This window comes from Daphnia magna, linkage group LG3 (genome assembly GCF_020631705.1).
Source record: "Daphnia magna isolate NIES linkage group LG3, ASM2063170v1.1, whole genome shotgun sequence".
In the NCBI taxonomy this organism is placed as follows: domain Eukaryota; kingdom Metazoa; phylum Arthropoda; class Branchiopoda; order Diplostraca; family Daphniidae; genus Daphnia; species Daphnia magna.
This window is the reverse complement of record NC_059184.1, coordinates 8,072,296-8,303,462: the sequence shown is the minus strand read 5'-3', so window position 1 is coordinate 8,303,462 and position 231,167 is coordinate 8,072,296. Positions and strand designations below refer to the sequence as shown.

The window sequence follows — 231,167 nt, the reverse complement described above, 5'->3', positions numbered from 1 at the left end:
TGTTCTTTTTAAGTATCTAAATTTTATTTAATATCGACGATTAGTTGGCTAAATGATATGAGATACAATAAGTTATTTGATTGGTTGATTTGAAATTGCCGAAAAAATTTCAAAAATAATTCGAAAATAGCGATTCAAACCGGTTTGCCCAAACTCCAAACCAAAAACCCAACCGCAGTCGAAAATGGCTAAACCAAACCCACTGTTTGATGATTTTTTTTCGACAAACCGTGGTTTTCCATGATCGTAGACGATTGCGGCCGAGCCCTAGGCTGAGCCCTGCGAATATGGCTCGGCCTCAGTTCTCGAAAACCCGGGTTACCCGGTGATCGTCGCCAAAAATGGTCGCCAATTGGCGATTCGGGTAGCCTATTTGCTAAAATGGATAGGCTGGGCCAGTTTTGATGGGTAAACGGGTATACCCACCGCCATCTTGAAAAATAGCGGCTGGAATGGCGCCAAGTAAAAAAAAGGGAGTTAGCCAAAAGTTTCTGGGAAAATGGCATCTTGTGGCGGAAATTGAAAGTAAAAGACTAAATTCTGGGAAAACCCGAGAAATCGGGCAAAAAACAGGGTAATCGGGTAGGAAATCGAAGCTAACCGGGTTTTGAAACCGGGTTATGGAACCAGTTTAGAAATTGTGTTACCCACGTATAACCCGGGGAGGTAGTGGCACAAAGTCTCAAGAACCGTTACCCACCGGATCCAATTTTTTAGCCGAGAAGACCTACTCAATCGTCCAAATACTTACCCATTGGATGAGGGGTCGAACCCTACCTAGGGATTGGCACTGACCCTAATCAGGGTGCATTTTGCCAATCGGGTTTCGAAATTCTGGGCTCGGGTTGGGGTGTTCGGGGCTCAGGGTGAAAATTTTTGAACCCCGATCTCAATCGGGGTGCCTAATCGGGGCTGCAACCCCGATTGCAATCAATCGATCGACGTAAAAACATTATCGATCGAGTCGAAATCGATTATTATGATGAAAATCGGGGAGTTCGCCCCGGTTGCCCCGATAAAAACCCGACCCAAATTGGTAGTTTAAATTCAGGCACCATTTTTGCAAATGGCGTCGGGGGAAGCGGGTTAACCTCGATTTTTTCCCAGCCCCGCCCTGGCTGACGAAATGGCACCCCGATTCAGCCCCGATTTCCTTTTCCCGGGGCGGGGCGGTTAACCCGATTATGGCTAATCGGGGCCGATCCCTAGCCCTACCTGAGAACAGATCGGCAATCTCGAAAACGTGAAGAAGGGGCTTCCGAGCGCAAGACGGGAGAAGAGAGGTAGAGCAGATGAAAGGAGTCTGGGAAGATTAGGTACCGGTCCCGCATGGAGTCAGTCAGTAGCAAGAAAAGAAGGTCATCACTTGAAAGCTAAATCACGATCAGCTAAACGTTTTGTAAGTAAAGCTAGCCAGATAAAAATTACTGTTATCTGCTGCTTTTATCCCCTCCTCCCATTAGTATACCAAAATAAATCAATTATTATTGGGAAAACTATAAATCCAAAATACACAAATTTTGATGGACTAAATAGCTTTTGATAAGGGCTATCCACTTCTGTAAAAATTTGTGAAAGAACTTGCATAAACAAAAAAGTTGTTGAAACAGGTTTTTTGAAGTTTTCGCGTTCCAAAGAGACTCCGGATCCGATAAGCATATAACAGAAAAATATCCTTCTTTTTAAAAATATTGTCATGGACAATTAGGGAATGGGCACAATCACACTGCTGAACAGTCACCAACAATGGTAGCACAGGCAGTTGTGGTTGCTGCTCTAGATGAAGCAGACAAGTTACCATTCTGTCCCTACTGGCGAAACACGACCAGTAGATTGATTCACTAGGGTTAACTCACAATACGAGAAGAAACAAGGAAAGAACATGCACAAAGAAAAGTCTAACATTAACTAACTCTAAAGTTTCCCTTGAATTGCATCGAAAATCAAGTTTCACATCAATAGATGAAGGTAAAGATACCTTTCATAAAAATGACCAAAATTATTAAAACATTAAAAATGTAAAAGATTTACATTAATTATAGCATCAATCACCTGTTCATTGCTCTTATCTTCAGCATACTGCCATTCGCCTAATCGGTCAGGTGCTTTACGAATCCTTGTGGGAAGTCTGGCAACATTATCCAATGCATCACTACAAGCTTCAAAAGAACTTGTGGAATGACTACACGTAGCTACTGCTGAACACGGTTGACCATCATTCACTTCAACTGAAGAAAGTTGTGCACCATTCAATTCCTCATTGAAAACCACCTTATGAAAAGACCACCAATAATACACAATAACAAAAACATAACAATAGACATATTACCTGTGCTACACCATATTTACTATGACTGGATCCACTAGTAAATTAAGTGTTTTCAGACTTCTTGGAATCTTTTTTCGATACCAGACCTTTCTTTTTGTGGATTTTCCTTTCCAAAACAACAAAACATAACAAAACTAATAAGTGCCACTGTGATTCAAGTCCACACTTGTTTACAAAATTATCGGAAATGCAACAAACAAACAAAATCTACCGTGGGACGTTTCCATATTGCGTATTTATATGAATCATGGTATGAACCCCTGACCAGCATGACCTTGTCACAAAATTAGATACTTAAGTACTTACGAAAGGTTTGTTCAAGTAAGGAATACAACACAATCTTTGTAATAAAATATCCGCATCATAATACGAAATCACATGTAACAAACTCAAAACACGGCAAATTAAAAAAAAATTAAAATTATTGGAAAAGGCGATAATTTGCCTTAGAACAAAAGCGACATTTCGATTTAAAAAAACCATAACGTAGACAAGACATATTAATGCGGAAAGATTTTAACACACTATAGGGTAACAAATCCATAGGGTATCGACGGGAAAAATTGTCTAACTCCAAACGACAATCATCTCCATGAAGAAACAAAGTATTCAAAATAGGAGAACAATCCAAATGAATTTTTACAATCCGAACCGACCACAAATTTATTTTCACTGTATCTGGCTGTTTGTCTTGGGACATTTCCTTGGCTTCACGAAAAATTACATCCGATTCTTCGCTCAAAAGGCTTAGTCGATGCAGTGAAACCCGACTTACACCGTCATAATTTGACTGAAAAAGCAAGCCAATCTACAAAACAAATAACAACATTTAGCAAATAGGGCTACAGTATTTTAAAAAATTCCAATACGATACATACTTCGACTTCGACTTCTGGATGCAACTCGTAACGATCCATATACTTCAGAAGTCGATTACTTCCGCAACGATAATAACTTTCAATGACGCGAATATTTTCAGATGTCAACCCGCAAAACTCCACATTTTTTTAAATTTCATCGCTAAATTCACGACCTTCGTCTTCCGACATGATACGCAAAAATTCAGAGCAAACGAGGAAGCCGTGGCAATCAATTTCAACGCTTGCGACAAAAACAACTAACTGATTTCATTTTTAACATTCTAATACTCCATCCAAACATAACAAAAACGACTCTTGCATATTCCCAGCAAGACGAACCAACCTTGTATTATTCAAGGTAAAGTCTATTACCCACCGGCAGCCGGTGGGCACTAGCGTCAAAATTGTCTATTGCCCACCGGCAGCTAGAGGCGCTGCAGAAAAAGAGTACTGTTTATGCTGGACCTGATTTTGCGAACCTAACGGCGTCCATTTAACGTATATTAATGCATGATTAAAGTTATTTAATCACAGACTAAGAAGAAAAAAGGCATGCTATATCACATTTTATGCTTCTATTTATTTCATGTACACATTTTTGCAATTTTTACAGAACCATGGTATCTCAGTATTTTCTGGGTATTCTTCACACATTCTGTGGAAGCAATCCATGCAGTTAACACACTCAATCATTTCCCAGTTTTCCGATGATTGGCTGTATGCAGTCCTGCGACAATGGCAAAACACAGAAATCTTGTGTATTTCATCTACGTGAACCCTGGTGTTACGTTTCATGGCACTTGGAAATAATGTAAGTATTCTAGATTCAAAGCAGCTCTTCAAGTGTTGTCACAGCCAAAACTCATATTTTTATTTTAAAACTTTAATTACAAGTTCGTGCGCTAATTCCGGATTTTTCGACGCCAAAATCAAAAAGATGTTGCAATTTCAAAATGTTTTATTTACGTTTAAAATACATCCTTTTGAAATTTGCGCCTTTTGCGACATTGCCCGCTGCCGGTGGGAAATAGCCATTTTTGCCGTTAGTGCCCACCGGCTGCCGGTGGGTAATAGCCATTTTTGCCGTTAGCGCCCACCGGCTGCCGGTGGGTAATAGGCGTGACCATTATTCAAAGAAAACCAACGTCCTATTTTTACGAAAAAAAAGGAAGCTACTCAACCAACAACAAATTACACGGGAAAATTTAACTATTAATTAAACAACTAGTGATATCCATACAAATTTACATGACGGCCCTACATATTCCACTTGATGAAATGTAATAGCTTCCTGACATGATTAGGAAAAAACCACCGACGATCGATAAACAAATATCCCTTTTTTCACGAGAAAAGGAAGAGAGTAATAGTTTACCGTACGAAGAAACACGCTTAATCAACGTGGAATTCGCGTCACCGTCACCCAATTCTACAAACAACAAACGTTTTACCCTACATCTAGTCAAGCTTAACAACAATTTTCACAGGAAAATTTAACTTATAATTAAATCACTAGTGATGTTCATACAAATTTACATGAAAGGCTTACATATTCAACGTGATGAGAATAGTAGCTTCCTAACATTATTGGGGAAAAACACGACGATCAACAAAAACCACCTTTTTTCACGAGAAAAGAAAGAGAGAAATAGTTGAACATTCGAAGAAACGCGCTAGATCAACTTGGAATTCGTGTCACCGCCACCCGATTCTAAAAACAACAAACGTTTTACATCTACTCAATCTTATGAATAGACCGCGTCAAGTGGTTACTTTATAATGCATGGCAACACTTAGCATATACATCAGTGTGCTGCAATCGTCAAGATGAACAACACGACATCAGAAGACATCCCCTTTCAGTTGGAAGATCTGGAAAACGAAGAAGATTTGGAGCTCAACACGGAAAAAGGTCCCAGTCCCACCATCACCAAAATTGCGGACATAAAAAAATTCCAAGAAGGGTAAAAAAAAAAATTTATTTCTCATTTCTATTCTTCCATGTTCTATTGTAAAAAAAAAATTCACCTGAATCTTATATTTTTCGTTTGATATTGGTGTTTTAGTTTTTCTTACTCGATTGTTTTTTTTCCCTTTTTTTATATTTCGCTATCTAAAAATAATTTTTTATCACTCAAGATGGACCATAAAAGCAAGAATCATCCGCGAAACAGCTATCAAATACACTAAGAACAACCCAACTCAACGAGCCTCTCAAGGACGCACTCAAGGAGCTTATGATTATGGATAGCTCCGCCACCATCAAAGCTACCGTCTTTTACAATCAATTTAACCTGATTGGTCAAGTTTGCGAAGGAAATTTATATCTGATATCCGGTTGCACAGTCCAAGATAATAAGTTTCGAACGGAAAATACACCATCACAACACCCATTTGAACTGAAATTCAAATCGAATACACAGGTGAAATTTCAAAAAAAAAAATTTGGATAACAAAAATAGACATTAATCCAATAAAATCAAATTTACCATGCAGGTTATTGAGCAACCCGAGGACACGAGCGTTCCGAAATACGTGTATCCCATAACACCGCTCGTCGAGGCCATGAAAATGCCACCAAGCAGCATCATCGGTAATATTCAACAAATAACCTTTTTCTAAATTATTTATAGAAAATTATTAAACATTCAACAATTAATCTATACAGATCTCGATTGCATCATCAGTAACCACACACTCCCGGTTAGGGAATTTGAAAAAACCAAGAAGAAAGAAATCCTCATTTACGACGCTTCGTGCAAAAGGGGTAAAACGGTTAAAAAAAACCGTAAAGCAAGATTCAAACTTACTAACAAACCATTTCCTTCTTCTCAGGAAATTTTTGAAATTTGGAATTCAGAAATCAAGCAATTCGATGTGCTGAAAACAAAAACTTTCTACTGCGTAAAAGTTAAAGATGCGATAGTCCATGTCTTCGACGGGAACAAGACACTAACACTGTCCAAAGGGGGGAAAAATTGAAGTACGTAAACAATAATCAACTAACTATTACAAATTTTACAAAAAAAAACATTTTTTTTCCACCAAAGATCAAAATCATTACCTCTAGCTCCCAGCACATTGATACCATCTACAAGTGGAATAACAAGCAGCCGAAATCCAAAGTGAATAAAAAACAAGATTAATTCCACCAACGCGGCGGACGAGTCAATTAACAACGAAAAATCTGATATCACAAATTAAAAAATTAAAAATGAAAATGTGTGCAATCCATAATAATGCATGGCCGTCACCATAATAAAAACAAAGATTCTTCAAACAAAAAGTTGTTGTCCACCAATCATAGTAACAACTAAACGATCACACAGTCTAGACATGCTAATTATAACGTGATGCTGTTGAAGTTGCGTTTGGAATTGTGCAGCATTTCTTACACAATCACATTGGAAATATTTTAAAATCTAATATCAATAATGTAATGTTATAAATTAATTAATTTTAGATTAGAATTCGGTGTTAGCAATAGTATGGACAAGATTCAATAGATATTTTCTTTTAAAAAATATAAATACAACAATGATGAATACAAAGGGGGGGGGGCTGGTGTCTTCTGCTACTCTCACAACCGTTTCCTGCTAAAAGAGAATCAGTTAACAAAAGGATAATCTGATAAGACAAATTTTGTTAGAAAAGATACCTGGCGGCAAAAGTGAGACAGACTCGGTAATAGCACAGCTGATGCGTTTTACAACAGCTAGCGTCCCACTTTCTGAAGTTATCTACACAGTAACATTGCCACTAATTCCCATCGCTTAAGCTGGCTTTTTAAAAATGAAAACTGTAGTTTACCAAGTATTGCCACTTGTAGATTGACACCCGTTTGTGTCAACATACTAAGATTCGTTGCCAGATTGATGCGTAAAAGAGAACGTTTAAAGATCTAAACAGGAACAGTTCAAGTCACAAGCCGTACTGTTGAACCAGTAACACGGTAACAAGACTATCAAACCTTTACTTGCAATGGGTTGTAACAGATCGGCTTCTTTGCGGGAAGATGTTGCTGCAGCGGTTTTAGACGCCATAGATGTGGCATTGCCCCAATGCTGGGTTGGCATGAAATCGATTCTGACGGGTGAAGCTGGAGTTTGGATGATGTAAGTAGACCGGATATGCTTCATGAGACATTGGAGCATTTTATCATAAGTCAAGGGGGAAAATCCTTGGATTGTAATCCAACTGGGGAAAACGTATGTTACCTCATCAGCTTGCCATATCGCTGGATCTGATTGTGTACTGAAACACCTGAATTGTTACTTATCCATTAGAGGTAATATGTACCATGAAAAATGGATACACTTCATTTACAACGCTGAATTCAACTTAAAAATTCGGCAAAGTGACCGAAATTGACATTTGGTCGTGTGTGTTGGCGGACTCCTTGAATAGAAATCGATTTTCCTCGGTTTAAGACATGGTCTTTGAATTTTCGAATGTTTTCGTAGCACAATGATTTCTGTAAATATATAAAGTATTGCTCTCTATTAAAAGAATATTTGTATAACTGTAATTTTTCGGGGCTATCGAAAACTCGTTCAAATATTTTACTTGCAACATGCAGTTAGACAATAGAAAAGTAATGTAAGGCTATGTTTCTTTAAGCTCTGTAAGTCTTTCTCAACAGAATTACAGATGGATGATAGAGTAAGTATGAGAAAATCCTGTGTGAACAGCAGAGTTAAACCGTCATTTACAGTTGTTGATGTTGAATGGACCTGCAGATAGCATCATTATTCTCTCTTTAACAATATAGACATGAGGAAAACTGTATACTTACAGTAGCATCTTCAGCGACATGGTAATTGATTTTCTCGTGAGTTGTGTGGGTCAGCAAGAATTGCGCCCATAAAATAAAGATAAATACCAGATCAGCTGTGGCTTCGTCATGTCTGCTTGCCTAATTCATTCTCTCGATGATCACTTTTACGTCGTCGGCCAATCGCCTTACTAGTGAACCAATTTTTTCTCTAATTGATATCTGGAAGACATGACAAGTCAAACATCGTTATTTAAAATTACGAACTAGGTTTAAAGTCAAATTACGTGTGATTACATTCAGTATCGTGGGACATGTTGTTACAGTATACTTAAACTATACTATTTTGATTACATCCACAAAAGTAAATAAAAATTACATTAAAGTAAACTTAAACTAGACTATTTTGATTTCATCCACAAAAGGAAATTAAATCCACAAAAGGAAACAAAACTTACATTAAAGTTTACTTAAACTAGACTATTTTGATTTCATCCACAAAAGGAAATTACATCCACAAAAGGAAACAAACCTTACATTAAAGTATACTTAAACTAGACTATTTTGATTACATCCACAAAAGGAAATAAAACTTACATTAAAGTAAACTTAAACTAGACTATTTTGATTACATCCACAAAAGGAAATTACATCCACAAAAGGAAACAAAACTTACATTAAAGTTTACTTAAACTAGACTATTTTGATTTCATCCACAAAAGGAAATTACATCCACAAAAGGAAACAAAACTTACATTAAAGTATACTTAAACTAGACTATTTTGATTACATCCACAAAAGGAAACAAAACTTACATTAAAGTATACTTAAACTAGACTATTTTGATTACATCCACAAAATGAAATTACATCCACAAAAGGAAATAAAACTTACATTAAAGTAAACTTAAACTAGACTATTTTGATTTCATCCATAAAAGGAAATTACATCCACAAAAGGAAACAAAACTTACATTAAAGTAAACTTAAACTAGACTATTTTGATTACTTCCAGAAAAGGATACACACAACTTATACTTAGACTATGATAATACTCTGATCATATCCACAAAAGGAAAAGAAATTTACACTAAAGTTACACTACCTTCTGTACCTCATCGTTATCGGTGGTAGCAGGTGAAATAGGCCCGGACAAAATAGGACCCTACAATATAGGCCCGGACAAAATAGGACCCTACAATATAGGCCCGTCAAATAGGACCTTCAAAATAGGACCCTACAAAATAGGACCACTTTAAAAAATATTTTAAAGCGGTCCTATTTCTACAATAAAATGGGCCTATTTCTACCAAATAATCTCATATGAGCCTCGGAAAACATTTTCCAAAAATTGACCAACCAAGTCTTATCAAGAGATGGCGGCCTGATGGAAACAGGCACTCGGTATATACTTTGCCTTTTTTCAAACCGCTATGACATCTGATATCATTTTACCGTCTTGTTAATCACGCGTAATTTAGCCGAATTCAAGTTTTAATTTTTTAAACATATTAACCGTAGCCATAACTTTTAAGTTCATTTGTTAAAAATTTCAATTTCCTTTCAGAACTGATAAATTTTAAAGAATAAGTAAAGAAACGTGCTCACTCTGCAGTTTTTTCTCCCCTAGCCAGATCTCCCCTGTCCTTCAACGCGTCTTCCCTCTACCGATGCCAAGGCAATGCCCAGTGCTTTGGAGATGAATTCAATCAAACAATTTCGATGAAATAATTTGTACGCTGTTTTTGATTACGTTTTTATTAACTATGAAATATATTTTAAAGCAAGAAACGAATATTTGTATAATATTTTAATACCAAAGCCTGGTTCAAAAATTCTCCATTTATCGGTAAAGGTCGCATGGTTCGATAGCGTTATGAAGATGGCGTCATCTGTTCATCATCAACCTCAGCGTTAATTTACAAATAAGAAAAAAGTAAAATTATCAAATAAAATTAACTTTCGTGTATCAATTTTTTATTATTTATCTTTTTAAATATATTAATTGCATTTTCTGAAACATTTGATTTGTTAGAAATCGATTTTGAATCGGTTTCATTTCAAGCAGACGCCAAACATCAATAGCGTGGCCTGTGCTATGTGATTGCATTGTTACTGCTGGAGTGAGCAATTTCAGGTAAATAAGGTTATAATGTTGTCAATTTCTATTCCAATATAATATTAAACTTGGTTGTAAAGATTGCGTCATGATGGCGTGCCCCGTTAGCGTCGTGATCGGCGTGCCCTGTTAGCGTCATGGTTGGCGTGCCCTGTGTTAGCCTCATGATTGGCGTGCCCTGTGTTAACACGATATGTTTTATTTATTCGTGTGCTGGTATGTGTGTTTGCAATGTAATTGGCATCATTTAAAACTAGTTAATCTCCAAACTTCTTACATAGTGATTTCAACACCAGCATTGGTCAGAGGAGACTCGCAAGCAGCAAGGAAAGGAGGCTGCTCTTCATCAGCCAGAAGTTTGATACAAAGGATTACACAAGTTGATTTCATTACTTGTAAGTATATTCATAGTTTGTAATTAATATCTTTGTTTAATATCTCTGTTTTTCAAGATAAGCAAACTCAATTTTTTGGATATAGATGGGCAGCAATTTTATCGAGCCATGACATCTGAGTAAGATTTCATTTTTGTATTATATTATGGTTTGACTTTATTAATTGGTCTAACATTTTTTTAAAATTCAGTTTCTGTTATCCTGCTTATGGTGACCTGTCACTTGATGATAAGCCAAACCTAAGTTGCCTCTAGGAGTATGTAGACAGCTTGATTGCAATATTTTTTAGTATAATCAAAGTTTACATTTAATTTCTTTGATTTTCTTCATTAAGATTATGAATGTCAAATTTGGGACACAGCTGTGCAGTTTTTTTATCGAGCTCTGACTTCTGAGTATGATTTAATTATTTAATTTTCTTAGAGTTTACTTTATTAATTGGTCGAAACCCTATGCTTCTGTTGCTATACTCCATGCCTTTGGTGCAACACAATGATTTAAATTGATAATAAATACTTTATTTATCAACAACAACAGTACTATTTCTTTTATTCATCATTATGCAATGTTACTTTTTGTGACTAGTTATAGATAACCAAGTAGACCTATACACATCATCTTTTCTGTAGAAACCGATATTATTACCTGTTGACGGGACCAAGAAAAGGAATTTTCCGGTATCATCGCATAACTTCCGCCACATACCAAGTAATCTCCCTGTGGACTCCTTTGTCAAACTTCTAGCTGATGAAGAGGAGCCTACTTTCCTTGCTGCTTGCGAGTCTCCTCTGACCAATGCTGGTGTTGAAATCACTATGTAAGAAGTATGGAGGTTAACTAGTTTTAAATGATGCCAAATGCATTTCAAACACACATACCAGCACACGAATAAATAAAACATATCGTGTTAACACAGGACACGCCAATCATGACGCTAACACAGGGCACGCCAATCATGACGCTAACACATGGCACGCCAACCATGACGCTAACAGGGCACGCCATCATGACGCTATCTTTTCAACAAAGTTGAGCATTTTATATTGGAATAAAAATTTACAACATTATAACCTTATTTACCTAAAATTGCTCATTCCAGCAGTAACACTGCAATCATCCCAATCACAAAGCACAGACCACGCTATTACAAGATGCTTGGCGTCTGCTTGAAATGAAACCGATTCAAAATCGATTTCTAACAAATCAAATGTTACGAAGAATACAATTTACATATTGAAAAAGATAAATAATAAAAAATAGGTACATGAAAGTTAATTTTATTTGATAACTTTACTTTTTTCTTATTTGTAAAACGCTGAGGTTGATGATGGACAGATGACGCCATCTTCATGACGCTATCGAACCACGCGACTTTTACCGATAGATGGAGAATTTTTAAACCAGGCTTTGGTGCTTTGGTGTTTAAAAAATGTTATAAAAATAGTCATTTCGTGCTATAAAATATATTTAATAGTTTATAGAAATGTTTTCAATAAAAGCGTACAATTTATTTCATCGAAATTGTGTGATTGAATTCTTCACCTATGCACTTGGTAAACATTGCCTTAGCATCGGTAGAGGGAAGACGCGTTGAAGGCCGAAGGGGAGATCTAGCTAGGGGAGAAAAAAACTGCAGAGCGCGAGCACGTTTATTTACTTATCCTTTAAAATTTATCAGTTCTGAAAGGAAATTGAAATTTTTAACAAATGAACTTAAAAGTTATGGCTACGGTTAATATGTTTAAAAAATTAAAACTTGAATTCGGCTAAATTACGTGTGATTTACAAGACGGTAAAGTGATATCAGATGTCATAGCGGTTTGAAAAAGGCAAAGTATATACAGACTGCCTGTTTCTATCAAGCCGCCATCTCTTGCTTAGACTAGGTTGGTCAATTTTTGGAAAATGTTTTCCGAGGCTTTTATGAGACTTGAAATTATTTGGTAGAAATAGGCCCATTTTATTGTAGAAATAGGACCGATTTAAAAATATTTTTTAAAGTGGGCCTATTTTGTAGGGTCCTATTTTGTAGGTCCTATTTGACGGGCCTATATTGTAGGGTCCTATTTTGTCCGGGCCTATTTCACCGCAATTCTTATCGGTAAACGGTGATGTTATACTACGTCCAATCGGTCCCCGGATTTTCCATGTACATATCCGGCGGTGAGTGTTATACGGCCATCGCAAGTCGTTCGAACCCCAGTTAGAATCTCTGATCGAAAGGGAAATGGACAAAAATCAGTAAAGTTCTACGATTTCAAAGAAACTGTAACTAACAGCAGAACTGGTTGGCCGTTCGAGACAAACTTGATATGAAATCTGTTTCCTGTTGTGACCATTGAACCTGGTGGAATGCTATTGCTACAAAATCTGCCGCTGCTTAAAACAGGCGAGTCGACCGAATCTCCATTTCGCAACTGGTAGAAATAAATTCATTAGACATGGAATCAAACAAAGTCGACCGAGACAAAGAAACTTGAGACGGGAATATATATCAGAGATAAATATGAATGTTATTGTAAGGAACGATCAGCCGCGAACCTTTTTTACCACCGCCGATTTCACACCTCCGATGTGCGACCTTGGTTCCCACGGAGAACCCTAACCCGAAAACCCTTACCCGGCACCTTTTTACACTTTAGTGTTAAATTTACACTAAAATATTCTCTACCTCTCCCCGTATGTTAAATTAACTGACCTTGTTTTCCCGTATAAAATGTTTCCCCAAAACCCTGACGAATTCAGTCTTTATCTAGTGCTCGACTCGACAAGTTCTTTTAATTTTGTAAGTGTAAGTGTTTGTGTGAATAAACTGTTTTGTGCCCCAACCCGCCGCGTTCTACTCTACCGCCGCTAGTTGTCACTATGCACACACTGTAAGTCTACCTAAAATTCCCCTCTCTATCTCGTCTTATTTTGGAAGCCTACTCTCACCCGGAGAGTCAAGCTTCACATTGGTGACAGTGAAATTCGAACCCCGAACCCCGTTAGAGACTTGAATTTTCCTATACCTTTCCGGTACCTCAGATAGCGCCACCTTTAATTTTTTCCCACATTGCCAAATATCTATTGATTTTTTACCAATAAGCGCCACTGCTAAAGGAAATTAGAACTTATTCGCCTAAAAAAAGTAAATGGATAATTTTACAAAAGTATTTCGAAGCGCTGGGAAAATAGTTACAGGATTCACGACCAAAAATAAAGTAGCCAGAAAAAATCAGGGTCCTACAAGCGAAATAGTATATTCTCAGATACAGCCACAAATCGCCCCAGATAACGAATCCCCTAGCAATATCAACCTACTAACGGACAACGAAGTAGAAGAGCACAACCTCGTCGCTCAGTGGGATAGAATTAGGGAAGAAGAAACAACGCACCTAGAGAGCGACCAATACGGAACACCCCCTTTAGAAATTCTAAGACAAGCTCAAGCACTTATCGCAGAAGATCGTGGTCAGCAGGGAATAGAAAACGAAGCCACACAACTTTTCTTCAACGAGAACCTTACAACACTAAAAACAGACACAACAGGCACCCCAAGCTTTAACAAACAATACGCCGATTTACAACTTGAAGACGTACCAGAAGAAGAGATCTTACACGAACTACTATTTTTGAGGGAACTTAATTGCCAACCTGAACTGTCTTACGAGCAAATCAGAAAATCATACCGAGCAGTGATACAGCAGTACGGCAAGCATTTTTATACACCAAAGGAACTTTTCCGATTTTTGAACCTCAGAACATACCTAACTCCGATACCAGAAGCTCTCTACCCAAACCCTTCACCAGTAACCGCAGGTCAGACGGAATCGACCACACTGGCTTCCCGACAAAACCCTAACCTGGAACTAACCAGTTTTAAGGCAGACATACCGCACTCCGTCCTCACACCACACCCGATCCGTGTAACTAGTAGAGGAAACCCCTTTTCAACAACCCAGGACCAAGAAACCGGGGCAAGAAGCAAAACAACAAGCAGACTAGCAGAAAGAGAGTTACGATCTTCTACAGTAGCAACACATAGGGAAACACCGAGAAACGCAGAAAACCTCCCACCTCCGGTTCCAAAGAGAGTATCATTCACCCCTCAATTATCAACGACAACAAGACAGAACACCACAAACACAATGAACTATAACCCGCGCCCTCAAGCCAGTACTAACTCAAGCAATCCCGAAGACGACTTGGTAGCGGTATTCCGAGCTTTAACCAGAAATAACTGGTCAACTGACGAAGCCGCAAATTTCGTAGCCACCCTAGTAGGAAACAACACAACCCGAGCATCCAACCCTCCCCAGTATACGTCTACACCGAACCCCACCTTGTGGCAAAATCCGATGAGCAGTACCATCGCCCCTACCTTGCAGAACTACCGAACGACGGCATCAACAATAGCCTCTCAACCAAGCTACATGACCTCAAACACGCACCAACCACAGCCTCACTACAGACACCACCAATCAACAATCAGCGAACTAGATATACAAGCAACACGGCTGCTGACACAAATTAGCGTATTCTCCACACCAGGAAACAACGCCGACTTCAACTCCTGGCTAAGGCATTTCGAAAATACCTTGGACATTGGCGATTTCAAAGAACCCAAAAAAATTAAATATCTCCGATCCAAACTAGTGGGTCCAGCAGGAGACTTCTTGGAACAGTACCAACTCGATCACCCAGTCGAAGCAACCTGCTATGAAACCCTCAAGCGAGCGCTCAAAGAAAGATTCATGGGAAAAAACATGGAACACAAATACCGAACCTCGTTCAACAGCTGCAAAAGGGAACCTGGAGAATCAATCAGGAACTTCGCACACCGAATCCAGAAACTTGCAAGAGGAGGCTACCCGAACGTAAGCCACGAAGTAATCGAACAGTTGAGCAGGGATAAATTCATGAACGGACTAGCCCCCCAACTTCACGATCGACTATTCTGCAAGGATTTCCCCTCATTCGACCAGATGATCGAGACAGCAGAACGACACGATTCAGCTCTGGAAATCATAAATTCAAGAGAAAACCCAGGCACAGGAGACGCAGCAGGGCCCCTAGCAAGGAAAGAAGACGAAGCAAAGGACATCTCCGACCTCATGAGGGAAGTAATTAGATCGGAACTCGCCAAGAACGCCGAAACGAGGAGACCAGAGCGAAGGGAGCCGAGGAATGGGCAATACGACACGTCCGATAAATTCTGTACATACCACAACATGTACGGACACGACACCAATAACTGTGCAGCGAGGCAATACCAGATGAGACTAGTGTGCGAAATATGCGGACGTAGGGGACACAACCGCAATTCCTGTCGCGCTCCCGGAAACCACCCGTCATCAGGGCAGCAACCTCCAAACAATCCACCGCCGAGGGACTATTATAATCAGCCCCCAAGACCGCAGCAGCAACAAACGCCGCAATACCCACCACCTACTGCAAACAACCCTCCAACAAATAACACTGCAACCGGACAGTTAAACGAGTAACCACCGATAGACATGTCGGGCCAAACGGTGGAAACTATCCTAAGCCCCGCCAATACGTAAGAAGTGTGCAAAATAAAGTCAGACCTCCAAGAATAACACTAAAAGCAGGGGAAGTAACATTCGAAGCCCTTTTCGACAGTGGTGCAGGACAAAGCTTACTAAACAACAATTTATACTCGGCACTCGGTGGAAACGTAGTGAATTTTTCTCCAGAAGTAGCGGTAGAGCTATTTGATATAAATAACAGGCGATTAAAAACCCTGGGTACAGTAACCCTTAAATTTCAGCTAGTGGACGAAGAAAGTCCCGATCTCCTAGTTCAATCGTTCATCGTAGTGGACGATATTACCGAGAACTGCGTACTAGGTTTAGACGCACTCTACGGTCACAAGTTCATCTTCAACGGCAGTGAGAAGACGATTTATCGGATGAGAAAATCGGATCAACCTACTCATGAGCCCGTTATGATAACTCCGCGCAAAATCACTATTCCTCCATACACAGCCCAAGTGGTGGAGAGCGAACGGGGGGGCGGAAAGCTACCCCCGAACATCGCCTGTTCATTTATACCAGCTCCAGAACTCCCGAAGGGAGTCCGCCTTGACCCCTTCGTTTCGAAGAAACAAGGGAATGGATTATTTCGCATCGTCATCATCAACGAGACCGACAAACAAATCACGATACCAGCCTTTCAAGTATTAGGTACAGTAGTCTTCACCGAAGAAAAAACACAGCACACAGTTGCCTCCTGCTCCTACCAAAACACGCCGACTGACCCCAACGTCTTCGACGAAGCCCTGGCAGAAATTCCGAGCAAAGAAAAACAAGCCCTACTAGAGCTCCTCGAAAATCACGCCCATCTGTTTGCTTTCAAAACAGAAGATCTCGGAAAGACAGGACTAGTCAAGCACACGATCGACACGCAAGGCAAAGGACCACTCCGCTCACGGCCCTATCGGAACTCCCCACGACAAAAAGAAGTCGCGGAGGAAATCATCCAAGAACTACTCAGACACAAGATTATACGACCATCTGTTTCTCCTTGGGCATCGCCCATTGTTTTGGTACGGAAAAAATCGGGAGAAGAAAGACTGTGTATCGACTACAGGAAACTAAATTCCATCACGAAAAAAGACTCATTTCCGCTGCCAAGAATCGACGACGTATTGGACCTCCTGCAAGGACAGAAACTATTCTCCACCTTAGATCTCGCTTCAGGGTACTGGCAAATAGAGATGGATGAGCAATCCAAAGAGAAGACTGCTTTTATTGTGGACAATAATTTGTACGAATGGAATAGATTAGCATTTGGGCTAACAAACGCCCCAGGAACATTTCAACGTTTGATGAATTTTGTGTTAACAAGCGTCCTCGGTAAAAGTTGCCTCGTTTACTTAGACGACATTATAGTATTTTCCAAAACCATCGAAGAACACGTTCTGCACCTGCGAGAAATTTTCGGACTATTGGAGAGAGCTAACTTAAAACTCAAGTTATCTAAATGCAAATTCCTGCAAGAGAAGGTAAATTATCTTGGCCACATCATATCAGCCGAAGGAGTAGCCCCCGACCCAACAAAAATTGAAGCAATAGCCAATTACAAACGCCCATGCACCGTGAGAGAACTTCAATCATTTCTAGGGCTAGCCTCATACTACCGTCGGTTCATCGAGAAATTTTCAACCATAGCACACCCCCTGCTAGTACAGTCAAAAGGGCAACCCAAAGATGAGATCAAATGGGGATTGGATGAGGAAAAAGCCTTTGAAACCCTCAGGAAGAGCCTGATAACAGAACCAGTGCTGTCATACCCGGATTTTGGTAAAGAGTTCATAATCTTCACGGACGCAAGTGATCACGGACTAGGTGCCGTCCTATCTCAAGAAATTGACGGAAAGGACAAGCCAATTGCGTATGCCAGCAGACATCTTAACGACAGTGAAAGAAAATACTCAACGGTAGAAAAAGAAGCAGCAGCCCTGATATTCGGGATAAAACGTTTCAAATATTACCTACAAGACGAACCCTTCGTGATAGTAAGCGATCACCGGCCCCTGCAATGGCTTCAGACCTTCAAGGACGAAACAGGGAGACTAGGAAGATGGTCGATAATGCTCGGTAACCTAAAATACACGGTACGATATCGGCCAGGACGGGTAAACGAAAACGCTGACTTCCTATCACGGATAACCGTGGCAGCCGTGCAAGTGCAGCCCAAAGACGCCGATAGTATAACACAAGAACAGAGGAACGACCCCTTATGCCAAGACATCCAGGCGTACCTAGAAAATGGGCTTTTATGGGAAGAAGATCGACGACAAATGCCAACCTGGGCAAGAGAAATCGAACTATTTACCGTCGAGGATGGCATATTATGCAGGTTGTACACGCCTCACTCCGAAAAGAGGCGACAATTTGTGCAGAAGCAAGTGGTGGTACCAGCATCCTTACGACAGGCGCTAGTGGAAGAATATCACGACTCACCGCTCTCTGGCCACCTCGCTTACCGAAGAACCTGCCAGAGGTTACGTGATAAGTATTATTGGCCAAGCATGCTCGAAGACGTTAAAGAATACTGCCAGAAATGTGAAACGTGCGCTCGACAACGACGATCAGACAACAGAGCGCTTCTACATTCGCTCCAACCCGCCCAAGCCCCATTCGAAACATTAGGACTAGATTTCTTGGGCCCTATTAACCCTACATCCTTCGAAGGAAATAACCACATACTTGTGATAACAGATTACTTTACCAAATGGGTGGAGGTCGTGGCGCTTCCAGACCAAACCGCAGTAACAACATGTAAGGCCCTAGTGGACAAAGTCATAAACTACCATGGCCCTCCTCGGGTAATCATCTCAGACCGTGGCACGAATTTTACATCGGAGCTATTCAACGAACTTTGCAAGGCTCTTCGCATCAAACACTGCACCACCACCGCGTATCATCCACAAACCAATGGATTAACCGAACGTTTCAATAAAACCGTCGTAGAAATGCTAAGAAAGTACATCTCCGAAGGATACGAAGACTGGGAAGACATGTTGGGACACGTAGCATTCGCTTATCGTCATTCAATCAACTCTTCAACGCACGAAACACCGTATTTCCTGAATCATGGACGGGATGCAGTCATGCCTATCGACCGATGGTTGCAGCCAACCTCCTCCGATCCTATTACACCGCAAGACTACAAGAGCCAAACGATGAAACGCCTCCTTAAGGCTTTTGACCTCGTAAAGGAAAATCTAGAGAAAGCAAGAACCCAGCAAAAGGAACAATACAACAAACGAGCTAAAACGTTCGAATACCAAATAGGGGATAAAGTACTCCTCGACGTACGAACCGTCAAACCCGGGACCAGCCGTAAACTAAATCCCAGATACCAAGGCCCGTATCGAGTGACCAAAATTAACCCGAACCACACAGTGGAGATACAGGCAACACCAGGTACGGCCCCGCAGCTAGTTCACACCAACCGAATCAAACCACTACTAGAAGCTATGATCTGGAGGGACGACCCCCGTCTCGACTTTGAAGACCTCCGGCTAAATCCCGCAAGACAAGTAATTGAAGAAGAAGAGGAAGAAGAGCTCACACCGGTAGAAGACGACACAGCCGAGTCCTCTTACCCTCTGGAGGCGTTTTCCCTAGACCTCCCGACAGATGAAAATGAAATAAACATCTCAAACCCGTTTTTCGGATTCACGCCGCCAGACCAGGGCGACGAAGAGTTGGCACAGCCAGCCAGACCGGAAAGACGCGTAGGACTACGGCCATGGTCGTCAATACGCCCGCCAAGAAGATAGTCGAAAAAGTTTTGCCGTATATACATGTGTCGCATGCTGAAGAAGGAACTGTTGACTATGATCATATAACTCATGAGCTTCTCCACCTTACAGTGTTTTTCAGATCCTCACGTTAGCCACCTGTTGTGGACTGAATTTAGCGTTCAACGCTACGACCTGCGATTGCGACAATGCCATTCATAAAGGATTCATTCAGTTTGCTGACGAAGGATGTAAACACAAAATCACTTCAACGGCCCCTGTTCGAGTATATTATAACGTGTATTCCACACTCCCGGTCGCGCAGAGATTTTTAGCACACACATGTACCATGTGGAAGATGAGCAAAACCGTGTATCGTGACTTTTTACAGTGGGACCACGTGAAGGAACACCGCACGCCGCTAGACGTCACCGCGGCCGAATGCAGAAGATTACGTGACTCACGGCTGTGCGACAGACAGCCTATGAACACTTTAGGTTCCAACAAATGGTCCTTGGAAGGCTCGCCCCATGTGCAAGGTAGTTGGCTGCAAACCAGCACGGACTATCTGATAAACTGCCGATTAGAAGAAGTGGTCCTCGAAACAGAATGCTCGGACTGCGTTATTAGCTCTCCCATAGGAGACATTCCGGCATCCGCCAACGGCTCCTTCGTGCACAATCTCGTGACCATAGTGTGGGACAATTCATTGAAAGAATCTCAAAAATGCCAAGCCAAGCAAGTTGAAGAAGGACTAGCAATGCTGTACGAAACAACAGACCCCAAAATTTTTCGAATCCGTGATTCTAACAAACAACTAGACTTCGTAGTGAAAAATGTCAGCGTCGGACTTTGCAAGCCGGCCACCAATTTCTCAAACTTTTGACCGGTATTAGGAATGGATCGCGTAGTCGCTTCTTGGATTTACGCGAACAGTTCCAAAAGTGATGCGAAAATAGGCAATAAAAATATGAACATCTCAACTCTGTTGCGCGCAGAAATAGACGCCGTAGCGCACACGCAGTACATCCGAGATGTCGCAGTAGAAATGTCAAATGGACTAGCGGAAGAAATCCGAGCACTCCAGTGTCAAATTCGGGAGACTGCGCATAAAAATGCTATTGCCACCGCCCAGTACAACGGCTGGCTAGCCGCCAGTTATCTTAATCTTCCCAATTGCACGAAACTACAACCAACCGGTAAAGACGTCGCAGTGCTTCAGTGCACCCCCCGGGTAGTCACCTTCTCAACAGCCATTACTGACTGCGGTCCCCAGCCAAAAGTAGGAAACTCCACCATCAGTGTGGGAGGATGGGAGCTAACGGAGTACAGGGAGTGCTACTGGCATTCCGATTTCGTCAACTTTAACGGCCGCGCTCACAGCTACAGGAATGGAACTTGGGAACCCATCGTGCCCTCTGTAGCAATCAAAGGCACCAAGCTAATTAACGCCTTATCGTACGAAGTGGATAATACGCTCGGCACAGTACTACAACTACATCCCGCATTAAAACAGAACCCGCTGAGCCCAGCCGAAGCCATGGCGGACATTCTAGCAACGGTCCACGAACACAGCACTAATGACATAAGACTCACGCGCCGGGTCAGCAACGTCTTACTAAGCGCTTACGACGCACCACACGTCTCCTTTATGGCAAGAGTCGGAAGCTGGCTTAGAACCTTCGGCTCATTATCCGGAATAGGTATCGTCCTAGCCCTAGGATTTCGGTTCTGTGGACTAGGATCCATTCTGTCGAGATTCATCCCATGTCTACCCTGTTTATCGACATGCAACCCCTTCAGTTGGCTGGCAACAAGAGCCACAAGAGAAGCGGATATAGAAACAGGCGGCCGAAGCGCCACAAACAGTACACCATCGGTACCAATAAATATCATCAACGTCCCTCCGGCAATGCCGCAAAGCAATACTTCCGAGACATCCCAGACAATAAATAGGATATCGGATGGAAGAGCAGGTTCCTCACACCGGCAAGCCGCCCTTCTACTCCAGCGACAATAAAAAAAAAAAAAAAAAAAAACCCTCGACAACAAAATAAAAAATTCCGTTCTATTGTCAAAAGTAGCGCTAACTGTAACCATCAGCCACCAGGTAGCGGCACTAGACATCACAAATGCACTAACAGAATTTTTTCATTCAAAATATAGCGCCATTGTTCCTCCTAAAATAGCGTACAACCATGTAATTCGTTTAATAATCCCGCAATATGTGTTCCCACTCTTTCACGGGTACAAAATTCCAATCCACCTCCTGCAGATTACCCGCTCCATATCTACGACCTGCTCCCATGGTAGTAACCCTTTTCCCACGGACGACCTTACCTGGACATAACCCCCTTCCACCTTACATTTTTTCCCACGGTTGACCTTCCGCAGTCCGTTTTTTCCCACGATCCGCGATTGGCTCACCTAACCATTGCCCCGCCCGCTTACCTAACCCTGTTCACCCGTTCGCGTTATTTAAGCCCCGACGTGTCTTCGAAAAAATCAGTCTACACCAAACCCGTAGCAGCTAGAGGAACCATGGCCAACGCCTACGAAACCTGCCCCGTCTGCAACCATAGCCATACGGAAGATTCCTGCCCGTGGTGCCAACCCGCCGTACCCAGTCCTCAACCCGAGAAGAAAATCTCATATCATCGAACTACCCTCGGGTGGCGCACTCATCAAAACTATCGGAACTGCTCGGGCGCCACCTTCATCTGCGTCCGGTATCACGGAGGAGGAGACGACAAAGACGATCATCAACCCTCTGCCGGCAAGCGTAATTTACAATCGGCAGCGCTAAACGACAGCATCGAGCGCCACCACAGCAAGAAAAGAAAGGCGGTAACCATGGAAGAGGATAAAAATTCATGGCTTGTTACGGTCACCCCAGGGCACTTCATCACTGACGACGAAGACTATCGTATACAAGAATACGTGCCCACCCGTTACCATGTCAACACCGGTTACGCGAAAGAAAACGTCTACGAAGACCATCTTCCCAGGTGCTCCACTCCATCGTCCGAAAGGTACGATCACGTCAACCCCATGGAAGAAACCATCTGGGAGCCGCCATCATCTCCCATTCGGGCACAAGAAGATGCCCCAGCACACGACGAGATAGAAGTCATCAATATATCCGATTCATCGAGCGAAACTTCGGGGTACCACTCGTTCGACAGCGAAACCACTCTTCCCCTAAACCCTGCAACATGACTGCGGGACGCAATCTTTCACGGCCGTAAGGTATGTAAGGAACGATCAGCCGCGAACCTTTTTTACCACCGCCGATTTCACACCTCCGATGTGCGACCTTGGTTCCCACGGAGAACCCTAACCCGAAAACCCTTACCCGGCACCTTTTTACACTTTAGTGTTAAATTTACACTAAAATATTCTCTACCTCTCCCCGTATGTTAAATTAAACTGACCTTGTTTTCCCGTATAAAATGTTTCCCCAAAACCCTGACGAATTCAGTCTTTATCTAGTGCTCGACTCGACAAGTTCTTTTAATTTTGTAAGTGTAAGTGTTTGTGTGAATAAACTGTTTTGTGCCCCGACCCGCCGCGTTCTACTCTACCGCCGCTAGTTGTCACTATGCACACACTGTAAGTCTACCTAAAATTCCCCTCTCTATCTCGTCTTATTTTGGAAGCCTACTCTCACCCGGAGAGTCAAGGTTCACATTATCACAAGTAAAGGGGAAACCGGGGAAAACAATTATTTCGAAACTACACTGCAAACTTTACCTTTTCATTAGCTCATTCAAAACAATAAAGACCTTTCAAAAAATTAAAACACAAACCAGTAGAAGCCGTTCCATTGGTAGCAACGGTAGCGACGGTAGCAGCAGCAGCGGCGGCGGCTAGTTGCTCTTCCCTGACAACGAGGGACGTCAGCGAGACCTTGACCAAAATATCACCCGCCAGGCCATGACCCTGTACCGATTTTACCATGACAACTGCTTCATTTGGAAGCGTTTCGACGTTGAACGTGATTGATGGTGCGACAACCTAATCGTAAAGTGAATTATAAATTTAGAATAAAAAAATTTAAAAAAAGAAAACTAAAAAAAAAGGGATGGATTTTATCAAAATTTAACATTGAAATCGTCTATTTTGTGCTTAAAGATTTCATGTTATCGTCCAATTTTAGATTGAGTTGTTTCGCTCTTTGCTGGATTCGTCAGCTGTTTGCTCGATTCTGTCTTCAACACACTGCGGGAATAAACAGTTGTCCTTTATTGTGGCGTTACGCAAACGTAGTATTAATTCTCCCCATCAACGGTGTAGCCATTAAAATTATTGTTTTTTGTTAACAATGTTGAATGCTTGCAATTGTTTAAATGTAAAAAAAAAATTACGAAAAATGATGATTTAAATGTAAATTTTTATGCGTTGTCATGTTATTAATGTGAAAATAAACCCATCATTGGAAAAAATTTAATTCAATAATGTTTTCAATACTTAAACAAGGTTATTAAGTCCCAATTTCTTTAAACTACATTTACATCGACAAAGTAAAGAAACTTTTTATGGTTCTCTTGGCTGTTGCAGAGTCGTCCTTAGGATCATATTTTAACACATCCATTGGACTTCAAATTTGTTCATCCGACGGACATCCCTTGAACTACCAAAAAAGGAAAGGATGTATAGTGGATCTTCGGCCATGAAGCGGACGTCCTCCGGCAGAAGTGTGCTATGTGGGGGGGAAAGATGGGCCACACGTTGTGAAACAGCCAGGTTCCATCTGCATGCGGAGACTATTACGCGGCGCGTACTTCAAAATATGGGGTGTACGAATACTTTTTTGAGTGGACAACCCCTCGTCTTGCGGTATTTGACGAGCAAACTATATGACAGTATAATCTGTTTGGCATCCGTCATTGTAGTGTTTTGTATTCTGCCTTGTACACTAGCCCATCATGCACCTTTTCTATCGTTTCGATTTTTTGGTGTGAAGTCTGCGCGTTTATGGTTTTTCCCATTGGCAGTGTATCTTGTGGAAATAATTGCTTTGTTCATAGTTGAGCGCCATTGGGAACTGCCCCCGTGGCCCTGCCTACACCCCTTTCTTGGTCCGTAGGCTGAGGCGAGAGTTAGTACCTCTTGTAATGGACGGTGGTACATAAAGGCGTATTCTTTGCAGGGGGTAAAGTGTGTATTAAGTGCGCTTCGAGATATCAGAAGAAGGTGGTACAAACGGTGATGGAAAGACTAATGGGGTATACGAAAGATAGTGTATTAAAAACGGAAGACAGTATAGAAATGAGGGAAGAAGAAATGTATGCGTATGAGGGAAGAAGAAATGTATGCGTATTTAGGTAGGAAAGTGGGAGAAACTGAGAGAATAGGCAAAAAAACTCCTAAACTAAGTTGTCTAGGAAGCAGTAAGTTAGCGTTACACTTTGTTATTTGCTAGGGGGTAAAGCAACGGGCGAGAGGTACAAATATGAAGATGGAAAATGAATGGTTATGCCAAGTATATGGAAAATGGAGATTGTATGCTGAAATTGCGAATGTGAAGGTATGGGATTATGATAGTTGTAAAGCGACAGGATGGAGGGTGAGCTTATATTTTGCAGCGTGCTGGTTGATTGGCGTTGTTTCTACTTATCCGAGGATCGTCCGCAATCGGGGATGGCGCACTAAGGAGTGCTGGGAGGTCTAGCAGTGGCTTCATCTATTGTACAAAGAATGGTGTTCTTTTAAATAAACATACGTTGAGCAGACAAATGAACAGTTTTGAAGCGGGATTCATGTGATACTCTACGTTCTTTATTTGAGTACGTTACCTGACGTTCGTTTTCGCTTGTTTGGCGTTTTTCGGGGTGTGGAAGCCGGATTCGCGGTAGGCGACTCGGTGGTGGTTGCATCTGCGATTTTAGCTGCCATAATGTTGGAAGAATGCATAATAGATTAAGATAATAACATGAAGTAAAAAGATGCACTTACATTTGGGGTCTCTGGTTGCTAGAGAGAGCTGCTTCCGGGCGTGTTTTTCTTTTGCTTGAGCGAAGTTCCACGCGCTGCCGGTGCCGTCGTCAGGGTCGAATCCTTCGAGCCAGATGAGGAAGTCCTCGGTGGGTTTAAGGGTTTGGAGGTAGCCTAGGCCGGGTCCAGTCGGGTGGGGTGGCATGAGGCGGATGCTTTCGCTGGTCCGCACTCTGGACAGCGCGACGTACAGCATGCTGAACGTCAGGTGGGGCATGAAGGAGCGCTTGTTGAGTTGTAGGATGACCTTGTTGCAGGTCTGTTCTTGGATCTTGTTCACTCTGACGGCGAAGCGCTGCTCCACGCCGTGCGGCCGGCAGTGGAAGGTGTCAGCTTGACGGCGGCCCGGCAGCTTGATGTTCACCGGCTCCCACTTGCTGACTCTAGGTACGAGGATGACAACGCGTCCGGGCTCCAGGGTCTTCTCTACGAATTCAGCGGGGTTCGCACCTGGCACGGCGACGTTGATGTGGAGCGGCGGGTAGGTTAGGGCGACGTTGGTGTCCTCTGCTGCCGTAGCAATATCGTTGCAGACCCGGTCGGCGTCTTCGCGAGGATCCAGCTCGATGCTTTCGAAGAGGACGGCAGTCCCGTTGGAAAGACCCCTCGCTGCGCGGTTTAAAAATAATGTTTAGGGAATATTAGCCGGATTCCATTTCATTTGGTAACGGGCGCGTTGATGTGGCGGCAAGGAACGGAAGGAGATCATTCAGCATGCAGCTAATTGCGTACGAAAATAAGAAAAGAAATCGTTTGGAGTTTTTTACCTGGATTGATGTTGCTTGTCAGGTACCCTGGAGCGCCGTGAACGAAGCTGCTGGTGAATTGCGGAAACTTGACGTAGATGCGTTCCCTGACTCGTGGAGGTAGGTGAGCAGCGAGCTACCGCCGATTACGAGACGCCAAATGATGCGTTGCACCCCTTTCCATGCCGCCCATTTTGTGGATTGGAGTCGGTTGATGTGCTGCCGCTCGCTGTTGCTGGTGACGACGATGGGTGCGGCGGTCCATTCCAGATCCGCGAGGACATCCGCGCAGAAAAGGGTTTTCAGGTGGGCGATAACGCTCAGCTGGATGCGTGGGATCCCTAGAGCGGGTGTCCTCATCTGTTCAAGCATGGCGATGTGCCGGGCGTCCCCCGCGGCTCTCATTTGCTGCATTGGTAAAGTGTTTTTATGTGTTGCTTAAGTTCGTAAAATTGTACGGAAGCATAAAAGAGAAGAGTGGCTTTGCTTACTTGGGTGAGCTCGATTTTCCGGAAGGTGCTGAAGAAGTGGGCTCCACGCTGTCTCGTCTGGGAGTCGCCTCTGAAATGGGAGGTGGCCTTGCTGATGTCCTTCTCCCGAACGAACTGGTTGATGAGGGCCGTGAAGAGGGTGTCGGGGGGCACGGGCGGTAGTTGGAAGAAGTCTCCCATCAGGACAATAGCCAGTGGTTCAGCAGTAAGAGCAGAAGCGTCGCCAGGCGCTTGGTCGATGGAATCTACGCCCATGATTTCGGCGAGCCTCCCTGCGATGATGTCCAGCATCTCCGGGGTGACGAAGGAGACCTCGTCGATGATGACCATGGGGAGGGACTCCTTCTGAAGCTTGCACTGGAGCTGAAGTAGCTTCTCCCGTTGGAGGGGAGGTGGCCGGCGGCGGGTGGTGCCGCACCGGATGGATAACCGGTGGTGGCAAGTGGTGCCTTGAGGCATGATGCCGGCCGCGATGCCGGTGAGCGCCATGCAGGCGATTTGCAGCCCCATATCCTCGGCGCGCTCTTGGATCCGCTTCGTGAGGAAGGACTTACCTGTTCCAGGGCTGCCGTGGACGAGGAGGCGGAGGGGTTGCAATCGTGAACCGGCTCCGCGGCCGTGGTGCACTTTCTCCTGGAAGAAGAGGGTGCACAGACTGATGACAGCCGCCTGCTGGCTGTTGAGTGGCGCGTTCTGTTCGATAAGGTCGCCTGCTGGCTGCTGTTGCCGCTCCGGTCCGAGGAGGACGATGTCGCCGTCCTCTCTGGATGAGCCGGAGTCCGTCACGTAGGCCTGAAGCGCCTTGAGAACGCTCCTGGTGGTCGGAGCGATCTCCGGTCGTCCCGCGTTGATCATGGATTCAGCCTGTAGAGGACTTGCTCGTTGGGGCCCCTGTCGACGAGCTAGACCCGCCAAAACCTGGCGCAGCAAATTTTCCGTATCCTCGTTGTACTGACGCTGCTTGAAGTTGGCCAGGTTTTCCGGGTCGTCTAGGGCGGCTTCCACCCGCGCCATGTCGATGAGGTGTTGGGCCTCGTTTTCGATCCTGTTGTCCTCTTCAGGCTGTTCAGTGGGGTTCCGGGTAGGCATCATGTTCCCGGAGTGGTCGTCCGGATTAGCCCACTTGGTGGCCTTCCTATTACGGTGGAGCTGGTTGGCGATCCTTTGCTCCGCGGAGATGTGCAAACCTGAGAAGAAAAGTCTGGAGAGGAAGATGACGGTAAGTCATTGAACGGTGTCGCTAAAGCCGGGCGCGGGTGTTTGTTTGTAGAGCAAGACGGTCGCGTCAGGGAGGGCTTACTTGAAAAGAAGAAGGAAGGGAAAGAAATGTCAAAATTGGGCTTACCTTGGGCCGAATTTTCGATCCAGCGTCTGCGCGCATTGTCCAGCGGAGTAGGGCCCGACCGGCTGCCGTTTTCCTGGAGCCGGCCGAACTGGAGATCGCGCATGAAGTCGAAAAGCGCCGTCCATGTCAGCGGACCCGGCAGCGTTCCGCCCTCATCCAGCCAGGGCCGGTAGACCAGCAGCATGTACTGGGCGAAGGCACGAGCGGCTCTCCTCCATTCGTCGGTGGCGTGGGTCGGTTTGGGCGGAGGCGGTTTGGGCGGCCCGCGGATGAGAACCGGTACTCTGAACTTGGACCGGATTTGCTGGTGGTGGCTGTCGTAGAGCGGGTGCGCGGGATGGAAAGGGAAGGTTGCGTTGGGCGTCCTCCCTTGCATTGATCCGAGTCCGGTGGCAGCGGGTGCGTCCTCTTCGTCCAGGTCGCTGTCGTCATGAACCGCGGAGGAGGCTAAGGTGCGGCCGCCGCTACCTGGCGGAGGACGTTGCTTTGTTAGAAGATTTCTAAATAGAAATGGATCTCTGCCGCTTCTATACCAAACGAAATTGCATATGTTTTGGGCATTAATTTCCTCACTACCGCGCCAGACAGAACGGCCAATGGATGGATTAGCCTACACAGCGGCGACAAAATACTTAATTTTTGATACTTAAAAAAGGCCAGCCTAGTAAATCTTTTTTTCGTACTTTATTCCTATAAGATACTTAATTTTTAAAGGCTACTGAAAAATTCAGTAACTTGAGGTTAAATTTTGGAAAAAAGAGTTAGCCGTGCTAGGATTTGAACCACGGACCTTTAGAGTCACTTTCTTATACTTTACCGATGCCGCATGTGGCGCTGAGTCCGATAAGATAATAATTTTGGGTTTCCCTACTGATCCAATGCTTCACACACCGTCATTTTAAAATGAATCATGTACGGTATCACTTTGGTATGCACATGTAAATTAAGCGCAAAAATTCAGCATATCGTGTGAATTATTTTATATTTTTAGTGGTTGGGTAACCTTCGTTCAGAAAATGTTCTATTTTTTCCCATTTTCCCCCATTTTCCGAAACAAGTTTGTATCAATCGTGAAACGCTGCATGTAAAAAATAGAAAACTGCAGTAAAAGTCAGTGTTGTTTCAATGTATTTTCTTAACATTTATTTATTTCTTAAATACAAATCATAAATAGAAGTATGCAACAGCTATTATATCCATTATAGGAAAATTAGTAGGTTACCACAATAAGAAGTATCAGCTATAAATATAAACAAAAAAATGCTGCGTTTCAAGATTAATAAAATTGGTCTCGGAAAATGGGGAAAAATAAAACATTTTATGAACGAAGGTTACCCAACCACTAAAAATATGAAATAATTCACACGATATGCAGAATTTTTGCGCTTAATTTACATGTGCATACCAAAGTGATACCGTGCATGATTCATTTTAAAATGACGGTGTGTGAAGCATTGGATCAGTAGGGAAACCCAAAATTATTATCTTATCGGACTCAGCGCCACATGCGGCATGTCACGCGCATCGCTACAGGGGGATATAGGCGTTAGCGGTCTTCCACTTCGTTGTCTATGGTAGGGGAATCAAAATTTTAAGTATCTTTTTTCAAAATCAGGTATCATTTAAGGATACTTAATTTTTTCAGTAGCTTTTTCCTATACTGAAAGACCCTTAATTAAGAATTCAGTCGCTGCTGTGTATGCTTTTCTAGGTAGGGAATTTGTTCTGATTTTGAAATCTAAGCATACTAGTATATCTATGACTCTATTCATACCATCCAGAAATATCTTTACCATACAAAAAGCCAAATGACTTGTCTACGCTTTTCATGCCTTTTTCCCCATTTAGTGACTGACTGCTTGGGAAAAAACTGCAAGAAAGCCAACACTGTCATGACCAGTCAGTCAGTTTTCTGTAAAGAAAAATGGTACTGGAAGTTTCAGAACAATGTTTTGCACTTTTTGTCTTTAATGTGATTAGAAATAAAACTGTAAGACTTCAAAAAATATCACAAGGTTTGTCTGCTTAGTTTTCCTACCACGCAGCAACTACACCTAACCAGGTGGCACGGTGAACTGTAAAACTGTTCATTTCTCTAACTAACAAATTTCATCAGATTTTGAAGCCTAATGTAGCCTAATGTCCTTATGAGTCTGGTTTACGGTTCGAGGAAATAACTGTCCTGATGGAATTATCCATAAATTAACACATAGGCTACTCGTCTGATATAGCGAACCTATCTTAAAAGTAATATATAGCCTATCTAAGAAAATCAAAGAAAAAAGACCAGAAGTTTTTCATTGCTGCTACTCCCGATCAATATAGGAAAATAATTGGGCAATACTAACAGCACGATGTTGGCCTACGAAATAACGACAAAAAAAATGAAGCAGAAATTTGTACTCAAAATCGCTTAGACAGATCGTACGACACACATAGTTTTCGGTTTAAAACACTGTTAAAATGCAATGTGTCTCCTGTCCTTGTTTTTATGCTGCATAGGCTACAACGATCAATAGTTCGCTTAAACAAAACGAAAGGGTAATGTAGATCAACAAACTGGGTAAATCCGAAAAATAGTTTATTCGTTGTAAAGGCAGATTGCATTGTTGGATACGATCGTTTGTCTAATGTCTTAATGAAGTATATCACGTGCCTGCCTCACGCAATGATGTTATTAATAAAAAATAGTAAACGACTATTTAGGTTGTTCCGTCGTTCTGTAGAAGACGCATGAGAAAACAACACCAAAGTTCTTTTTATGTGCCACTGGGTCTATTTATTGTTTATTTGATGTGTTAGCTTGCAGGCTGCGTTGAATCACCCACATTTTGTTTTTGTTTTTTTCTTGCTCTTTAGAAGACCACTGCGTACATCTGCTACGTGTGTAATCGACCACGCATACGGCTGTGGCGCTGCACATGCTGATCCTCAGTAGATATACGGCACAACAATGACTACATTACTGCTAAATTGGTTTCTCATCCAATATAGCAGAAATCCCAACCGTGCAATCTGTTCAAATGATCCAGGAAAAGTAGTTTATGGAAATCAGGTTTCACGCAATCATTTCCGTGATCCCAGACGCCCTCTAGCTAAGTGCATGTGTCGGTGCTTGCTGATAAACACTAATCTTGTTTGAACAAACCAGAAAAAACATAGGAACCATTTTAAGTTGCATAATAAAAGTCGTTTAAAAACTTGAAGTTCAAGTTCAAATAAAGCCTTAAAAATGAGGTCTTAAAATAAGGTCTAGAATAATTTCTTTTTCATTTTCAGGAAAAAAAATATAGCTTTTACGTGAATTTCAATCTATAGGCTACGGTAGCCTATAACTCAGTAATTCGCAGTGGCAGTCAAATTGACATTTATAAAAGTTTTTGGAACAATAACGATTCGCCAATTAAGCTCTTTTTAAATTAAAGTTGTAGTAAAAAGGCTTATTTTATTTTATTGTTTCCTATAAATTCTATTATTGAATATTACTCAAAATATCTAAATCTTACTTTTCATACCATGTTTTGTGGAGTTGTTATCCCGTTTAAGATGGCTTCCAAATTTTGTAGTAAAAAAAAAACTTAAAAGTCAGTTCACACTTTCACACTGGAATTGTTTATATACCTTAAAAGAATAATCGGTCTCTGGGTTGGCTTGAAAAGAATCTTGTACTTTCTTAAAGCTGTTTGTTCGAATTTCATGTATATAGGGCTAATACATCCAAAACGCTCTACCCTATTCCTGTAAAGCGTGAATGGCAATATTTCCGAAATTTGTATTCTCTACTAACGTATCAGCTAAGCCGTCTATAAAACGACGTTTTCCGTCGATTGTCTAAAGCTAGCATGTTTATAGTCTACGGACCCAGGGTATACAATATGGTGGCTGCACGTTTGCCTACTTTGAGCTCATTTACTAGTCTTTTCATCCATCCTCTTGGCTGTGTAAAGTATACAGATCGGTGAAAGGTCACAATAGGTACGATGGGAATTGCAGAATGCTGCCCGACGCTTCTTAGATGATGACCGTCGGACTTCATCGTCATTTTTTGTTTGTTTGTTTGTTTTTGTTTTGTTTTTTTGTGAAATATTTTTAGAGGCAAGAAGAGGCCTACTTCATCATATGGAAATAAATGTCTCGAACCTGTCAACCAATCGGGAACACTAACAAACCACAGTTTTTGTTTTCTCATTTCTTAAATTGTTGATGCGGTCACCACAACATTGGTCTTAAAAACCCTGCTAAAGTTCATTTCTCTTTCAAGCAGTAGAGCCTCTTGTGGTACTGACTGAGCGTTTTTCCCCAGTTTAGAGTAGTCTATCAACGCCAAGAATTTGAAAACGGCCTCCTTTGTTACGATTTAGTCCAATGTCGTTATCGACTCACATTGTGGAAAACGAGAGTAGGCTGACACAGATCGTGATCTAGACCTACGCTAGAACGTATCTACCATAATTAAGGTACAACTGAACGGCAGTTTGTGATCTGATAAAAGATACTTGGTGAACGCGTGCCCTTTGTCAGCTGCTAGCTGACGTGTAATCAGCAATAGCGTCATTGGCCATCGACTTTGCAAGAGCTGCCATAGATGATTACATGCAGACAAGGGGAACCGTCACTTAAAAGGCCTGTGTTTGGTACAGCCATGCGAGCCTTGTCTATTCCTTTTGTCGTTAACCCTCCGTCCTCAGTTAGTTGAATAGGCTGGCAGCATTCGCGCGAGAACACTGAAACGCGGACGAAAGGGGGGATGTAAAGGGTAAAAAGAGTTTATGAAATGGACGAAAAAGTGCAAGAGAACGGCATAAGCCTTTTTGGAGATAAAAAAAAACTACCGCTATTATTCACGTTCATGGAAGTAAATCCAATAATTTGGTTGTATGGAAATGAGAAATCCTTGTCCCTATTTTCTTCCATACCAATGAGTATAGGATACGGTTCTGTTTTCTTTCAAGCCAAGCAAGTTTTAATCAGCAGAATCTTCATTTCTCCCTTCTATATAGGACAATAATAAGATCCGCTAACCGTTAAACGCCAAACAATGCCATTTTCCGTCTTTTTTATTTAAGATTCAAAATTTTAATCTTAGTTCTTCGTGGTATGGCCGTCATTAACAAATCAATCAAATTATTTTGAAATTTCCTCAAAATATGGTAATATCATAAAATATAATTTGTTTTTTTTTCCCTATTTGCTGTGTATTGGCAAGCATTTATTTGTGTGGAACTATAATTAACTATGCGATGGTGTATGTATACAGAGCTAAAAAATCTGACGAAAATAAAATCGATCGATAATAATTGACACAACTTTAAGGCTGCAATACATTTAGGACTGCTAGAATCGGTCTATAGTAGGCTAGCCTATAGTCTATTGATTCATAACAACAGCAGCACATACAGTACGTCTAACTTTATGGTAAAGTAATTGATGAAATTTCAACAATAGGCTATATGAATTTTTAATCTTTAGCCTTATGAATGACTGCCGCATACATTTACTCGATGTATCGAATTGATAATTCTCATGCTTACATGTGATATCGAAAATTCAGAATCAAAATGGGGATGATGGTGATTTGTCACTATAAATGTCATCTTCCCCTCCCCCTACCCTCATTGAAAATCGTCGACTTTAGCACTCTTTCCGTAATAGTCGTGATCTGCAACATAGTTGGAAGTGTGAGAAGCATGAATATAGCCCCTATTCCAACCCTCCCTATTCCCCTTGTAAGAGCATTGCTTTTATCCTATCGTAAATGATAGTTGCTCCTTTTTCCTTTCTATTTATCGACTAGCTGGGCGAAACCATTTTCGATATTGGGTTATTGTTACTGTGAGTAGCATCGCTTTCTTGTCTTTGTTGGCGCAGGAGGGACGCCATCTATCACCCTTGTCTGACTCTTGCCGACTAAACGGACTTCACGATGCATTAGTGTAAATGTATGAACGGACAAAAAATTTCGATTTTTATTGTCTGTCTATGGATGTTGGATGTATCTAGTATATTACCATCCAACAGACCTCGTACATTTGGGGTTAAGAGCGTTGACTAGTTGCTTAGATGGACATAATTTTCTTAATTAACTGGAAATTTTCCTTTCTGTCTGCGAAATGTTATAGCAATAATCTCGAACATCTGCCCATAGTTTGTAACTGCTTCGCTTATTAAGATTGCGGCCTATAAAAAAGCAGCTATAGCCCCAAAACAGCCGTGGTTGCGGACACGGACATTTGCAGACCAATAAAATACATATTAAAATAGTGTTGAAATTCAAATTGACCTATATAGAGTTAGCTCAATTTCAATAGGGAGAATTGTATGACTTCTGAAATATTTAAGAAGGCTAACTTCATCTTAGGTCACTTAACGACTGAAAGTTAAAAGCCGATGGTTTGCCGTTGCTGTGCGCTGTATACAAAAGGGTGAACAATAAAGCTCTGTGTAACACAAAGAGATTATTTTTTATTTACCTTTCGTTATTGCAACTATTTTCAGACTATTCATTCTCTTTCCTATGACGCCGTCCTTGAAGTGTTTACTGTCTCACCCTCCGCAATCCCTCGAAGGAAAATTCGCAATAGCCTGTAGGCTAAACGTGGCACGAGTCATGACTTGCCGGGCTTATGCGAAATTTTCATATAAACAGCTCTAATTGTGTTGGACACACAGTTTTTTAATTTAAATCGTGTGAAACGATTTCAGCCAAAATGCTGAGCCTGGGAAACTGAAAAATTCGATGGGATATCAAAAGATTGAATAATTGCACGTAGCCTATAACAGGCGATTTGACGCGAATTCATTTTGAAAAATTTCAATTAAATCCAGTAACGAAGTAAGATTAGCTATGATAAAGAAATTAATTACTAAAGAAAAAATTCATCATTGTCAATTACAATTATTGCAATTATACTAGAGAAAGAGTAAGGATTTTATCCCCGTCAAGATCGGCAATTTTTTTTCGAATCCCGTTATCAGTTGCCCGCGAGTAGGCTAATTAGACCTGTTGAACAACTTAATGCGAATGTTTTTACTAGAACTACTACTACTACTACTATTTTCATTATTATTCTGCATCAGCAGCTACAATAGTTTGAAAATGACATTGTGTTATGGCGATCCTACCGCAAGTACACTCTCAGTTTTCAGGGGATATTCTAATCTTATACGTTGGTTATCCGAGATTCGAATACCTCTTAGCTAGAATAGGTCTGGTAGATGGTCTTACCTAATCTAAATCTTCGACTATCTATAAGACAATCCTTATTCGAAATAGAATACCCTTCGTACTTCCGGGTATTCGAAGATCGAGTTTGAATAAAACGCCCCCTCCGTATTCGAATTCGAATACCAGGTATTCGAATTTTTGCATCAGCGTCAGTAAACGTTGCCATCCAAGAGATATTTATCAATAAAAATCATTTTAAAATACAGAATACTGGATAGAAATCCCACAAATAATTCTTAGACACCGGGATTTGATTTAATATAACAGATTTAGCAATATTGAAACAATAAATATTTTTTGTCAAATCTAATTTGAAATATGGCAAACATCCAGCATGCAAAAAAAGTTAATGACGGTCGTCAGTGCAGACAATTTTGACAGTTATGTGATTGAGGGCTTTAATGGAATCTAAAACTTGTATCTCAACTTTATCTGCAGAAGACCTGCGGTTGCATCTCCTTTCGACTAACAAACTGCCGGCTGTAATTCCAGAAAAATTGCTAGGTAATATCTATGTAGTAGGAATCTATTTTAAGTTGAACATTTTCTGTGCTGTGTGTTTGTTGGTTGGTGAGACCCTTTTCCAAAATGTCCATTGATTCTTTTAAATGCTTTTTATGTTCAGTTATAGTTAAAGGCAATTATTCTCAACTGACAAGTCACTTGAAACTTTTTCATGGCTTCCTTAAAACAACAGGTCATAGTAACAGAACTTTGTATTGTGGGAACGCTGACTGCAAGGCTGGCTTCAACAGTTTTGCTAAATATAGAGACCACGTTATCAATTGTTTAGTTAAAGATCCACAACCAGATGTTAGACAAGTACTTCCTGATGTTTCTTTTCAACATATCGAACCAGGAGTAACTGATTTCGATGTTAGTGATCCTTTACAGCAGGACAGTTTTCACCAAGCGAATGCAACAGCAGATAAAACAACTCAGAGATTAGCTAGATTCTTTCTTGAATTGAGGGCCAAACACAATGTTAGTCATTGTGTTCAACCTTATTTTCCTGCTAAATCTATTATGATTGCACATGATAATTTGAGACCAAATGTTGCTCCAACATGGTTATTAAAAAGTTTTAATGTTTCCGAAAATGTCTCTTACGTAACTGTTCGTTATTTTGTCTAAAATTAACATATTTCTCATTCCTTTTAAATAGCTGCTGATATTGATGGACAGTGCCTTCTCTGTTTAGATGAAGCAAATGTTGAAGTACTTCAACTAACACTGGGACACAAGATGAAACTGCTTAGTTTCATAAAAACAATCAAAAGTCAGCAGCCCCAAGAGCAAGAAAAGGAATCTACTGGAATTGTGGCTTGTGATCCTACGATAGAATACGAACCAATCGTCAACGAGAATCAGATACTTGATATCATTGTGACGGACCAACCTTCAAATAACAATGTATTTCGTCACTACATATTTACTTCTTGCTTTTTCTAACTGTTGGAATTTTTACTTTACTTGTAGGTGATTGATTTCAACGTCAACGACATTTTAAATGCGACCGACGAGGGGAAAGTAATTGTGCAAAACTACCTGGAACGACTTGAGGCTTTCATTACTGAAAAAGAGCGCATCACAATTGTTCAGATCCTAGTGAATCGCTTAGTGACATTGAGGAATGCGTTTTCGATATTAAAATTCCTTCTCCCTCAGTAACAGCCTTTAGAGCATCCCTAGAATGTTTAAGAGACCTACAAGGCTAAATTGCAATGCTAACACAATCGAGCTTAAAAGTGAATGGCGCCCACTTTTATAAAAGTGGGCGCTTTCTTATAAGCTTGATTGTGTCATCATGTGCAATGATGTTTATTTTTAAGTTGAGGTGTTCCAAAAATGCAAATACTGTTGTCTTATTTTGTTCTCTTGTTCTTTATAATAACAAACTGGGTTTTTTATGATAAAAAATTTGTTGTATTTGTATAAATGTTGTCTTGCACCGTTGTAGTATGCTCCTTTCCATGGCCTAATCTCAGATGAATACAGACTTCTGAAAGACATTTATATTTTGTAATTTATTCATAGTCGTGAAGCAGTATATTTATAGATTGGTGGGTATGCATGAAGAATCGGGGGAAGGGTAAATTCAGGATGCTAGTAGGAATCGAATATCCCTAGTATAGGGGGTATTCGGGGGATATTCGAACCCCTATTCTAGAACAGGTATGCTACTAATAGAATACCCCCCCTATACTATTAGTAGCAAAAACCAAAACGCTACTAGTTCGAATACCCTCGAATACCCCCAAAAAACTGAGAGTGTAAGCTGAAAGCTATTACACACCGTAAAATAAACGATCCATTTCACGATCAGCTTTTTGGCAATCTTCGTATTTTTTCATTCTTTCTTTTTTTAAGCAGCCATAGATTTGCATAGTTTTAACCTTAGAGGGGGGATTTAAAAAGTCGTTACTGCGTCGTTTTGAATTGCCTATCCACTGTGTAAAGAACTAAAGATAGCCAACCATAATCTATAGGTCTATTGGCTTACCCAAGTATAAAGTGACACCCTTCTGCCAGATTAGCCTGCGGGCAAAACCAGCACAAAGAAAGAAAGCTGGTCAAATTTACGTACAGCAAACACACGGAACTCTCTAGCAACCACTGCAGATGGGACACAATTTTTATTGTGTTTTGAATAGGCTTATATTTTAAACGTTTGAGGGAGCTATCATTAATTTGATTTTTGCGAGAAGATCGTTGAAATGTATGCTACTGGTGTCAATCTTGGTATGAAGTGACGCATTTGCAAATCTGTATATCAAAAATGAAACGAAATATTTTCTACGAAATGCTTCAAAAGTTTAGTAGGCCTAGGCTATAGTTTGACGCGGGATTCACATCATGTAGCCATTACCCTTGTTGTCACGTTAATTGACTTGTTATCCATGGTACCTATACATGATATCTATTGGTAGACAATTCTTTAATAGCCAATGGTGAAAATTCTGAAAATATGTATGGGCTTACCCACACTTAAATTTTCATTAGACCGTTTCTTTTTATACCTTTACATCTCCCCTAAACGAACCATACCCCCCCCCGGTGGTTATTGTCAGAGTGTAATCCAAAACTGATTTATCTCGTCTCTCCGTGACAAATTTGACTTCAGCTTAGTCTATTCATAGGAGGCCTGCTTTTGAAGCAGCCGGAAGTACCGCTTTGTTATTTGCAGTGTGAAACGCTGAATAACCTGGGGCTATTTTCCGCTATGAAAAAGCAAATAAACTGTTCCTAGAGTGTCGCGGCATCATACTTCTCAACAGCGGAGCCAATAGGAGAGACGCTTGTGTGCGCACAGAGTACGTACCAGCAACCAATAAGATCCACGAAATGCGGAATCGCAGATTCGAGACTTCCGCTCGGAGCAAGCCCCGCCTAGAGGGGCTGTCCAGTCCATGGACCCTGTACCATCCATCAAAAGCCGAAGCGTGTTTGTGGGAGGACAAGACTAGTCACGCACAACTTCTAAATAGCTTCTCGTTCGTAACCACGATCAGTTTGTTTCTTTAAACGTTTGACGTGAACCACTGCGATAGCTTCCTCGTATTTATCAAGTAGGCCTATCACCACGGTCTATCATACTGTGGCAAATACACGTTCAATCTCTGCATAAACCTGTAAACGTGAAAGTGCATTGACTAGTGTTTAATCAATTAACAGTTTCAATCATCCATAACGGGAGAAAATGCATGATTGTGTCGGAATCGATTCACTTCCAAAAGGATAACGAAGAGCTCATTCAGCGATGTTCTCTTTTTCTGTCGAAAGATCTGGAGACATTTTTGAAATTCACGCTGAAAATGCAAAGTGCTGTCAGATTGGAAAAGGATTCTGACCTCATGTTAGACGCCACCGTACCGTCGGCTACTTTAGACATTGCAAACGTTAATAGTTCAATTGAAAATTGTCCCTTCAAAAAGCTACCGGCTCGTGAAACCAAAAACAAATCTTTCAGCGACACTTTGATTTCGGTGGATGACTGTGGCGCAACAATGGGCTGCTCTAAGAATTTTGATACTTCAAGTTCTAGCCCGAGTCCAATGATGAGGGCCTCTCCTACCCATGTTAGTCGACAAGAAGGTCTTTCAAATCAAAACGAGGATGTCTGCCACGTGTCGGCACACCGAGATCTGGGCGGCAGAGATGGCAGCCCAAACAGTCCTAGTTTTTCCTCCAGCTCAGCGGATAGAGTTTCACCGAATGAAGGCTCTCCGACTGGCTTATTATCTTGTAATTCTACGAATGATTCGTCTGGGCTTCGGCTATCGCGCCCTGCTTTGCAGATCCATTCAGCCCAAGAAAGTGTTCGAAGTTTCTCTCAAATTTGTCGATTAGGTTCTCTCCCCTCGGCATCAACTTCTACCAAATATCCCATCTTGATCGGCGGTTCTTCGATTATTCGACCGTCAGTTACTCAAACCAATAACAAAATGACACAAATATTCGACATGAGCCAACTGCAAAATCACCAGTCCTCAAAGCCAAATCTACGTAACGCCGAAGATTCTAAGTCCCCTTCACTGCCGGAATCTGTTAATACTACAGTATTGGTACAACCGGAGGATAATTATTCGATTTCTGCTACACCTCACGGAATAGAAAACATTCTTAACAGACCAATTCCCCGACCAGAATCTGTCATTTCTCCTGCGATTCAGTGCCACCCACAATCGAGTTCCAGTAACCAATATCCGTCGCCCTTTTCGGCAATAGCGCGAACCCAGAAGCCTTTGGATTTCTCCAACGGTGTTAACGCCGTAGGTCTTAACTCGCCAGCGTTTACAGGCGTTTACTGGCCAACTTTACAATCCTTCATCGATAACCCTGCTCTGCAAACATGGAGAGATCGTTTTCAGATAAGTAAGGCTACACGGAGTTACTTCTTTGGCAGCAACCTATTCTAAAAACTAAAAGATATAAAGAAAACCTTGATGCTTAATAATAGTATGTTAATTATACCTATTTTGTTGGTAATCCTAACAATATGGTTAACTTAGCAGATAATTCTGATGGCATTAACTGTGGCTTCGACAAGGATTCCAAGAAAAAACACACGCGACCCACTTTTAGCGGGCAACAAATATTTGCCCTTGAGAAAACTTTCGAGCAGACAAAATATTTGGCGGGTCCCGAGCGCGCAAAACTTGCCTATGGATTGAATATGACGGAATCTCAAGTTAAGGTATGCACTTTGACCCATCGGCTGTCCTCGTCTGATTCACAAAAAAACCATTTTTGTTGTCTTGAAAACATTTTTCACGTAGACTATATTGATTAGGCCCTACCTAGCGTATCCCATTGGGCAGCAGATATCCGAAACCAGATGCTAAGTAGTAAACAGGATAAAAAGAACATCGTTACAAACTAGTCTAATAAAAGTAACAAAGAACTCTCAATCGTTTGAGATGCTTAATTTTTGCATGTGAATTTATGATAAAACGTGATGAGCCACAGTTCTGCAAAATAGTTCACTTCTCTACTGGCCATTTTTTAAATTTTTCTTTCTTACTGTCTGAGACAGACTGCGGCATGCAGCGTAGATGCAATGTTTACGAGCAACGTTTGAATCTCCGTGGGCTAGTTCTCAATGTAGCTTATATGTATAAGTTTCTTCTTGTCATTTTTTAATATGCTTGTTGCTGGCGAAAGAGATAGACGGCCAAACAAATAAAAATACTAAAAACCGCAATCATTTTTTTTTCCTTTTTTTTTCTCAGGTTTGGTTTCAAAATCGACGTACCAAATGGCGTAAAAAACACGCTGCCGAATTGGCAACTGCTAAGAAGCGTCAAGAGGAGGCTGAAGTTATGAACGACCTTTCTGACAAAGAAGAAGATATCTATGGTGATGACTCATTCGATATGAAGCGAAAAAGGACAAAGTAATAAAGAAATATCAACACACGAAAATGTACCTATTTACTACTTACAAAACCGACGAACAATACTATCCTTGATTTCATACAGTATGTTAATAATGCGGGTTTGCGTTTCTTGTAGTTTATACCTGTATGTCAAGGTGTTCCGTACCTTTACAGCTGGCCAATCTCAGTTTTTCATTTTCATTATGTGTATTTTGTGTTGTGTTAGCCTATAATCGTTTCGGTTTGGTTTTGTCTTAAGTATATACCGATTGTGCGAAAGAGTCCGTTACGGGCGCCATAAGTGGCGTTCTACTGCTCTTGTCTATAGTCTACCCACATAGTAAAAAAACTTAATTATTGGTGTTTTTTATTGTTAATACACAAAGTAAAATGTTCACCAGAAAAACTTGTAACACAAAAATTTTGTTTGCATTAAAGACATTAAAAGCTGACATTTGACAAGGGTTCTACAAACTGCTGTGCAGCAGTTTTTATGAAAAAATTCTTCGACAAAAAAGCCTAATGAATCATTCTTTTAGATTGGTACTCAAACATTCAATTATACCACCATTGCATAAAGGCGACGAACTCACGTTATTTTCTCATACACATTATACTGCTCATAAAAGATTTAGGTACAAACACCCAGCAACAATGTCAATTTGCCAAGCGCCAAGGGGAGCCTCGAATAATGAGAAGCGGCAGCATCTTACACATTTGTATGGATTTGTGATATTGCGTTACGGCACAAGTCAACAGCAGTTATGTTGCTTATAGTGGACGGTTTCTATAAAATTGTCAGGTGGGACGACCTAGAACTATTATGAAACATTTTCAAACATCATACAGAAACGTTACTGAAAATATTTCTTTGCATTTAACGCCAAACGCGAAAGGAAATATTTTTCCATGACAACAGCCACAGCAATGACATCATAAGGTCAATAAAAAAACAAACAAAAAAATCATAATAATATTGTAATAATCAATAGAATTTTTAGTCTATTTGCACAAAATTCTGACACGGTTCTAAAAGAAGGAGCGATTCAGTGATTTCTACTTTGTTTTCCATTCACAACTACCGTATGTGAATCATAAAATTTAACAAGGATGCACTATACTTTTGGCATAGTATCCCTGATTTTATCTCTTTGGGTATAGATTTTAGAAATTTGGGTAAGACTATAGTCTACACGTTCTTTTGATGCTATTTTGCCACCGGTTGATTTTCACCGGTTAGAAAGGGAAACAAAAAACTAACTACCGGTATTTACGTCGATAGTATATAGATTAGCTGCATTCAACTATAGAACATGTAATCTGCTGATATATTTTAATGTGTCACATTTTTGCCCGATAAACTCTGATTTACATGCATAGTCTATTGTACATATTAAAGGGATTAGACACTTGGCCTTCCATAGGATTAATGTGGAAAGCTTGTTTGCATAATACAGTGCTGGCTGTTTATTTAACAGATATAGGAAAACTGCTTTGAACTGTAGCTAAAAATAATGCTTTAACTTTAACTGTTGCATACAAAATTATATGGAAGATCGTCTAAAAAAATTTTTCAATTTAAAAACGTTCATTATGTTAGAGTTTGGAGGACGAAATGTTGTAGGGTCTACTCTAAACTAGACTCAAGTTCAAATTAAACACGTATTTTTGTGTATGAATATTTTTGTTTATAATAGGGCCGGTCTGTGGTTGAACGATTTGTGAATAAGTTTGAATTTTATTGCAAGAAAGAAAAAAACTATATCAATTTATATTGATGTTAGAGAATAAACCAGGAGGTGCAAAACTCTTTGGCAAGGTGTACGAGTCACGATTGATTCTCGAATAAAAAACTGTGTTTTGTGATTTTTTCAGAAAAAAGATGTGATTCTTGTTGTGATTCTGGTTCAAGTGTACGAGATTCTTTCGAGTTTTAACCCTCCCACTATTAATATCCCACAATAAACGCTTTTTGTTTAGGCTCTAGCCTACCTTGTTGTAGACCCTATACGCATCTCGGGTTACCTATATGCCCACTAAACATATAGTTTTCTTTTTTGTTTCTCGGCTCGAATACTTGCAAGAACCTGAGACTAAAATCCGTTTTTCAAGCTGAAATGAGCGTCAATGGGAAAAGTACACGTCAGCTTGAATAAAGACAATCTGCTACCGGTACACCCGCGTTTTCCCTATCTTCAATATCACAAGACGTTTTTATAACATATAGGTATCGTCTACAAGTGAATGGACTTAAACCTAGAGGGTATCATGATAAATCCAGTGACAACAGGCTTCTTTACTGAAAGACCCGCTGATGTCTGAGGCGCTATAGTGCATGACCAAATGATGCCCCAATCGGATTAAGTTGGCACGCCTGAGCAAATGCTAAGTCTATACCACTGATAGGTACACTTCACCCGGAACATCCATACAGTTTCTCTTTACTGTGCACGTTTATTCTGCATGAATGCATTCGAAAAGATGCAACACACACATTACTTTCTCCTTTTGTCGAAAAAATGGCCCTCTCAAAATCCTTGGAATCGCGTCCCCTTGTTCAACGCCATCATTTTTGTAATAAAAGTTGTGCCCACTTTATATTAAAAAAAAAACTGTTTTCTAGAAGACGTCGCATCTAGCCATTCCTAGCGTTTGTGCATAGCGTGTTGTTTTACACCGACTCGGATTGTAAAAACAGTTATGTTATAACCAAACATTTGAACTTGAAAAATGATGATGTGCATTTAGCATATACAGCTAAATAGTCTGGATATTTAACTCGATAAAAAAAAAGATCAATTTGGGTGTTTTTACACAAATGCTGTATATATTGTGTTGTTGTTAGCCTATATTCAGAAACATATAATAAAGCCCCCTTAGAGGAAGGAGATGGCATGAGATCGATTATGTTGTTACTTCTACTCGACATATAAGATTGTAAGGGCTGTTTTTATTGCGCCCAGAGCATTATCAATGGCTTCAGAAGGGGGAACAGAGATGGAGGGGAAAAGGGAAATCACAATGGAGAGTTTCGACGCGTCGTGAGGAAGGTTATTGAATGATCTGCATGATATGAGTCGCCTGACAGCTCTATTTAGCTCCATCAAATCTCATAGCAGCTGTAATTCACTTACAATAGATTTCATATAAAAGGCGATAAACAATACTTAGCCTGTAGATAGACAGTGATATTCCTGTTGATGTAGACATATTTGGGTTATAACTTATACATAAGAACGTAGGGACGAAGATTTCGTGTTTTAGAGAAATATTCAATCTTAAAATCTTTGTGAAGATTTACATTGATCAAATTGTACTACCTTTTTTTACGGTAAATTTTTGATTCTAGAATTGTACGCAGCATATAGGCTTAATGTTCATTTAACAACCTTGAAAAACTTCAATCACCTTTATTTTTGGAAAACTTGGTAATAAGTGTTTTTCAGAAACAACCTTTTTAAAATCATAGGTCTACTGTGCGATCTACGGTCTACATCTATACGCATAAAATGTTATCTAAGTGCTCTGTCCTCGCTAGGTTGCCCATATATCTATCGTTTGTCGTACTTGTAGCCATTTTTGTACATTTTGTGAGAACAAACAAGTGAAATGGAAACTATTAGTCGTCACTCACCTTTTACTGACATTGAACCAAGTTTAACAGAAGAATGTCAATATTTTTTAAAGTTCCAACCTGCTGTGTATTCTCGCTTTGCAGTGTGGGACTGTGGGGCTTATTCCATTTGAAGGCTGTCTTCTTCATGTGACTCGAGCCGGATGCCGTAAAATGGACAGTCAAAGCCAGGTAGCTATTGTCGCCTATAGAACATACGAGCATCAAAGGTGGGCAACCGGAAGTAAACCTTCAGTTAGCCATTGATCCGTAGGCTATGGTACTTTTTCAAAGTTAAGCACGGTCCGTCAAATTCTTTGATAACAGTGTGCCTTTATAAATAATTTCTAGTCCTTACATCCGGCTTAACGTTTTAAATCTATAGTTTAACTATACATGTATGGTGGGGATTTACAAAAGAGCTAACTGCGCGAGCTTATCGGTCAATTCATGCTGATTTTCAATGGGTAGGCCTAACCAAACAACTTTATAGTGAATCCCATCGTGCCGTGTGTGGGCATCATCTTTGTACAACAATAATCACAACGAATGCGGTAATGATACGATGGATCACGAAAATAATTATTTAGAACTTTAAATTTTAATATACTAGAATAACAAGAATTCCAATGTAAACTGAATGTATATAGGCCTAGCTTTGGTTACAATGTATGGAATTAGATAGAGAAAAAACGGCTGCATGATGGAGTGTGAGTTACAAAAGTGAAAACGGGAGACGAAAAGTAAACAATCAAAAGATGAACGTCTTTGAGAAGAGTATAGGCTTACCAGAGGTTTCTCTTCACAAAATGTATATTTTTAAAAATCATTCGTCCACCCTTTGCAAAATGAGCAAGAATTAAAAAAGTTAAATAGCTCCTGTAAAGATGCCGAGCAATTGTGATGTTTGTCGTGCACCCATCCCTATTCCTAGTAAGACCTACATGGGCTGACTATAGACTATATAGGCCTACTCTCTATTGTGAACTCATCAGAAGACGTTTTATTTTTCAAAAATACAGGGGTATCCTAACTCTCACGCAACATCCGTGTAGGATATTGTTTGAATAGAAAGGGGTTTTCAAATGCAGGTTTTAAATTGCACTTTTTAGCGAGATAAAAGGGTATATTTGTTGTAGCCTACCCAGGCAGTGTGACCACATGGTATGATTGAAGGTATGCTCGATCGTCTCCGAAGTTTCCTACCGAATTTGGCTTCCTAGAGAAAACCTCAAAAGAGAAGCAGTTAGAACAAGTAATACACAAAAGATGGCGAGCTAGCTTAAAATAACTTCACAACGGAGTCCTCCATTATTGGGTAGCTATACGTTGCACCTCTTGCACTTTTTTCATCATCTAAACGAGGCCATTAGGCCTAACTATTTTTCCGGATGGTACCTGATTTTAGAAACACTGAAAATTCGAGGAATGCCAACGCGAACACCAACGTATATTTGTAAATAGGCTATTGACTCTCTGTAAACGTCTAACTAAGTATATGTACGTGCTTGTTTATTCACCTTTGAGTCGTGCCTCGTGTTTAGAAGAGCCGCTGCTAGGACTTCTGGAATAAAGATGACCTTAACGCTGGGTGAAACGAACATTATTTCGAGGGAAAAAGTGAGAAGGCTAAAGAAAAAAAAAAATATATATATAATAAGTCGTAACTGCCGACGGAAAAGAGGTGTTTGTTGGCCTACATTTTGATGTAGACTATCGGCTGAATATACACGTGGTCATAGTTGATTCGTAATGAGTCTGTTGGTCGCAGCTGATACTTCATTCCTTCATCAGTAATAGGCAAGAAAGCATACGCTACGTGCGCTACCTGATACGTCATTGAAGAAGAAAATAATTCCTCGAGTCATTGGACTATGGAATTCTGCATCTGTAGGCTATATCGTATCTTCATTCTACAAATACTAGCGTATGAGCATAAACATTTTCGATTGAATTAGACGGGGGTGTAAAACTCAAAAGAATCTCGTACACTTACCAGAAAATCCCTTTTTTTTTTTTTTTTTTTTTTTTTTTGAAGAATCACAACATCATAGTTTAAAGTAAGAATTACATGGGTTTGGCAAAAATAATTAATCGCGATTTTTTAGTCCAAGAATCACCAAAAAATCCCTTCGAGAATCAGTTATGATTCTAATCTCGTAGCCTACACCTCGCAGAAGAATTTTACATATACCTCTCGTAATTCGATGGAAAGTGGTCTTCTATTATCAAGGTTACCGGAAATAGTTTTAGTAGGATTAATAAGTAGCCTACAGTATACTTATAAATGTTACAGCTGGTAAATTAAAATCTGTTCTGAATTGAAAGATTTTTTGGATTAGTGGTGAAGGGTTGAACATGTAACCCTTTTCGGGGAGGGGGGGTGAACAAAAACTTCCTTTTCACGGAGTAATTGATAGAAAAATTGAAAATTATAATTTTTTTTTCGTTTTTTTCTGCCCATGTATTTTAGATTGTGTTTTCTTATCTTCTAGCGATACAATTTTGGCCATAGCCGTATTTAATTTGGAGTTTAAAAAGCATCGGAAAAATTACTCATACATTTTACTGACAAAAAAATATTAATAAGCTGTTAGCTAAAAAGCTTGTAAAAGACGAAAGTAAGAAGCATAAAAGGAACCAAGACATGCGTATATGGTCAAAGAAAATAAGGAAAACATGGAATAGAGATAGAAAAAAAAGGTGCACCAGCTGAAAGCAAGCGGATGTGCGGTTGAGTACATCACTACTGTATCCTATATATTCAAACTTATTCGGCTGCGGCACAGCCATTTACAGCTAACATTATAACAACATTTGGTGCACCCCATTAGGATATCGGGAAGAGTAGCCTAGGGCTAAAACCTAAAAGGCTTGGGAGCACGTAGCTCATTTTTTGAATTTCACTTTAATTAAATGAAATAAAATTATAGATTTCACTTGTTGGTGAAATCTGATTCCTTCACCAGTTTTATAGACTACTCTTCACCTACTTTCTTTATTAGAGTAATAATGAGTTAAAATATGTTTGAGGTATGGCAATGTTGGCACTGTTGACTGTCATCTCTAATATAGTAGCTCTATTCTTTAAATTCTTAATTCCAAAAACAAAGAAAAGGAATTTTTCTGTTTCATTAAAAGAAAAGCTAGAATTTTTGAATTGCTTTTTTATTCTTGTTTTTTTTTAGGTTACAAATTAAAAAGTGTTAAATGAGATTTGAACAAAGGTCATACTTTTGGGTAGAAGTTGGGGCAAAGTCCGGGTAAACGGTGCAAAAAGCGGTGTAACCGGTTCCACGAACCGGGTTTGGAAATTATTCTTAGAACCGGGTCGTTGAACCGGTTCTGGGAACTGGGTCTAGGATCTGGTTCCTTTTTTAGTCTTGACCCGGTTTAGATCTATTTACCCATGGGTTTAAAAATGGACGACGTGGACGACGCGGGCCGCGTCAACGCGACACCGCAACAAATCCGGATTCGTCTAAATAACCAAAATACACTAGGATTGCTTTATACCTGATTTAAGAAGCCTCCCGGCGGTAATCAGCTTGTGCTATACTTTGCACAGGGCTTTATGGAAAATCAGATTTCATGTGATTTCCAACTTGAACGCACTCAAGGGGTGCTAAAAATAGGACTAGTCCTCGTGTCCCATAGGCCGTATTTGGGCCGTATGTCCTACGAATTGGATCCGGTGGGTAACAGTTCTTGTGCCCATTGCCTACCCGTGTTTTACGTGAGAAACGAATTATCGAAATTAGAAATAGGTTCCATTACACGGTTTATACCAATTTATATTGCGATTACCCTCAGTATTGCCCCGAAATCTAGCCAAGCGCATTCATTTTTTTACAAAAGATTGGCGTTCCCAAAAGGGCAAATTTTCAAGACGGATAAAATTTTCAAAAAAAAAAAGAGCTTCAAAAGTTAGGTCTAAACCCACATAACACAAGGCAGTCCGTCGGCTGTCCGACAGATGTCGGGGTCGGATGTTGAGCACATCTTTTTTATATCCTCCAGACAGCCCGATATCCGATTTGGATGTCCTATGGATGTTTTATTTTTTGGTTTCGACCGCCCCCAGCAGCGCCGTCGGACATTCTAAGGATATCCGAACGGGCTTTCATTTGGCTATAAATATGACATGTATTGGACCTCTAATCTTGAAAAAACATTACGCTATATCAGGATTCAAACTCGGGTCACCCGCATCACAGTCGAATATTATTCCACTGTGCCAATCTATAGATATATTATTTACCATTTTCAAACGATACAATCGAATTGTCGTAAATCACTTGAGCTTTTTCGATAACAAATCACATACAGGATTTTTAAGAAGTCAAGATGATGTCGAACTTAGGTAAAACCAGAAGTGAATAAATTGAAATTAAACAATTTATGCTAAATATTTTTTGAATTTTAAACTTCACATGATTTCTTAAGTTTAAAGTAGTTTTTTATTATTTGAAATTAAAATCCTATCATAAGTATACTTGCTTTGAATATTATTAGATGCCGAATAATATTTATTTTCTGTAAGTTAATTTCCAATGGCTTGGTTCCCGTAAGCTAAACGGAAAGCCTGTGCAAACAAACTCACGACTTACATATATTTTAATAATTTTTTGCAATAAATTTAAAAATAAACCATTATCGGGAAATTATCGGGAGAAGTCCGCTCTAAGAAAGATACGCAGATATGCAGTCCGGAAGGGGAGTAATTCGCGCGACGGTATAAAACAATACCCCGAATCTGCGTTAGATGAGTCTCCAACGGGTGAGCTCCCGGAGCTGGGCTCCGTTAGAGGAGTTCCCTGGTTTCCCTAGAGGTCTTCAGACGCTTCTCCAACTTTTGGTAATGGTTATCCCCTTTTTGTTCGAGTAAAACCAATGTTTAGATTTAAGTCATCACTTGTTGTATTCAATTATTTGTATATGTGACTAAAAAATATTTGACCACGGGGGAACCTTGGTGGAAGAGGACAGTGCAGTGGCTTCGAACTTGGGCGATGTGTTACTCTCCGGGAAATGCTTCAGCAGCCATTTGAGAGAAGAACTAGAGAACATGCCTAGGGGAACAACCATACAACAAGATTGGCTCTATCGATGAGAGGTAGAGGTAGCGAACGCGTGTTCTTTTCAAACTTCAAGTAGCACGTAGGAGTTTCATGATTGTAAAAAATGCTCTTTTAGCCGCTGCCGCCTTATTGGGAAAATGTGGCGACCACTTCAAACGGCAATCTAGGGAAAGCCTAAATACTGAGTGGTTTTAGAAGGGGAGACATCAGTGCCATTAATCCTAAGGCTGAGATCAGAGCAATCTACATTTTTGCGATGAAATAACATAAACACGGTTTTCAAGGCATAGCCTTAGAACATCGTCGATCAAAACCACCCATAAGAACGGTGACAGTACTCCACCTTGTGGGAACCCGAGATTACCTGCGTGTGCCAAATGTGTACCGTTATGTGAGAGTAGAGCAATACGACTGGACAGAAAGCTCGAAACCATACGCGTTAAATAAAGTGGGCATTTACGTTCAATAAGCGGGGAAAGAGTTGCTGGATGCCATGCGGCGTCAAAAGCACTTTTTATGTCTAAAAAGGCACAGGCGGCGTATCGTTGGTGGTCATTGGCTTCTTCAATGTAGGAGACGAGGGTATGTCCTGCCGATTCCGTCGACTTTCCGTCCATGAAACCGTGTTGGTTCGAACGGATCCATTCGTTATTATACGCAAACCATTGCAGCCGACACAAAATTATTTTCTCTAAGACCTTTGCGAAGTTGTTTATGATACTAATTGGGTGGAAGCTGTTGAGGTCATTGTACGATTCTTTGTTTGGCTTTCCAATAATGACAATCGAGGCACTTTTCTAGCACTGCGGGAACAATTTTAATTCAAAACAAGCGTTCATGATGTAAAGGAGATGTAGTTTTATGAGTGGAAAACATTTTTTAATGATCATTGGGGTTACTTCATCTTCACCGGGCGCGGCTTTGGGATTTAGAGATTCTACAGCGGCTTGAAGTTCCCTTTCAGTAACTGGTGGGGAATGAGTAGAGCTACCTGTTGCAATATAGGTTTCAAAATCAGAAACCAGAGTTATGTGCATGGGAAGTGATGTTTGTTTTTTCGGAAAGAAGTGTGCTGCACATCTCTCCAGGATAGGATGAAGTTCCCAAGGCGCCATTAATCACTAGGGTGGTAAGTAGTCTCACGCTGGCAGTTTTTCCCGATAGGGTTTTTAGTGCCGAAAAGAGCTCTTTTCCTGTCGGATTTGTCTTGCATAATTGTTGCCATGCTAGTCTTTTAAACTCCCTCTGATAATTGGCTTTGGTGGTCGAGTAAAGGACTTTGTTGACTTTGTTGACTTCGAGTAAACAACTTTTACGTTGTTGTATTTTTTCTCGCGAGACCAGAGCTTGAAAGTGTTGACGTTAAGGCATTTCTGCCATCTAGTGAGCAGTGCGAGTTGTATGGGAAGTAGTGCGTGTCACCGGCCTAGGAGTAATAGCGAACTGGGTGACACATGAAGAAGTGGAAGAGTGATAGAGTCGTCAGAGAGCACCTAGTGAATAATACTTTCATATTAAGAACTGTGTGTATCCCATCATATCTGTAAGTATTATTCACAACACCTTATCTGAGCACATCCAGATTTGATGAATAAACAATTCCTCTAATAAGAGAACCTCATTACTGTGTTCAGTCGTTATCAGAAAGCTCGTCTTGCCCTGTTGCGCATAGCACACAGCTCTTTGCTCCACCATGGCATACTACGAGGTGAAACTCTATAGTCTCGATGTACAGAACTGCGAGCTGCCTGGACTATGCAATTTGTAAGGTTTTTTATGAGCATTTCTACATCAGTCTTTACAGGGAAGGGGGAAGGTTAAGAGACTGTATGCTTGATACAAGGGTTTCCCGAAAACATTCCATATCAATGCGGGATATGTGCGGAACTCTGGGTGAAGACTTGGCTGAAAACGGTCTGTCGGAACTGTATGAAAGAGCCCGTGATATTTTAAAATATATATACGGGTGATCGGACATAGAGGGAATAGTTGGGAAAAACCATCGAGGCGCTAAAATGTTGTCCCCCGCAAGCGTTATATCAAGGAAAGATGTACCGGCAGGGACGAAGTCCAATTGTGCGAGAGGGCGATTTAAAAGGCTGAGGTTGTGATTGTAGATGAGCGATTCGATTTCTGAGCCCTTTTTATTTGTGATTTTGCTATTCCACAGTTTGCTCATGGCATTTGAGTCAACGGCAACGATTGACGATGTCGTGAGAAGCTCGCTAAGATCAGAGCGAAAAAGCGCCGAGGCGCCCGGACAGAAGGGTCTAAGATCCACTGAAATAAAGCGAAAAGTACCATGCGTGGTTGACAAATCCACAGCAGCGACGTGGTTTTGGCAGCTACGATCATCCGCATGACAAGATTCCGCTAAGGCTAGTTTGACGAGAATTGCCGCATCGTATGCGTGCTCGTATGTAAGGGCGTGAAAAGCAACATAGTCGGGAGGGATGTTCATGATAGTTGGGGACTTGGGCTTTTTGCAAACGGTTCCTAAAATAGGATGACATCTAAATTATTTTCTAAGATCACTTCAGCCAAGGAAGCTGAGGCGACGTTAAAATGACGCAGATTGACCTGGAAGCAAATGAAGAGGCGGTTGAGGGAAGGGCGGATGGAGCACATCAATCTCTTTCAATTCGGGCTCTGTATCTTGCCACGGCTTCATCTGAATTTGAAAAAAACGATCGCCAGACTGATGATTTCCAGAACAATTGAAGCATTTTCTCTCCTGAATATTGCATTCTCTGGTGAGATGGGTACCGGCACATTTACCGCAATTGGGTTTTTCGGACCGACAGAAGGCTTTTACGTGGCGATATTGTAACGAGTTATCGCCGATGGGTTCGGTGTATTTCTCAATCTCTACAACACTGAAGCACTACACAAAGTAAACACAGCGGTTCTATTAAACTACTGGCCCCGAAGGTATACACTACAGTCCCATTTATAGTCTTTCAGGCGTGGGAAAGAGTCAGTCGGCAAATCCGATGTATCAGAAATCGGATGACGCTTGAATGACGCTTCCGTCGGTCGTTTGTCTATCCGTTACAGCTGTAACGGATGGCGAGAGTTCTCTTACGAATGATGCGTGAACGCTACAATATCCATGGCAGAAAAAAACAGCGACAGACCTCTCGATCCAGCATCACTTCAACCACGCATGTGAAAGTATTTAAAATATTGATCTCCCCGCCAAGCAGTACCGAATCTCTAGTTGCCTTACAATTAAAGAGGATCTTTACGTGACCTCTAGACGAGTCAGGCTTGGCATACAGTTGACTCACTGACTCAACTTTTCCCTTAAGGCCATAATTTCTAACCATTAATTCGTCTTTTAAAGTGGGTAGATAACTTAGGTCTACGAAGAGTGCAACCACAGGGTACAATTTGGAAGGACGAGAAACAGAATTAAACATACTTCTATGGTTTGGTCCCTCTTTGGATTCCAGGATGGATTTCGCGCGTTCCACGTCCGCCGGGTCATTGAGTCGGACATAGATGTTATTGTCCTTTTGTCTGACCGATGATGGAACAGGGCCACCCGCACTGGATTCTAGCAGCCAAAGCTGGCCAGCAATACCGGGGCTTGCTGGACCTTAGTTGCTTGAGCGTAGGATGGATTGCCCGCGTGATGCAGATCCTCATTGAGTGAAAAAATGGGAGGGGATGAGCGCTGACGGACGAACTGGTCAGTCATAGCGTCCGCATAGGCAAGTTTAACATCTACCAAATTGGCTTCGAGATGGATGATCCGTTCCTGCTGTAGTTTAATATACTCGATTGCAGCTAGGAGTTTCCCGACTATTTCCTACTTGTTCAGCGAGTCAAGAAATGTGAGATCTTTATCTTCCATGATTCTGGAAAGGTCTTCATAACGGATTTCTTTTGGTTCAATTTGATCTTCTTTGGGACTGCTGTCCGCTGACAGAGGACGTTTGGCATGGTTTTCTTCGGTTGGCGTGGCAAAAGTTTCGGGGTTTCCACCTGCGGCTATGGCACCTTGACCAAGACTGTTGATGATTTGAGCTTTCTTATTTTTGGTCATTTTCTGGTGTCCGTGGAAGCAAAGTTTAGAACAAAATTTGGAATCTTTTTTGCCTTTGTATTTCTTGCAGCAATAGCCACAGGTTTGTTTTGGTTGAGTATCTGATCCAGCAAGAGAGATGGCACCACTTTCGCCCTGGCTCATCTTAGTTACTAGGACTAAGAGAACTTGTACCCAGATAATTACATTCAGCAGATAATTATATTTTTGTTGTCACCAAGACCACACAATGGTAGGTGATGGATTACACAAACACTGAGTATGTGATACAAGAGCTAAAATTTTGACATACGTATTGGGAGCAGACGACAAGAACGACCTCATTCACATAATCCCACAATTTTCAAAGCATTATTCTTATACATCAAGAGCTAGATTTTTTGTTTCGATGTCCCTATTTTTCAACTGGTCGCACTATAGCAACTCCACCTCGTTAAGCTGCCTTGACGCTACCAGGAAAAGTACGATGGAGAATTCAGGTAAGGTTCAGGTACCTTTCAGGAATTAAACAAGGAAATAGTAGGCGGGGAATCTACTTCAGTCTACATCTAGTTGCATTTAAATTTTAAAATTACAATACGGTGTTCCTGGCATTAAGAAAAATGTAATAGTTACATTTAGAAAAGAAAAACCATGAAAACAAATCCTGAATGAAGAGCCCAAAGTTTTAAATTTTTCTTTGGGTTTTCCCTTCTCCCACAGTATTATACGTAATTATAATAAATATTATCGGGAGAACTATACGTTCAAAATTCATAAATTTAGATGAAAGGAAAAGCTCTTGATGACAACTATCCATTTCTGTAAAACCTTTGCCACAAAAAATGTATTTTTTAATGTAAGATGCGATAACTAAAACTGCCATTGTTGCAAAAAACCGTGGTGACGTAATCCCGTAAGTCGTCATGCTAAAAGCGCGCAAAACTATGCCGCTTTTTCCGACTTAGCGTGGATACCATATGAACAGGTTTTAGATTTTCTCGTTGTTTAGTTACGTGTTGTGTAATAAACTAACTATGGTGTTTGTGTTTAAGGATGTAACTATCCAGTTCCGCTAATGCGCGCTAATGAACTAAAAATGAAGTAAAAATATGTCATTTAAATGAGTTGAAAGTGTTAAACTGTGATTGTCCTCATGTATTAAGTATCGTTTAGACTACAGCTCTTTTTTACGTATTGCGTATAACGTTTGACGCTTATTTTGTTCTTCACAAAATTTTGCTTAGTTTTTTAAGAATGAAAATTTACGTCGATGTGTTCGTAGCCTGTTCAGACTACAATGTTTAACTTAAGTAAATGTAGGCTTTTTCGTCCCTCAAAGCTTAAATTTTTAAATCATAGATATGGTGTTTGTATATTTTTCTACTTGTTAAACGATTGTCTGATTATTTTCAAATGTTATTCAGTGATTCAAGGCATACACTCTCAATTTCTGATTTTTCCTTTTTCACTGCTTTTGGCTACAATTTGGTTGCGAAATGAAACATGCTACTTTTTGGTAGAAGTTGCTACAATTTGGACGGAAAACCGTCGATTTTTTAAAAGTAGGGTAAAGTAGATCCCCTACAATCTGCCTACCATTTTCATTGGTAGATTAGTCTACCATTGACTAAAATGTTAAAAAATAAAACTCTTTGGTGGAAATTGAACCCAGGACCACGCATTTTCGACATTAGCAGTTGAGCCACTTTACCATTCAGCTATTTAAACATTTTGTTTGTACAATATTTTCCTGTCTATTTCGGCGACTGAGTTAAGAACTTTTATTTTTAATCGTAATTTAACCCCAATATTTCATAATAACAAATGAAATGTTAATGTGCAATAACAAATTAAAAAAGCCAAACTAGAAATAGTTATATAAAAGCAAAGAAAATATGAAAAATTTTAAGGTGGAAGTAAAATTTACCTGCAAGGCATCAGAAGAAAGTTTGTTTGCTTCCGAAGTTTTGTTATGTTAATTTCCAACAAAAAAGGCAATGTTTACTTGGGAATCGCAATTCCATTTTTGTTGTAATTTTGCGTTTTCATCTGCTAATTCTTACTTAATGGTAGACACGCATTTGTCTACCATATGGTAGATCATCTTCCATTCCCCTACTAGCTAAAAATAAACGAAATTTTCTACCATTTCTCTACCTTTTTCATTCTACTACGCATGGTAGCTGAAAAGTAGGAAAAAGGTAAAAATTGGGAGTGTAGAAGATTCTTTAAGGGATGAAATATCTAAAAATAGTAACGAGGATAAAAAATTAACGGGGAAAAGACAAAAATAAAACAAAAGAATTACGAGAAGCGTATTGGATATTGACTACGTCCAACGTTCTAAATACGAAAAGCGTAGGCTACGTAAAAATGAGATCCTCGTTTCTACGGAGAGCTTTGTGTCTGAACACTTTCCCGTTTTCAGCAACGTAACTTAGAGCGGAAAAACGTTGTACATAATACGTAAAACACTAAAAAACCCTTTAGTCTGAACAAACCTTTACAGTGGACAACCATAACTTAAGGACGGATTTCTTCAATAATTCCTATGTCAGCCATTTATTTAAAAAAATGTAATTTAACATTTTTAAAAATTATTTACTTACTAAATATCCCTATATTTAGTTCAGTTGTCAATCAGCAAGAACATACGATTTTTGGTTGATAGATGACACCAGCGGCCCACTCTTTTTACTCTCCTTCTAGCCCTTTTTCCTCTCCTTCTACAATTAAAATCGAATAAATCATATCGAAAATCGGGATAAGGAGTGAAGTGGAACAATACATCAAAGCCTGATGGGAGTGTCAGGCTAGAGACAAAGGATTCTGCTTGAGAAACCATGGGATAAAGTGATAATGGAAATCCTGGGCTCTTTTCCGACGTCGGCGCAAGGCAATCGCTACATCATTGTTGCCGTAGATTACGTCGGGAAGCGGGTGGATGCGGTGGCACTCCCCACGACGGGGGCAGCACCAGTAGCTGAATTTTTCATATTGGAAGTACTGCTGGGACATAGAACGCCGAAATATTTGACAAAAGATAAAGGAAAATGTTTCGTAGCCAAATTGACGACGAGGGTAAGAGCAGCACTAGAAATAAATCACCAAACGATGACGTCGGATCACCCTCAGGCGAATGGCAAGGTGGAGTGCCTTAACCTTAACTTGTCGGATATGCTATCCATGCATGTGAGTGAAGACCATCGGGACTGTGACACAGCCCTATCATTTCTGCGATTTGCGTACAACACAAGTAGTCAGGAAACGACAAGAAAGTCGCTCGTTATTTGATGCCTGGGCGACACCCGGTACTGCCCGTGGATGCGATTTACATGGAACTGATGTCTGTGGAAACCATTGAACCAGGAACGAAGAAGATTTTATGCTGAGGGACCTACAAAGAGCTTTGGCGGAGGTAGACGCACGTTTTCAGGCGGTAGAAGCACGATACAAAACTAATTACGATTTGACGAGGGGAGAAGTGGAGACATTTGCCCCAGGCCAGAAGGTATTGGTGTACCTATCGGTCAGGTAGATTGGGTGGACGGAGAAATTGCTGCATCGATAGCACGGACCCTACGTAGTGCTGCGGAAGGCGACACTTCCGAATTGTGAAGTCCGGAGTCTAAGCGGGGGAAAGAGTGAACTGGTCCACGAAGAAAGCGTGAATAGATTTATGGACCTCACCTCGATTAATGGTGGGCTGAAAGAGGAGCAGGAGAGGCAAGAAGACCAGAGACCAGCAGACTGGAGTATTAGGAGGAAGCGAGGAAAAGAAAAAAATCCAGAAGAAACGAAAAACACTGTTGTTTCGGTAAAAAGATTCAACGGAACAATACCAAGAACAAGAGCTCCACGAAAAAGAAATCAAATCCCAGGTTGCTGACGTCGAGTTCAACGAGAGAGACGGGGAGGCGAAGACTGCGGAGGCGGAGAATGGAGAACCAACCTGGAACACGGCGATATCCGGTTAGGATCCGTAAGCATTGGTTCCCATGAAATACCCTGTTAATTATGGGTTTGGCGATAATGCTTTCATTAGACGGAGCTCAAATGGGAAGTGGCGCAAGTAACGCCATAGCAAGGACGTTGGCAGTATTGGTCGTCATACTGGGCAAACTCAATGACTATGATGTTGTTGTTCAGGCAGTAAAGGAACGTTTTTTTCTCGGGTTCAGAGTGGGTGATCGTAATGGACATCACATTTGACCAACCAAATAAATAATACATTTCAATAAATAGCTGACGGAAAAGATCTATTTACAGGCGAAAATAGACACAAGTAGTAAACCACAGGAGATGGTGGCGAACCATGTACGCTTGAGAGCTATGGATGAGGTGCTGCGACTGCAAGCAGTCTCCAGGAATTACAAAGGACTGAAGCCATCCTTAGAACAATCCAGAAAAAAAGGAGTTATCGATGGAGACGGAAAAATCCTAAATTACCTCTTTGGGGTATCCACTACAGATGACCTAAAGAAAGTGAATACCAGGGTTGACAGCCTATTAACTGCAATTGTAAAAGCACTGTGGACACACACGACCCGATTAATGAGGCAGTGTGGGAAATACGAGCATGTATCGTGACAGACGCACTCAAGAGGACAAATAACAATCTTGACAAAGAAATACTCAACGTGGAACAGTCGGTAGGCCATATTGTCCCTGAAACGACGTGGGACTTGGGAGTGGAAGAAAAAAATTTACAGTACGTTCAGATCAGTGAGTTTAACATTGAAGTGGTTGGAAGATTTGGTGGGGTGACTTGCTTGGGGAATGGCGAACGTAGCAATAGAACGACTTTGTCCAACATTGTTTCCCCGGAAAAATTGAAAAACGTGCTGTCAGAGATAAAGATAAGTTTACCACTCGGATGGACACTGACACCCGCACTACAGGAAGGTGAAATGTGGAGAGCCTACCAAGAGGCCAGGGTGGTCCCTGCAACTCATTAAAATAGAGTGTGGTTATTTATTCATCTTCCGGTGTTTGAGTTCCTGCGGGCTCTTACGATATACCGGGTGATCAGTCTGTCACGGTTATCACCTGATCGAGAGACGTCTGTGGAGATAACCACAGATGAGGCATTGCATTGCAGTGCACCAGGGCAGTCGGTGTGCCCAATTAACCATGCTATCAACAAAAACCGGCTAGAGGAGCGTGCAGCGTCACGATATTCTTGGCTGATGAAGGGTGCGTACGGGCAGACTGTACCGCAGCAGTTACCTCCTGGAGTAGGCAAGACGCAGTCTACCTTGGTCATCGCAGGTAGGGGCTTTCGGTGGCAACCTTATTACAGCTTATGGTTATCTGCATACAAGATTCGGCGGGTTTGAGATTATATATTCTCTCAAGGTTTCAACCGTCTGTATTTTTGAGATTCCCATGTCCGGTCTTTCCCAATACGAGTACTGGATATTCCAGACGAGTTTTCAGAAGGAAATGCGTCGACAATGGATTACCGAGGGGTGTCTAGTTCCTCGGGAGCAGAGAATGTTCGGGAGAGTGGGGTCGACAGTGGATAGAGCCATAAGGGAGGCACCGGAAAAAGGGAATGACTGGGGCAACAAGTTGGATGAACTGTGGCTGTGGAACACTCAGGCGCAGACGTTAGCAACAGACATGGTGTACAGGATGGCGGAGTTGAGCGGAAAGGAACATGAGCGCAAGATGATGGCCAATATGTCCGGCAGCTATAAGTACCCGTGGGAGTAATAAGCAGCGATCGCAGCCGATACGTGTGCTGTCGCTGCAATGATCTGGACTTGTCGCCGACGGCGCGTGCGTTAGTGCGTGGTTTAGAGGCCAGGCTGGAAGCATTGGAAGCTGGATTGCAACTACACGAACAGGAAATGGAGCGGGGGTATTAACAGAGTTATTACCCGGACGATTACGAGCTTACAGTGGAGATGTAGCGGAGAGATCGGATGGTTAACATACCTGCATCGGATGACGAACACTTCCGGACGGGGTAATAGAAGTAGAATGGCAACTGAGGAGCAGTGGCTAAAAGACGCCGCAGCAGAACATTAGAGTGTGTCAGTCTTGCGATTCTACGCATGGTTTATACTTGTTTGTGGTCAATGTATTTAGTTATCCACACCATCGCTCACGCTCGTTACAATATTTTACAATTCTATTGATAATTACTAACATCCTTAATATTTAGGTTCAACTTTGTTCGAAGAAACTAACTTGGCTTCATGTTCAGTTCACCATCCTCCTACTGAACTAGAGGAATGAGTCACTCAATCAAGTTTGTGTATTGGTCTACCAGGTTTAAAAATGCAAAATTATGTTATTCAGTTAGGTTTAATTTGGTACAATTACTAAATACGAGTTCTACGTAGCCTGCATGTATATGTATGGTATTTTATAATTATTTCTTATTATTATAATTTAATTGTGTTATTATATGATACTATATGGTATTTTTGGATAAAGTCTATTTTACCCGACCAAAGTATACTTTATTGTTACTTTACTTTTACTTAATTCAGAGAAGCAAGTATACTGAACTGATCTGTATTTACTTGTAAACTGAATAAATGTTTGGCTTAAATTCCAATGTTGCCAACTATTGGAATGCAATGTTGCCGTCATTAATTGGTAATATATATTAAATTCGTATATAGATATTGCCAAACATTTGTATGAAGTCATTATTCTGCTAGCTCAGTGGTATAGCACTGGATTGTTGATTAAAAGGTTCAGGGTTCAAATCTAGTTGTCGGAGTTGGGTTAGGTTAGGTTTGGTTAGGTTAAGTTACTTTACTAAATTATTACTTTATTATACTATACTTTACTTTACCCACCCAAATCCCCTATTTCCCTCACTTTACTCACTCACTCATATTTTCATTCACTTTACTTTACTAAATTATTACTTTATTATACTATACTTTACTTTACCCACCCAAATCCCCTATTTTCCTCGCTTTGCTCGGGCTCCGTCCCGTTTAGTTTCTTCAGTAGTATAATTATAAGTTAAGTTAAATAAGATTAAGTTAAGTAAAGTTAGTTAAGTAAAAATATTAAGTACACTTTGGTCGGGTAAAATAGACTTTTACCGTATTTTTTAATATGGTGTAACTTGATCAACTAAAATATTAATTTTCATTCAATTTACAAATACCATCGAACTGCTGCAGTTGTAGACGTTTCAAGTGTATAAAGTTGTGGGTTGACAGCCACTGTGATCAACCCTAGTATTGCTTCATATGCGACAAGTTCATCTCTTCCTACAATAATCTGCGAGTTTGGGAAAAGAAGGTTCGCTGGTGAGTTAGGCTGATCGCCTCTCAGGGAGAGAGCAAAAAATTGGGTTTTCTTTTTGAAGTATTTTTTGAAGTAAATGAATTTAAGCGTCATTTCATTCCCGATTTTTAAGTACCAAAATAATCGAGTTAGGTTAAACTAGGACTTTTTTATTTATTTTAGAAAAACTAAGATTTTTTGAAAATTGCACCTTTCGCAACATTGCCAATTTATCATTTCAAGTGTCATGAGTGTGGGGAGTGTGGAGTGTCGACGTTGTAGTTGTGTTTAGCTTTTGGTGAGGCCAAAAGACAGAGCAAGCTAAAAAAGGTTTTCGTTTTTAAACTGATATCGGATATGATCTGATGAGAAAATAAATAAATAGGCAATGTTGCGAAAGGCGCAATTTTCAGAAATTTTTTGACAAAATACGATATTTACAGTTTACGGCCCGTAAATACTGTAATATTGGTTATTAGCATAGAAAACTTCTGTTGGGAAAACATTTAATAATAATTTTTACGTTTTTACGTACCAAGTCTAATACTGAAAAAAATTGCAAAAGCTAGAAAACAAATACGATTTGCAAGCTTTGGTGGTTTACGTTTAGGATCAAAATGGACTGCAGTCCATATATTCAAAAAATTTTAAAAAGATAAAGGACAAAAGAAAAATTGGTAAGGACAAAATAACATTGTATTTGGTCATTACCAAGCTGTAGAAGCATGTGCTAAGCACCTTGAATGGATTTGGGTAACATTTGAAATTTAAATAGGACTTGGTACTTGTCAGTCAATGATTTCTTCCATGTAGAAACATCATACACAACGGGTACAATGGGTAGCACTTGAAAATTAGTAAAACGTTAAATGTTCTTCTTTACTTTTTTGCTCACTTTATTGTTTTTTTTTAAATTTTTTAGTAGGATTTAACAAAAATTATCGCTCTTTAAATAAAAATTTATTGCGTTGAATCGTAAACCAAAATGAGTGTCTACTTCTCGAAAAAAACCTGTATGAATTATGTACAATAACACTATATGGGGTTCAACTAGGCACTCTCAAATCGTTGACGGGTCTCCCTAAGGCAAGGATGGCCTGATCCAATAAGATATTGTCGTCATCATTTAAGGGGGTAATCTTCCCAATCTTCCCAACTACTTCCATCGCCCATTCTTCTTGGTGTGTTCGGTAGGTCATTTCTTGATACTGCTTGATTTCTTGTAGGAATTCATCACTAGAGTTGAGTTTTAAACTCCAAAGTTTCTCTTATACATTTGGCTTAAGTCCTCTCCATAGGTGCTCGAACCTTGTAGCTTTGATCGCTCGGTAGCCCGTTTCTTGCCGAAACTCTTCGGCTCACAGTTCACTACCCCGATTCTTGCCAAACTCTTTGGCTAACGGTTCCCTATCAATATTAACGTTCAATCAGATCTTCTGCGCTTCAACTCTCAGAGATCTCCCCCGGCATCCCTTTTGTTGTTACCTCCTTCCGTCTGTCACACTGTAGGTGCTGTAACCTCGTACCCTAACAGTTTAAGGTGCGTACACCAGTTGGTCGACGGTTCTCAGAGGTCCCTGACAGCTACCAACCCCGCACAACGTTCGGCGGGCACAACAAGCAGTGGAATTTCTTTTTGCTAGAGAATTTTCGGAGAAGCCAGTAACACTGAAAATGCTTTTGCAGCATTTTACAGCATAGGCCAATCAGAAAAAGAATGATATTACCTATTTGCTGAATTTATTGATACAACATCAACCTTCTCCTAATTACGGTTCGTTACCAGCTACGGGTCAGCGACTTATTTACATGGATGGAAGAAATATATGTCAAACTTTGACATCAATTTCTTCAGGGAGATTCACAAGTAGTAGCGTTAAATATTATGCCATAGAAAACTTGATGGGAATCTGAAGCGCAGAAACTAAAATTTAGGTATAAACTTAAACTAGCCGCACAATGCATTTATGCAAGTATTTATTAAGAATCGAAATGTGGTATTATGTATATGTACGTAGCCTTTTGGTAATACAAGGGGCTTGCAATGTGGGTGATCCGTGTTCCTAGGTTTATGCTTGGAAAGTTTTCGAAATTACCCAGAGATAATATTTTTCAATTTTTCTTCATCCAACGCGGCGTGTGAAGGTAAAGCCAACATGTCAAAGAACACTTGTTATGTGTTAGTATTCACAAGATAAAAAATTTGGCGATATATTTAATACAGTCTGGTAGATTTACGATAAACCATGCAGTGTTCGATGCGGACGATCCGTGTTCAATTCCAGATACAGCCAGGTTAGAATCATTGGTGAGGTCATATTTTTGGGGTTCCCTATCCAATTGGCCACACCGGATAAACGTTACACCCCTATGGTTCAGGGAGGAGAAGGGAAAGTTGGTGTGTGGTACGCGGGTATAGCCCCGCCAAGCACGTGTGGAAGCTACCATAAATGAATATTTTCAAAGTGGATTTTCTACCCAAAGACATAATTTGCACCTGGTATAGTTAAATTCATCTAATTAAGGCGCATCTTTCTATGCTTATTAGATGTTTTGGATATTAGGAAACTGCTGGATTGTCTATTACTAAACTGTTCTATTGGGTCATCATTCACAACACAAAACATAAACTAGCTAGTTCTTGTGTCTTTGAAATGCATATTTTCATACTCATAATCGTGTAGTCAAGGAATAACGCCAATAATTAAATTGTTGACACAGAGAAAATCAAGCCCACTTATACCAATTGAACTCCACATCTGGGAACAAGAACAACAACAACTTAAGACACTTTTGAGTTACTTTTTTGTACAATTCTTTTAACGTAGATGAAGAATCCGGTGGTACGTTTACAATTTTTAATTTGATTCACACTGAAATATCTCATTATTATTTGAAGTTTTATTTCATGTGAAAACTTTAGCTGAGCCATTATGCTCAATAGAACAACTTGTATTGGCCGACATCTCGGTAAAGTTATTAACTTCTTCCTTTGAAAGAAATCTCTTTTTCTTTGTGTCTTCAACTGACATCAGATTTTCATCTCAATCTGTCAACGGTAATACCAGGTAAGACCTTTTCTCTAGCGTATTAAAATTAATTTTAAGGCATGTGGACGATTGTCCCTTTTTACAATTGATTGTCCTCTCATGTTTGCTACAGTGCCTCTTCCCCGACTATTGCCCCCCCGAAATTTTTGCCCCCTGTAACTCATCCCCCTTAAACAAATGTCCCTCCAAAAATATAACAATTGACCCCTTCTAACAGTATGTCTCTACGCCGTGTTCAATGGCTAGGTGTTTGGGGCATATGAGTAGTTATTTTTATCTGAAAATTAGGATCCGGGTAACGATCCGGGTAATTATTGATTTTTTTTTTGTTTCAACGACTTACCTGGGTTTCACGTGGGGATGAAATATTTAATCCTGTACCAAGGTATAGGAGTATATGGTAGGCGTACTCAGAGAGCCCTCGTCTGCAAAAATGGGACGAAAACTGGAATGGCTGAAATTGGCAACGCTGGCAGTGTGTGTAACTATGTAGGCTACTTTTATATGGGCTCTTATGGGACTAACTTTTTAAAAGTCTCTTAATTGTTCTTTAAAATATTATTTTTGATAAAAAAAATTCTGACTGATATGTGCAAACAATATCCGTATATAGCTCAATAAACAAAACGTAATAATAAAATGTTAAAGTATTAAAAAAAAAAATAAAACTGCAAAAATGTCGCGAAACCTGCAGCAGGTCTTTTTCAGTTGCCACTGCCACTATAAATAGCTTGAAAAAAATACGAGGAAAATTCCACATCTACTATTCCGCGTCAGTGGAAGGAAAGGAGACAAGAGACAATCCAATCAAGGTGATTAAACATTCGAAAAGAGTTTGACAGCAAAGTCCTCAGTTGGACAGTTCCACAAAGTGAATTCCACAATTTTCGTACTAACTTCCGCCCAGGGACTTCACCTTCTGGTCGTCCGAAACCTCCTTCACCATCTGCTTCAGAGAGGATCGGCCAAAAAGCGACCCGCACTCCTTCGGGTTGAAGCGGTTAGGTTCCAAAAGAAGGGACTGGAAACGCGTATCGGTCTGCTTCAAAATGTTCTCCCGACGATGCATAGTCACGGTATGAAAGGAATGACCCCACAGCTTGAGCGCCAAGACAGCTGCGTCGGCCATGACGACGACGAATCTTTGAGTTCAGAATCACATGAAAGCTGGCCCCACAAGTAGAGAAGAGGCCTGGACACGTCCAACAGCTTGAATTGATGGCTTAGCAATGTCCTCTCCTTTATCTCCGCTTTCGAACCCTCTCCTCCCTTGAGTTACTTTAATTGACGACTCGTGGAATGATCCAGCTTTGGGAACAGAAGATCGAAAGATTTCGAATCGAATGTCGGGGAAAAATACCTATCAGTTTTCTGGCCTCTGTGGATTTCAGTAGAGATGACATCCAACCTATAAGCTCCTTCGAGTGAGCTCGATCCAGGCAGAAAATCTTGGCAGGGCAGCGACGTTGTCTACCTCCGTCGGCAATTGAGAGTTCCTTGGCTGTGATCCGTCCAATTGGATCTCTTTCTGATCTTCCTTTTATGGCCTCATATGAACCGAACGGCTAAGTTCTGCACGGCCTCTACGTGAGCGCAGCAGGCCAGCAGGCCGAGCCCTGAGGTGACTTGTCCGTTTTTCTTTTGTTGCATTTTGGGGTACTTTGAAAAAGCTGTTTTGTTGAATAAATTGCAAGGTAAACACCTAACCAAGGTCGAGCTATTGTTGTACAGTTAGTGACATACGTGATATGCAAGTTGCGCCTAAGACAAGCAGTACGCAATACGCAGTGGGCCGTACGTAGTACTATGCTTTCATATGAAAATGCAGATGAAACATTGAATCTATTCCTAACTAGTAGACTAAATCTAGCGTAAAATACAATGGCGAGTCCTGACTCCGGAGCAGAGTTCTTTCGAATACGAGAAAACTTTGTTGCAATAAGAATAGGAATAGCATCGAAATTTTAGGAATAAAAATATAAAAATAATGAATAAAAATTCAAGTGTAAAGAATAAAGAATAGAATAAAATTTATCTTTTATTCTTATTTCGAAAAAATTTTTGAATAAAATTTCGAATAAAATTAATGATCTTGATTCTTAAAATTTAACGATTACGTTTTAAGTTTTAATTCTTTTTATTGTTCGTGAAACAACAAACGATGATTGAGGCTGGATTATCTTTATTAACGTGACAAGACAATATTAAAACAGATTAATGATACAAATACAACAGCCAAAAACTTCCATCTTTTAATTTTTTCTGAATTAGTATCGATGCAGTTAACAGAAACACAAAAACAGACCAATGGACGCGAAAAAAATTAGCTTAACATTGTTTAATTCATATCTTATTGATATTGCAATAAAAAATAAATGGTACAACCAGATAGCAGTAATTCGACATGAAAAGTCCATAACTACAATTATTTAGTAATGACTATAAATATATATATACAACATGTAATAAATATGAAAGTAAGGAACATGAAGTTATCAGGTGCCCATTTTAACGCTATTATGAGTTTTTAAGATCAATAGCGTTTAAAAAATTCTTCAGATAGACGATAGACACATAATTATTCAAGTTTATGCTTTAAGGGATGCCAGACATCGGTGCCAAATCAGTGTGTGCAGGGAAAAATCTTCATCCCCTTTTGATATCCAATCCAATTCAATTTGAAGCACGGGTGGATGGAAGTTGGCAGTTTAAATGTTCCCCTTTTCAAAATTGAATAAAATCTATATCATTTATAAATAAATAAAAACTATATAGAGAAAAGGAAAAACCAAAGCCAGAACTGATAATATAGAAAAGTATGGCAGTTTCCTAATATCCCTGACTTTTAGTTAGAAACTTTTGAGATCGTCAATGACTGTGCTGAAAGAGCTGGAAAACTAATTTCGGATTTCAAGGACGTGGTTGTTAATTTTAAGGATCAGGAATATTTATTTAAGGTTATTGAAGATCACCGGAATAATTTTCAATCCTTAAAAAAGAGCAGCTTAAAAGACCTTTGAATTCAAAATGATGCAATACAAATTTCTTTCCGTCTGCGCGAGATTTTATTTTGGTCCAATTAGGTTAAAAAAAGTAGAGCATGTAGATATTACAGTTATCTAACATGTGTGAAGAGAGCAATAAAATATACTCCAGATAGCTGGCTCTATGAATTAAAATAACGAAAAATTCACGTTTTTTCATGTTTTAACACGAAAATCGTACGTTTTGTTCTGTAACAGCCTAAGCTTCCCCACGCGTTTGGCGAGGTAATACCCGCGTATCCAACGCAAATTTTCCCCTTTCCCCCCTGAGGCATAGGGGAAAAATCTCTAAAACAAACAAACATTTTCCGGACTCTGAATATGGATCCTGAATTTGAACACGGATCATCCGTATCGCACACCATATGCTTTACCGTAAAGCTACTGCACAGTTAAAAATTTTTTTTCAATTGTTGGTATATATGAAATTTAAATAAAAGCGGCTGATTAATTGCGTACCAAATTTACGTTTATTGATCTTGGTTCTTGGTGTATAAGACCATTAAGAAATAAAAGCAATCATCATTCATTCATCAACAGTTTAACACTTTCTGCGGCATTTCAAAACATAAAAAGAATTAATAATATCCTCTCAATCAAATTTAAAACAACGGTTTCAATTTGAAGAAGCGCAAGTGCTGACAATCGTCGTTGGCCCATGGTGGATTGTTGATAGTTCTAGATCATTTTTAAAGTGTTGAAGGATCGCTGGCCTGAGCAATTCGTAACAGATGTGGAAGGAAAGATTCAAAGGGCTATATCTACATTTGGAAAAGTCACTTGCAGTTTATTTTCTTTCATGATCCACATTTGGTCCAGCCCATTTGGCTTCCGCTTCTTTGGTCCGCCCCCGATTAATATGAATGGAGGAACGAAACTCTTAAAGTGAAGTAGTCGTCCGGAAAGCAATGCCAAATGTCACCATCAATTGTTAACCAGATTTTGGGGTTGAAAAGTGATGGCTGCTGCATCCGATTCGGGGAGCATCGTAAAAAATCCAAAACGGATGTGCAAGTGCAAGTAGGCTTGTTGCCTTCGTTGGAGCTCTGCTGTTAGTTGATGTTGACTTCAGCCATCATCTTAGTCCGGCACGTAAAAGCCGTGTTAGCAGCACTGTCCATTTCATCATGGTGTCGCTTGCTCCGCTGTTGAGTGTCCGAGTGATCCCATTTCCATTCCAAAACGTTCCACAGCTTGTTTTTGCGCATATTAGCTCATGCGTTCTAAAACCGTGGTCTTAATCATTGTCAGCACGGCTGTTTCGAGCTTGTCAAATTTTTCAAAAAGTCCATTGGCTTCCTCTCTGATCGTTAGAGTTTGAATTGAATCAGCTGCAATCGCTTCCAATGCCGATTTGAATTCCGGATAGCTTCGTTCAAATGACAGCGTCAGCACGAGCAGACCAGCGGGTGTGGGAGAGACTCTTAGGAACTTTAAACTCCTTTTTTTTACTTGATCGTAGATGATTAGTAGAACAGCCTAACGATGCGTTGATCCGGACAAAAAGTTGAAATTTTTTTGCAAAAATCTGAAAAAACTAACGGTTGTAGCACAGGATTCCGCTGCGCTTGTTCCGGCAAGGTTAAGAGAATGGACACTGCATGGCACTTTGCGGAGGATTGACGGCCTTAGTCCTAGCTTGCAGTTCAATGTAGATGCCCAACATGTTGCTGGCATTATCTTATGATTGCCCGCGAAGATCTTCTTTCAGAATTCCGAGCCTGTTCAACATATCTGTCACCAAGTCAAACATTTGTATAGCGTTGCCACCATGCATTGGTAGGAACACGAGAAAACGTTCGACTAGTGCTTCATCCGGCAGCACGTAGAGCAGAACAAAAAACAGCTGGGTGGTGTGCGACGTATCCGAGGTGGAATACACGATGACTGGATAGTACTTGGCTTCTTTCAACTCCTCAACTATAAGGATTCCACCTTTTCAGCAAGCAGTTGAATGAACTCTTCTCAGATGTTGGTGGATAGGTAGAAGGTGTTATTACATTTGCAGTTATTGCCGTAAGTCGCTAAATGTTTTACCAAAAATGCATCGTGTAGAGCCAATAGTTTCCCTTTAGTCCGGTCGGGCTAGGTTTTAACCCCAAACAAATTGTAATAAGTTGTTTTTTACATGATCTGTGTTTATATCCCCTTTATCTATGCCCTGTTAAAAAGCTCCCGAAAAATATTAATATTTAGTGTACTTATTTTAATTTTTAAAATATGCGTGTTTTTGTGATTCAATTAAAACTATTAAAATACAAGAAAATATTAATTTTGAAAAATGAACTTTGTTATTGAATCCCTCATTTATATTCAGGATAAATTTTGTTTACATAACCTTAAAAGTTTGAAATTCACAGCCACTTTTAGCTGGTCACCTCCTTTTTTCCCCCTTAAAAACGCGTCCGTGTTTTATACGGCTCTTATGTAAAAACCATGACAACGAAAATCGTTGCCGATAGTGAACTAGAGTTCGCTCTTCATCCGTTAAGGTTTCATTTTAATCGGCGGTTTATCCTTTACCACCCCAATAAATGATTCCCGGGAGCTAGTTTTACTTTTCAAGATATTTCATGAAATATAAACCCAATTTTCCCCAAATTTTCTTACTACACGTTCTAGTTTCCGCCACACCCGCAGTGAGCGCTGTGGCGTTCTGTTATTTTGTTTACATATATCCAACTTCAAAATTGAAATCAAGTAGGGTATTCTGCTCTAAGAAACATCAATTGTGTAAAACCTAATTACGTTAAAAAAATAGAAAAATAACGTCTTCGAAAATGGCAGCAGATATCATTAAATGTGTCATATGCAATTTGAGTGATTGTGAAGAAAATTTGACCAAGTTGACCAAGAAAGGATGTGATTCTCTCAAAATTTCAGGTGAAGCAAGAGGAGAAAATTTAAAATTAAATAATTGTGGTGAATCCTTTGTTCATGCCGATTGCCGAAAAAACTACGTAAGTAAGCATAAAATCGCTCAATTTAAAAAGCAACAACAATCAGCAACTACAACGACAGATTGTGATAGTGATCGGTCAAGGATAACTTTAAATCAACATTGTATTTTTTGGAGATTCAAACTGAGCTTAAATAAAGACAAAGAAAACATTTGTGTGATTAAAACAACAGCTTTTCAAGAAAGTATAGTAAAGATTTGCCATGAGGGGAATGATGAATGGGCTACAGAAGTATTGAGTAAAATAGAAGGAATAGTAGACTGTCTTGCAACTGGAATAAAATCGATGCTGCAGGGGAAAGAGCAATGAATGTAGTATACTGTGGAAGCCCAAGTGATAGTATAGATTCTCTACGTTACCAGAAATTCTCTAAAGAACACAGAAAAAGTTCTTGCTGCCTCACTTTCAACATCTGTTTATCCAGAAGATCTCCCCCTTACTTCTGCTACCATGAAATTTTATAGTCGAAGAACATATTTTCAGGTAATATAAAACAGTAATATTGAATAACAAAAATACTTATTTTGTTCTTGTAGATACAAAGTTGGTTGGGTGAAACCCAACACAAAGACGTTGAGTGGGGATGGATGTTAAATGATGGCTTTCTATACCCTGTAACAACCGATATACAGCCTGCACCAAAAGAACTGCTAGAAATGATAAAATGTGGATGTAGTGGTAACTGTGACACAAGACGATGTTCATGTCGTAAAAATGGGATGGAATGTACAGTTGCATGTAAAAATTGTAAAGGTATAAGCTGTCAAAACGTCATGAATGAAGATATTGAAAACAAGAATGCATTTGAATAAAAAATTAAACTGAATAAATCTGTTTCTTATAACACTTTTTGTAAAATAACAATTACCAATACCCTACACAATTTCATACTGTAATTTAACACTAAAATACATGTACACTGTGTTCACTGTTCAACGACTTTTATCAAAAGGCTTTTCCAAAAATGTAAACAAAAAAGAACGCCACAGCGCTCACTGCGGGTGTGGCGGAAACTAGGACGTGTAGTAAAAAAATTTGGGGAAAATTGGGTTTATATTTCATGAAATAACTTGAAAAGTAAAACTAGCTCCCGGGAATCATTTATTGGGGTGGTAAAGGATAAACTGCCGATTAAAATGAGACTTTAACGGATGAGGAGCGAACTCTAGTTCACTATCGGCAACGATTTTCGTTGTCATGATTTTTACATAAGAGCCGTGTAAAACACGGATGCGTTTTTAAGGGGGAAAAAAAGGAGGTGACCAACTTAAAGTGGCTGCGAATTTCAAACTTTTAAGGTTATGTAAACAAAATTTATCCTGAATATAAATAAGGGAATAAATAACAAAGCTCATTTTTCAAAATTTATATTTTTTTGTATTTTAATAGTTATAATCAAATCACAAAAACACGCATCTTTTAAAAATTAAAATAAGTACACTAAATATTAATATTTTTCGGGAGCTTTTTAACAGGGCATAGATAAAAGGGATATAAACACAGTTCATGTAAAAAACAACTTATTACAATTTGTTTGGGGTTCAACATACACTTTTTGCTAGCCCGACCGGACTACTTGGGAGCCAATAAGAGTTGCTGGCTAAATCCGCGATAAGCCAATCCACGGGAAGAAAGAAACTTTGTGATGTCCACTGCCCAGTTTAGCGATTCTCTCGAATAATCTTGATCAATTCGCTCTTGTCTGATTAAGTCAGCATCAATTTTGGCTTGAGGTTTGCATCGGTTGACAAATGTATAAATGGCCTGGCTGTGGACCGATGACCGCTTGTGACACTAATAGGCTAAGAGCCAGCCCAGAATTAGACGCATTTTAATTGGCAAACGGTTTGAAGGGAAAATGTGAAAGAGGGGGGTGGGGTAAGACGTGAGGGTCACGTCTGGTCTGTCACAGCGGCCACGTATAAGCGTGACACGTTGCCAAAGTCGGCGTGAAATGGCGAAAAAACGCATTTTGATTGGCATGGAAAAAATTTATGACATTCGTTAGGGGTAATATTAATAAACATAGTGGTCGAAGACCAGACATGTTTATCAGTTGTTTATAATAAACCAGACCTCGATAAAGATCGGTCATTTTGGTGAAAAAAAGCATTTTAGTTGGCAGGTATAATTAAAACACAAAAAAAAAGATGAAATCATACACAATTTAACTGTTGAAGACCAGAATTTATTAAAAGTTGATTTATATCAACTAGACCTCATTTTCTGACTCGATTTGACAGAAAAGCCTTACATTTAATAAAACGGCAACGTTGCATGCCTACGCGGGTATTTGAAATCTGATTTCACTTTTCTATGTAAAAATAAAATAGCAGTACCCTGTTGGAATAGAAGTCGTAATTTTAAATATTTATCCGATACTAAAATAATTCAGCTATAAAATTATAAATGAAAATGTTATTCACCAATTGGCAACGTTTTATTTACTCTGTGTTTAGCCAGCTCTGTCAGATTTTAACATGAAAACTTTGGTCGCTATAATATAAGAATACTTTTTAAAAATTAAAATGGCTTCTGGAGTTGAAGGTGTTTCAAAAGAATCAAGTAAGTGCGTGATTCACGTTGCGGAATGTTCAGAAACTGTTAAGATTTTCACTGCCAAACATCTGAAAAAGTGTCAAGATGCCCAGCTTGTGTATAAATTTCGTGCTAAGACAAAATACAGTACAATCCAAGTGCCAGAAAGTCTTGAAAATTCTCCAGGATATCACCCATCCTGTTACAGTAAATTTACATCTGTTTCTAGCCAGGAAGTGCAATTGGCTGTTGAAAAGCAAAATTTTCTCGATAACACTGAACAAGAAAATCAACCAGGTATATAAACATTACACTCGTAGCTCACAGCTTCTATCACACCATTAATATGTTTTTAATAAGCACAACCATCAACAACTCCCTGTTTCGTGAAACACCTCAGACGGAGATGACGCCCACAGTGAAATGCGATTAGACCTATAGCCCATAACATTATACTATCAAAGTGTTGCCTATTAGCTTTGGTGTATATAGTTTTAGTAGAATTTGATCCGATTTTTTCATAGGTCCATAGTTTCATCAATTCGTTTAGCTATAGATCGATAGATGTATACACTTGAAATCGACATTCATTTAGCCCTTAAGCACAGGGAATCATTCACAAAAGTTGTAAAAGAAAGAAACAAGTTATCAAGATTCTCGGAAAGCACGGGGGGGGGACACATTTTTGCATAATAGTATTTTTTCAGGGAAATAATTCCGATGTGTCCACCAAAATAAAAAAAGATTCAAGGGCATTGGTTTTTATGGAAATTCAAGGAGAGATTCGGGGTAAGGAAGAATTCAAGGTAAAGGAAAAAATGTTTTCATCAACATGACTTAAAAAGAAAACCATGAAATTTTAATAAGAATTTGATATATATAATCAACTATACAATTAACAAACTAAATGTCACGAGTGATTTAAACCTTTAAAAAATCCATTTGTTATATAATTTAAAAAATCATTTTCCTATTTACTTTAATTCTATTATAACGCAGGACTTTTATACAGACTCGAGTTTCAAGTTGAAAAATAAATTTTATATTGTAACAACGCGTGATTAATCCGTGTGGATTATCGGGTTTGCTTTATATATACATGACACTTCGGCACAATCTCGTGATTAGCGATTGTTTGGCACACATCCCGACTGGACTTGTCACACTGACCGCCTAATCCGGACAAGATATATCAACGAGATATGCAACAACTTTTCCAAAATGGAATCATGATTCCTTTTTTAAAGCTAAACTTGTGGTCTATAGATCCTTTCTTAACTTGGTATCTATACGTTCAGTTGACCCAATGCTTACAAAAAGAGCTGGCCCATTACCTTACTTAACCTTCCTTCTCATAATTGTGAACGTTTTATTTTCTATGTATGAGTGCTGTACATGAGACTAAAAATCTGGAAATATATTCAAAGCAAAATCCGATTTTTATTTTGAAGCTGTAAAATTTAGAGTGGGGCAGCTCTCGGTATCAACATTCCCGAAGGAGATGGCAGTTTTCATTAACCAGAACTATAGCGCAACTACTCGTTATCAGTTGTTTTGCTTTTATGTCCATGCGGAACGATTGATGGATATAAGTAACAATAATTGCCATTAATGGAGAAATGAATTCTGTTTAAGCTGATCGAAAACCATTTGCTTGTTTACCTTCTCTGCTTACCTCTAAATCTACCAGCATGAATATTGATTGGTTATACGTTATCGAAACATAGAGCGGTGGACAACTTGATTCCGAATCCATAACGAAATTAAAGATGGTTGACATTCATGTGACAGAGAAAACTGACCACCCAATTGTTTATAGTCACAATTTTTTGGAACTCACTCAGTATAGGTAAAAGCTTCTCATAATTTCTTATAAGAAATCATTCTGATAATTAATGGATTGGGAAAGTGAATTGCCAATAACCAGTTGCTTTTGGATTGGCGATCTTTACTTTATGGAGGCCATGGCTATTTAGAATGAATGATTATTGTTCCCTTTTTTCTTTCCAATAGCCTGGACAAGTGGACATGTTCCTTTAAGTCTAAAACTAAAATAGACGAAAAAAAACAAACATGAAGAACAAAAACAAAACAGAAAAATGTGGGGCGTACGCGATACACGGCACGTACATCCAAAAAGTAGGGAACGCATCACCTTATTGGGTTTATCGTGAAAAGACCATATCTCTGAGACCAATTTGACAGTTTCTACAATTTAAATGTCGTTTCTACCCCGTTTTTTCCCTTCTTCTTATTTCCTTTGTCAATCTTTTAAATATAAATATGTCTGAATGATTATCTGAAGAAGAGAGGCATATAAAATAGGTCCCAACGAACGGCAGCTGTTACAGCCGCATCGATTCGATGGACGTTGTCGTTCACATTAAATCGACTCTTGAAAGAGACTATAAATGAATCGCTTGGTAAATTTGCTCTCCGTTTTGTTTTTCTATTTTGCTGAAAACCAAACAGGTGCTGGAAGGGATGCATGGGTGGGCGATTTGCATACCCTGCTTCGAGCTGGTTGTTCTTTACGATGTCAGGTCCAAGGTCGTTGTATGAGACAAAAGGCGTGGCTGTTGATCCATGTCGGCTGCACGAACAATTATGAATATGATGATGACTGTGATTTTAATGAAGAAGATTCTTTTTCCAGTGAAGAAGATTCCTCTTCCAGTGAAGAAGATTCTTCTTCCAGTGAAGAAGATTCTTCTTCCAGTGAAGAAGAAAACTAAATTATCATTTCTGTTTTTACTCGTTTTGTAACGTTGTTTGTTTTTTAAAATACGGCAATCACGCAGTGGAAATAAATCAAGAATACAAAGATCGTTGAATTTTAATGCTTGGCTTATGACATTCATTAATTACTTAAAAAGTTTCATCAAAAAAAGAAATGAAAAGGAATAATTTCAAATACCCGCGTTGGCATGCAACGTTGCCGTTTTATTAAATGTAAGGCTTTTCTGTCAAATCGAGTCAGAAAATGAGGTCTGGTTGATATAAATCAGCTTTTAATAAAGTCTGGTCTTAGGTGTTAAGTTGTGTATGATTTCATATTTTTTTTTGTGTTTTAATTATACCTGCCAACTAAAATGCGTTTTTTCACCAAAATGACCGATCTTTATCGAGGTCTGGTTTATTATAAACAACTGATAAACACGTCTGGTCTTCGAACACTATGTTTATCAATATTACCCCTAACGAATGTCATAAATTTTTTCCATGCCAATCAAAATGCGTTTTTTCGCCATTTCACGCCGTCTTTGGCAACGTGTCACGCTTATACGCGGCCGCTGTGACAGACCAGACGTGACCCTCACGTCTTACCCCACCCCCCTCTTTCACATTTTCCCTTCAAACCGTTTGCCAATTAAAATGCGTCTAATTCTGGGCTGGCTCTTAGACTATAAATGCCTTGCTGGCGTTCTTCAAAGCACGAAAAACTAGTGACGAAAAGCTATTGTTGAAGATGAAACTCATCCTGATTGGGTACCCAGCACAAATTGTGATGTTTCTGTAATAAAAAAAGACACGCAACGTTCCTGAAATAGACATGATAAAAAAAAGTTAGATTGAAATATATAATGCTGCAAAGATAATCTATCTCCTTGAAGTCAGGTGTCAATTCATTTGTGAATGTTTTATCGACAACCAAATGTCTTCATTGTAAAATGTCAAATGGTGAAAAATTATCAAGTGTCTCATCTAAAATATCTTCTACGTTGTGGGTTTATTTTTATTACCGAAATGGCACTAACTTGACAGTCCTTCCATCCAATCAGGAGGTACTCACAAGAGGGATCAGTTTTATTCCGTCTTCTACAACACGATATAGCCCTACCCACGATCGGGAAGGCTTCAAAAGATACATCAACCTCCTTGCCCCTACTTTGGGCTAACAAACAAGCAGCAAGGGAGAGCAGTCTTATTTCTACAATAGTGAAATCTAGATGGGAACCACCTCCACTTTTTCACCCGCAAAGAGCTGGACAGCCATTAGCTTCATCCTACATGCTAGCTACCCTGGAGCCAGTCCGGTGAAATCTACCAAAAAGAATCCGCTACGCGTGGAGAGATTTGACCATCAACCCCAGATTCTACCTGATGAAGGCAGATAGAAGAAGAAGACTAGTGATGTGGAGTAGAGAAGATTATAGCAAAAAGACACTAAGGTAGCTACAAGATACCACGACGTACGACGAACTCACTCTTAATCAGGCAGGAATTTCGTATCGGCAAGTACGCAACCTCACGTCAATCCTGATTCGAGAGCCTTGTCACGAAGGCTATATCTTCCCTTCCGAGTGTAGTGACACGGGTACGTTTGCTGGAAGACCAATTCTGGCCGTGGTTAACGGGAGACTCAAATCGTGAAAAAGGGACTGGCCCTACTGACTGCCTCGCTGCTGAGGGAAATCCCTGGATGGCTATCCGAAATCAGGAATCTATTCAGGGAGCTGGGCAGTGTACCCCCGCTACTAGGAGCAAGACTCTTTTCCGTGGCTGTCGAAGCTTTGTATCCAAGCACCTCGTGGAAGGAGGGCATTACGTGTGCAAACTGGTTCTACGCGGTGAAGCTGAAAATATTTCAACAGATAGCTGCAGACACAAACAGCCTGCCGCGCCTTTCGCCATGGTGTTTTTGGAAGCTGTTGGAGCTGATCATAAAAAACAATTAAATATGCCATCAGAATGAGTTTTAGTTCCATCAACTGAGCTGTGCGCTTCGATTAAATTTTTTTTGCCAATCACTTCATGTACTATCGGACTTATACCCTAATACGCAACCCTAATACAACACCAAAATGCCATTACTCGATATATTAATGACATCATTGGTGTGTGTTGTGGTGCCCACCAAGGAAATATGAGAAATATTCAACCGAATGATGGATGGCACCATCAAACTCTTCTTCGTCATTGAGGTAACATCATGGAGACCCTCGAAATAAATATGGGGCTCGAGGAAGACGGGAAGATCTCCACGAAACTAAACAGGAAACTAGCCGAAGACCACCAGTTCGTGCACTAGGCCACCAGTTCGTGCACTAGGCCACCCACCATAACTTCCATTTAAAAAGGAGCCTACCATACTCACAGCTGGTAAAGATCAGGTGGAGCTGTACTTCTCTGTGGGATTTTCAGGAGGGTGCTTCCAGCCTGCTACAACGTTTCTGGTGAAGGAAGTACTCCAGAACACGTTCTACAAACCATCCTTAACAAGGAATTGGAATAGGAACATTCTAATACACTGGAAAGGGGATCTACTGGGCGACAGGCCAGAAAGAGTGAAACTAGTAACAACATACCATGAAGCATGGGCACGCTGTCTACAATGTTTACCAGTTTCGTGACGACCTAATCCCTTGCATTCCTCTCTGTTGAGATTTTAACGACTACGCCAAAGAGCTACTTTTCTTGTTCGTGACAAAGGATAAGTAAAATGTTGGATTTTCAGTCAAACCTAAACCCTCTGGCGGCAGACGGACAGATACTGTTTAGCCCACGCATTGTCTCCTCTCTTCGTGACAAGCTGTGAAGTGCTCGGCTCTCTTACCTTTGGAACTGTCAATGCATGTGGGTAACTACTGTTAAGGTGTTTTGTCTATATATATATGTGATATACCTGAATTAATGCATATAACTGTGTCTAATCAATATACTAGTTCAACCTGAAGGCTAAGTGTCCTACTATCACAATTAACAGGTTATGGGCCCAGGTGACGCGTAATCTGACAACATGACTGAAAGCCCTGACAAGAAACGAGATTATGTTAAGTTCAATGGGATCAACTTCCCTCAATGGAAATATGCCGTCATGTTGAAGCTCAGAAAGAAAAAGTTGGAAGCTATAGTATTGGGCACTGAAACAAAACCCACTCAGGTAACCACTTATAACTAGAACTCCTGCACAATATCGAACTGTTTAATATGAGAACCCAACACAGAAGACTCTTTAGATTTGTCTGTAACTTGTCTACCACACAGCATGATTCTCGTTCTAAAACATCACTGACTGTATGACAAATGGCAATGGTGACAAGTTGCATCCATAAATCTATCGAGTACTCAAGTCCAACCAATCAACTAGGCTCACTGACTGTGAAGATTCACAGGTAACTTAAGAAGTATGTACAGCCTTACTAAAGGTACTGACTGTGAAGACTCACAGGTAACTTAAGAAGTATGTAGAGACAAACTAAACACACTGACTGTGATGACTCACAGGTAACTTAAGAAACGTGTATAGGACTAAAATTTACTGACTGTGGTTCAAACGCCACAGGTAACTTATCAGAGTATATACATCATCACGTATAGAACAAAAAAAAAAAAAACTAAAGACCAAACACAGGTAACTGACAACATTTTCCTTTTTTCTTCTGAACAGGAAACATTAGAATTGGTAGTAGACGATGTGACTTCAATCGTAGTAACAAACCAAGCAATTATTGATGCATGGATGGAGAGAGATGTTGATGCTTGCTCGATAATCTTTTACAACATTGAGCCAACCTACCAAACTTCCATTGAAGGCTCCACCACTGCACATGAGATGTGGACTAGATTAACTCTACAGTACGCTGAAGTCTCTGTTGCTAATGCATCTCTATTACTTGGCAAATTTCATCAATATAAAATGGACCCTGGTATTCAAAATAATTAAAACAACAACAGATCGTTTAACTAATTTTCACCTAACCATCCACTAGATCACTCAATAGTTGCCCACATTAACCGACTGCGGATGATGGCTGAAGAGCTAAAGAGTGTTGGCATCAATGTATCAGAACTAGAACTACTTGTAAGAATCATACAAACACTTCCACCCAGCTATAGATATTTCATATCAGCATGGGAAAGTGTTCAGCCGGCTCAACAAACATTAGCTAATCTCACAGCTAGATTAATAACTGAAGAATTGAGAAGCAAAACATATGGAACTGACGCATCTGAAACTGCCTTCTTCGCCTCGCACCCTTCAAGAACAAAACAACAGCAATCCGACGCAAACGCCGCACGAAGTAAAGATACAAGAAGCAGAGGAGAATACAGCCACCGAAAATATCGAAACAGCCACGACTATCGCGGAGGATCATTCCAACGAAACGACAACACCTACCGCAGCCAGCCCAATCGAGGTGGAAGCCGTGGTCGTGGTGGTCGTGGTAGAGGCGGAAGAGGATGCTACATCTGTGGACGAACCGACCACAAAGCCTACAACTGCTGGGAAAAGAAGGACGAGGATCGAAGAGAAGCCAGAAATGACCTATTCGACAAAAAACGCGATTCCAACTCCAGTAACAACGACGACAACAAATCATTCTGTGCCTTGTCATCACTCTGTTTTATCTCACGGAGATCAAATGACTGGTATGCTGACTCTGGGGCGACCCACCACATGACAGATCAATGATCCTTTTTCAGCAAATTCAAGGAAATCCAGCACGGATCATGGGTAGTAAATGGAATCGGTGGCTCTGAACTTCTAGCTCTTGGAATCGGCACTGTCCCAATCTACTCCTACGTTCATGGCGAGAGAAAACTCGGTGAATTCAAAGATGTCTTATTTGTTCCAAACCTAGGCACAAGTCTCTACTCCATCGGGGTCGCCACTGAATCCCACATCGAAGCCCATTTCACCAACAACAATGTCACCTTTGTGAAGAATGATACCGAAATTATGAGTGGCCAAAGAATCGGAAAGTCATTATACCATCTTAAAGTAATTGCCAGAACTTCCAATCAAGACTCCTCTTCAACGGTCGCAACAAGCTCTGAAAAATCCCTTCATCACTTCAAGATCTGGCACCAACGCCTAGCACATATCAATAACAAAGCAATACTCAAAATGATTAAACTGAACGCGGTAGCTGGCCTCGATCTAGGTGTGAAAGACCCTATCAGATACCTATGCGAAGGATGTATATTCGGCAAACTATGCAGATCCCCATTCACCTCAAGCACTACTAAATCTGAAGATGTCGGCGATATCCTTCACTCGGACATCGGAATCATACCAATCCCAACTCCAACAGGTGAAAGATACTACGCGATCTACAAAGACGACTGCAGCAACTGGTCCGCCACAGCACTACTAAGAAAGAAGTCAGATGCGGGCAAATTCTTCATGAAATTTATCGCGTTCATTCTAACTGCAACTGGAAAGAAGGTCAAGATAGTAAGAACCGACGACGGAAAAGAATATAACAACAACATTATAAACGACTACTACACTGCTAACGGCATTGTTCACCAAGTCAGTAACGTATACACCCCGCAACAAAATGGCGTCTCTGAGAGAATGAATCGTACGGCCATCGAAGCAACTCGCAGCAGCCTACACATGAGGAGCAATAGATTCACCAATATGTTCAAAGTAGGTGATCCTGCAGTTCTAGAACTCTGGGGAGAGTTTTTGAGAAGCGCCATCTACGTACTTAACAGAACTCTGTCCTGCTCCTCATCATCAAACTCATCTACAAAAACACCCTATGAGCTGTTCTTCAAACAAAAACCAGATATCAGCCATCTAAGGGTTATCGGATGCCGAGCGTATGTGCATATACCTGATGCCAAACACATGAAGCTTGAATCAAAAGGAATTCCATGCTGGCTGGTTGGTTACGGAGAGGAGACAAAAGGATGGAGAATGTGGGATCCGGTGACAAGAAAGTTTATCATCAGCCGTGATGTAACCTTTGATGAGGATCTACTTATCAGTGACATCACAGACGACCACAAACAACATACACAAAAGCAGCCAGACTACACCCGGTTCGACCCTTTCTTTCTAGCGACCGAAATCCTCAGCCTGGTATTTTTTTTACTTGAATTTCCAATGATAAAATCTCACTCTTTATTCAGTTCTATACGAGATTTTTTTAAAATTCCACATCACAGGAGACTGACACACCACCTGGCCAAGAGTCAACTAAGCCAACTACAGTCGGACATGAGATTTCTGAGACTGACACGGAACAATAGCAACACCTCATTCTTTCTCCTACCCAACCTGAAGAAGATTCAGCTGTTGACAATGAGGATCGTGAACTCCAACAAGCCGCTTCAGTTCCTGGGGATGCCCCTGACCAAGAAGAAGAAGATATCGTCCAGCTACCACGAAGATCGAATCATGTACCTCAGTACAGTGCAAGATACCAAGAATTTAGAAGAACTCTAGGACTAACTACAATTATCGACGACTTCAAAACCAAGCATGCTTCAGCCCTATTCACAGAGTCCTCGGAACCCCAAAGCTACAAAGAAGCCCTCAAGTCTGAAAAATCTGAAAAATGGATGGCGGCTTTCCAAGAGGAATACGACTCACTAATTGAAAATCAGACCTGGAAACTTGTCCCCCTCCCCCCCGATTGCTCACCAATAAATTGCCAATGGATTGGAAAAATCAAACCGGCCTACGACACAGTCGCAGAACGATACAAAGGTAGACTTGTAGCAATAGGCACAAAACAAAAACCTGGTGTCGACTACGATGAAATTTTCTCCCCCGTTCCACACCACGAAGCGGTAAAGGCCTGTTTCTGCGAGATAGCATCACGTGACATGGAAGTCATCCAGTTCGACATCAAGACAGCTTTCTTATACGCCACCCTAGACAAACCGATATACATGAGGCAACCAGAAGGATTTGTCGTCGAAGGGAAAGAAGACTACGTCTGCCTACTCGTAAAATCTCTCTACGGACTCAGACAGGCGCCCAGATTATGGTTCAACAAGCTGAACAGCGTCCTATGCAAATTTGGATTAAAGAATTGTACTGCGGACAAATGCATCTACCTCAGAAGAACCCCTGACGAGTTCACAATAGTGATTGCCCATGTAGATGACAGTTTTGCTGCCAGCACTAATAAAAATATACTTATACAAATAGGCACACACCTTAGCAACAACTTCACTGTCAACTCGGTACCTGCAACCCGTTACATTGGCCTGAACATCACTCGTGACCGATCAACTAAAAGAATTTTTCTCTCTCAAACCCACATGATCATAAAGCTATGTCAACGCTTTGGAATGTCATCCCTTCTCCCCAGAAGTATACCAGCCGATCCATCTACACATCTAGTCACGAGAAAACGCCCGAAGAGCGAGGGAGAGATGACTACTGCTTCTCCATATCCGTATCGTTAAGCCGTAGGCGCTCTTCTCTACGTTGGACTCATGACGCGCCCAGATATCTGTTACGCCGTTGGCCAAGTGTCGAAGTATTGCCAAAACCCCGACCCATCTCACTGGGACGCGGTCGTCCAAATATTTGCATATCTGAAAGGGACTGCAGACTACGGCATCTGGCTTGGTGGAAACCGAAGCGGGCTCGTCGGATTCACGGACGCCGATTACGCAGGAGACAAAAACGACTATCGGTCAACGTCGGGCGGCATATTCTTTTTCAACGGCGGTCCCGTATCCTGGTTCAGCAAGAAACAGTCCTGTACAGTTCTCTCCACCACGGAATCTGAGTACATTGCTGCCTGTGAGGCCACCAAAACCATTGTATGGCTCAGTTGTCTACTAGAGGATTTCACAGGTGTTGAACAGCAGAAGATCCCACTTTACTGCGACAACCAAGAAGCGGTACGACTAACTTACAACGCTGAATTTCACCAGAGGACAAAACATGTCCTCACAAGGTACCACTACATCCGTCAAAAGGTCTCTGAAGGAAAGATCGAAGTCAAATATATTCCCACTAATGATCAATTAGCTGATATTCTTACCAAGGCTCTACCCAGCCCAAAATTCACAATGATGAGAGAGAAAATTGGTGTTGGAAAATCTCCGAATTAGTTACTCACCCAAAAATAGACAGACACACTTAAACCCAGTATTACCTACGCCGAGGGTTATAAGTTTGAGGGAGAGTGTTGGATTTTCAGTCAAACCTAAACCCTCTGGCGGCAGACGGACAGATACTGTTTAGCCCACGCATTGTCTCCTCTCTTCGTGACAAGCTGTGGAGTGCTCGGCTCTCTTACCTTTGGAACTGTCAATGCATGTGGGTAACTACTGTTAAGGTGTTTTGTCTATATATATATGTGATATACCTGTATTAATGCATATAACTGTGTCTAATCAATATACTAGTTCAACCTGAAGGCTAAGTGTCCTACTATCACAATTAACATAAAATTTAAGGCAATGAATTTCTCTGCTTCAACATTCACAATTTCAATCACTTGCTAATGAAATTTGTCGCTTTAGAAATCTCGATTCCTTCATTGCATTTCCCTTCAAACAGTATTTCCATAATTATTAAAAATCGTCTGCGTAAACATCATCAACCCTTGGCTTAAATAATTTGAAGACTTGAAGAGATCCAGTTAAACCTATTACCAGAAAAAAATGGTGCTGTAACGTAAATTATGTTAAAGTGAAACACACACAAGGGCCTATGTTAAATGGTTGGCGTGGTATTTAGTTCAGATTTCTCCAGTATCGATCATGGACTTATTGTACAGATAATAATGTAGATTGTTGCACAGTTCTTGAAGACATTACGATCGTTGCAATTGCCAATAGGTTGCAGATTGCAGAAGACGTTTTCCTGGTCGGACACAGTTTTTGCACACAAGCCACCAGTATTCTACTCCATTACAATCTTCCAAACTATGAATAGTTTGTGCAAGAGAACTTTTTCGATTGTAGTGGTTGCCTATTGAGTTTTTGAAATGCAAAGCAATGGTTCTACCAACTGCAATTCATAGCCTGTGCGATTTCACCGTTTTCCTTTACATATGCAAAGTAAGTCATACTTGCCGAATGAGCTGAATATATATTCAACAACATTTCCACTTCCTAAAGGTAATTCATGCTTAATATCAAGTTTATTTTCTTACATTTCAGCTCATATTTTCTAATTTTAGGATTATTTATTTTTATTTGTTTGACCGAGTTGAAAAATGTATAAATTCTTTTTTGTTTTCTCCACAGAATTTTTGTTGTTGCATAAAAGAAAGGCTAATTTAAAAAAAAATAATATATATTCTTTAAACTGAAATTGAATCACTTTCTTTATATTTCAGGTGGTATTAAAAGAAATTTGACATCCATTCTTCACTTTATGTAGTCTGCTTTTTTCGTCGCAGCAATCGTCGTCTCGTGTGTGTCGTGTAACTATTGGTTACGTTGGTTTACGAAAAAGATAGAAAACATACGCTAAACTACGTAAATATTACATTTCTTGTATAACTTTTAAAGTTTGCTTTCCGTTCAAATACTGGAAGTTTGTGACATCACCTTAAAACCTAAATTTGATTAGAAAATGATCTTTGTGACAGTCGATTTCATTTTAAAACGTTGCTAACGTTACTAGTGGTTTTCTTGTTCTGATGTATTTTTATTTATTTCCCAAGTGCCGAAAATCAACATACTGGAGTACATATAGAAGAAAATGAAATAAAAGTTGAAGTTGTCTTCATTTAATGGTACTCGTCGGTGAAGGGTTGGTGGCCATCAGGTGCATTTTTTCGTTTGAACTTTTAAGAGAACAGTCGCAAAATCAGTGGATAGCACAACCATGAAGCTACATGGTTGTGGTATTAAGCTCGTCTCATTGCTACTTTCAGTATGTATAATTATTAAGCCAAGCCTAATTTGCCTCTTGCTTTTGCTGGAGAATTAGTTGCATCAGGTTCTACTGACGATGAAGGACGCAAGAAGAGAAAAGGGAAACGTATAAAACCGAAAACAAGGAGATATCTATTTGTAGAATCAACGGAATATAGCAAATTTGAAATTTACCCATTTGAATATAATACATTTCTCTGTTTAGACGGCTTTTGTCATTGGAATTGGAAGAACTGTTAACTTAATCATGGGAAGAGTCACGAGAGCCTTCATGAATACTACAAATGTGAAATCTTTGCAGGACTCAATGAAAATAAAGTATGGTTTAAATCATCTTTAATTTTAAACGTTATCTTTGCTGAGCAGGACTTTTCATTACCTTTTGGGCATCTTACTATCTATATATTAAAACTTGTTTCAGAAGAAATAAAAGACGTTGACAAATCAATGAATGGAGACATAGTGGAATCCAAGATCAAGACTTGGCTGCGTCAGTGCCCAAAACATGCACAGAAAAACGTCGAAAATGACATTGTGAGAAGAAACCAAGAAGTGTCCGACCACGATTACGGCTAAGACAAAGAATAACTTAATTTATTTATTTCTATTTTCTGTCCTGCCATAGAAGTTTGCAAATATTATTAAGTAAATACAATCTCAAATTTGCTTTAATTTTCGTTGTAGTTCTGTACCTGAAAAGGAATAATATATTTTAGTTTGAAAAAATTATTCGATTTCTGTATATTTACATAACATAGGAATGTGGTCATATTTATGTTAACACATATATACAGTGGGGGAAATGGGAAATAATTGATGATAATATTCGAAGAAAAAACATGTATTGCAAATCCAAATTTTTATATTTACTTCGATTTCCCGTCCAAAATCCTTAGTTCATCCAATGGGATGAGCAAGGTATCTATATGGGATTCTGGCTAAGCGGACATTACCCATGTGTAAAATATATCCAAGGAACGTAAACTTGGGAATTTGCTATGTTCCAAAGATTTTTTGTCTCAAAATGACGTGTATTGGACGTCCCTGGTACGGCACTGTGTTGGTCAAGGGGGCAGTTGCAGGGGTGAACAGCAGCAATTTTTTGGAGCCCAAATAGTGCAACAACAAGCCTACACATTACAAATGCAACAGATTCCCTATCAACACGCCATCTCCAAAGGCAAATCCAAAATTTAAAAATAGATTTTCTCGAGTGGACATCATTTTGGGATAGTTTTAACTCCTTCATTTCCTCGTTTAACATGTCGGATGTAAAGTTGTACATGAGGAGTGGGGCAACTGACGACAAAACAGTGTTTCAGTTCCTTGACGAAAACGTGTTCATCAACACTATCGTGAAAATATTCAGACACAAAATGGAAGAAGGTGAACCAAAAGTCCTAAGAATTCGATGAAATAACGAATTCGACACCTTTCAATTCAACCCTACGTCCATTATTAAAGCCGCCACGGAATCGGGAAACTTGGTGAACAAAAGAAACATTTTACGAATGTCAGCAAGAGGGTTTGACCCCATTGGGTGTTCAGCATCCATTTCACTTCTGCTAAAGATACTTTAACAAAAGCTTTGGGAAAGCGAGAAGACTAGACTGTCGTAGCCAATCAGAAATACAAAGAACCTAAACTTTAATAATGACTGGATTAGTTTTCCAATTTTTAAATCCCCGTTGGATGGGTTGTTTGAAAAGAGTAATTGAATCTGCAGAAATACATGTTTTTGGTGATGCATTTTAGGCAGCTTTCGGAACCATTGCTCATGAAAGATTTCAAACAAAAACAGGCGAAACAACCATCCACTTTAAAACGAAATTGCCATAGTAGAAAATTTTCGTGCCAGGGATATCCAGAGGAAGTCGGTAGCCGATATCCAGTGGACATCCCTGTCAGATCTCTACTGCATTTCTTGTGATAACCTTCTCTGGACATTTAAACACCATTCCAGTTTGGAGAGAAATGGGACAATGAGTGATCAACGAGAAGGCATCTTACCTACGTTCTGTCGACGTCCTAATTGCTACAATATTCATCCCACGTAAATTGAAAATTGACAAAATGGAAATGATTTTCCCTGTTACAAAAAACACCAAACATGAACAAAACTCATTTTTTTTGTTATGGATTGGCATCACGGCACGATTTGGCAAACCACGAATGACAATTTAGAAAGTTTGAAAGAGTTTCTCCTTTTGCCGTCTTGGATAGCAGTTCAAACAATCACTTCTTAGACTCTTTTTTACCTATGATACAGTAAAACATTTCACTTGAGGAACAGTAAGGTGCCCAAAAATGTTAAGAAGAACCTTACCTGTGAGGCTTCAGCTACGTTCACACTACAGGGTTTTGGAGCGCCTTACGTATTACGTACAGCGTTTCGTAAACATTTTAAGAAGTTGAAGTGTTATGTAATATTAAAACGAAGTGAAAACGCAACGTATGATAGTTTATGTAAAAATAAGACTCATTTTAACGAAAGTTTTTCCCCCTCAAAACGCTTACGGAACGCTGTATGTAATACGTTAAACGCTCCAAAACCCTTTAATGTTAAGGCTACTTTTTCTAATAGCCATAGATTTCACGAAAAATTTGGTAGGTCAAATAAGCAGATTGCTTATCTGACATAAACTACAAAAACGTTTTTTAATTTACATGCTGAAGTTATGCGTTACCTTGACATTGTTACTCTTGGAAGAAATATCCAGTGGTAGAGCTTCACGACTATGATCCAACAATAGCATATCACAATTTTTTTGGCAATGAACATTGTCGTGACAGTAGTTCTGAACGGACGGACCGCTTCCACAGGGTTCTGAAATTCCAAAGGTTTTTAGGCGTTCTCGGGCCCACTCCACAGCATGTTTAAAATACGACTTTGTTTCTACCTCCATTTCAGATTCGGGAGTTTTTGAAAATAGAGAACTAGATTTAATTCCAACTGAAAAAAATAGTAACCATAACAGCATGTAAATGATAAAATAAAGACAGCATACAGAATTTTGCTCTCTTCTAGCCTGAATTTCATAACTCCCTTTTGTTTTCGCACCAATTTTATTCAGTTCACACCTCTTGCTAGGAGCTTTTTCACGCACGATTTAATGCGTCTTTTAGGGTTACGCCTTCGATCATCTTGACGATGCGCGCCTAAAAAAATACATGACAAAAATTAATATATTTCATTGTAAAAAAAATGGTAACTAATATAATTTTAGCCACCCAGATAACCATTCTTTTGGCATCGGAAAATTTACCTATAGAGAATGAACAAGCATTAATGACCCGGTTAGTAATATATTAGTACTTGTTTTTACCAGAACTCCAAAGAATGGTGCATTAGTATTCCATCCAGGTCTTTCGATGGGGGTGCATTTTTCATCCTTCCCATACCCACCGTTTTTGTTTTAAACAATAATACTGATTTGTCGGTTCTTTTCATCCAATCATCTCGAACAACGACTACCCAATTACCTCCGGTAGCATGCAGGACGACGAGCCAAAAATGTCCGTGAAGCAAAACATATGTCTATGGCAGTAAGAAATTAGTAGAAACATTTAATTACGCGTGGTGGTTCCATTTTTGTGACTCTTAAAACTCCCGAAATTAAAACCCGAGTTGTACAATGTCGCTTGAAATGCAAGTGTTACTATAAAAACAAAGTGCAAGTATCAAAATGCATTGCTTACATTCTTATTCATTTGAATTCTAGAACGCTACCAAAGCATTATGCATATTTTACCACATTTTACCTGTAGGGCGAAATGGCCAAGTCCAACACTGGTTGATTATGTAAGACTGTCTTGAGAACCTTGGACAATCAGGAATCTGTAGATAAGTCCAAAATTTTAGCACAAATGACAATTACATAGGTAAGAAAAGCACGGTGTAGCTATTTAAAGTGATTTTACAATGACAATACAACGAAGAATATGATTGTACAGTATGATGCACAAAAAGGTGAACACCGATTTTTTTTTAAAGCCATCTATGGGTAGGTAATATTAACTGTATACTTTTTTTCAATAGAGGAAGGGTGGATTTGGCGGAAAACCACCATAAGCGGAGGCTGGGTAGTTTATGTGTAGACACCTCTCTGTAATGCTTCTGGCGATAGGAATAAATGTCTGGAAAAAAGTGTGTGTTGTATTTTTCTTAGACACCCGAACCCTTCCCCCCCCCCCCAGGTGAAGAAGAAAATTTATAGAATTATCTAACAATCACGATGTCAAACTCTTTCACCCGTCATTGTAATGATTACACCAAACAAGCACGTATGAAAACATTCAAATAAAAACGCATAATCATATGTTATTATAAAAATATTATTAGTGATCGATACTAATATATTTTATGTCATAAAACACAGGAAAAAAGGTTGTCTTATACGGGGCTTGAACCGCCGCGATCCGTGCATGAAGCCAATGCTATACCATCAAGCCATTATAACTTAAAGAATACTTTTTCGGATATATATATGTAGTGTTATTTGAAATTTTATAACTGATATCTGGTATGAATATATAGAATTGCGCGGCATGCTTGGGAAATGGAAAAATATAATTTTTTTTTTTTTTTTTTAAGTTTGCCTTCATGAAATAACACGATATATAGATATCCGAAAAAGTAATCTTTAAGTTATAATGGATTGATGGTATAGCATTGGCTTCATGCACGGATTGCTGCGGTTCAATCCCCGTATAAGACAAACTTTTTCCTGTGTTTTATGACATAAAATATACTAGTATCGATTACTAATAATATTTTTATAATAACATATGATTATGCGTTTTTATTTGAATGTTTTCATACGTGCTTGTTTGGTGTAATCATTACAATGACGGGTGAAAGAGTTTGACATCGTGATTGTTAGATAATTCTATAAATTTTCTTCTTCGCCTGGGGGGAAGGGTTCGGGTGTCTAAGAAAAATACAACACACACTTTTTTCCAGACATTTATTCCTATCGCCAGAAGCATTACAGAGAGGTGTCTACACATAAACTACCCAGCCTCCGCTTATGGTGGTTTTCCGCCAAATCCACCCTTCCTCTATTGAAAAAAAGTATACAGTTAATATTAACTACCCATAGATGGCTTTAAAAAAAAAAATCGGTGTTCACCTTTTTGTGCATCATACTGTACGTATTTGGTATAGGTCAACAAATTACCAGGTTAGTAGATTGTCATTTAGCAAATAGTAAATAACAAGAAAATGCATCACATATGGAAAATTTAAAAAGTAATAACACTACTCATAATGTTACATGACACAAAGATTACGTCAAAATCTGTAAGTGTAACAAACATGTGCGAATCTCAACATTAACATTTTTCAGTATTTGAAGGAGAAAACTAAAGCATTTGGTGAAGCAGTGTATCCAACCTTCACTATTTACTACCACTTTAACAAATAATAATACACGAGAAATTACAGTTATTGATGCTTTATGTACATCAATATCTTATGAAGTCCCAATACATGATCAATTAATTTTTTGAATGATATTCTTGTTAAATTCCTTTTCATCAACAGCTAAACATTATCTATTGCTTGATGTGTATTTCGGATTTATTATTTGACTACGTCAATGTTGTGTATGTCTCGTGGTGCAGTTCTGTAGAGCTTCTGAAAGTCGCTTGATTGAAAACTCTGTTGTGTAAGTGTTACCTCTACTGTTACGGCCAAAGTGTGTGCTCATTGAAAACGAAATAATTTGTGTGGCTGTGTTAAAGTCTATTTTACCCGACCTAAGTAACTAAACTTTTTACTAAACTTTTACTTAATGAGGAGACACTAAGTTACTTAACCGTAGTGTTTTCTACTGGTTGACAGACTGCCAGTTCTATTAGAACAACAAGGTTGCCAATATTTCTAAAGTAATGTTACTGTCCTTATATGATATTTTCTATAATTTGTTTCTAAAACTTCAATACATGGAGAGAAATATAGTATGATGGCACTACTGGAAAGCCTATTGGTATAGCACTCCATTGCTATGGAAAAGACTCGAGGTTTAAATTCAGCTACTTGAATATCATATTTAGTTGCTCTTTTTTAAAAAATAAAGTATATTTAATATTTACTTTACTATTAAACTATACTTTACTTAAAAAAATTAAGTATAATTACTTACTTCACTATTTAAGACAGTATTAAATTAGTTTAATTTAACATATACTAACTTAAAGTAAATAAAATAAAAGTTAACTTGAATTAAGTTGGTTTTGGCTCGAAATCTGTTGATTATGAGTTATTCTATACCGTGCTCACTTTTGCCGAAATAGTGTTGTTGTCAGTTGATACTTGACAGCTCGCTTATTCCACGGATGATGATAGTATTTATTTTAGCTTTTCGATATTACTAATTTTTACTTTTTGAAATTTTATTAGGTCATATTTTATCATTTTAGCAAAAGACACATAATTTTAATAATCTTCATTGAAGCTCAAGTACTGTGTAGTAAACGTTGGCCTTAATTGTGAGCCCAAGTAAGGTCTAAATAAGGACATTTGGATCAATTCGCAGAATGCGGTTTCTTTCGATCAAAACACGTGCTTTGATTTAATAACCAATCAAGGTAAATGTTTAATTATGGCTATATTCAGGCTAATGTTCAGGACTGCATTTGTTTTAATGGAGATTTTTGGATGTATGTTAGCCTTTACTAACACGCAGGCCAAACCCCAGGTTTTGTCCAAAAACATGACATTCCGGTGTTTTTTATTATCACTAATATCTGGTTGGTATTATCGTGGAAATAGGACTTTTCAAACAGTAAATTTCAGCATCACTGGATGGATTAATCAGAAAATTTGTTAGTCTTATCTAAATTAACATGTTATTGAAGCAAATATTTGTGTTAAATTTTTTATTGCAAATTTTAAAAGGAACCTTTTGTAATCTTGAATTACGAATAGGTTAAAAAATATTTATACATATACATTATTAGGGTGTTTCTTATCCGCAAATTTTTTAAATTTCCCTGCTATAATTGGGATAAGGGTGTAGAAGGACATACAGAGATCACGAATTTTTCGTTAAAAAAAATAAAACTAAAACACCCCACGCCCTCTATTTCTATAAAATGGTCTTAATTTTCGTACACACTGGGTACGCTCAGTAGGAAGGGTTATTTATTTTTTAACAAATGTTACTGTGAAACAAAATTGAGCGCAAACAAAATCAACGCCCCTCCCCATCATCCGTATCATTCCCACCGGTCTACAAAACTTTTCCTGCTTCTAAGTAGTCGAAAGATCCCATCGTTCAGTTTTTTCACTGTTAAGAATATAAAAGTTTGGACGAAGGATTGGCGGTGAAATAGGACCGAAACCAAATAGGACTGGAGAAATAGGACTGCTTTTAAAACACATTTTGAACAGACCTATTTCTCCTTTGACCAGTCCTATTTCTCCTTTGACCAGCCCTATTTCACCTTGGAATTAAGGCGATTTCGCTCAGTGCGTCCACTCTTGGCTATTTATGGCCAAATTTGCAATTTTCCATGTGTAGGGCTATGTGGCCATGGCCTGGCTATTTTTTAATATTTTATAAATTTTTGAATAAAATTCACAGTTTGAAAGAAAATACAGAATATTTCATAAATTGTTTGAATTTATTTTCTCCGCTTGGATTTTGGTGTTTGGCAATGTCACGCTGTATATTATGTAGTAGCAAGCAAAGGGAAAGCAGACTAAAATAAGCAGTAAAAGACTTGTTTCCTTTGAAAGTTATTTCAAAATTCAAATTTCACTCTTGTAAGCCTTTGCATATCATCGTCTCTATGTGACGAAAAATGTCTAAACGACGGTCTGGTGAAGTGCAGAGACGAATCCCTCTAAACAAGCTAACTAGTTAAATTTTCTCATATATTTCTATAAGTCCAAATGAGATTCACAATGTTTTTCATCAGAATAAAAAAGGAAGCCGTGTCTTAAAGTCTTAAAGATTTTCTGATTAAAAAAGTAAACCCTCAAGACAATCTTGACCATCCATTTTGCAATGCCTGTTCAGTATTTATCTGTAGCAAGAAGTTCAACATATCTTCGCAAATGAAAACCAAAGATCATAAGGAAGTAATGGAAAGATATGTTGAAAACAACAACAAGAACATAGAATGGCTGCATTTTTAAATAATTCAGTTAAAAACCAAGCCAAGTCTTTGGAATTACGATTGTCCTTATTGGTTAGCCAGAAAAACCTTGCCTTCTCATTTCCCCAAGAGATAATCAGCGTTTTTAAAAAAGAACTTCCAAATAACCCTGTTCTTAATCTGTGTCTATGGGGAAAACTAAGACTTCCAACGTTATTCGAGAAGGTATTTGCAACAAGATCGTAAACTTACAAATTACGTTAATTTTTAATTTTTAAAATAATTTAAGCTGTAGGTAAGTTTGTTACGACCGAATTGGCCAGCAGAGTCAGGAGCTCTTTCTATTCTAAGCACAGGTTAGTCATCTTGTCATTTTACTCAAATATTTTTAATTCGTTTCATAGCAATCGTGAATTTGTTACTTTCTTTCAACGCAGATATATCAACGAAAAATAAGATGGCAGTGGTGTTCTCTTTCTGGGATGGAAAGCTCAACTCGGAAATGCTCAAAATGAAACACTGCAAAGACGCAACAGCTGAAGGACTGTTCACAGCATTATAAGCTGTACAAGAAAAGTCAAACATTCCAGAAAGACAAATGGTTGGATTTTCTGCTAACACATGTAACGCCATGTTTGGCGAGCGCAGTTCAGTCTCACAGAAATTAAAAGTACAGATCCCTCATCTCTTGACAATAAAATGTTCCTGTCATAACTGCCACTTATGCTCTTCAAAGGCATTTGCATTGCTGCCATCACTAGTCGAAGAATTTCTTAGACAACTAACCTTTTTCACTTCTGGCTACAAGAACATGGACGAATTAGCTACCTTTCAAGAATTCTGTGAAACGGCACAACACACTATCCTTAAACCGGGATTAACTCGTTGGCTTACGTTACAGCCGTGTGCAGCGCGAGTACTTGAACAGTACAGCCCTCTACTTATTCTTTTTACTTCTTTAGTAAACGAAAAACCGAACGTAAGTAACATGAAAATGCTTTTCCTTCTTAAGGATCCGTTCACTAAATGTTACCTTTAACCTTTAACAAGTTTAATTTGACGTTCCAGAACAACAAACCTTTACTTCATGAGCTCCAGAATTACGTTTACCACCTCATCCTGGACCTGTCTCGCTCTTTTATGGATGGGGCGTATGTCAACAGTCTGAAATTATCCCCTCTTACAATTGATCCGAGAAAAAGTGATAGGTTTTTGCCTCTGAGAAGCATTCGTGTTGGTAAGGGTAATTTGCCTATAATTCAGTTTATTTCCTAACAATATAATATCTAAAAATACTTAGGAGGACTAAAGGCGAGTCAGGCTATTGCCGACTGTCAACAACCAAGGACAATGAGTGACTCATTGTCCTTGGTTGTCATTCTCATTGTCATTCTCATTCTCATTGTCCGAGGCAGAAAGGAAAGCAAAAAAGTTTGCCGTTAATTACGTAAGCATTAATATGATTCCGGTACCTGAAACAATTCCCAACCAAGTGATCCCATTCGTAAAAATTACGATTCGGTTTTTCAGTCTGCTTTTAACGAAGAATTTGAACAGTCATTCTACCCAATAGATTTTTTTTTATCTCAGTGCGCAACTTTTACGCAAAAGCAGTTGCTGAGTTAAAAACTCGTTTTAATTTGGACAACGATGTCTATAAACGAATTGCGGTGAAATAGGCCCGGACAAAATAGGACCCTACAATATAGGCCCGTCAAATAGGACCTACGAAATAGGACCCTACAAAATAGGCTCACTTTAAAAAATATTTTTAAATCGGTCCTATTTCTACAATAAAATGGGCCTATTTCTACCAAATAATTTCAAGTCTCATTAAAAGGCCTCGGAAAACATTTTCCAAAAATTGACCAACCTAGTCTAAGCAAGAGATGGCGGCTTGATAGAAACAGGCAGTCTGTATATACTTTGCCTTTTTCAAACCGCTATGACATCTGATATCACTTTACCGTCTTGTAAATCACACGTAATTTAGCCGAATTCAAGTTTAAATTTTTTAAACATATTAACCGTAGCCATAACTTTTAAGTTCATTTGTTAAAAATTTCAATTTCCTTTCAGAACTGATAAATTTTAAAGAATAAGTAAATAAACGTGCTCGCGCTCTGCAGTTTTTTTCTCCCCTAACCAGATCTCCCCTTCGGCCTTCAACGCGTCTTCCCTCTACCGATGCTAAGGCAATGTTTGCCCAGTGCATAGGAGAAGAATTCAATCAAACAATTTCGATGAAATAATTTGTACGCTTTTATTGAAAACGTTTTTATAAACTATTAAATATATTTTATAGCACGAAACGACTCTTTTTATAACATTTGTTAAATACCAAAGCACCAAAGCCTGGTTTAAAAATTCTCCATCTATCGGTAAAAGTCGCGTGGTTCGATAGCGTCATGAAGATGGCTTCATCTGTCCATCATCAACCTCAGCGTTTTACAAATAAGAAAAAAGTAAAGTTATCAAATAAAATTAACTTTCATGTACCTATTTTTTATTATTTATCTTTTTCAATGTGTAAATTGTATTCTTCGTAACATTTGATTTGTTAGAAATCGATTTTGAATCGGTTTCATTTCAAGCAGACGCCAAGCATCTTGTAATAGCGTGGTCTGTGCTTTGTGATTGGGATGATTGCAGTGTTACTGCTGGAATGAGCAATTTTAGGTAAATAAGGTTATAATGTTGTAAATTTTTATTACAATATAAAATGCTCAACTTTGTTTAAAAGATAGCGTCATGATGGCGTGCCCTGTTAGCGTCATGGTTGGCGTTCCCTGTGTTAGCGTCATGATTGGCGTGCCCTATGTTAGCGTCATGATTGGCGTGTCCTGTGTTAACACGATATGTTTTATTTATTCGTGTGCTGGTATGTGTGTTTGCAATGCATTTGGCATCATTTAAAACTAGTTAACCTCCATACTTCTTACATAGTGATTTCAACCATGGACTACTTTATATTAAGGACTGGACACTTCGATTATTCCTATATCTCCCATGTAATTTTTTTTACGTCGATATAAGACAAAGAATTAAAAAACGATTGCTGAGTTAATAAATGTTCCTATACCTAAATTGAATTGTTTAAAAGATATTTCCGTTTTACTTTCAAGAGAACGGGTAGAAAGTCGACTTGACTCATTCGCCATCTACCTGCCAAACGGCCTAAGCTCCTGCTACTTGGCGTCGGCAAGCGGCAAGATTTGAAATCAGCTTTTCTTTGTTTTGTGTATGATCAGCTCATTAGCATAATTTTCGACTTTTGGCTTAAATAAAGATAAAAACTACCTGTTTCTAAATTTTTTTCCTTTTTTTTCCTGATTTCGATTTGCGTGCCCTACCCTGAAATAAGCAGGACTCGAAACAATAAAGAAAAAGATGAAAAAAAAAGGAATACCATTTCTTCAGTTGTAATTATGGCTCCAAAGTGTATAGTCAACGGCTGTGACTCTGTGTCCAGAAAAGGTGATCCCAAACATGCTTTTTTTTACGGGATGCCGTCGGACGAAAGACGAATGAAGTTATGGTTGTCTGTAATCGATAGCCATTCCGGGTTACGGCCAATTAGAAAACATTGTAAATTACAAAATGCGGTGGTATGCGGAATGCATTTCGGCGACGAAAGTTTTCGTAGCCATTCAGTGTCCGAAAACCCGAAACTGCTATCTAATGCGGTGCCATCAATTTTTGTTGGTGTCTTTGATGCACCAAATAATAGTGGTACTCCTCCATTAGAAGAAGAGTTATTGGAACCACCAACGAAAAAAATTCGATTGTCTTATGTAGTAACGCACGAATTTGACGGTAATAAATTACACAGCTAAAAATTTAACAGTCCGATTCCTTAATTTTAATTGTTAAATGGTGTTATAGGTGACTTACCCGTTTCAGAAGACGCTGTTGTCGGCGTGCAAGAAATACATAATCCTCCCAATCATATTGCTGTTAACGGTTCCGGTGATGAAGAAAAGGATAGCGCTAATGACAGCGGTCCCGTCCGTGACATAAGCGCGTCAAAGTTGTCCGAAAGTGAAGGAGATTTCCATATATCATCGCATCACTCCGATTCCGGCTGCCATTATAGTTCTTCCACAAGCTTTAATTCTGACTCTGAGTGCGAATGGAGTGCGTCCAATAGCTGTGATTCTGATTCCGAGTGCGCTTGGAGTTCGTCAAATAGTTCTGATACTAATTCCGATTGGGAACTCAGTTCGCAGGAAGACTGTGATACTGATTCTGACTTCCAAGAAAATGAATTGGACCATTTGGAAACACCGGACTCTGACAATGATGCACTTCTGCGACCGAAACCAGCTTCTTCGACGGAAAATGATCTGAAACTACAAAAAAGGTTAGGCGCTTGCAAAAACAAATTGTCCGGCTGAAAAAAATAGGGGCAAGCTAGAAAACAGAATAAGTGATTTGGAGAATACCATTTCAGGCCTCACTTGCCCCGAGATGAATCTCATTAAATCAATGAAAAAGAAAGTACAGAAGGAGACCCATGGAGCTGTTTCATGATGGATCAAATGAAAAATAAAACGAAGAAATCGAAAAATGGTTACAGATGGCACCAAGAGGTGATCCGGCAATGCATAATTCTACAAGCTAGAAGTCCGGGAGCTTACGAATGCCTTCGCAAATCCGGGATGGTCATCCTTCCTTCCCCTAAAACACTTCGAAGCTACCTCGGCTCATCGACAATGGATGTTGGTGTTACAGACATCGTCAAGGAAGCAATGAAAGCCAAAATTGAAGAGCTGGGAGGCGGACTTGGGATACATGTGAACATCGCCTTGGATGAAGTGGCAATTAAACCAAATGAGACCTACGTTAAACATGCCGACAAGCTTGTGGGCCACGTCGACATGGCCGGCATCGTTGAAGCTAAGGATAAAGAGAAGCTAGCTAATAAATTGCTTACGTTTGCAATTAATGGCCTTGCCAACTCTTTCTGTATCATCGTTGGATATTTTCTAGTCAACAAGATGACAGCAGAAGAGCTGAGCAAGTTGACGCTACACGTAATAGAAGAGGTTGAGCGGATTGGGTTTGTTGTGGTAGGCGCAGTGGCGGACAACGCATCGACAAACACAAAAATGTTCAAAATGATCAATCCAGACAGAATTCTTTCGCATGTTATCCCACATCCGAATGATGCAAACCGGAAACTTTTCTTAAGTTTTGATTCGTCGCATATTATAAAAAATGTGCGAAATCAGTTCATCGATCGCCCTCTGAAAAGAAAGGGAAAACCAATAAGGTTTGAGTTCATCAAAAGATTACACTTCAAACAGAAACTCATGGTGCTGAAATTCGTGAAGAAACTAAGTAAAAGACACCTAGAGCCAACTACAATTGAACGTCAAAACGTTCAAAGGGCATTGGACATATTCAGCAGGCCTATGGTAGCTGCGCTAGAAGCGCTACGCAGAAGACATACATCCGGATTTATGGGCTCGGAGGAAACTATTTCGTTCATGTGCAAGATGATAAAATGGTTCGAAATACACGACATCTCGAACCTAACACAAGGGAAATATCAAAGGCTTCCAAATAAAGCGCCTTTTTATTCTAGCGCAGACGCGAGAGTCAAATGGCTCCAAGACTTTTTGCAATGGCTAATCGACTGGAAAAAATCTGTCATCGACAAAGAACATTTCCTCACTGCAGAAACATTTGCAGCGATTGAAATTACAACGAAATCAACGATAGCAAAAATTTCCTATTTGCTGGATACTGCCGGATTTAAATTCGTCCTGACTCGGAAATTCAATAGCGATAACCTTGAGAGAAAGTTTAGCGCTTTGCGTCAGGCAAACGGAGGAAACTACAACATGGAAGCGAAAGCGGCCATTTACGGGGTAGAGAAATTGCTGAGAACGGGAATAACGTACTGTGCAATTAATTGCAACGTGTCCCTAACACGAGAAAAGCAGCAAAGAGCCAACAAAAAATTCTTACGTGCAACTTCCGTGAAAGTCCCTAAGAAGAGAGCTCTCGACGTCCTCCTCCAACTTGAAGCCGAACAGCTTGCTGTGCTAGATGAGTTGAAACGTCCAGCAGGTACTTCAGTTTTCCCCATAAACCTTACATCTGAATTTATTAAAAAAGTTATTAACGTGATCAATTTTAATAATTTATTTTAGTTTACGGGACAGATAGAGAATGCGACGATAAATTGTCGACTGCAGTGACCGCTGGATTTCTTCTACTAGTTCTTGAGGAACGCGAAATATGCGTAGAATGCAAGGAAGGTCTTAGGCACACCAACATCAACGACCCGGAAGCAGACGCTGTCAACACTTTGAATGAGTGCCTAGGTATAAAAAAATTGCAATTACGTTGATTATCGTATTAAATGTAAGTGTAATACTAGATCGTGGCGGACTGAATATACCTTCAAAGGAATTTGTGGAAAGGATGTGGACCATTTACAGATTTGTTGAAGGTTCCATGACAAAATTACTCAACACAAAAAAGATTCGTGAAGATCTTGTCACTTTTCTTGTGCCACACGTTTCTGGCTGTGCGACGTTTTGCTGTAAGCGTGGACAACAACTGCCTCCTTCACATAAACATAATGGACGACTTGCAATTCTGGTGTTGTGGAAGTTCATAACTCCTATGCTAAATGCTTACGCAGCCACAGCAACAGATTGTCAAACGAAGGCTCCCACTGTGTCAAAAAATAAGATTAACAACAGGAAATACAATACGCTAACAACATAAATGTAGAATTGTTGATACCTTATTTGTTTATCTCTAACCCACTATGAGGTTGACAATGTTCCTTTGTTCACCTGCGTGGGGTAATATGGCATTACCATTGTCGGATCTTGAATATTCCTGTCAAGGAATACAACTGCAGTCACCTAATAGGTTACCTTTAAATAACCGTAGGTGTGTTTGGAATTACATACACAATTGCAGCACATAAAGAAACTTCCGTAATTCTTCAGCTTTCAGTTTCACGAATCGACACTTCTCGCAGCAAATGCCAATACACGTCCACCAACATTTATATATCAATACAATGATGACCAATGGAAACATATAATTTAAAAAAACACGGAATTGCGAATGTCTAAGTCACTTTGTTTACAATATTTAACTTCACTTCCAGCCTTCAAACACACTCACAACACTAAGTAAAAACTTAGGCCGTTTGGCGGGTAGATGGCGTATGAGTCAAGTCGACTTTCTTCCCCTACTCCGATAAAATAAACGTTAATATCTTTTTTCCCCCTAAGTTTACATTAAAAATTACAATGTAGCTGAATTCGTCTTTAAAAACTCAATATAATGGTATTTTTTAATTATTTTGCTGTAAAAAAGCCTACCGGACAGGCATTAACACGGCGAGATTGGACTGAGTCCAGTCCTTAATATAAAGTAGTCCATGTTTCAACTCCAGCATTGGTCAGAGGAGACTCGCAAGCAGCAAGGAAAGTAGGCTCCTCTTCATCATCTAGAAGTTTGACAAAGGAGTCCACAGGGAGATTACTTGGTATGTGGCGGAAGTTATGTGATGATACCGGCAAAATTCCTTTTCTTGGTCCCGTCAACAGGTAATAATGGTGGTCTCTACAGAAAAGATGATGTGTATAGGTCTACTTGGTTATCTATAACCAGTCACAAAAAGTAACATTGCATAATGATGAATAAAAGAAATAGTACTGTTGTTGTTGATAAATAAAGTATTTATTATCAATTTAAATCATTGTGTTGTTGTTTGACAAATAATGCAATCAACTTGTTTACGTAGCTTAGCTTTGGCTTATCATAGAGGGAGAGGGCACCAAAGGCATGGAGTATAGCAACAGAAGCATAGCATAGCATAGCAACTGATATAAAAAAGGGTTTCGACCAATTAATAAAGTAAACTCTAAGAAAATTAAATAATTAAATCATACTCAGATGTCAGAGCTCGATAAAAAAACTGCACAGCTGTGTCCCAAATTTGACATTCATAATCTTAATGAAGAAAATCAAAAAAATTAAATGTAAACTTTGATTATACTAAAAAAAATTGCAATCAAGCTGTCTACATACTCCTAGAGGCAACTTAGGTTTGGCTTATCATCAAGTGACAGGTCACCATAAGTAGGATAACAGAAACTGAATTTTAAAAAAAGGTTAGACCAATTAATAAAGTCAAACCATAATATAACACAAAAATGAAATCTTACTCAGATGTCATGGCTCGATAAAATTGCTGCCCATCTATATAAAAAAAATTGACTTTGCTTATCTTGAAAAACAGAGATATTAAACAAAGATATTAATTACAAACTATGAATATACTTACAAGTAATGAAATCAACTTGTGTACTCCTTTGTATCAAACTTCTGGCTGATGAAGAGCAGCCTCCTTTCCTTGCTGCTTGCGAGTCTCCTCTGACCAATGCTGGTGTTGAAATCACTATGTAAGAAGTTTGGAGATTAACTAGTTTTAAATGATGCCAATTACATTGCAAACACACATACCAGCACACGAATAAATAAAACGTATCGTGTTAACACAGGGCACGCCAATCATGACGCTAACACAGGGCACGCCAACCATGACGCTAACAGGGCACGCCGATCACGACGCTAACGGGGCACGCCATCATGACGCAATCTTTACAACCAAGTTTAATATTGTATTGGAATAGAAATTGACAACATTATAACCTTATTTACCTGAAATTGCTCACTCCAGCAGTAACAATGCAATCACATAGCACAGACCACGCTATTGATGCTTGGCGTCTGCTCGAAATGAAACCGATTCAAAATCGATTTCTAACAAATCAAATGTTTCAGAAAATGCAATTTACACATTGAAAAAGATAAATAATAAAAAATAGATACACGAAAGTTAATTTTATTTGATAATTTTACTTTCTTCTTATTTGTAAATTAACGCTGAGGTTGATGATGAACAGATGACGCCATCTTCATAACGCTATCGAACCATGCGACCTTTACCGATAGATGGAGAATTTTTGAACCAGGCTTTGGTATTAAAATATTATACAAATATTCGTTTCTTGCTTTAAAATATATTTCATAGTTAATAAAAATGTAATCAAAAACAGCGTACAAATTATTTCATCGAAATTGTTTGATTGAATTCATCTCCAAAGCACTGGGCATTGCCTTGGCATCGGTAGAGGGAAGACGCGTTGAAGGACAGGGGAGATCTGGCTAGGGGAGAAAAAACTGCAGAGTGAGCACGTTTCTTTACTTATTCTTTAAAATTTATCAGTTCTGAAAGGAAATTGAAATTTTTAACAAATGAACTTCATAGTTATGGCTACGGTTAAAATGTTTAAAAAATTAAAACTTGAATTCGGCTAAATTACGCATGATTAACAAGACGGGAAAATGATATCAGATGTTATAGCGGTTTGAAAAAAGGCAAAGTATATACAGAGTGCCTGTTTCCATCAAGCCGCCATCTCTTGCTTAGACTTGGTTGGTCAATTTTTGGAAAATGTTTTCCGATGCTCTTATGAGACTTGAAATTATTTGGTAGAAATAGGCCCATTTTATTGTAGAAATAGGACCGCTTTAAAATATTTTTTAAAGTGGTCCTATTTTGTAGGGTCCTATTTCGTAGGTCCTATTTGTCGGGCCTATATTCTAGGGTCCTATTTTGTCCGGGCCTATTTCACCGGCTACCCTATAAACTCCAGCCAATGATAAATCCGAAGAATGCTCGCCAGTTATCTCCCAAAGAAGAAGAAAGACTTAAAGTCGTCGGTAGTGAAGTGGAGGATATGTAGGGACGTTCATTTATCCCTGTTAAAGCGACATCAAGTCTACTTTCTGAATAACTTCACTTCATCACAGGCGGGAATCTATGAAGAAATATGGTTTAAAATTGACTCAACCTAAAAAAAATTTAGAGGGAAAATATGATGTAAAAATTTTTGAAATTAAACTATTATAAAGCTTAACATATTTTTAATACGATGGTAATAACTAGAACTTATTATAATGCTTATTAAAAATATTATGTACGAAAGAAAAGGTTTTTTTTGTACGAATACCGTACCATCACTTACATGGATTCGCCACATATCACACAAAAGCAAAATCATCGATGAGTACACCGATCTTTTGTTGTTGACATGACTCTTCTCATGAAGTCAGAAAAAAATATGAAAACCGGGGAGAAGTTTCGCCATAAGAGGTCATGTTAAAAAGACCGAAAAACGGTTAAATGTAAACTAATGTGGGAGGGTATTGCATATATATACAGTCGACTGTGAGTTTCTTTAACAGGCAAATGGGTCTTTACTATTTTATTTCATTTTAACGGAAGAAGGGATATCATAGTGTCTACCCTACCCTGGTTTTCTTTCTATTCTAGTCAGGAACAAGATTGGTGATTGCCTCGCTGATGGATCCATGTATTCTGTAGTGTAGGAACGTCTTGACGCAGTTTACGGACGCACCGAAGTCATGGACCAGACATACCTCGATGATCTCCTGCAAATTCCCCATTTGAAGAGCCAAGACGCTGCTAGCCTCAAGATATTCGCCAACCGGTTACACGGAGCAGTGGTGACTCTTATCTAATCGAAGGATGCGCATGAACTTCACAGTCGTACCACCTTGATGGCCATCGAAGCAAAGTTGACGTCATACCTGAAGGAGAAGTGGAACGAAAATAAAAAAAAGGTAGGTGTGGAATTGAACATTCTAGACCTGGACGACTTGGTTACCGTAAAATATATGAGTAAACAGCATGGAAAAAATGTATTTGAGTCCTTTCCCACGTTGACGTCCAAAGCTGTACGGCTTGATGAGAAGAAGCCAGTCAAGAGACAGAACGCTACCCTTATATCAACCATTGGACACGTTTCGACAGCAGAGGGCTCTAAAATAACGGCATCGTCACTTCCGTCAGCCGCGCCCCATGGAAGACGACTGAAAACGGTGACGAGAATAGCCTAAAAGACTGACCACTGGAGGTGCCGAGCTTGTAACGGCAGGACTCATAATCTGGCTAGCTTTGTACTTTTGGTAGATGAGTTGGAACCAGACACCATCCCCTGCTTCACGGATCCAAATTCATTTCACGAGGAAACTATCGAATTATCCGACTCTATCAGCGCATGCATCGACTGCATTCCTTTGGACACTAAACCAGAAGGAAACGGTAAAGCGACGTGTGCGTTTCAAAATCGTGGCCGTTTGTATTAGCGTCGGTACAAAATGGGTCAACACTTTCAGATTCCTGGAAACCGGAAGTGACCACGCTGATTAAGAGTGATGTAGTAAATAAGTTGGGATTAGTTGGGTAGCCTAAACGCATCATTGTTGTTTCCTATGATGGTGCCACGTCAATTGTCCAAGCTTCGGTTGTGAACTTCTCCCTCTCGTCAGTCGACGGAACAAGCAAGTTTGAAGTTAGACACGCCTACGCCGTCGACAATTTGAAGGTTACGCCGAACCCCTTAATCAACTGTCATCAAATGGAGTCCTTGACACACCTACGTGGTCTTGATGTCCTGAACTTTCAACCCCAGATGTTACTATACTACTTGGACTCGACGTCGCAGAGGCCCACGACCACATATCTTCTGTTAAGCCGTCGGCTTGAACAATTGGACCAATCGGCTTCAAAACACCGTTTGGTTGGTGCCTAAGTGGTCAAACGGGCCCACTAGGGTGTTTCACTTCCGCAATATTTTGGAAATTAATATCGGCGTATAGACATCGAGGTGTCTTTTGACTTAAATTGTTTACTGAATTTTTTATTTGATTTTTAAAATAATGTTTAAGGGTCGCCGTTTAAAAAAAAACCGAGCTTTTGAACCTTTTTTCTCACTTAATTTAATATATATTTTTTTATTAATAGAATTTAATTACGGCATGTTCAGAAGTTACTAATAAGAATAAGAAGAACTTAAGTTTAAAATTTGAAAACCATCGGACTTAGTTTAAGGGTCGCCGTGATTAAAACTCTTTAAAATTCTTCTCAAATTTTCGCCAATTTATTTGAAATTCCTCTAATGATATATTATTTTTTGAGAGAATTTAAATTTTTTTTAGCATAGATGCAATATTCTTTCTGTGACCTTCTACAACTTGTAAGAGAAACTGGCGCTGTGTTTCGTCATCTGTGTAGTCCTTGAAATCGCCGATCAGTTTGACTCCTCTTTCTGCGCAATCGTTTGTGACTTCAAGTCTCTTGACGAAATCCCTAGCGTAGCAGTAATCGCTCATTAGAGGCCAAAACGTTGGTGGCAACTGAAGCCAATCTTGAGACTTATTTAGCTGTAGTATGGAGAAAAAAAGCCAGGATCTTGGTCCGATGAACTGGGGAAACAATGGAGGTGTGTCCAAATCAATAGTGGGAAAAGTTGGCTTGCCAGGTTTAAACGAAGTAGGCCGGAGAGTATCAAACAATTTTTTCGCCATAAGCATCCTGGTAAAATCAGATAGGCTCTCATTGAACAAGGCTAGAACTACAAGCTCTTCCGTGAGATACCACAGATGCCCTTTGATTGAAGCGAGGACTGCGGTAGCGATTTGATCATCTTCTTCTTGATACCATAACATCAATGGGTTTTCAAATTTAAAACATAAGTTCTTCTTATTCTTATTAGTAACTTCTGAACATGCCGTAATTAAATTCTATTAATAAAAATATATACATTAAATTAAGTGAGAAAAAATGTTCAAAAGCTCGGTTTTTTTTAAACGGCGACCCTTAAAAATTATTTTAAAAATCAAATAAAAAATTCAGTAAACAATTTAAGTCAAAAGACACCTCGATGTCTATACGCCGATATTAATTTCCAAAATACTGCGGAAGTGAAACACCCTAGGGCCCACCACAAGATGGACGTCCATTCGTCACCCAAATAGTTTCACACGGACGTCAAGAAGACCTCAACGAGTTAGTCAAGAAATTCAGGCAGCTGAAGACGAAAGATGTAAACCTGGAGCAACCCGTTCTCTCCGAAGACGATCTACGTGGGCAACGTATTTTCGAGTCAACAGTAAAGAACGTTGCTAATCGGTACCAAGTCGGCCTAATATGGAAAACGGAAAACGTAAACCTTACGAACAACCGGGCAACTGCATTGAAAAAACTTTGTGCTCTTGAGAGACGATTTCGTTGAGATGAAGACTTCGCCCAGAAGTATGATCCAGTTGTAAAGGAGTACATCTGTTTCAATCTCGCTATGCTTCTCATGACCGAAGAATTACGGAAGGAGTCAAGTAAAACGTGGTATTTACCGCACCATTGGGTCGTGAGCCCGTCAAGCTCCACGACCAAAGTTCGAGTTGTTTTCGATGGAGCCGCTGAGTATGGAGGAACTTTAATCAACCAGAACCTGTTACGAAGATCGAACTTACTTGTGAGTCTACTTGGTGTTCTTTTACGCTTCCGACGGAACCCGGTACCTGTTAGAGCGGACATCAAGAAGATGTTTCACCAGGTGAAAAACCCAGTAGAAGATCAGGAATCCTACCGTTTTGTTTACGGGATGAATGTCTACGTCTTTGGATCAGTATCTTTCCCAACGACCTGTATCTTTGCCCCCAACCAGACTGCAGACGATCATTGCGACCAGTAACTGGAGGAAGCAGATAGCGTTAGAAGAAATTTCTACGTTGACAATTACCTCGACTCCTTCGAGTTCGAAGACAAGGTAGTAAAACAAGCCCCCCCAAATAAAGACACTCTTACATCTTGGCAGTTTTAACTTAACGAAGTTGATGTCCTCATCAAAAAGGATGATAGCAGCTTTACGTGATTATGGGCTGGCCTCATCAACGGTGGACCTTGATCTGCAAAAACTACCCATCGAGCGAAGACTTGGAGTTATGTGGGAAGGTGAGACGGATATGTTAACGTTCAAGATACGAAAACAGTCCAGCCATGACGTTCCCAAAAACAGACCTTCCTCGGTATTATTTCAAGTGTCTTCCTGAAGAAATCTCTCCTGCAAGACATATGGATGTACGAGAATAGAATCGTCTGAATGACGTAATCCCCGAAGAATTGGGCCAACGCTTCCACCACTGGTACGAGCATCTGGAGAACATTGAGTTACTGACGATGCCAAGATGTTTTCGATTTAAACGTTGACGATGGACACAGCAACACCTGCTATATTTACGGATGCAAGCACAAAAAATATATGGAGCTATGGTGTATTTCCGTTCTGTCCTCGAGGACCAGTCGACCAACGTGTCCTTCGTCATGGTGAAAACACACGTATCTTCAGTAAAACGCCTCACTATCCCCAAGCTGAAATTGCAGGCTGCGATAGAAGGCTTAAATATAGCTCTCGTGATTTGTCGGAAGCTCGAGATTGACGTACGTGAAGTCACCTTCCACACAGACTGTCAAACTGTTTTGCGTTGGATCCATTCACGGACCTGCCGATTTGAAACCTTTGTGAATAATCACAGAGGTAAGATTCTCCGAAACACGAATCGAAGACAATGGCGTCACGTTTCTGGAGTTAACCATCCCACGGACCTGTGTAGTCGTGGCATCGACCCGAAGAGTACTTGATGATATTCCACGAAGGTCCATTGTGCCTGAGCCTCAATCCATCGGAATTGGATACTTGCGAAGAGATCCCAGAGTCAGAAGGAAGTGAAGTGAACGTTATTCAAGTTTTTGCCGTCAAAACTGAAGACAGCATTCACACGATAGATGACAGTGTTAGAAAATATTTACGTCTGGTAAAAATCCAGAGAGTTCTCGCTTGTGTAGGAGATTCGCGACAAATGCCAGAGCAAAGATGGGCGTTTACAACCTAACCGTTGGGGAGTGAACGACCGAAGAAATGTTGACGGCATTAATACTGTGCATTAATCGCGCGCAAGAACTTGCATTTGCAGAAGAAATCTATTCCTTAAAGAAGAACATGGAATTGCCTTTGAAGTCAAATTTTCTTGCTTTCAGACCCTTTCTGGACGAAGTTGGACAGCTACGTGTAAGCGGACGTATATTGCATGCTCCCGTTGATTATTCAACAAAACATCCCATTTTACTTGCAGCCGATCAGCTCGCAACGCATTGGATAGTATGGGAGCACCACACAAAGAATCTTCACATTAAATCGGAAAGGTTGCTGACGAATCTGCATACACGTTACTGGATAATTTCTGGACGTAAATTGATCAAATCAGTAGTCAACACTTGCTGTCCGTGCAAGCGTAGGTCATCGAAATCCATTCTACAATTCATGGCATCATTACCAGTCCATCGGTTCACTCCCAATCTTTCACCTTTCACATATACGGGAGTTGCCTACTTTGACCCTCTAGCAGTACGAGTCGGAGGAAGAGGGCGTAGACATGAAAACGTTGGGTGGGTCTGTTTATTTGGCTAACAACGAGAGCCGTTCACTTGGAAGTGTCCAAAAGTCCCAGCTTCGAAGAATTTCTTCTCTGTTTTGCACGATTTGTGAGTCTACGAGCAAAGCCGATGGTTGCTTACAGCGACAACGGAACCAATTTTGTCGCTGGGGAGCAAAAATTTTGCCGGGCTCTAACGAAATTTGTAGAGCAATACCAGAAAATTCAATAAAAAATGGCTTGCGAGCCAATCGAATGGCATTTCTTTCCCCCTCACGGACAACATTTTGGTGGAGTTTGGGAAAGAATCGTGCAGCCTTGTAAGAGGGCAATTAAAGTGAGCATGGGAAATAGTCCCGTACGAAACGGTTAGCGGTTTTCTAGCTCATTTACATTACACTATCGATTTAGGGAGGGAAAGCTAGCTGCTTCAAGGATCAAATTTTGGAATAACAGCCTGGAATTTCAGGGTTAGAATAAACTTAACATGAGCATGGGAAAATAGCTGGTCGTTTAGCAGCTATAGGAAAGCTAGTTGAATCTACGATTTAAGTAGCCTATTAAATACAAGCAAGCCTCAACCTAGTATATTCTTCCTATTCTATATTTAATAGTAGTAACATACAAATGAGTTCAAATTTCTTTGTATTGATGACGAGATTAAATGCAAAGACTAGTTTATACATTTATATCACATCATGACAAAAATGGACTGTAACAGCAAACATGGATTATTGCTAAGTTGATGCATATTCAGATGAGGGAAACAATGAGGCACATAAATGGCAGCTTGTGGAGGGAGGGACTCTTCGGAGTGATAAAAGGAATAAGTGAAATTTCTGAATTTGCTACTCCGCTTCATCCACAGATTCCTCGTTGTTTAATGCTTTTTTCACAGAGCTGTGTTCGGTCAGTAGTTTTTGACTTATTAGAGGGTTTACCGTGGTAGCCGGAATTCTCATGTTGTGCTTTGTCTCCCAAAATTTCATGGTAAACTCTGTAAATAGATAGGAGATGATTAGAGGTGAAATCGAAGTCTAAATTTTATAATGAAGTCTGTCATACGTATAATTGCATTTCTTGTATCGGCTGGAATGGCTGGCTTTGCTGGCAATTTTTTTAAATAGGGTCGTTCATATCGCTCGGTGCTTTGCGACCAGATAGGGAGTGCGAAGCCATGAACGCCTTGTCCCACAAAGCCTCCATTATAGTGGCCACCATCTTTCCCATTTCCCTAAAAAAAAATGGGAAAGTAAAAAAATGGGCTGTGAGAAATTTTTTGAATGATGCTTGAAATTACTTTGTCGTATTTCCTGATTTTCCGTACGACATAGCTAATCTGAGGGCGCTGGGATCAATCATGGTGGTATAATCTTCGTGAAGTTTCACCATTGAACGCGAAGGAGCTGCACTATTAGCAGCGTTTACAGCTGCAGACTGGCGGCTATTTGATGGCAAATTAGCCAGAGGGGTGTCCAGCAACAACAGAGATTCCCTTAGAGCTGTTCAAAAGATAAAATCAAATTAACATTTACAACATCTTGAATAGGTATGTCTTAGCCCTACTTTGCGCTAGTACTAATGGGTTATGCTCACGTAAACTCTTTATAACTTCGTCCTTTTCAACTAGTTTCTTTTCGTATTCAGCTTTCATATCTTCGTAATCAATCACACTTTGATTCAGATGTTCTTTGAAAAAAGAATTTTCTTCTTCAAGGTCTTGAAGGGAATTTGACTGTTCAATGATCTGAGCCTGACTGTTTTCGTCATATTGGCAATTGATATCATTCAGAGAAGATGCTTCGTCATTCAAAACCTTTTTGAATGAATAAAATGAAAAAAAAGAGAAATTAATGAATAAGTAAATTGAAAACCTCGAGTTTTGCATTTACCTCACTACTTGGAGTTCGGAAAGATGAGGGCGTGTTACAACGAGATCCTGGAGGAGTCAGAATAAGTCCATTACGATGAACGGCACCATTACTTTTTGAGGCACTGCCAATACAGTGAACCTGTAACAAAGACAAATCTGTAATCATGTCAGTGATTATAAACACAAATTGAAAAATTACTACATCACTCCGTGGGACTTTGTTGGGCGGACGAGAAGGAGGAGATGGAGCCAACCAATCGCCTTCTTCATTACCAGAGTTTGATTCTTCGCTTTCAGATGATACTAGAGCACTTACACCCAAATCACTGACTGAGTCAGCTGTTGGTTTGACTGATTGATCTTTGCTTCCTGCTGGATTTTTTTGTTTTGTTTTTCTCTTGCTCTGCTGTATGTGTTCTAAGAATAAAAGAGTACGTATAACAAACACTTTGCAAAATAAATATTTAAAAAACCTGAATTTGAAGTATTTCCAAATACTGGAGGCAAAGACTTCTTGGCATAGGGAACGGAAGCAACAGCTTTGGAGGCCACTTGTGATTTTGGAGTTTAGTGCAAGATTTTGGTGGACCGTACAGATTTTGATTTGGGTTCTGGCATTGCATCACGTGTTAGTTCTAACACCTTTATGTTTTCTGAAACAATAAAAAAAACATTGGTTAGAAAGAGCATGCGATATAAGATAAAGTTCAACAATAATCACCTGAGAATGAAAGGACAGGCCCAGCTTTAAGTTCCAATTGGATCGATGGGTCTTCACCTGAAGCACTATGCTTGGGCCAACTAAACAAACAATCTTTAATAAAAATTTTCGACAGTTAGTTAAAATTTATCATTACTTTAAAGCAACATCAGTCTTCTCAGAAATGAACTCTTTAAGCATGCGGATTTTGTCTTCAAGGTTGGGAAGAGACACAAATGTTTTGGGAAAAGCTATGGAATCCATAGTCCGAATACCTAGCTCGGGTTTACCTTTTTTAAAGCGAACGAGAACGTATATTATGGGGTTTCTCATTTTTTTCAATAAGAAATCAAAACTATAAACTACTTCAAATTTCAAAAAAGAAAACGCGTCATGGAGACGAAAATGAACGAGAATGAAGGCAGATGGAAATAGCTGAGCGGCAAAACATGAAAAGCGTTGCAAAATTGTGTTTTTGATAATTTTTAAAATACCAGCAATAAACGGAGTATAAAATGAAATTGCCGTAACAATTGCAAATTAAAAGAAGAAATGTGAATTTTCATTTGGAGATTTTAAATTTCCTGTATTCAATCCGTCTCAACTGAATTGGGTAGGGCAGTTACAACGTAAGTTTCAGTAAGGCAATTATTAAATCCAATTACGGCTTTTTTCAAAATATCACTTGCACTAAATGCAAGAAGGGTCGATGACAAGCCAACGCATTTCGTAGACTGTCCAGGTAAATTACAAAAATGTAGGGATTCTAAACATTTTGGAGCGGGAGAATACTTTTCTTTAGAGATGGATCCCATGATTCGACCGAGTAAAAAAACGTTTCCCGTGGCATCATCAGGTTGGAAATTGAACGAAACAATTTCTTCGATCATAAAGAACACATCATTTTTCATATAAGCGCAATAGTTGATCCGTTTCGGTGAACGAGTGTAACTTGTAGTTGTGAATATTGCTTTTTTTCCAAAAAGAAATCTTTTGTAAGAGTGATAGCTTCTAATGTGTAAAGGCGCCGGATCACCTACGGAAGAGAAATATTTCTGAATCGCGGATTTGCATTCTTTGCTTGCAAATTTTTTCTTAGGAACTCCAAGATGTTTCAAATTAAAGACGGACGAGTCAATTTCTAATGAACTGAGCAGATCATGGTGAGAAATGTTGAGAAAATCTTTAAGCAGTACTGAGACGTTTTGCGGCAAGTTGTACTTTAACATTAGAGTAATTGCATCCGAACGTACAGCTTTTTTCATGAGAAGATTTTTTACCATTTGCTCTGGAACGCACTGTGTCCCATTTGTCGATGACACCAAAACGCCATTGAACCACTCCGGAATGAAGGTCGACCAGCTCCAAATGCATCCCCAATTTAGCGTAGCACGAACTAAATGCGTTGTTAAGTGGAAATTGAAACGCATGTTTTTTTTTCATATAAAACTTCAGCTTCACGAACGAAGTGTTGCAAAAGGAAATCTACATCTAGAACGAGGTTAACAGTCACCTCTTCTTGTAATAATACTTGAATTCCATATATGAGGCAAAGAAAGTGATCGAAATACACCTTCGGCAGGAGGTCTTCAAGCGCTGTGAAGTAATACAAAGCAAAAGCTCTGAAATTGGATGCTTTCCACTGACTTATATCAGACAATGGGCTGGAAGTCCGCGTTATCTCATAAGGTGGCTTCATTTGCATCAGACGAGCATTTAAAATTGCCGTTTTTCTTTCATCTAAGTACCAAGGTTGTTTAAAGTATTTGGTCTCAGTTCATAAGGCCACCAGAAACTTGATTCCTCCGTGGCAGACACAATGCAGATAATCGGGTACTTGCGCCTGGACGTAATCAAAATCCAAAAGAGCCAAAAATGGAGAAGGGCCTTTAATTCCGTTGAGGCGTTTCCCAGTACCCAGAACAGTCTGTATGAAAAAACAAATTCGATAGGAATGTATATATTGTAAATAAAAGTATTTAATTGAAATACCATCAGATCACGTTCGTGCTGTTCCACAGTTCTCGGTGCAAAAGTAGGATTTGAGGTCGGTTCGGGGTAGACTTTTGTACTTCCACGGCCAATTTTAATCATCTCTCCTGCAAGGGAAAATAATTCAACGATTTTAAAAGATTTTAATCACGCACAAATAACTGAATTCTTACCAGGGTGAAGACAAAAATCACATCCACATTCTCCTCTGAAAGTGGAACCATTTAGAAAAACACTGCGTACCATGGAATCTGTTGTGAGAATTAATGGCTTCACCAAATAAGTTCGTTGATTGAACTGCACTCCTTTGGTCCCAAGGTGCTGGAGTTCCGATATTGAGGCTTCAAGGAAAGGTCCACTTGGGGGCTTTTTGTTGCCGTACCATATGGCGAATAAGAGAATGTTTGATCTTCTTAAGAAGTAAGGGAGTTCGTTAGGTATTATGCATAAATGCCCAAAACGTAAATTTGCTTTTTTGTGACACTCAGCTCCGTCTGTGTTAAGTTGCAAAGTGATGTAACGTATGAGCTCATCAGTGATTCTAACTTTGTCTCGATACAAGTCTCCGGTTTGAATATCTCCTCTTGTTTTCCCGTCACAGTTCTGCTTACTATCAAACCATTTAGCTGCGTCACTCTCCAACAAATACTGAATTTGTTGCTCGATAGATAGCACTAAAAAATAGCAATATTTTTTTTCCTTGCTAAAGCGATGGCCACATGGCTGTGAAGCTAAAGGTACACCATCGGCGCCAGTGTTTAGTACAGTATCGCAGTCTTTCTCATTGCATACAAAGACCTTTTTCGTTGGTTGTATAAGCTTCTTATATTTTTCTGCACACTTAGCTGCACTTGTCATTTCTTCGACAGTTGATCCAGTAAACAATTTCAGAATTCTCAGATGATCCTTGAACGCAGCATTAGATAGTCTATGTTTCAATTTATATGCCAAGCACACTAAAGCAAGGTAATTGGCACGATCACAGTCTTTCAGGCCTTCCTATAACATTCAATTTTATGGTATTAGAATGTGAGAGAGATTGAAAAAGAATAAACTAATAACACATTTTACCATAAAAATGTAATCATCCATATCATCTTCTTCGTAAGTGTTGTTTCCAAATAACTCATCAGCATTTGAAGCCTCAATGTCAATGTCAGTGTCTCCAGTATTTCCACAGGTTTCATAAGTCAAGTCAAATACCTTTTAATTCAAAAAAATCATTTCAATGTAATAAAATCATACAAATAATTAATGTTACCTCAGGTGGTCGACTTTCGAACGAACTACTCAATTGTTGTTGCGGCTGAACTTCGTTTCCTGCAACATCCCTGACATTTATAGACGACAATTCGATTTGTTCCTTCATATGTAGCTGCAGATCGAAATCTGCTTCTTTAACTTCCAATTTTCGTTTTAAGTATCGAGAAAGTTCCTTCTCTTTAGGTGGCATTTTATTTACAATTTAAGTAAACTGTAAACAGTTATTTTTTATAGTGCGCCTAATTATACTGATGTCTGCTGAGACGAGTCAAAATAAATAATATTACAGCAGCATTGCAAATAAATTATATTGATCGTCCAGCCTGTGTGCTGCTGGTTTTAACAGCAACAATATCAATGTCACAATTTAAAAAAAAAAAAATATTTTCCCATTCGCAGACTGTAAAACAACGTAGAATAAAATAATATTTATAATTAATTGGTAAATATCGATTTCGTAAAATTAATTTGCTGATAGTACAGATTAGCTAACGCTCTGCTATCATACAGCTAGTTTATTCAGACCATTTCCTATAAACTTTATAAGTCGAACGACTAGCTTAAATATAGCTTTACGTACATAGGCTGGCCGTCACTAGCTATCCATGGTTAAATTAATGCTGAAAGCAAAATATTAGAATCGGTAGGTTTCAGCTTGATGGTAGAAACCAGGCTGCTCTTGTTCAGCAGTAATGTAACTTACAGATAGATTTTTATGACCAACCTAAGTACGTAAAGCTATTTTTTAGCTAGGCGTTCTAGAGACTAGCTTAACGTTTCGCACGGGGTCTGGTCACTGATTGAGTCCTCAGAACGGTAATAGCCGAAGTAGCAGCTAACTATCACCTGGCCATTAACGCATCTCAGTATGGATCCAGAAGACCCCGACACGTTGACACCGAACCATTTTCTACCCCGAGGTTCCCGTCCGTATGTTCTTTTAAACTGGTAGATGCCGAGAAGCTAGACATAACAGCTAAGCAGTTTCTTAAAAGTCAAACCATCCAGCATTTTTGGAACAGATGGCTACGTGAATACGTTCCACATCTGACAGAAAGAAGAAAATGGATTGAAAATCGGCCAAATGTAACCGTCGGAAACCTGGTTGTTGTCATCGAGCCAAATACATTACGTGGACAGCGGCCGTTAGGCAAAGTGATAGAAGTTATGCCAGTGAGTCTGATAACGTTGTTCGAGTGGTGAAAGTCAAGATCCGTAACCACAAAATCCCCTGTATTCGTTCAGTGACAAAGCTGTGTTTTATGGCTACGGCAAAAGAGCAGGACGTTTACGGGAAAGAGGAAAAAATTGGGTCGTCGGAGTCGAATCCGGTATCATAAAGTAAAAAAATGTAGTGTAAATGGTTGAACTCTTATATCAATAGTAATTATTGAGTAAGAGAAGTATTGTTTTTTAAACTTGCAAGTATTTTTTATCGAAAAGTCGTTAGTTACAATCGATACAGTTTTTTCATTTATCAATATGAACAGAAAATCCTTGGTCCTTCTCAGCGCCGTTGTTTCAAACCTGGTAACAGTAATTGATGATAGTTCGTCAAGCAAGAGTGAAGATGACTATCTATTATCGAAGCCACCTATATTAAGTTCAAAGGGCAAAGGCCAAAATAAGGTCCCCTACTGTTTAGCTTCTGACTACTCAGGGAAGCTGTTTAGCCCCCGGACCAGCAGATAACAGCCCTTTGAACTTGTAGTGAAAACCCGTTAAAGTGACCTTTTTTCCACCAACGTATGCCATGGCTGAAAATTCGCCTCCATCAGCAGCATCTGTAAAAGAAAAGGTTCAGAAATCTCGTGAAATGGAAAAGATGTGTATTACCAATCTGCGTGAACGTCAGCAAGAACTGTTGAAAGCAAGAAAGGTGGATGTTGACGCAGTCTATGCCCACCAATTGGTGGTAAAACGCCTTTACGAGGAGCTGGACAACGTGGTCGTGGACCTCAATAACGTACATGTACACTACAACTCGGAAAAGGAGACCCTGATGAGTAACTACATCGGGTCTTTCCTAGAAAAACGTCAAAGTGAGACCGGCAGATCGTGGAATGCAACTACTTTATGTTGCTGACCAACCAGGATCGCTTGGAGCTTCTTTTTTCGTAACAACACTGTTTCGGATGCTTCCTTGCCTTGGCCGTTGCGGGAAATTTGAAGCTCTCGGATTGCCCTCAACCGCGTCACTGCTCCATATGCAACTCATCTGAACATCATGAGATCCTAAGCAGACATAGACGGGATTACAGGGGAGTAGTCTCTGGTTAACGTGTAGGGGAGTGAACCCATCAGAAGAGCTGAAGAGCCACACATTTTCATTTTTGTTTTTTTGTTAATGTTTGGTTTTTTTTTCCATTCTATTCTTTTTTCTGTTACCTGTAGACAGGGGGGTCTGCTGTCACCTACAGTGCGGCCTTCAGGGGTAGGGTTGCGGCGGGCAAGGGCCTTACCATGTGTACGAGGGGAAGTATTTTCTTTGTGTAGTTAGTGTATTCTGTAAACCTTTAACGTAGACAAGTGCGTCTTGTTTACCCCCCCAACAATGGTTCAATAGCCAGTCCCTTTGTTCTCCCTGCCGGTGGCAAATTTCTCTCCCCCTAAACAAGAAATAAAGTGTATTCAATCCCCGTCATTTTTCTTCCATTATCATCAACCCTCATTCCTCATCTCTGTGCCAATAGCTCCATTGCAGGTGAGCATGTGGTACAAGCATGCTAGTCAGACTTGCCGCGATTTCGATCAAAAATTGATCGCGATCCCGATCAAGATAAAAAAATTGATCACTGATCCGATCATTTGAGATTGATCGGAGATCGGATCGGCGATTAAAAAATGTATCCGATCGGATCATTTTTACCGAAAAATTTTTTTGGATGACTGTCTTCTCTGCTAGTCTGATAGGTATGTCAAAGAATATTGTAGCACCGAGGAATAACGCTGAGACTCAAGTAGCGATTAAGATTGTATTCATTGTCGGTGCGCTCACACACACACAGTACTAACAAACAGTTACAACTAGACTGGGGCACAGCAAGGGACACACACAAGTATTTATGCACTAACGTAGACAGCAGCTACCGGGAGAAATATCTGCTGACAAGACTGCCGGACATCTCGGGTAGAGTTGCGGTCAATAGCCGATACAGAAGCGCCGGACGTGACAACTAGTCCATGGGGCCTCAAATAAGCGCGACATCTCCCTCCCTAGATAGCGAGTCGTCCCGACCGCTATTACTTTCCTATAAGACTCTATATCCCAAAAACTCAACATACCATGGGGAACATTTGACCCCTCTACACTCTACAAAGACAATACCTTGCCAAACATCAACCGAGAGAGAGAGAGAAAAAAAAAGTACATGAGTTCATAAAATAACATAAGTTGGGGGATTTTTCCACTTTCAGCAAGTCAACCGCTCCCGCCATCGAAGAATTTCCATGCAGTGTCGCTCTTCTCTACCAATTGGGTCTTCAGCTTGGCCAAGTCCTCCCCTCTGCTTCTCCTTCTCTGTCTCCGGCTGCTTTCACGCCGCTCTTTTTCTTCTCTACATTAATTCCTCCAACATTCTCTCGATCTTTTCCAACCTCGTTTGTACCGTTGCATCTTGCTGCGATGGGTCATACGTGGGGTTTTCCTCCCTTCCCATAACTCCCAGCATTCTCTCGATTTTTTCCAACCTCGTTTCTACCGTTGCATCTTGCTGCGATGGGTCATGCGTGGGTCTTTCCTCCCTTCCCATAACTCCCATAGCCCACTCGTATTGCTTCCCTCGATCGGTCATCTCCTGGAAGCGCTTTACTTCCTGGAGGAACTCATCGCAGTTAGTGGGCTTTAAGCTCCATAATTGTTCTAGTACACTAGGTCTCAACCCCTGCCAGAGATACGCTAGCTTCGTGGCTTCGGCCATACGCGCGTTTACCCTCCTGCACAGATCAAGCACGTCGTAGTAGTACTCCAGGGTCGATTCCTCAATTCCCTGCTTCCTCGCACGCAATTTGGCCTCGTTATGTCGCACATAGTTTACGGGCGTAAACTGTGTCAACAGTGTCGATTTAACTCCCCTGACCACCGGGGGCCCTTGTACGTCCGACCACGCATTGGTAAGATTGCCCGTTGCCTCCATGCACGCATACCATTTGCCCGCAGCCCCCTCTAATGACAGCTCAATGTGATCCCGTAACTCGTTTTCACCCCATCGGTTGTATCTACCCACCTTTTCGTAGCGATGGATCCAACTCACTACGTCTTCCCCATCCCGACCGGTGAATGTGGGTGGAGTCTGGAATTTGATTTGGGCTGCCATCCCTACGGTATTGAGGGGGCAACTGCCGCGGCCACAACAGAATTTCTCGCTAACCTGCCGCGTAACAATCGAGCGCTTGCAACCGAAGATCTCCGTCGAAAAGTGCCAAAATCCCACTCTACTCCCTCTTCACTGTCCTCAGAATCAGAGCTGTCCTCGCCGTCCGCCCACGCTAGAGTTTCCTCCTCGCTAATACTAGCTTGATGTTGCCCCAAATTATTTTCTCTCGTTATTACCCGTGTACGGTCTTCCCACCCGGATAATCCTCCTGGCTCACCTACACAGTCGTCCACTCGACTCCCGTTCCTTCGCACAAGGTTACTCGGGTTGAGGGTTTCGACGATACCACCTACAATTGCTTGATCAACCCTTGGCGCAAATCGCCCAACTCGTCGCGAGGGCGTTGTCTTCCCCTGGCTCTACCAGCACCCCCACTCATCTACTGCCTTCTGACTATTTGTCTAAAGCCCGATCCTCAGATCGCCCACAACGGTAACCTACCGCCTCCCGACGAATGACTCTTCGTCTAAATCCGATCTTCCGATCGCTCACAACGGTAACCTACCGCCTCCCGACGAACGACTCTTCGTCTAAAACCCGATCCTCAGATCGCTCACAACGGTAACCTACCGCCTCCCGACGAACGACTCTTCGTCTAACTCCCGATTTTTCAATCGTTACCGGCGATGATCTACCGCCTTGCAGCGCACCACTGTCCGCCTCTACGCCCCCTTAATCACCACTAGGTCCCACCTACCTCCCCAGAAATTCTTATGGCCGTCCCCGCGCTATCGCACCCTAATCGCCCGTCACACGGCCGGTGCTGTGGCTTCGTACCCCAACAGTTTAAGGCGCATAGGCCAGTTGGGTCGACGACTCTCGGAAGCCCCTAACAGCCTCCGCCTCCGCACAACTAGAGCACAATAGAATGAAACAGCGCAAAGACTTACCACAAGTTCTGCATCTCCACCATGTAGCACCGAGGAATAACGCTGAGACTCAAGTAGCGATTAAGATTGTATTCATTGTCGGTGCGCTCACACACACACAGTACTAACAAACAGTTACAACTAGACTGGGGCACAGCAAGGGACACACACAAGTATTTATGCACTAACGTAGACAGCAGCTACCGGGAGAAATATCTGCTGACAAGACTGCCGGACATCTCGGGTAGAGTTGCGGTCAATAGCCGATACAGAAGCGCCGGACGTGACAACTAGTCCATGGGGCCTCAAATAACCGCGACAATATAGTTAAAAGGTTAAAACAAAATTTTTGTATATTTGTATTAAAATCTTCACTCTAACAGGTTATGGACGCAGCATATGCCAATTTACATTGAGAAATATTATCTGTGGTTAAACTATGTCTCACTCAACATCAAAAGACATTAGTCATTTAGTCAAGTTTGACGGGTGCAATTTCCATCAATGGAAGTTTTGGTGCTGGGTACTTTTGGAGGCATTCAATCTCCTTGATGTTGTAAATGAGGTGGAAAAGATTTATACTGCAGTAAGTTATACTACTAGATAAGTGTGCGAGTAAGTTTTACACTCATGTTTTATACTTTAGGCTATTAAGTCTGATGGGACTGCTTCCAATCAAAAGTTGATTGATGCTTGGAAAGCCAGAGATGTACAGGCTCTTAAATAGGTAATTATATTAATAATTATATCAAATTAATAATAATAAATAGGTAATTATTTGCCATAAAAGAGAGACAGCAACAGAATACCCTTTACGGATGCCAGACCGTAAATGACAGGGGGGTTAGACTCTCTACCCAACATTCACAAAAAAGCTGCTGAGAACAAACACCTATTACTGCAACAATTTTTCGAGTATAAGTATCAACCCGATCGCAACGTGATGTGTCATATCTCGGCCATTTAATTACTTGTCTTTCAACATAAGGCGCGTTTTGGCGTCTACCTGTTTGAGTTGAACTCAACCATAAGGTTGACACCAAAATGGATTTTAGATAAACACGGTTGGTTGAAGTCGGGCTAACCAAGTTTACATTTCATTTGACGCCAAAATGAAAGTTGAGCTGAAGTCACGTCCACCACTCCATCATTCGGCGAAAACCACAACTTTCATAAAATGCGGCAGCGGTGTACCCTTCTCTCTATCTCAGGTTGTCTGCTATGTGCAGTCAAAATTTATTTATTTTTTAATTTATACGCTGTCGTATAATTCTCACTTTTATACTTTCATTCCAGATTCAGTGTGCCCAACTGATTGTTGGATCGGGTTCGAATCTTTTGTTAATTTTTTTATTGTCTTGTGCCTAATTTTACCCCTTCTATGTTTTTCGCCAGTCGTTCTGCGAGTTATTCTTGGTTCTTTGGCGGTTGTGTCTATTGTTTTAGGGATTTTTAATTACTGCGAGAAATGGTAATACTAATTACTGAAATATGTTTTATGTCCAAATTATAGATTTATTTTCTCAGAGGCTTTGTTGAATTTTCTTGTTTGAGTTTTTTTTGTTGAAGTTTTTTGTTCCATTCTACGTGCCAGTCAGCCTTCACTGTTGAGGTAAATTGACCTAGCTGCATTTTACCTTTTGCCGTATCATAATCATTCTTTTATCCCCAGGTTTCAAACATTTTTCCACAATGAAATGGATGCAACCAATTGTTGGCAATTGTCTGTGTGTCAGAAAAGTTGATGGAAAGTAGCAGCGTGGCAGCTCCTTTTCGAACATCAATCACGTCTCCTTAAGTGGCCCGTTGAAACTGAAATGCCATACATTGCATTAATGTTGAAGGGAAAATTTGGTTTCCCAGAAGATTTAGGTGCAATTGACGGTTGCCATATTCCTGTTCATCCTCTTTTGGCAGACCAGAAGCCATATCGAAACTACCAAAAATTTCATAGTTTTGTCATCATGGCCATTGTCCTGTATGACGGAACTTTTTCTACGTTTTCAGTGGATTTCCTGGTAGCTCCCAAGATAGTTATATTTTTCATCGCAGTTTTCTTTATAATAAGTTAAATAATTGCGAACATTTATTTGGTGAATTAAAGGAAGATTCAGAAGGCGTAAAAATGTAGATGCTAAAATAGAAAATGCTGGTAATGTTGTTGTATCCTCGTGTGTATTGCTAACATTTGCATTCAGAAAGGGGAAATCAATCGCGAAAGTTATTGTCACATTCCCCTCCATTGCAATGTGAATCCAAACCGCTGTGATCCACGAGAAAACCAAAATTTTCCACATTATTGTGCCCAGGCAAGCGAGAAAGAATAAGAAATTCTTTTAATACCAGAAATGTAATCGCATTTGCTCGTTGCTGAAATTTGATAATCTTGTATTGCCTTGATTGTTTTTTTCCTTGATTCTTTGAAGGTCCTCTTGGCTACAAATAAAAATGTAAAAATCAAACAACTTATGACCAGCTAAATAATTAGTATTTCAGGTTTCCGTACTTTTTATAAAAGCACTTTATTTAATTTTCAATTACTGAAAAAAAAACTGGAATGAAAATCTTAGTTACGTGTGACATCACGTATTGTTAATAACACAAATATTTGTTGCATGTAAACAACGACGAAGATAAGGCAGGAATGAAGGTGCGGAAGATGAATGAACAAATGAGAGAGACGAAATCGATCTTAAACAACATTTCTTTTTAATCACTATTGTTATATGCTTCTTCGTCAGTAGTATCACTTGCACTGCTTATATCTCCTGATTGCTTATGTGAAAGATGCTGGCGGTTTTCCTTATTTTTTTTCAACTAATTCATATTTTTCTTCGTGCATTTCAGGTATTCAGATGAATTCTGGTTTTCCCTGGTATGTATAAGGATGGATTGTAATTCATTATTTACTTTATTTTTGCTATCACTCACAATTTCATTTGTTAATTACTTATGACTGTTCATTTAGGATTCTTGACAGCCATTCGCAGAATCTCGATAAGGTTCTTTGATTGATCAATTTTCTCTTGATGACGTTTCTGTTTCTCGAGTCTCATTTTTTGTCTTTCATTCTCTCTTTTTTTTTACTGATGACTGCCAACATATTTAACATTTTCTCAACATTTGAACCCTTGCAATTTCTTTCCCGCTTTTTCGATCTTGGTTCAACATGTTTTTCATCATAATCCCCCTCGTCACACTCGTCGTCAGAGAAATGGATTTTATTCAAAGCCTCGCCGTCATTCTCATTAAAAGGCGGGTTTTTATTTTCTACAATAATTAAAATAATGATTAATTCTTTACAAAGAACTTAAACATAGAATTATCATAACAAGATCTTTTAGTTTTTGGCGAAGTCTTTAATGTCCATACGTGTAGGATTCTGAGTAACCATTACTGAATCGCATAGATATTGTGAGTGCACATTCTGTGCTGTACCTGTTATTGCAGGTATAGCACAAAGGTTTATGTTTACACAGGTTTTTGAAATTATTATAAAAATTATACCTAAAATTTCCCGAATTTCATTATAAAACTGTGGCTTCATATGTAATACATCTGCCCCTGATCCAGTTTTTTCAACAAGCAGTGTGAAGTTTTTGTAGGTCTTCCACACATAATTCCATTTCTGTGAGCAAATGACACCAGGCTTGTTGCCTTCACTAGTTTTGTATCCATTTGTCTTCATTTCTTCCCCGATATCTTCCCATATCATATTCTTCTTGCTAAAACCATTACTTAGTTTACTCTATTTACCTTTGACCAGTGCTGTATTAAAATTACAAATAATTAGATGGCGAATAAATAAAATATTTCAAATAAATAGGGATTTTACTTTAAAAAAATCTTGTGGCTTCATCGTCAACCTTTTTTTGGGACTTACAACGATTTCCACACCAAATTAATTTTCTTTCTTTCATTTTTTCTTCATTAGGAACGGGACCAATAACACTGCCTTCAGCCATAGTGTAAAATATGTAATCACACAAAACGTAACACTTGATTTTGTCTACACTGTACAGCTTATTGTAATCAAGGAAAAATATGGACAACGGAAAATGAGAAAAATTATTACATCTGCTGGTTTTTAGATATTATTAGTGAAGCCTTTGTTGACATATTACAATTTTCTTCGGCATAGAAAAAGGGTTGGGTCGTCTGCTTCGGTTCTGGTTCTACCATACTCTAGGACCATGGTAGAATTAGGCTTTTTAGTCTAACGGTTGAAGTTGAAACTCCACCAAGAAAAAAAATTTCAGTTGTCACCAAATCATTAGTTCAGTTCAACCAGGTTGACACTAAAATACGGTTGGTCGCGAGTCAACCTCATTCCTGATGAACCAGGTAGACGCCAAAACCCGCCTTTAAAGACCTGGATGAACCTGTAACAGAAGTCCAAGTGTTGACAAACATCCTTGCCACACTGCCACCCAGTTTTCGACACTTCCTATCAGTTTAGAATAATGTTCCACTATGAGAAAAGAAAATGTGCTTGCTGACTCAGCGTGTATTGAAAGAAGAAAATGCCACAAAGCTGTATAACAGTGGTAAACCTGACTCTCTAGATGTAATATTCTTTTTAAACAAATATCCTACGCAATCTCACCACTCTATTATCAACTTTCTGAGTCATCCCAGTCAGCCTTTTAGAGTTCGTGGAGTCAAAAGCCGTGGGCGTAACAGTAAAGGTCTTAAATTCAGAGGACTAGGTCGCGAGCGTGCAAACAACCAATATTCAAGAGAACGCAATTATTGCGGTGGCCTTAATCATCTCAATAAAAACTGTCGCAACCGAATAAGAGACGAACGTGAGAGGTGATCACATGTTGTGGAAACTTCCTCAAATTTAGCAAATTATAGTCAAGTTGATCTAACAGGTGACCAACCTAACAAAGAAAATTACAGCTATCAGTCACTCACTAACCCAGTCATACGAAATGACTCATTCTGGTATGATTATTATGGAGCCACACGTCATATGACAGACCAGAGATGTATCATCTGGCACCTTAAGGCAATTAATTCAGGCACATGGTACGTCTCTAGCATTGGTGATACGAGGCTCTTAATACTAGGACAAGGTGATGTAAATGCAGTCACCATAGTTAATTTCAACCAGATTCCTATTCTTATTCGAGGTGTGCTTTGCATGCCAAAACTTAGAATAAATGTTTTCTTTATTGCAGCGGCAACAACAGATGGAGTTGAAACCATTTTTTCCAACAATGAAGTTTTGTTCTATCGCAACAGTACTCTCGAGTTGTCATGAACACGGTCTGGTAACACCCTCTATAGACTGAACATTACTGCTAAAGTTGCTCATGACGACATAGCACTTTATGCCAGCATTTTACTTCCTATGGCTACATGGCACGAACGGCTCACTCATTTTCTATGAATACGATCTTGAACATTTCATCCCAAAATCTTGTCCAAGGACTAAATCTAAATACTGAGCGTCCTGACTCTAGAACTGTTTGCATTGGGTGCACTCTAGGCGAGATGCATCGTTAGCAGTTTCCTGTAGGCAGAACAAGAGAAACACGCATAGGACCTTTAATTCACTCAGATGTTTTTGGACCGATAGAACCAACTACACCTTCTGGATTACGTTACTTTTTCATCTTCAAGAATTATTACAGTGCCTAGACTACAGTTCATTTTCTGAAGAGAAAAGATGAAGTCCCCGATCTCTTCCGTGCCTTTGCTACTTCTTTGAAAAATTCAACAGCGGAATCAGTTTGAACACTACGTAGTAATAATGGAGGTGAATTTACGAGCAACCAATTTAAAATCTGGGTTCAAGACTCAGGCATCCGCCATGAGACCACCACTCCCTATACTCCTTTCCAAAACGATGTAGTAGAGACAGCTAACCAAACGCTTTTATAGGCAGCCCGCAGTCTTATAAAGACGTATACTACTAAAACTCTGGGCAGAAGCCGTGCCTTATTCAGTCTATACTCTTAATAGAGTCCTATCAAAATCAGCTCATGTCACGCCTTTAAAAATGAAGTATCTGAAAAAAATTGACATCTCCTACTTCAGAATCTTTGGAGCTCGAGCGTTTGTTCACCTACCAGATGCCATTCGAAAGAAGTTTGATCCCAAAAGTCAAGGAGATATTTTTGTAGGCTATTTCGAAACGTCAAAAGCTTTCAGAGTATGGATTCCAGACAAGAAAAAAATAGTTATTAGCCGAGACGTTTTAATAGACAAAATCACAATTTCCAATATTCATCTGTTGAAAGTGAACACATTTTTGTTTTTCCAGATTCAAACTGTGAAACTATAGAAGATGACTGAAAAAAAAATGCCAAAGAATCTGACGCCACTGATAAATCAGATTGTAAAGATAACCGAGCCCCTTTAGTTCCCCAGGAGTTATCTGATTCAACTGAGGAAGAAGTAACCACAAATTCTCCACCCGTTCAACTCAGACGATCCCACACTGAAATTTTATGGAGTGGAGGAATAACTTGTTGGCACTAATTTCAAATACTACCCTGACTGAACCACCGTACGTGCCACTGTACTACACTGAGGCTATGTCATCTGAGGACGCTCATCTTTGGAGACCCCTCATTGAAGTGAAATATGCATCACACATAAAAAATGGAATGGGGAAACACCTGGCCACACCAATCAAAGCCAAGTGGGTGTTTAAAGTGAGTCCCGGCCATAAAGATGTTCCACTCTTGGTACAAAGCTCAGTTAGGGGCGAAAGGATACACTCATAGTTATGGAATGGACACCACAGGACCAAGACACCTATGCTCCTGTGGTAAAAAAATTTCTTAACGCACTCTTCTCTGCCTTGTTGCTGCCAGGGATCTTGTCATGATCAAATTGGATATAAAAAAGCTTTTCTGTATGGCCAGCTAAAACAGGAACTATATTTAGAACAACCTGGAGGTTTTGTGGTATCAGGTAGGGAAGATGAGGTATGCCATCTTCAAAAATCTATGCATTGCCGCTTCTAGAGCTTGAAACACCAAGTTTAACGAATTTTTGCTAAAATTTTGACTCACCCGTTGTGCAGTTGGTAGTTGTGTTACTATCGTTGCCAAGAGGAGAAATTTACAGTAGTACAATTTTTTTAACGATTGCTTCATCTGCACAAACAAAAAAGACACTCTTTCATCCATTCTTACATACCTAATTGTTCATTTTGAAATTCAATCGTTCTTTGCAGACCGTTTTAGAGGCCTGGATATTGTCAGAGATAGCCCCAGACGAAAACTACACATCTCTCAAATAAGTTTATCAGTAAAACAGTAAAACGGTTCAATATTGAACATTGCCATTAAAAATTAATACCACCTTCCTAACGTACGTCTTACTTAATCGATGTCACCGGACACCTCTGCTGGTGAAAACTTGCTACATTCAACACTGTGTATAAAGCAGTTGGTTTGACATTGCGTTTTCAGTTGGACAAGTGTCTGAGTTTTGCCAAAATCTCGGAATAGGTCACCGGAATGGTGTAAAAAGAATTTTATCCTAGTTAACCGGGACTAAACACTATGGACTTTGTTTTGAAAGAAAAAGGAAGGAGAACTTGTTGGGCTGTCTTGACTTGGACTTTGCAGAAAATACTGGCAACCGTCCTTCTACCACTGGATTCATTTACAACGACGTACCAGTGTGATTGACAGCACACTCGTCAGATTATGTTAGTTGCTTGGTAGTTCAAGAGGATATGGACGGGCCTGCAATAACGGTTTCTTACAAGCATCGGTCAGCAATGGTTTGGCAAAATGGGTGAGAGACTTCCGAGCACCTCAATTTCATGTTGACTGGCTGCTGCAAGTACTTCGAGAGAATCCGGGATTGACATACTTCCCGAAAAATTGCAAGACATAAATGAAAACCCTGCGAGGAAAGCTTTTGCTTGAACAAGTTTCTCTTGGGGAGTTACGTACATTTAGGTTTAAGGAATGGTTTAATTTCCGTTCTGAAAAAATGTATTGTGATGAAAAATTCAAATGTGGTTGTCGCATCACAGTCCGTCGGATGTCCGATAGATTACAAGGTCGGATGTTAAGTACATCTTATTGATATCCGTCGGACAGCCCGACCTCCGATTTGGATGTCCAACGGGAGTCTTTTAAATTGTTTTTGACTGCCCTAATCAGCGCCGTCGGGCATTCCATGGATATCCGAACGGGCTTTAATTTGGCTATAAAATAAATATATTTTTGTTGACTATATAATTGTGTTATTTGTTGTATTTTTAAATAATTCTTTAAATTAAATGTTGAAATAAATAGAAATTTTTACTAAATTTTTTTTCGAAATCCCTTGATGGCAATACAACCCGAGAGAAAGAGATTTTTTTTTACATCGTTAGGCGTTTTCAAAAGGGCTCTATTAGTTTTTGATAAATCTAATTCCCATTGAAATAAGTGAAATATGGCTAGCAATGCATCAATCGTGTTTTGATGGACCCCCCCCCCATGTTACTGCCCATAAAGCAAACAAACGACGGAAATTATGCGAAACGTTATTCTCCTCTTCATAATTCATCAACTTGTGCATCATTTTCAGTATCATTTACGGATTCCTCATTGCTTACGTATTCTGAGTCAGATGAAGCGCTATCGGTAGGAAATGTATCATCGGTAGACTCAACCAAAACCCCATCACAAACAATCAAAGCAACTTTAAAAATCTTCAATTTCTTCCTCCCCATCCAAAAAGATGCCGTTGTTCCCATTTTGAACAAATTGTTCTTCTTCCGACAATCACTTGTTACTACTACATTCTCCGCATCACGTAAACTTAAACGAAGTCAGTGTAAGTCTTCCTGAATCCGGCACCTCTTTGTCCGAGAGCTCGGTAAAAAACGGTTCTTGTTCATTTGCCAATTTGCCAAAAATCGAGAGAAGAAAATGTTCAAGTGTGAGGGAAAAAAGTAATTGAAAAAAAAAACTGAAATATGAATAGGAAAAAAAAAAGAAATGGCAAAAAAGTATGAAATATTGAAAAGATGAACTCTCCAGTCACCTAATGCTTCTTTTGTTCAGTTTCCACAACATCATCACCCTTCAACCATTAGGAAGGGCTTGTATCAGCCGGGCAAGGGTGAAATCATTTAAATGTTTGTTGTTTGTTTGCAATGTTGAAATGTTTTTAAAAGATTACGAAAAAATAACGACTCAAATATAAACTGTTTTTTTATTATTATGTTATTAATATGAAAATAAACCATCATTGGAAAAAATGTATCCACTTAATGTTTTTTTTTAATACTTAACCATGGTTAATTAATCCTAATTTTTTAAAACTACGTTTATATAGACACAAAAAACGAAACTTTTGAAGGTACTTTTGGCAGTAGCAGGGAAGTCATTCGGATTATATTTTACCACTGCCATTGGACGTAAAATTTTATCATCTGACAACGACGGACATCCCTGGGACTACCCGGACTGTCCTGGGTAGTCCCAGGGATGTCTGTCGGGTGATCAAATTTGAAAGGACATGATGTCTTGCGGATCTTCGGCCAGGAAGCGGACATCCGCCGGTAGAAGTGTGCTATGTAGGATGGTTAATATAGATAGACTGTCATTGACAAAAAGCAGCGAAGTACAGTTTTGCCCGATTCTTAGATCTATATTTGCAGTAGAAAATTCTGATATAGTAGTTGTTGGCATCTATCATGGGATCAAGAAAACTTTCTCGGTAAACGATTTCTTTGCGCATTTGGTTGCGGAAGCCACAACACTGGAAAAAGAAGGCTTCGTTTCTTATGGCAAAACGTTTTCTGTTGCTAGTTATGGATTGTTGTGCAATATGCCAGCCAGAGGCTTTGTCATTAGTGTCAAAGAGCACATCAGGGGATCACATATCGTCAAAGCGCGATTCTATGGATGCCATAAATACGAAACCAAAGGTACTTCATAAGGAGTAGAAAATACGCGAGGAAATTTTCCCGTCTGGTTATGGGTTTCGTTAAATGGGATGGTTAAACAACGCGTTTTTTGGGGCATTTTTGGGTTGGAATCTCAATTTTTGAAAGAGGAAAGGTAAGAAAAAAAAAGGGAAAAGCCAGCCCAACCCCATCGCGATTGATGATCAACCGATTTAAAGCAGTTATAAACGGTTATAAAATGGAGGGCTGACGTATCGTGATTGGTGATAAATTAAATATTAAAAAATTTAATTAAAATAAAAAAAAAACAGTATTTTATTCATTTGCCAACGAGTGTTGAAAAGTCCTCTAGCCATGCAAATAGAATTATTTTTAAATAATTCTTTCAATTTCCAGACTATACCAAGATTTTAACCCCAGACTCTCACGATGACGAGCGAGCATGCTAACCACTACACCAAATTGTTGTATAATAACCAAGGAGGAAGCAAAACACTATCTATACTTTATGCCCACGCCAACACGAACTTAACAAAATTTTCAATAATGTTTATGGAAAGCATTGCATATTCATGTAATTCATTTCGGTACGTTATGTTGTATGAGAGTATACTATTTTTATTTTTTACAAGCTGATGATTGAAATGATGAATGTAATTTTAACCTTTATCGATAGTGATACAAATTAAGTACGCTAACCACTATACCATCCTTCGATGCAGAAACAAACGAAAAGGGAAAGCATTGGCCGGTGACACATGACTTGGGCGTAACGAAGGAAAAAGAAACCGTCGAGGGCTCGGCATATCAAAATTTTAGTGTACGACAAATCAGGATTTTATGGGAAATCGACACCTGCTACCTTCGACACTAGCTACCTGGGGGGTCGACACTGGCTACCCCGACACTGGCTACCCGACACTGGCTACCCATAAGACCGACACTGGCTACCCCGACACTGGCTACCCGACACCGGCTACCTATAGAGGGTGACACCTGCTACCTATAGTAGGCGACACTGGCTACCTTTCTTTTCTTTTTTTACCCCTTCAAAATTACCTATAATGGCCACCTGTCCAACTCAATGTAAGAAACATTCGTTTACTTGCATTAACTAAATAGTCCAATGAAAAGACCCCCCACCCTCCGTCGATTCTAAGCCCTCGGCTTGCATAAAAAAATGATTGCTTTTCGAATGTTTGGTAAATATACGCGAATGTAATCAAACGTAAAGGCAAGCGAAATTAAATTAAATTTCAAAAAAGGTATTCAAAGTAAAAAACCTTTGAGCAAAGAAATTGAAAGCAGTTAAATAAAATTATACTACATCAGGATAACAACATGAATTCGCACCCGAACACAGTGGCGGGTAGATCAACTGAGGGGTTCTGCGAACCCAGCGGTCGAAGGATCATACAAAATCCCACAGTGGCCGTTTGTGGGTTGATCATACACGGCGGTTGGATCATAAGAGTGGTTACTGGATTGTTATGGCGGGTGGAGCAACTGAGAAGTTTCCGGACCCCAATGGCGCATGGTCATCATGTTGGATATAGGAATGTAATTGCAGGCAAGAAACAAAAGGCCATGGGATTCTTGCTTACGTTAAATGTAACAGGGTAGCAAAAAAGAGGTAGTTAGTGTCGCCAACTATAGGTAGCCGGTGTCACCCTCTATAGGTAGCCGGTGTCGGGTAGCCAGTGTCGGGGTACCCAGTGTCGGCCTTATGGGTAGCCAGTGTCGGGTAGCCAGTGTCGGGGTAGCCAGTGTCGACCCCCCAGGTAGCCAGTGTCGAAGGTAGCAGGAGTCTCCATGCCGATTTTATAGAGATTCTATCAGATTCTATGAGAGGACAGATAGGAAAATTCTGGCCAGGGCTGTACGAAGATTCTGCGAGTTGCCAACCCCCTCGAAAACAGTATTTGTAACTTTATTAAAAGAATGCAGACACGAAAATTTATTTCATGAGCAGGCTATGTATTATCAGTTACCATTTTCATACGAGCGGAACAAAGGAACCAAATACCATCGCAAACCAACATTATCAAGTGATATAGGGGGAAATGGGTTCAAAGGAAGAGCCATCATTTTAACAAAAATTTCAGAGGGACGCAGCACAAACGTTTGAGAACTCAGGTTAGAACCAGAATAAATATGAAACCTCGAAGACATATATGGTTTCTGAAAAGCATTTTCAAGAGTGAGGAATTTTTTGGAGATTACTTGTACAATGCCCCCGTTATTGACAATGTCAATGCAGGCAAAAACGCTGAATTTATCCTATAGGAATACATTGTTGAGGAATCGATTAGTCAGAAAAAAGTTATTACTCGCAAGCTTTATGGGACAGGAATCACCTTTATCGAAGAATTGTAAAGGGCGTTGTTTTTTTTGTTTTTGTTTTTTTACTTTTTGGCTTCAAAAACCAATTGCACTTTGTTTTCAATTATCATGCCACAGGAAGTTGTTGGTAGCTGGAATTTACTCTTTTCGATACAGCGATTTCTAATTTGTTCTTCTTGAAGATTGCCACTACGCAAGCATCTCCGAAAGAAGTCTAGAAAACTTTCGAAAGGGAAAGAACTGTTAGTCTCCACACCGCACCCATATTTTTCAATGTCCTCCCATAGATGAGTCACCTGATGGCTCACAAACCTACAAGGGATACCCAGTTCGGTAAGGTCAATAGAATATTTCTGAAATGTTTTTTGGGCTTCAATGACATTAGTTCTAGAGACTGTTTTTTTGTTAAATTCTCCCAACCGCAACATGCCGTACTGTATATGTTCAAGATTGGTTTCATGAAGAATTCCTTGAAAAAGGGGATAAAGTAAGTAGTACAAGATATTGCGTTTAACGTGAATTTTTAAATTTTTACAAGTTGAAAGTTTGCCAACATAACGGTCAAATCCAAAAGGACGACATAAATGAAAGAATTTAATTCGACGATCAGCTTCGTCAATCTTGGTACTACTTAGTTTTCCCTCTTTTGGAACAAGAATAAAACCTTCAAATCACCGGGAAAAAGCTCCCTGTATTCCAGTGTGCATGGGATCTATTATAAACCCTGTAACCATTGGGAAATCCATTTTTACGAAAAGACGGACATCTCTAATATCCTTCAAGTGTTCATCACCAGATAAGCTATTTATATGGTACGTTAAAAAGTTCGCGTCAGTTCTCCTTTGGGAATTAACACTTCGAAGCAGAATGGCACGATTAACCATTTCTCCCTTTTGAATGCAACGATGCCATGACCAGTACCCTGAATGACCTTTTGTCCGTTTCAAGTAAGACCTCATGGGCCCATCCGCTATTATGCAACGAAGCGAAGCTGTCAAACAACGAGCTTGAATGCACGCACTATCTGAATTCGATGGGGACAATCGTCGGAATTCACGATCAATTCGGAGAGAAAACTAGAAATGTAATCCGGTTTTCCTTTCCCCACATAAAACCCAATTACAAATACAGATGTGTCCAAAATGATTTTGGTACCTTCTTTGTGTGTTGCTGTTGGTTGGATCGAATGGATTCTTCCTAGAATTGGAGTGATAGTTACTGCATTCTTATCTTCGTTGAGTTTTGCTTCGTCGATGTGGATATCGACGTTGTAATGAGGTACTGCCGTTACAGTATCAATATGTCTAGCGTGAAGTTCTCCCTTCAAAATAGCCTTAGCTCGATCAAGTTGGGAATTTGTGTCAAAAGCTTAAATTTAATTGCAAATGTAATTATTTTTAGATTAATAATAGTGTGTTACGGCTGGTAAAACTCATAATATTTAGAAAAAAGACTAATTCTATTTCATCAAAATACAAACGAACCAAAAGCATACAGGAGTATTTTGTAGTTTTGCATTTTCGGCATAAATGGGAAAATTCAAATACAAGATCAGACAATATAAACATAAACAGCTGGTTGCCTGTGTTGAAGTTAAAAGTACAGGCCTGCCCACAGATAATTAAAATGATCACTTACTCTGTCGCGCAAGTTTTTTGGCAAAAGACTTGGATTCTGGAGATAGACGTCAACAAACTGGAGAAGGTCAGCATCACGATGGATAAGTCCAACGGATTTGCCTTTTAATGCATTCTCAATTCCGAAATGAAAGTATTTCCCATCGTTAATCAGCCTTGCTTCAGACAGTTTTTTGTGTGTTGGGTCATTTATTGATGCTAGAAAGTCAAGTCCATCGATTTTCCTTAATTCTTTTCCAGTGTTTGTCAGTAAAGAATAATCGGGTAATGGCTCGTGAACTTTAATGAGAGTCAGCAGATGGTTTGTTTTTTATTGGTACGTGCAGCAAAATGTCGCAGTAGCTGTGTAAATGTAAGTGAGCTTCGTTTACAGTTTTCTACCCCTGTGTCATCAAAAAAGAAGTTTTATTTGTTATAGTAGGTTTTGCTTAGGTTTTTTCTTACACAGTTCAATTTTACTTACTTTGGAAATCGCTATCGCTGCAAACATCTTTATCGAGTTATTCGATTTGTCCATCAAGCTGAGTTAACTGTGAAATTAACGTAAAATTACATACAAAGAAACAAACAGAAATCCCATTGTCTTACCTCATCCTGAATGAACGATTGATTTTCTCTTGGTGCTCTTGGTTTCAAGTTATATTTCCGCACCAGATCTACTCTTTCTTTTATTCTAACCCAGATATCATGTGCTACACCTTGCTTTTTCCAAATTTCAAGTATTTTTACAGATCGATATCGTAAATGCGTCGCATACTGCGAAGTTAATTCAATTAACCGGCGTTTTCTTTCTCTTTATGAAATTCTACTAGCTTTAAGGACAATTTCCACCTCTTGATCAGTTGGTGGAAACATGATTTTTTAATAAACTGCAATATTTAAATGAAAAACAAGGATTTAGAAAAGTAGAGATTACAACTGCAAAAAAATAAACAAGAGCTTCGACCTGACATTTAAAACGCCACTGGTTGTCTGCATAGACTATGATCTGTTTTGTTGCCATGTCACCAAATTTGTCCTTTCCGCTTGTTTTCTCGTAAAAAATGAACGTTAAGTCACGACAAACTAGAAATTGAGTCACCTAAAGTTTTTTTTATTGTCTACAAGGCAATAAAAAACTCAACGCATCATCACTCAAAAACAGTAACATCAGTAAAGTAAAGGGTAAAAAAATATTTAAAAAAAGAATCGTTTATCAACAAGTGGTTACGAAAAGAGGGTCATTTACAATTTATAGACGTGAGATTCAATTTCCAGTAAAAATCTTCAAAAGAGTGGTCTAATCGGCAACGTTTTCACTAACCTATACTGCAACAAAAGAATGACAAAAAAGATTACTGAAGCTTTATGAAAAAATTTTGTGATTTGCAAAAGATTTACGACCCAGATTCTTTAGTCGGACCCAACCGACAGATTGGCATGGGTGATAATAGTTTTCTCTTCAGTATACCTGTATGGATATTCATTTCGCATAAGGGTTCGGAAATTCCCTTCACAATTATAAACAATGAGAATTTGTAGCGATGTATTGTAGTGCAAATGTACTTTGTCGCTCAACCCAGGATGCTGAGTGGCCTAAATATGCAATGGTCAATGGACTTTGCTGCTCTGGCCGTATGTCAGAGGCCTTAAAAGCCCGTCTATGGCTGGCCAGAGGGGCAGTCCAGTATAGTGATTCTATGTAGCTGTAGTGTTGTAAGTGCTGTTTAGTGCTGTCGTGTACTGCTGTGTATCGTGTAACCTGCCAACGAGTAATACCCCCAGTGAATCTGTTACATGGTGGAGGTGCTCCTGTTTTTTCACTATTCAAAGACACGTTTGACTCGGCTAGGCGTTTGCTGTGAGGGGTCTCTGGAAGGCGGACTCGGCCATTTATTGCCGGGCACGAGACCACAGCAACGGTCTGAGGAAGCGTGGAGTTGATAGTGGGATCACAGTGGATCCTCGAGTGAATGTCACACGGTAGGAGTGTGATAGCAGACGCGGGGAGAAAAAGCCGTAGGCGGGCAGGAGAGGAAGTGGCCAAGGAAATTCACACTTATTACTCGGGTGTGAGGGCAGCTACTCCTCTTGGGCGATCACAATTGCAGGCAGTAGACGCAGCATCAACGCGGGTAAAGGGCCGTTCAAGAGGCCCGCCTGCAGAGGCAAGTGAGCTCACCCTGTGGCTGAGGGTTGCATGTTTGCCTAGTGAAGTGTCCCGACCAAGGGAAGTTCAAGATCCGGAACAATTCCGGTCGGACTCCGAGCTACAAGGCGAGGAATTTGAGGAAGAACGGAGCGGCCAGGATTATAGGAATCCAAGAGCGGGAAGTGCCGTGTCGGAGGGGACTTACGAACCGAGGGCTGCACGTAAGCAGTGTAAGGGGGCTCATGAGGAAGGGAACGGACGAGAGGTGAACGTACGTACCAGGGCGGGGGACGAAGAGCGACCGGAAGAGCGGTTCATTTATCGGGATCAAGGACCGCTGTCGCAGTGGAAGCGGACGGGTGACCCGAATTCGCTTGGAACACTGGGGTTAATGACCGGGAGCAAGGAAGTGTGTCATGTGTCGGCACAAGCGGAAGACGTGACAGGCGAAAGAAGCGCAGCGGGCGTGGAAGCTGATAAAACTGGGGTCATCGACCGTTCGTCAGGTACCGATAGTAGCCATCTGTCGGAGGCGGGAGGCTTGAGAGGAAGAAATCCGCGTGAAGGCCTACGACCAAGAGCGTTCAGTAATCCGCAGGAAGCGACATCCGTGAAACAGGGACGAAGCGGATTCAGCGTGGGAGGATTCCCGAGCCGACAGTCTCTGGAGGATCCCGAGCTAGATTGAGATCCGTTTTTGGAAGAAGAGGAGGACATGGCGGACCGCCCAATGTTCCACTACAAGGAGCCCGAAAAGTTACGGGGCACGTCCGAAAAGAACGCAATTGAGTGGAAAGACCGATTTGAAAGGATCAGCTGCCATAATCGTTTGTCTAATATCGATCTAGCAAGGGCTATCGACGTCTCGCTCGAGGGTGCTGCCTACAAATGGATTGTAGGCCTTGAGACGAGAGACGCCCGACCGGATAACTGGGAGGACCGGAATATTCTTGTAGCCGCGACGGATGATGAACCGGAGCACTTCAGAGAGGTGCGAGGGCTCAAGACGCTGTTCCTCAAGCAAATCGTGGCGGTAAATCTGAAGCGGCAAATAGAAAGGAAGCTGTGGATGAGAGTCCAGAAGAAGGGCGAGGATGTCACGGATTACTACCATGATGTCATGGACACTGCGCGGCCAGACATGGCTGAAGTGGTGCGCATTGATCACCTGTTCAGGGGGCTGAGCCCAGTCCTGTACGAGAGGCTTTACGTGTTGGGCATCAAGACGTGTAAGGATTTCCTGGAGGAGGCGAGACTGCACGCGGATGCCGTCAGAACAGCCTATGAGAGAGGCTATGAGGATAGGAGTAGAGAGGGTGAGAAGCCTGCTGTCGGAGCAGTAGGTCTTGATCAAATGTAAGACCTACAGCGTCAGATCCAGGAGTTGCGGGACGAGCTAGCCCGGGAAAGGGATCCTTCGAAGAAAAAGGAGAAAGAAGGGGGGAAAAGAGATTGGAGCAAGAAACCGAAAAAGAAGAATCCAGTTCGCTGTTTTAATTGCGATGAAGAAGGGCATATCGCGAGAAGCTGTCAGAAGGAAAAGAAGAAGGAGAGTTAAGCGAAACCCAAGACACCCGAGGGGGAGGAGCCTTATGCGGCTTGCACAGTGCATCGTCAAACCGGATGGCCGCTACCAATTCCGTGTGATGCCGTTTGGATTTTGCTCAGCTCCGAGCACATTCGAGCGGCTGATGGACATGGTATTGGCAGGATTGAAGTAGACCAATTACCTGGTCTACATGGATGATGTAGATATCTTCGGGAGGGATGCGGAAGAGCATTTGGAAAGACTGAGAAAAGTCTTGTCGTGCTTCCGAAAGCCTAATTTGCTGCTGAAGATGGAAAAATGTACCTTCGGAAACGAGCGTGTGAGGATGTTGGGCCACGTTGTAAGCAAAGCTGGAATAGAGCCTGATCATGATCACTGTAAGGCTATCGAGATGTTTCCTGGGCTGAACCTTAATGCCAATGAAAAGGCAAAAAGGAAGTGAGTGAAGAACTTTGTAGGCCTTTGCTCATTTTACCGCAAGTTTGTTCCAAATTTCGCCCAGGTGGCGTACCCCCTCACGGCAATGGAGGGGAAGGGTGTTTTTCGTTGGTGAGAGCCGGAACGGAACAGTTTCGCCGAGTTGAAAGCTGCGCTGGTGAAGGCAGCAAAGGTTGCTCATCCGGACTATTCCAAGAATTTCGAAATGCATCCTGACGCCTGTGATAACGGTATAGGGCTGGCGCTGATGCAAGAATAAACGGAAACCCCATGCCGATTTGTTTCGTTAGTAGAGTGTTGAACAAGTAGGAGAGAAATTACACCATAACGAAAAAAGAGTGCCTTGCCATTGTATGGGCTGTAAAGAAGTTTCGGCCGTACATTTGGGGTACGAAAGTCGTGGGGAAAACCGATCACCATGCCTTATGTTGGCTGATGACCAAGCAAGAGCTAAGTGGGTGATTGGAGAGGTGGAGTTTGTCGTTGCAAGAGTACGACATTGCCATCTGCTACAAGAAGAGAAGTTTGCACGAGGACGCAGATGCCCTATCACGTTACCCTATACAAGAAGGGGGTGAGGGGGCACAAGTGGTGGCCATCCCAGTCGCTGTCATAGGCCTGGATACACGGTATTGGGCTGAGGGTCAAGACCGGGCGAAGCAGTGGCGATGGATCAAGCAGGTGATGAGCAACAACGGCACAACGCAGTACGGGAATTTCATGATGAAGGATGGCTCACTGTACCTGAGGACAATCAGGTTCGGTCAAGAATTTGACCGCCTATGTGTGCCACTGGAGCGGCGGAAGGAAGCGTTGTCATGGGTTCATGAGGAACCCACGGCGGGACATCTGGGGCAAGGAAAGACCTTGGAGAAAGGAAGACAAAGATTATATTGGCCCAAAATGGACAGAGCGGTTACCCCTTATGTCCAAAGCTGCAAAAGTTGCCAGACGCGGAAGCCGGATCAAGGAAATACGAAGGGGCTGATGGAGATCATACAGGTGGAAGGACCATTCGAGCGGATCGGCATTGATGTCCTTGGCCCGTTCCCACGATCCCGTAGTGGTAATACAAACATTGTGGTCGTGGTTGACTACCTTACAAAATGGGTGGAGGCCAGGGCGCTGTCGGATGCCATGGCCTGGCAAATAGCGAACTTCTTCGTCGAGGATGTTGTGCTTCGACACGGATTTCCACGGGAACTGACCTCAGACCAGGGGAAGTGTTTTACCGCCGAAGTAACCCGTGAGGTGTTGGCACTGCTACGACTGTCACATCGCATGACGGTGCCCTACCATCAGCAAGCGAACGGGCTTGTGAAAAGGAAAAACAAGACGCTAGCAACAATGCTCTCGATGTACGTGGACGAAAGTCACGAGGATTGGGACAAATTCCTCGGTTTCGTGACATTTCCCTACAACACTGCACGACAAGAAATTACCAACCATACACCTTTCATGATGGTGTATAGGAGAGAAGCAGTGATTCTGACGGATCTGCTGGCGGCGACGGGGCGAAGCCAGCCAAAACTAGTCAATGTGGAAGATCTGATGAAGGCAATGATGGAGCTGAGAGAAGACGTAAAACACAGGCTGGCCATGGTACAACAACGGCAGAAGACGAAATATGATGCCAGAGTGATAGTGGCACCAGTGTACGAACCCGGAGACCTAGTGTTAATCTTTCGTCCTCAAAGAAAGAAGAGGCTCCAGGAAAAGTTGCTGCATCAATACGTGGGGCATTACAAAGTGATCAGACAGGTTACTGAACTGAACTACGAACTTCGTAAACCAAGTGGGAAAAAGACTATTGTGGTACATGTGTCGCAAATGAAGAAGTTTGTAGTGAAATCGGACGAGGAGTAAGATAGCGACAAAGAAAATGAGTTGGATGTCGAGCATGCCGACACCGACTCGGGTGTCGCGCGTGCTGACACAGGTTGGGAAGAAGCCCGTGCTGATACTGGAGCGGATGGGCCACGTGCCGAAGCCGACACGGTTGTGGCACCCGAAGCTGACACTGAAGTGACACCCCACACCACCCCTACTGGAGAAGCTGTGGAGCCGCTAGCCAGTGGAGAAAAGGGGAGAGTGAAGCGCCGCCAGCTGGAGCCGATTGCCGAAATGGACGAAGGCCTACAAGGCGGAGGAGATTCCACGACTCATTCAGTGTCGGAATCATCGACGGGTCATCCAACCAGGAAGAAACAGGCTCCCGGATGGATGAAGAATATGCTGTTATTTATATTGGTCTGTGTCGTAGGCCAAATGCTTCAAGTGAATGAAATGAGAGAAAAGTTCATTGTGACCGAGGGAGTGGTGTTCCATCCGGAAGGTACGTTGGCACTGGGTGATTCGGAATGGGTTGTCATCTACGACGTGCCCACCAAGCAGGCAGAGCAAGTAATTAAACTTGTTTCCGCTTGATTAGATGATTTGTCGCGTGCCTTCGACAAAGCAGTGATAGGGAATTTCCCTATGGAGGTCAAACCCTTTTTGGAAGGTCCTGCGCTTGACTTGGCCGAAATCAAGGCAAGAGCGGAACGCCGGAGGCGGGAATTCCGGGAGTTGGAACGAGCTTTGAGAGTCGACGGAACCCGGTGGAGGCGCGGATTGATCGACGGAGGTGGCCAGTTGCTTAACTGGCTCTTCGGAACCGCAACGACGAAGGACTTGGAATCAGTGCATTCTAAGCTCGAGTCATTTGACAAGAAGGGTCTGGAGGTGGTACACCTCCTCCAGGAACAAGCGACCATGTTAAATGTTACTATGGGGCACCTGGCGGAGCACGAGGCCGAGATCAGTGCTCTCATGGCGGTAACTGGTCGGATTCGGCGGGAGCAGGCACAGCTGAGAAAAGTCTTCAATGATAGCTGGACTCACCTAGTCTGAGAGCTATTCTTCCTACAGAAGGTAACGAGGTCTTTGGAGAAGGCAAATAGAGTGCTAGATTGGACGGCTGAAGTCCTACACGGGTGGCAGACCGGCCTAGCTGATGCAGCCATAGGGAGACCGTCACCACTCCTGTGTACTGGCTCAAGCGGTAGATTCAGTTTGAAAGGCCTTGCCTCAAGGCTGGGGACTGACACTAGCATTACAAGAAGGAAATAACTGGAGAGCGTACCAAAAGGCCAGGGTGGGAGCGGTGCTTGTGAGCGGCAACGTTCGGTTGTTTATCCATTTGCCGGTATTCGAATTCAATTATGCCTTGCAGATTTACAGCGTGTTTCCCATGCCAGTAGCAACTAGCAAAGAAGAGTCAGTATCCCAATCATACGCGGGATTGGCTCCATACTTGGAAGTATCACCAGATCGGCAGCTTTTCGTTGAGTTCAACGTAGTCGAGAAATCTTTACCCTCACCAGTTGTAATCTCAACACCCAAGCTCAACAACAGCAAGAAACCAACACCAGCAAGAAACCAACACAGGTTACGTGGTAAGAAAATATACCTTTCATAATAACTGAACCATCATTATTATTACATTTTTTAAATTTATTTACTAGACTAGTTCGATACTGGAGTCAAGTTGCACCGAGTCCATATCAGTGAAATTGGCAGTACATTTCTCTATGGACCACCCCGTCACCAATTTCACATGTTATATTAGCAGTCGAGTAGATCACGTTATAAGCCGCGTCATTTGTGAATTGGGTGCCACCACTCACCTCAAGTCGGAAGAATATGCGCCCAAGGTCTGTGGCATGGCTGAATTTTTATTACCTAATTCGTGCCTTGGCGACTACGAGTACGTCCACCACTGTATCAAACTGGAAAAGGATGTCTTGTTGTGTCTGCTTAGATAGACGAAGTGCCCAGGCCTTTGCTTAGGACTGCAGAAGATGACATCAAAGATATCGAAATAAAAGTTGACGATCTGCTGTCTAGAGAGCCGGGAGATGCACTCACTCACGCGACGGTCTCCGTTCTCATCGACATCATTCACGGAGAAATTGATCGACTCCTGGTAAACTCTAGCAACACACAACCCAAAGGTCTGCTTCAGTCCGTTAAAGGTAAAATTATTAACTTTATTTATTCCATTGTTTTCCGAAAAGTATGTAATTAATTTTTTGGAGCTTTCCGAACCGTATCGTCTTTGATGAAGTTATCAGCTCCAGTAGCGTGTCCATTTGTACTCTCCTGCGTGAATCACGCCTTTTTCTTACTGTCTACGGTCGAAGGAAAGTGGTGGAAGGTAATCCAGGAAGGGGATCAGAAGCTGAACAAGTCAAACTTGGATGGACAGCACAGAATTTTTTTACTTACGGCGATCCTAATTGGACCCTCGTTCAAGGTACGACTGCTTTTAGTCTAAATTAATTTGTCTAGTTTCTAATTTTCTACAGATGTTATTAATAATCTAGGTAGTCGACTGCTTCCTTTATGGCCGCCAGCTTCGGACAAGCGTTCAGGATATATGCCCACGGCCGGGTGCCATCCTCGTGGTCATTCAACTCCTTTGCTCAGTATTGAAATGACTGGATGGATGACGCTGATATTCATTTTCCGCTTGTTGAATCCACCGTCATTCCAAGTGATGAGTTGCGTAATTTCAGCGCCTTGGATGACAACACCCAACGTTCGCACATGGATATCATCCAAAGTGGATCCTTTGCCAAAATGGATCTGTATGAACGTGAAGTACTGTAATATACGCGTTTGCATTGTGTGTACCGATTACTAATAAAATTCCTTTGGTATTTAGCTTTTGTGGGAGAAGCGTCATTACTTGATGGATGAACCTGCCGCTTTGACCAAAATACTTCAGGTGGCTTATCATAAGACAACAGCATCGTTCTGCATACGGGATAGAGCGGCAAAATGGGCAGGCCTTCAGGCTTAGTTCACCCAGTGCTGCCAAGGAACAGAAGCCTATCAAGTTTGAATTAGCGGCCTTAGAGGTATGTAAAATATTTGAAGAGAAATCCTTTGTTTTTCATCGCGGTAAAATGAGGTGTATAGTTGTCTGCGATCCTAGTGGCTATAAAGTGAATTTGATTACAATAATAATCGATTATTGAAGTGTGCTCAATAAAGAAATTGATGTGGGTAGTTACCCATAGCCATCTTGCAGAGCTGACTAAAGCTTTTTCATTTAGCGATTGACGTGCTGCTGATGAGACCACATTCACTATGGCGAACTACCACGGTACGAGTTCCTCAGTTCCAAAAATAGCGAACGAAGTAAGTAATTTTTCTTTCATTGTTCTTTTGTTAAATTTGGTGCTGGTATATTCGTGCTTTACGACTAATGAGTTGTTATATTATTTAGCCAGGCATGCGGTCTAACGAACAGAAATTTCAAGGAAACTATCCAATGATTGGCGTTCCGTGTGGTTCAGTAGCCGCCAGTTTGTCTTTCCATCTTGTTTCGACTAATCAAATAGGTCTTTGTGGAGAACAAGTGGAACTCGTGCAAATTGTACCAGAACATTGGGTAGACACCGACTCCGGGAATTTCCTGTATCCAAGACCAGATTTTCATATTAACGGCATGTACACATGGGACTGGACGTTGGTGTGCTTAAAAAAAGAAGATATCCTGACGTGACGTTTGTAGAGTACGACATCATGGATGTCGTGACTCAATGCAGACCAAGTAATACTTTAATTATTTGATTGGTAATATTTTACAGCTCTTGGTTTTCACAACTAGTCTACTAGGACGAAGCAACATACGAAATCCGAAAAATTTCAAATTTCTTGGCAGCAACCACGGAAGCCGACGACAAGAGTTTTGAATCACGGGAGATTCCACCTCAACCGTTAGGTCAGTGTTTATTTTACTGAAAGTTACGGTTTTTCATATTCGGTGATTAGCTCGATTTACAAGTACATTTTTTTCAATTACAGCAGATTCCAGTTCGTGCGGCGATTTAGCTGTACTTGAGCAAACTGTCGCCTCCACGCGGAATTCCACAATCCACCCATTCCCATCTCAGGAGTAGACGCCCAAGAAAAAATTACCGCCTTTTCAAAGACAGAAGCCAGTTTTCCATTCAGACGGAAAATTCGGTTCCTCTAGCCATTCGTCCCTGACAGCTGTTGATGGCGAATTCTCTGGATCTTTAAATGGTGCGGCCGATATTTCAAATCGTGAGGACGAATCTCTACATGGTGACACTGGATCTATTGTTGGTAACAATTGATCTACAATTCGTGTCACTGGTTCGGCAAAACGTGGAGCTCGCGCTTCAAATCGTGGATCTGTGACTAAAAATCACAGAGCAGGCTCTTCATATGGCGTTGTACCTCAAAATGACTAAGGATTTCTAAACGGTAACACTGGCTTTTTAAATCATGGCTCCGTGACTCAAAACAATAATTGCTGTATCTTAAAATAATTCAGGATCTCGCAACGACACCGGTTCTTCAGATCGTGTCGCTGTTTCTCAAAATCGTAAAGCAGCCACTTTAAATGGAGGGACTGTGTCTAGTTATGGCGAAGCTGGCTGGAATGGATCTTCAGATCACGACCCTTTATCAGTAAATCATGCCACTGGTTCTATTTGTGACACCACGCTTGCGATTGGTAATTTACATATCTTTCATCCTTATTTTAAGTGTTAGTTCATTTAATTTTTGTCATTATTCTTACAGATGACGATGACTGGAAGAAAAAGATGCTTGAATCTATAAATGTAACCAATTTTATCCTCAGGATTTTGGTCCCTTCCTCAGTTTATGTTGGGAATAATCTAATGAAGAACATAGGCTATTTTCGTAAAACTGTGGACAAGAATATGGATCTCCCCCTGAAGCTTGTGGGAAATGTCAGCGCCCTCAACAATGCGTTGATTGATATAGATTTTTCAGTTAGTTTAGTAAGTCAACATCTTTTTTAGTCACTGGCAGTCAAATTTTTCTTTTTTTTTAGTCTGCTGTGTTAATTGAAGATCTAGGACATGTGACTTATGAATCGACTTTGGCAAAGTCTATAATGGATTTCATTTTTGCGAGAGAATTATGCTGTAAAGTGCAGTGGAAGGGGTGGAGTGGAATAGGCAGAGACACTAGACCGTGAATCGGGCATCTTACAAATATGTTAGCCATTTTTGGAGGTACTGAATATGCTGCAAGTGTTATAGACTTTAGCTTGTTCTTTTCAATTTACAGTCGTCATGACTTATAACTAACAAACAGACTAAAAGAGGACTTCATAACTACGTCACTCTATGGAAGCCGAATTCTACCAACTTTTTAATTTGCAATTCATCGTTGCTTCTCTTATAATTAAATGAAATACAATGCCACAGAGCGACGAAGCTTGGGTAAGTTCCGACTGTGAATACTAGTTTTTGCAGAAGTTTCTTTTTTAGAGCCATAAGAAGCCAATTCGGATGTTCTTAGAATGTCCGACGGCATCTTCCCGGGGATGTCTTGTAATATTTAGTCGATACCCGAGGGCGAGACCCCCCCGAGAAATCCGGGGGTCGGGCTGTTCCGCGGATGTCCGTAAAATGTCACCCTTATTCGAATTCGATATACTGTGGATATCCGTGGGACCAATCTGTGCCCTATGGGTATTGATACAAATTAATATATCAATTATATTCAGTACATAAATACTTATGTATATTTATAAATATGAATGGACCAAGACACACTATTGACAATATATCCAATGTCTTACAAGTAGTTATATAAATCCATTGGAGCAAGGGCAGAACAAAGTATTATTATTGTTTATATTTATTTTATACATTTATAATAGAACTTATCACTATCATAAGTTAATCATTATAAGTTTTTTGATTAGCTAAGAAATATATTTCCATTTTAGACATGATTGAATCCCTACTGATATTACGTAACAAAATACCCCCCCTCCCCAAAGTGTAAAATTAATAAATTAAGTATAGTTGATATTAAAGTTAAGTATAGTATAGCGTAAAGTACAGTATAGTAAAGTGTACTTAAATTATACTTTACTTTGAAGCTATACTTTACTTTACGTGTACAGTGGCTACCTAAAGTATCGGAACGCGCGAGAGAACCTTATGGGAAAAGACAATTTTTTCGGCGCTCCTAAATACAGCGCATTCGTCGGAAAGCGACCAATTTTTTTTTGTACGGAGTTATAGGGGTCAGCTATTAGGTGATTTTTTTAAAGATTTTTTCAATGGTGGGAAGGGGTGTTTTTATTCCGAGCCCTAAGTATCGGAACACGCGAGAGAGCCTTATGGAAATGTGGCTACTTTTACGACCTATTATTAGTGAACGGTTAAAGTCTATTTTACCCGACCAAAGTATACTTAATAATTTAACTTAACTAACTTAACTTAACTTAAACTTAATAAACTATACTTATAACTTCACTACTAAAGAAACTTAGCGGGACGAAGCCCGAGCAAAGCGAGGAAAACAGGGGATTTGGGTGGGTAAAGTATAGTATAGTATAGTAATATAATAAAGTAGTAAAGTATAATGAATGAAAGTCTATACAGTATACTTAATAATTTAACTTAACTAACTTGACTTAACTTAACTTAAACTTAATGAATTTAACCTTTAATTATACTACTAAAGAAACTAAGCGGGACAAAGTCCGAGCAAAGCGAGGAAAATAGGGGATTTGGGTGAGTAAAGTAAAGTATAGTATAGTATAGTAATATAATAAAGTAGTAAAGTATAAGGAATGAAAGTCTATACAGTATACTTAATAATTTAACTTAACTAACTTAACTTAAACTTAATGAACTTAACCTTTAATTATACTACTAAAGAAACTAAGCGGGACAAAGGCCGAGCAAAGCAAGGAAAACAGGAAATTTGGGTGGGTATATTAAGTATAGTAAAAATAAAATATTTACCAATATAAGTTATCCGTATTAAAAATTATATACCACACACCATCAAGTCTAACAACCAAATGACCGGGCGTTTGAATCACCATGTTTTTTTTCCGCCCGATGGGAGAGCCTCTTGCGGGTGTGTAGTTTTCCTCCATGCCAAAAATTGTAAATCGCTAGATGGCAGTCCCACGGGGTAGAAAATTGTTCGTATATATATTCAACACATCCACTTTCCTCACATCCATAAAGTTTTCCAACATTTCACTGTAACTTTTGATAAATTCACTTGACGAGGTCAGAAAAATAGATCCGTTGATATCCATACTTGAAACCAGACTGTTATTATGAACGTATACACCACCAAATGAAAACTCAATTACTCAATTATTTAAATAAAAATTTATGTATGATAAAAATGATAATGTAAGATTTGAACCTATGGTCTCTCTCACAGTAATCCAGTGCTTTACCACTATGCTACCTCATTTACTATATTTGTATATTTAAATTCATATTACTACTGGTTTTTTGTGCAGTATAGTATAGTAAAGTATATATACTACAATGTATAGTTTGTAGTATACTAAAGTATAGTAGAATATTAAATATATATACTATATACTATACTATACTAAATATAAATAGTACTAAATATAACAAAACAACAATAAACAATAAAGGAAAACTATAGCAAAGTGTCGATTATTTTAATATTTACTTCATATAAACCAGTTAATGAAAAAAAAAATTAAAATTAAATGAAAATGTAAGATTTGAACCTGTGACATCTAGCAAACTAATCCATTGCTCTACCACACAGCTACCCAACATACTTTTTTTTATAAGTGTATTCATATTAAACAAACAATTTAGTAAATACTACACTTTAATGACGGCAACATCGCCTTACTACTACGTTTGGCAACAGTGTCATTCTAAAGCAACTTTTATAAGTCTGACAGTAAATAGAGAACGATTCGGTATATACAATTCAGTATATTTAGTGACCAAATCAGTAAACAAGTTAAGTAAACTACTTAATTTACTTTACTTTACTTTAATTTACGTTGGTCGGGTAAAATAGACTTTAACCTAGTGAACTATTTGTAATAAAACTACGGAAAAAGATGCAAAAAACAGAACTACGCTAATTCTACAATACACATCATTTTCAAATTTTTTCATTTAAATTTAACCCAATGAATTTCAATTTGAAAATCCAATTTATCAATTTATCCTTTTTTCCCCTTTCTTCCCCCAGCAGAGTTGTCGCGTTTTAATATTCCGGGTGTATTCTCCCCATTGGTTTGGGAGAAAATGGTGATGTTTTTTCTCCCAACCCAATGGGGAGAAAACGCGACAACTCTGCTGGGAGCGCCGAGAAAATCGCCTTTTCCCATAAGGTTCTCTCGCGCGTTCCGATACTTTAGGTAGCCACTGTATACTATACTTTACTTTCTAAAGGAAAATATAGAAAAAAATGAAAGTAAGTAGTAATATATACTTTACTTTATAAAAAGATCACCTAAAATCATCTACCTATGAGTGGATTTGAACCATAGCCGTTGTTTTGTAGCTAGATGTAGGGAACTCAGGAGCTTGTCTGATCCGGCTCCACTGTTGTAAGCAGGGAGCGGTTAGACGAATGACTGGCCAATTAGAGTGTTGGTTAGCTCGGATGTGTATATATGTGGTGTCTATATTCACAAAGGAGGGTTAACGAACAATCAAATGACTAAGAACAAAAGGACATTTTACCTAGGGTGGCATAACTGGTAGGAAAGCTACCACCTAAACTGATGGACCACACACAGATGCTTCTAAGGACACTAGACTTGGGCGAGCTTACATAAGGGACAAGAGATAGAGTTAGCATGCTATGAGGACATACAAACATAATAATTGCCGATTGGGAAAGCTTGACTTAGGACAGGGAGTTGATTCAAGCAACTACAAACACATACAATGCGTAGAAATATGAAACACACGAAAAGAACACAGAGCAAACTAAGGAAGAAAGAGTGTTCAATTAGAGAGACAAATGGAAACTAGCTGTAAGTGTCTAGCAGCGTGCTTTGTCACTGACAGGACTAGCAGACAAAAGGCAGACACACAATGGTGCTAAACAGAGGTCTTAGCTTAATACATTTTAACCATTAAATCGCGCGTTGCCAGACGACAATATTTGATCCAACTATTTTGCGCCGTAACAGCCATTGATCATTGCAGACCAAGACGTCAACCATCAATCAGGAACCAGATAATTGGAATTTAACATCTAGTATTAAACGTTTTGCAGGGATGGCTTTGTTTACAGAGACGTTGGTGCGATGCATGAATAGCAGCATTTTCAAGAGAAATTGGATGGTGTTGTGCCTCTTGGTGGCGGGCTGGAGACCTTCTTCAAAGTGGTTAAGTGTGTGAAACCAGTATCAGTTTCGTCTCGTTATCGTTGACCATTCTTAGATTTTTGTCACCGAATACATCAATCCACACTCCTAGTCATTTGGCAGCTTGTCGGGCAAGGGTCCAAAGGTTAGATCCTGCCTTCGCATACCTCAGTCTGTGGAATCCCCCAACCACGGATCATGAAAGAAATTCCCCAACACTACTGGGGGCTTAGTTCTGAACCCTCGCCGTATGGTGTCGTGGAGCTGCTCCCGGCATACGTTCCTTACTGTAGGATTTCTACAGGTGAGGAACTTAACAGCTCTGGCGATGTTCCAGATGTCGGCATCATCAGTCAGGCGGCATGTTCCTGTGCACCCAACCCAATGATTCTCATAACAGAGTAATAGAATACTGGTGTAGCCACGGCCATGTCAACTCCCACTCTCGGATTTTTTCCCAGAAGTTGTTGTGAATTTTGCCTATCGGTTGTTAGAAAACGAGGGAAGATTTTTCAACGATTTTCAACTGTCCCATGACTGTAACTGCCACCTATGAATTGAGTTTTGACGGTTGTTATTTTTCTAGTCACAATTTTTTTACGTCATTTTCGTGGTTTCTCTCACACCAGCTAGCCCTGCTTTAAACTTTAAATTAGTGCATTAGATTTAGAAATGTCAAGTAGAAATAAATGCGTTGTTCGTATTGAATTATGTACAAACTAGATGGCTCTGCCAGTTTAACCCATCCTACTGTTAATGCACCGAGCTCCATCTAGTGACCCACGTCTTGTATAAAAAGCTGTGTGTCTAGTCTCCTGCCCTCTCTGATTTCCTGGCATCTGTCATTGAACGTATTGTACACTAGTTGCTTTCTCGAGTTCCGGTCTAAAGGAATATTCATGTAAGTCACGTTGTAATGAAATATTCCTAAGTATTACTTAAATACAGTTTTGATAGCAGCACACTCATATGTGTCATACTCTTGTGTATTTGAATCGTAACATGAAAACTCAAGCTTGTTCTTTAACTGAACAGTGGTGAAGGAATTAGTTTGTGCGAGTCAGGTGCAAGCTACACGGGGGCTCTTTTGCTCCATCAATTGATTTCCATGTTGCCTCTTACGTGGACGAGATGCAAATATTTTCCCTGGTGAAGCTGCCCAGAGATCAGAGGAAGGAAAATTTGTAGTGGAAAACAGCGGAGAAGTTTTAGATGATAAAGAGAGAAGGGAAGAGAACGATATGAAAAGCGAACAGTACAGCAGGTACTACTACCACCGTCGGTACTACTATGACGAGCTGGTTGCAGCGGCCGAGACGCATCTTCCATCACCAGGTAGAAAGACTCATTCACGATCCCGTTCACCGCCTAGCAGTCGCAGCGCAAGAAAACGCGTTGAAAAACGTAAGCGTGATCTCTATCCAGAGAGACGTCCCGTAAGGCTGCAGCAATTAAATTCTCGTAAAGTTACGAGATCCTATGGTCGTCCCAGAACCTATTTGGTCAAAGTTTCTAGAGACTATGCTTTAGTCAGCGGTACAGGAAGAAACTCTGAACCGCATAGAGGCGTCAGCTAGATCATCAATTCCATGATCGCAGACGCGGGGACCAAGAGCTGCAAGCAGGGGTGGTCGTCATGGCAGTACCAGAAGCGGATAGGCCAGCTAGTGGAAGTGGTGGAAGAAGCCAAGCTCGATACACGCGGGAGACCAGTTTCGTTGAGTCTTCTGATTTTTCTCATATTCCTCCCGAAAACCTAGCAGTTGGGGGTAGGTTAAAATATTTTGTCGGTAAATGGTCGGAAATTAGATCCGACAAATGGATTATGGACACCATTGCCGGTGGTCTTGTCCTTGAGTTTGTCACCCTTTCCGTTCAAGACGATCTATGTCCATCAGTGGAAATGAATGCCAAGATTAGGAAAGTGTGTAGGGCTGAGGTAGAAAGCCTTTTGTTAAAGCGCGCAATTTTGGAAGTGTCAGAAAGAAACGAGGGTTTCGTTAGTTCGATTTTTGTCAACAAAAAATCTGGGGGCTACAGACCTATTGTGAATCTTAAAGCCTCGAATAATTTGTTCGGTATGTCCGTTTCAAAATGGAAAATATTGAAACGGTCAAGGGCGTTGTTAGAGTGGGTAACTGGCTAATTAAACTGGATTTAAAACACGCATATCTTACTGTTCCCATTCACCGGTATCCAGAAAGTTTTTTACGTTTTGTGTGGGAAGGGAAAAGTATTCAATTTTTTTGTCTTACCTCTGGTTTGTCACCCGCACCACGAACCTTTACAAAGCTTTTGAATGTAGCCGTAAACTACTTGAGAGAACAGGGAATACGGCTAGTTATTTACCTAGACGATTTTTTCAATGGTGGAAAACAAGGCGTTTTACAAGATTTCCGAAGGGTTGCAGGTCTAGTAATGTCCCACATAACAATTTAATGCAGTAACTTATCCTAAATCTGTCTTACTAGGACGTGCAGTACTGGGCCGCCAAAGGACGTTATAAGGACGCACTTAAGCCACGGTCCTTTTCAAAAATAAATCACGAATCACGTTCTTTAAAAGCTACGTTTCCATAATTGACAGTGTAGCGTTGGGGTTCAATTTTGTAAGAATTACGTACACCACATCAAATAATAATCCAGAATTTCTTTTTCAATATGTAGGGATTAATTAACAAGAAGAAGCTCAGTCTATGATGCGGAAGTCCAATTATCGAAAATCATAATAGTTAAGTTTTCTCTACTGGTATTTTGGTCAAAGAGCGCAAGGTGTAGATTTATTGAATGCTAAATTTGATTCAAAATTCATTTCTTAATGATTGAAGCCAAAACTATTTCACTGTAATATGTGTAAGTCTAAAAACATTTAAATTTAATTAAAACTTGCGTATATGCTAGACTACTCGACTGTCATGCGGGAGACACGTGTTCAAATTCCATGGTAGAAAACTATCCTTTGCATTTCTTTTTATAGAGCAAAAATTCGTCCCAGTGAACGCCCAAATGAAAGCATCGGTGACTACAAAAATCCGTGTATTAGAGCAGTTTATGCCGGTCATCAACACCTGCTAAAATCGTCTTTAAGTCGTCATTGTAGGATTTCAGAACAGAATAAAAAAATCCTAGTAGTGTAAAGGAGTACACGACGTTGTCATGTTGTCTCCAATACGAAAAAGTTAATTTCATGCGGCGTCTTTACTCACAATGTTTTGTATACTTAGCAAGCATAAAACAACACGCACGCAATAAATAAAAAGCCGTGAGCCGTGTATTATAAACCGATTTGCAACAGGTACCCGTAGAATAATTAAACAAGCTTGTAAATGGAGGAAAAAAGACTTATGACACTTACAGGTTACCAGTGGGTACTAACTTCAAGGCATAGACGTAATAAAGTAAGAGTCAAACAGCTATTTAGTGATTACTTAAAGGGTACTTATTCTGCGGCTTGCAAGACTTACGGTAGCGGGACGGCGGAAGAGCGGCAGAGGCCTAAATTGGCACACGGAACAGGCAGAGTAGATCTGACTGACCTTTTGGAGTTTGCGGTGGCTTTTTATATGTTAGTCATCATCCCGTGGGGGACATACGGGACAATGTTAAGGTATACGAGGACAACATCGGGCGGTATCGGGCGATTTTGGACGTTACGAAGAGGTATAGGCGGACAAATTCGAGCGGTATCGGGTGAATTTGGACGATTGTTAAAAATAGGCCGGGCAGTTTCGGGCCGTATCGGGCAATTCCCAACAGACAAAAATATATCTATTTTTAGCCATGGCAGGTAATGGCCGTTTTGGGCAGCTTTTGACAAATCGTAAAAGTTTCTATTTATAACGGGCGTGCCGAGACTTGTTCTCTCTGCTTGTTATATTTTCTAGAAAGTCTAATAACTAGGTCGACTAGTGGGGTATCAAGTTAAGGAGAGTTTAAGAAATAAGGTCTTAGTCTAATTAAGCAAAAAAAAAAAGGGGGGCAAGAAGGGGCTTAGCTTGGCGTTTCGTTACATCGCTCGCCGTCATACTAGATTGCGTCCTGCAATCCAAAAGAAAATTCAGGGACCTGTGGATCGGCTGCTTCTCGGCTGGTAAACTGCCGTAGGGGGAGGACGTGGGTGCTTACAACAACATTTCCATATCAAACCACAAAATCCGAGGGCGTAACAAGCACGAGCGATTAGTAGGAAGATAGCGATGAGGAGGATGATGAATGAGTAGACTTTAAAATTCTAGAACCAATTGGTAAAGGATCCGAGACCTGCTTTCTCGGCGGCGGATACGACGATAGCCGATGTCCCTGTAATTTGATTGGGGACAGTCAGAGAGTGTTCGCTCATGGAGGCTGTGATATCGGCCATTATATCCATCGGGCTAATGAGGACTTCCGTATAAGCGGGATTGGTTTGATGTTGGTATTCGAAGAAATTGACGTCTTGATATCGGAAAGCGTCAGCCAAATTGCGCTGTGGGATGATGACGGATGCTTCGACCGGTTGCCACGTGTTATTGCGATAGGCGTGAGGTTGGTCGTTAAAATTCACGATACCTCCAGCCCAGTAGCATGGCGTGAAAGCAGTGAGTTCCCAGCCGGAACGGCCAATGGTGAAATTGTTGAACCGCTGTTGAGGTCTACAAGTAGTTGTATCCGTCGTGAAATTTACTGTTGTAGGGGTGCATTGTAGGGCTGAGACGATGTTTCCGGTGGCGATCAGTTTGATGCATTGCCGAAGAACCAGCTGTGCGGCTGCCATCCATCCATTGTATTGGGCAGTTGACACGGCTTGTGCGTGCCTAGCACGTCGTTGGTCGCACTGCATGCTCTGGATGACGCGGATAAGTTCATTTTCGTGACGGATGGCGGCGTCCTCCAAATACTGGATTCTTGCGTTTTGTCGGATGTTGATATCTAAAGGGTCATTTGTTTTTGTCACAATATACTTGATGACGGATGGTACGGTAACTGCGGACGATCCCAATGGGTATTTAATGATGAACAAATGGTTGTCTCCGATCACGGTGCAACTGTCTATTTTTTTGTCGCATTTCACGGTTGGGCAGCGTGGCGTCAACCGTACGTGAAAGTCCAACTGTTTGGAGTCGTCTTGGAGGATCCAAGTCCCGTTCGTTAAAGATTCGTACCAGAATCCCACGCCTTTCTCTAATTGTTGGATTGCGATATCAGTTGGTTTTCCGTAGGTGTCGATCCAAAATAATGTTAGATGGTTATGGGATAGGGATCCATGGGATACGTTTGTTTTTCCTAGTGGCGTGTTTATTATGTCTCCTTCATCAATTCGGGAAAGGACGACTTCTTCTAACATACAGTTGACTGTAACCACAGTGGTGGTTCTTAGCCAATATCCTACGTCCTCCGGCTCTTGGTTAAATATCCATTTGTTTTCTGATTTCATCATTAGGCTCTCGTTACATCACCTTGACTGTCTCATTATATCACACTCTACTGCTGTCATTTCCATGGCGATGCGTTCCGGAACGTTAATAACTTGTCCTACGAAATTGATCGTGATATGCTTAATTGATTTCCATATACCACAGATGCATCCCGGTAAGTTAAAAGCTGCCTTTTTTGTCGGTCATGACTCGATAGTCGACTTTCGTATTCGAATTGCGTGTGGCAGGTTCGCAGGAACCATCGGAAAATTGGAGGAGTCCGAGTCCGCTTGGCTTGTTGCAGTCGCATGTCGTGATCCGGAATGTGTTTGTCGAGGAGAGCAGTAGGAGTAGCGTGACGAGGGTTGGCATTATCTAAGGTAATCATAAAAACACCTTGATTTACTACCGTATTTCCAGGCATTAAATGGTTTTGTTTTTTTTTTGTTTTGTTTTTGTTTTTGTTATTTTTTTCTTTTGTGATACACTTATAGGGTTTGGGGGGGATGGACATATATGTGGAGAGCAATGGCATATGGCCGTATATTAATATTATTATCTATATGTATCTTAAACATCCTATCTTATATGGGGTAGTAAGCATTAGGGGTCGCTGGTCGGATAAGGGGAGCTACAGGGGGAAACATGGCGTTGTCGCGTGAAGGGAGGGCAATTGGGAAGGTGCGTAAGACAAAAATGAAGGGAGAAGTGAGAGATGGCAAAAATGGGCTGCCGCAACGTACGTTCGCATACGCTGTTGTATCCGGCTGTATTCCCGACATCCTAAATTGTGGGGGTGAGGGACGTGATTGTGGTGGGAGTTCGTTTATCAGGGGTTTACACGAAGAAAAGCGATTTGCTATTGTGGGAGCGTGCGGAGGGTAGGGAGTGGGGTTGGGTGGGTTATAGTATACGGATGGCTGATAATGTAGCCTATTCAATCGTATAGCTGTTGGAGCCTTATCTGTTTTTATCAGAAGCATCCTATGGTATGAAGAAGTGGGTAACAGTCCGCGTGACAGTCGTGTCACGCAGGGTTATTGTGGAAATATGGCATGTTGGTTTTTTGTTCACGGTAGGAGTGGGAAAAAAGCAATACAAGGGGAGTGCTATATGGCTGTATGAAGAGAAGGGTGAAAATATCATAGAGGGCGCACCATATTGCTTCCTGGGGCGTTTCCCCGAGATATATGTACGGCAAAAATTTTACAGGGTGGAAGCTGGGTAAAGGCAGAATGAGTAAGGGTGATATAGAGCAAGGAGATGGGGAAAACGGTCAACGAGCTTAGAATTAGCGTATCAATTATGATTTTATAGCAAGTTTCATCCGATTTTTTCAGGCGCATACTATTGATGGCCGATACGGGCTCTCGGTAGTTTGTGCAGCATTAACAGGGTGTCTCCAGAAAAAACGCGCCAGTTATAATTTTATTTTATTATTATTATTATTACCATTATTATTATCGTTTTTTTTTTTAGTTTGTTTTTTTATTTATTTTTTTTGTTGGTACACAATTTGACAAAGTTTTTATTTTATTTATTTATTTTTATTGCAAAAAAAGGTAACATTTATTTGTTTTGGTGTTACATAGTTGTATATAAAACAAAAGCGAGCAATAAAGACAGAAAAATAAGGAAGAGCTCCCTGTGGTTTATGTTGATCGTCCAGCCTGGACGTGTGGGGGCCACGAATTGTCCCGGTGATGGAGTTTCTCTCGGCGGCTGTAGCTCCATCGTGGACATCCGACTGAAAAAACGTGCCAGTTATAATTTTATTTTATTATTATTATTATTATTACTATTATTATTATCGTTTTTTTTTGTTTGTTTGTTTATTTTTTGTTTGTTTTTTGTTGGCACACAATTTGACAAAGTTTTTATTTTATTTATTTATTTTTATTGCAAAAAGAGGTAACATTTATTTGTTTTTGTGTTACATAGTTGTATATAAAACAAAAGCGAGCAATAAAGACAGAAAAATAAGGAAGAGCTCCCTGTGGTTTATGTTGATCGTCCAGCCTGGACGTGTGGGGGCCACGAATAGTGTCGGTGATGGAGTTGCATTTTTTTGCTCTCGGCGGCTGTAGCTCCATCGTGGACATCCGGCTGTAGGAGGACGGTGGCCACGCTGCTGGGGGGAGGCCGAATGGTGTCCATCTCCGCTCGCTATCTCCACCCGGTTGGGTGAGCCGCCCCACGTAGCGGTCCAGGGCGAAGATGTTCTCCCAGTTGGCAGTTTCGTCCAGATGGTTGGTTGTGCTCGGAAGAGCGTTACGGTTTACGAAGTATTCATCTAGGGCATCGTCCGATACATAATGCCGAGCTCCGTTGACAGGGAGCGGGTTTCTGGGAGGCTGGCGGACTCGTCGGCCTCCGTGATCGTGTCGTCCAGCTCAACGGTGTCGTTGAGTGACGTTTCCATCTTCCATATGTCTTCGATGAGACTCCAGTCTTCATCAGAGATAATTTGGGAAGTAGACATGTTGACTGTCAGTTTGTTGGGGAAGTAATGGATGGTTGACGTTCGTTTTCGAGGTCCTTAAAAACTCATTTCTCCGCCATTCGTCAGCGTGTTGTAGAGTTAGTGAGCTTTCGTTGGAGGATCTTGACCTAGGCTGTTCGGTTGTAAACGGCTAATTGTCCCACGAGTGTCGTCCACTGTGCAGCACTGAACTTTTATGACCTCTCTTGATCTTGATTTGTTTATTTTTTAGGTTTTAAATTTTGGCGATAAGACGCGTCTTAGGTCTTACTGTCGACCTGGCGCGTAGCCGTGGAAGATTTTCACTTGGAACACATGTTTCAGTGGGAGTGTCACACATGTGCTCGGGAACCATGTCGTCCACTGTATGCAAGGTTACACTCGGAGTGTTGTAGTGTAAGTCGCGTCGCTTTGAGATCCACTACTTTCCCCTTCCGTGTCTTCCATAATATTGTTTTGTTCCGTCACGTCGTGCTCGTAGTCATTTTCACTTTCCTGTTGTTTTTCTGTATTAGTTTGGGTGGCGATGTGTTTCCGGAATCGGTCTCTTGTTTCGACCGATGATTCGATATCTGGCATCGGATCGTCCATCCATAACATAGTTTCATAAAACGGCTTAAGCCTGTTACAATGCACTAGTTGGCAGTTGTATGAATTGCCCGCTATATCCACTGTGCGGTTGGGGTACACTTTCACGACACGATAAGGCCCTCCGAATTTTGAAGGGAACTTCCTGTTGTCGCCTTTTTTAATGACTCTGACGTCTAGTAAGACTCGATCTCCCGGTTTGTAATCGAAGACTTTCGCCCTTTTGTTATATTGTTCTCTTTGTCGTTCCCTGGCTTTTTCGTTTTCCTCTCGTGCCCAGTGGAAGCTGTATCGTAGTCTTTCTAGGAGTTTGTCCACGTAACCACCTGATGAGGGTACGGCTTCGGGAATTTCCTCCAAAATTTTGTTCATGGGAAAATTACAATCCCGGCCGTGCATCATGTAGTATGGAGATTCGTTGGTGGAAGAATGGACGGACGCGTGGTATGCAAAACAGATTTCACCCAGCACATATTCCCATTTATGATTTTGACCGTCGACGAGTTCTTTTCTTAGCACAGTCGTTAGGGTACGATTAAATATCTCCGTCTCCTCATTGCTCGCCGGATTGTATGCTGTGGTGAATTTTTGTTCGATGTTGAGTTGTTTGCAGAAGAATTTAAATTTGGGGGGGCATGGGTCAACACAACGTGTTTATAAATGCATTCTGCCGTACTACGGGCAGTTTGATCGGGTAGGGTAACAGCGATCACGTACTTTGTGAAGTAATCGGTGATAACGCAAACACAGTTGTTTCCATTAGGGGACATGGGTTGGATAGGGCCTAAAAAGTCTATCCCGATTACTTGAAACGGGAATTTTGCTAGCTCATGAGGAAAAAAGAAAGCTCTGAGAGTAGAGTTGGTGTTTGCTATGCAAACTTCGCAAGCGGTGCCATATTCTTTTATATCTTTTCTCATCTTAGGCGAATAGTAATGATATTTAACTTTTAATAGGAGGGCCGATGCCGTCAGTAGAAATGACATGCCCAAGATAATTCACTGATTGTTTCATGAATTGATATTTCTTTAAAATTAATTTAAGTCCTGCTCCTTTAATTAGGGAAAAGACTTCTCGTACGTCATTCAGATGGCTCTCGAAAGAATCGGAAAAAATTATTACGTTATCTAAGTAAACTAAAGCTTTTTGTCCAGCTACATCCCTAAGTATATGGTTCATTAAGCGCTGAAAAGTCGCGGGTGCGTTACATAGACCAAAAGGCATCCTAACAAATTCGTATAGATTATTTTCTACAATAAAAGCAGTTTTTTCTTTAGAGGATTCCTCTAGTTCGATCTGCCAGTATCCTGATGCCAGATCTAAGGGTGCATTTTGGCGTGAACTTTTGGTTCAACTTTTTTGATCAACTGTTGTTTTTCCGTCTACCGCCACTAGAGGGTTCTACTTCGTCAGTTGACATATCCGTTTTGGCGTCAACCCAAATTTTCAGTTGAACTGAAAAAGTTGAATTTCGTCGACGGTGGTCTGGAGCACCGTTGAGCTCTAGTTGAACCAATTCATTTGTCTTTTGCAAACCTGCTGTATTTTATGTGGTAATATACAGAAATATTGCAACCATGTAGGCTATTTAGCAGACAGTTTTATTGAGATTATTTATGTCATAATTAAAACTTCTGTAGTTTTCCTTTTTTTGATTAATTGAGATTTAAATGAATAAAAATGGCAAATGGTGTGAGGGACAACGAATCAGATAAATTCGTGAACAACAAAGAATGTTGGAATGGAAAAAAAACTGCAAGTCAACTTACCATTGATAGTGAAGCAACTGAAGTTTTTTTTAGTACGTTTTATTTTTCCATTTCCATTTATTCAATTTAAAGCATATCCATGATATTTTTGTTAGGTTTATTGGAGGATAATTGGGAGTCCTTGAGCGACTTAAAGACTAGTAAGAAGCTAATATGGGATCTCATTGCAAATGGGTTGGAGGAATCCGGTTTTACTCTTCGAGGTACAAATCCAGGCCAAACTTGCAAGAATAAATGGGAAAATCTAAGGAAAGACTACAGATCATATCTTTCGAAATTTCAACAAACTGGAAGCAGGGCCTCCTAGGGTGTCCCATTTTTAACGAATTTTTGAATTTCGTCTTGGGGAACGAGATCGGGGTGTGTTATGACCCTAGAAAAGAGCTAATTTTTTTTTTCTAAAAAAAAAATTAAATTTAGGGGTGCCCCGGAGCAAAAAACCTTAAAAAAAGTCAAAAAACGTCAAAATTCACCATTAATTTTTAAATAACGGCTCTGCATTTTAATGAAAAAATTCGGGGTTTACATGAATCGTACCTATTACACAACCGAATATTTTGGTAAAAAAAAAAATTTTAAATAACAAAATTTAAAGGTGCCCCGTCAGTGATTTAATGAGTTGACAACGTCGCACTCGTTTGACATTTAGTTTTTTGGACTTTTTTCTGTGTAAAGACGTTCGCAATAGTCTCTTACTTCAGTTTCCGTGTGTTTTATCAAAAATGCACGAATTATATCAACTGCGTTCAGGAAAAACAGTAAGTGTGACAGTTAGAGAGCAGATTTCAACACAAACAGTGTCAAAAAAACGTGAAAATATTCGATCACATTCTACCCATTGGGTAATCGGGAAAAGTGAAGTTGAAAATTTAGCTACACGTGTTCGCTTTCCATTAAAATCTGTTATTCTGAAAAGATACTTGCACTTCAGTCAGCAAAATCCCAGTGGATCACAGTCAACAAGAGACATGTGCAAATCAATTTTTGAAGAGTTGAAAATCATCTGGAAAAAAGCAAATATTCCCATTAAAGAAGACAGAGACTGTATTGATTGTTTGGTAACCCTTGTAAATAGTTGGAAAGCCATTAAAAAGTTAGAAACAAAAAGAAGAAAGAATAGTAAGAGAGTGAAAGCATTTATTGAAAATATAGAGACTCTATTTGATATTTCGGCACCGGATGCCTTTCTACAACTAAAAACATCGCGTCAACCAGGATGGAAGGATGATTATGAATTTCTCGTCAATCAAAGAATGTGTCCTCAAGTTGGATTTATGGCCGGGCCAGATCAGAAATCTATTCAGTTGGAGAAAAGACAATTAGCCCGAAGAAGAATTTCAAACGACGCCGAAATTGAAAAAGCGCTTGAGCAGAGCTCCGACAGCAGTTTTTCTGAAGATGAGTCAATAGACGAGTTTGTTTTACCAACTAGAACTTCTACTCCTCGTCAGTCCTCTGTATCGATTGAAATACCTGTTCGAACCTTGCTCAAAGATACATCAATGGTTACAGATAGATGTCAAATCAGTATCAGAAGTCAATTGGCCATCGCAAGCAAAATTATCACTCTTGGAGGAGGAAACCTCTCGGATATTTCAATATCGAAATCAACTGCACATCGGCAAAAAAAGAGAAAACGAGAGGAAGCGGCAAAGGAAATATATAACGACTGGATGAAAAACAAGCCTCCGTTTGTAGTGGTCCATTGGGACTCAAAACTGATTGTGAAACAGCAAGGACAATCGAATGAAAGAGTATCAATTCTTGTTAGTGGAAAACCATATTTAGACACTCCAAAGTTACTCGGTGTCCCTATCATTTCAGATTCGACGGGTTTGTCTCAGAAGAATGCCGTTTCTGATTTGCTGTCTACTTGGAAAATAACTGAGAGCGTAATTGGTCTGGTATTTGATACCACTGCTTCGAACACCGGTATTCATCGAGGATGCGCAACTCTTCTCGAAAAAGAACTGGGAAGGGCCATTATGTGGTTGGCATGTCGCCACCACATATACGAGTTGCACGTAAAACATGTTTGGGCCGCAGTAATTGGCGAGGCCAATTCTCCGATTGAGCCACTTATGAAACGGTAATTTTTAATTGTAATTTGGTTTAAATGTAATGCTATAGTATGCTTTACGCTTTAGGTTTCAGCAAGATTGGAATGATTTAGATCGTGGCACGGAAGGTCTTTGCCTGTTTGAATGGGACGGTGACGAAGAAAGTGACACTTTCCAACAAGCTAGCAAGGTTTTAAAATGGGGCGAAAACCATCTAATGGCCTGCAGTTTCCCAAGAGAAGATTACAGGGAGCTGATTGAACTCACCGTCGTTTATCTAGGAGGGAAAGTGCCCCCGCCAAGAATTTTTCATTTGCGAAAACCAGGAGCTCATCATAGAGCACGTTTCATGCATATTGCGATTTATGCCCTAAAAATGCAATTGATGTCGGAAAGATTTAAGATGAGTCAGGAGGAACTTAATCCATTGAAGAAACTATCGGATTATATAGTACTGTTTCATAGTATTGCTTTCCTACGTTCGCGGCTCGGTATACGAAAAAATTACTGCAGATACAACTTTCGAATATTTGTTTTCCAACAATTAATATTTATTTTAGCTGCCTGCGCACCTGTAGTTGATTTACAATTCATCTGTGAAATGTATCGCTATCGCGATGTTGAGAAAGACGTCGCCGAAGCCGCTATTGCATCATGTCACAACCATCTGTGGTACTTATCTGAAGAACTTGTTGTGTTGGCCCTTTTCGATGAAGGCCTGTCTCATTTCTGGAAAACCTTAATGGTGAAAAAGCTCAAGAATACTCCCCGCCCTACATCATTTTCTCCAACAAAACCAAAAATGCCTCAGTTTGATTCGACAAGTATTCCCAACTTAATTGATCTGATTGGACCACGGTCTTGGCTTATCTTTGACCTTCTTCGCTGCTCTAACAAACAAATTGAATGGATGCAGTTTCCTTCAATGGACTGGGAATTATTTGAAGATTATAGAGATCTCAAAGCATTTGTCTGCGGCTTAGAAGTTGTCAATGATAGTGCCGAAAGAGGGGTGAAAATGATAAGTGATTTCAAAGACATAGTTGATAATGAAGAGCAACAACAATATCTTCTTCAAGTAATCGAAAAACATCGTCAAGAAATCAACTTGAATGGAAGAAAACAAGACTTGTGCAAAATATAAATCTCTATCTGTGAAAAAGCGTATAAGAGTATAATAAAATCTTGTTTTGCCCCTGGGGCACCCTTAAATTTTGTTATTTAAATTTTTTTTTTTACCGAAATATTCGGTTGTGTAATAGGTACGATTCATGTAAACCCCGAATTTTTTCATTAAAATGCAGAGCCGTTATTTAAAAATTAATGGTGAATTTTGACGTTTTTTGACTTTTTTTAAGGTTTTTTGCTCCGGGGCACCCCTAAATTTAATTTTTTTTTTAGAAAAAAAAATTAGCTCTTTTCTAGGGTCATAACACACCCCGATCTCGTTCCCCAAGACGAAATTCAAAAATTCGTTAAAAATGGGACACCCTAAGGGCCTCCGACACACAAAAGAAACCTAAATTCTTCGATGCAATTGAAAAATTCTAGGTATTGAATTTCACAAGAAAATTTTGATTTAAATTTTTGATTTGGTTTTCATTTCAATTTCTAAATGTTACTCCTATAGGTTCGAATAATCATTCGTACAAGCCACCGTACGTGAGTGATTCTTTATCAACAATACAAAATCCCAGCAAGTTTCAAGAAACAAAAAAGAACGGTATAACTAATTAACTATAATATTTGATTATAAATAGACAATTGTAAATAATTTACAATTTACTTCGCAGATGCATTAACTGATCAAGAAACCTCGAAAACAGGAAAGGGTGAGAAACAAGGAACATCAAAGCAAACGGATGAAGATAGTACTTCTCGTATTTCAGATGATGATATTTACTGCGACAGCCTGGATGAGAAATCATCAAATGATGGAAAACCAAGAAAAAATATAAGAAAACCTAGCAAAGCTACAAAAGCAGATAAAGTCTTGGAAGTTTTCAAAGACATGAGAAATCACAGCAATCAACGTCATCTTGAAGAAAAACTTGAAAGGCAAAATAGACACAAAGAGCGAATGGAGAAAAGTCAACAAATGATGGATGTCATGAAAAGCTTGATTTCAATTGCGTCAAAAAAGAAAAAGAAAACAAGGAAGTCGTCTAAAAATAAGTCTCCAAAGAAGCGGAGAAATTCAAGTCCATCTCGGGAAAATATTGGATCCAAAAAGAGGAGCCGATCTCCTTCTTCGTCGAAAGAATCAACATCGTCTAGTGATGAACATACCTTTTCATCGTTTTAGGTAAGAATTTTAAACAACATTCTGATTATCGAAATGTTTTTATAAATTTTTTATTCCTTTTGATATTAGGACCAAACTGATCATATTCAGAAGCTTCGTTGATAATTATACTTCTTTTGATTATTTATTGACGCATGGTTTCTCTTCATCGATATCAATTTTATTGTAACTCGGAGTTCCTCTGTTAACGTGGATGTTGTTTTGTGATGTTACCGTGTTTGTATGATAAAAATTGTAATACAGGAATATTTTCAAATGAATACTGAAAATCTGAACATATTTGTATTTTCTTGTAGAGAAACATTTTACATATTTAACGTCTTCTAAGGAAGGCAATGACAGGACGCCTTGTTTGTAATGAATCAGATATATGTTGTCGCTTCATTTCAGCCAAATGATCAATTCTACCTCCATGAAATGGTACACGATTTACATTACAATGCAGATTGTTTTCTTCAAGCTATTCCCCATAAAACAAATCCCCTTGCTGAATGCAGATATTTTTCAAAACACAACAAGTAACCACAATGTTCACTCCCTTTTCGATAGTTGTGTTAATATCAATGCATCGTTTAAATCGGTTTTTCAAATCACCAAAGGCAAGTTTATAACCATTCTGGTGGACGAGAGTTTCTTATTGAAAATCTTTTTAACTGGCTGCAAATGGCCATTAATATTTTTAAACGGTGTCATCATCCAAATTTTCAAAGGAAATGCTGAAACAGCAATAATATGATATACTTGGGGATTGAAAATTTGGTTTCCTTGTGCTTCTAATCTCTGAAAAAGGGATGAATTTTGAAAAACAGTTGAATCATGAACACTTCCAGGAAAGCCACAAAAAACATAAGAAAAGGAACGATCAGGAAGAGCAGCAGCCATCAAATTGAAGCTATGAAATTTTTTGTAGTTTCTATATGGAACTTGATTTGGTGCTTTTGGGTGAAATGGTATGTGACAACCATCAAGAGCAGATAGTACTCCAGGAAAATTTGCCTTTTGCAGAAACTTTGCAGAAACTGAACGCATATTTTGCCTGGTTGGAAATTTAATGAAATCAGATTGTTTATTGAATATAAACTGACAAAACTCGCCAATAACGTTGAAAATGGTTGATTCTGTACGACAAAATTTGTCAGCAAGTAGCCTCATAGATCCTTGATTTCCAAAATACTGAAGATTAATATACAATATTTCAAATAGGGACATTGGTTCACACCCTCCATAAAATGTTACTTGAGATCGGAAATCATTATTTTGTAGATAGAGGAATATATACTGGAAAGTTGCTCTCGTTACTCTGAAGTGGCGAAAGAAGTCAGCATCAGAATAAAGGCTTATGACGTGCAGATACCCTACATGTCTTGGATGCCTTTCAATTCCATAGGTTCCGATCAAAGTAAGTATTCCTTCATCTTCAAATTCTGAATCATCTTCCTCGCTACTCAATTCATCAATGCCATTAGAAACATACTGGGACAGCAATAGATACACCGTTCTCATATGTGTCATTTTCCCTATTGAAATGAAAAATATATTTCACTAATGCAGAAAAATAAATATAGGATATAAAACTTACAGATTTCTTAATGAACAGAGGAGTAAAACTGAATAAATTACAAAGTGACTTTTTGTTTTGACAACACTCAGCTATTGACATTTGACAATAAACAATGAGCAATGAGAATAAACAGTAGCCCAGCACCTGACGGAAATAAATGCATCAACTACCATTTTATCGTCAACCCATTAACTTTTACGTAGTTGAGCTGCACAGTTGAACCTTAATGTTGAAAACCATTTTATTGTCAACGCCGCAAAAAAGTTAAACTAAAAAGGTTGAACTAACGGTTGACGCCAAAATGCGCCCTAAGGTCGTAAATAACTTTTGCCATACAGCCTATCGAGGGTGCCGTCGATTCTCGGAAGTGGAAAAGAGTCTTTTTTTGTTAAATTATTTAATTTCCTATAGTCAATGCAAAAACGCAATTTCCCCGATTTTTTTACAACTAAAATTACTGGAGCTGCCCATAGGGACGTCGAATGTCGTATTACGTTTGCTTGCAGCATTTCTTTTGTCTATTTTTCTAATTTTTCTCTTTGGCCTTGGCCTGTGCGATAGGGTCGAAGTCGAATAGGTCCTTTTCCTTCCGTATCAATATAAAGCCCCTTGGGCGCCTTCGGGAGTTAGGTTTTGTTTAATTTGTTGCTACTAGGTTGAAGTTTGTTCAAAAGTTTTTGTTCTTGTTTTGTTGTGTGCCCTCTTGCTTTGAAATGTGGAACTTGGGAAACTGACAGTTTAAAACGTATCTGATCGATCTGATTGGTGTGAAGTAAAGTAAAGGGATTGAAGTGGTTTAACTTTTGTTGGTTGTACGAAGAATTAAAATTAATTATTTTCATAATACAATGCTGGTGTTATTTATTTTGTCTGTCGTCGTTGCAATTGATATAAGTGTGAATTGCCTTTTAGAGTTGTATAATTTCCCGGTAGGTGGTCTCTTTTTCATGCAATGCCGAGAAATTTCCAAACGCATTTTTAATTTAGCTTAATTTAGAGTGCGTAGACGCTAGACCGCCTAGACGATCAAAAACAAAATCGTGGTTGTTTATTAAAGAATAAATATCAGTTTAAAAAATTATTTTTAAATTTAGAATTACATAATAATAAAAAAATTGTAAAATCTCGTAGACCACTAAATTTAACGTTCGATCGGACTACGTTTGTTTTCGTTGGTGTTACGTTTTTTAAAAAAGATTTGTATCTTGGGTGGTCTGTTTTTGTAAATGACTAAGTGTGGTCTGATCTGTTGTTAGTCATGGACCGATCAAGTAAACGTCCTGCTGCTTGCTCATCTTCGTGGGCCCAGAAGAAAAAGCACAGTAGAGATACGCCTGTTTCGGAATTTAAACAAGTAAATTTTAGTCAGATAACAGAGTCGATGAAAGAGTGGGACATTTTGTTTTTGTGTTGTGACACTCTGTTGAAAGATTTTCCTGACGGGAGGTACAAAATTCTTATTGTTTGTTGTATGGACGTATCATGTTCTTTTTTCAAGTTGACGGCCATGGGCAGCAAAGGGGAAGAGTATTTCGGTTTGTTAGAGGTACAGTTTAAAAGAATAGTATTGTTTTTTCTGTTGTTGTAATGACCGCTCTTTCTATTTAGATTGGGAAAAGCTACATGTTGAAAAATGGTGTGGTTGTTAGGAAAGGTGGTCGTGAGTCAAGTTATTCCAACACGGGTTGCACTGGGCCAGCTCAGGCGGGGGTGGGCTCGTCGACGGAACGGTATTCCAGCGATCCAAGCGGCTGATGGCCGCAATTCTTCCTTTGCGTCAGACAAGTTTTTCGAAATTAGCTCACCCCCGCCTGAGCTAGCCCACTTCTTCGTTTCAATTGTCAAAACTAACTGTCACGTTTATTTTAATCTGCTGCTTCATTAATTAGGGGTAATTCCGAAATGATTCGTAAGGGTCGTAAGCCAAATCCTCGGAATGAGGAGGAAATGCTTCAGCAACTAGAGGAAAGAGCAGCTAGTAAGTTAAGAGAGTACGAGCATCGAAATGCGTTAAAACGAGCAAAACGAATTGCAAAGTTAAACGTAGGCCCTGTCCTAGGGGCTGCAAAGGAACCAAGTGAGAAGAAGACCAAAATCCAGAAAAAGCAGCTGAAGCCGCAAGACAAACAAACTTCTCATCAAAAATTAAAATCTAACGTAAACAGCACACCTGGTTGGTGTGCTGCTGCAATAATCTATTTAGATATTTAAAATTTTTTTTAATTAACCATATATACTGTTCATCTTGATTCCAGAAGGCCAGGAGGATTCACATGATAAGTTCCTGGAAGACATTGCCCAAGCACCAGTGGAGCATTCAAATGCTAGTAGCAATATAAATCCATTAGGTATATTTCCATTTAAGATCAAGAAACTCATAAATTCTATCAAACTATTTATTATATGTTAAGAATCCAAGGGAAATGATATACAGCAACTACGAGAAAAGCTGAAAGAAGAATTTATTGCTTCATAATTGGAAGCTATGGCTGATTCTTCTATCTTCAAAAAACAAGAAAAGAAAAAAAGGAATTCAGAGGAGAAAGATCTTGATTTTTTGTGGACTGACAAGGAGTCCCCTGCTTTCAAAGCTTTTGAGCTTTACCATGGCTGTAAGGCATTCAGTTGTAAGAACTGTGGCAATGAGGGAAGTATGATGATGATGTTATGATATATATATATCATAATATGTATAATGATATATATATTATTATATTCATATATATTATTTACTACAATATGATGATGTCCATTATCACCACCAGGGTTAGGTTTGGGCTGTTGATGTTTGTTGATGCGTTTGGCTTTGTTGTTTGGGCGTGTTTTTTTTTTATTTTTTTATTTATTTATATAGTTTTGGCGGGCTGGCGTCGTTTGCTTGGCGTCAAAATATTCACCATGTGATCAAAATCCGCAGGAAACATTTTGTTTACATGTAATCAACAAATTTTATAAGAAATAAACTAGACATTGAATAACCAAATAAATATGGCTTGTATTTTAGTATTTATCTATGGCATAACAAATATCAACTGGGATTGGTTATTAAAACAATGTCTCTTTGATTTCTAAACCAATTTGGAAAACTTTGAGAATGATCTTTCCCAGTTGTAAAATGAAACACAGATGTGCAAATAAGAAAGCTAGCAATAAAAAAACCATTTATCAATAAGGTTATAATCTATAGTTACTCAGATATTACAAAAGAATTTAAAAATTTCGCGTAAAAAGTATGGCTTCTGTCTTCTTGACTGTGATTGGTTATTGCATTATTAGGAAATTTTGCAGATAAATCACAACATTTTGCTATTTTAAGCATACCACGACATTCCTGGTGTCACAAGGAATCGAAATATTACATACATAACCTAAAATAAGCAAATGAAAGGCCCGAAAAGAAGGGCCCAAAGTTTACGTCTTTTCAGCGTTTCCCCTCCTCCCATATACCATCCAAAAATATAATCATAGTTATTGGACAAAGTTTGGGTCTAAGATGGATAACTTTAATAGAAATGAATAGCCCTTAGCAAGGGCTTTCGATTGCTGTAAAATTTAACGCAGGATTTCCATCAACAAAAAAGTTCGAGAACGAAATAATTGTTTCATTTTTATCGTTTGGGTCTAGTACGTATCTGGATAGCAAAAACTTGAAAAAAAATTTTGCAAAATTTTTTGTTTATGGAAATCCTGCGTAAGATTTTACAGCAATCGAAAGCCCTTGCTATGGGCTATTCATTTCTATTTAAGTTATTTATTTTAGACCCATACTTTGTCCAATAATAAACATTTTATTTTTGGACGGTAATCCGTCGTTATTAAGAAAGAGTTATTACTGAAACTACCGTGTATCATATTTCCTGCAACATATACTAATTACCTTAAATCATAGAGTACACAGGAGATTAGAAAAAAAATAATGTTTCTTTTATTACCTCTTTTTATTCAGAGAAAAACTCGAATTAATACAAACACAAAAAAATTTTATGAAAAGCGCGCGCAATAAAACACGAGACTTTCATCTATCCTTCTTCCGCATCATCTTGTATTTCATCTCCGTCTTCTTGCATTTCGTAATCATCCTGTGTTTCGTCATCACCTTCTTCATCGTCTAGAAATTTTAAAACATCTTCTGGGACGACGTCTTTCCTGTAGAATGCGGCGTAGCTTAAAGCAACTTGGCGAAGGTCTTCTAATCGTCGTATTTCCTGAGCTTTTAGAAACACGTAAGAGCGCACGATCTCATCACTAGAAAGTCTGGATTTCAGTTAATTTATTTCACCGGACAATAAGTTGATGCTTGAACAAACAGAACTTATAAACTACGACATTTCCCGAAAGGAAAGTTCAATCTGCTCTCTGTTTCTATTTCGCATGTGCCAGTTATCGACCAATTTAAATTTATCTTTATACGATCCTATTACCATAAAGTATTTTTAAATAGAAATCAATTTATATTTTAGTTCAGAATTAGTACTTCGGCTAGCTGGTTCCCAAGGAAAAATCCTCTCTTCAAAGTGTTTCAGAGTAACGAGTTCATTACAAATGATTTGCTCTACATCCTTCTCCTGATTGAAAGATTCGGCAGCTGACTTTGGAACAGTTTTTGTGATCCGTTTTTTAATTTCTGTGATCAGTTCGTTAATTTCTGAAATTTTTTTCCCTGCCGAAGCGTACAGCGTCCCTTGTTTTCTCCTCAATTTTGTTCTCCATTTGCAGCCCCCTGTTCAACATCATGCAAATAATAACACTATTGAAATGATAAATAATGTGATACGAACCCGCTAGAGCAGAAACTCTGTCTTTGACATTAAGCCACTCAAAATGCAACCATTCCAATTCATCTTGTAATGTGGAAATATCTGTTACAGTCTTCCCTTTAGATAGACTCTCTGATTGAACCATTTAGTAAATAGAATTAATTAATGAAAAGACTGCTTATTTAAATATATCGTATGTACTTACTGTAATCGAGAGCTCCACGCTGCTGCGCAAGAATTACCGCTTCCTCTCCTACAGCGCTGACAAACGGTCCAGTAATGACACTGAATGCAGTAACCCCTTCTTGCAAGTTAATCTTGTCATCTAAAATAAAATATTAAATGAGTTAGAGGCAAATACTACATAATCAATAATTTTTTTTAATAGTGATAAAGGGAATAGTATACTACGTACCTACAAACCAACTGTTTGATAACAGTTGTAAGTCAGTCTTGATCTTCTTTCCAATGGCAGTCTCATCAGCAAATTGCTTCATTCGCACACCAAAACCTTCAAAATACCAGCTTTTTCTAACATCTGTAGGGAAATGTATTCCAAGGAGTATTTCTAGCTTGAACTTCTCACATAACTATTCAGCCTGTATAAGAAATAAATATTAAACATAATTGATCAACACTTAATAGGCAATATAAAGCAATACGCACTTACCTCTTTTTTAAATGCTAATGTACGACGTTTTCTTGTGGTTTTACTTAATCCATCACCTATCCCGAGAGGTCTTTTTTTTTATTTCCAAAAACACTTTTCGTTGGTTTCACTTGAAGATATTCACCTTCATCACTTTTTTCAAAGTCAGAGTTTTCCATCACAATCACAGTTCAAAAACGTTAACAGAAAACTTGTGATACTCGAATAATTTAAACACCTGACAATTGAAACGAAGAAGTGGGCTAGCTCAGGCGGAGTTGAGCTAATTTCGAAAAAACTTGTTTGACGCAAAGGACGAGTTGCGGCCATCAGCTGCTTGGATCGCTGGAATACCGTTCCGTCGACGAGCCCACCCCCGCCTGAGCTGGCCCAGTGCAACCCGTGTTGAGTTATTCGTGGATGATTGAAAATCAATTTGATTTGAAAACTGATGCTCATTCAAGTGTAATTTATTAATTTTTCATTTCTGATGGTGTTTGATTTTACGTTTAATTTGTATTATTGGTTTGCATTTTTTCTAGATCATTTTGAATTCCAAAGGAGGTGTACCTGACATGGTGTATAAGTTTGTGCCGTTGAAAAGCATTGCATCAATCAATGATGGTCAAGTAATAGGTATTGTGTAAATAGAGAATGTTTTCAAAATTGTATGGTTGTTATAGAAAGATTTTGATTTTCAGATACATTTGGATATGTTTGTGATATTGGTGGCATGACTACCAGCGTTGTTCATGAATCGTTTGGTGATAACATGTTGGTGAACATGACTATTGGCTGTACCAATGAAACCCGAGTATTCGTCTTATAATGTTTCATTTGTGATTGTTGATCTTTATGATATGTTTGATTAGTTGCTTATTTCAGGCATGGGTTTCCGTCGTGGACATTGGTTTGGGCGATCTGGAATTCAGGAAGATTCAATTGTGGCTATCAAAGGGGTGAAGATTGAAAGGCGAGTGGAATGGACCCAAGATTGGATTGGTCATCTTTTTGATGATTCCTCATTTGTGGTTTGTTTTCATTGATATCACATGGAATTGTTGTATTTATTACCTTTTTGGGCTGGGGGTGTTGTAGGTGAAAGAGTTGTTACCGGAAGCTCATGCTATTTGGATAATGAAGCAAGGTGATAGTAGTGAGCAGGTTGGTGAGTGTAATGCTGGTGAAGTAACGTCAAAAGTGGAGGAAGGTAGTGGTTAGAAAGAGTTGCCATTAGTTTTGGAGGTTGTTGAAGGAGCCGATGAAGTCTGTGTGAATGATGGCGATAAGGATAAACAAGGTGTGTTAAATGTTGGCAGCGTTTTCAGCGGTTGTATATATTAAAATTTTCGTTTCAAGTGATTTTAGGTGGTAGTTGTGGAGTGGTGTCTCTTTCTGTTGTCGACAGAAACGAAAGTAGTTCATAGGATCGCGTTGATGTCCAGTTTCTGGAAAGAAAATGGATGTTCCAAAATGAGGTAATGATTGTGTATACTTCTTTTAAAGCAAAGCTGACATAGTTTAGTAATGATTATTTTCATTACAGTTGTGTGAGCTCATGAACGGAATTTGAAAATTAATTTTTCAATGAAAAAGACGGTGTAACGCATGTTCAACATGTGTTAAGGAATATACAAATGTTTTTGTTTGTTGGACTGTGCTATTTCAACTGAATAAAGATTGATTGTGTTCATTTCCAATGGTTGCTTGTTTATTTCAGATGAATGGGATTCCCTGTTTTGTTTGTTTCCATTTGGAGTTGTTGAAGGTAATTTTAATCCCATGGTCTAATTCCTAAAGAAATGTAGTGGTTGATTGAATAGCTGTGATCGGTTTTTAAGTTGGTGGATTACAGTTTAGAGTATCGTAGTAAGTATTAAGTTGTGTTTGTTAAAATAAAAGTGATGATGTTGTGTAAGTTAGTTGTAGTAGGGTGTAATCGGTTTTAAATCTTCAATCAAGTTCAATGACAGGGAATATTCTACGTTATGAAAATTAGGTAATCGCTTTCTTGTTTTTTAAGTAGGTGGTTTTTGTTGTTAATAAAGGGAATAACTACCGATGAATGTCGATGAATGGTGTTTATTCAAGTGATGAACTGTGATGAAATTTTAGAGAGAGTTTTTGGGAGACACACGAGGTCAGAGAGTGTTAGTGAGACTGAGCAAGCAGTAAGCAGACGACCCAAAAAGAAAAGTAAGAAGAAAGGGAAAAAAGAACTAAACAGCATCACAGAAGAACACAAGGCTAAACAGTTGTCATTGTAATACAACAACACTCCCCCTCAATCGACAATTGGTAAGTCTTCGACTCCGATGGATTTTCGACATTTTTCGAATTTTGAACAGTCCAGGGGTTTCGTAAAGATGTCAGCTAGTTGATGAGATGTATCAACGTAGGAAACATTGATTTCTCCTTCTGCTTGTTTCTCCCGGATGAAATGAAGTCGAATTTGAATGTGCTTTGTGCGTTGGTGTAGCTCAGGATTGTAGACCAGCTTGATGGTGCTTTGATTGTCACACAGCAGCGGAGTAGGAGCTCGTTGAGTGAAGCTGACGTCATGAAGTAAACGGCGGAGCCAAATAGTCTCCTTCGCGGCCTCACAGGCTGCCACGTATTCGGCCTCTGCAGTAGAGAGTGTTACGCAATGTTGCTGCTTACTGCACCACGCTACCGGTCCGTTATTTAACATGAAAACATTTCCAGAAGTTGATCTGCGCGTTTCAGAGTCACCGGCATAGTCTGAATCCGAATAAGTTACGAGAGTGCCGGAATTAGGGCCACCACAAAAGCGCAAACCGTAATTAATAGTCCCGGCAAGGTACGAAAGGATCCTTTTAACGCCATTCCAATGGATTGGTCCAGGGTTTTGAGAGAAACGGGCTACTTGGTTGACGGCAAAGGCAATTTCGGGGCGTGTAGTTACCATGATGTACAGCAAACTGCCAACGGCCTCACGGTAAGGTATTTTTGCCATGCTTGCTATCTCCGTCGGAGATGCTGGACACATTGTCTTGTCTAGGCGGCTGTGTGGATCAGAGGGGACCTTTTTTGGGTTACAATCCGCCATGTTGAACCTCTTGAGTAATTTTTGAATGTAGTGTGGCTGATGAAGAAAAAGAAGCTTCTGGGAACGATTACGGGATATCTGCAAACCGACGAACATTGCTGCTGGGCCAGATGTAATTTCAAAATTTGAGTTGAGGAACTGGACGATGTCAATAGTTTTTGATTGACTGTAACTGCAGATGAGTCCATCGTCGACCCAGATGGCTACAATGGTCAGCCCTTGGTCATCGTGATTGAAATAAACACACGGATCAGCTGAGCTTGGGAGAAGGCCATATTTGGTGAGAAAGAGGTCAAATTTCTGATTCCACGATCGAGACGCCTGCTTTAATCCGTAAAGGCTTTTTAAGAGATGACACACTTGTTTTTCTTTTCCAGCAGTGATGAAACCTTGAGGCTGTTGAAGGTAGATCTCCTCCTTCAAATCGCCGTATAAAAAGGCGGTTTTGACATCAAGCTGAGATATTTCTAAATCTTCTGCAGCTGCAATCGCTAGTATTGTTCTAAGTGAATCGTATTTTACCACGGGAGCATACGTTTCATCAAAGTCGATCCCAGGTTTTTGCGAAAAACCTTTCGCTACAAAACGGGCTTTGAAGCGCTCGATCTGATTGTCCGGGCCTCTTTTGAGCTTGTAAACCCAACGACTTCTGATGAATGATCTCCCGGGCGGTAGATTTGTAAGAACCCAAGTTCCGTTCTTGATAAGTGAGTCAAATTCTTCTTTCATAGCTCTCAGCCAGTGGTTTGCTTCATCCGATTGTGTTGCTTGATCGTAGCTGGACGGCTCTTCAATGTCCGGATGGACGGCAGCAGCATGAAGAGCATATTGAGCACAGTCTGTTTGAGGAATTTTCCACCATTCTCCCGGTGGTTTTCGAACTCGCTGGGGATAGACCTTTTGATTGGTTGTTCTAGGATCAATGTGAGACTCTTCTTTTTCAAAACCATGGAAAGGATCAGCTTCATCGTCCGAAGAAGGTGGGCCTGTCGAAACTGTTGGAGAGGCATTTTTTTTCTTTCATTACCCATTTGGTTTGATCAGGATAGAAAATTGGAGTTTCAGCAGTAGGTTCTTCATTAAAAATGGCGTCACGGCTGATCAGGATTTTCCTTTGTTCTGCGTTCCAGAAGCGATAAGCTTTTTGAGTTTCCGAGTAACCAACAAAAATACATTTTTCACTTTTGGGATCGAGCTTTTTACGTTGGGACTCCGGGATATGAACGTAGGCTTCACTGCCAAAAATCTTGAAGTGGCCCACATTCGGCTTAGTTTTGAACCAAGCTTCATACGGGGTCGTGGGAATCGTTCTTGACATAACTCTGTTGAGAGTATAGACTGCACAGCTGATGGCTTCAGCCCACAGTTCAAGAGGTAATTTCTTCATGTGAATAAGACTGCGTGCTGATTCAACGACGGTTCTGTTTTCGCGTTCCGCAACCCCATTCTGTTCTGGATTGTATGGGGCACTGCTTTCATGTTTGATGCCTTTCTTCGACAGCCAAGAATTAAATTCTTTACCTCCGTACTCCCCTCCATTATCCGAACGAAGGATGTGAACTTTCTGTCCAGTTTCAGTGTGGAGTCGGCTAACGTACTGTTTGAATAAATCCGAGGCTTCTGATTTTTGTCGAATAAAATGTACGACGCGAAAACCGCTAAAGTCGTCCTTAAAAATAATGTAGTATAAGGAACCGCCGATTGATGGAACACTCATGGGACCGCAGATGTCCGAGTGGATGAGTCCTCCAATGCTGGTGGCTCGATTACGTCCATCCTTTGGAAAGGGTGAACGATGACTTTTTCCATACGCGCAGCCTGCACAAGGAGATGATGACTCGGCGACGTTGTTGATGTTAAGACCATCAATCATGTTGCTTGACGACATTTTGTGGATGTACTGATGGTTTATATGGCCTAGACGTTGATGCCAGATGGATATTGGTGTGGGAACTGATGCAGAGAAAAGTGCTGAAGTGCCAATTGAAGCCGGGGCGATGATCTTCAAATCTAGATGATAAAGATTCCGACCTACTCGCGCTCCAACCAGAACTATTTTGTTGCCACGAGAGATAGTAACTCCAGCACTGTCAAAAGCTACCAGGCATCCAAGGTCAGTTGCTGTTCCTATTGAAAAAAGGTTCGCACCCAGCTGAGGGACAAAAAGAACTCCATTCAGTATGCCTGCGGTCCATTTACCATTGACCCGAGTTTGGATTTTGATTGATCCATGGCCATGGACTTGAAGTGGTTCGTCGTTGATTCCTATACCTTTGATTGGCCAGGCACCTGGCACCACCGCGTGGAAGGTAGAGAAAATATTGCACTGGTCTGACATGTGCTTGCTTGTACCAGAGTCGGCAATAAACCTTTTAATGCCAGCATGTTCGAGATATGCATCAGATGCAAAAGCGTATTCGTCTTGAAAAGAAAAAACTGCATCAGATGTGAAAGCATAATCTTCATCTAGAATCGGGTCCGTTTTTGCTAGTTGGGCTTGAGTTTTAGCCTTTTCATCAGCGATTCGCTTTCTGCAGCTTGCTTCAGTGTGGCCTTGTTTTTGACAAGAAGGATAACTACATTTGATTCTTGGCTTACTCATTTTCTTGGACGCCGACTCATTTTTGTTTAAAGGTGGTTGATGTCGAGAAAAGAAAGCTGCATCTGCCTCCTCTTGTCCTCCATACATTTTGTTCAGGGTCTCTTCCTTAAGTAAGCGAGCTGTGAGACTAGCTATATTCTTGTCAGCATCTGGAAGATTGTCCCACGCAGAAACAAAATGGCGAAAACTGGGAGGCAATGTGCATATGATTTTTGTCATGATTTGCAAGTCACTAACGCCAGCTTCAAGATCTTCCAAATTATGTGCCATGGTTTCAATTTCAGTCACATGAGACATTACATCATTACCTTCGACATAGTTGTATGCGAAAAACTGTTGCTGAGCCAGATGCTTATTTTCAGAAGCATTTTGTTGATGTTGATTTGCAAGACGAGTCCACATTTCATGTGCTGTTTTGCAGTTAACGAGTGTCCTTTGACAGTGTTGAGCGATGGTGGATACAAGGTAGCAACGGGCTGCATTGTCTTTCTTTTTCCACGATGATACTTCATCACTGTTCTGAATTACTTGATCGTCATCATAATCTTCATCTGGGATGGGTTCTTCACCTAGAACAATTTCCACTAAATCGTGCTGTTCTAGAACCATCCATATTTGAAACTTCCAGAAAGCAAAATTTTTGCCATCGAACTTAACGATATGGCTCACGTCTTTGGACGTGAACGTTGACATCCTTTAAAATAAGCTGAGGTTGAAACGGAGAAATTTTTGATTAAACTGGGCCCATAACCTGTTGTTAATAAAGGGAATAACTACCGATGAATGTCGATGAATGGTGTTTATTCAAGTGATGAACTGTGATGAACTTTTAGAGAGAGTTTTTGGGAGACACACGAGGTCAGAGAGTGTTAGTGAGACTGAGCAAGCAGTAAGCAGACGACCCAAAAAGAAAAGTAAGAAGAAACGGAAAAAAGAACTAAACAGCATCACAGAAGAACACAAGGCTAAACAGTTGTCATTGTAATACAACAACAGTTTTCTCGTTTTGCAGTCGCTTTCGTACGTTCTCTTTTCCCTGGTGTAAAATAAAAAAGATTTGATTAACGTGTGAAGTTTGAAATCAAGTTAGTTCTTATTACCGATGGTGTGCTTTTGTTATAAACATCTTCTTTTGACGAGGGAAGAAGGTTCATTTAGCGAATACTTTTGTGACTTTCGTTTTCTTTTGGTTTCGATAATTGATTGAAGTAGCTGCTGAACAGAAGGGAAGAGGCACAATTCTTTAGTCCAGTTACCGTAACGATCGTATGAATGAAGCCATTTAATTAAATCTGGATGCGGTTTGATGTTTTTAAGGTTGCTCAGTCCTGTTGTGCCTGGTTGATTTGGCATTCTGCACCTGTGGAGGTGATGTTTCACTCTTGACAGCGATACTAGTAGTCCGCTGTAGGAGACGTTTGGCCGGAATGGCTGCTCGTTCAGGTCCACCGTTACTCTTTGACAAGTTTTCCCTTGCACTTTATGAAAAGTTTTACAAAATTGTAAATCTACGTTGTGACTGCGGGAAGAAAAGGTTATCATCTGTGGTTTTGAGGAAACGTATCCTTTATGAGGCGTTCCTTTGTCTAAAACAGTGATGGGGATAATCACTTGATCGGGGACGACGGTCATGTCAACGAAATCATCTTTGTTTGCGTTGTCTACGCAAACGTTGATGTATTTTGGAGGGTACTGTAATGCAATGTACTCCTTGGAAGCTGAGCACATGACTGTTCTGCGATGCGTTCACGATCTTCGTAGTAGTTTAGAACGAGTGAGTGGTAGGTAACTGCTGTGCTGTTGACGAGACCTCTTTCCGGTTTGATGTTTTCCGTGATGAACCCAGGAGCGTTTTCAACGAAATACCTAGTCAGGCTGTCGTCGTGCAGGTAGAGCGAATTGATTTCACTTTGCTTTACTTCTGTTTCCGAGATGTTGTATCCGAATACAGTTTCTTGCCAAGAGAAATGACGTGTGTTGTTTTTGAGAGCGAAAGTACTCGATTGAGATTTGTTGATGCTCGTGCGTTCGTTGTTGCTGGTAACGACGATGGGGCTTAAAGCGAACAACGGATGTGATTGAGCCATCTCTCTTGACAGGACCTGGTAGTCATTTTCGATCTCAGCTGAAATCTCTGACATAGGTGGATTTTCTTGACGCAGCTTATTTATTAAAGTCATGTGTTTGGCGTCGTTGGTGAATCTTATTTGCTGCTGCAGTATTATTCTGCGGAAAGTAACGAAATATTGGACGCCAGCAGTTGTTGAGGGATCAAGCTTTCTGTTGCGAAGGTACAAATCTGCCGTCGAGTCAAGTATGGCTGACATGCCCGGATTGTACTCTACTACCAGTCCGTTGCGGCTCGACAAATGGCTGTGGATGCGTTTGTGCATATCGGGACTTAATTGCTCGAATTCAGTTTGCAAGTCGGGGGGTAGTTGTAAGTACCGGAATTCGGAATCCTTTTGGCATACTTGGATGCAACACGAATTTCAGTTTTCTAGGCAGCGAATCAGCAGCTCGATGTGCGTCTTGTTACGTTTTGAAATACATTACGAAGAACCCAGCCGAACTCGCCAGCACCATTGCTCTAGTTTACAAAGCCCGTGTTGCCGTTCAAGATTACCCATCCAAGGCGGAGGACAGCGTCACCCAAGTTCGCACAGCCACTCACTTTCTCAACGCAATTCTCAATCGAATAAATGGATTGGAAGAGGTTTCAGCACAAATGGCTTCAGCAGCTGTCATTGGTATGCCGTTCGACACGGTTACCAATGACTTCCAGTTAACGTTTGTCACAGCGGCGATGGCCTACTCTAAACGATTTTACGACGACAATCACCTGGAAATCAAAAATCATTCCTTGAAAGAAGAATTCGGAATTCCAAACGACGACGCCGACATTTTACAAGAAACGAATGACTCAGACAATGAGGATCCGAACAACAGCAGCAGTACCTTTTGTAATCCGGATGCCATTTTTGAACCTTTTGAAAACGAACACCGAAAAGAAGGGGAAACATGGGGACCACACGAAGGCTACTGTTCCTCACCCATTTACACAGGATTGACAGGGAAAATCGCATGTCCTCAACATATCCACAACGCAAATCGAGGTGAAAGCTTTTTCGAGTACAGTCTATTCGAATACGCAGGTCTCGTCAAAGTAGTGGCAAAGTCACATTCTCAATTAGCGAAACCAACACTACAGAGCGATGCCGAAACACTACAATCTCCACATTCGGTAGACTTTGACCTTACGATGCATGAAGAAAAAATTAGACATCAAGGCCGCAAATCTAACGGAACATTCTCCTTCGACGCTCGCCACCCTCTATTTGACTTCCATGACCAACAGATTCGTTCGAAACATGTAATTCCTATTGTGATTGGTGTTCCTCCATGCCCACCTGGAAAACGAAATAACACTATGACCGACGCTTTGATTTATCAAGCCCGTAAATTTCCAAAATACATTCTCACTTTTTTCCAAGACACTCGTCCGTGGAAAGACGACAATGGATGTTTGTCTGGACAGCTCACCTGGAAAGCACTCTGCGAATTCCTCGACCAACTCAGCAACAATCTCCACGGCAAAGAACCATCAATGTTAAGTCGCATCCGTATGGCATGGATTGGAAACGTATCCCGCGGTTTACGAATGAACTCCATCAAAAGAGTAGCTGCAACCCACTACAGAATGAGAAACGCAACAGTGCTGGGCAAACCAGACGGAACATCTGCTATCGTTCAAACCACCACTCAAGACGCACAAGGATGCAATTTCGAAATCGACACCGCCGTAATGGACGGAGACTACAGTAAAGACCGACGATTCCAACAAAACGATGCACGCACAGCAATAGATATTCTACGCATGGAAGCAGCAGCAGATGATTTAATTAAACGGAAAAATCAAAAAGAGCTTGCTTTCCACCAAGTGACGCTGAACCTATTACGTTTGATTATGGGACGTGACGCAGCAGCAACCAATCAATCCCCATTATCAGAAACCACAGTGCGACGTCTGCTCTACACAACAGCACCGGAAAACACTTCTTTCGAAAAAATCATCACCCAACTGTCTTCACCGATGCCATCTGTACAGCAAATCGATAATGCACACACCAGTTCCCAGCAGAACGGTGCAACAACAGACAGCCAGCACAAACCAAAAGACGATCCAAAAGACACCACTATCAATTCCATGAACGACGGGCAAAAAAAAGTTTATCGAACAATCGATGACTACTTGCACGCAGAAGCTGCTAGCCGAAAAGCCAATAGTTGCAAACCAGAACCTTATCGTCTGTTCATCGACGGCGGACCGGGAACAGGGAAAACATATCAAATCAATTGTATCAAACAGAACGCTGAAATATTGGGTCAGTCTGTCATGACATGCGCCTACTCTGGCAGTGCGGTGGATAATCTTCCCAAAGGCGCACGAACAATTCACAGCATGTTCGGTTTCAGAGTTGCAGATCCGCACGCGGCCACAGATTACCAAATGGGACCAACGCAAAAAAAACTAATCGATCTTCGCAAAAACGTAAACCTTGAAACAGTTTGCATGTTGATCATCGACGAGATCTCCTACATCAGTTCAAAATTTTTAGGACGAATAGAAAAAAGACTTCGAGAAATCATTGCCGAAAAAAACCTCCCGTTTCGAGGATTGGCGGTGCTCATTGTGGGAGACATGTTCCAATTTCCACCAGTGGACGGAACAACGCTCTACACCTCGACGGCAGATTTGTACCTTCGCAACATAAAGCTTGATCCCGCAACAACTGCTGGCGTCCAATATTTCGTTTCTTTCAGCAGAATAATACTTCAGCAGCAAATAAGATTCACCAACGACGCCAAACACATGACTTTAATAAATAAGCTGCGTCAAGAAAATCCACCCATGTCAGAGATTTCAGCTGAGATCGAAAATGACTACCAGGTCCTGTCAAGAGAGCTGGCTCAGTCACATCCGTTGTTCGCTTTATGCCCCATCGTCGTTACCAGCAACAACGAACGCACGAGCATCAACAAATCTCAATCGAGTACTTTCGCTCTCAAAAACAGCACCCGTCATTTCTCTTGGCAAGAAACTGTATTCGGATACAACATCTCGGAAACAGAAGTAAAGCAAAGTGAAATCAATTCGCTCTACCTGCACGACGACAGCCTGACTAGGTATTTCGTTGAAAACGCTCCTGGGTTCATCACGAAAAACATCAAACCGGAAAGAGGTCTCGTCAACAGCACAGCAGTTACCTACCACTCACTCGTTCTAAACTACTACGAAGATCGTGAACGCATCGCAGAACAGTGATGTGCTCAGCTTCCAAGGAGTACATTGCATTACAGTACCCTCCAAAATACATCAACGTTTGCGTAGACAACGCAAACAAAGATGATTTCGTTGACATGACCGTCGTCCCCGATCAAGTGATTATCCCCATCACTGTTTTAGACAAAGGAACGCCTCATAAAGGATACGTTTCCTCAAAACCACAGATGATAACCTTTTCTTCCCGCAGTCACAACGTAGATTTACAATTTTGTAAAACTTTTCATAAAGTGCAAGGGAAAACTTGTCAAAGAGTAACGGTGGACCTGAACGAGCAGCCATTCCGGCCAAACGTCTCCTACAGCGGACTACTAGTATCGCTGTCAAGAGTGAAACATCACCTCCACAGGTGCAGAATGCCAAATCAACCAGGCACAACAGGACTGAGCAACCTTAAAAACATCAAACCGCATCCAGATTTAATTAAATGGCTTCATTCATACGATCGTTACGGTAACTGGACTAAAGAATTGTGCCTCTTCCCTTCTGTTCAGCAGCTACTTCAATCAATTATCGAAACCAAAAGAAAACGAAAGTCACAAAAGTATTCGCTAAATGAACCTTCTTCCCTCATCAAAAGAAGATGTTTATAACAAAAGCACACCATCGGTAATAAGAACTAACTTGATTTCAAACTTCACACGTTAATCAAATCTTTTTTATTTTACACCAGGGAAAAGAGAACGTACGAAAGCGACTGCAAAACGAGAAAACCACCTACTTAAAAAACAAGAAAGCGATTACCTAATTTTCATAACGTAGAATATTCCCTGTCATTGAACTTGATTGAAGATTTAAAACCGATTACACCCTACTACAACTAACTTACACAACATCATCACTTTTATTTTAACAAACACAACTTAATACTTACTACGATACTCTAAACTGTAATCCACCAACTTAAAAACCGATCACAGCTATTCAATCAACCACTACATTTCTTTAGGAATTAGACCATGGGATTAAAATTACCTTCAACAACTCCAAATGGAAACAAACAAAACAGGGAATCCCATTCATCTGAAATAAACAAGCAACCATTGGAAATGAACACAATCAATCTTTATTCAGTTGAAATAGCACAGTCCAACAAACAAAAACATTTGTATATTCCTTAACACATGTTGAACATGCGTTACACCGTCTTTTTCATTGAAAAATTAATTTTCAAATTCCGTTCATGAGCTCACACAACTGTAATGAAAATAATCATTACTAAACTATGTCAGCTTTGCTTTAAAAGAAGTATACACAATCATTACCTCATTTTGGAACATCCATTTTCTTTCCAGAAACTGGACATCAACGCGATCCTATGAACTACTTTCGTTTCTGTCGACAACAGAAAGAGACACCACTCCACAACTACCACCTAAAATCACTTGAAACGAAAATTTTAATATATACAACCGCTGAAAACGCTGCCAACATTTAACACACCTTGTTTATCCTTATCGCCATCATTCACACAGACTTCATCGGCTCCTTCAACAACCTCCAAAACTAATGGCAACTCTTTCTAACCACTACCTTCCTCCACTTTTGACGTTACTTCACCAGCATTACACTCACCAACCTGCTCACTACTATCACCTTGCTTCATTATCCAAATAGCATGAGCTTCCGGTAACAACTCTTTCACCTACAACACCCCCAGCCCAAAAAGGTAATAAATACAACAATTCCATGTGATATCAATGAAAACAAACCACAAATGAGGAATCATCAAAAAGATGACCAATCCAATCTTGGGTCCATTCCACTCGCCTTTCAATCTTCACCCCTTTGATAGCCACAATTGAATCTTCCTGAATTCCAGATCGCCCAAACCAATGTCCACGACGGAAACCCATGCCTGAAATAAGCAACTAATCAAACATATCATAAAGATCAACAATCACAAATGAAACATTATAAGACGAATACTCGGGTTTCATTGGTACAGCCAATAGTCATGTTCACCAACATGTTATCACCAAACGATTCATGAACAACGCTGGTAGTCATGCCACCAATATCACAAACATATCCAAATGTATCTGAAAATCAAAATCTTTCTATAACAACCATACAATTTTGAAAACATTCTCTATTTACACAATACCTATTACTTGACCATCATTGATTGATGCAATGCTTTTCAACGGCACAAACTTATACACCATGTCAGGTACACCTCCTTTGGAATTCAAAATGATCTAGAAAAAATGCAAACCAATAATACAAATTAAACGTAAAATCAAACACTATCAGAAATGAAAAATTAATAAATTACACTTGAATGAGCATCAGTTTTCAAATCAAATTGATTTTCAATCATCCACGAATAACTCAACACGGGTTGCACTGGGCCAGCTCAGGCGGGGGTGGGCTCGTCGACGGAACGGTATTCCAGCGATCCAAGCAGCTGATGGCCGCAACTCGTCCTTTGCGTCAAACAAGTTTTTTCGAAATTAGCTCAACTCCGCCTGAGCTAGCCCACTTCTTCGTTTCAATTGTCAGGTGTTTAAATTATTCGAGTATCACAAGTTTTCTGTTAACGTTTTTGAACTGTGATTGTGATGGAAAACTCTGACTTTGAAAAAAGTGATGAAGGTGAATATCTTCAAGTGAAACCAACGAAAAGTGTTTTTGGAAATTAAAAAAAAAAAGACCTCTCGGGATAGGTGATGGATTAAGTAAAACCACAAGAAAACGTCGTACATTAGCATTTAAAAAAGAGGTAAGTGCGTATTGCTTTATATTGCCTATTAAGTGTTGATCAATTATGTTTAATATTTATTTCTTATACAGGCTGAATAGTTATGTGAGAAGTTCAAGCTAGAAATACTCCTTGGAATACATTTCCCTACAGATGTTAGAAAAAGCTGGTATTTTGAAGGTTTTGGTGTGCGAATGAAGCAATTTGCTGATGAGACTGCCATTGGAAAGAAGATCAAGACTGACTTACAACTGTTATCAAACAGTTGGTTTGTAGGTACGTAGTATACTATTCCCTTTATCACTATTAAAAAAAATTATTGATTATGTAGTATTTGCCTCTAACTCATTTAATATTTTATTTTAGATGACAAGATTAACTTGCAAGAAGGGGTTACTGCATTCAGTGTCATTACTGGACCGTTTGTCAGCGCTGTAGGAGAGGAAGCGGTAATTCTTGCGCAGCAGCGTGGAGCTCTCGATTACAGTAAGTACATACGATATATTTAAATAAGCAGTCTTTTCATTAATTAATTCTATTTACTAAATGGTTCAATCAGAGAGTCTATCTAAAGGGAAGAATGTAACAGATATTTCCACATTACAAGATGAATTGGAATGGTTGCATTTTGAGTGGCTTAATGTCAAAGACAGAGTTTCTGCTCTAGCGGGTTCGTATCACATTATTTATCATTTCAATAGTGTTATTATTTGCATGATGTTGAACAGGGGGCTGCAAATGGAGAACAAAATTGAGGAGAAAACAAGGGACGCTGTACGCTTCGGCAGGGAAAAAAATTTCAGAAATTAACGAACTGATCACAGAAATTAAAAAACGGATCACAAAAACTGTTCCAAAGTCAGCTGCCGAATCTTTCAATCAGGAGAAGGATGTAGAGCAAATCATTTGTAATGAACTCGTTACTCTGAAACACTTTGAAGAGAGGATTTTTCCTTGGGAACCAGCTAGCCGAAGTACTAATTCTGAACTAAAATATAAATTGATTTCTATTTAAAAATACTTTATGGTAATAGGATCGTATAAAGATAAATTTAAATTGGTCGATAACTGGCACATGCGAAATAGAAACAGAGAGCAGATTGAACTTTCCTTTCGGGAAATGTCGTAGTTTATAAGTTCTGTTTGTTCAAGCATCAACTTATTGTCCGGTGAATTAATTAACTGAAATCCAGACTTTCTAGTGATGAGATCGTGCGCTCTCACGTGTTTCTAAAAGCTCAGGAAATACGACGATTAGAAGACCTTCGCCAAGTTGCTTTAAGCTACGCCGCATTCTACAGGAAAGACGTCGTCCCAGAAGATGTTTTAAAATTTCTAGACGATGAAGAAGGTGATGACGAAACACAGGATGATTACGAAATGCAAGAAGACGGAGATGAAATACAAGATGATGCGGAAGAAGGATAGATGAAAGTCTCGTGTTTTATTGCGCGCGCTTTTCATAAAATTTTTTTGTGTTTGTATTAATTCGAGTTTTTCTCTGAATAAAAAGAGGTAATAAAAGAAACATTATTTTTTTTCTAATCTCCTGTGTACTCTATGATTTAAGGTAATTAGTAGATGTTGCAGGAAATATGATACACGGTAGTTTCAGTAATAACTCTTTCTTAATAACGACGGATTACCGTCCAAAAATAAAATGTTTATTATTGGACAAAGTATTGGTCTAAAATAAATAACTTTAATAGAAATGAATAGCCCATAGCAAGGGCTTTCGATTGCTGTAAAATCTTACGCAGGATTTCCATAAACAAAAAATTTTGCAAAATTTTTTTTCAAGTTTTTGCTATCCAGATACGTACTAGACCCAAACGATAAAAATGAAACAATTATTTCGTTCTCGAACTTTTTTGTTGATGGAAATCCTGCGTTAAATTTTACAGCAATCGAAAGCCCTTGCTAAGGGCTATTCATTTCTATTAAAGTTATCCATCTTAGACCCAAACTTTGTCCAATAACTATGATTATATTTTTGGACGTATATGGGAGGAGGGGAAACGATGAAAAGACGTATACTTTGGGCCCTTCTTTTCGGGCCTTTCATTTGCTTATTTTAGGTTATGTATGTAATATTTCGATTCCTTGTGACACCAGGAATGTCGTGGTATGCTTAAAATAGCAAAATGTTGTGATTTATCTGCAAAATTTCCTAATAATGCAATAACCAATCACAGTCAAGAAGACAGAAGCCATACTTTTTACGCGAAATTTTTAAATTCTTTTGTAATATCTGAGTAACTATAGATTATAACCTTATTGATAAATGGTTTTTTTATTGCTAGCTTTCTTATTTGCACATCTGTGTTTCATTTTACAACTGGGAAAGATCATTCTCAAAGTTTTCCAAATTGGTTTAGAAATCAAAGAGACATTGTTTTAATAACCAATCCCAGATGATATTTGTTATGCCATAGATAAATACTAAAATACAAGCCATATTTATTTGGTTATTCAATGTCTAGTTTATTTCTTATAAAATTTGTTGATTACATGTAAACAAAATGTTTCCTGCGGATTTTGATCACATGGTGAATATTTTGATGCCAAGCAAACGACGCCAGCACGCCAAAACTATATAAATAAATAAAAAAATAAAAAAAAAACACGCCAAAACAACAAAGCCAAACGCATCAACAAACATCAACAGCCCAAACCAAACCCTGGTGGTGATAATGGACATCATCATATTGTAGTAAATAATATATATGAATATAATAATATATATATCATTATACATATTATGATATATATATATCATAACATCATCACCATACTTCCCTCATTGCCACAGTTCTTACAACTGAATGCCTTACAGCCATGGTAAAGCTCAAAAGCTTTGAAAGCAGGGGACTCCTTGTCAGTCCACAAAAAATCAAGATCTTTCTCCTCTGAATTCCTTTTTTTCTTTTCTTGTTTTTTGAAGATAGAAGAATCAGCCATAGCTTCCAATTATGAAGCAATAAATTCTTCTTTCAGCTTTTCTCGTAGTTGCTGTATATCATTTCCCTTGGATTCTTAACATATAATAAATAGTTTGATAGAATTTATGAGTTTCTTGATCTTAAATGGAAATATACCTAATGGATTTATATTGCTACTAGTATTTGAATGCTCCACTGGTGCTTGGGCAATGTCTTCCAGGAACTTATCATGTGAATCCTCCTGGCCTTCTGGAATCAAGATGAACAGTATATATGGTTAATTTAAAAAAATTTTAAATATCTAAATAGATTATTGCAGCAGCACACCAACCAGGTGTGCTGTTTACGTTAGATTTTGGTTTTTGATGAGAAGTTTGTTGGTCTTGCGGCTTCAGCTGCTTTTTCTGGATTTTGGTCTTCTTCTCACTTGGTTCCTTTGCAGCCCCTAGGACAGGGCCTACGTTTAACTTTGCAATTCGTTTTGCTCGTTTTAACGCATTTCGATGCTCGTACTCTCTTAACTTACTAGCTGCTCTTTCCTCTATTTGCTGAAGCATTTCCTCCTCATTCCGAGGATTTGGCTTACGACCCTTACGAATCATTTCGGAATAACCCATAATTAATGAAGCAGCAGATTAAAATGAACGTGACAGTTAGTTTTGACAATTGAAACGAAGAAGTGGGCTAGCTCAGGCGGGGGTGAGCTAATTTCGAAAAACTTGTCTGACGCAAAGGAAGAATTGCGGCCATCAGCCGCTTGGATCGCTGGAATACCGTTCCGTCGACGAGCCCACCCCCGCCTGAGCTGGCCCAGTGCAACCCGTGTTGGAATAACTTGACTCACGACCACCTTTCCTAACAACCACACCATTTTTCAACATGTAGCTTTTCCCAATCTAAATAGAAAGAGCGGTCATTACAACAACAGAAAAAACAATACTATTTCTTTAAACTGTACCTCTAACAAACCGAAATACTCTTCCCCTTTGCTGCCCATGGCCGTCAACTTGAAAAAAGAACATGATACGTCCATACAACAAACAATAAGAATTTTGTACCTCCCGTCAGGAAAATCTTTCAACAGAGTGTCACAACACAAAAACAAAATGTCCCACTCTTTCATCGACTCTGTTATTATTTGTTTTCTCAGCTGCGCTGTTAAAGTCTAATTAAGTGAAAAATTCTAAATGACGATAATCTTGTTGTGTATGATCATCGTTTTCCTTGTTGGCTGGAAAAAGTGGAATATGTATGCCTGCTTTGTTAATGTTATGCAATAAATTGGTAGGATATTATTTTTAATATTGTTCTATTCCAAAGTGATCTTAACATTTAACAACAACAGAGCCATCTTTGACAGAGTTTCCATTTCAAATCACAGTCCAGACAACTGCAAAGAATTTGTCAGAGGAAAAAGATAATATTCGAAGAGGCAAGCGGTATTCAGAGGCTCTTTAACATCTATCCAAGAAGAGTCGTTAGCCAGGTACTTGGAGAAAGGCTTCGCCGTATGCTATTTCCCCTCTGACTTTGGGCTATTTTCTTGGTCCCTTTTTTAGATCTTTGAGGACAATGAGCCTACAGACCAGTAGGCGAGATGGGAGGGAGGAGAAAATTTTAGAAGGTGTGCGTTGGATTTCATGCTTACGCCCTTGAAAAAGACCATTGACAAAATTTCAGCACTTAATTTGCTTGTAAGATAAGAATTCCTTATCCTATTTGACTTGATATTGCAGAATATTAACCAGCATTTCAATGCAGTTCATTTAACAAATAATTGATGACTAAATTAATCTGAACGTAGTTTAACTTTGTTTATTGTAAATTCTTGATATCTCTTGCATCACAGTTTTTAGTTGTTAGTCACAGTTGAGGGGGATTATTCAGCTTAAAATCATAGCTCAGTGGTGAACCATCCACTTCCCCAGAATGCTACCACATATCACCTCCTCCATTTTGTGACGCAAGAGGTATGAAGAATAAACAATAAACAAAGTAAAATGACACACACATTTATTAAATTATTAATTTTTGTTAAATGAACTATATAAGGTAAAGGGCTTATATTAAAATCCTGGAATAAAAATAAAAAAGGAAGAAGAATTCCTAACTTTCAAATGAATTAAGCGCTGAAATTTTGTCATTGGTCATTTTCAATGGCTTAAGCATGTAAGCCAACGCGCTTACTCTGACATTTTCCACCCCATCTTGCCTACCAGCTTGACGACTCATTGTCCTTAAACATTCAATGGAAGAACGAAAATAATTCTAAATTACCGGAGGGATCGTGTAACGATCCCGAAGGGTAATTACAATTGTACTAGAAATAAATGAAGAGACGACCCTAAGGGTGTAGACACGATATATTCAGCTCTTTAAAGATAAAACAAAAAACTTTGCTCTCTTCCTAAGACCTGGGCACGCCCCCTCGTACTCAGACTTATTGAAAACATTTTAGAAGTCTCCCTTGAAGACTCGACCCTGTCCCCAAACTATTGAGGCAGGGTAAGAAGGAGAATATCATGAAAGCGTAACAAACAACGAAAAGGAGAAAGCAAAAAGGTAAGGCTACAGTAGCCACTCAAAACAAACAAAACAACAAATGGGATCAGAGAAAAAACCTGACAGCGTCAGGTAAAAAAAAATTCTGTCCAGACTTCTGAAATGCAAATGACAATATTTCTGTTTTGGAACAATTGTTTTCAGATGGCAGGTCGCCTTTTCGCTGCTGGATGCCCACCTCGCCCGCCGTTGCCTCTATAACCTCTTGTCCGCGGCGGATGGTCAATAAACCTGATAACATCCAGCGTTCAACAAAATTTCAAAAATTAAAAATATCCAATAAATGACCTGGGTGGGGAAAATGTGGCGGCCACCGACCCTTAGGGTCGTCTCTTCATTTATTTCTAGTACAATTGTAATTACCCTTAGGGATCGTTACACGATCCCTCCGGTAATTTAGAATTGTACAGCGAAATCAATTTCGCTAGACCCTAAGGGTGACTTTGAAGCCGATTTAATTTTGAATTTGTTGTCCGAAGACTACTGAGTCAACCGACGACCCTTTCGCCCGGTTGTCAAATCTGTTGAATGTTGACTCTCTGGACCAATTCCCGGCCTTTAAAATCGCATCAACCGACAACCCGCTAGCTGTGGCTTTCGAAGCGGCCGCGCTTCTCGTGGAGTGCGCTCCAAATGTATCCGTGTCGACTCCGGCGCATCTCAAAGAGGTTTTTATCCAGCGAATCACGGAATTGGGCGTCACTGGCTTGTGCGGCGCGATAACGGGGATGACTAGTCTTTCACTGTTAGTTGCCGATCGGAACTTCTGCGTTCGCTCTACATAGTCTTGAACTACTAAAACTGGGCAAAGCATTTTATTCGAGCACATTGAAATTAAAAAGGACTGTAGTGGTCCGCTGTGCTGCGCTTTTCTTGGTGCTATAATGTAGAATTTGATGCTGCTTTCGGAAAAAACCACGGACTCATAGACAATCAACGCTATTTCTGAGACACTCATTAGTGTTGCCAACGCCACTAACGTCACCATTTTGCTGGCTAGTTGGGCCAACGATAGGATACGTTTCTCTCCTAGCGAAACAAAGTAGTTTAGTACCTGATCGGGGTCCCACATAATGCTATATTTGGGTCTTGGAGGGTTAATATTGTAACACACTTTTAACAGTCTTGTGACCAACGGGTGTTCCCCAACTGGCCTGCCTTCTATCATCCCTAACGTCTTCGATAGCATAGATCAGTGCACATTCACCGTGCTATACGATTTGCCCAAGGCGTGCAAATCCGTCAGAAATTCCAACACGCTTGCTAGATCGTCTGACAAGGGATTCGCACGTTTTCCCACGCACCAATTCGCCCAATTGTGCCAGGCTGACTCATACGCTGATGCTGTGTTGACTCGACTGCCAGCCAAGAGTAGCTCGACAACTGTCGCCGAAAGCCTCGCCCTTGGAGTTGTCTCCGGATAGTTTCCAGGCGGCTAGATGTAACGCATTGGTTGAGCTGAGAGGGAGAGACTCTCCCAGAGCCGACGTCAATAGCACGGGGCTTGACGTGAGTAGACGCGGAACGTCGCAAACTAGCTCCAGAAATAGGGGAAACCAAGGCTGACCTGTCCAAACGGGGCATACAAACACCACTGTAGCTTTTTCGCGTCTTTTTTTTTCAATGCATTTGAAAATTAACGCAAACGGAGGAAAAATATAGCCTGATAAACCCTTCCAATTAACCGAAAAGGCGTTCGTCGCCATTGCTCCTAGTTGAGGAGGCCAGGAAATAAACTCCGGTAGGTGCGCATTCCATGGCGAAGCGAAAACGTCAACGTTAGACGGCCAAAGTTGTTGAATACGTTCAAAAATCATTGGATCTAGCTTCCAGTCTCCAGAGTCTGGTCCCGCCCGCGATTCTTCATCAGCAATGACGTTTAACTTCCCCGCCACATGAATGGCTTCTATCGATATATCTCGCGTTTCACACCAATTCGTGAGTTCCGCCGAAACCAAAGTAAGCTCTTTAGATCTAGTGTCCTTGCAATGATTTATGTACGCCACAGCCGTGACATTGTCCAGATAAATCCGTATTGAAATGCTTGACGACTTAGCTGCAAACGATTGCACAGCAAATAGCGCTCCCATTAGCTCCAGCTCATTAATATGCTTTTTCGTGTCAGCCGCCGTCAAAGACCCTCTGGTTCTGACGCCATTACAACAAGCTCCCCAGCCTAAAAGCGAAGCATCCGTATACATCTCTAGATCCGGAACATTTGGGAAAAATAACTTGTCGCGATCTACTTTTAAACTAGAAATCCACTATTGCAAATCTAGCCGCGCTCCTGCCGAGAGTATACATTTAGTTTTTAAGTCATAGCCAGCCCGTCACGCTCGACTAATATAAAACCTCTGCATACTTCAGAAATGTGCTTGGGCAAAGGGAATTGCTGGGATGGCCCACGTAAAATTTCCCATAATACTGGCTATCTCTCTCAACGAAATAGAGTCCATCGCGAGCGCCGATTCGCACATGGATTTAACTGCCAATGCTTTGGCAGACGGAAGGGCAAAAGAAAGTCGACAGGAATCCAATATCAGCCCTAAATATTCTAAATTTTGGGTGGGATCTGCGACTGTTTTCTCCCAGTTCATGAGAAAACCTAGCTGTAGCAGCAAATCAATTACTTGCCTGAAGTCTTTTGCGGCCCCTTACTTCGATCGATTTAAAATCAGGATATCGTCCAGATAAATTATTAACCTCATCCCCTGCTTTCTCAAGAACCCCATTACCGCCTTGAGAATTTTAGTATATATTCTGGGTGCCGGGGCAAGGCCGAATGCCAGACATTTAAATTGGAAAAAAAGCCCCTTCCATTTGAAACGCAGAAATTTTTGGTAGGAAGGGTGGACTGGGATTGTCAGGTAGGCATCTTTCAAGTCCAATTTTACCATCCAGTCCCCTTTCCTCAATAGAAAACGAGCCGAATCCAAATTTTCCATTTTAAAATGCTCGTATTGGATAAACTGATTTAGGGGCTTAAGATTCACAATCGGGCGAAACCCTCCCGACTTTTTAGGAATAACGAATAACGAGCAGACGAGTCCATGCGATCCGTCTGTGACTTCTACTATTGCTTGTTTAGCTAGTAGCTCCCTCACTACCGTGTCGCAGACTGGCCACTTGCCAGCCGCGCGGATATGTGTCCGCGACAAAGAAAGAATTGCGCACCCCTTGCGCGCCATGCACCCACAGTGGGCAAAAGTCATACTACATTTTCCCTGTGTCGTTGTATACACAATAATAGTCCTTGAATGGAATGCGCGTTTTTCCCGGCCGAAAAAAATAGGGAAGGGTTTCATGAATCACGATCGAATCGCGGTTGTGGAATAAAGTGCCCAATGGCAATCTTTAAAAAAATCCCCGGCTCCGTATCTTAATCGAAACAAAAGATATGGCCGCCGGAAAAATCCATCCCGCCATAAGAGATCCACACACAAAAAAAAAATTCTAATACTTCTGGAAAGTGGTGTACAGCCTCAGCGGAGGCTTGTACAGTTCAGATTTTTTTTTCAAGAATACATCTTCAACAAATGTATTTGTTAAAAACAATTAAAAAATCTATCCCCAGTATTTACCTCGCAAAACAGCGAGGTATTTACACGGAGGCTTACGGGTTTCCGCGCATTTTCTAACACTTGTGGTGGGTACTGTATAATATGTATGCTATAAAGCCTTGGAAGATAACTTAAAAAATTATTTCTTTACTCGTATGTAGATATTTTCTGTTGTGGATTTACCAAAAAATAGGCTTAGGGTTGACATTTGTGCATTTCCCGTTTTCTACGTCTCTTAGGGGAGTAGGAATCTGTGGTTGTGTTCCTTGCGTAAAGTATAACTTTCAAAGTAAGCCTTGCAAGCCACCTAGCACCAAAACAGCCTTGAAAAAAAAAACCTTGGGTCTTACCTGATTCTTTTTTCCGCAACATACGGTAACAGATTCACTGGGTCTAAGGGATGTATTCAGTCATAGACAGCTTGCACGACACACACACACAACATTACACAGTGACAGCACTAACAGCACTAACAACTAGTCTGAATCATTACGTTGGACTGCCTCTCTGGCCGGCCATAGACGGGCTTTTGAGTCCTCTGACATCTAGCCAGAGTGGCAAAGTCCATTGACTTCACACATTTGCATCTCTTAGCATCCGGCGCTAAGCGACAAAGTAAATTGGCACTACATCTCCCCTCCTACCTACTGACATGGGTTCCCTAAGCTGGATAACAAACCCCACAAGGCATAACAAACCCATGTTATCTTTGAGTCCCCCCATTCTCGATTTGAGTCCCCCATGTTTTCTACTTTAACATTTGGTAAAACTAATCCGGGTTAAACGATGATATTCACGTTAGTGCTTTTGGGCCGGGCTGGCCTTGATCCTCTTCTCCTGCCTCTCGCATCTCCCCAAGACTAGCCAACAGTAGGGTGTCCACGTGACCACTGAGCCTCCGATACTCGATCCACAGGTACACCAACAGTCGAAACGAGAACAGGCATCCGATCAACCATTCAAAAGGATAACGCTTGGTATTCTCCTCTTCTTCCCATTGGCGTCGTAGACGTTCGACCGCTTTCAGGCGTGAACTCGTCCCTGCTAGGTCTATAAGCGTAGACGTTCTTAGGGCGGCTGGTGCTTCCTCCATGATGTGGCTCTTTGTCACCGGTTGCGATTGCTCGACCACCGGTGCCAATGGACCGCTCAGTATCCCTGCAGCTTCCTCGTCGATAACGCTCGTTAAATTCACTGGCATCATCTGTCGAAAGCTCGCTTGCAGAACCCATTTGTCCGAGGTTGCCGAACACAACAGTGGGATTTTTATGACCCCCGCTGCTGGCAGCACTTGCGGTAGACCAATTCTGTCGATCCTTTTCCCAGGGCGCTGGAGCACTATGGTACCGTTGCCTTTACCAGCGTAACCCCACTTCCTTCCTCCAATGTAAAACAGGTCAATGCCGGTCCACTTCTTACTGTCTAGGTAAAAGCTCCTCTGGATTCCTTCCTGCTCCTGTAGAAAGACAGCCGCCACGCAGCTCTTTATCTTTCCTTTTCGGTCAATCGGCTTCAAGAATGGGCACACACTGCCCATGTATGGAGCGCATTTACGGATTTCGTCCACGTTGAACTCGACAAACATCTGCCGATCTGGCGAAACCCCCAGGTATGGAGCCAATCCCGCGTACAAATGGGATACCGACTCGTTGCTGGTGGCTACCGGCATAGGAAACACACTGTAAATCTGCAAGGCATAATTAAACCCAAATACAGGCAGATGAATGAACAAGCGAACATTGCCGTTTGCCAGCGCCACCTCCACCCTGGCCTCCTGGTACGCTCTCGAGCCATTTCCTTCTTGCAATGCTGGTGTCAGTCCCCAACCTTGGGGCAAGGCTTGTCGAACCGAATTCAGCGCTTTAGCCAGTACATTTGGAGGACAAATGAGTGGTGACAGTCTCCCTATAGCTGCATCTGCTAATCCGGTTTGCCAGCCGTGAAAGACGCCAGTCGTCCAATTCAGCGCCCTATTTGCCTTTTCCACACACCATGTTACCTTCTGTAGGAAGAGTAATGCTCTGGCAAGGTGGGTCCAGCTGTCATTGAAGACTTTTCTCAGCTGCACCTACTGTCACCACATCTAACCCGTCACCGCCACGAGAGCACTGATTTCGGACTGATGCTCCGACATGTGCCCCATGGTCACATTTAACAGGGTCACCTGCTTCTGAAGAATGTGAACCACCTCCAGACCTTTCTTGTTAAAGGACTCGAGCCTCGAGTGCACTGAATCCAGGTCCTTTGTCGAAGCGGTCTCAAAGAGCCAGTTAATCAGCTGGCCACCTCCGTCGAACAGCCCGCGCTTCCACCTGGTTCCGTCTCCTTTCAGGACTCGTTCCAACTCCCGAAATTCCTGCCCTTGCCTTGATTTCCGCCATGTTACGTGCCGGACCTTCCAAAAACGGGGTGATTTCCATAGTGAAATTTCTCGTAATTTCTTTGTCAAACGCACGTGCCATATCGTCTACCCAAGCGGTGACAAGTTTAATTACTTGTTTAGCTTGCTAATTGGGCACTTCATAGATGACTACCATTCTGAGTCACCCAGGGCCAAAGTACACACGGGATGAAACACCGCTCCTTCGGTCGGGACGTACTTCCCTCTCATTTCATTTCCTTGAGCCATTTTGCCTACGACACAGACCAACGTGAAGAACAGCATATTCTTCATCCAACCGAGTGCCCGTTTCTTTTGGTCGGTGACCCGCCGGTGATTCCGCTGCTTCTGGGACCGAGGAATCCTTTCCGTCTTGTAGGCCTTTGTCCATTTAGGCAATCGGCTCCAATGACCGGCGCCTCATTCTCCCCTTTTCTCTCCTGGCTGGCGGCTCTACAGCTGCCGCAGCAGTGTTGGTGTTGGGTGTCACCCCAGTGTCGGCTTCGTGCGTGTCACCTGTATCGGTTCCGCACACGCCATACCCTCTTCAGTTTTGGCACGTGCTTCTTCCAAGCCAGTGTCGGCACGCGCGACACCCGAGTAGGCACGCGTCACAAGAGTTGACATCCAAGTCGGTGTCGGCATGCTTTAGCTTCTCAATTTCTTTGTCGCTATCGGACTCCTCGTCCGATTCCACAACAAACTTGTTCATTTGAGACATATGCACCACAAAAGTTTTTTCCTACCTGGTTTCCGAAGTTCGTAGTTCAACTCAGTGACCTACCTGATCACTTTGTAGGGCTTCACGTCTTGATTCAGTAATTTTTCCGCGAGTCTCTTCTTCCGCTGTGGACGAAAGATGAACACTAGGTCTCCGGGTTCGTAAACTGGTGCTGCTCTGACTCTGGCATCGTACTGCGTCTTCTGACGTTGCTGTACCATGGCAAGCCGGTCCTTTACGTATTCTCTAAGCTCCATGTTCGCCTTCATTAGGTCTTCTGCACCGAAGAGCTTTGGCTGGCTCGGCCTCATCGCCGCCAGCAGATCCGCTGGAATCCCTGCTTCCCTTCCATACACCATCATAAAAGGGGTGTGGTTGGTACTCTGTTGCCAAGCGATGTTGTAGGCAAATGTCACAAATCCGAGGAATTCATCCCAGTCTTCGTGGCTCTCATCCATGTACATCGCTAATATTGTTGCTAGCGTTTTGTTCTGTCTTTCAACCAGGCCATTCGCGATGTGACAGTCGCAACAGGACCAACACTTCACGGGTGACTTCAGTCATAAAACACTTCCCCTGGTCCGAGGTCAGCTCCCGTGGAAATCCATGTCGTACCACTAGGTCCTCGACAAAGAATTTTGTCATTTGTCGGGCCGTGGCATCTGGCAAGGCCCTGGCTTCTACCCATTTCGTAAGGGAGTCCACCGCCACAACGATGTTCCCGTTTTGTGATCGCGGGAACGGGCCAAGGACATTAATGCCGATAGCTTGAAGCGTCCCCCCCCCCCTGCGTTATCTCCAACAGCCCCTTTTTCTTCCCTTGATCCGGTTTCCGGTTCTATCAACTCTTGCAGCTTTGGACATAACGGGTAACCACCCTGTCCATTTCAGGCCAATAAAATCTCTGCCTAGCTCTCCCCAGAGTCTTTGTTTGCCCCAGGTGCCCAGCCATGGGTTCATCATGAACCAACGACAATGCCTCCTTCCGACGTTTTGGTGGCACACAAAGCCGCTCAAAATTTTGCCTGAACCTGATGGTTCTCAGGTACTGGAAGCCCTCCTTCAGCAGTAAGTTTCCGTACTGGGTGGAGCCATTCTTGATCATTACTTGCTTGATCCATCGCCACTGCTTCTCCCGGTCTCGACCATCCGCCCAAGACCGCGTATCAATGGGCACGACTGGGATGGCCACTGCCTGCTCTTCCTCACCGCTTTCTTGTATAGGGTAACGCGATAGGGCATCTGCGTCCTCTTGCAAGCTTCCTTTCTTGTAGTGGATGGAAATGTCGTATTCTTGCAACGACAAACTCCGTCTCTCAAGCCGGTCGCTTAGCTTCTGTTTGGTCATCAGCCAACATAAGGCACGATGATCGGTTTTTACCACAATTTTCGTACCCCAAATGTATGGCCGAAACTTCTTCACAGTCCATACAATAACGAGGCACGTCTCCGTTATCATGTAATTTCATTCCGACTTTTTCAACACTCTGCTGACGGAACAAATTGGCATGGGGTGTCCGTTTCTATCTTGCATCAATGCCGCCCCTATGCCGTAATCACAAGCATCAGGATGCACTTTGAAATTCTTTGAATAACCCAGATGAGCAAGCTCTACTGGTTTCATCAGCGCAGCCTTCAGCTCAGCAAAACCGTTCCGTTCCGGCTCTCCCCAACGAAAAACCTCTTTAACTTCCATTACCGTAAGCGGGTACGCCAACTGTGCGAAGTTCGGAACAAACGTGCGGTAAAATGAGCAAAGGCCTACAAAGCTCTTCACCCACTTTCTCTTTGCCTTTTCATAGGCATTAAGGTTCGGCCCGGGAACATTTCTATAGCCTTACATTGCTCCGGATCAGATTCGATTCCGGCCTTGCTTACCACGTGACCCAGCATCCACACACGCTCGTTCCCGAAGGCACATTTTTCTATCTTCAGCTTTTAATTAGCCTTTCGGAAGCACGACAAAACTTTTCCTAGTCTTTCCAAATGCTCTTTGGCATCTTTTCCAAAGATGATCACGTCATGCATGTAGACCAGGCAATCGGTCAACTTCAATCCTGCCAACACCATATCCATTAGGCATTGGAATGTGCTCGGAGCTGACCATAGCCCAAACGCCATTACCCGGAACTGGTACAAGCCATCCGGATCCTCCTTATGGTGGCAACCGCACCATAAGGAGAAAATTGCCGCACTCAAGTGCCAACGGCTATCTTCACCGCCATTCAGAGAAATAGCTGCATCTCTACCGATTAATCGACTGAAACAAGCGAAAGCCTTCGAAATCACGGGTGTTGATTTCAAAGGGCCGCTGTATTACAGACACCCAATATTGCGTAGGAAACGCAAGCAACCGGATCCTACATCCTCCACGGATCCCTCGTCAACGGATGGTTCGGCTTTGGAGCCTTTGGTAGAGCCTCCAGCGATGGAGCCCGTTGAAGAACCTCCAACCACAGAACCAATAGAGGAAAACGAAGAAAACCTCCAATTGGGCGAATCCTCAGCCAAAAAGAAAGGAACAATTAAACAGCCGAAGAGCTATGCCTGCCTATTTACTTGTGCTGTAACGAGGGCCGTCCATCTGGAGCTAACAAAAACGATGTCCGCGTGCGACTTCCTCCTCGCATTTCGAAGATTTTCCGCGAGGAGGGTTAGGGTCTCGATCATGTATTCGGATAATGCCCAAACATTTAGATGTGTCTTGAAACATTTGAAAGTCTTAAGATCCGACCCAGCGATCCACGACCTTCTGGCAATGCGGAAAACCGAATGGATTTTTTCGGCCAGCCTAGCCGCATGGTGGGGAGGGTTCTGGGAGCGCATGGTGCGGACGATGAAAGATTTGTTGGTGCGTTTCAATGGTCGTGCATGTTTGGAATACGACGAGCTAGAGGTTAGTCTCATTGAAACCGAGAGCGTGGTGAATGCACGGCCACTCACCTACGTGGCAGAAGGGAGCGACGACCCGCTCCCCATTATCCCGAACCAGTTTCTCAACAATAGGCGTTCGAACTGCACTCCGCCAGAGCCAGCCGAAAACCTCATGGCTCCCGACGCAACCTATTTTAAACTGCTGGAAATGGATCGTCAACGTAGGGAGTATTTCAGTGACATCTGTGAACGAATTGTGACGGACTACTTTCTCCAAATTAACAAGTTCCACTGTAAAGAAGGACCCGGCTGCAAGATCCGGGTTGGAGAAGTTGTCATCATTCACGATGACAATACCAAGCGCCTTATGTGGACTATAGGAGTAGTGAAGGAGCTAATCACTAGCAGAGACGGGTTGATCCGTTCGGTTATGGTCAAGATGCCGAACGGGAACCTTATCAACCGCGCCATTCAATCGCCACACTCTGAACACGTCTACGTCCAAGTCACAACGGTTTGATAAGAAGCCAGTCAAGAGACCGAACGCTTCTCATACGTCAACCATTCGACAGGTTTCGACAGAGGAAGGCTCTAAAGTAACGGCATCATCACCTCCGCTAGCTGCTCCCATGGGAGGGCGACCAAAGACGGAGGAAAAAGCAACCGAAAAGACTGACCAGTGGAGGTGCCTCACTTTTAACGGCAGGGCTCACAACTTGGCCAGCTGTAACGTGTTTATGTCTTTCACGCCCACGAAACGGGCTGAAGTCATGTTTAAGTCCAGAAGGTGTCTACTATGCCTCACCGGCAAGCACGAATACAGTAACTGCTCCAAAGACATCAAATGTACCATTGGTAGATGTGCTGGATCACACACCATCCCCTGCTTCACGGATCCAAATTCATCCCACTGAGGAAACAAACGGATCCACCACCTCCATCAGCGTCTACATCGACTGCATTCCTTGGGACACTAACCCAAAGGGAAACGGTAAAGCGACGTGTACGTTTCAAGATCGTGCCCGTTCGTATTAGCGTCGGCGTAAGATGGGTCGACCCTTTCGGATTTCTGAATACCGGAAGTGACACCACACTGATCTGGAGCGATATAGTAAAGAAGTTGGGACTTGTTGACCAGCCTAAACGCATCAACGTTGTCCCCTATGATGGAGCCACATCGAACGTCCAAGCAACCGTTGTGGATTTCTTCCTTTCGTCCGTCGACGGAACAAGCCGGTATGAAGGTAAACACGCCTACGCCGTCGACAATTTGAAGGTGAAGCTGAACCCCCCAATCAACCCTCGTTAAATGGAGTCCTGGACACACCTACGTTGTCTTGATGTCCCGAACGTACAACTCGAAGACTTTGGGGTATTGATTGGACTCGACATAGCAGAGGTCCACGACCACATGGATTCAGTCAAAACGCCGGCTAGAACAATTGGGCCTATGGCTTTCAAAACACCGTTTGGATGGTGCCTGGGTGGTTAAACGGGCACGCCACAAGATGGACGTCCGTTCATCGCCCACATAGTACCAGAGGAACGTCCCGAAGACCTCAATGAGTTAGTCAAGAAATTCTGGCAGCTGAAGGCAAAAGACGTTGAAATGGAACAGCCTCTTCTCTCTGAAGACGATCTACGTGGAAAACGTATCCTCGAGTCAACAGTAAAGAAGGTTGGCAAACGGTATCAAGTCGGCCTAATATGGAAGACCGACAACGAAAACCTTCCGGACAATCGCGCAACTTCATTGAAGAAACTGTATTCTCTGGAGAGGCGATTTCAGTGAAATGGAGACTTCGCCTAGAAGTATGATGCAGTTGTTAAGGAGTACATCGGCCTGGAACCCACCAGTGTCCTTACGACCGAAGAGTTGCGGAAGGAGTCAAGTAGAACATGGTATTTACCGCACCACGAAGTCGTAGGCCCATCCAGCTCTACGACCAAAATTCGAGTGTTATTCGATAGAGCCGCCAAGTATGGAGGAACGTCCATCAACCAGAACCTGTTACGCGGACCGAATCTTTTCGTAATTCTGCTCGGTGTCCTACTATGCTTCCGAAGGAACCTAGTACTGGTCGGCGCAGACATCGAGAAGATGTTTCACCAAGTGAAGGTCCCAGTAGAAGATCAGGCGGCCTACCAGTTTGTCTATCGGACGCCTGGCAGTAATCAAGCACCATTAACGTACCAAATGACAGTCCACGTCTTTGGATCAGTATACATATACGAGGTGTGTTTCGGTAAGAGGTAAAAAAACGCTGGAGTTTGTCCTCGAATGTTCCGGGCTGATCTCTCATCTTGTGTGAGGCCTTTTTCACCGATTGAACCACCCGTTCTGCCACTCCGTTAGTCTGAGGGTGATATGGGGCTCCTTTATGATGAACAATACCGTTTTCTAACATGAAACGTTTGAATTCTTCAGATGTAAACTATGGTCCGTTGTCTGACACCAATTCAATGGGAAGTCCCAACGGGCAAAAATAGTTTTAAGTGTCGATATTGTAGTATTCGAGGTAATCCTATTTAACCGGAAAATTTCTGGCCATTTGGAAGTGGCATCCATTAACAGAAAAAGATATTGACCACTCGGCAACGGACCTGCAAAATCCACATTGAGGCGTGACCATGGTTGAGCGGGAACCGGCCATGCAACTTCTTTTTTTCTCATCGGATTATTTCTGGTTTGAAGGCAGGGTAAACATAACGTGGCCATTTCTGTCAGCTGACTGTCTAATTCTTTCCACCATACAAAACTTCTTGCTACTGCCTTCATTCTCACGATCCCTGAATTCTCTTCATGTAATAGTGATAGCACCTGCGGCTGCAGCGTTTTTAGAATGACCACTCTGTTTCCCCATAAGATCAGACCATCCTTGATGGATAATTCCGTTCTCTTCCTATAGAAGGTGGCTAACGATGAAGATACTTTATCCGAAATTCGCCCTCCGTTTTGTAATCTGGTGCACACCTCCTGTAGTACTGGATCTAATTTGGTGGATTCCCGTAAGTCCTTGGTTACTAACGCTGTTCCAAACAGCTCCGGCCGGGAATAACTTAATTCTGGTAGCTGCCCCACTTTTTCCGATGGATCTTGTAAAGGAAACCGTGATAATGCATCTGCGTTTCCATCCTCAATGGTTTTTTGAAACTCCAATTCGTAGGAATATTCGGCCAATATGAGCGCCCAACGTTGCATCCTAGCAGCAGCCATTGGTGGAATTCCTTTCTTTGGACCTAAAATGGCTAGTAGAGGCTTGTGGTCAGTAATCAAAGTAAATTTTCGCCCATATCAATTCGAGTGAAATCTTTTAACACCGAAGATAATAGACAACGCTTCTTTGTCCAGCTGAGAATAATTTTTTTCAGATGCTGATAAGCTCTTGGAGGCGTAAGAAATAGGTCGTTCGGATCCGTCTGGTAAGATGTGGGACAATACCGATGCGACTCCAAAAGGTGATGCATCGCAGGCTAGTTTTAAAATCCATTTCGGGTTGTAGTTGCATAATACTTCTGCTGAGCTTAACAGCTGTTTGATTGCCAGCCAGGCGTCTTGCTGTTCTGTCTCCCATCTCCAAGGCTTCTCCTTCTTTAACAGCTCGTTTAACGGGGCTGACACATGAGCCAATTTTGGGATGAACTTTCCATAATAGTTGACCAATCCTAAATATGCCCGCAGAGAAGTAAGGTTTTGAGGCTTTTCGGAGTCTTGCACAGCTTTGATCTTTTCTGGTGATGTTTTAAGTCCGTCCTTGGATACAATGAATCCTAAATAGGGTATTTCCGGCACTCCAAAAATGCACTTTTCCAGTTGAAGCCGAGCCTCTGCTTCCTGTAGTTTCTGCAATACTATCTCCACTCGCGTCCAGTGTTCCTTTCTGTGCGGCCTGCAATTAGGATGTCATCTAAATGGCACTTTACCTATGGCGTGTCTCGGAATAAATCGTCCATCACGCGTTGAAATTTTCCTGGTGCGGAAGCAATGCCAAATGGCATTCGGTTGTACTGAAACAGGCCTTCAGGTGTGTTGATTGTACACAGTTCTTGCGAAAATTCATCCAACTCCAATTGGTTATAGGCCTGCGACAAATCTAGTTTCGTGAATAATACCCCACCTTCCAACGTCGCAAAAATGTCTTCTGGGAGTGGCAATGGATGCTGATCAACGATTAAAAATGGGTTTACAGTTACCTTGTAGTCTCCGCACACTCTTATGTCACCATTTGCTTTAGGCACGACAACAATGGGAGCTCCCCAGTTGCTATGGCGGACTCTTTTCAATAATTTCGCTTCAGTCAGCTTGGTCAATGTTGCCTTTACCTTGGCTCTTAAGGCGTAAGGAATAGGGCGAGCCCGATGAAATCTAGGCACTGCTTCCGCCTTAAGATCTAGATGCACCGGTGGTCCTCGAATTTTTCCAAGCTTTGTTGAAAACAAATTTTTAAATTTCTTTTGGAAACAGTCAGGTAACATGTTAGAACGTGGTATGGTATCAGAATGGTTAGTCAGCTTCAGTATTTGGTTCCAATCGAGTCTCATCGCGCGAAGCCAGTTTCTGCCACACAGTGGTGGCCCATTGCCTCCGGCGACAAGGATTGGTAGCTGATTCTCGGTTCATGTACCGATACTTCTGCCACGAATTTTCCTTTTATGTCCACTGGTTGGCCTGTGTATGTCGGTAAACGCACCTGCGTGTCTTCCAATTTCGGGCTACCATGGTTCCTCCATTCTTTTTCTGAAAATATGGTGAAGCCGGCTCCCGTGTCTATCTCCATGGTCACCTTTCTTCCATCTATATCCAGAGTTGTCATCAACGGTTTTGTGGACCGGTTCAGATCTGGCAGATAGAAAAAATTAAAATCTATGTCAGGATCAAAATCTTCCAATCCCTCGGCGTCTTCGGTATTATCTGTAAAGTTTTATCGATTTTTTTTTGCCGTCTTTCTTCTTGGGGGTTGCTGCCTTTTCTTCCGTTTTATTTACTTTCCTGATTGGCTTTTGCTATTCTGGACAAACACTCTTGCGTCTTGAAATAACACCCTGCCGGATTATGAGGTTCACCACACCTCCAGCATCCCGTAGTACGAGTTCTTAAGACGTTGATTGGGTCTTCTTGTCTAAGTTGTTTGGCTTACTGGGTTGCGGATTCCATGCTGACAGCGATCTTGAATGCAGAGTCCAACGTCAAGGCCGATTCGGCCAACAGCTTCGTTTGAATCCGTTGATCTTGCAGGCCTATAACGAACGCATCTCTTAAGGCTGAATTAAGGACGTCTCCAAAAGAACAATCCTTGGCGAGGTTTCGTAGCGATGCCATAAAACTTGCTATGGCTTCTTCTGGTTTTTGCTTATGTTGAAAAAAACGAAAACGCTCGGTAATCTCCACCTTTGTTGGAACAAAATGCTCTCTTAACTTTGTACAAATCATATCATGGGTTACCGTTGCATCAGTGGGGTCTGTGGGACTAAATAAATCCCATATTAAATCACAAATTTCGGCTCCCAGCACAGTCAACAAATAAGCCTTCTTCTTGACATCTTCGGTAATACTGTTAACAATAAAGAACTGTTGAAGTCTTTTTTCGTATACCTGCCACTTTCCCGTTTCAGTGTTGAACGGCTCCAACATTCCAATAACGTTAGTCGCCATTGGTGGTGGAATTACAGGATTGGCAACTGCTTCTTCTGTGGATCTTGATGTCTGCTCTTGAGTGCTGTCTGTCACAAAAGGGATTCTTCCCTCTTCTTCTTGTTGACTCTCTATATCTTGCTCTTGTTTAATTGGTAATTCCACCAGTCTACCTCTACCTCTTGATTTACCACGGTTCATAACCGCAATTAACCAACATAACTAACAAGAATAGTATACTTATAACACTTACGTAAAGTCACTCCTTCACTACCAACACGTGGTTTGTTATCAGTTTAAATCTTCGTCGCCAGTTGTTAGGTTTTTTGCTTGGGTGTATAAGCGACTGTGTCAGTACAGGTACATTTACAAGAGAGCCTTCTGCTCGTGACGTCAGGGACCAAGTCGACTTAGGAGTAAGGGCAAGGCCAGGGTGTAGGGAAGCCTCTACTGGATGTGTCAAGTTCAATCTGCTAAACTTTTTAATCGGCCTCATAGACTTATCCCGTGGATAAGTGTGCGAAAAATTACTCTCCAATCCTTCCATTCATCTAAATCACCATCAAATTTGGTCATTGTTATTTGAGGTAGCAGATGTGCAAAGCTCATAGTATTTGAAGTGGCTTGAAGTTGCGGTAGATTCGTCGCTATAGCAACGTTAGTGCTTGTTATTGTATTGCTTCCACCGGGGGCCGCAACTTGAAGTGTAGGGCTTCCCATGCTTTTTGTTCTATCAACTGGCTTTTTCTTCTCCAGTCGATACTTATCTTGTGGAAACGATTTACGAATTCTTAATGCTGTTCCATATACTTCACTTCAGCTCGGCTTTCAATTGAGGGATGACTGATTCATAATTCTTAATGAATCTCTTCATGCTATCGTCGGCGAGATCAAACGCTGTTTCAGCTTCAAGCAATCTGTCTTCAGAAGCTGCATCTTCATAATTCTTCAGATCCTTATGAAGCTCCTTCTCTAAAACTGCTATGGTCACCACCATTGTCGCTTAAATCTGAGACCACTTGGTAGCCATCTTGTTTGCGGAATTTCAAAAACAATTAGGGTGGGATATTCCAAGGCAATTTTTTTTTTAGAAAGCAACACGAAAATAGTTTTAAGAAAAAACCAAAAACACTGTATTTTGTGATTTCTCACAGGGTTTAACAACTAAGGGAGCTGTGTTAAGGAAGCAGAATAGCTGTTACAAACCCTCACGTGCAATGGAGTCATTGGAACAGATATGAGGGATGGAAAGGATAATAAATGAATGAAATAATGACGGGAGGGATATAACTAACTTCATTTCTTCGTTAAGGTGGAGAGGGAAAATTGACCACCAGCGTGTGAAAGAGAATGGAGTTTTTACTTGATTACAAAATACAGGGGAGGTAGACAAGATGTATTTGTCTACGACTTACCAATTACAATGCTTTACTTAATACACATTACTTAATTACATACAGTACTTGACTGCTTTACCGAAATTTACTCGACTGCTGAAACAAAAAGTGACACTTGCAGACGTAAACGTAGTAAGGCCCTTGACCCCCCCAGACCCTGCTCACGAGGGCAGCACGTAGGTGACAACGGCTAAAGAACTTAAACTATTGTCACGGTTATTGAGACTATGGACTCAATCGTCATGTCCGGCGATCTTTTATCGGATATTTCCCGCAATTCTATCCGAGATGTCCGGCAGTCTTGTTCGTATAAATTTCCCACGATAGCTTCTGTTCTCCAAAAGCATAAATACTCGTACGTTTCCCTTGCTGTATGCCAGTCTACTTATATCTGTTGTAGTGTTGTGTACGATTACAGTGAATAAACGTGTCTTACTCACTACCCTGGTCTTAAGTAACGACAAAGTAACTCCCCACGTTACACTATTCTATATTAGCGGACAGACAATTTCCTCGCCAAATGCTGGCTCTCAACCCGTGTCTACCTCTCACACACAAGCAGCTAATTTTACAATTAATGCTAATTTCAGTGGACGATATGGTAAAATTTCAATCGGTTACTAAGACCATGACACGTATTATAGGCCTTAAACTTAATTTAACCTTAATACCTACTAACTAGAACCGTGAAAAGAAAAGAAATTAATGCAGGCACTCACACTGATATATCTGAAACTGGACAATCACACGAAAAACGTCTGCTTCTACAAAGAGGACATTCAAGAGCATCGGCCGTTGCCGATCTCGAACACCAAGAAGGCTCAGTTTCACAGCGCCTCTGGTGGCTCAAAAAATTTAAAAATTTAAACAAAATTATGAATAAAAAATAACGGATTTTTGGATGGGCCTTCCGAATCTAGAAATCCCTCCTTCAGAAATCTTTTGGCAAACCGCAACACTGTGATCGATTGTGGTACGATTAGTCCATCCGGAGACTCACAGGCCTCATGAGTCTCATAGGCCAAAACTCAAGACGGCCACTATTAGCCAAGGGGATTCCATTCATGTTCATGAACAACAGGATCTTTTTTTGGAATGCGTCTTTCCATAGATTGCAATCCTTCCAGAAAAGATTTAAAAACTGATTACATACCAACAAGGTGATAGTGAGCGGGTGGAACGATTTTGAACTGGAGTTTTTTCTTATAGACTTCAGAAGAGTTCTCGCATCAATGGGAAGGTATTGCAGATATCCACCAATCATCAAAATTCTCAATAAACTAGAGACCACTGTTGACGTGCATCCGTGGAATCCTACTCTTCACAACTCATTTAGCTAAGCTGTTTGTTATTTGACATGCTCTTTGGAATCACCAGGTTTAGCAAAGATTGCAGGACTAATAACAAACATATTCGTTTGCAAAACGAATCAAGTTTTTCCTTATTCGACAGAACAATGCCCCCGACCCTATCTAGTAAAATACCCAACCCTACTTATGGTGGTTTAGCGCTTAATCTGCCCTACCAATATTTTAAAAATAAATAATTCACAGATAGCTTAAAAAGAAATCGCTGTTCTTTTCGTGCAGGGTGCTGTACTTTTCAAGCGGTTGGGTACGGTCCGATGTTTCCATCCGAACAAAGCCTACTTAACAGTTAGTCAAGTCTGGGTTAAGGCCTGTATGATCCGATACCATCTATTACGGTAAGAGGTTAGGTCTGAGAGAAAATTAGAAGAAAAATTAGGCTACGACTGAAAAGTTGCGCGTCTAAAAGAATATTGACCAATTTCTTAGTACGATGTGAGGAGGAAAGAAATTCATTTATTTCAGCTGGCAGACATGCCAGACCTTGTACTGAGTCCCTTTCCTCCAGTATTCTCCGCCAATCCCTCGAATTAACCATTGCATCTGCAATTGATGGTTCGCAGGGGTCTCCTAATCCGCTCACTCTTCTCTCCTCACGTTTTCTCCTTCCAGCATAGAAGGGGACAAAATCATTTTAAAATACCCTGGGAAACCCACGAAGTGTCCTAGGTGTGAGTGGACTACCTTGGCAACTAAGACCAGAGCCATGGTTAGTACCCACAGACACCTAGAGACAGCCCATACGCTCCGATTAGTTAATTATTGGGAATGCGGAGTGTGTGGATTTGCTGGAGATGACCCTACACTAAAAGGACATTACCAAAGGTTACATTCAAATCGGTTACCCTCCATCCGATTTGCTGGGATATCCAGTATGGATGGCTCCAACCGTGACTCTTCTGCTGCAGTGATCTCTCTAGAGGATGTTACTGCAACAGAAGACGAGCGTTATGAGCTATCCGTGGTGGAAATCCCAGCGATCGAGGAATCCCCTGGTAATGTCCAATCTCCAGCAAATTCAACCGCTAGCCCTATTTTAGATCTTGGGAGGGAGTTCGCCTCCTCTTTTAATACACAAAATTTTAGTTGGCTTTATGAACTCCCCCACAAGAAAATACTATCCCCACAATTTTATCACAAGAGATTTTAGACCCTTCACCTAAACCCGAGACCTTATCCTTTTTCCCCAGTCAGCACAGCAATCGAGGACGTAGTCACCACAGCTCAGAAGAGAAAGAGCCAAAGAGACGACGATTTTGTCAGTCTCTGGGTTCCTGCCTTCTTGAGCTGTGAGACTCTACATGACCTAGACGATGTCCTCGAACGTTGCACAGCTGACTGGCTCCCTAAAGCACAAATTTTACAAGACCCTAGCCCTGAACAACCCCGAGGAAACCCTGACAAAAGAAAAAGAAACCAAAACTGGCAGATGCAGAAGGCCCGGCGACATATCAAGCAAAAGGCGTACAAGGCGAGGAAGATTCAGCGGCTCTTCCACATTTACCCAAGAAGAGCCGTTCGACAGGTGCTCGAAGACCGTTCACACTCCTACGATGGTAATGTACAAGCTGTGGAGGAATATCTCAAGAGGACTTACAACCGATTGAGACCATCTCCGCAGCAGTGCCAAAGTGTGATGGAACTCACACTCACGACACCTGCGACTTGTCCCAACCTTCAGAGGACCAGATGAACTTCCTTAATCGTGCGCCAACCCAACAAGAGCTTGAAGCTAAGCTTCACCGGGCTACCAACACATCACCAGGGGTTGATGGCCTAGAATACCGTCATCTTAGAGCCATCGACCCCAACTGCATTCTGCTGGAAACAGTTTGAAAAATGGTTTGGAAGCTAGGGGTTCCTAATTGTTGGAAGACATCGCGAACTGTCCCCATTTTCAAGAAAGGGGACACTAGCGACTATTCCAATTTTAGACCAATATCCCTTCTTCCTACCATTTACAAACTGTTCTCGGGAGTGATCAGCCAGAGAATAACGCAAGTCGCTTCAGACCTTGGCTGGTTATCTCCCGAGCAAAAGAGTTTCCTCCCGGGGGTCCATGGTATTCAGGAACATACACAGCTCTTACAGACGGTTGTCGAGGAGACAAAGACCAAACGAAAGCACATGTCTATTGCATGGCTCAACATGTGCAACGCGTTTGGATCTGTGCCTCACGCCGTTCTGAATGAGCTGTTCACATCACTTCCAATACCAGAGGACCTCCGGCGCATCCTGGTGGATATATATTCGGGAAATCGGATGGATTTTGCCGTTGGGAAAGAATCCATCCGCATTTTCCCGACAGCAGGTGTTCGCCAGGATGACGCTCTTAGTTCCCCTATTTTTAACCTGGGTTCCGAACCCCTCGGCAGGGCCGGAAAATCCAATATTAACCCAAGATTTTTAATGTTTGGCTCGCTCGTGAAAACCACGGCATATGCTGACGACATTGCCGTGGTTACAAATTCTCCCTCTAAGCTCGAAAACATTTTAAACGTTTTTACCCTCACCGCAAACACCTTAGGGCTTGAATTTAAAGCCGGGAAGTGTGCTTGCCTGGTCTTCGACAAAGGCAAGCCGTCTGACGCCCAGTGCCGAATTGGTGATCAATTAATTCGTTGCCTGGGTCCAGACGACCAAAAAACATATCTTGGTACACCGATCGGAGGAAAATTGCGGTTCCGACCACCAACTGACCTTATCCCTAACCTCGAAAAGATTGCCGCCTCCCACCTCGCACCATGGTAAAAACTTGAAATCTTCCATAGCCACCTTCTTCCCTCCCTTTCCCATCACCTCGCTTCGGGTCGGGTCCTGAAAGACTGCCTTACCCAACTGGACACTGAGTGTAGGAAGTTTCTAGGCCTTATTTGCAACCTTCCCAATCACGCAACGGTCCCGTTTTTTTACGCGGATCGGCGTGTTGGGGGCCTAGGAACATGCCGCCTCACTGATGATGCCGATATCTGGACCAACGCCAGGGCTGCTCAGCTCCTCACTTGTAGAGACCCTACAGTGAGGAACATATGCCGAGCATATCAACAGAGCAGCTCATTGACACCATCCGGCGAGGGTTCAGAAACGAGCATCCAGGAGTGTTGCCAGTTGGGGAATATCTTTCGGGATCCGTGGATGGAGGGCTCTTCAGACTGAGGTACGCGGAGGCAGGGTCCAATCTTTGGACTCTTGCCCGCCAAGCTGCCAAACGACTGGGAGTGCGGATCGATGTATCCGGCGACGAAAATCTAAAAATTGTCGCCGATGACGTCTCCGTAAGCCCAGTCAAGGCAGTCCGCGGACTTCGGAAAGTAGCTCGGCAGCGCTATACCAGGGACCTAATTTCCGACAAGAGCCACCAGGGAGTAGTTGCCACTGGCCTCTCTCTGGAAGACAAGTCGAAAGACATGGCTCGCCTGGTATCCTGCCGTACGCCCCTCTCCTTCCGCGACTGGACATATCCTCACAGGGCCCGGCTCGACATCCTTCCTCTTCGGGGGCACTCGTGGTTTTGCTCACAGGAGCAAGATACGAGGTGCCGCCGATGCGGAAAGGAAAACGAAACCGGGTTTCATGTGCTTAACCACTGTGAAGAAGGTCTCCAGCTCGCCACCAAGAGGCACAACACCATCCAAGATCTCTTGGAGTCGCTGCTAGTGAAGCAGGGACACGACGTCACGATCAACAATGCCAGCCCGGTTAAAGGTTAAGATCGGATGTTGAATTTCAACTATCCGGTTCCCGGGTGATGGTCGACTTCGTGGTCTGCTATGACCAACCAGGGAGTATGGAGAATGCCTACCAGCGTAAATATGTTAAATATTCCTCACATGGGAGGATTCTCTTTCTAGTTGTTGGGTCTCTTGGATCATGGTATCCCAAGAACGACGAAATCCGTTCGATTCTCGAAATCAACGGAAAATCCTGGGGTGCCTTCCGATTCAAGGCCCGATTGGCAGCGATCCAGGGATCAATGGATATGGTGTGTGCCCATTTCCATCATGGTGCACCAAACCCCGAAGCTGAGGATAACCCACCTCTTCCCGTAGTAACTCCATAACCAGTAGATTAGTAGACTCTTCCCTATTTATTTTATTTATGTAATTTTAGTAATATTTTTTAATGCACCCACCCCATAAATGTTTATTCCCCTTCCGGAAACCCCTCCACAAACTAACCACTATACTACCGAGGACACGTTTTCTCCTCTACGATCTCTGCGACATGCTTGAAAAAGCATACAGACCGAAAGTCCTCAAGTAACAACACCTAGGGCGAAGGCTGTACCTGGTGCTTGGAGATCTAGATTCTTCGTACCCTCTAAATGACTACATCCGGTCTCTTTTAGGAATAGACCACCCTAGCTGGTCTACATTCAGGAGGGAACCGGTTGGCAGCGATCCACGAATAGATGGAGGTGGTTAGGAAACACTTGGTTGGTACTTAAGGTCAACATGATGCACAAATTGTTCACAACATTCTCCTTACTGTATTCTTGTCATGGATTTTTCCGACGTTTTATGTATTTTATTGTTAATATGTAATTTCTTCCCGCATATTTTCCGTGCTTTTTCCCTATCTCCGTAAATTCTTCTAGTATTAATTTTCATTCTGCTTATGTACTTTGATTGCATTTTTTTTATGTGTGGTCATTCCGCGTTCTCGTGGAATGTAAGTATAATGAGGTCAACCCAATATACTACCGAGGACGCTTTTAGAGAGTTAGCAGGTTCCTAGTTCGACAAAAGACATAACTTGAACTCAATTTGGCTATGTAGTTGAAGAGACGAACAGCAGATGGTGTGTGGTTAGGCGCAATGCCAGTCATCTGCACTACTCTGTTCAAGAGATAAACATCAGATAGCGTGTGATGTCGGATTCTATGAGTCAAAATCGAATGTGTATTCTCGTGGTCGAGAAGAACGTGGTTCAAGTGTCAACGTTTACGAAACTAGTTCTCAATGTTGTAGACTTGTTCTACACGAAGGAGAGCGAAGGAAAAAGTAACCAGAGCAAGATTCTGTTTTTTTTTTAAGGTTGTTGTTGTTGTTTATCGGTTTCTGTTTAAAAAGAAGCATATACTTGAAACACCAAAGCTGAGCTTCTCCCCGGCGGGGAATTAAACCCCGGTCTCCCGCGTGAAAGGTTGGATACTGACCACTATACTATACCAGCTAGTCCTGCTAGATTTCGTGGAGAGAAGACATGTTTTTAAAGAGCTCCGGTTTTTATTGATGAAGTGTCTCAGGTCCTTGTATTATTTTTACATTTTATCCATTGACATCTAGGTTCTGCTAGACCTTGTCGAGAGCAGACGTGTTTTCAAAAAGCTCTGGGTTTTTATGGATGTTATGTTTTAGCTCGTTATATTGTTCTTCTTTTTTATCTAACTTCATCCGAGAAACTCTTCTGTTTTTACAAAAACAAATATTTTGCTTTTATTCAATACTATTTTTTTCTTTAATTTTAATATTCCATTCTAATTGTTTATTTATTTTCATTTTTAAATTTATTTATCTTTTTTTTCAAATTAAAATCACTTTATTGATCGCCAATTTTCTTTTCTTCGGATTAAAATTATATTATTTAAAAAAAAATTATTTTATTTTCAGATTTTCTAATTTCAAACATCTAGTTTGCACTTTTATTTTGGTATCTTTATTTATCTTAATCTAAGTTCCTAGAAAATTTTGAAAATTTTTAAATATTCACTTTTTTTAAATCTCATTTTACATCAAAATCATATAGTCAACCATCTCATTTTTGGTTCTTTTAAATTTTTATTCCCATTTTCCTTATTATTTATTTATTTTTTTAATCCTATCAAATCCTTAAAAAAAGTATATATTTTTCTTCATATTTTTAATTGATCTTTAAATTTTTCTCCCTATATTTTTCCGAATTTTATTTCATTTTTTGTTTTTACTTCATAAGAATTTCTGTTTTACACTCTTATATGTAAGTGGGCCCAGGGTAGCAATGGCAGAGGAAGGAGCATCTAGTAGAAATTCTACTAGAGTAAGACTCCATGGGACAATCATTAAAATCCCAGTTCCTCTGCCAAACATTTTGAAATATGGGGAGAAGGTGAAATCTATTACCCCCCAGATTTCTGGGGGGTAATAGCAATTTAGGCCATTGAATAGCATAGTGGCGTCAGTTTCTATTGCCCCACAGAATCCAGATGGCAGCGTGTCTCACTAATTTTCTCCGAATTCTAACGTTTTCATACGACGTTTTCTTTCGTCCATTGTCCTAGTATCTGGGCTTTGGACTCTGGCTGTGGACTCTCTTTTTTCCCCACCAAATCTCTTCGATATTCGCGAGAAAAGGATTAATTAGGCACTGCCATGTATTTTTAGGTTCCGTTTATATGATAAGGAACTTACACCATGGTACAGTTAGGTGAAGAACAATCATGCAGGTACCAATTCTCCTGCTCTTACACATTAACATTTTAATTTTCTATTTTAAACATTACAGCCAAAGTTAAAATGAAGTCTAGGCATGCTGGTTGCAGAACTTCAGTATTGTTATATATCCTAAAATGTCTGTACATCTTTCATTTTGGAAGGCTAATGTGTTCCTTGTAGATTGCAGGCAAAGCTTGTATTGTTGCAAGTATTCTGTTGCCGATCTTCACTTAAAGTAGTCAAATTGGTAAACCATTTATTAATTATTTTCTCGCAACAAACATACAATTTAACATATGTGTATACAACATTTACAGATGCAATCATCATCAGTATTAGTTGGGAAGTCACCAATACACATTCGATGGAACCATTCCACCAACCACACCGATCACACTCGATGTACTCCCACTGCTCGGAGGGTAATTGGTACGCTGTTCTGCGGCAATTACAAAACACTTCCTCAGTTTTTACCGTCTCGCGAGATCGCTTGCGACGAATGATGGTAGACGGAAACGATGTTAGTTTTCCGGACGTCATACACTCTTTCAGGTGAGGACGCAACTGTTTTGGATCGTACAACATTCCTGTAGGGTCTTCCCCATTTGCTAAACTGGTAGCGAAGGCGATGGCGAAGACCCCACAGTCGTAGCTATTGTTTTGTCTTTGACTTTGTTTGACAATATATGTCATCTTTTCCTCATCTGTTTTCAAAAGACTGGACATACAGCTTAGGACATGTTTGTCGTGCCAGGCACTTCCCCCCAAACTGTCAAACAACTTTTACGTGTTCCGGTTGGAGAATCCTTTTGCCACCAGTACCCAGTGGTCACGGCCATCATGAATAACCTGCATCCATTTATCCTCCGTCGCCTTTGGATATTCAAGAGTTCCTCCAATGGTTACGCAATTCAATCCGCCTATCATAGGATGTTGTTGCTTCAGGATTTCTTGGGCTCTGTTTACGTATCCCGAACAGAGCTTGTTGGTTTTAGTCAGAGGCTCGATCTTGTCGAGAAACAACATTGGCCTAACTCGACTACGTTTCGGTGAGCATGTAGACGACTTCGGCATCTATTAAGGTAATGTATGAATTGAGTGAAATATCGGCTAAAACTTAATCACGTTTTAAATTACCTAAACAGTTATGATTTCTAGGCTTGTTGTGGGCAACGGGGAAGAAGAAGCCGTTTGAATCATAGCTAACTCCATCACCTATTAAAGTAATATACGGATTGAATTAAGTAAAAGCAGAAAATTCATCACGTTTGTTTTTACCTCTGTATTTTCAGCGCCTGTTGAATGAAAAAGGGAGGGAGTTGCCTTTTCAACGATAGTTTCGTCTATTGCTATTGTTGCCTTTGTGGAAGTCTCCTCCAGCGCCCCATTTATCGCCTCTTCCTCATTTTCATATTCTTCTTGGAAACCTTTCGGCTCCAGTTTCCTCTTCTTGTGGTAGGAACTGAAGTACCCAGCGTTTTTTTTTCGGACGTCCTCTTTTTTTGGGAGCGGCTGGAAGGTAAAGATAAGACCAGGGGTGGGATGAATCCTAAAAATAGTTAATGGTAAAAATAAAGTAACAAAAAATTTTTAAAAACTCATTAATATTCAATTTACCCTTTTCAGGTCTTCAGTAGTTTCGTCATGTTCAACGACAAAAGTTGGATCATCGCCTTGATAACCCTCATTGATTGCGAAACCTTCATTCAATGCTGTGATAACATTGTCGTTGGATACCGGTGTGTTTTTCACCAACGTGACCAGCTTATTCTCCTTGATTAAGGTGTGAATATCCTCAAGAAGTTGCATCTTCTCTTGAAAATCATGTGCAGCTAACACGCTTAGTGTGTCAGCTAATTTCCGAAAAAAAGTTGTTGCCATCATAAACTGGTCTTTCTCAGTTTTTGGTTTGCGGCTCTTTTTCCTTTTACACTCCAATCGGAGATGACCTATTCGCAATAACAGTTGCATTGTCCTGGTAAAAGAGAAGATTTGCTTTTAAAAATTTTGTAAATTTTAATGATCTTATTATAAATTATAGTTCAAGGCATTCGTTTCGCCAGTGTTCGGCAAAAGATCCTGTCGGAATTTCGGTGTTCTCTTGGATATGAAAACTTATTATATGGCGGCAAGGCAACTCAAACGCCATGAAGAAGTCGCAAGTACAGGCAGTCAAATCACTTTTCAAGTGGTAAGTGGTGTTGCACGATGCAATGTTGTACGTTGAAGTTTCCTAAAACATATACTGCTACATTATTGTTATACAAACAATACTCACATTTTACTTTACTTTATTCAGGACGAAATCATAGGATTTCTTTTTCATAATTTTGATCTCTTCCTCCATTTTTCTCCACGCATAAGGCGAAACGGATTCTGCGAACTTCTTAAGCAATCGATGCTTTGATTTAGTGGCAAATCGAAGATCCCTGATGTTTTGCTTCAACTTGCGATCGCTAAGACGAAGCTTTGCGATGTTAACCAGATTTTTAAGCACTTCCGCCAATCGCTGGGTCTTCTGAAGAACGTCTTTGATGGTATGATGAAATCTAGTTTTACAAAACACCGAACCAAACACATATAATCAAATTTTTTACTTAACCTACCGTTCAAGGCGATTAGTTGTATTATTACCGAATGTTGGTAAATTTCGGCGGCCGACATGCGTCCACTTTGTTTCTATATTGAACCAATGGTCTCGGAAATATGTAGCAGTACTTCCTGTTCCTCCATCTGTTAGGTAAACGCTTTACATTATCTTAAGTTCATTAATCTATATTATTTAGTTATCTTGGCTCAATAGAAACGCTTTAGCTGAATCAAAATCAGCTTGCGTTGTGGCGTACATAGCCGTACGGAAATGCTTACGGATTTGGTGGCGCTTTTCTATGTCAACACGCTCACCGTCATTCACTTTGTTCAAGTGGAAATCGACGGACGTCAAAGCGTGAAACGGACAGAGAAGGTCGGTTGCAGAGGGTAAATATCTTCCTAAAGCGGAAATTTCGGCGCAATCCTTGTCAGTCAATGTTAATTTCGTAGCAGAGACGTCATTGTTCTAGGTAAGTATGTTTATTATTATTTGTTTATTTAATCTTGTTGATTAAATGAAACCTCCGAAAAAACCCACAGACATTCTGCAATTGCTTCTATGGTTTCTTCTTTGATGAAGAACTTGGCAACGGGCTGGCCGTCACCATTGTTGTCTTCGATCAAAATGTGGAAAAGGGCGACGCCAGCTCTGGTCGTCTCGTAGGTTCCATCTAGTTCTAAGACGTTACCATATTTTTTATAAAGTTTTCGCTGCCTCTCAAGCTGGACAAATATGGCAGCCACTTCCCCATCTCCGTCGTCCAAAACCTTCACGATGTTATTGGTTTTTTTTGCAGATCGATGAGCAAGTCAACAGTATTTCTCCACTAGTTTTCTGATTTCCCCGTAAGTATGATAGAAAATAGTATGATGTTTTTTCATTAGTTGTAATATTTTTTGTTTAACAAGACTTACCTGCTAATCCCTGTTTTATATTAATCAGGTCCTTGCTAATCAGATGGGTTCCAAATTTATCCTGTAGGATTTTTCTTACTTTGGTGGCTTGACCGCCAGCAGAGAGAGCCTCCTTTGCAAAATCCAATGCTTCGGGAGCCATTTGTCTACGTAATCAGATAGGGTTAATTGATTACTCATAATACGGGATCAGAACTAACTTACTTTTTGCTCGCATAGGTTTTCAAATGTGTTTTTGCACGGACTCTATGAATACCAAAATGTGGGCATTTGTACGAGAACCTTTTATATAACCACTTAGGATCGAGTTTCTTTTTGTTTTTCATGTCATCATTGTAACTTTTGATTGACTGAACAAGCTTACAACGACGCAAATACACATGTTCTTCAACCGCTAATTCCTTGAAGTACTTTTCTACCTCCTCGAAACTATTAAATCTCTTTCCTTCGGAAAATAACTCTAGGATCGTCATTCTTAATTCAAAGCCAGAACTCTATTGCCGGAAATTTAAAGTTAAATATAATTTAAGTTTAAAAAAAAATTTCCAGTTGCAGTGCTCATATAGGAAACGAAACCGTCTTGCGCGCACCCCATTGGCTGTCATCATTTCAGAGGGTTACCTGTTCTCCAAAAGTCTTACGGCTTCCGCCAGGATCCAATCCATTGATTCATGCTGCGTCCCAAGGAAGTGAAATCTTCCCATTGGGACTAGTTACATGGTCCTTATCCCGATCCCATCGCCGCAACCTCGTCGATGCGAAGAAAACCCTTTGCCGCCTGCCCCATGTTGTCTCTTCCTACTTGGAATGCCGCAGAAATTTTTAATAAACAGATATAAAGAAATAGTAGGCTACGAGCAAGGGTGATTGTCAAATTTAGTGTATTTATTATTTTAACCGTAAATATGTGACAACATATATTCAATAACAGTAATTTTATCTATACCTAGTGGTAAATTCTACTCCGTTTTCTGTGGGGCAATAGCATATTCGATCACTAGAGCCCCACAGAATTCTGGGGGGTAATAGCAAATTTGGCCTAAAGAGCCCCCCAGAGTTCTGGGGGGTAATAGCATATTTGGTCGCTAGAGCATCCCAGAATTCTGTGGGGCAATAGGCGTGACCGTGGGGAGAAATCCTGTCAAGGTGAGCGAGGTAGCGGTCCCTGGTCTGGGGATCGCAAGAGACAATTGGCGGAGACACACATAAAAGAAAGACATTCTAGGAGAGGGGTTCAGTACACCACCCAGTATGTCTGCCTTGGCTGTAAAAAGGAATTTAATTCGTTTATTTCAGCCGGCAGACATGCAAGACCTTGTACTGAGTCCCTTTCCTCCAGTATTCTCCGCCAATCCCTCGAACTAACCATTGCATCTGCAATGGATGGTTCGCAGGGGTCTCCTAATCCCGCTCACTCTTCTCTCCCCACGTTTTCCCCTTCCAGAATTGAAAGGGACAAAATCATTTTAAAATACCCTGGGAAACCCACGAAGTGTTCTAGGTGTGAGTGGACTACCTTGGCAACTAACACCAGAGCCATGGGTAGTATCCACAGACACCTAGAGACAGCCCACACACTCCGACTAGTTAAATATTGGGAATGCGGAGTGTGTGAATTTGCTGGAGATGGCCCTACACTAAAAGGGCATTACCAGAGATTGCACTCAGCACCACAGCAATCACCCTCCATCCGGTCGCCACGGTTTTTCAACGCGGATACCTCAGTTCGGGATTCTTCTGTGGTAGCGACCTTCCAAGAGGAGATCGCTGTCACAGAAGATGAGCGTCAAGAGTTATCCGTGATGGGAATGCCGGCGATCGAAGAGCAGGGGCCTGGTAATGCCCAATCTCCAGCAAATTTTACCCAAAGCCCCATTTTAATTCTTGAGAGGGAGTTCACCGCATCTTTAAATACACAAAATTTTAGTTGGCTCTACGAACTCCCTCTACAAGAAATTTCTTATCCACCACCTGTAGCTCCGGAAGGGCCACAACCCGATCCCCTTCAAGAGACCCAACCCTTTTCCCCCAGTCAGCAAAATGTTCGAGGATGCAGCCAAGACAGCTCAGAAGAGCAAAGCCAAAGAGGCGGCGATTTCGCTTGTCTCTGGGTACCTGTTTTTCTGAGCTGCGAGACTCTTCTTGATCTTGAAGGCGTCCTCGAACGTTGCACTGCTGACTGGCTCCCCAAAGCACAGATTTTATAAGACCCTAGCCCTGAAAAACCCCGAGGAAACCCTAATGGTAGAAAAAGAAACCAAAACCGGCAGATGCAGAAAGCCCGGCGACAGATCAAGCTCAAGGCCTACGAAGCGAGGAAGATTCAACGGCTCTTCAATATCTACCCAAGAAGAGCCGTTCGAGAGGTGCTCGGAGATCGTTCACCCTCGTACGATGGCACTGTTGAAGCTGCGGAGGAATACCTCGAGAGGACTTACCACCGCTCGAGTCTACCTTCGCAGCAGTGCCAGAGTGCGAGGGTACTCTATGACACCTGCGACTGGTCCCATCCATCAAGGGACCAGATGGACTTCCTCAATCGTGCGCCTAGCCAAAAAGAGCTTGAGGCTAAACTTCGCCGGGCTACAAATACATCACCAGGGGTCGATGGCCTAGAATATCGACATCTAAGATCCCTCGACCCCGACTGCATCTTGCTGGAAACAGTTAGTAGAAAAGTTTGGAAGATTGGAATTCCTAACTGTTGGAAAATATCGCGAACAGTGCCCATCTCTAAGAAAGGGGACACTAGCGATTATTCCAACTTTAGGCCAATTTCCCTTCTTCCGACCATCTACAAACTGTTCTCGGGAATAATCAGCCAGAGACTCACAGAGGTCGCCTCAGATCTTGGCTGGTTATCTCCCGAGCAAAAGGGTTTCCTCCCGGGGGTCCATGGTATCCAGGAGCACACACAGCTCTTGCAGACCGTTGTCGAGGAGACAAGGACCAAACGTAGGCATGTGTCTATAGCATGGCTAGACATGTGCAATGCGTTTGGTTCTGTTCCTCACGCCGTTCTTGGAGAGCTAATTGCTTCTCTTCCGATACCAGACGACCTCCGGCGCATCCTGGCGGACATTTACTCGGGGAATCGGATGGATTTTGCCGTTTAGAAAGAATCTGTTCGTATTTCCCAAACAGCAGGTGTTCGTCAGGGTGACGCTCTTAGCGCCCCTATTTTTAATCAGGCTTCCGAGCCCCTCGTCAGGGCCGGAAAAACCAATATCAACCTCGGATTTTTATTATTTTGCTCGCTCGTCAAGACCACGGCCTATGCTGACGACATTGCCGTGGTTACAAATTCTCCTGACGAGCTCCAAAATATTTTAGACATTTTATCCCTCACCGCTGACACCTTAGGGCTGCAATTCAACGCCGGGAAGTGTGCTTGCTTGGTCATTGACAAAGGCAAGCCGTCTGAGGCTCTGAGCCGAATCGGTACTCAACCCATTCGGCGACCAGGAGACATATCTTGGTACACCGATCGGCGGGAAATTGCGGTTTCGTCCTCCCACTGACCTTATCCCTAACCTTGACAAGATTGCCGCCTCCCACCTCGCACCATGGCAAAAACTTGAGATTTTCCGTAGCCACCTTCTACCTTCCCTTTCCCATCACCTCGCTTCGGGTCGGGTCCTGAAAGACTGCCTCACCCAACTGGACACTGAGTCTAGGATGTTCTTAGGCCTTATTTGCAACTTTCCCAATCACGCAACGGTCCCGTTTTTCTACGCGGACCGGCGGGTTGGGGGCCTAGGAACATGTCGCCTCACTGATGATGCCGATATCTGGACCAACGCCAGGGCTGCTCAGCTCCTCACTTGTAGAGACCCTACAGTGAGGAACATATGTCGAGAGCAGCTCCATGAAACCATCCGGCGAGGGTTCAGAAACGAGCATCCAGGAGTGTTGCCAGTAGGGAAATATCTTTCGGGATCTGTGGATGGGGGGCTCTACAGACTGACGTACGCGGAGTTAGGGTCCAATCTTTGGACCCTTGCCCGACAAGCTGCCAAACGACTGGGAGTGCGGATTGATGTATCCGGCGATGAAAATATAAGAATTGTCGCCGATGACGTCTCCGTAAGCCCAGTCAAGGCAGTCCGCGGACTTCGGAAAGTAGCTCGGCAGCGCTATACCAGGGACCTAATTTCCGACAAGAGCCACCAGGGAGTAGTTGCCACTGGCCTCTCCCTGGAAGACAAGTCGAAAGACATGGCTCGCCTGGTATCCTGCCGTACGCCCCTCTCCTTCCGAGACTGGAGATATCTTCACAGGGCCCGGCTCGACATCCTTCCTCTTCGGGGGAACTCGTGGTTTTGCTCACAGGAGCAAGATACGAGTTGCCGCCGATGCGGAAAGGAAAACGAGACCGGGTTTCATGTGCTTAACCACTGTGAAGAAGGTCTCCAGCTCGCCACCAAGAGGCACAACACCATTCAAGATCTCTTGGAGTCGCTGCTAGTCAAGCAGGGACACGACGTCACGATCAACAATGCCATCCCCGGGAAGGTTAAGACCGGATGTTGAATTTCAACTATCCGGTTCCCGGGTGATGGTCGACGTCGTGGTCTGCTATGACCAACCAGGGAATATGGAGAATGCCTACCAGCGGAAATATTATAAATATTCTTTGCATGGGAGGATTCTCCCCCTTGTTGTCGGGTCTCTTGGATCATGGTACCCCAGGAACGACGAAATCCGTTCGATTCTCGGAATCAACGGAACATCCTGGGGTGCCTTCCGATTCAAGGCCCGATTGGCAGGGATCCACGGATCAATGGAAATGGTGTGTGCCCATTTCCATCATGGTGCACCAAACCCCGAAGCTGAGGATATCCCCCCTTTTCCCGTAGAAACTCCCTACCCAGTAGATTAGTAGATTCTTTCCCATATATTTTATTTATGTAATTTTAGTAATATTTTAAAATGCACCCACCTCATACATGTTTATTCCCCTTCCGGAAAACCCTCCATAAACTAACCACTATACTACCGAGGACACGTTTTCTCCTCTACGATCTCTGCGACATGCTCGAAGTAGCATACAGACCGAAAGTCCTCAAGTAACAACACCTAGGGCGAAGGCTGCCACTGGTGTTTGGAGATCTAGATTCTTCGTACCCTCTAAACGACTATATCCGGTCTCTTTTAGGAATAGACCACCCTAGCTGGTCTACATTCAGGAGGGAACCGGTTGGCAGCGATCCACGAATAGATGGAGGTGGTTAGGAAACACTTGGTTGGTACTTAAGGTCAACCTGATGCACAAATTGTTCACAACATTCTCCTAACTGTATTCTTGTTATGGATTTTTCCGACGTTTTATGTATTTTATTGTTAATATGTAATTTCTTCCCGCATATTTTCCGTGCTTTTTCCCTATCTCCGTAAATTCTTCAAGTATTAATTTTCATGTTGATTATGTACTTTGATTGCATTTTTTTTATGTGTGGTCATTCCGCGTTTTCACGGAATGTAAGTATAATGAGGTCAACCCAATATACTACCGAGGACGCTTTTAGAGATCAAAAGCTATACATCCGGGTTGAAAGTGATGTCCCCATTAGCAGGTTCCTAGTTCGACAAAAGACATAACTTGAACTTAATTTGGCTATGTAGTTGAAGAGACGAACAGCAGATGGTGTGTTGTTAGGCGCAATGCCAGTCATCTGCACTACTCTGTTCAAGAGATAAACATCAGATGGCGTGTGATGTCGGATTCTATGATTCAAAATCGAATGTGTATTCTCGTGGTCGAGAAGAACGTGGTTCAAGTGTCAACGTTTACGAAACTAGTGCTCAATGTTGTAGACTTGTTCTACACGAAGGAGAGAGAAGGAAAAAGTAACCAGAGCAAGATTCTGTTTTTTTTTTAAGGTTGTTGTTGTTGTTTATCGGTTGCTGTTTAAAAAGAAGCAAATACTTGAAACATCAAAGCTGAGCTTCCCCCCGGCGGGGAATTGAACCCCGGTCTCCCGCGTGACAGGCGGGGATACTGACCACTATACTGTAACGAAACGCCAAGCGAAGACCCTTCTTGCCCCTTTTATTTTTGCTTAATTAAACTAAGACCTTATTTCTTAAACTCCCCTTAACTTAATACCCCACTAGTTGACCTAGTTATTAGACTTTCTAGAAAATATAACAAGCGGAGAGAACAAGTCTCGGCACGCCCGTTATAAATAGAAACTTTTATGATTTGTCCAAAGCCGCCCAAAAACGGCCTTAACCTGCCGTAGCTAAAAATAGATATATTTTTGTCTGTTGGGAATTGCCCGAAACGGCCCGAAACTGCCCGGCCTATTTTTAACAATCGTCCAAATTCGCCCGATACCGCTTGAATTTGTCCGCCTATACCTCTTCGTGACGTCCAAATTCGCCCGATACCGCCCGATTTTGTCCGCCTATACCTTAACATTGTCCCGTATGTCCCCCACGGGATGATGACTAACATATAAAAAGCCACCGCAAACTCCCAAAAGGCAGTCAGATCTACTCTGCCTGCTCCGTGTGCCAACTTAGGCCTCTGCAGCTCTCCCGCCGAGCCCGCTACCGTAACTCTTGCAAGCCGCAGAATAAGTACCCTTAAAGTAATCACTAAGTAGCTGATTGACTATTACTTTATTACGTCTATGCCTTGAAGTTAGTACCCATTGGTAACCTTAAAGTGTCATGAGTCTTCTTCCCTCAATTTACGAGCTTGTTTAATTATTCTACGGCTACCTGTTGCAAATCGGTTTATAATACACGGCTTTTTATTTATTGCGTGCGTGTTGTTTTATGCTTGCTAAGTATACAAGACATTGTGAGTAAAGACGCCGCATTAAATTAAACTTTTCCGTATTGGAGACAACATGACAACGTCGTGTACTCCTTTACAATACTACCAAGGACACGTTTTCTCCTCTACGATCTCTGCGACATGCTCGAAGTAGCATACAGACCGAAAGTCCTCAAGTAACAACACCTAGGGCGAAGGCTGCCACTGGTGATTGGAGATCTAGGTTCTTCGTACCCTCTAAATGACTACATCCGGTCTCTTTTAGGAATAGACCACCCTAGCTGGTCTACATTCAGGAGGGAACCGGTTGGCAGCGATCCACGAATAGATTGAGGTGGTTAGGAAACACTTGGTTGGTACTTAAGGTCAACATGATGCACAAATTGTTCACAACATTCTCCTAACTGTATTCTTGTTATGGATTTTTCCGACGTTTTATGTATTTTATTGTTAATATGCAATTTCTTCCCGCATATTTTCCGTGCTTTTTCCCTATCTCCGTAAATTCTTCAAGTATTAGTTTTCATGTTGCTTATGTACTTTGATTGGAATTTTTTTATGTGTGGTCATTCCGCGTTTCCACGGAATGTAAGTATAATGAGGTCAACCCAATATAATACCGAGGACGCTTTTAGAGATCAAAAGCTATACATCCGGGTTGAAAGTGATGTCCCCATTAGCAAGTTCCTAGTTCGACAAAAGACATAACTTGAACTCAATTTGGCTATGTAGTTGAAGAGACGAACAGCAGATGGTGTGTGGTTAGGCGCAATGCCAGTCATCTGCACTACTCTGTTCAAGAGATAAACATCAGATGGCGTGTGATGTCGGATTCTATGAGTCAAAATCGAATGTGTATTCTCGTGGTCGAGAAGAACGTGGTTCAAGTGTCAACGTTTACGAAACTAGTGCTCAATGTTGTAGACTTGTTCTACACGAAGGAGAGCGAAGGAAAAACCAAGGATTTTTATTATTTGGCTCGCTCGTGAAAACCACGGCATATGCTGACGACATTGCCGTGGTTACAAATTCTCCTTCCGAGCTCCAAAATATTTTAAACGTTTTAACCCACACCGCTAACACCTTGGGACTGCAATTTAATGCCGGGAAGTGTGCTTGTCTGGTCTTTGACAAAGGCAAGCCGTCTGAGACCCAGTGTCGAATTGATAATCAATTGATTCGGTGCTTGGGTCCAGACGACCAAGAAACATATCTTGGTACACCGATAGGCGGAAAATTGCGGTTCCGACCACCAACTGACCTTATCCCTAACCTTGACAAGATTGCCGCCTCCAACCTTGCACCATGGCAAAAACTTGAAATTTTCCGTAGTCACCTTCTTCCCTCCCTTTCCCATCACCTCGCTTCGGGTCGGGTCCTGAAAGATTCCCTTACCCAACTGGACACTGAGTGCAGGAAGTTCCTAGGCCTTATTTGCAACTTACCCAACCACGCAACAGTCCCCTTTTTCTATGCAGATCGGCGGGTTGGGGGCCTAGGAACATGCCGCCTCACTGATGATGCTGATATCTGGACCATCGCCAGAGCTGCTCAGCTCCTCACTTGTAGAGATCCTACAGTGAGGAATGTTTGCCGAGTGCAGCTCCACGACACCATTCGGCGAGGGTTCAGAACTGAGCATCCAGGAGTGTTACCAGTTGGGGAATATCTTTCAGGATCCATGGATGGGGGGCTCTACAGACTGAGGTACGCGGAGGCAGGGTCTAACCTTTGGACTCTTGCCCGCCAAGCTGCCAAACGACTGGGAGTGCAGATTGATGTATCCGGCGACGAAAATTTAAGAATTGTCGCCGATGACGTCTCCGTAAGCCCAGTTAAGGCAGTCCGCGGACTTCGGAAAGTAGCACGGCAGCGCTATACCAGGAACCTGCTCACCGACAAGAGCCACCAGGGAGTTGTAGCCCATTGCCTCTCCCTGGAAGGAACATCGAAAGACATGGCTCGCCTGGTATCCTGCCGTACGCCCCTCTCCTTTCGCGACTGGAGATACCTTCACAGAGCCCGGCTCGACATCCTTCCTCTTCGGGGGCACTCGTGGTTTTGCTCTCAGGAGCAGGATACGAGTTGTCGACGATGTGGGAAGGAAAACGAGACTGGGTATCACGTTCTTAATCACTGTGAAGAAGGTCTCCAGTTAGCCACCAAGAGGCACAACACCGTCCAAGATCTCCTGGAAACGCTGCTTGGCAAGCTAGGCCACGATGTCACTGTCAACAAAGCCATCCCCGGGCAACGCCTAAGACCAGATGTTGAATTAACATTATCTGGTTCCCGGGTGATGGTTGACGTCGTGGTCTGCTATGACCAACCAGGGAGCATGGAGAATGCCTACCAGCGAAAGATTGCTAAATATTCTTCCCTTGGTAGGATTCTCCCCCTGGTTATCGGGTCCCTTGGATCATGGAACCCCAGGAATGAAGAAATTCGGTCGATACTTGGTATCGATGGACGGTCCTGGGGTGCATTTCGATTCAAGGCCCGATTAGCAGCAATCCAGGGATCAATGGAAATGGTGTGTGCCCACTTCCACTACGGTGCAACAAACCCCGAAGACGAAGGAAAACCCCCAAGTCCCGTAGATTCCCCACTCCCAGTAGAATAGTTTTTTTTAGTCAATTTTATTTAATTGTATTTTGTTTTAAATATATTTTTGTACTTTTCTCTTATTTTAATACATTTTAAAATGAACCCTTTTAATACAAGTTTCTTCCCTTTTGGAAAATACCCTTGAAGCCTAACCACTATACTACCGAGGACACGTTTTCTCCTCTACAATCTCTGCGACATGCTCGAAGTAGCATACAGACCGAAAGTCCTCAAGTAACAACACCTAGGGCGAAGGCTGCCACTGGTGCTTGGAGATCTAGATTCTTCGTACCCTCTAAATGACTACATCCGGTCTCTTTTAGGAGTAGACCACCCTAGCTCGTCTACATTCAGGAGGGAACCGGTTGGCAGCGATCCACGAATAGATGGAGGTGGTTAGGAAACACTTGGTTGGTACTTAAGGTCAACATGATGCACAAATTGTTCACAACATTCTCCTAACTGTATTCTTGTTATGGATTTTTCCGACGTTTTATGTATTTTATTGTTAATATGCAATTTCTTCCCGCATATTTTCCGTGCTTTTTCCCTATCTCCGTAAATTCTTCAAGTATTAGTTTTCATGTTGCTTATGTACTTTGATTGGAATTTTTTTATGTGTGGTCATTCCGCGTTTTCACGGAATGTAAGTATAATGAGGTCAACCCAATATACTACCGAGGACGCTTTTAGAGATCAACTGCTATACATCCGGGTTGAAAGTGATGTCCCCACTAGCAGGTTCCTAGTTCGACAAAAGACATAACTTGAACTCAATTTGGCTATGTAGTTGAAGAGTCGAACAGCAGATGGTGTGTGGTTAGGCGCAATGCCAGTCATCTGCACTACTCTGTTCAAGAGATAAACATCAGATGGCGTGTGATGTCGGATTCTATGAGTCAAAATCGAATGTGTATTCTCGTGGTCGAGAAGAACGTGGTTCAAGTGTCAACGTTTACGAAACTAGTGCTCAATGTTGTAGACTTGTTCTACACGAAGGAGAGCGAAGGAAAAAGTAACCAGATCAAGATTCTGTTTTTTTTTAAGGTTGTTGTTGTTGTTTATCGGTTGCTGTTTAAAAAGAAGCATATACTTGAAACACCAAAGCTGAGCTTCTCCCCGGCGGGGAATTGAACCCCGGTCTCCCTCGTGACAGGCGGGGATACTGACCACTATCTCTTCTGCTAAACTTTGTCGAGAGCAGACGTGTTTTCAAAGAGCCCTGGGTTTTTATGGATGTTATGTTTTAGCTCGTTATATTGTTCTTCTTTTTTATCTAACTTCATCCGAGAAACTCTTCTTTTTTTACAAAAACAAATATTTTGCTTTTATTCAATACTGTTTTTTCTTTAATTTTTATATTCCATTCTAATTGTTTATTTATTTTCATTTTAAAATTTATTTATATTTTTTTTTCAAATTAAAATCACTTCATTTATCGCCAATTTTCTTTTTTTCTGATTAAAATTTTATTATTTAAAAAAAAATATATATATATTTTATTTTCAGATTTTCTTATTTCAAACATCTAGTTTGCACTTTTATTTTGGTATCTTAATTTATCTCAATCTAAGTTCCCAGAAAATTTTAAATTTTTTTTTTATAGTCACTACTTTTGAATCTCATTTTACATCAAAATCATATGGTCAACCATCTCATTTTCCGTTCTTTAAACTTTTTTTTCCATTTTCCATTTCCCTTATTATTTATTTATTTATTTTTTAAATCCTATCAAATCCTTTAAAAAAAAAAAAATTTTCTTCATATTTTTAATTGGTCTTTAAATTTTTCTCCCTATATTTTTCCTGATTCTTATTTCATTTTTTTGTTTTACTTCATAAGAATTTCTGTTTTACACTCTTATATGTAAGTGGACCCAGGGTAGCAATGGCAGAGGAAGGAGCATCTAGTAGAAATTCTACTAGAGTAAGACTCCATGGGACAATCATTAAAATCCCAGTTCCTCTGCCAAACATTTTAAAATGTGGGGAGAAATCCTATCAAGGTGAGCGAGGTAGCGGTCCCTGGTCTGGGGATCGCAAGAGACAATTGGCGGAGACACACAGAAAAGAAAGACATTCTAGGAGAGGGGTTCAGTACACCACCCAGTATGTCTGCCTTGGCTGTAAAAAGAAATTTAATTCCTTTATTTCAGCCGGCAGACATGCAAGACCTTGTACTGAGTCCCTTTCCTCCAGCATTCTCCGCCATTCCCTCGAACTAACCATTGCATCTGCAATGGATGGTTCTAGGGGGGTCTCCTAATCTCGCTCACTCTTCTCTCCCCACGTTTTCCCCTTCCAGAATTGAAGGGGACAAAATCATTTTAAAATACCCTGGGAAACCCACGAAGTGTCCTAGGTGTGAGTGGACTACCTTGGCAACTAACACCAGAGCCATGGGTAGTATCCACAGACACCTAGAGACAGCCCACACACTCCGACTAGTTAAATATTGGGAATGCGGAGTGTGTGGATTTGCTGGAGATGGCCCTACCCTAAAAGGACATTACCAAAGATTACATTCCAGTCCCAATCCATCACCCTCCATCCGATTTGCTGGGATGCCCAATATGGATTGCTCCAACCGTGACTCTTCTGCTGCAGTGATCTCTCTAGAGGAGGTTACTGCAACAGAAGACGAGCGTGATGAGCAATCCGTGGTGGAAATCCCAGCGATCGTGGAATCCCCTGGTAATGTCCTATCTCCAGCATATTTTAACGACAGCCCAATTTTAGATCTTAGGAGGGAGTTCACCACTTCTTTTAACACACAAAATTTTAGTTGGCTTTATGAACTCCCTCCACAAGAAAATATTAACCCCCAAATTTTAACAGAACAGAATTTAGACCCTTCACCGAACCTTGAGATGTTATCCCTTGTCCCCAGTCAGCAAAGTATTCGAGGACGTAGTCAGCACAGCTCAGAAGAGCAGAGCCAAAGAGACGACGATTTTGTTAGTCTCTGGGTCCCTGCCTTCTTGGGCTGTGTGACACTTAATGACCTAAACGACGTCCTCGAACGCTGCACAGCTGACTGGCTCCCTAAAGCTCAAATTTTACAAGACCCTAGCCCTGAACAACCCCGAGGAAACCCTGACAAAAGAAAAAGAAACCAAAACCGGCAGATGCAGAAGGCCCGGCGACATATCAAGCAAAAGGCGTACGAGGCGAGGAAGATTCAGCGGCTCTTCAACATCTACCCAAGAAGAGCCGTTCGAGAGGTGCTCGAAGACCGTTCACCTTCGTACGATGGTACTGTTCAAGCTGCGGAGGAATATCTCGAGAGGAGTTACAACCGATTGAGACCATCTCCGCAGCAGTGCCAAAGTGCGAAGGAACTCTACGACACCTGCGACTGGTCCCAACCATCAGAGGACCAGATGAACTTCCTCAATCGTGCGCCAACCCAACAAGAGCTTGAAGCTAAGCTTCGCCGGGCTACCAATACATCACCAGGGGTTGATGGCCTAGAATACCGTCATCTTAGAGCCATCGACCCCAACTGCATTCTGCTGGAAACAGTTTGTAAAATGGTCTGGAAGCTGGGGATTCCTAACTGTTGGAAGACATCGCGAACTGTCCCCATTTTCAAGAAGGGGGACACTAGCGACTATTCCAACTATAGACCAATATCCCTTCTTCCCACCATTTACAAACTGTTCTCGGGAGTGATCAGCCAAAGAATAACGGAGGTCGCCTCAGACCTTGGCTGGTTATCTCCCGAGCAAAAGGGTTTCTCCCCGGGGGTCCATGGTATTCAAGAACATACACAGCTCTTACAGACGGTTGTCGAGGAAACAAAGACCAAGCGAAGGCACATGTCCATAGCATGGCTGGACATGTGCAATGCGTTTGGTTCTGTGCCTCA

At 40.8% G+C, this 231,167-nt stretch overlaps 14 protein-coding genes, 9 long non-coding RNA genes, 1 other non-coding gene and 5 pseudogenes across 30 annotated transcripts; 16 read left to right on the top strand and 13 right to left on the bottom strand.

Annotated features, from left to right (window-relative positions):
* The first annotated feature begins 1,287 nt into the window (after positions 1-1,287).
* LOC116934921 lies at positions 1,288-3,550 on the top strand. Its single transcript, XR_004401051.2, has 3 exons — positions 1,288-1,399; positions 1,709-1,968; positions 2,043-3,550. It is a non-coding gene; the product is annotated as an uncharacterized LOC116934921 (long non-coding RNA).
* A 6,481-nt stretch (positions 3,551-10,031) lies between these two features.
* Positions 10,032-11,007, top strand: LOC123470344. Its single transcript, XR_006643993.1, has 6 exons — positions 10,032-10,099; positions 10,162-10,297; positions 10,363-10,476; positions 10,534-10,595; positions 10,667-10,732; positions 10,811-11,007. It is a non-coding gene; the product is annotated as an uncharacterized LOC123470344 (long non-coding RNA).
* A 9-nt stretch (positions 11,008-11,016) lies between these two features.
* Positions 11,017-11,767, bottom strand: LOC123470345. Its single transcript, XR_006643994.1, has 3 exons — positions 11,557-11,767; positions 11,355-11,492; positions 11,017-11,289 (listed from the first exon to the last, which is right to left on the bottom strand). It is a non-coding gene; the product is annotated as an uncharacterized LOC123470345 (long non-coding RNA).
* Positions 11,768-35,550: 23,783 nt separating this feature from the next.
* LOC123470343 lies at positions 35,551-37,237 on the top strand. 3 transcript variants are annotated; one of them, XR_006643992.1, is made up of 3 exons: positions 35,551-36,040; positions 36,234-36,949; positions 37,016-37,237. XR_006643992.1 is itself a non-coding variant. In XM_045170535.1 (3 exons), the coding sequence occupies exons 1-3, from the start codon at positions 35,938-35,940 to the stop codon at positions 37,205-37,207; spliced, it is 507 nt and encodes a 168-aa protein (XP_045026470.1). In that variant the 5' UTR covers positions 35,556-35,937; the 3' UTR covers positions 37,208-37,237. The 3 variants fall into 3 exon arrangements, 2 of the variants coding, with proteins under 2 accessions (XP_045026470.1, XP_045026469.1); XM_045170535.1 differs by having other exon boundaries at positions 35,556-36,040; positions 36,738-36,949; XM_045170534.1 differs by having other exon boundaries at positions 35,563-36,040; positions 36,702-36,949.
* A 1,744-nt stretch (positions 37,238-38,981) lies between these two features.
* LOC116927646 (homeobox protein AHox1) lies at positions 38,982-41,820 on the top strand. 2 transcript variants are annotated; one of them, XM_032934679.2, is made up of 3 exons: positions 38,982-40,411; positions 40,552-40,733; positions 41,269-41,820. In XM_032934679.2, the coding sequence occupies exons 1-3, from the start codon at positions 39,241-39,243 to the stop codon at positions 41,434-41,436; spliced, it is 1,521 nt and encodes a 506-aa protein (XP_032790570.1). In that variant the 5' UTR covers positions 38,982-39,240; the 3' UTR covers positions 41,437-41,820. The 2 variants fall into 2 exon arrangements, with proteins under 2 accessions (XP_032790570.1, XP_032790569.1); XM_032934678.2 differs by having other exon boundaries at positions 40,549-40,733.
* Positions 41,821-78,704: 36,884 nt separating this feature from the next.
* LOC123470342 lies at positions 78,705-79,660 on the top strand. Its single transcript, XM_045170533.1, has 2 exons — positions 78,705-78,877; positions 79,385-79,660. Exons 1-2 carry the CDS (start codon positions 78,734-78,736, stop codon positions 79,658-79,660), a joined length of 420 nt encoding a protein of 139 aa, XP_045026468.1. The 5' UTR covers positions 78,705-78,733.
* Positions 79,661-83,178: 3,518 nt separating this feature from the next.
* Positions 83,179-83,805, top strand: LOC123470622 (secreted RxLR effector protein 161-like). The gene has a single exon (XM_045171161.1). It carries the CDS (start codon positions 83,179-83,181, stop codon positions 83,803-83,805), a length of 627 nt encoding a protein of 208 aa, XP_045027096.1.
* A 1,306-nt stretch (positions 83,806-85,111) lies between these two features.
* Positions 85,112-86,304, top strand: LOC116927691. The gene is made up of 4 exons (XR_006643991.1): positions 85,112-85,182; positions 85,371-85,474; positions 85,640-85,902; positions 86,006-86,304. It is a non-coding gene; the product is annotated as an uncharacterized LOC116927691 (long non-coding RNA).
* Positions 86,305-87,313: 1,009 nt separating this feature from the next.
* LOC116927690 lies at positions 87,314-89,529 on the bottom strand. Of its 2 annotated transcripts, none has more exons than XR_006643990.1 (4): positions 89,347-89,529; positions 88,911-89,122; positions 87,911-88,850; positions 87,314-87,842 (listed from the first exon to the last, which is right to left on the bottom strand). It is a non-coding gene; the product is annotated as an uncharacterized LOC116927690 (long non-coding RNA). The 2 variants fall into 2 exon arrangements; XR_006643989.1 differs by having other exon boundaries at positions 87,911-88,743.
* A 4,618-nt stretch (positions 89,530-94,147) lies between these two features.
* On the top strand, positions 94,148-95,133 carry LOC116927567 (annotated as a pseudogene).
* Positions 95,134-97,307: 2,174 nt separating this feature from the next.
* LOC116935959 (suppressor protein SRP40) lies at positions 97,308-98,087 on the top strand. The gene is made up of 2 exons (XM_032943165.2): positions 97,308-97,506; positions 97,576-98,087. The coding sequence occupies exons 1-2, from the start codon at positions 97,308-97,310 to the stop codon at positions 98,085-98,087; spliced, it is 711 nt and encodes a 236-aa protein (XP_032799056.2).
* A 135-nt stretch (positions 98,088-98,222) lies between these two features.
* LOC123470621 lies at positions 98,223-100,434 on the top strand. Its single transcript, XM_045171160.1, has 4 exons — positions 98,223-98,726; positions 98,973-99,768; positions 99,852-100,025; positions 100,082-100,434. The coding sequence occupies exons 1-4, from the start codon at positions 98,223-98,225 to the stop codon at positions 100,432-100,434; spliced, it is 1,827 nt and encodes a 608-aa protein (XP_045027095.1).
* A 24-nt stretch (positions 100,435-100,458) lies between these two features.
* On the bottom strand, positions 100,459-102,463 carry LOC123470341. 2 transcript variants are annotated; one of them, XR_006643988.1, is made up of 8 exons: positions 102,391-102,463; positions 102,193-102,328; positions 102,014-102,127; positions 101,895-101,928; positions 101,758-101,823; positions 101,619-101,679; positions 101,046-101,289; positions 100,459-100,912 (listed from the first exon to the last, which is right to left on the bottom strand). It is a non-coding gene; the product is annotated as an uncharacterized LOC123470341 (long non-coding RNA). The 2 variants fall into 2 exon arrangements; XR_006643987.1 differs by lacking the exons at positions 100,459-100,912; positions 101,046-101,289 and adding an exon at positions 101,416-101,549.
* A 14,050-nt stretch (positions 102,464-116,513) lies between these two features.
* Positions 116,514-119,183, bottom strand: LOC123470620. The gene is made up of 3 exons (XM_045171159.1): positions 118,466-119,183; positions 116,694-116,883; positions 116,514-116,641 (listed from the first exon to the last, which is right to left on the bottom strand). The coding sequence occupies exons 1-3, from the start codon at positions 119,171-119,173 to the stop codon at positions 116,514-116,516; spliced, it is 1,026 nt and encodes a 341-aa protein (XP_045027094.1). The 5' UTR covers positions 119,174-119,183.
* Positions 119,184-132,384: 13,201 nt separating this feature from the next.
* LOC116923892 lies at positions 132,385-134,053 on the bottom strand (annotated as a pseudogene).
* Positions 134,054-143,213: 9,160 nt separating this feature from the next.
* LOC116923891 lies at positions 143,214-145,216 on the top strand (annotated as a pseudogene).
* An 8,279-nt stretch (positions 145,217-153,495) lies between these two features.
* Positions 153,496-154,680, bottom strand: LOC116918589. Its single transcript, XM_045171158.1, has one exon. It carries the CDS (start codon positions 154,678-154,680, stop codon positions 153,496-153,498), a length of 1,185 nt encoding a protein of 394 aa, XP_045027093.1.
* A 4,372-nt stretch (positions 154,681-159,052) lies between these two features.
* On the top strand, positions 159,053-159,793 carry LOC123466471. The gene is made up of 3 exons (XR_006644109.1): positions 159,053-159,280; positions 159,392-159,528; positions 159,592-159,793. It is a non-coding gene; the product is annotated as an uncharacterized LOC123466471 (long non-coding RNA).
* A 14-nt stretch (positions 159,794-159,807) lies between these two features.
* On the top strand, positions 159,808-162,768 carry LOC123470470. Of its 2 annotated transcripts, XM_045170735.1 has the most exons (3): positions 159,808-161,585; positions 161,644-162,047; positions 162,117-162,768. In XM_045170735.1, the coding sequence occupies exons 1-3, from the start codon at positions 160,219-160,221 to the stop codon at positions 162,698-162,700; spliced, it is 2,355 nt and encodes a 784-aa protein (XP_045026670.1). In that variant the 5' UTR covers positions 159,808-160,218; the 3' UTR covers positions 162,701-162,768. The 2 variants fall into 2 exon arrangements, with proteins under 2 accessions (XP_045026670.1, XP_045026669.1); XM_045170734.1 differs by having other exon boundaries at positions 161,644-162,768.
* Positions 162,769-163,050: 282 nt separating this feature from the next.
* Positions 163,051-164,098, top strand: LOC116918588. The gene is made up of 4 exons (XR_004391566.2): positions 163,051-163,107; positions 163,187-163,279; positions 163,350-163,861; positions 163,931-164,098. It is a non-coding gene; the product is annotated as an uncharacterized LOC116918588 (transcript).
* A 96-nt stretch (positions 164,099-164,194) lies between these two features.
* On the bottom strand, positions 164,195-165,729 carry LOC116918587 (protein ALP1-like). Its single transcript, XM_045170624.1, has 2 exons — positions 165,441-165,729; positions 164,195-165,378 (listed from the first exon to the last, which is right to left on the bottom strand). Exon 2 carries the CDS (start codon positions 165,371-165,373, stop codon positions 164,447-164,449), a length of 927 nt encoding a protein of 308 aa, XP_045026559.1. The 5' UTR covers positions 165,374-165,378; positions 165,441-165,729; the 3' UTR covers positions 164,195-164,446.
* A 953-nt stretch (positions 165,730-166,682) lies between these two features.
* Positions 166,683-172,122, top strand: LOC116918810. The gene is made up of 6 exons (XM_045170789.1): positions 166,683-166,968; positions 167,031-167,066; positions 171,371-171,464; positions 171,530-171,642; positions 171,701-171,805; positions 171,927-172,122. The coding sequence occupies exons 1-6, from the start codon at positions 166,804-166,806 to the stop codon at positions 172,047-172,049; spliced, it is 636 nt and encodes a 211-aa protein (XP_045026724.1). The 5' UTR covers positions 166,683-166,803; the 3' UTR covers positions 172,050-172,122.
* LOC116918809 lies at positions 169,930-171,090 on the bottom strand. Its single transcript, XR_006644175.1, has 3 exons — positions 170,850-171,090; positions 170,595-170,778; positions 169,930-170,504 (listed from the first exon to the last, which is right to left on the bottom strand). It is a non-coding gene; the product is annotated as an uncharacterized LOC116918809 (long non-coding RNA).
* An 11,171-nt stretch (positions 172,123-183,293) lies between the features above and the next one.
* LOC123470468 lies at positions 183,294-188,487 on the bottom strand. The gene is made up of 6 exons (XM_045170732.1): positions 188,449-188,487; positions 188,351-188,386; positions 183,952-184,045; positions 183,774-183,886; positions 183,611-183,715; positions 183,294-183,489 (listed from the first exon to the last, which is right to left on the bottom strand). Exons 1-6 carry the CDS (start codon positions 188,485-188,487, stop codon positions 183,367-183,369), a joined length of 510 nt encoding a protein of 169 aa, XP_045026667.1. The 3' UTR covers positions 183,294-183,366.
* LOC116936188 lies at positions 184,338-185,008 on the top strand. Its single transcript, XR_006644108.1, has 3 exons — positions 184,338-184,569; positions 184,641-184,824; positions 184,915-185,008. It is a non-coding gene; the product is annotated as an uncharacterized LOC116936188 (long non-coding RNA).
* Positions 188,488-191,315: 2,828 nt separating the features above from the next.
* Positions 191,316-193,264, bottom strand: LOC116932750 (annotated as a pseudogene).
* A 21,294-nt stretch (positions 193,265-214,558) lies between these two features.
* Positions 214,559-216,433, bottom strand: LOC123470619 (annotated as a pseudogene).
* Positions 216,434-216,795: 362 nt separating this feature from the next.
* Positions 216,796-217,798, bottom strand: LOC116930795 (the record flags this gene model as incomplete). The annotated part of the gene is made up of 4 exons (XM_045171156.1): positions 216,796-216,945; positions 217,031-217,129; positions 217,265-217,454; positions 217,511-217,798. Coding segments are annotated over 4 exons (684 nt in total), but the record flags the coding sequence as incomplete, so codon positions are not given.
* Positions 217,799-217,889: 91 nt separating this feature from the next.
* On the bottom strand, positions 217,890-218,612 carry LOC116930796. The gene is made up of 3 exons (XM_045171155.1): positions 218,525-218,612; positions 218,108-218,149; positions 217,890-218,049 (listed from the first exon to the last, which is right to left on the bottom strand). The coding sequence occupies exons 1-3, from the start codon at positions 218,605-218,607 to the stop codon at positions 217,890-217,892; spliced, it is 285 nt and encodes a 94-aa protein (XP_045027090.1). The 5' UTR covers positions 218,608-218,612.
* Positions 218,613-231,167: the final 12,555 nt, after the last annotated feature.

What these genes read in the sequence shown, in the direction of transcription:
- LOC123470342 (XM_045170533.1), top strand. Translation starts at nt 78,734, where the DNA reads ATGACTGAAAGCCCTGACAAGAAACGAGATTATGTTAAGTTCAATGGG. An exon ending in CTGAAACAAAACCCACTCAG is followed by an intron (nt 78,878 to 79,384) that starts GTAACCACTTAT and finishes TCTTCTGAACAG; the next exon opens with GAAACATTAGAATTGGTAGT.
- LOC123470470 (XM_045170734.1), top strand. Translation starts at nt 160,219, where the DNA reads ATGCACGAATTATATCAACTGCGTTCAGGAAAAACAGTAAGTGTGACA. An exon ending in ATTGAGCCACTTATGAAACG is followed by an intron (nt 161,586 to 161,643) that starts GTAATTTTTAAT and finishes TTTACGCTTTAG; the next exon opens with GTTTCAGCAAGATTGGAATG.
- LOC116918810 (XM_045170789.1), top strand. Translation starts at nt 166,804, where the DNA reads ATGAAAGAGTGGGACATTTTGTTTTTGTGTTGTGACACTCTGTTGAAA. An exon ending in AGTATTTCGGTTTGTTAGAG is followed by an intron (nt 166,969 to 167,030) that starts GTACAGTTTAAA and finishes CTTTCTATTTAG; the next exon opens with ATTGGGAAAAGCTACATGTT. An exon ending in CAATGATGGTCAAGTAATAG is followed by an intron (nt 171,465 to 171,529) that starts GTATTGTGTAAA and finishes TTTGATTTTCAG; the next exon opens with ATACATTTGGATATGTTTGT.
- LOC123470343 (XM_045170534.1), top strand. Translation starts at nt 35,938, where the DNA reads ATGGAATCTAAAACTTGTATCTCAACTTTATCTGCAGAAGACCTGCGG. An exon ending in AATTCCAGAAAAATTGCTAG is followed by an intron (nt 36,041 to 36,701) that starts GTAATATCTATG and finishes CCTTTTAAATAG; the next exon opens with CTGCTGATATTGATGGACAG. An exon ending in ACCAACCTTCAAATAACAAT is followed by an intron (nt 36,950 to 37,015) that starts GTATTTCGTCAC and finishes CTTTACTTGTAG; the next exon opens with GTGATTGATTTCAACGTCAA.
- LOC123470620 (XM_045171159.1), bottom strand. Translation starts at nt 119,173, where the DNA reads ATGGCAGCCCAAATCAAATTCCAGACTCCACCCACATTCACCGGTCGG. An exon ending in CATCGCAGCAAGATGCAACG is followed by an intron (nt 116,884 to 118,465) that starts GTACAAACGAGG and finishes ACGTTTTTCTAG; the next exon opens with GAAAGACCCGATGTAGTTAC. An exon ending in GCTGACGTTCACGCAGATTG is followed by an intron (nt 116,642 to 116,693) that starts GTAATACACATC and finishes TTTCTTTTACAG; the next exon opens with ATGCTGCTGATGGAGGCGAA.
- LOC116930796 (XM_045171155.1), bottom strand. Translation starts at nt 218,607, where the DNA reads ATGGGAAGATTTCACTTCCTTGGGACGCAGCATGAATCAATGGATTGG. An exon ending in GTAAGACTTTTGGAGAACAG is followed by an intron (nt 218,150 to 218,524) that starts GTAACCCTCTGA and finishes TGGTATTCATAG; the next exon opens with AGTCCGTGCAAAAACACATT. An exon ending in AAAACCTATGCGAGCAAAAA is followed by an intron (nt 218,050 to 218,107) that starts GTAAGTTAGTTC and finishes CTGATTACGTAG; the next exon opens with ACAAATGGCTCCCGAAGCAT.
- LOC123470622 (XM_045171161.1), top strand. Translation starts at nt 83,179, where the DNA reads ATGACGCGCCCAGATATCTGTTACGCCGTTGGCCAAGTGTCGAAGTAT.
- LOC116927646 (XM_032934678.2), top strand. Translation starts at nt 39,241, where the DNA reads ATGATTGTGTCGGAATCGATTCACTTCCAAAAGGATAACGAAGAGCTC. An exon ending in GAGAGATCGTTTTCAGATAA is followed by an intron (nt 40,412 to 40,548) that starts GTAAGGCTACAC and finishes TGGTTAACTTAG; the next exon opens with CAGATAATTCTGATGGCATT. An exon ending in TGACGGAATCTCAAGTTAAG is followed by an intron (nt 40,734 to 41,268) that starts GTATGCACTTTG and finishes TTTTTTTCTCAG; the next exon opens with GTTTGGTTTCAAAATCGACG.
- LOC116935959 (XM_032943165.2), top strand. Translation starts at nt 97,308, where the DNA reads ATGCATTTCGGCGACGAAAGTTTTCGTAGCCATTCAGTGTCCGAAAAC. An exon ending in AGTAACGCACGAATTTGACG is followed by an intron (nt 97,507 to 97,575) that starts GTAATAAATTAC and finishes ATGGTGTTATAG; the next exon opens with GTGACTTACCCGTTTCAGAA.
- LOC116918587 (XM_045170624.1), bottom strand. Translation starts at nt 165,373, where the DNA reads ATGACACATATGAGAACGGTGTATCTATTGCTGTCCCAGTATGTTTCT.
- LOC116918589 (XM_045171158.1), bottom strand. Translation starts at nt 154,680, where the DNA reads ATGATGAAATCAGAAAACAAATGGATATTTAACCAAGAGCCGGAGGAC.
- LOC123470621 (XM_045171160.1), top strand. Translation starts at nt 98,223, where the DNA reads ATGGATCAAATGAAAAATAAAACGAAGAAATCGAAAAATGGTTACAGA. An exon ending in TGAGCAAGTTGACGCTACAC is followed by an intron (nt 98,727 to 98,972) that starts GTAATAGAAGAG and finishes ATAAGGTTTGAG; the next exon opens with TTCATCAAAAGATTACACTT. An exon ending in TGAGTTGAAACGTCCAGCAG is followed by an intron (nt 99,769 to 99,851) that starts GTACTTCAGTTT and finishes AATTTATTTTAG; the next exon opens with TTTACGGGACAGATAGAGAA.
- LOC123470468 (XM_045170732.1), bottom strand. Translation starts at nt 188,487, where the DNA reads ATGGGCAGCAAAGGGGAAGAGTATTTCGGTTTGTTAGAG. An exon ending in AGTATTTCGGTTTGTTAGAG is followed by an intron (nt 188,387 to 188,448) that starts GTACAGTTTAAA and finishes CTTTCTATTTAG; the next exon opens with ATTGGGAAAAGCTACATGTT. An exon ending in CAATGATGGTCAAGTAATAG is followed by an intron (nt 183,887 to 183,951) that starts GTATTGTGTAAA and finishes TTTGATTTTCAG; the next exon opens with ATACATTTGGATATGTTTGT.